Below are 243,793 nucleotides of genomic sequence, written 5' to 3'. Positions count from 1 at the left end.
AGCTGCAATTCCTATCAATACATTCTGCATCAAAACCTAGTATATAGGCAGGATTCACTGGGTGTACTCGTGGGTCTGAGCTGAGTTTAGAATATTTAATAAGACCATATGTATGCAATGATAAAAGAGAAAATCCAAATTACTTTATCTAAAGTAAAGTCAAGCAGTATCTTTTCATATGTTCAATTTCTGACATCCCTCAAATATCTAATACATTCTGTTACATATTCTTTGTAAAATCCACCAATCAAGCTCTTCAACTTTCTCCATATATAGCATTTCCATCTTTTTTTGAATAAATAATGTTTGAATGAGACCTGTGAACTGCATCAGGACCCTAACTAATTCATTTCATCAGTTCATTTCATAAATAATAAACTAAAAAATCGTTTACAACTTCCCAGAAGCTAATTCAGCATCCTTAATTGCTTATTTGTCGAACTACAATATTCTATTTAAAATTACTTCAGCCTGTTTGCTTGATTAGGATTCAAATCAATGAAATAGTCACCAAAATAATTATACATTTCAGCTAATTGTTTCACCATCACACACTATTAGTTGCTGAAATGGTGTTCTTGTTCTTGTTTTGCTACATTTACTGTATGTTAATATAAATGAGCCAATGATAAAGCTCGCCTGGATGTGTGATGGATGATCAAATGCAGCAGACCTAGAGTAAAGCAGAAAGCTCACAGTTTAAGGTGCCGACTGATTAAGTCGCCGTTTGTTTGCTGCAGTCACTGATTTCATTACAGAAATATCTCATGGTGGATTTGGGTGCTTTTGGTTCTTTCGAGGTTAAAGCTCGTAGGCTGTGAAATGACAGCCACCTTAAACACTTTGTTTTGAAACTGCTATGTACATTCGCTTGCTAACACATCAGGTACACTAATGTAAACAAAAGTATTAATAATCCTGCACCAAAATTAGCTTCATGACTATTATAATATTCAGTTTATGTTGAAAATGCTAAAATTCAGCAATGGCAAATTCAGTTGTAATGCACTAACATGGGGCTGTCAAAATAACAGAAACATGTGTCGACACAATACAATACAATTCCATAATACTACAAACCACAGCCCCCAAAATGTAACAAGCATGTAACATGCATCAGCCATGTATCAGGATTGGATTCCACGTTGATGCTTTAGTGACATGTATGTGTCTATGACAGATGTATGTTTATCTCGTTCCACCTGCCGCTTTCTTCTCCTCTTCTCTCTCTTTTTCTGCCGTTACCTGGCGGGCCTTAAGCAGATATGTCCCCACATATGATCAAGGTTTCTTCCTAAAAAAGAGATTTCCTTGCCACCATTGCCTTCCTGCTTTGGGGGTTTCAGGTCGGGTTTCAAGGCTGGATTTGTAAAGCATCTTGATACAATTTGTATTGTTACTGGTGCTATATAAATAAAGTTGGATTAAATTAAGAAGAAAATTAAAAAAAAATAATAATAATTATTAAAATTCAATAAAATCTCTTATTTAAAACAAATGCTGAATACTATAACCTAAATGAAACCAAGATTTACTAACTGGCAAGTGAGTGTAATTAAAGACAGCTTCCTCGTTGTTTCTTAAATTACTTAACGGTAACATGTGCACTCCACACACCCAGCAGCAATGCTGACACCGTCTCACCAGGTGGCGGTAATGAGCACTGAGGCCATTCTGAGTTGATAGAGAAAAAACACAAACAACCACAAGCAAACCACAAAACCAAGATGGCGGTGCAAGAGACAGCATCTCAACTGTCCATGGCTCTCAAAGTCCAAGAATACCCCACGCTGAAGGTAAACTAAAATATAAACCGGTGTATATTGATAGCCTGACGACTGTGCTGCTGCCAAAATACGCCATGCGTACGGTAGAATTTGGAAAATAGGAAATACGAGTTCATTATATAGCGAGGACAGCGAACTTGACAGGGAGGCTAATGCTAGCTGAACTAGCTTAGCCAAGTAGCTAACGTGCACTAACAACCTGTATTTGTTAACCAACGGAAAAGACAGTTCGCTAAATAACATTAGATAAAGGCTAATAAGGGGCCTGTCTTCTGTCTTAAATGGTCTTTAATGTTGTAGTTGAGTGCGCCATGGGCCCTACAGCTGTTAGCTTAGCTTAAGCCTGTTATTTTTGACAAAATGGTCATTTCAGAGTAGCTCCGCGTAGTCAGTCAACGTTTTCTAACTGTAAACCTAACGTTGCATCAAGTTTAGGTTCACTAGCTAGGTGGCAACAAATTTACTAGTGTATGTGAACGTGAATACATTTTAACGGCAATGCTAACCCGAGCACCTTAGAGGAATAGATGGTTCGTTTAAAGGGGGATACATAGTAAATATGATCAATGACAGGGCATGAATCAACATGGTTGCTCGTCCTTTCGATAGCCAGGCACGGCGTCAAAGAAATGGTATGCAGAGACGTGATTGGCCTTCTAAAGCTAGCTAGCTAGAGTGTTGTGGTTAAACCAGTATTAGCAATCTTCATCGTGGCAAAAGACGAGCAGCCTACCCGACACGCAGCGTAAAACCACGCACATTCTAGCTGGAAGGTGGATCGGGTTAAATCGCTTAGAGGAGGGAAAGCCCGTAAACTCACGCTGTCAGACACAGAATCCTGTCCTGCGAGTTAGCGCAGTGTCATCAGATTGCTGCTGCCGCTTCTGTGCACTTCAAAATGGCCAGTGGGAGAAATCACAGCCTGCTGCCGCCGCACACACGCACCGTTCCTCCATTCCACATAACGTTACTGCGACACCAACGCTAAAAGACGAGCTGAAACAAGCCCGGGCTGCTTCCTGGGTTCAGCCGCCTCGGACATCAAGAAAGCGTCCTTATATAAAAGCAGGGCTGTGAGTAGCAATGTATAGACATGTTTTTGTGTAATTAGCTAATGGCGTATGGTTACCGTGATGGATATAACAGACCATTTCGTGTTTCTGGCGAGATTAAAATGTTAAAATGTCTCTGTGTTCAGGATGCATGGCTGTGGTTAGTGGACGTGTCTTGTCTTTGCTTGGATGCTGCAGTCGCATGATGGGCACCATTTTAAGACAGGATTGATGGTTATAATTGGCATGAAATGGTAGTCTACATCTGTATGGCAGAATACGGATGTAGACTACAATATAGCTGGATCTGAAATGAGCAGGATTGTAATGTCACAGTGTTGGCACAGACATTGAGACAGACATGTAATCTGCACTACCATCTAAATACTGTTATGTTATGCCATGGTATATGTCTAATATATGCATATGGTGTGTAATTTACTAGCATAAAGACCTTGTGAACATCTTATTTTACACAGTGTGCTGATAGATGTAAACCTAAATGCGGGCCCTTTACAGTAATGACATTGTAAGCATATTTAACCTGAGCCATGCACTGATGAATCTTTTCATTCTGATTATCATTAATGAGTAATCTTCACTGTTGGCTTGTCTGTGTCTCTTGCAATAAGCAACCTCCTATAAAATCATGAAAGACAATCAGTGTCAGCCTGATCATGTAATAATGGTCTGAAATGTGTTCATGGCTAAATTACATGTCCACTGTCAGTAAACCAAGGTCATACAGAAAAGGCAAATCCAATATATAAGACTGAGTAGCAAGTCTGATTCAGAAAGGAACATTTCAGTTGTTTCAATTGCCCAGATTTGTTGGATCTTGTGTTATTCAATACAATGACAGCAGTGTATGTCATGTTACAGGTTCTGGAAATTGATTTAATAAGCAGTCAATGGATTAAATGTCTGCGTTTCAGGGTTTGTTTTTAGTTGCTTCTCATAGTGATTTCAACCTTTCATTTAATTACCAAAACAAACAGAGATATTTAGACACTTTGGCAGAGAGTTCCCAGCAGAATATCCACCAGTAGGGGTGTAACACTCCCAATATGTGTGATCATCTGATCTGGTATTGGCCATGCCATGGCCAGTCTGCCGAAAATCTGTTTGTAAATGTAGTGAGCAATTTTGTAAAGCTTTTAGATTTGGGTGGAAGAGATGAGAACTCGATAATCATAAAGGTGGAGAAAATGTTGGATTGGTGCATGTCAGTCAATCAAAGGACATACTTGTATCCAGTATTGCTTCAATCATTGGATTGATATTATCTATAAAAATAATTTGATTTTTCCACATCTTGCGGTAATTATTGCCACCTATCTGGCACTAAGTGTTAATTTGTTGATCTGTGGCTAAGAGTTTTATAAAAAAGTCAATATTCACATGTCAAACTCAGATCAGTTGAACATGACAGTGGAAAACCCTGATCTTAATGTAGCTATCAAGGGTAAAGAAATACTAGAGATAATCTATGTCTGTGTCTGCTAGCAGGAAACGAATTAAATGTTCCACTATCTACAAATCTGTTATGTGGCACAGTTAACCTTTCTGAGACATGGGAGTTTAATTCTGGACGTCATCTTTGGGGCTGGATTCCTCAAATTCCAGCAAGATTTACAGAATAGTTCTCCTCAGTCCTGGTGATCTGTGAAATTAACTTGACTCTGATTTGAGAGAAAAAGAATTGTCTGAATGGATTAAAGCGCTCCTCTGATTTTTATGCAATATTTCAGAGAGGCAAAAGGGTCACATGACACAAGTTCAGGTAGGCTATGTGCCAAGTAATTATTTACTGTAGAACAAGTGAAAGAAGCGCTTTCATATTTAGTTTAGTTATAGATGTTAGTCTTTTAAAGTGTTTTTGTCTAATTGATGGATTAAATAATGCAGTTTTATTGCTTTATTAAGGCTTTATCTGCCGTAACCCTGGTTAAACATCTGATACAGTATAATGGGAGGTCATACTGCCCTGTGAAACCAGAGGTAGCAATGATCAGGTACTCTGTAGAAAGCAGTACCAAGAATGGCAGGCTGACAGAATATGTATAATGTCCATTCATCAGCTCAAATTAATTTATATATACATTTGTTTGGCCTTAAAGGTAGATTGTTCAGAGCTACATATTTGCCACTCCTGAATGTTTGATAAATTTTTTTTTTCCTTTTTTATTTGGCACATAAAATACGATAAACACAATAACAATACAGAAAGTACATTAACAATAAGCAATTAAAGAAAGAAAAAGCATAAAGGCATGCCAGGGAAACCCCAAAAACCCTCAAGAGGCTTGAATAGGAGGGTTCCCCAAAAGAACATTTAAACTTCAACTAAAGAAAAGCAATCAAGACATAAAACAGACGACAAAACAACAAAAAACAGAAACACTACGGAGAAACACTACAATGTGGTTACTATCGTGTGACATTGTCTTTCCAGGTGCCATATGAGACACTTAACAAACGCTTCAGAGCAGCTCAGAAGAACATTGACCGAGAGACAAGTCACGTCACAATGGTGGTTGCAGAGCTGGAGAAGACGCTGAGCAGCTTCCCGGTGGTCGACTCTGTGGTGTCTCTGCTGGATGGAGTGGTGGAGAAACTCAGCGCCCTTAAGAGGAAGGTGAGGGATACAGATAAACTCCCATGCTCATGTACATACAAACACAGGCTACCTTTGTTTACCACTCAAGGGCAAGAAACCATATATGGTAAATTCATTGACCTTGATTTTGAAAAAGGGTTGAAATTTAGAATATCCAAGAATTTAAATGAGTGCCCTATAAAAGGTTAATTGCTATTAGTTCTTTTAAATCAAGATCAGCTTGAATCGGAAAATCTATTTTCTCAACTCAGCCTTAATACTGAATGGAACTTAATGATCCATAACTGAACTTGCTAGCTGCTCTTTTGTTTCAGATGTCCTCCACAAAATTTGGAAAAAAATTACTATCAACTAATTTTCTTTCACCTTCAGAATGTGGTACACAACCAAGGTCAAATTAAATCAAGTTTGTAGCAGATAAGATAAGAAACCTACTGGTGTTGACAGTGAGTTGTCTGGGGGCAGCAGCCAGACATGTTGCATTTTTTGTGGGTGTTTGATAAATTGCTCATGCCGTCACCTTTAAACTAAATTTATGCCTCTGCTACGGCAATATGCTGTAGGTATAGTATAACTCCGTAGCCAAACCATAGCCTGACACGCTTCTCTCCTCAAACGTAATTACATGCTGTGGTGACACAGGCCGCAACAGCTATACAAAATACATTTCCTTCTCTATGTCGCTCAGCAGCAGGATAAGCAGATAAAATTTACCATCTTTCTGCCTCCTACACACCATATGCTCTGGACGTCTTCTCACTTTTCAGCACTGTTCATCATAAATTCATTTTAACTATATGGACACCCCTCATTAACGTTAAAAAATGCATACACAACAAGGCCCCATTTCTGGTGCAGCTAAATTTGATGGTCTGGTGACTTGCATGTATGATCTTAAGAAGAAAAGCTGCATACTTCATCAGCAGTATCTCATGGCTGTTAAAAGACACATTTCTTGCTTACCTCATTGTCATTGTGCTGTCTTTATTAACACTAACATTGGTGAATTGTGTTACATGCTTCTTGTATCAAGTTTATTCTAAAATGACACATCATTTGTTCCCCATTTTTTTTGTAACTACACTACACAAATGTTGTATATAACAATGTAAGTGTGTCTCTGAATTTGTGTGAGTCTCAGCCTTTATGGTTGTGTTACACAGCATGCATCCATCAGGAATTGAATAACATTTGAGGTTTTAAGTTTCTTGACTTCAGTGTTTGGACTTTTTCCCCTTTGTCACATATCATAAACAGGATAATTGTATTTAATGTTTTAATGAACACCCATTCAAATGGATTGTACTCATTTTGCATGTTGCACATCCACCTTTGTGTCACTAATGTACTTATTTTACTGTCCTCTAGGCAGCGGAGTCTATCCAAGCAGAAGATGAGAGTGCCAAGCTGTGTAAGCGTCGCATCGAGCACTTGAAGGAACACAGCAGCGACCAACCCGCTTCAGTCAACCTGTGGAAGAAGAAACGCATGGACCGCATGATGGTGGAGCATCTGCTGCGTTGTGGCTACTACAACACAGCCGTTAAACTGGCCAGACAGAGTGGTATAGAGGTAAGTGTTTGCATGTGAATACTTTTAAGGTATTTGCGAGTTCTTATGAGGTCTTAGAGTTCACATGAGTAAAGTGCACAGAAAAAAAAGAAATCCATACTGTAAATGTAGTAACATTTGACAATCAAGTAATACTGACTGATCTGGCTTGAAACATAAACTCATCTAATGTCTTAAATATTCACTGTGTGTTGTCGTCCTCATAACTGAAACACTAGGGTTCTTACCATGTTTAGCAAATCAAATATACCGGGTATAACACATTGACTCCATTGTGTTTTTAGGATCTGGTGAACATTGAGATGTTCCTCACAGCTAAGGAGGTGGAGGAATCTCTGGAGAGGCAGGAGACGGCCACCTGCCTGGCCTGGTGCCACGATAATAAGTCCCGCCTCCGCAAGATGAAGGTAGTTAATTTACATGGAAGAAATTTTATCCTGTTAAGTCCACGAGGTGTAGAGTAAACCCTGGCCGTTGGCAAAAATAAAGTTTACTTCAAGATGACAAAAGCCAAATTTTATTTTCAAAATAATTGAGCGTACGTGCAGGTTTGAAAACGTGTTGATTTCCGTTTCCTCGACAAGGCCTTTAAAGTTACTAAAAAGCCCAAACGTTATTAATAAGATATTTTTCTAGTCAGTTGTAAACTGTTACTTATGCATTTATTTTGTACGTGTCTTTAGTGAAGCTGACAGGTCAACCCCTATAGCTACAAACCTTTAAGGTTGACATGTAGTCCTTTAATAAAAAGGGTGATTTTATTTAACTGCTTAATCCACTGACCCAATTAATCTTCTGTTTTCCGTTGCTTCTTTTGGTACAGATTATGTGTCATGATTAATCAACGATATTGTTATTATTGGAGTTGTTATAAAGACTTTTGACATGAATGTAAATAAATTTCATAAGGAAGTGTTTAATTTCTTCTGCACATTGATATCTCTGTTACTGATAAAATTTAAGTTTTAACTCTATGAACCCTACAGAAACCCTGTTATTGGTTGTGTGAATTTCATATTTTTACTCTTATTAAGATAATACTGTTTATGTCCAAAACCGCCCTGTTATTGTATAATTACACTTCTTGAGGATGTTTCCCTGCTAACAGCAAGTGTTAATCCTATGATTATCCTATTGAACCAGAGAGCACTCAGAAAACTGCCAAGACATAATCTTCCTATTCAGCTGTTACTTTTCATGCCAACATTGCACTGTGTGGATGACTCGGCATTTGTGAAATTTAGTTTGGTTTTGCTCCAGCTCAGTTTTAACTATTTTTAATCCTACCAGACACAGATATCTGTTTTGTGCTTTCATCTGTTCCAAAATTCCATTTGGGTGATAAAATATTTAAAGACAATTTAAGAGCCCACAAGCTCACAACTAACTCCTGTTAGTTGTATGAAAGAGATATATTCCTGTCTGCTCTGTTTCAGGTCCATGGAAGATTAACCTTGTGGGTTTTGCAGCACTTCCAGTGGTTTAAAATTAACAGACTCTTCTCTTTCTTTTTTTAGAGCTGTCTGGAGTTCAGTCTGAGAATCCAAGAGTTCATTGAACTCATCAGACAAAACAAACGCATGGATGCAGTCCGGTACTTGGCACAAACCACACTACACACATATTTGCGTCACCTCAGAAAAATTTGAATCATTCCTTTAACCAGTACGTTGTCACCAAGCTTGTGGGTCTCTGTGTGTTTATCAGACATGCAAGGAAGCACTTCAGCCAAGCGGAGGGTGGACAGTTAGATGAGGTTCGGCAGGTGATGGGCATGCTGGCCTTCCCATCAGATACACACATCTCTCCATACAAGGTAACACCAACTGTCACATACATGACCCTGTTTCATGCATGCAGTGCTGAGCAGTATTAGTGTATCTTATCAGGTTTCTGAACAATTCGCACAAAACTTTACACATGGGATTCCAGGTAGAGCTTTGTTTACAATTTGTGCCCATCATGCTGAACATCATGCCTGCAAATACTGTTAAAAAATTAACTTCGACTTTTGATATTAGTAAAAATACACCACCACAGTTATTAGGAGTGTTTGTGGAGATAAACATACTGCAGCAACAGAGTGGCCACTAGAGGGCCTTAGTTTCCTTTTACAGAACTAATCTCACTTCCCTGTTCTGCTGCTGCAGACTTGTTCTGGTGTAGCTGCTTTTATTAGCTAGTATTTTGTTTAATTTACATTATTTCCACTCTGAAGCTTCAACTCAAAAGCATTTAATATTTTCTGATACATGTATATTTATATTTGTATTCTACTTGGCAAGACTTGTGGTGGTGGAAAAAGTTTCTCATTTAGAGTATACAAATCTTCTAGTACCTCACTGCCAAATCAGTTTTTGAATTCAGGTTATACCAGTCACAGTAGTGCTGGCCTGGCAGATTTCCTGCAACTTCAGTGTGTCAGTATTATGTCAAAGACTTGTCTGTCTGTCCTGGATGAGGGACCCCCCCTGTCTGTTGTGCTTCTCATATTTTATACCATTCTTTTTTCTATAAAAGTGTATTTGGGTTAGTTTATTCTCTTATCCCGATTGAGGGTTGCTCTTCTTTTTCCATCAGGACCTCTTAGATCCAGCCCGCTGGAAAATGCTCATCCAACAGTTCAGATATGACAACTACAGACTGCACCAGCTGGGAAACAACTCTGTCTTCACTATCACCCTACAGGCTGGTCTGTCTGCCATCAAGACACCGTATCCTTTAGTGTTTAGTTAATTTTTCATATTGATAATTAAATAAGATAATTAAAATTTAAACAAAAAAACAGATTTAACTGAGTGTTTTTGTAGTTTTATTTGCTTGATAACCTTTTTGCCTTATTTCTTATCTTTTACTTTCTGTGGAAGGTGTCTTCTGTAATGCCATGATACAGTGAGATATATACAGATCAGGCATAACATTTTGACCTTTATGCGCTTATAAGACTTTTCTTACTCATGAGAAAATGGACATGCACACAGAATATCGTTAGTGGGGTCCTATGGGTTAAGAGGCAGGGCCTCTGTGGATCAGGCTTCTTCTGGTGCATCCCACAGATACTTGATCAGTTTGGGATCTCGTGAATTGAGGCCATGTCAACACCTTATGCTTTTTTTTTCTTTTTTTTTTAAATTGTTGTTCCTAAAGTGTTTTTGTGTGTGTCTGTGTCAGGCTGCATTTTGCTGGGGATGGCTGCTGCCATCAAGGAGTGTCATTGCTATGGGGGGGGGGGGTCCATGGTCTGGTCTAGGTGGGTGGTACTTGTCTAGTAACATCCACATGAATGCCAGGTCCAAAAGTTTCCCATCAGAACATTGAATTGTCACAAGATGGTCAGTGTTATTCACTTCTCCTGTCAGTGGTCATAATGTTGTGGCTGAGCGGTGTATGTTAACTAAATGATTTTAATTTCCTTAACGCCCATGCCCATTCTAGTCAATGCTACAAGGAGGATGGTACCTCTAAAAATCCGGACTGCCCCGTGTGCAGTAAATCTCTTAATAAGTTGGCCCAGCCTCTACCCATGGCCCACTGTGCCAATTCCAGACTAGTCTGTAAGATCTCCGGGGAGGTCATGAATGAAAACAATCCTCCCATGATGCTTCCTAATGGATATGTCTACGGCTACAATGTGAGTATAGATGCCAAAGATACTTGAACTGTCTAAAGCTGTTTTCGTTAAGTCACTTTTAAAATTTCAGTGTTTTTTCCATCTTGATTTATTGTACCCTTCCTGTTATTTCTTCCAGTCCCTTCTCTCCATTCGCCAAGATGACAAAGTGGTGTGTCCCAGAACCAAAGAAGTCTTCAATTTCTCGCAGGCGGAGAAGGTCTACATCATGTGATCACTCAGATGACACGTCTGATTGTTAACGCGATCAGATATGGCCCGTCCTCCATCACCTGTGACCTGGCCTAACTCGAAGCCACCTGTGGGGCTGTGATCCAGATCCCTTCTTCCTCTCAACAAACACGCCCATGATGCCCCTCAACTCCCCTTCCCTGATATACACGATCAGCTCAAGATCCCTCCTCCCATTTTGTCTCTCAGAAACTGGGCTCCTCTCCTTTCAGACTGTTTTAGATGTGGCTAGAAGTTGTTTGATCTGATCCATTCAAGCACATGGACTATCAACGTCGTCATTATCTTACAGGCCTTCACTCTGAGTATTAGAGACTAGAGAAAGGGACTGGCAGGGGGAAACCCCTAGGTAGATGTTTGATTTTACTACAACAAATAAAAAAACAAAAAAAACAAAAAAAACAAAAAAAAAACACTTGAGGTCAACTTGAGGTTATTTTGACTTTTTCATTTTACTAGTGGGATTCCTTTATTACCTAAATAACACGTGGATGAAATGTGTGGCATTAACCAGATTAACTCATGAGACTTTTTTCCAAAACAAACATGGCTGCCTGGTCACATCTCATTGTGTGGTGCATGCTGTCGACATCCTTTGTCTTCTAGACATGTTTTTGGTGGTTGTTAGGGAATATTTGTGAAATGCTTCCTTTGAAAACTGCCTTTGAATCTTGCCCTCCTTTTGACTGAAACTGGAGCCTGGTTTTGACTGATATAGGCTCTTTTTCAAATGTAAATATTAGATAAGAATTGATCATCCTCATCTATAAATTCAGGAGTTTTTGGGACCAGTAATGGCTACAAAGATGAACCTTCTGTGAAGATTGCTGTATAAACTCAACAAGTCTTTTCTTGAGCGTCAAAACCTGTAGCATCTTCAAATTAACTGGTTCTTCAGTATAATCTCTCAAACTCAAAGTTTCGCAGTGGTAATAATAATTTTCTATCTTAAAGAAAATGACACTGTTCAAACAAGACAACCATCTGTGATTTTTTTTTTTTCAAATGAACAAACTGTCTTCCTTTTCTGTGTGTGAGATTTGGTGTTGACAAGTTGATTTATATCAATGCTGGATATTTCATTTGTTTAAAAGCGAGACCCTGGGTGATTTTAGTGAATTCGACATTGCCCACATAGTTTTAATTTCATAACTATTTTCCCAATGAAGAACGAGAAAATAAAAAAGGACTGTGCTGATATTTTTTCACTCTTGTACTCTGCCTATGATAAAGTGCAGCACCTGTATTATCAACATTTCATGTAGTATCATGCACATGCCTTCATTTGAGGCATGGTTAAAACCACAATGCTGCAGATTCAACAGTCCTGCCTTTCTTTGCAAAGTCAAAAGGAGAAACTTTCGGAAAGACGTCTGACAACACGGCTCATTCTCATCCTTTCAAATGTACTGTAGATTATGGACTGATTGAGAACTTAATTCACAAATAACACTTCAGTTTTGCCCCAAACACCCATACAACACAATCTAAAAGTTTAGGTTTAACATGATCAGTTTCGTGGTCAGTCGTTTCTTCCATCTCGTTTATCGACAAACCAAAAGTCGCCTCATTTGTGTCCTTTGATTATTTAGAACTGTATCTGTGAAGACGGACTGTCCTGTGTGTTTGTCTTGGTAGAAATAGACGTAGGGATTGCTTCATGAGCAGTATGCCTCATAAACATTTCAGTGAACTTTGATTTCAGTGTTTCCTTTATTTGCAATGTCTGATTTGCTCTGTGGGTTCTAAAAATCAGCACTACTGTGAACTGTGGTGGGCGTCAGGAGGTCGACAATTCACTGCTGTTCTGTTGACATGGAAATTCAGCCAAGTGTTGTTTTTCACCCGAAACTACATCTCCATAGGCTCAGCAGATCAAGACTGTGTGTGTGGGTGTCTTTTCATCTACAGATGTATACATATGGTAATTCACCTTGTGCTTGATCGTTTACCTGTAAAGTAGATACCATGGCAGTTGGATGAAACAAATTGGCATATTTGACTGGACAGGACAGTTGAGTCTGATTAATTTACTGTTTTGCAAATATGAAAAGGTGGGAAAAAAATAAATAAAATGCTATGGGTTTCCTGAGCCCAAATTAATATCTTAAATTTGATCGTCCTGACCTACTAGCTTTCCTATTGTGCTTTGGGTAAGATTTAACCTGTCTGGAATGTTTCTGTATTATATAATTTGATATAAATGTGGTCTACTGCCCATTGATTCTGAAAAGAAGTGTACAATATATAGTAATTAGTATTTTAGGCTTTATAAATAGTAAAACAGACCAGGAGGGCAAAAGTTGCTTGGTCAACATAAAACAAGAGCTAAAATAAAACATGGAAAAACAAATTCACATTTTGAAAATGTGCAATGCTACTGATAATTATGATGAAATTACCTCTTTGTCTGATGTAATGATACCATTAAGAATAATCTCAATCCAAAAGCAGATAAACAACTCTAAGGCTCCGATTTGAAGATGTATTCACATATGGTTACACATAAATTGTTTGAAAGCTGGCAGAAACCGGTATGGCCTCATTCAACAACACAAAAGCATGTTATTAAAGAAATTATTAGAGAAAATGGACGTGGGTTAAAGAAAGGTTTGCTTCGTGAACGTGATCGTGTGTGGATTTTAGTCATGTGTAGGATGCAATAAATATCAGAAAGACTTAACAAACGGTAACCAACGGTAAGACCGAAACTTGTTCTTTTTATTTAGTGTAAAATGATCGTTATTTTATGGTGTAGTTTCATAGGTTTTAAGCAGATTAGTTTATGTCCTTGTTCTCTACAAATAAAAGAAAAGTGCAACGGAAACGACGTCACCCAGTTTGGAGCCGTCGTCACAGCTCGTCTAGTATAAATTAAGCTGCGTTCGACTCTCGCCGCCATTTTGAGATCAGCGCTTTATTGAAACTGTTCGCTGAACACCAGCTCGCCATTTTTCAAACATGAGTGACCAGCTTTGTAAACTTTTCGTCGGCGGTCTAAACGTGGACACCGACGACGATGGCCTGCGCAAGTATTTCGAGCAGTATGGTACGCTCACCGACTGCGTTGTCGTCGTGAACAAGCAGCTGCAGAGGTCCCGCTGTTTTGGCTTTGTAACATACTCCACACCGGAGGAGGCCGACGCAGCAATGGCGGCTAGGCCGCACACCGTCGACGGCAACGCTGTCGAGGTGAAGCGAGCCGTGGCGAGAGAAGACGCCAACAAGCCAGAGGCCCTCGCAAAGGTGAAGAAAATCTTTGTTGGTGGCCTGAAAGACGACATCGAGGAGGAACATCTTACCGAATACTTCTCTCAGTACGGCCAAATCGAGAAGGCCGAAGTCATCTCTGAGAAGGAGACCGGAAAGAAGAGGGGGTTCGGCTTTGTGTACTTCACGGATCACGACGCCGCTGACAAGGCGGTTGTGGTGAAATTTCACACCGTCAATGGACACAAAGTTGAGGTAAAGAAAGCTCTGACCAAACAGGAGATGCAGGCAGCCAGCAGAAACGCCATGGCGCCGAGAGGCAGACCAGGTAGAGGCATGAGGGGAAATCAAAATGGCTACGGCAGCAGGGATTATGGCGGAAACTACAACTACGGAAATGGCGGAGGCTACAACTGTGGTGGCTACGGAGGGTACGGCGGACCCTATGGGGGTGGGTATGGAGACCAGGGAAGTGGCTATGGCGGTGGAAACGGCTACAACGAATTTGGCAGCGGCTACGGTCAGCATTCTTCTGGCTACGGCCCCATGAAGGGGCCACCATTCGGCGGCCAGAGGAGCGCTGCTCCCTATACCAGAGGAGGCGGTGGCGGCGGCGGCGGCTACCCCAGGGGAGGCTATGGCGGCGGCTATTAAGTGAAACACAATGCACAATGAAAAGCGACCACCCCGCCCCCCAGCCACAAATACTCCAAGCCAGGATTTGGACGTCAATACTCAAAGTCAGTAACTGGGCGTCTGCCGTGAAACCCAACCATGGCAGAGATACGGACACAGAGACCCCCTATTCATAATGAAGACCTCAAAAACCCAAACAGGTAGGAAGGTCACTTCCCAGAACACCTGATTATAACGAGCAGCGGTTGTTGCCTTCAACTAGGACACGTTACAATGAAGAATAAAGCATACAATGATCCCTTTTTTTATGTACCCACGCCACCGGCGTGTAGTTGTGGTTTAGAGTTGAATTATTTTTTATTTGCGTTCACTCGTTGTTTTGAATTTCCGATGTAGGATTGTTTTGCTGACAAGTTCTGATTATTTTAATATTTGCATTTTAAGCAATTAGATTCGACTTTTGTTTTGTGGAGTGAACTTAGTACCATTTCGATGTATGAGGATGAAAAAGCATGTTATGTGGATTTCATAGCTCTGTCAATACTGATAACATCAATTTTGTATAACTACTTACTTGGGTCATTCAGCAAAGGCAGGAACGTGATACTACAGGATCCAGTTTCCCTGTTTCCTTCCCCATACTGTACTCAAACTCCTCGCTTAGTAATAGTTTCAGTCTAAATATTGTTCATTTTCCATTACCTGTAGTAAAATCTTATGTATATTGTATACTTTCATGTCTGGAGAACAAAACCTACTGTTAAAACACTTTGGTATGCTTATGTATGTTCATTTTAAATAAAACGTTATACCACTTAGCTTAGTTATTTTACTTATTTAACAAGGCTTCAAGTTTATCCACAGGTTTATAAGTGACTTCATCATGATCTTTAGTTACATGGCATCATTCCCACAGTTTATTCCCTTACTCTCAGGTGGGTGAAATGGTAACATAATGGTTTTAGTCTACCCACAGCCAATGCATGTAGGCTTTGAAGGGTGTGACCTTGTTTTTACACTTTTTTTAATATTGCTAATCTCAAATATATTCTTTTTACATACTTGAATACATATCTATATGTGGACATGGGGGCTCTGATATTTATCTTTGATTATTCCTACATTTAGGTGTTCTTACTTGTATTCCTGTAGGCTATCCCAGCCAAAATAGCCGTAGCAGTTTGTTTGTAGGCTACATCAGGACCCTGTTGATTACCTGGGGTCGGTTGTGATAGGAGTCTGAAATATCTCTTTAGGATATCCACATCCAGCAAACTAGGTATGTAAATCAACCTGTCTTCACTCTGTGTTGGTCGCCAATGTATGGAATATCTATCTATGGAGATGGTGCACACGTGTGCCATTATTTAATCTTACTTTATGATCACCTCAATGCGTCTAATATAGCTAATCTTAAAATAAAAAGGGGGGGTTATTTGGTCTATAACAAACTTAAGTGGGTGTGAGGAGACACAAATTAATGACACGCGTAGATTGGTGTCTCCTCCAGAGAAACTTTGCTCAGTCCACCATCTCACTCAGTTTTTTTTCTCCCATCTTCTCCAGGTTGCTACGGTAACCTGGGCACGAGGACATCACCCCGAAAACGGTGGGGTGTTGTGTCTCCACGCTGTCGGGGGGCCCGGAGAGTGGTTGTGCCTTCTCCCCCTCAGGTGAAGTCACTTTTCACAAAGGATTCCCCAGTGCGGTCTAAAGCACTTCAAAGAGTCTAACATGGTTTTTAACATCAGGTGTGATTTAAGATGTGTTGAATTTCAGGTTTTTGGGGAGTTTTGATAACGCAGTGCTATTGATGATCTTCTCCCAGTGACCAGCACTGACTCGATGTACCTGGTTCCAGTTGGTAGTCATTGGTGTTTCCGTTGTAGGCTACTATTCAAGTTTTTAATTGACCATAATTACCGTAAAAAATTGTTCTTCTCTCCTCTTTGCCTCACCAACGCAAACCTTATTCAGCTCTGAGTTGGACATTGTTATGAATTTGAGCAATGCCAGAATTAAAATGCATAACCTTCATAGTTTATGTACAGGCGCAGTGCACCTACGATAAAAGGTTTTGGGCACGTTGGGATTCAAAATCTACTAAATATTTTCCACAAACATTTGTTTTACTTGTAATTTCATCAAGTAGTAAACTAGAATGTATCCACAGCGGTGTCACTTTATTCTTTTACTCTTCTTACGAGGCCAATAAAAGGTAGTTGGAGTCCAACCTACAGGTGATGTACATTTGTCGCCAGACTTTCAAGATGAGACACGGTTACTGTACATGCTGCTTGGTTACACAGGAAGTAACAGAACTGATGCACAAGTTACATAATAAAAAATATATGCGCATATATACATTTTGTGCATTAATAAACATTTAACCAATGTCCAAGACTTTAATTTTGTAGTGTTATGAGTATCATCTTGGCTAACAGACTATGTAGTAAGTAATCTAAAAGACACTGCAGTTCAGTATGCAGCACAATTTGCATTTAGGTCTATGCAGCTTAAAGCACAGCCTGTAAATAATTAATTGGAAACTGGTTAAACACTGCAGAGTGGGCTGTGACTAACATCACATCTCTGGACTTGTCAGTGCATATTGTCTGCATTGTACAAAACCTTTGAAGATGAGAACTAAATGTTATCACATTTTAGCAATTGGTTAAATGACAACTTACTTTTGGCATCCAACCCTAGTTATTTAATGCTCGTGAGGAGTAAGCGGTGAGGTGAACCAGTATTGCATGTTGGTAAGCAAATAATCTCCACCCCCCCAAAATTGGGGGGGGGGGGTATGCAAACTAAAAAAAACTTTCCCAATTTGAAACCCAGAGTTAGCAGCATGTATGAGGCCATTTGTGTGTTTTTGTCTTCAAGTCTGTTGACTCAAAGGTGGATCAACTCCTAAGTATGAGATATTTTTGCGTTTTAAATTTTGACAAAATTGGGCAGATCGGTGCCTGGAGTGTGCTTAAAAAAACAGAGCTCTTCAGTGGTAATATGTGACCGTTAAAACTAAAAGTAAGATTGACGTTATGGCTGACAGACACGCTAAAGTCTAATTCGTAACTGTCCTTCTCAATTTCATAAAACTGGCTGTAGGTGGCCCAGTATGATTTGAGTTCATGTGTGATGAAACGTATCATGTTAATGTGATGAGTGTAAAATTTACTTGTTCTCTTCATAGGATAATGCTGCTTGATGATTTCGGACCACGTCATAGCAAAGTGAAACCTGTTATGTTGGCCGTGCTCTTTATGAATCCATAATAAATCTATATATTTTCATATACCGGACTTATGTTACTTTCTTACATTGCGGATAGTTTTGGTCGCATGCCTCCCCTGGTAATGACAAAGGTGGTGATGTGGGTGTTGTGTTTTGGCCCTGGCTGTGATAATGTCATAATTTTGCCACTCGGATGCCTCCAAACGATTTACAAAAAGCCATTGTGTAACTTGCAGCCTTAATTATGACTTCTTAGTCTGAATTGTCAAGGCATACATATTGTGGCAGATAACGAGATTTCCTTCTTCCTGCTTCTTTTGCTGGCACATTGATGGCTACCTTGAGACATCACCAATACGGTTTTGTGGAATAGTTTGAAACTTCTTGCAGGAGGGTAAATCACTTTAATGTGCAACAAGTTCAGACTGAATACCTGTATGGATACAGGAAAGTTCAGTTTGACTGGACAAACTTGAAAGATACTGAGGTGGTAGTTTTGACTGCTCAGTATTCAACTAGATTTCTACCAAGTTATACCTATGTGTGATATTCCAAAAAATTTGAGGTATGTAATTAAATCGAGGATCTCCTAAATTGGAATTATGAACCCTGAAAACTACCACACGTCAAAAAGTACAGGGTGCCATTTTAACTGTTTACATTTTTTTAGGAATTAGATGTATCACAAGGGGGAAAAAAAACTGGACCTAACACTACAGCCTTCCTGATAATAAAGGAGCGGCAACAGCTCGTATGCTGGTAGTAGTTAGAAGAATGCATGCTGCAACATGTGCTGTAGACTCTCTTGAATTTTTTTTTTTTTTTTTTTTAACTTTGTAGCCCGGAGCCAGGGGGTGTTTTTTTTTTTTTTTTAATGAAAATCCTGACTACGCTGAACAATCAAGATGGACGCATTTTCTCCACCATTTCAGGAATCGTGACCAAGATACTGTTATGTGGCAGTACAGTGTGTAGGGGCTTACTTTTTGTGTGTTTACACCCATGGGCCGCATTATTATGTACACCTTGCTAATATGAAATAGGACCCTCTTTTGTCTTCACAACTGCGTTTATTCTTGGTGCCATAGATTTGACAAAGTGCTGGAAACATTCTTTTTAGAGTTTGGGCCATACAGACGTGAAGGTATCGGGCAGTTACTACAGGTTTGTCTGCTGCACATCAATGATTCAAACCTCCCTTTCATCCCAAAGGTGCTCTAATGGATTGAGATCTGGTCACTGTAAAGGTCATTTTAGTACCATGAATTCATTTTGTTTAAGAAACCAGTTTGAGATGATCTTAGTTTTGTGACATGGCACATTAGAAGATGGGTACACTGGGGTCATAAAGGGGGTGACATGGTCAGCAATAATACACAGGTAGGCTGTGGTATTTTTAAAACAAAAGGGAGGCCAAAGTGTGCCAAGAAAACATCCGATATACTGTTACTCCACCATCACCAGCCTGAACTTTTGATACACGGGCAGGATGGATCCATGCTTTCATGTTTACACCTAATTCTTACCCTATCATCTCAATGTTGGAGTAGATACTGAGACTCCTAAAGCTTGATTTACTTGGACCTGGCAACATTTTTCCATTTTCGTTGAGCCCTTGCAACTTGTTGCCTCAGTTTCCTGTTGTAGACCCCTAGAGATGGTTGTGTGCAAATAATCTTTTTCCCATTCTTTTTTTTGGTTTAAACATCAGCAGATCATTTTGACCATTGTCTGCCTGCCTAAATGAACTAAGTTGCTAACTAAATAATTGCATTTTACAAGCAGCTGAACAGGTCTACCTAAGAAGGTGGCCAGTGAGTATATATTTTTGCTACTAGTTCAAGACCAGTGTGACCAGTTCTGTCTATTTAAGTAACAAAACTAAAGTTAAAATGGCTAGAAGGAAGTTACATTAATGGTGAAGTGCTGCAATGTTTGTAACTACTATTGTGTAAAATAATTTGCACTTAAAATAACAAGAACAAATTGGTGGACATAATTTTCATCATGTGTTAAAGTATGTTATGTGAAGTTCTGCATTCATGCATAACTAGAAAAACATACCGGATTTCTATAATGTCATAGTTGTTACCTAAGGAGTTAAAAATCCACTTTACAGGCTAAGTTACACAATTTCTCAATCTAAATTACTATGTATGATCTGAGACAGCTTTTGTGGGGGGGGGGTTTCTTGTATACTATTTTGAATGCATTTCCTTGTCCCTGCATTGTCTGATACCTTAGGTTTTGCTGGCACATTAATGCATACTATGGCACATTGCAGCAACGTGTGGTTCTGTGGATAATTTTAAAACATTTAGCAGGAAGGCTTTTAAATTAAAATATCCTTCCCCAGATCAATCTAAAACATTTTTTTCTTGTTTTCTAACAATCCTTGTGTAATGTGCTACATTCTGGTATAATCAAAAAAAAAAACATACAGTGCCAGCTATGTAAAAAAAAAAAAAAAAAAAAGTACAGTGCAGTACAGTAAAATAAAGCAATTATTTGGAATACAGGTTTATTAGCGTGCTTTGTGTTGAATTCGAACAAAATGAACGACCAGGCTGTCCCTTCTTTCAGGACTTGAAAGTTAAGGTTTCCGACGGGACTGGAAGGCAGCGGCACAGTGGATCTCTCGCGCGCCAATGTGGGTGGGAATTTTTTCAAAGTTGACCAATCAGTGAGAGCTACGTCTTACGGAGGGGAGCGAGTTAAACGGCCCGCCCTGACGTGGTTCATTGAAGAAGAAGAGGGACGGACTCGGCACGCTATCCTCCTCAGAAGAAATTCAATCATGACGGCCAAACTTTGCAAGCTTTTCGTTGGAGGACTCAACGTGCAGACCACAGACGATGGACTCCGCCAGTATTTCGAGCAGTTCGGCTCGCTCACCGACTGCGTGGTGGTCATGAACCAGCAGCTCGGACGGTCCCGCTGCTTCGGCTTCATCACCTACTCGACGCCGGAGGAGGCCGACGCAGCAATGGCGGCTAAGCCACATGTCGTCGATGGCAACACCGTGGAGCTCAAAAGGGCCGTGGCGCGAGAGGACACCCAGAATCCGGACATCAGCGCCAATGTGAAGAAAATATTCGTCGGCGGTGTTAAAGACCACATCGAGGCGGACAACCTGACCGAGTACTTCTCGCAGTTCGGCGTGGTGGAGAAGGCCGAGATCATCTCCGACAAGCTAACCGGCAGGAAGAGAGGCTTCGGCTTTGTCTACTTCGAGGACACCGACTCCGCCACTAAAGCCGTGCTGACCAAATACCACACCATAAACGAGAACAAGGTGGAGGTAAAGAAAGCCCTGACCAAGCAGGAGATGTCCACCGGCGGCGGCAGGGGCGGTAGAGGTCGAGGAAGAGGGATGCAGAGCTATGGCGGCGGAAGAGGAGGCGGCGGCTACGGGGGAGGCTACGGCGGCAATTACGGAGGTGGCTACGGCTATGGCGGGGGATACAACGGCGGCGGAGGCTACGGGGGAGGCTACGGTGGATACGAAGAGTACGACAACCAGATGGGGGATTCTTACAGCAACGGTGACTTTGGGGATGGCTATGGACAGCAGCAGTCCAATTACGGAGCAATGAAGGGGGGCAACTATTCCTACAGGAGCGGTGCTCCATACAACAGAGGCGGCGGCGGTGGGGGCTACGGCAGGGGTGGCGGATTCAGTGGTGGCTATTAGTGCCTCCTACTCCAAAGTGAGATGTTCATAGGGAAATTTTTTGATTGATATGAACTTGAATTACACACACACACACACCTACACAATCCCAGGTGGGGGTGAAGGGGGGAGTCTTTGTTGAATTCAATTTAAGAGAGCAGTGCCCATCACCCACACGGAATGAATGAGACTGTCCTCTGGTTCCTAGCTGCCCCCACCCGGCATCCATCTGTCCTCTTACACAGTATGGACTTTACTACTAAGAATTGTGAATTATTGAATTGTATTTTGTTATGTTGAAGGGGGAAAGACTTGTTTTAAACCATTTGTAAAGCCGTAATTCACCGTCAGTCACTGCTTCTCATCTCAAAAAAATGTTGAGTTTTGTTTGTCCTGCAAAACCAGCCAGATTTTGTCTGTTAATTTTGCATCATAAGCTCAGGGTTTTCAGTGCAGTTGGTGGCAGTGTCGGGCAGCATGATGGGACTCGATTGCTTGAGTTTCTTGATCTTAAAACATTTTCGTGGCAAAGTATTTTTTTCTGGAGAAATGCCACGGACTGTTTTTGTGTTGTCTGTAAATTTATTTTTTTTTCTTTCCACTTTCCCGTCCTATTACTGGTTTTTGTTTAGATTAAAAACAGTTTGAAATCATGTGTTCAGTTCACCCCTATGTTTTATTCTGCTTTTATTAAAGTTTTTAATGTTTTGAAAATCTAATCTAATCTCTCAGTCTTAATTTAAATCGAATGGATTACGTTTCAGCAGGTTTAATATTAAAATATGTATGTTTTGGATCAAGTTCATAAAGCGACCACCAGGAGGAAGCATTGCTTATAAATACGATTCCAGTCCATCGGCCATTTTATAATGGCATAGACTCTTAATTTGGAGGTGATAATGCACATTAGAAGCAGTACTTTTTAATTGACGTGGTTCTTCTGATTAAATTTTTATTTTCTTTTAGAGAGCGATATGGTAGTCTTAATTACAGTAAATTAATACTTGAATAAAAACAATGAAACCAGGGTCAAATATATCAAATTCTGTATATCCATTTCCAAGGCAAAGCTCTGTAATGCATTAACCGTTTCCTAAATGGTTTCTTTCTAAGCTTCCATAAAGAGTTTCTGAGTTTTCTGTAAACCTGATGAAATATGGCAAATAACCAGTTTTTCAGTTGAACCTGGATGACGGGTCTTTCCAGTTCAAGTTCAAGGTCCCATAGCGTAGACGTTCATTATGAGGAGAGAATGTGTGGAGAAAATAAGGTGCACTGATAGACAAGAATTTGGTTTCTGGGTATGATAACTTCCAACGAATATGCAAGTTTTTTTTTAAGCATTAATATAAATTATAGCCTCATTTTTGCAGTATTCAGTCTAATTTAGCAGCTTTATTTGACTAATACCCTTGAGCAAAAACACAACTTAAAGTGGAAGAAAAAGAAAGTCAATGTAAAAGATGTACATATTTTTGTGGGTTTTATTTATTTTATTTTTTTCTAGAAATAAGTGTCCTCTTCTCCAGTAAGTCAGATAATTGGAAAAGTGTGGAGAGTTCATCATGTAGCATCAGAGAATAGTTCTAGACCCTTTAGTGCATAATAACAGTAGTAAAATAAGTTCAGACATCTGAGACTAAGACTGATGTTATCCAGATTATTGGTCAGTTGCTGCAACCAATTTGTATTTTCTGTTCCAGGAACTTAGCCCAGATTTGTAGTCCACGCTTTCACGCCTTGGGAAACATGTATGGAATGTTTCCTTCTAGTTACCAGCAAACTAGGGCTGGAATAATATTTAGTTTGCATACAACAAATTGATTCAATGCAATATTTTTTAAGAAGATGCATGATATAGAGCAAATATAAACTCTTTCTATGGCTAAACAGAATTAGCTATAATTCATCTCATACTTTAGTCCCTTCTGATCCAATGTTTTTGTAATGGACACAAAAAGTTTAAATCAGCTGATATTTACTCTTCTCCAGAGAATTAGTCTTAAGATTTTTTTGACATCGCATATTTTTATTAGACATTTTAAATGGCCATTAATGGGCGCCACAAACATGGAGTCTTTAGAAAGATTCGTCATCGGATTACTCATGTGAATTGATCTTAATGACATCCCTCCCTCCACAATCGCAGTCGTTGTTCAGTGTGATAGATGAAGGACAGGTAAGTCTTTCTTCGGGATCTTTGCCATCTGTACTCGGATCAGCTGTTGACTGCAGCTGTGTCCTTCTCATGGTCCACTGTTTGTCCCAGGTTTGCAACTCGTCCACATGGCCAGATGCTCATGTGATGAACAGATGATCATTATTGTTGCTTTACAGACAAAAATATTTTATCTCCCTTTCAATGGACGCAGGTTCTAAAGGGATCATAGCACAGTGTTCTTTAGTTGTGTAAATTAGCAATAAAGCAATAAATGACCAGCTGGAATACAGCATTGCAAAATTTCATTCACATACAATTTTGCTGAAACAGCATATGTTGTATATTACGTCTTTAAAAATGAATGCACACCATGCACCTTCAGTCAGTAGACCTGAGCCCAGAACTCCATTCAGGTCTATAATAATATCTTTTACAGCATTTAATGAACTTTCAAATCAGGGAAATGATAAGAGAAATAAGTAGTTGGAATAAAAGGAATGGAGAGAGAGATCTCTTAATTTTAGAGAGATGAGAGCACTTGTTACATCTTATGTTTCTATTATCACTCAAAACAAAAAGTGAGTATTAGTGCCTTTTCTTGTTATATTACCTTGTATGGTGGTTGAATACTGCTTTTTTATTAATATAGAAATTAATAAATCTATGAAAATGTTATCGTTACATATATTCAGGTACGAAAGTACGTTCTATTTTCTTATTTTTGTACCATGTGAGTCATTCCAAAGTACAAATGCGTGTTCGTGTGTTGGTGTCTTTTCTTAACCACGGAGTGATACCTCTCCGTAATACACAATCTGTGTGCAGTTGCTCGGCGCTCATGCCTGCCGTGGTGTCTGACTCCGTGAGGATGGACGGTGTGTCGTTGGGGTGAGTTGGCTCAGCTGTAGGGATTATTTTGCCGAGCTGTGATTCATGCTGCTTCTACATCTGTTGGATAACATTTTAGCCCGTCTGATCCACTGGATATAAAGCCAACACGGGCAAACCGAGAGATCCGTTTTAGCACACCAACTGTCGCTAGCCTTGTTGACTAGTTAGCTTCTCTCCGTTAGCTAGCATCCCTGGCTGCTCACCTGATGCACTTCCCAACCAGAGTTGACATGTAGGGAAACTGTCATCGTGTCATTGCTTACACACATTGTACTGAGTGTGTGCTGGGTTTTACTTGTCTTAGAATTGATGCTTTCTACGATTTGGGAAGTGATTTGTGGCAGTTAACGGTCGCTGTCATGAGCTAGCAATGAAGTTACATTGTTAGCAATGCTAACAGCTAGCAAGCAACTGCCAGCTTGACGCACAGCAAACCCAAAACAAACACCTTTATTGCTTAAAATCTTCTTCTTTTTGAACACAAACTAACGACCTTTCTATATAGCAATGTGTAAAATACATATACTTAGCAGAAGAGTTTGGACACCTGTGCTGTTGTGCGTTTATTTAACACAATAACCCCGTGTTTGTAAGTGCTGCATCATTATTTCTTCAAGCTTGTTTTGTGGGAAAAATCACCGGTCATTGTAAGAGTTAAGATAATAAAAGCACAAGGATACAGTACAGTACATGCACGGTGGAGAGAGACTTGCAAAAAAGAGGAAAACATGGAGCAAATGTCCCGTTATCTGTTGGTTAAAAGGAGAATTTAAAGATTAAGGTTTGATTGGAAAAACAGCAAGTCTGTACAGTCAGACAGTATTGTAAAGCTGTACAAAAGGGTGATGCTGTGTTTTATGTCCTTTAAGTTTCATCCACTAAAAAAACAAATGACACACCACGAAATACCCAGATGAGGCGTAACATTATGACCACCTTCCTAGTATTGTGTAGGTCTCCCTTGTGCATCCAAAACAGTTGTGACTCATCAGAGAGTGGACATGGGCCTTCTGAGGGTGTCCTGTGGTGTCTGGCAAAAGACTGTTGTTAGTGAGGGTCTTTGGGTTGAGGGGAGGGGCCTCTGTGGATCATCCCACAGATACTTGATCAGTTTGGGATCTAGTGAATTTGGAGGCCAGGTCAACACCTTGTGCTGTTCTTCATGTTTTTTCAGTTGTTCCTAAACCGTTTTTGTGTGTGTGTCTGTGTCAGGCTGCATCCTGCTGGGATGGCTGTTGCCATCAAGGAGTGTCATTGCTATGGGGTGGGGGTCCCTGTTCTGGTCTAGGTGGATGCTACATGTCTAAGTAACATCTACATGAATGCCAGGTCCAAAAGTTTCCCCACAGGACATTGTATTGTCACAAGATGGTCAATGTAATTTACTTCTTCTGTCAGGGGTTTTAATGTTGTGGCTGATTGGTGTATATCCAATGTACATGTATATACACTGATCAACCCTAACATTGTGACTGGTTATAGTCACTGGTCAGGTCAATAACAGTGATCTAGTTATTGTGACGCCTGTCAGTACGTGGGATATATTAGGCAGTATGTAAACATTTTGACCTCAAAGTTAAAAGCATAAAAAATGGGCAAGCAACTCAGTTGTGATGTCTAGAAGACAGCTCTTGTGAGGCGATCCTTGTCAGTACCCATAAAAAAAGAAACTGGCCCAAGAAAGGAGAAGGGGTGAACCAGCAACAGAGGCAAGGCTTGTTGATGCACGTGGGGATCAAGGGCTGGCCTGCATGACTTATTGTATCTTGTGTTGCTGAAAAAGTTAATGCTGGTTCTGATGGAAAGGTGTCAAAACATTTGAGTTGGGCTGCATATCTGCAAATGTGTCAGTGTTCCCACGCTGACCCCTATCCACTGCTGAAAGCTCCTTCAATGGACACCTGAGCATCAGAACTGGACCACAGAGACATGGTGGTCTGGTCCTATGGAGTGCCTATTCTTTTGTTTCATAATAATTATTGGGTGCCTATGCGCCACTTATCTGGGAAACGTATGTCACCAGGACCCAGGTTTAACGATTAAAAAAAAATCGTTACATTGTAATGAAATCATCAATTTTATTCTCATAACTGGTTGGTGGTTTTAATGTTGTGACTGATAGGTGTGTGTAGAATATGTGGATTAATTCACCAATACAAAATAGTCCCTAATAAATGTACAAGTTGCTGCTTTAGCTGGGGAAATATTAAAGGAAATGGTGCCATATAATTGTGACTATGATAAAAATATTTATATTATAAAACATATGCTACCTTCTTCTTTATCCTTTTAATCCCATGGATTTAAGAATATGATTAAAAGATCTGGGTCAAGGAATACTTTCATATATTCTCCTTTAATTCAGCAGTCACTTATGGTTGAGTGGTTATGTAGTCCAAATTAGAGCATCATTTAATAATAATATATTGCAGTATTTTCTGGAAATTGTACAAATAAATGTTTTTGTCATATCTGATGTGTGTTGAACTGATGGCAGCCAGTCCTGCAGACAAATCATTAAAGGTTGCTAAATATCTATTATTGAAGATTTGTTTAACGTCTACACTGCCTCACACTTAACCTATTTGTCCTGTTTATATTTTTGGTTTATTCTGGGTGCACAAATAAATGAAAGTTTCCTTTTAGAGTCAGTTGTGTCCAGTAATTTGGGATTACCACGAAGAACTGAGGATTATTTAAGGAGGATGGGTCAGTGGCATCATACAAGCGTTCAAAAGTAGCTGAGAGACAGTGAACCACTCTAAGAAACAGCCTTATATCTTATCAGAATCAGAATCAGCTTTAATGGCCAAGTATGTCCACATACAAGGAATTTGACTCCGGCAACTTATTATATTAATATGTGTTATAGACAATGATCAGTACATATTTATTTGATTTGCTTAATGTTTCCAGTAGTCTGTCACTGTCCTATCCTACTTTAAAAAGTCCCTCAGGTGAAGCGTGAATCAGTCCGTCTAACTGCTTGATCACCATCTATCTCCGCTGATCCAGACACTGCCTCTCATGTCTTACCAGTCTGGTGGCCACACCGGCCTCGCCGCGTCCTAACTGTGCCACCGATTCAGAGGAGGACTCGGTGAATGCGGGGATGCACACCTTCAACCAGATGCACATGAGGAAGGCTTTTCAGCTGATGAATGAGCTCAGGAGGTGTGTTGCTGTCACTGTTGTTTGTCCATACAGAAAGAAATCAAGCATGCAAGCCTGTAGGCTGCAGTGAGCTTTGAAAGTCCAAAATAATGTATTGACATCCTTAGTTCACCTGGCTTGTCTGAAAATGCCAGAGTAGCAGCTACTTCTACCTGAATTGGAACTATCAAATGCTTAAACAGCGTCCATCACTAAAACACTGGATGTGCATTAAAGACGTGATGCTTGTGAGCTAATTTTCGTGCATCCACAATTAAAAACTTTCAGCTAATGGAAATATCTCCTAGTTTTTTGGTGTATGCAGCAGTTACAGCTCCCCTCCAGAGATATGTGAAGAGACATGTGAAGAAAATATGTTCTTTTCCCAACAAAAAAAAAGTAAAAAAAAGTTGGATTAAATCTACGCCTACATCTCCAGTCCAGCATCTATACTTTATACACGATATACAGAATATATTCTGAGAGGAGTAAGTGTTACACAAGTCCTTACAGTTTCATAAGACATCACAAGACGATGTTGCTTTTCTTGCTCAGTCACATAGTTGAATACAGACACTTATTAACTGTGAATTTGCTGGAAGGTATACTGAATTTTGAGGGAAACTGCAACAAGTTAGAGCCTCAGAATAATATCTGTAATGTACTGAAGTCTACACATTAATGACTGGTAAGTCATGTAATAATATCTGTATAGTATGTTTTTTTTTTTCCCTACGCTGGCCCAAATCCATCTATATTTTACATTCATTTTTAAGTGCAATCCTCATGTAGTTATCATTAATTGATATAACTTGATAAAACTGTTTCCCTTTGACATTAAAGATTATGTCAAAATGCTAACTAAACAATCTAAATCTTTGCATCACAAAGGTTCTCGTATTGTATTCAGAATTTGTTTAAAATAACTGAGAGAGCTGTTGTTTCAACTGTGTTGAATAATTTCTGAGTATGTGGATTGTAGTACTGTTGAATTGTATTGGGTTGTACTGATACGTTTCTATTACTTTGACAAACTCTTCTTAGTCAGCATGCTAGGTTAAATAACAGAAACAATCCATTAACAGCACAGCAAAATGATTACACAGTTGAATCACCACCTTTCCCATACTGTTTCAAAATAAACTGAAGATTATAACAATCATGAAGGAGGATTTAGTGCAAGACTGTTATATTAAGATGCTTTTGTTTTCACTAGTGTACCTAATAAACTAGCACGTGAGTATACATTGACCATGGTTCCATTTATAAAAGCAATAAAAGGGTTCAACATGCAAGGGTGTGCTTACCTTTTATAGGAGCTTTTAAGAATGCACATTTTCTGGCAACAGTATTATCCTTGCATGATGAGCCTATTTCTTGGCTCCTGTATGCATATTTCATTTTAATATATATGCGCAACCTCTATTTCAAACATCATAATAACGGCCTGCTGGGAAAGCTCCTTTATGCTGTACTGTTCCTTTTTTTTAGTCCTTCCAACATTTAGCAGAGCCTTGGATCCAGGTGGACAGTAAACACATGAACACATCATCATCACATTATCTATTTCTGTCTTAAGTAAAAAGATGCTGTGTGACGTCCAGCTTGTGGCGGGGAGTGTTGAAGTGCCAGCTCACAGGGTGGTCTTAGCGTCCTGTAGCCCCTACTTCTGTGCCATGTTTACAGGTAAATTAACACACAATTCATCTGGCATTGTCTCTGATATATGGCTCTTATGCTTAGTTGTGTGTTTCTTGTTTTGTGTGCAGGTGATATGAGTGAAAGCAAAGCCCAGCAGGTGGAGATCAGAGACGTGGACGGGCAGACTTTGAGAAAACTGGTCGACTACATTTACACAGCTGAGATAGAGGTCACAGAAGACAACGTCCAGGTGAGTGTGTGTGCTGGAAAGCGTTTATGAGGAGAGGTATTTAGAGAAAGCGAATATAGTGTTTTCCGTCTGTGTTTTTTTTCTCTGTTACAGTGGGTGTTATGTTGTTTCAAAGCCTGGTTTTGCATTTGAAAACAGTAGCTCAGTTCATTTTGTCACACGTTCTCACATTTTTTTAACAGTTCGGAATATTAAATAAAGACAGACCTGCTGCTGCTCCGAGCAAAAATATCGCAGCATTAGTCAGAAGTTCCTTGCTGTTGAAAAGGAAACTTGTAATGGCTGACTTGACCTTTTTCTTTGTGTGGACCTTTGTTTTTGTTTCAACAACTGAGGCAGGAGTCAGAACAACAGCATAACAAGCTGCTATCAAAACCAACCAGCTTTTATTTTTAATTGCAAAAAAGGAGGAAAAAAACACAAGTCATTTCCTATTTTATTAGTTTAAAGATGTCATTTTTTAACAGGCCATGAGATAAGATGAGACGTAGTTTGTTATCCCAGAGGGGAAGATAGTCCTGGGAAAGTGCTGCCCACATCTACTGTACATACTATCTAAGGGAAGTTTTTCTTGTTAGTGTGATGACTTTAAGTCTTTCTCTTTAAACTCAGAAAAGCCAGAATGAACCTGTTAAGGACCAGACGTTTACTACAAAGGATGTAAGAGCTTGTAACGGTGTGGTGTGAACGGACCTAGGGGCCTGGCATTAACTCTCGATAGCTGCACTGCACTGCTCATAGCTCTGCTTGATCCAGCTGCAGGCAGGATACTTCCTCTGATTATTAGTGCAGGAAGCGTGCATGGAGAGAGGCAGGAAATCCTCCCACTGTTAGCAGCGTGCCTGCCTGATTGGCTCTCTTGTGAATCTGTAGTGTGTGTGTGTGTGTGTTTTGACTAGTGGCTAATATTCAGTAAAAGGCTGTATTTGCTCTGAGTGTTTTCCCACTAGAGTATGTGTTGTTTGCCCTGTTAGTATGCCACAGCTGCTCTCTCTATCAAGACACAAGGCTTCAGGGCAGCTGTGCACAGGAAACAGATACAATACTCACTCAGAGGATGATCTCCGACAGACTGAGAGGCAGACAGCGACTGTCTGGTGTTACTGTAACTCCACTTCCTGGATTTTATTTTATATTTTAACATTATTTTAAAGAACACGCTCCATCTAAATCACTGCAAGGGCTGCACAGTAGTGACTAGGAGTTGTACCGACCAGTCGACTTTACTGCTGTACCATGACGCTTTAAGCAGGAAGTTGACTAGTCGCTGATCACATGACAATAACAGTTTAGTATATACAGGTATAAAACCACTTATTTTTCCTGTACAAGCCTACTCATATTACTTTCAATGTAAAGTTTATTCACATATTAGGAATCATTATGGCTATAAAATATAAGAAATTGTGAAAGAGGTATCCAGAGTCCCCACCTCTCGCCCAATGACACCTGGGATACCCCCCGCGACCCTTAACAGGACAAGCGGTTACAGAAAATTAATATAATTGAAACAAAGAATTGGTTATAAAATAGTTGCCAATTCACTTTCAGACGATCTACAAATTGATTTGTTAATGAATCATTTTACATTCAATTTTTAATATTCTGCTGATAAACTGACTGGATGACAAGGCTGGCTGTAGAGGTTTATGGCTGCTGAACTAATTTATTGGTAATGTCTTGGTAGATTGGTTGAGTAGCTTTTTAACTAACAAACTAAACAATAGAACACCAAAGGAGATGAAAATAAATCTGCAGATAAATGACCTCCTTTTTACTATTGATAGTTCTAATCTTTTGGCTGTGGGTGGAAAAAATGTATCTTGTTATTTTTACTTGTTTGAATTTGTAAGGTGATGCAGCAGAATATAGATGCCCTCCTCAGTTCCTTCCAATAAAACAAAAATAAAATATTTCATCAGGTTCTTCTGCCGGCAGCCAGCCTCCTCCAGCTGATGGATGTTCGTCAGGTTTGCTGTGAGTTCCTGCAGTCTCAGCTTCATCCCACCAACTGCCTGGGCATCAGAGCCTTTGCTGACCTGCATACTTGCACACAGCTTCTTAACCAGGCCCACGCGTACGCTGGTAAGCCTTTCCTTTATGTAACGGTTAGTTTTAAATCTTTGGATAGTTGATACATGAGTATTAGATGTTTGCATGTTTTCAGAAGAAAAATAATATATGAGCTTTAACAGATATTGAGTGTATTTATATGTCATAGAGTTTATTAGATGGAAGCTAGTCTTTAGGGCTCTAACCCTACATGTTGTGTCTCTCAGAGCAGCATTTCAGTGAGGTGGTGCAGGGCGAGGAGTTTCTGGGCCTTTCTCTACAGCAGGTGTGCAGCCTCATCTCCAGTGATAAACTCACCGTGTCCACAGAGGAAAAGGTCAGACAGCAGTGTGGACACCTAATACACACACACTTGTAACATTTTAATAAAAGTAGATTTTGTGTCTGTCCTTGTCGATGAAAAGATGTGAGAGGAACAGATTCACGTGGGGGTTAACATTAACACAAAAACACAAGGATACTGACTTTAGGACATGGGACAAGTCTAACAGATGGACAAAAAAAGCATAGTTGTCCTGTTTATGATGAGCTGAACCTGGCAGTAGGCATGTTCCCGAGGATGGCATGTCTGTCTGCAGTTTGACCATCAACAGGAAGAGTCTGATGGAGCAGCTGCCCTCAAGGAGATGCAGAGAGAGCTGGACAGTGTCATACTGTACACGAAGATTTTATACACTGGAATTAATTTTTGAGTGATTTAATTAAGTTTGTAAATATGCTACTTTTTGTTTTTGTGTGTTGAATACATTTTATGACTGAAGAACTGAAGAGTTTTAGTTACCCCCACAGCTACCCTTGTAGGAAAAGAAACCTAAATTAATTGTTATGTTGCATGATACAGACATGGTGTAAGCCTTGCAAAAACACATCATACAGCTCCAAGATTAACATTAATTAAATACGTAGCTCTGTACTCTACAGTGTAGTCTGACCATTACAGCCTCTGCTTCCTAAAAATGTTTTGGTGAAGCAGAGGCTGACGTGGAGGTATGTTAGTATAGAGGCTCAGTTTTTGTTTTGAAGTTCAGAAAGAGTCTGGGTGGATGCTGAGTAATGTTCTTCTTTCCTTCAACTACCGTCGCTGTTGTCAGCATAGGTGTTGTCACAGCAGGGGTGATTCTGATTGGCTCCAGTGAAGCTGCTCCACAGGCCATTAAAAGTAGATCAAGAGTGATGTGTGCAAATCAAATCACTGCATATGGAACTATAGATCACTGACAGGGTGCGCCGGTTGCCACCTTTGTTATGTTGATTGCTTCTTGGAGCAATTGATAGTGGTATTTCACTCTGAAAGACATCTTGAGCGATGCTGTTCTCACGCGAATTAAGTTTTTAGGATGCGTGTTGGGTGTCGCACATACACCAATTACCCTACTTTGTTTCAAATGAAGTGCCCATCAGATTATCAGTGTGTGTCTGAAAAGCATCTCCACCCAAACATCAACTTCCCAAAAACATCAATTACTCCAGCTTCACGCAGCTGTTGACCCGATGTCGTAAAATGTAGCTTATATGAACACAGTTTTGGCCTTTAATTCATTTACTGATCCCGACATATCCCTATGTTTGTGAAGACAAAGAAAGGATTTTTTTTCTTTCTCATCATCACTCCTCCTCACTGTTGCCTGAATCTCTTCCTCATGTCTCTCCCAGGTGTTTGAGGCAATGATAGCTTGGATCAAACACGATAAGCCGGCTCGTCTGGAGAACATGCCCAAACTAATGGAGCATGTCAGACTTCCACTACTCTCCAGGGATTACCTGGTACAGGTAAAGGAAATTCTCTGTCACTGCCACTTTGTTTGTTGCTTTATTGATAATCACATGAAATTCAAACTGATGTGAAAGCCATCAGGGAACACGAAAACAGTTGTGCCTGTTTACCATTTTACAAGTAAAGGACTTCAGTATTTCTCCTGGGGCCTTTCTGGAGTTTAGCAAAAAGCACAAATGCCTTCCTCCTACAGCCACACATGGAATTCACTAAAATGTTTCACCGTAATGCTTGAAATTTTACTAGTGTAGCTCTGAATTTATTTGTGTGAGCTGCTCAGTATGTATTGTAACGGGTTCAGTTTGTTCTTCTATACGCTGTAAATTAGCAAAATCATCATTTTTTCCCCACTTCGTTGATTTCTTTAATATCATGCAAATAAGAAACCTGGCTTCTGTAGGAGGGAAACCAGATTTTTCCCAGGACGATTTCTCTAGAGAACACAGATTTGTCGGCCGTCTTTGGAGAAAATCAGGTTTCTGCTGAGCTTTTCACAAGCAAACATCTGCATAACAATAGACTGTAAGCAGGCATGGTAACAGTAGAGTGGCAGGATGAAAGCTTATTACATAGAGCGAAGCCTCCTTGCATTTAAAACAAGTTCAACTAAAATGGCTACTAAGACTACTAAAAAGCATTGTCCTGTGCCTTCACTGTTTAGTAAATTTAGGCTGACTGAAATGTGCTCCCTGTTTTTAGATCGTTGAGGAAGAAGCTTTGATAAAGAACAACAACACCTGCAAAGATTTTCTCATAGAAGCGATGAAGTATCACCTGCTGCCAGCTGACCAGCGGCACCTCATCAAGACTGACAGGACGCGCCCCCGAACACCTATCAGCATCCCAAAGGTGCACAGGAAAACTTGTCAAGACATAACATGCACTCATTGATCCAAGATACATGTCTGCACAAAACTCTGTTCTTCCTGTAATCGGTGACTCTGTGTACAGGTGATGATTGTGGTGGGCGGTCAGGCTCCGAAAGCCATCCGCAGCGTGGAATGTTACGACTTTCAGGAGGATCGTTGGTACCAGGTAGCCGACCTGCCTTCAAGACGCTGCCGGGCAGGTCAGTTTGTGCATGAGCGTGTTAAAATGTATTAAAGTGATGTATAAAAACAAAGAAGGGAAAAAAAAAACTCCTACACAGTGTCACTTACTGCTGGAAGTATAATCCCAAAATAAAAGACATACTCTACAATATAAGCCCTATTATGAGATGGGTGGCACAATATTTTGATGTGTGTGATTTTTATTTAGTGATGCATTGATGTGTTTCTAAATCCCATGACGTCCCCAGGTAATACTCATCCTGTGTCAATAGTACTATACTCTCAACATGTCAGCTGCAAACAAGCTGCAAAAAAGTAATATTACGAGATCTATAATAATGAATTTGTATTTTGATCCCTCTGTGCAGCTGCATTACCACATATGAACTTTGGACAAAAAGAGAAGCAGACGAAATATTTTAAAAACTGTTAATCTGTACAAAAACTTTCATCTTAGTTGAAATGAACAATTTGTGGTTAATAAGCTAACATCCACAAACCCACTATGTTTTTAGGTATCCACAATTACAGACATTTTTCAAAATCTTGTTGAGGCGGAAACGATTTTAATTTGTCTTCTCAAATTCGATTATTATCATAGGTTATGCTCAATGTTTTTTCCCGTCTTGTTTCCCAGGTGTGGTTTCCATGGCGGGCCGAGTGTATGCAGTCGGAGGGTTCAACAGTTCGCTGCGGGAGCGAACGGTGGATGTGTACGACGGAGCGAGAGACCAGTGGAGCGCGGCGGCGAGCATGCAGGAGAGGCGTAGCACGTTGGGAGCTGCTGTGTTGGGGGATTTACTGTACGCTGTGGGAGGCTTTAATGGAAGCATAGGTAAACACAGACACATAGGAGATGTTCATTCATCCACAGACACTCAGTCACTGTTAATATATTTACAAAAAATACAGATTTCTGATCACAAGTTGTATAATTCTGACAATGTGTTAAAATTAAAATAAGACTTTCAAATAAGGAACTTTTAATTTCCAAAACTGAAAGTTTAGTTTGGTGCATTTTGATTGAAGTTGGGAACGAGCTTCGTAATGAAATTCATTCTTAATAGTTTGCAGTCTATCACTAGCACATAGAGCAGGGGTCGCGTTAACCGCGTTAGCTTCTCTGCCGAGTGAGATGTAAGATGTTTGAATGGTGCAGTTTATTGATTATATATCAATCAAATGTGGTAGGACTCAACTGACCCGGTTAAATAGACTCTAGATTCATGATTCTTGAGTCGTCTTTGATGGCCGGTCATATGAGCCGAATCTTTTTTCCCACTGCTACTGAATATTAATTAAAAATGAATGAAAATTAAATGCTATTGAATATGTCTTTATTATCGTTTAAAAACTTTTTAAATAAAGATTTTTATGACCCTGTCAGTCAAAATGACAGAAAACGAAAAAGTCTAGCGCAACCTCTGACATACAGATAAAATATCTGAAGTTGTTTTGATTTTCACTCCTTTCTTTAACAATAAAATCAATGAATTGTGAGCACACGGTTAAAGACACTACACCACAAGTCCTACACAAGTAAAGCATCTCCAGCTTACATTTCATATTTCTCTGCAGACTTTATCTGGCTGAGAGTGAGCAGATACAATTGCTTACAGTAGCACAACTATCTACTACAGTGTTAACAGTAAACGGAGGAACCGTGGGAGTCATTTTCTCGATAACAGTCCTTATCAGTTAGGCATAAAACCCCAACGCTCATATATCGCCTTTATCTTCGAATGTATGTTCATTTTCTATTTAATATCTTTCTCATCTGCTTATCTCTCTTGCTTTCTTTGTGTCTTGGTTTCAGGTTTGTCGACAGTAGAGGCCTACAGTTATAAAACCAACGAGTGGATGTATGTGGCACCCATGAACACGCGACGCAGCAGTGTGGGTGTAGGCGTGGTGGATGGTAGGAATAAAACGTGTGACCTGAGTTACATTATTTCATCTTAAAGTAAAGTAAAGTAAAGTAAAACAAAACTTGTTTATGTTCATTTACAGGGAAGCTGTACGCAGTGGGTGGTTATGACGGAGCATCACGTCAGTGTCTCAGCACGGTGGAAGAATATGACCCAGTGTCTGATCAGTGGTGCTACGTGGCTGATATGAGCACACGGCGAAGTGGAGCAGGTACACACCAAACATACTACATACAACATAATCACACCAAGTTATTTGGAGAAGTCGTACACTTACATTACATGATGTTTTACTATAGTTGATGATGCAGTAGGGTAGACTCTTTGCTGACAGTTTCTTATGAAAGAATTGCACCCCCTGGTGGACTGACTGCCAATGTACAAGCAGTCAGTAAAATAACTGTGCTTGCCTCAAAACCTTTTTTCTTGCCTCCAAAAAATTAAAGGATCCATCTACAGACTATTTTAATTGTCAATAAGCACTTAAAATAATTTTTCCCAGGAAAAATTCATAATATTTGCAAATTAAGAATTTGAGTTATTGACAAAGTAATCAATTTAACTAGACAAGAAGAGTAGTTTTATCAGATTTATCAGTAATGTAAATAATTGTGAGTTGCTCCCTGAAAGACCACTCTACAACATGTGTTTTTTTTGTGTGTCCAGGTGTGGGTGTGCTAAGCGGTCAGCTGTATGCAGCAGGCGGACATGACGGCCCTCTGGTGAGGAAGAGCGTTGAGGTGTACGACCCCCAGACCAACACCTGGAGATTGGTTTGCGACATGAACATGTGTCGACGAAACGCAGGTCAGACAACGAACATAGACACACAACATCAGCCACTTCTTACAAATAAGTCAGTCAGTCAGTCAATTCTTATATAATAGAGTCTTGGTATTGATTTATTGTAATTCCTTTCTGCACTGCTTTGGAAATGCATTTGCTAATGTCTGCTGAAGAAACATTTGTTTATAAACGGACGGACTGAGCTAAAATCTGTGGCTTTCAGTCTATGTGAAGTACCAATTGGATGTTTACAGATCTGTACGAGATAATAGACAACTGAAATGAAACCTATGAACACCTAGATGCATAACTTACTAGAAAGAAAATATGTGTGCTGATCTAAGAAACTAGATATGTTAATTATAGTTTTTTTATCTGCAAAACAAAACACAAATGTATATAATATGTTGACACACACACACACACACACATACATATATATACATATATTAGGGATGACAATTATTAGTACCATTGCATTCATGGCTAAGACTGTGTACTACCCTCACTAAAATCAAGGCATTGCAATTGCATAAATTAATATTCATGTTTAAAAGAATAAATCAATTACAAAATTATGAAAATATTTATTTAGCCATTCCAATAATGCACAGTATAAAATAAAATTCAAAATAAAATGTTTAACTTGACCCCACTCATGTGTACATTAAATAATAATGGAGCAGAAGCTTTTGCAGAAAAATAGCACTGTCCCTTTAAGAAAGACGGTAGTCTTAATTGAAGTTGTGCATGGCTGTGGATGCATGCCGCTGAACGGGCATGTCGCAATAAAAAGTGAAAAAGATGAACATTTGTCTTGCTGTTTTGGTGGTGCAGCAGATAAATGATTAGACCAACTTCACGATCTACCGGTTGATCGCGATCTATGTAATGGGCACTCCTGCCACCATCACAACATCCTGTTTCGGCCGTGTTGTTTCGGTGATAAAAGCCTTTCGGCCGAAACCAAAAATGCAATGCAATTAACTTGATGATTGAAGCAGATAAGATGTTTAACAGGCATATAAATGTACAGTGATCTGTCAGTGTTTTTAAACATGTACAACTCTGTCCTCAAGGTGTCTGTGCCATTAATGGACTGCTGTATGTGATCGGGGGAGACGATGGTTCCTGTAACCTCTCCTCTGTAGAGTTTTATAACCCGGCCACAGACAAGTGGAGCCTCATTCCCACCAACATGAGCAACGGACGCAGCTATGCTGGTAGGTCTCAACTGAATCCTCCGCAAACAGATATTTCTACATCACAGAGACAAATGAATGTGTCATTTTAGTGTAATTTTATTTGTTATTAAAGCTGTTTTCTCTCACTGTCCGTCATGCTGTCACTCCTTCAGGGGTAGCAGTGATCGACAAGCCGCTATGACCCGGGGCCGTGGGCTCTGCGTCAGCAGACACTTTCACACAGACTCACACCGATGTCTGAAGCTCAGTGGACAAAGACGAGGCCCCCTCAATCCTCAACTAACACAATCACAGATTAATCTTGGATTTTGCGTGTGTGTTTTGGGGAAAGGCTAAGTCACAACCAGATTTAGTTGGCATCTCCAAACTATTAAAACTCTGTGAGATCCAGATGTTTAAGGACACTGTTGCACTGGATAAGAAGCAACAGGATGATGAGCGTCTATGAACTTCCAGTGAGAAGTTTTCGAATGCCAAGCACATAAGTAGCAGCTGTATCAGCTGTCACGAGAGTGTCTCAGTTTGAAAGACTGATTATCGCGATGGGACTGCACTAGATCGGCCAAATGGATAGAAGTGCTTTATACGCTCCATGGTCAAATGGCTATATAATGGACTGTATCAAAACCTTAAAACACCAGCTGACAACACATCAACTGACCGCACACATTGCACTGTTTCAGGAAGACTCTTGGCTGCTGACAACTTACAAATGTTTCTGCAATAATTCACACATTGCACCTCTGGCCTGAATTTTTTCATCTGTTGTGGGTTCTTAAAATTGTGGAAACCTTGGTGCGCAATAGGACCCTTTTTTTTTTTTTTTTTTTTAAATATAAGATGTGCCCCTCCTGTACAGGTCTTTAGCAGCTCCATCTGTTGGACAGAATCATGCTGTGTCGTTACAAACACACCTCAGTTGCCAGGAAGTATTTGTTCTAACTCTGGAGGCCTGGACCTGTGAGATAATATAACGAATGTAGAAAACGTCTTATATGCAAATTAATTATCATATTTAATATTTTTTATTTCAAAGGGGCTGAGAACCACGGCGGTGGTGTCAGACCCAGGCCAGTTGATTCTGTTGTCAACACACTACTGATGCACTGATCACTTGCACTGACTGATAGACCAGCAGGCCGTCTGTCTCTCTGACTCACTGATTGGCCAGCTGGACGTCTGGCCGTCTCTCTGACTGACCAACTTAGTGTATCACTGACCTGCTGTCGGACAGATGGCCACTCAGCTGTCTGTCTTCGTTACTGATCGCACTCACAGGAGCTCTTAAACTCACCACTCAAAGGCCAAATTGTAAAAAACAAAAAAAAAAAAAGAAGGAAAGAAATTATACAAAAATGTGCCAGTTACAGTATGATGATCAGAACAATGCTGGAGATGTTTTTATAACAAACTGAAATGATGAATCGTTTCTCCTTTGTTAAAATGCACTGTAGACATTCAGCTGTAAGATGATCATGTAACAGATTTTTTTATTTATTGTTTTGGTTCAATCGATCACATAAAAAACTCACCTATTAGATTCATTAATAATCCCATATTTATACCCTCCTCAAATCCATTCAGATGAAGGCAGGTATATTTTAGATATTTAGCTAACTGGTGCCATGGGTGTGACGAAAAAAGATTTATATAAGCTGTTTTATGAGTTGTTGTTTTTTTTTTTTTTTTTTTTTTGTAGTTGTTTTTGGCCAAGCTTTGTAATCTTATTAAAAATTTTGGATTTACAGAATGAGATTAGTTGTCATATCAAAACCTGCTGGCAAATATATAAAATACTAACAATAACATACTGTCGGTTCCTTAGTTGTGTGAGCTTCATTAGTCCCATATGAGCATTTAGACTGATTCATGTGTTTTTTTACGTCTTCCATACTGGTTTCAGTTCTTACGATTTCAAACTCTTGAGTGACTTGAAACTTGCTTGAGATTCTGTGAGTGATCAGGAGCATGTGGAGCAAAGAGTTGTAGTTGGGGAGGATATGTTTCATAATGAAAACATGTCTGTTTAACGTTAGTTTCTACCACAAAATCACTCATCTTAGATTTTTTGTAGCTAACATTGTACTGGAAGATAGCACAGGTTGCGTGGTGCATTCAGACGGGAAGTGCATGTACTGTAATTAAGATTTAGGACTCCACGCCTGCCCAGTGTTCCATCAGTTAAGACAGAAAAATCAGAAGATGAGCAACAGGTTATCACATATTATTTAAAGGGTAATGTAACATTAGCAGCTTTATTTTGTCTTGTCCTGTGTTTGAAACCTCGTATTCCACAGTTTCCCACATTATAGACATTCAATTTTTATTCTTTTGTTGCAATTTTGTAAGGCACTATACAAAGCATAGATTTTGCACTAATAATTGTGAGGAAATGTTGTAAAGTAAATAAATGCACTTTACATGAAATAAGAGGTGATTTTAGGCACACACATTGATGTCAAAGTCTCTTAAGGGCACACGAACACATCACAATTCCAACATTTCTCCTCAAAAGAAACTACACACAGCTCAGTTGCATGCATCTCAAGCAAATTCAAGTCTCTGTTTGTTAATGTTCATACTGTTCTTAACAACTTGAACCAGTGGCGGTCTGGGTTGTTTCAAAAGTAATCAGTCTAAGTTTTCAGTCTTTAATCGATAAACGATGACTATGGGCAGGTTGTCATGGTGTAGATGGACTAAAACATTAAGGACACCTGTAAGGCTCATGAATAATGTAAATTTTTGACAAAACAATTTCATTTTAAAGTCTATTTAGTTGTGTTGTTAATGAAAGAACTGCTTTTAAATGGACCTTGAGATTGTTTTATCATGTGATCATTGACGTTTCCAGATCAATAACATTCTTACTGCAAATGTTATATTTTTTATATGAATTGTCATGGTTGTGAACTAAACAGTTGATATTGTGATTTGATGTTCGGGAAATCGTGTTTGTTGGACATCTTGAAGCTGGTTCTCTGTATTTACAGATGATTTATCATCAACACAAAACTAAGAATTACTTTGCAAAAAACAAACAAACAAAAAACAGCTCTAAACTGACTCTTTCTTTATTGTCTTAAATGGTAAAATTATGCATTTAGCACTTTAGGAGTTAAGGTATGAAACAGACTTCCTTTTTTTTTTACTTGATTTTCCCTCCAGGGCCAGAAGTTTAGTTTTTCTTCTGCCTAATTCACAGCACGTCACATTTGTACAAATGTAAACGGAAAAGAGTTGATTTACTTCTAAGTCAGCGTCTAGTGAGCAGTTGTTCATTTTTAGGGAAAATACATCTGATTTGAAGTATTTAATAGCACCTAAGTAAAAATAAATGTATATTTTAAAGATGATGGGAGGCTGCACTTATTCCTTTTTTAATTCAGAAATTACTTTTTTTATTGAAATGATGCTCTATAAGCTCCCAGAAATGTTTTATCACAGAAAACAATCCAAAAACTACACAACCCATATTGCTGTTCTTCGGTGGGCGTGGGCGTTGTGGTGTGATTGGCAGGTGCATTTAACCTAATTAGCAACTGACCCTGCTCCCGGTAGTGCTGAAAGATGCCGTGACACTGTAACAGGGGTCCTTTTTTTTTTTTTTTTTTACCCAAATAAAAGAAACAGACTTTATTTTCAATTTACTAAGATAGGAGAGGACTCAAAAAACAAATAAAGGTGTGTAGGAAGCAGTAGCGCCGTATTTGGAGTTCCTGGAGCTAAACAACAGGTGAGTATTACATTTCTTAATTCGCATTATCTTTGGATGGCCTTGTAAAATGTAATTTGTCTCGGCTTCAAATGCTATTTTTCATTTCTCTATAATGTTTCATTTTTACACCGGCGCACATCTTGACTCACCACAGGTGTTAAACCCCAGGTGTATTTAATAATACTAATAATAATGACTGTCCCAGTGCGCTTTCAAAATTACGTTAAAATTATGTAAAGTCTATTCGGTACAAAATCCCCATTTTAGTTGCACTGGGTTGGACAAAGAAATTGAACTCTAAAAAAAGCTAATCTTGGCTAGCGATAATGCGTTTAAGCTGCAGTTTCGAGCATCCAACTAGGAAAGCAGCCACATTTAAAGCTTAAATTATTATTTTTTATTTTCTTTGTTTTCTCTCCAAAATAAATTCCAGCAATAATACTCGCCATTTTAGTTTTCATCTAGTTTTATTTTGTCACTGTACGTGAACATCTGCTCTCACTTAATGAATTTAGATGTGTGTGTAATTTGTGACAACCGTGAATTTGCATTTACCGCCAACGTTACGTGAATGCAGCATGAAAGTCTCATGTTCCTCCCGGTTTCTCCGGCTACTGCCATGGCAACGCGACATGGTCAGAACGGTCAGGACACAAATGCCACTTTCTGATAAAGGCGCCATTTTGAAAATGTTTAAAAACCTGTTTTTTATGGTTAGCAAATCGTTTACCTATATTTAAACTTGTACTGACTGACTAGATCAGCCGAGAGTGATTAATAAAAACTTTTAGGTTACTTAAATTTCTGTTTTGTACTGTATATGGATCTCCTAATAAACAGTGCTCTTCCGGGGGTCTGAGACATAAAATATTAAAGATGGACGGCGTAGCAGCTCCTCTAAAGTGAAGCCAAAGCTAATAGAGCTCCCCCTGGTGACTGGCGGCAGTATAGGTCATAAGCTCCACCCCCTTTTTCAGGGATGGTTTCTGTCATTTTAGGTAGGAAAATCCCCTACCTAAGTGGCGAGACATTGTCCATATTTATACAGTCTATGGTCTGAGATCATACTGTGTTATAATTAGTCCGTGTAACAATAGTCTTTGTATGAAAATGGGAATGTACCAGAGAATAAGTAAGGTGTATGTAATTTTCCAATCCATCTAGGATAAATATATTTAAATCACAATCAGAATCAGAATACTTTATTAATCCTTCAAGGAAATTATTTTGTTGCTGTTGCTCCCATAAAGTGACGGTTGCTAGTTGAATAAAGGTAATACAAAAATATAAAAATAAGTAAGATGCATTTAAAGTAAAGGAACAATATTGCACAAGTATTCACAATATACAGAGGTAGAGGTTGCAAATAAATTAACAGCGTCTAAGTGTTAAATGTGTTAAAGTACACTATTAAGTGTTAAATAATTATAACAAAAGTACAATAGTTCACTAAGTGTGTTGGCCATAGCTAGCTATAAATCATGCATGTTTCTAATATTTTGTGCACCTCATCTGATGTGTAGTTTATTTTATTTTTTAAAGTTATACCTCATAAGGTTTTTAAAGGGTTAATGACATCTTATTCTTAATTCTTAGACAGCTTCATTTCAATTTTGACTGTTTCCAAGCCAAGAAAAAATAAAAATCAACAGATTTCTAAACTATAACCACATTTTTGCTTTTAGACAAACATCATGTAACTCAATATGTCAACCTAATAGGTGACATTTTACCTGTAGTAGAAGAGCAATCACAGGTGTGTGATCTATGCAGTTTACTGCTAAATGTTAAATGTTCATATTTTGTTCTAACAATTTAGAACAAAGATTTTTTTTAAAAAAGTGAAGTGTATTAATAATAATCTTTTACTGCTGTTGTCCACTAGAAGGCCCTGATGTGTTGTACTACATTTAATTGAGCACATCTGCAGGAGAAAAACATTAACAATAATTGAGTCAAATAATTGTATTTGTGGACACCTGGTTATTCACAACTATGTGGTATAGAGCAACCAAAGGGCAAAAAACTGCACTCATGTACCATTAGCAGCAGAATAAATGTTTAAAAATACTACAGAATGACCGTCGTTTATAGATCTGTACTATTACAAACACTTAATCTTAAAAAAAAAAAACTAATAAATGTAGAAGAGAAGAAATCTTAGAGAAAAATGGAAACATTCAAATTTGTACATCAGTAAATGCACTTTTTAAATCTCCACCACTGAGAAAGTCTTTAAAATAGCAAGTGGAAATGGTATTTTGTCTATATAATAACAATTTTCTGCCTAAATACACATTTGGTATATATTCAGCTGTGATTACTTTTTAATTCAATTCAATTAAATTATTTATATAGCGTCAATAACAATAGAAATCGTCTCAAGACACTTTACAAAACCCAGCCTGAAACCCCCAGAGCAAGCCTGAAGGCGACGGTGGCAAGGAAAAACTCCCTTTTAACAGGAAGAAACCTTGAGCAGAGCCCAGCTCATATGGGGGGACCCATCTGCCTAAGGCCAGCCGGGTACAGACAGAAGAAAAGAGAAGAGAACAGCAGGGTTTTATCTAACAGTATTAGAAATGTTGCTTCAAACTAATTTCTGAAGTTAAAACTAACATTTTCTCCATGTTGTGAACTCTGAAGCTGCAATATGGCTATCTTATATAAACACGAGAGCAGTCATTACTCATTCAAACTTGAGATTTAACTGCATCATTGTTTTTATTAGGTTTAATTTACCCTTCTTTATACAGGGTGAGTTGGCGGAGCATGGCTTGTTTTTCTTCAGTTACTTTGACTCAGACAGCAGACGAAGTGGTGTAGCAAGCTTTTAAATTTTATTTTCATGTGTAAATGTCTGTTACTGATTGTATTTTCTCATCCTTTTTGTTAATGAAGAAACGACAGAAAAAGCATTCACAAAGTAAGAAAACATTTATAGATACATACGATATATTGATGTGATAAAACACAGCGTCACATGTTGATGGACCGGAGGGTCATCTCACAAACAACCCCTCCTCAAATCCTCTCAGGTCGAAGGAATTTGAAGCAAAATTCAGTTTCAACGATGTCATGAAGTTTCTTTTTTTTTTTTGTCACCAGACTGTTAACTGCACAGTTTATGATTAAAAGAAAAATTTGGCTAATTGTGTAATCGTGCAATCACAAATCTGGACTTTCTTAAAGCAGCAAGACGGTTATGTCTTTAATCAAACAGATTTAGAGCCTCCTTTTACTCAAATCCCACTACAGATTGTAAAAATATATCTTTTTATTTTCTGTTACTGTTGTGACCAAAAAACTGATCAATTCTAAAACACTTTCAGGAGGCGTACTGACCCAAGAGATATGTGTGATGATGACTTCTGCTGTGAATTCCTGGTCTGTGAAACGACCATGCACGCTGGGTAGGTAAGTGTGAGATGAAGCGTACTGTACACCGACAGAGACAGAATACATTTACAGTTTACAGTGTGTGAACCACATGTGAATTTTACCACTCTGCTGCAGGCACAATGAAAAACAAACAGAAAAACACTGAGTTTGTTCACTTATTTGAAGAAACCGAGGCACCAAACGAATAAACTGTAGAACTTGTTGGACTCAAAAAATAAAACGAAAGCCCTTCAGAGATTGATAATTATTTCCATTTTTTGAATGATGAAAAAAACTGGAATGTTTTCAGATATGATCTGTCACTGGCTTTTCAATCCCTCACAGACTTATTGATATTTTGGTTTTCAGCAGTGCCGACATGATGCAGTGGTAAAAACACATCGTCTAAACAGAGTCTGTGACAAAAACAAACACCTTGGAGACCTCAATGTTCACACAACACATCCAACCCATCATTTACCCACAACCCGAAACCTTTAAAAACTCTATGCAAACTTTTATTATTGCTGCTTATTCATGGCACAAATAATGGAAACAATACACCATATTTTTCATACTATTATGTTCTCGTTTGCCATGCAAGCTGACTACAGTACTGCTGCTATGTTAGCTTATTATACACAGAGCGACAAAGTAATTCAGAAAACAGAGCAGGTTGGTGTGCCAGACTAACGTCTACAGCTGGTTTTACGGTCGGTGAGTAGATACAAAAGGGTTATTATTATTATCACACAAAATAATGGTTATGATAGTATTAGCAATATTTATAATTAAAAAAACAAAAACACATTCTCAGGGCATCACAAATGTAATGAACCAAAGGGGGCCAAACGTGATGTTTTAAATAATTTAAACATTTCTGACATTCATTTCTTCGTGTTTTTTTTTCTTTTTATGTACAGTAAATATTTATATTTGTATAGAAGAAGTAGTGCTTCATTTCTAGAAATACAAATGAAAAAACACAAAAGGGCTGCATTCTGTGAATGCTGTGCAAATAACATCTTTTTTCTTTACATCAAACCTCTGAACTTTACTGTCCCAGCAAAACACGCACCATCTCGTATTCTTCACCAACACAAACAAGTTCAACTCTTAGTCTCATTCATAGCATCGATTTGAAACCTTCACAACTGCAGTCGACTTTAAATCAGTCTCATCTGCATACAGCAAACAAAACACATAACTAGCGACTACATTAGCCGAGAAGATTCTGATAATAGAAAAACACGTCACCTGACAAACAGCTGGTATCCCAACTAAACTGAATCAGTGACTGTAGGAATCTTCTCCCATATTTTAAATCACACTGTGACATTTTGACTCTTATCTGTTAAAAGATAGCATGGCCTTAAAGAAGAAAAATGGAGAGGGCGAGCTTGCTGGCATGCATTAAACCAAAAATCAGATTTTTGCGTCTTCATTTGACCTGCCAGCAGGAAATCAAACTTCACTGGAAATGCAGATCTGACTCACTATGGACATGTCCTGCTTCACTGTAGAAAAACTTCCCTCCAGTTACCGTGTTACGCTAACAAGACCTTCAGAACTGACACTGCATTTAAAAACCAGCGCTGGCAGTGTTGGCACCTTATTGACACAACCAAACCTCTGCTCATACCCGCCAAAGACTCATCAGTTTTGCATCTACAAGAATACTGCCTGCAGCCTTCATGCTTTTGGACTAATCTAAAGAAGCAACACAGACCAGATACTGGCTTGTTTCTTCAGTATTTATCACTCATAATCCATCAGAACGTGCCTTGCAGCAAACTGAACAGAAGACAACTGAAGAAAGATGTCAGCTAGTGCAGAAATTTCAAAATGATTTCTGTAGCAACCATCAATGTAATAAAATCTAATGTGAGTACAATTGTTTCCCGAGAACATCTTCTGTCCAATGCTGCCTTTAAGTTAACTCTTAGCCTCCAACTTAAATGCATCATTTTTTTCCTAAGACGCTCAAAGAAGACTTGACTCAGTTATTTTCCAAAGGAGGAAAACTGTCCTGACAAATAGTTTCAAAATTCAAACAAAAAGAAGAAAACAAAAAATGAAAATCACCTAAAGTTAATACAATTATTTTTTCCCCTTTTCAGTTATTCTTTTTCATTCCAGAAAATGTCTCACAAACACAAACCTAATGTCTTTTTCTTTAAAATAAGAGTACACTCACAAACTTCAACTCTGTGAAAGCATCTTAAAATCAGTCAGATATTGATGCATCCAGGATGTGAGAATGTTAAATTATTAAAATTAAAATGAGTTCACAACAAGGTGGAGAGGGAAGAGTCTGAAAATAAAACTTTGAGACGTCCCAAATGAAGGAGAAGAGTCTTGGGTGAAGTGCGTGTATAATGCCAGTCCTTGAGCTGTCCAATAAGAATTCACAGAAAGATCGACAAAACAAACTAAAAAGTATTTTTTTGCCCCGTCACAAAACGAGGAAAGAGACATGAGACACGAGTGCAAAGTCTTAAGTCAGAGTTGGTGAGACGACAATGAAGATGAAGACAAACACAGTGATTATTCCTTTTTCTGTGTTTTTAAACTACCGTCATGTTTTAAATGATATGCAGTCTTGACTGAGGCAGCAGGTAGCAGCTGTAGCTGAAGGAAGTCATTTTATGTTGTGGTGGTGCTGCATTCACATCATGGGAAAAGATTTGTAAAAATGCAAGTTTAGTTAAAACACTTGGTGAAATTTGGCAAATAACCCAATATGGCTACAGTAAATTTTGAGAAACAGAAAAGCTGTAGTTGCATACAGCTAGTGAATTCCATTTAAATTAAACAATTGAAGTAAATTTATGATCAAATCCTTAAAACTGGTTTAATGTTAAGCCTGTTTTTCCCCACTGGCCCACAAAAACGTGTGGCAAATTAAACTGGAAACGAATTTAAAAAGCACTGGGATGAAATGTCTGTCTGGTCACAATTGAATTGCTGCTGACTAATTACATCTAGTTTTAATTCACGACCCCAGAATTGATCATTTTTGTTATGAAATTATTTCTGGAAATTCCACAAAAGATCTTTGTGCACTGGTGAAGGCCTGTGAGTACAACTCAGCATTAACATGGCAATCTTAATGCATCTAAAGCCTACTTCTTTCCCCATGACATGACTGCAGACAAGCAAGAGAAGGTCATGTGATCTGTATATAGTTTGGAGTGTTTTTTTGTTGTTGTTTTTTTTAAGCCTTCCAGGTGTGATGGCATCTGATAGACATCCTGGGCCTAGTTTTGCTGCAGTGATGATGGGTATCTGAGGAGGTCTAGATGGATTTGGAGGAATCCTGTTTGCTGATGAGAACTTCCAGGAGACGAAGTTTAGCCTTGATCCTCTTGTACTCTCTGTACTCCTCCTGCATCGCAACCCGGTCCTCCTTCTGGACATTTCTGTAGCAGAGGAGACAGATGAGAGAAAAAGTTTTTCCATTAGCTTGTGTCAGTCCGTGGAAAAACTATTCTATTTGTTTTGACTTTCATGTCCCACTGAGTGTATGTGTCCTCTGTGGATTAATTTGGTTGGTAAGGCTAACTTGGTCTGAGGTTGACATTACAGTGAATGCTCTGTTTGTGAAAAATCTTTTTTCAGCCCTCAGAATTTTTGTCGATCCAATGTGAATCTCTGTGGAGTTCAGTGTCCCTGCCTTGCTTCCATTTGTTTTAGATTATTAGATGAGGCAAAAACCTCTCCAGCTGCTGTTGCTTCACATTGGCAATTCTTAGTGAAAAGGACAGAGTTTGTTTGTCCCACCTACCTTCCATTATGCTGATAGAAATCTTCCTCAAACTCTCGGATGGTCTTCCTCAGTTTCTTTTTCTCTGCTCTGGCCTTCCACAGCTGTTCCAGCAGCTCCGGCCTGGAGGACATAAGGACGCTGTTACAATGCAATAATGATAACTGCTAGCACAGTGCTACTTGCATGTGAGATGCCTGTACTTTGCTTTTTATTTTCATGACACACTCAGCAAAGTGGGAGATGAGGTTCTTTTCCCAGGTTTGCCGTGTCCATGGCTGAGGTGCCCTGAGCAAGCATCTAACCTCATATTAAGGTTAAATCATTTATTATTATCATCCAAGGGGTTTCTTCAGTTCTGAAATTGTATGAGAGGTGAAATCTTTTTAAGAAACCTCAAATAAGTCCAGTTACCTGTTTACTCTGATAAGATGTCTATGTATAGAGGAAAAACAGCCCTTTCATCTATTTGTAAAGAACCAAAAAATGTTGACATGGGGATGAAACGGTTAGTTCCTGTTGCTAATGGTGTGGTCAGACTAACCGTACAATAGGCCAATTTGAGCCATACATTGGCGATATGAGGCCCTGTTGCCTGAGTGTTTGTGCTCTTACATGGACGAGGCGTTGGAGCTGGACAGCCGCAGGTCCAGCGCCAGCCTCCCCGACCCTTCTTCCATCTTGTCGCTCTGTCTGTCAGGTTGGTTCTGGCTCCTCATGGTGTCGACGGCCATAATGACCTCGGAGCTCTGCATCTCTCCTCCGCTGCTCTCTGCATCTTCCTCCTCTTCTTCCTCCTCCTCCCTCTCCTCTTCTTCTCCTCCACCTTTCCGCTCTTCCTCCTCCTCTTCTTTGATCTCCTCCCAGAAATGAGCAGTTTCACCTTCAATGATTGGCTGGAGGGTTTGACTCCGCCTCTTGCTGGTTGGGGATACCTGTAAAAGAGTAAAAGGTCACATTATAGCTATACTTCTTTTTTCTGTGAACCAAAGATAGATGTATGTGAGTTTCCAAACAATTTACAGCAGCTTATTGGGGTTGGGGTGGGGGGGCTTACAGTGATAGGAGTGATGCTGACTCTGGTGAGCATCTGTTTGACCAATCTGTAGCGATCGTAGAGAGGCTTCACCACCAGACGCTCCTCTCTGGTCACCTGGAAGGGAGAAAGAATGAACTAGAAAATGTTTGAATGTTTCTCTTCAGGCAGCTTAACGGAGCAAATTAAATCTCTGCAGTGTCATTTAACTTACGGGTCGACCATGCAGTCCTTCATAGTGCAGCAGATTCTTCTGAAGGACCGTCTTCTCACAGGATAACTGCTCCTTGGTCATCTTCTACAGCAGCAGAAAAAAAACAGTTAATCATGTAATAGTGGCATAACATTAAACTAAAATAATCTGGTGACTGTTTGTGTTTATCAATAAGCTGAAAAATAACATGAGTTGGTTTAAAGACAAAATGTTCAATGCCAGATATAGCACTTTTTTAATTAGTAAAACACCAGTTTTTCTCTTTTGTCTCAGTAATTTCTGCAGTTTACCAGTAATATATTGATGTTACATTTGTGTTAAAATACTAAATTCTATTTCTGTTGATCATTTTTGTAGAATTTGGCAAATCCATTAATAGTTTTCTGTACAATAAAATGTTCTTTTTTTAAAAAAAAATATATATATTTTTGATGACTCTTCTTGAACTTGCATACATACAATGAACAGATGAATTCATCCATTAAAATGTTCCATATAATTAGAAGTTTAAGGTCTAATTCATTGATTAGTCTCTCATCCTCTGTTTTGTGAGCATTACTGTTGTCAACAGCTTTATATATTTTTTTTCACCTAATGTGTTTAATCATAGATGTTAAGACGCTTTAACATGTGTCCTCTTCCACGTCTCACCTTAATATCATCAGGCCAGCCGTCCTCCTGCCTCTTCCCTTTGACCCTGCGCTGGATCAGCTCCAGTGTTTCCTCCCGGGTGGGATGTGGACCTTTGACCTCCCCAGTTGCTTCAAAAGCACCTTGATCCAGCGTAGAGCCAAAGCTCTTGGGCAAAGTGTTGCTACGAGGACGAGTCTGAGGGCCGAGCTCACTCTCTGCACGGTGTTTGGCATCTGGGGAAGGAGGAATACAGTGATGAGGAGATGACGGAGGGAAGATCAAATGTAAGGGATAGAGAAAAGAAGCACATGAAACGTCTCTCACTGGACAATCAGACATGCAGGCATTCATTAAGAGAGCTGCGTTGGTCACAAATAAAGAGAAAGAAGAACATGTCTCAACAACACACCGAGTGAAAACCCAAATACAGAACGGAAAAAACTATCTGTGAAATTGTACTGCTGCCCCCTGAATACTGTAGTAGTTCTAGATATGGTGTGACCCTGAAAATATCCTAAATTAGCCCAATACAAGAATGTTTCACCACTCATCCGAGTAGCTTCTTCAGTTAGCTACTCAGATGAGTGGTGAAACGTCTTCTCTAAAAATCTAAAAGTCCAGTTGCCTTTGTTGAACCTTTTTGGATAAACCATGACCTGGATGACTGAGAACCTTCACAGACCAGTAAAAGAAATTCATACTATTTTCTTGTATAGGTGAGAGTTTTAATATGCGCTGTGTATTTATAAAGTTTCATGTCACATTGAAACGTTTTTACGTCTTGTCAGCAATTAGCCCTTCCCTAAACATGTGTAATTTTAAGTAAATACCTAATATTTTTATTTTGAAATCAAAACCCTCAAGCTGTCGACCTCTCGTTCACATTTCTACACGTCTCCTTCAAATAACCCATGCCAAGAAGAAATACACCAAAACAAGGAAGCAAGATGCTCTCACAAAGCCGCCTAATCGGGACTGTCAGTAGTGTTTATAATGTCTACTTACTGAGGGGTTTGTACTTACTGAGGTGAAACGGTCTAGAGCTCAGGCTTGAGTAGGGGTGGAGCGAGGGGGTGAGTGTGTGATGGGGAGGTGAGCATATAGAGGAGAAGGAGGAAGGGGAGGAGGAGGGAGCATGGTGGCGTCTGTGTGAATGGAGCAAAGCCTGGTGCCTCAGCGTGCTTCTGGGTAAAAGGTGGTGCTGGCGTCCTGGTTGGCCGATCAGTCAATCAATCAATCAATCAGTCGTTGGGCGATAAGGAGGAGGAAGGAGGAAAGTGGAGAGCGGGTGCTCGCGTTATTGTTTTTCAGTTTTGATTTGAAACAAGAGTGAAATGTTTTGGCCACTGCATTCTCCAAAAAGGAGAGCCGTCACCCCGTAGAGAGGTGGTGCACGAGAGAGAGTCCTGGGGCTTGTTTAGTATGGTGAAACAATGCAAAGAGAGAAATATTAATTTGAGTGTGGACTTGTTTTCAAGGAATCAATATAAGTTTATCAAAGAACGAAAAGCTTCTGCAACAAATTCTGTTCAAAATGTGATTTGTTTTTCTTCATATTTTATTATCCACCATCCTGGATATTTTTATGTATAAACGGTTTCACCTTACTGAACTCACCCTGCAGGTAATGAATGTGGGTTCACAAGGACGCACCAGCACATTGGAGGGTGGGAGCCACGCATGTGAGAGCCACGTCAACCCCGAACATGCGCATGTCATGCTTATGTTTGTTAGACCAGCATACATGCGAGGTTACAGGGGTCAAAGGTTAGGAGTGGGCAGGGTCATCCTGTCCAGCATGGAGCAGGATGACACGTAGACACCCTAACCCAGCACACACAAATGTCACCGGAAAAAGAGCGAGTAGGTTTACCTTTAATCTGCCTGCGGATCTTGGTTAAATCAGTCATCCATTTGAGGACTTTGGGGTTAGCTGCCTTGTCTGCATGAGAGGGCTGCAGAGAAAAAGGAGGAGTGAAACCAAAGAGCAACACTTGGTATGTCAGAGAAAAGGTCACAATGCAATGCAATGCAGAATTCACAGCAGCAATTTATGGAACACAGCCAATACAGATACTGCTTGGAGAGACTCACACAGAGCCTTTAAAATGCAAAATATGACATCAACAGGATTTGTGATTATGTTCAGTTGTAGGCGATCCACCATAAACAAAACTGAATGTCCCTTTGGAGGTTTTTTTCAAGGCCATTTAGAAGGTGTTAACGTTTATTAGCAATTTCAGAATAAAGATGCTTTTAATGTCCATTATCAAAAAAAGCACCAAACCTCCTGCACACTGTAGGTAGTTCAACATACATCATCATCATAATAAATATAATCATATATGATATGTAAATAAATATGATGCTTCTGTCCTCTGTACTATTTAGAAATCACAAAATCACAAAACATTTTTATGTTTCATGTCATTAATACAGCTTTAAACTCTGAAGTTTTAGAGGTTATTTTGTTATAATCATTTCATTATTAAAAATCACGCATACCGATAGATACACTTTTTTTTTTTTTTTTACCTTATAGTTTCTTTCCTTCTCAAATTGCTCTTCAAACTGTTTAATTTTCTTCTTCAGATGCTGAAGCTTCTTGGTGAGCTGGTGGGTCACTGAATCTCCTCCTCTCATCGCCTCTTTGGAGCCCACAGATGCTCGCCTCGGCCTGAAGACACACAAGTGTGAACAGTTGGTCAGAAAACTTGAGATGTGATTATAAACTTCAAATATGGATGTGCTTCATCATTACCTCTGTGCTTTGGTGGGCGAGGTGGCATCCAGGTCCTGCTGGAGGAATCGTTGGGCACTGTGTGCTCCGAAATCGAGAAAGCGTCGTGCCAGGAGGTGAGGGTGGGAGCGGGAAGAAGAAGGGGAGTCGTCATGACCTCCCTCCCGCTCTTCCTCCTCGCCGTCCTCCTCTAGGGGCAGCAGGGGGAGAGGAACCATGCGACCAGCCAGGGGGGAGAGCTGCGCCTCTCCACTCTCGTTGTCGTCATGCCAGGATTTGAAAGCTGGGACGGGGTCTGGAAAGGGGAGGAGGAAAAGGAGAGAGGAGTCAGAGAAAGTCAACAGGGGTCAGGAATAAAGGGAGAGGAAATACTAAGCGTACTGCATGTGAGATAGTCGGTGCACACGTTACATTCAACAACTAATTCATTGTCTTTGTCATTGCCCCGCTGACTCCCTCAAAGCATGATTAATGGTGCCTTGGCTGCCAGCACTATGCTAACAAGCTGAGTCGCAGGGAAAAAGATGACGAGTGAGGTCATGAAAATAATGAGAGGAGAAAGGCAAAGTAGAAAGTGTAATCAAAGGAGAAAGGTGTCTTGATCAATCTGCCTGGAGACCCTGAAGCTGGAGGGAGGAGGATAGATGAACAGTTCTCCAGCTAACTTACTTAATCAGATGGAGGAGTGTTTCACATGCAGGGATTCATTCATAATTGTTATCACACAAGTACATTTTAAAATCTTGTTAATACATCCAACAAAGGTTCAAAAAGGCAACTGGAGTGGTGAAACGTCTTCTCAACAAACTCTACAAGTCCAGTTGCCTTTTTGAACCTTTGTTGGATATACCATGACCTGGATGACTGAGAACATTCACAGACTTGTTAATATAGTTCTGTGTCCACAAAAACAAACAATCATCCAAAAAAAAAAGTGAGAAAGGAGGGATCGGTAGACTGGTGGAGGGGCGTGTTCATATGAAACCACTCACCTTGGCCTTCCTTTTGTAGGTGCATACATGAGAAGTCGATGGGAGGGAGGTGAAGATGGGAGGGGGGTGATGCTGTTTGGATGGAAGGAGGAAGAAGAGAAGAAGAAGAAGAAGAGGGGAAAACAGTAGAGGGAAGAGAGGAAGAGAGATCGAGGAGAAGAGGAGCAGTGAGGTCAGTCATTCAAAACCAGCATTCACACTATAGCTGACCCTTTCTTCAGTCATACTGGATATTTCACAGGATCATGAGGAAATGAAGGAAAACGAAGCTATGCAGTTTGATGAACTCCGACATTTAAAAATGCGTAAGACACAGGAATATTCAGATTTATTTTGGGAGACTTTTCTTAAATTAAACATGCAGACAAAGTCTGACAGTCTGGCAGAAAAAGATGTTAGAGCTATTTGACTTAAACCCTGGATGAGTCAGTTCTTGTGTGCAGATTTGATTTTTTTCTCATTTTGAAACTATATATTTGATGGATTGTTAGGCTGGTATACCCAAAGCGAGCTAACACATACCTTCCCATTGGTTGTCAGGAAAAAGCTGGAGGTGTGGACTGTGACCAGAGTTCAGTTGGCATGGCGACGGGTGGTTCCTGTTGGTCTCACTGGTGTTGGCGTTCTGATCACAGCAGCATGAACTTGAGTCCTGGAAGAACAAAGAGAGAGAGATTAATGATGGAAAGAAGGAGGTAAATGGACAGAAACAATTTAAAATAAAGATATAAATATAGGAATAATGTGCAGATGGAGGATGAAAATGAAGAAATTAATTAGAAGGGAGCAAAATAAGGAAACTGAAACACACAGGGAGGTAATAGTTTGTGTTTTTTATACATTCTCAGACAAACACTGATATATTCCTACATACTGCTACTTACACAGGTTATGGTGACAGTCTGCTCCATCGTCACAAGGGGCTGATTGTCCTGCCTGGAAACAAGAATCAGAATCATTACTTGACCAAAAACAGGTTAAAAAGACATACATTTTCAGTATAGTTTTCTCCAATATCAAGACCTCAATTGTTGGTTATGGCCGTGTGGGTGAATCTGAAGGAGTGTACTTTTTTCTCACATGCTGGCCAGTCATACCATTTCCGCCCTATTTAGACTCTTCCTGAGACCATGTCTGTGGAAGGTCTGAGGAAGAGTCACACTACAGTCACACAACTACAAATCCTTTCCACATCATAAGTAATCTGTCATGGAAAAAACCCACAAAGCTGCGCCTTCAACTGTGAGTGAAATCAATGCTTTGTCTGCAGAACATTTGATATTTTTCATTAATGCTAGCACACATTTAATGAAACAGTTAAAGCTGTCTGAACCAATTTTACAACACTTCTTAATTAACAACCATAAGCGGGAGCTGCGACACTGCAAAACTACATGAGAATGTAGCATGAGTGAAAGGTGTTGTTTGTGTGAGAGATTGAGAATAAGATGTCTTTCAGATGCAGCGTAGAATGAGCTCTGGCTGAGACAATGACTGAAATAAACAGCTCACCTGGCAGTGTTAAAGTTGTTCTCATCATTTCCGACAGCCTCTGCATCCAGGTCCATTCTCAAGCTTTCCTCCAGGGCAGCGGCGGAGTCCACCGAAATCTGAGGGAAGGCATTAGCAAGAAATTAAAACAGATTTTCTTGTGTTTCATGAACAGGAACCAGGTTTAAACAAAACTTGTAGAGCAGAGCTGGAGTCATGAATGGACAAGAATAGAAACAGTGTTAAATTTGGAGTCAAGCACAAACAGGTGCATCCCTGTTCTACACACACAGTCAGATTTCACTTCCTCTGAAATTAGACAGTTTATATACTGTACGTCTTACGGAAATCCAGCATAAAGAGATAAAGTAATGTGGCTCCCCACAGAGTATCACTCATAAAGTTTGCACCTTAACCCATAAATTACTCAGGAAACAATAATAGTTCATTCATAAATATATGAGTAAATCTTATGATTAACAGTTTAATATATTTTCCTTCCAATGAGAAAGGAAATCAAGGGATTGGGACTAAACAGCTGTGTAGCCTTAAGAAAACCACTAATCTGTGAGCTAACTGGAAAAAAAGGCTTTAATTTGTTAGGGAGCATAAAGATTGGACTCTGGAGCAATGGAGGAAGGTCATGTGGTCTGATGAGTCCAGATTTACCCTGTTCCAGAGTGATGGGGGCATCAGGATAAGAAGAGAGGCAGATGAAGTGATGCACCCATCATGCCTAGTGTCTACTGTACAAGCCTGTGGGGGCAGTGCTATGATCTGGGGTTGCTGCAGTTGCTCAGGTCTAGGTTCAGCAACATTATGTGTCCAAAGAATGAGGTCAGCTGACTCCCTGAATATACTGAATGACCAGGTTATCCCATCAATGGATTTTTTTCTTCCCTGATGTCATGGGCATATTCCATTGAATCATGTTAGATTTGTTTGTTTGGCTCATGGTTATTAGTTGCTATATTAGTTGTTGATAGACATCGAATGGTGAGGGAAACAGGGTTGTGCAGTGGCGGTGTGGAGGGGGGTGACTCCAGGACGCTGGAATTCACTGTTAAGCCTTCTCGAGGTGTCGTGGGCCTAACTTAACAAAACATCGGTGAAGGGAGGTGCCCACTTGAAAACCCCAATGACATGCTGCATACTGCTGTTGTTTAGGCCAGGTTCATGTTGTCTTCGTGTTGCTTGGTAGCTATGGTTAGCTGCTGAGCGGGCCGTACAAGCCAGCAGCGTTTAGTTAGTTTATGTTCTACAATGTTTGAAGTATCCTCTGCTGCTCAATGGGCTTACAAGCCAGCAGCTTTTACTTAGTTTATTTAGATTATAGGTTAATTGTCATATCACATGACCATATGGTTTGGTAGGGCCTCTTAGTTGAACAGGGCCCTCTAAATGTGTTTTGCCTGGGATCTTGGCACAAGGGATTGTAACATCTTATCCTGTGTATTACTGAATGAATGCAAGATGACAAAGCCAGGATTCATGGGGCACAAATTGTGAAAGAGTGGTTCAGGGAGCATGAAACATCATTTTCACACATGGACTGGCCACCACAGAGTCCAGACCTTAACCCCATTGAGAATCTTTGGGATGTGCTGGAGAAGGCTTTGTGCAGTGGTCAGACTCTCCCATCATCAATACAAGATCTTGGTGAAAAATGAATGCAACACTGAATGGAATGGCCACAGCAGATGTGTGCTGTAATCAAAGCTAAAGGCGGTCCAACAAAATACAAGAGTGTGTGACCTTTTTTGTTTTTGGCCAGGCAGTGTATGTAAAGATGGTAAATAGTGCATCTATGGTGTAGTTTGGTGCAAAGGCGCTGATGTTATTCCTCGGCTTTCGGATGATCTATTTAAGGAATTGGATTCAGGTTCTTGTCTAAACCACTAACAGGTTTCTTTTCAGTCCTGGTACACATCTCCGTCTGTCTGCCATGTTGTCTGCTCCTCACCTCTCCATCTGCATGCTAAAATGGTTCTTGGGACAAGAGCCACTGTGGATCAAGGGGGGGCGGCTGCACTCAGGGGATTTGATTTCCACTGTGGCAAACCTTACTCAAAGTACCTTCCATATGACCGGAGACAGTGAAAGGTAGCACTCAACTGTGTTAAGCACAAGATTTAAAAATGTTATCTTTGAACCACACACAAAGTAGGTTTAAAAAATGGAAAATGCTCTGGCTAAACCTCAGAGGGAAGCTTTTCACCTCTTTCAGACCGAACAAAACAACCTTTTAAGTAGATACTGACCATATGTCATTCAATTTGTGCTAGTGCTTTGCCTTGCGTCTCAAACTATGAGGGTGTTGTATACTTGTTATTTGTCTTTTATGTGTTTTTTTATGTATCTGCCTGGGGACAATAGATGAAAACTAGCTATGGTGCTAATTCTAGCATATTTACATTGTGTACTTGTACTGATGTCCATCAATATGCACTGTCCCTATCTAAATAAACAATTAATTAATTAATTAATTAATATGTTAAGAAGAACAAAACACTGCTCGTGTGTTACAGTAAATTCATTGATCTGTGAATGTATTGGTGAAACAGGTCTGTTGTTGTCTCTCTCTCGTTGCCTCGCTAGAATTCCAGCTACTGCAGCAGAACAAAGATGGACTGTGCTGATAATATCAAACAATCAGCCTTGGAATGAACCGACACACTCAGACAGGAAGGAGGTTAGCTATGGGAAATATGCTGGCAGCCCACACAGCAACTGCTCACAGGATCTGTGTATTGTGAGTTTTTTTAGTTTTTTTCCCTGGCATATCTTCACTGTGTGCGTTTGTGTCTTGTGTCACCATCTGATTTCACTTTCTGTTTGTGTGCAGAGGGAGAGCTTGTATTGTTTTTAAACAATTATTACATTCATTTAACAAATAAACGGCATGGAAAACTTAATGACTGATTCTGTGCTGTTTCTCTGTTTCTTCTGTGTGTGTGTGTGTGTGTGTGTGTGTGTGTGTGTGTGTGTGTGTGTGTGTGTGTGTGTGTTTGATGTCCATACAGGATGCTACCTAAAACACTGACCTGTGTGTCCTTCTGACTTTGCTGTTGCTTGATCTTTGCGTTGAGTGGGGTCTCCTCTTCTGTGTTGCATGAGCTGTCCTCTGGATCAATGTGTTGCTCCTCGTCATGGCAACCCTGATCTGAAGACTCACTGGGACTGTATATGACACACACACAAAAAAAACTGTAAATAAAGCATTTTGCAATATGTGAGTAAGCCAGGGTTGCTGTGCAGATTAGCCTAAAACGTCTATTTCAGTGTATAAAATCTTGATGGCAAGAGTGTCGGTAACCAGCACAAACTACCTGACATCTTGTTTTGTCTTAGAGGTGACTGAACAGCTGTTGCCCTAAACATGTAGACTTTGCACGTTAACATGGCTGCTCTTGACGCGATTATTGGTAACCTGAGCCTTTGTTATTCATACACAATGTTCACTATGTCAGATATGTTTTTTAAAGTCATCCTATGCCACTTTCGACCACGGAAGAATGTTTTTACCAGCAGGTGCAAATACAAAGTGTGTGCGCTCTCACCTCTGGCTGTCATAGTTGCTGAGGTCTTGGTCGATGGAGGTTTTCAGCTCATAGAAGTGCTGCTCCACTGCAGCCCTGATGGTTCGCTGAATTATCCTGGAAAAAACACACAAAAACACACCAACTTAGTTTGTTTCAGGATCTAGCTTTATAAGGTGACTTGAGTGGACATCCTGTCTGGAAATGATTGGTTTCATACACTAAACTTCAACTGTTTTTGTTAAGGCTATGATGTTTAATCATTGACAAGGTATGTAGTTCATTTTAGATTGTACTGTCTCTAATGAAACAGCTCAGTCTATCAGAGATGTGAGTCTATACCAGAGCAGAGGTTTACCTGGGTTTAATGAACTACTTTGAATGAGACCTTGTGACCATGTTCCCTCTGTTTATTCAGTACTAACAAACAAGGGCAAATTCCCACATCTGCCAAAGAAAACAGCCAAGTAAATCCACAAGCCATGACTTTAATCCACACCAAAGGGCATACAAAGATCATAAGACTACACAGCGTCTCTTCCAACAAATAATATAGATGAACACCAGTCTCCCATAATAATGCTTGTTATGCTATGCATTTTGTGAAAATACTAAAGGAAGTCATGTTTGGAAACAAAACAATCAGTAATATATCAAACACTAATCTCTATAAACATATATCAATGAATATGCAGAATCTGTCAGCAGGGGGCCTGATTTTCATACAGGAAGCTTTTTGGTTTCCGTTTCTATTTTAAATAGTATTGCTCAATCACATCTGAGCAGGTTTTAGCTGTGTGTGAAGAGCAAAAGATGTGAAACACCCTGTCATACCCCGTCAGAAAGCAAGCTAACATCACACTTGACAGGCAAAAATCTTATGGTTTTAGTGGTTTTTAAATTTGACTCAGATGGTGGACATCGTCTTTCAACTCGAACGCCATTCTCACGTCTCAACTTGCTAGTCTGACTAGAAACTAGTGCATGATGCCGTCTTGGCCACAGTCTACACCAGAAACTCCAAAATGTTGACAGTAAGTCGTCAGATGAGGAAAGTTATTAAAAACTAAAGATACCATTAGAGAACTGAAGCAGACATTTCCAAGCTACATACATCCAGAGGGATCCTTTGTTAATACTTCATATAATCCAAGTTTCATTTAAGGATCAGGACAAAAACTCATCGTCATAAAAACAAATAGACTAATTACTTCAACTATCCTTCGTTCAGTTAACGTGTAATGCTTTCCGCTGTTGAAGTGTCTGGACGTCACATGAGATGTTCAGCTCAGTTGTACTGAATCCAATAAAGCTTAGTGGATTGTTCATCCGTTTAATTAAGATGTTTGTATGCAGGCGAAGGTTTAGCAGCACCGAGTCGTGATGCTCATGTTATCCTTCATTTGAGGAACTACATGAAAGCCTCCACCAATGTCCAACTTGTCAGCCTGAAACTAATCAATTCATCTTTTTATCTTTGTTGAATATAACAATATATATGGCAATTAGGTACATAAAGAGACACAGACTAAAGGTTAATAATAAATCAAACATTTTGAGATATATTTAATCACTGAAATGCTTTCTTTTTTATCCTGGACTATTTTACAAGTCCTTATTAAGTCAATAGCCTGGTCCAGTTCTTAAAGGATTAATGACGCTTAAACTGGAGTCAGGGAGGAGAGACGAGGAAGGAGTTGAAGACGTTACGGCCTATAAAAGGTAACGAAGGCAAGTCACACTCTGACCTCTTCTACACTTTCATGCAACAGTTGATCCACAGGCTCTGCAGACATTTCATTTATCTGGCTTCATTTACTGGACCATGTTTGCCTGATCATAATGTATTCCTCCCTCATTTACTCTGGCTGCTTGCAGTCTGTTAGAGTTGTCACTCCTCCAGCCAAGAGGTTGCAGAGCTGGTAGAAAAAGACATTAAATCGGAAAACAACCAGCTCGCTCCGACTCCTCACCAGCTGTTACTTCATCTCTTCATCTACTCCTTCTCTATTCTGTACATTTATATTATTTACATTCCTCTGGTTGGGTTCATGCTGACATCATTTAACATCTTTTTAATTACACTTTCTCTGTGGCTCTAAGTCCAGCGAGATCAGACTGGTCATGTTTGGTGTATTCTCATACATGGACGACTTGGTACTGAAACTTGACTTTAGGTTTTCTATTTTGTCCATTTAAGGTAAAAACTCATATAAGTACTGGGATGCGGTCAAATAAAAGTGAGTTGTGAATATATAAACATACACAGACACAAACTGCGCACAACATGCCCACACTGGTCTGCAGCAGCAACTCTGCCACTCACTGTCGGAAGCTTTACTAACTACACATCACACACAGAGAGCCACTGCCAGAAACAAACACAGAAGCAGTAAAAGATGATGTACTTGCAGTCTTATGACTAGTCACCCATATACACCCACAGTGAAGAGAAGTACTATATCTGCTGCTGTCAGCCTTCCAACAGATGACAGGCCTCTGAACACATTCAGTTCAGTTCAATTTTATTTATATAGCGTCAATAACAATACAAATCGTCTCAAGACGCTTTACAAAATCTGGCCTGAAACCCCCAGAGCAAGCTTGGTAGCCAGAAGGAGGTGAAGACATTAATCACCACACTAAGACACCATCAAGGTAACCAAAGCTCTTGCACTTGTAATGTTTCCTCAGATGAGACCTCAAAATTCACCAAATCTCTGTTGAATGAAGCTCAGAGTGAACTGACAATGAAACATTTCTCCCCAAAAACTAGAGCAAGTTTTTAAAATGTATGAAACATTCTAATTGTTCATGGTATGCGTTTTATAAAATCTAACATTAATATTATATTATACTGAAATTATTTTGTCTCATTTTCTTTTTTCATTTCTATGTCCACCTATCCTGCCATGTCCCTTTTCAGCGTTATGTTGCAAAATGACATTTTAAAGACCAAAAGTAATGGTTAAACTTCTCAATACTGAAAATAACTGTTAGCTGTGAATCCTAAAATAATGTTGATGTATGGGACTACTTCAACAGGACCATTTGCTGTCTTCCTTTGTTACAGATAACTATTGATTTTCAGTTTTGCTGTGCTCTGAGGCAACTTGCTTGCTGTTTGTAGGTCGCACCTATTAACCTTCAGGTCATAAATGCTTAGCACCAGAGTATTATTTTACCCTGTCATGCAGTGTAGCAGCCTGACAGTCATGTGACTGAGTCCCAGAGGTTCTGAAAGCACCAAGGCATGCAAAATGCTTTAGTTTAGCTTCATAAACAAAACACAGGTTTTCCTACTTCCTCCTCATCTCTTCCTCTGAACCTCGCTTTTTGTCTTTGAAATCCACTCCTCACTCTTTGCGCTGCCTCCTTGATTTCTGTTTTCTTTGCCTCTTGAGCAGATGGCATTATACTGCCTCCTCACACTTGAGCTAACTTGGCGCTCTCCAGTTAACGCATTGTTTGCTGTTTTAATATGATTGTATTGTCACAGTGAATGAATTTGCTGGATGTAAACAGCTCGCTATAATGACTCGTCAGACTGCACGTCTTCAGTTTAGCTGCGATTTATCACACCCAACGAGCACACAGGCATTTGTGAAGCTGTAATCCATATACGTACATAAAGGAGTGGCCGTGTAATTCATTGTGATGATGTGTGTGCGCGTGTGTGTGTGCGTGGACTTACTCGGCAGAGTCAGCAGGCAAGATGGATATAGGGGAGAGGTGGGAGCTGCAGAGTCAGAGAGAGGAAAAGGACATGGTTAGAACATCACGTACTCCTCGACTCCTTTCATATACTAACACAGTGATGACCTTGGAGGGTGTGTGTGCCGTGCAGCAGGAGTCAAAACAGGGAAGAAGAATGAGAATAATAATGTTAACAATGAAAGTGTCTGCATGTACTGCTTTTCTGTTAGAGAGACAAAGCTGAGATTAAATGCTGAGGAAAATAAAAAGAAATAAAGATGCTTGAAGTGAAGGTATAAGATGAGCTTGTGTTCTGTCTCCTAATCTAAGATCCCTTGGGCCAAATTACAATCACAAGAAATGTACAAATATACAAAGTTTGAGTCAGTGGCGCCACTCTGGGTGGGCAGATTTTTTATTTAGGCTAGACTCAGCTGATCAGATAGAAGAGTGCGTGTCATGTTCTTCCATGTTCCTCCATCCGCTAGGAAGTGTGCGTGAGTGCGTGTGTGCGTGTGTGGCATGAAACAGGGAGGCGGCCGAGGCGTGGTCCTGACATTGGATTCACAGACATACTGACAGGCACGCCGGGACTCCAGATTTATATAACACTCCTACACGACACACATACCACACAAGGTCATTCACATTATGCCCAAGTACACGGGTACTTCTCATAGTGTGTGTGTGTCTCAGGCAGTCAAACTCAGCTCATTAGAAAAACAACAGCTGACGTTATGCAAGCTATCTGTGTGCATGTTTGCGCACGGCTCTTAAACACAAACACACACACTTCTATTGCAGCAAGAATTGCTCAGGTAGATCGATACAGGCTGAATTATTAATGGCAGATGGGAAACAATAATGCCCTCTATCTTTCTTCTTCCTTTACAATCTCTTCTTCACATTCTTGACATTTGCAACATTCTTCTTTTCGGCCTCATCTCATCCTTTCTGTCCACCTCTCACTCCTCATTATCCATCTTTTATATTCAGCTTCTCACATTTCGTTAACTCTCACAAGTATCTTTCACTTTGCTCTCTTGTTCCACCTCATCATGCCATATACAATTTTTTAACATAATCTCTCTGTCAAGTTCTCCTTTCTTTGGTTCTCTTCAATAGTCTCTCCTCCTTCTATTCTGACAGACTTTGAATGCAAGATCCATGTCACTGACAGTAACCTTGATGGTGCACGTGGGACAGTAAGTCGGCTAGACCGCAGCTAAACACGATACAAATGTCAAACAGAACTGATTTTGACTTTTTTTTCTTGTTGGAAAACATGAAGAGCTGGCCTTTACAGAGAAATGTGCCCTGCAGGCTCCCTACAGCAGCGACTGTCCCTTTGTCGCACAGATAACTTCTGACAGCAGGCTCCCTGCTGAGCAGGACCCTAAGGGTCTGTACTGGGTGGCTGCATCTCTAACAATAGATCCTTGATAGGGCCCTTAAGGATGTTACATAATCGCTGTGGGCCCTAAGTAGCAAAGATAATATCTCATCTTACACCACTGTGCCCCTGAGGACCTGAACAAAAGCGGTTCTCCTCGACCTCTTTGAGCAGCAAAGTTAACATTTCTATCAGCATCAGTTGTACCCTTTAGGATTAAACATGACGCCCTTTAGAGGGCCCTTTAGGGCATTTCTTCCCCTGCTAGGACACCATGTCGGGCAGATAGGATCACTGAGTACAGACTAAAAAGTGGTTTTGATTATGTCTGAAGGTGAAAACATACAGTTTCTCTTCACTAATCAAGCTGAACCGTCACAATAACACACTTTACACCACACTTGAAACAGCAGAGAACATCATATGTTGTGAAACACATCATAAAAGCTTTCCATCAAACAGTATCTCAAACTAATATCTAAAGCTGTTCAATGGTCCATCTTTCCATTTGTTTTAAAATGTAAATAAAACATACTGTTACTTCCAGCAATGTTTTTTCAATTTCAACAGAAATTGGACTGACATCTTGGGACATCTTTCAACAGTGTTTCTTCTAAACAGCAGCTGACCTCCACTGATTTTACTTCTCATCTAAATACAGTGATGTAGGAAACGATCACTGTACATTGGAAGATTTGTTTATTTAGTTTAATACATGGGACATTTAGATTAACTGCAACTGAATAAAACTAGATGAAGGCTGATCATTCCCATGTAGATACAGGAGTGTGTCTATTTTATGCAAATCAACATTAGTAAACACAGTCTTCTCCAGCGATGACAGGCTGTCTCAATCCATCTTAAGGAACATTAAGATGAACTCTTTGGTCTGGCTGCAGTGTCTGGCCCAAAACTACCAAGTGGGCCAAGGGTGACGTAACTGGAAAATAACTTCTCATCTTTCAAAAGTGCCCTGAGTAGACAGATTAGATCAACGGCTCCAACAGTCACGGCTGCAGACAAACATAAGACCTTGATAATATCTTAAAGAGCCACACCTCTACCAAGCTGTCTGTTGCTACTAATACGGTTAACAGTTTGATAGTGACCTAAGTAGGCCACTACTTTGTCTGTGATAACGGCACAGTAGCTGACATGCGGGCGTCATAAAAATGTTTTTTATTTATCGAGTGACGATAGATGCCACATTTAGCTGTTCAAAACCAGGAGCTGCCACAAACTGTCACACTCCTACAGAGACCTTATCATTTAAAGTTAAAATAAAATATGATTTAAAGACATAGTTCACTGGTAGTTCACTATTTTGATTTCGCTAATTGCTTTATTGCATCCGAGGTAAGCCTGTTGTAGATTAAAGTGAATGCTTGCCAGAATCACTCAGATCACATCAGGTTAATCTGCTGCCTGCAAACCAGATCTCTCAGCATGAACCCAACCAGAGGAATATCTCCTGCAGCAGGTTACTGGATGGAGAAATGCATCACCTGAGTGCTGACTAACAGAAGTATAAATTCATTTCAAGAGAATAAAATTAAATTCACAATGAAATTACACATTTTAGTACCAAGCAATTAAGTATTACCCCTAAGCTTACATGAGCACTTCTTGGTGACATACATTGGTGAGACCAACTAAATTTGTTTGTAGGGCACAAATAAAATATTACTGTTATCTAATGTTTTATATCTGTATCAGAGATGTGACCTTTATATGAAGATAAAATCATTCAGAAACATGGTTACCCTGCAAAATTTGAAAACCTATTTCTGCTCATTATTATTTTCACCTTGGTGCAGTATTTCAACAACCATCGCTTTCATATTCTTTCATATTCTGAGCTGCATTTTGATCTTTGGACTCCACACCCATGTCACTTTTCCCTGCCGCATAATTATCTATACATGCATCACAAATCTCAGTTAACACAGATAAGAGTTTGAACTACAGGGCTGAAACGCTATGCTGTGTATCAGTGACCTCAGCTGATGCATGACTAAACAAGAAAATCCTCTCAGAACAACTGTGGTTTCATCACAGTTTCATCATATTAACCACAAGGAAAATTGAGGAGTTTTTCATTCTCAGCACTGACAGTAAATGGGAAAAAGACCCATCAGTTAATTCACGTAATTTACATATATAATTCTGACGGCCTTACAGAAAGGAAAGTCTATATGAATGGGTGTGGAACGTAAGGTTAGTTGTGTCAGCAAATGTGACTCTGGCTCTGTTCTGGCTGGGAGGTAATCCAGACTGCAGCACTCTACACATTTACCCACAGAGACACACATTCACATAGAGCAGCATGCACACCAACACGTAGCTCAATGCTGAGGCTTCTTAACTACTTCAGACTTGCACTTTGTCTGCTTAAGCTTTTCCTTCCCTCGACACAACCTCCTGCAATTCATGACAACACACACTCACATCATCGTAAGCATCGTCTTACATCTCATAAACAGCTCTTCTTGCTGCCTCTGAAATGGTAAACATTTATAGCCCTGCATGTCAGGGCCAAGAAACCTTCAAAGAGACTTACTACAAATGCAGTAAAACGGTGCACAACAAAAACGCAGACCAGGCCAAAGATTTAAAATCTATTTGTTTTTTCTGCCTCAACAGTTTTCATTGGTTTGTTGTTTTGTTCTTGGGATGATAAATGACTGATGCACCTCATTTTTTCTTTATTATCTTCTGAGAAGTACGATCCCTTTCGTTTAGTTGACTGTACAAATCTTCCACAGCACTCTTTTACATCTCTCTTTTAATTCGTCATTCCTCTTGCGGACTCACGAGGAAATGACGCAAGACTGCTAATAACTTGGACTTCAAATGTCATACTGATCCATTATGTGAGAACACTTTCCATAGCGGTCAGAATTTTGGCACTTGCCAATAATGCTGTCTTGTGTATAAAAGTTACTCTCATTACATTTTAACTGCAGATCATGTTTCTAATTAATTGTTTAGTGTATTAAAAGTTATTAAATGGTCAAAAATGTTCTCAACACACAGTAGGATCAAAACAAGGCCACAAATATACAAATGATATTAAATTTCAAGGTAGCAACCAACAATTACTTTTAATTATTGATTAATCGGCTGATTTGCACAAATCTTCATATTGCTGTTGTTTCTGACCAACAGAAAATATGTATTGCACTATCATAGTTTAAGGCAAAGAAGATCCCATTCTTGTATTTTTGCTTAAAAAAAGACTGAAACAATAATTCCATTGTAATAATTGTCGTTGATTAATAAACTGACACCTGACTAGTTTAGATTTAGAATATTCTGCAATATCTTTCAATGATATTTAGTGTTTATGACAATTAGAATCAGTAAAAAGCAAATCAGTACATCTGAGAAACTGCATCTTATTTAACCAGGTATTAACTGTTCCGATTATCCATTGCCATTTTCTTCTGTGCTATGTAGCAAATTGCTGACACATTCTCAGCCAGTACCCCTGCTTCTTTTATTTTTAGATTGCTTTAACATAATATCAGTTGCTAACTAATGCCTTGGCCCCCTTCTGTTTCTCTTCCTCCGAACGGTTTCTATTCCTATATCAGACAAGACTTCCTTTTGCCTCCATGTTCTCTTTCATCTCACAAATAAACACTCAGCAATAAATACAATCATTTCCCTCCATTCTCCCAAGTTTGAAATGTTGGTTTCCACCAATTCATTCTACCCTTTGCAAGTAAATCTCTTTCTCCCTCTGGTTCTCAGTCCTTGATTTATCCATCACCCAACCTCATATTTCCTTTTCCTTGCATCCATTCAGTCATTCATTCACTCATCCATCATATAATTTATTCCAGGGAGTCAGACTAAAGCAGTTACATAAGCCTGATGTTTACCTCTGCAGCAGAATGTCACAGGCCATTCTCATCTTTTCCAGCTGTGTTTCCTCTCACTGTGATCTGATCTTTTGTTTTCTTATAGATTTTTTTACCACAGCAGGTCCGGCCTGAAGCTGTTTCACTGTGATGGTTGTCTTGTTTATCTGGCAGGTCGCTTCTGTCAGCGTGTCTTCTTCCTCTTCTGCAAGCTAACCCGCAGGTTATTAAAAGTCCAGTCTGTTTTGATGATTTTTTGAATGTCCAGCAGAGAAGCAAGCTTGACTTTTAGCGAGACTCTGCACGGATTTTGCCTTTCTCTTCTTTCTGCCAGTTAACCACTTGACACATCTCCGACAGGAGCAGTCTCCCACTGTAGGGCAGCCTTGTATCCGGTGGGTAGGTTATCCCAGTTGAGCACTCTGAGGGGTTAGCGTCAGTACCAGCAAGTTTAGCAGAAGAGCCACAACATCATCAGGGTGCATAGTGTGGTGTCCTCTGAACCGGTGTGTGTGTGTATGAGTAAGATTGTCGCACTCTGCACTCTGTCTGTAAAAGTGCTGCAGTAAACATCCAGCTCTGCTCAAATATATGAGCTTCTGATGTAACCAGGCAACAGCCCCGGGAGGACCAATGGGATGGGAGGGTCTAAAGTTGAGAGCCAATTGTATAAGGGAAGCAAGTTGTGTGGGCCAATCCTGAGGCAGAAAGTGGGAGGGGGTATGATTTTTTTTGTCCACTCAGTGGTGACTATACACTCAGCAGTTATTACAGCCAACCCAGTGTGCTGTGTAATGGCGTGCACATGCAGACACACACATTAGATTCACATTAGCATGGAAACACAAACACACACCTGTGCCTTTTATATCAGTCTTCGTGAGCCTATTGTGAAGGCAGCCTTTCAAAAGCATGAGTGCATTTAGCAAATCACAGACCACCGACTGGAGAAGCAGTGACTGATTTATAAAGATCTGACCATAGATATCGTGAAAGAGAGGGAGGAATGTGTGACGGGACACAGAGGCAATAAAATGAATCCAAACATCAACGGGGGGAAAGGAAGAAAGGAAGGATGAAATAGAGAAAATGACAGAGTCCTATCAGGATGTTATGAATTCTAAATGTGCTGTTTTGTGTCTGGGTAATGCCAGTGCCTATTCATGACCTATAAATCACCACAGTAATATTTCAATAAAACCAAACTAAATCGAAACAGTCAGTGCATTTACAGTAGATCAAAACATTAGATCAACATCCTTCAAATCAAAGTCAGAAACAACATCAAAGTGAAGACTATATGAGGCTTTCAGAAATCTCAAGCTTCGAGTGAAAGAAACAACAGTGCCGTTAAAGTAAGATGCTTGTTGGTACCATGTCCACTCAAACAGCAACTTCAACGTAAAGATAAGAATCACAGATTGCGCTAAAACATATATATATATTTGAATACTTGATGGGTCAAGTTTCAACAAACGATTAAGTAAAAGGGGAAAAACACAATGATGCACACAATGGTTCTTTCACCTAGAAAAAATTTTCATGCAGGAGCTTTTGTCCGATCAAAAGCCACAGAGGGAGAATTATACAAAGACACAGTTCTCTTTTCTTTGAAATATCAGACTATAAGTAAAAAAAAAAAGTTTGATGGTATATTTTACATATTAGGTTGGGTCTGTTTTAACAGTGACTGGCTAAACTGTAAGGAAGTGCTACTGCAGTTAGTATTGAAATGATCAGTTGATTAGTAAATTAAGGTGATGCGCCTAAAATTTTAATGATTGATTTAATTTTTCAGTTGTTATATCATTTTTGACAGCTGAAGACCAGAAACAAGTACTTTCTAGGACCACAGTAAGATATAAATTATAGTGCAATACAACAAATCAGTACAACTCCACTAAACTCAACTAAAATATAAACTATAAAGTGGCTGACTTCCTTAAAGACTCTATTTTTAAACTGCTCTGCTTCCTGTCTTGGATCAACCTGTCTAAACTTTCAAACATTCCAGAAATTCTTCAACGAAAAAGGGGATAAGAATGAATAAATGTTCACAAATCCTTAACTCTGCTTTGACTTCCAGCCTGCCTGGTTTTATTGTTGGTTTTTGCCAAACTCAAAACTAGAACGTGACCTTTATCTTCTGTGACTAAGACAAAACAACAAAAGCGGAACATGTTGACATATCGAGGCTTCACAGCAGTCAGAATAAGTAGTTTTCTGAGGTGATTTAGGAACAGCTGTACCAGAACTGTGGGTGAGAACTGATAGTGCATGCCGACGAGTGGTGCTATCTAGGTCACTTTGTATATCATATGACACATTGTGCCCAGTCCAGGCGCCTTGGCTTCAGCACAATCGAGAACTGACGGGTAAGGGTAGGAGGGGGTGAGGTCTAAAGGAAGAGAAAGTGGCGTATCTAAACTATTATATCTAAACAGAATAGACAAGAACAACACAAGGATGCAACTCTTGAGATATTTAAATTACTGAAAAATCTCCCACAGCTTATCTCTCAGTATGTGCTATGAAGTAGACAGGATTCTTTTAAGGTACATTCAGGGCATTTAGGAAATAAAATTATTCCATAAGCTGTCAAAATACTGCTTGTTTCAGGCAAGAAAAAAAAGAAAATTATTCAAACTACTAGCCTAGCATAGCCACTCAATTTTGTATCTGAATGCGAGTGGTAACACACCACTGGGATTTCATTATGCAGTGTCTTTCAACCGATACTGAGAAGAAGAAAAAAAATACCTTCTGAATGCAATTGGATATTCCTACAAGCAAAGAGATCCACTTTGTTGTAAAATAGTTTAACTCCTCGGTGCTTAGATAATGTGTACGGCTATGTTGCTGTGACTCTTCTGTCCATCATCGCTTAAAGCTCACCAAACTATTTGATCTTTGCCGTGGCATAACCAATTTCTCTAAACATTTTGTGGGCAGGGGAAGTTCAGGCTGGCTACCGGGCTATTAAACCACTGCAATGAGCTTCTTCATAAAGTAGGGCTTTTGCTTCAGAAAATATTTAATATTTTTGACGATAAATTGTTTTTGTGTTGTTGCTCAGGCAAATAAAGTAAAACTGGGCCAATTCCTGCAATTCTTTCCATTATATCTCACAAAAAATGGTGAGGTGTGCATAACATTTTGAACAGAACAAAAAAAAAAAAACTTTGTTTGCCAGCGTGTATATCAATACTATTCCGTTTGGTATCAGCCACAGAAGAAAAAGCAAGTGCGACCTACAAACTAACTAGGTCAAAACACCAACAGTACCCAGCTGATACTCTCCGTACTGACCTATATAGTGTATTTACAGTACGCTCATGTACAGTATAGGTCATGCAGACATATTACAGGCACATTACGAAACAGAGCACTGCTCTGCTAAAGGCATAACACTAAAGGAAAACCCTAAAAATGTCAGTATGTAGACACATACTCTTAGTGCAGGTCTGCATCAGCAAATTGCACCAAGTAGCAGGAAATCCCTAGAAAGTCTAATAAACATACTTCTACTAATAATGTGTTTAATTTGAACATCAAATATCCTTTTTCAGAGAAGAGATGTGAGAACCAAACAATCAATCAAGTATGGGTTTAATCCAATAAATACATTCCTTTCTTTTTATATGTGACGGGTTTCTTTCAGCTTACACCACAGATTCACCAACAATCAAGGTGAAACCTGAACCTGATTTAACACCGAGTACAGTGTGGAGGTAAAATCAGGCATCCTTATTTGCATCCTTCATGTGTAGAAAGTATAAATGCCCTTTTACATGGTGCAGCTTTGGCCTCTTGAGAGGAGAGTTGAGAACTGGGAGCTCAAGATGGTATAGTCTTTGGTCATTATGCTGTCCCTAGATAGGAAGATAGGAGGTACTTATAAGTTTGTCTAAGGCCTATACAGTAGTCCCTCGCTATAACGCGGTTCACCTTTCGCGGCCTCGCACTTTCGCGGATTTTTTTAGTGCAATTTTGTATGCTTTTTTTTAAAATTTTTTTTTACAACGCATTGTTTTCTGCGTCCTGATTGGCTAAGGGAGAGCCCGCGTGTCGTCTTTTGCGTCCTGATTGGCTAAGGGACTGTAGACCATTGTCAATCAGTCTCCTCCGTACGGTGTCTCTTGTACAGTACAGAATGCGTTCAGCTTACCAAATTTACATATACAGTATCTTTGATCGCTGGCAGTGTGACTGAAGTGCGGTATGTTTGTAAGTTATTGAGAAAAGTGTATAAAGTGTGTAGTGAGAGGTTTTGCAACCTTAAAACATTTATAATCATTGTAAAAAATAAAGCTGACTACTTCGCGGATTTCGCCTATTGCAGGTTATTTTTAGAACGTAACTCCCACGATAAACGAGGGACTACTGTAATGGAGATTGTTTTGAACCAACTGAACAGGACATTTAATGACACAGGATACAATGGCTGGTATGCCACATTTAAACGTAATTTTCTGAATAAAGTTTAGGGGGAAAAAACTTGCACAACACACAGAAGTCTCGGCACTGTGGCCTAAGGTTATTCACTGTTTTGATGACATCGATGCCTCTGCTTTGGTTTTGTACAGGACCAAGATGAGACAAGTGTACATACTGTATGTCTGTGTCTGTTTGTACGTATACACGTGCACACTGTTGGCACAAAGAGAAAGAACAGGGCTCTACAGGATGGTGTGGTGCCACAATGGGATATACAGTTGAAAACAGATGTTTACATACACTGTGTTAAAAGACACATACGTAAACCTTTTTCCTCACTGTCTGAAGTTAGATCAGACTAAACCTCTCCTGTTTTAGGTCAGTTAGGATTACCAAAATTATTTCTGTTTGCTAAATGCCACAATAATGAGAGAGAGAATTTCTTAGAGAATTTTTTATTACTTTCTTGTGGTATCCTTCCACAAGCTTCTCACAATAGTCTGCTGGAATTCTGGTCCATTCCTCCTGACAGAACTTGCGTAACTGAGTCAGGGTTGTAGGCCACCTCGGTCGCATACGCCTTTTCAGATCTTTGTGGGCAAATTTTCCATGGGACTGAGATCAGGGCTTTGTGATGGCCACTCCAAAACATTGAGTTTATTGTCCTTAAGCCACTTTGTAACTACTTTGGCAGTATGCTTCAGGTCATTGTCCATTTGGAAGACCCATTTGTGCCCGAGCTTTAACTTCCGGGCTGATGTCTTGAGACGTTGCTTCAATATTTCCACATAATGTTCTTTCCTCATGATGCCATCTATTTCATGAAGTGCACCAGTTCCTCCTGCGGTAAAACATCTCCACAACATGATGCTACCACCCCCATACTTCACAGTTGGGATGGTGTTCTCAGGCTTACAAGCTTTCCCCTTTTTCCTCCAAATGTAACGATGGTCATTATGGCCAAACAGATCACAGGACATGTCTCCAAAACTTAAGGTCTTTGTCCCTGTGTGCATTTGCAAACTGTAATCTGGCTTTTTTATGTTGCTTTTGGAGTAATGGCTTCTTCCTCGCTGAGTGGCCTTTCAGAACTCGTTTCACTGTGGATAATGACACTCTCTTACCAGCTTCAGCCATCATCTTGACATGGTCTTTAGCTTTTGTTCTTGGGTTGATTCGCACGTTTTGGACCAAAACACGTTCATCTCTGGGACATAGAACCCATCTCCTCCCTGAACGGTATGATGGCTGGACATTCCCATGGTGTCTATACTTGTGTATAATTGTTTTAACAGATGAATGTGGCACCTTCAAGCATCTGGAAATTGTATCCAAGGATGAACCAGTCTTGTGGAGCACCACAATTCTCTTCCTGATATCTTGGCTGATTTCTTTTGATTTTCCCATGATGTCATACAAGGAAGCAGTGTGTTTGAGGTGTAGCCTTAAAATACATCCACAGGTGTGCCTCCAATTAACTCAAATGTTGTCTGTTAACCTATCAGAAGCTTCCAAAGCCATGACATCATCATCAGGGCTTTTCTTCATTGTTTAAAGACATAGTAATCTTTGTGTATGTAAACTTCTGACTTTGAAGAAAGTAATAAAAAATTCTCTAAGAAATTCTCTCTCTCATTATTGTGGCATTTAGCAAATAGAAATAATTTTGGTCATCCTAACTGACCTAGAACAGGAGAGGTTTAGTCTAATTTTACTTCAGACAGTGAGGAAAAAAGGTTTATGTGTCTTTTAACACAGTGTATGTAAACATCTGTTTTCAACTGTAAATTTTGTCCACAGTCACGTAAAAATAAGCTGCAGAAAATCTCACATCAATGGCCTTTAATAAAGTTATCCAGAGCGGGAGCGCATACACCAGTCATGCCAGGCTGGGATGATTGTTTGAATGACAAGTGAGAAAGTAGGCAGAGAGGCTCTTCTTCAAGGATATAAATGGAAGACAAGTGTTCTGTAATGTGTTTAAATTCTATTGTCTGGCTTGACCTTTTTCTCTCCGGAGGTCTGGCATTGTGTTTTCACAGACTGCAAATCAATAAATCGTTCACAAGTAGGGACACTATCCAATTCTCCAAGCAGTTCCTTGCTCCCTCACCCCCCCTCTGCCCTCTGATTCTGTTCCCTCCATTAATCCATCCCTCCCTCCTGCCGTTCTCCTCTTCTCTGGGGCCAAACGTGCTTCCCAACAACTCTGGCCCTCAGGCTGCCAGGATATTTCAGAGACCTCATGAAAAATACTTTCCACAGAGAGAGAAAGAGAGACAGACTGTAAGCATAAGCAAGAGAGGAAAGTAGTGATACGGTAAGAAGAGAGATCAGAGGAGAAATACCAGAGATTATATATAGATTTGAAATGACAAGGAGCTGTCAAAGTTTAAGGTGTGTGTATGTGTCGGCTGTCAAAGTCTATTAAGAGAGGACTGCAACAGCCACAAAGGACAGACTTTGCTGTCTGTCACGTGCTAGACAAACAACTCAGCCACAGTTAATGTTGAGTCACTTGACGGGAACTTTCAGTTTCACCGTCCACAACCTGTTATAACTCAAAGTCCATCTGCTATATAACATAGCAGAGCGCGCTTAAATGAAATACCTCAGTTAGTTTTGAGTAAAAAAAAAAAAAAATCTATAGCTGATTTGAAATGAAAACAGTTTTGTGTATTTAAACACATGCTTCAAAGTCAACTACTTTTTACAACCAGTCAACCAATCTATTAGCTGATCAAGAGAAAATTAATCTGCAACAATTATAAGTACCATTTTTTTTTTAATATCATAAGTAACATAAATATATGTTCCTGATTCTTAAATGTCTTTTCTTAAGACTCCTATGATTGTTTACTACCACAGTATACTATTGAAGACCATGGCTTATCAGATCTCTGGACAGATAAAGATGCTGTCTGAGTACCTCATCATAAGAATATAAGTTTCTGACATGTCCACGTAAAATGTACCATCGACAATGAAAATAAGTGTTATCTGCAGTATGAGCTCAAGAAAATGTAAAATTTTAAATTACTATTGGGCTTTAATATTTTAAATATTAATTTACACTAAAATAGCATTGCCTCTTGTTTCCGTGATCAGATAAGTAATCCATATTTTTTCTTCATATGGGCTAAATAACTGTAGTTTGCACTGACAGTTTGGAGTTTCGGTCCCTTTAGTTTTTACATGTGGAACTAAAATAAGCAGTATTCCACATATAAAGAAGTCAGTTCTAAGACTTTAGAAATTTAAACAGATGTATTCCCTAAAGATCTATGTTATTTAAATGGCCCTGTTGTGTAGGCTGTCGACTGCAGAGTCTACAAATACAGAAATAATCCCAGAAACTAGACAAGAGATTAGACAAGGTCCGAGGGATGACGGCTGCAGGCTAGCAATGGCTAATAGAGAATTAATCCAAACTAAAACAATCACATGAGACTTAAAGCTCAAAACAGTCTGGTCAGGACCATTTACTTTAAATAATTTGCAGACTGTAACCCCCTCCATCTTCTTCAGCAGTGTAGAGTTACTGCTACCACTGTCTTCTTGCGGTAAAAGGCACAGAAATCCTTTTGTGTTGCCCCACAAACAAAGTATTAACTCATTTATGTTCAAAAACAGTAGCCTTAACATTTCTGTTATACATAAGAGTATGTATCAAACACAAACTGAAGCTAGACACAGCATCTTGGCAGAACAATGAGGCCAGGATTTGTGCCCACCTTTTTTCCCCGAGTTATAGCAAGTAGAAGAGAAATGTGCATAATATACAGTGTTAGTCATGTGAGCATGGACGTTTACAGAGTAAGAAATTGCAAGTGTGTGAGTGGATTATGGATTACTGTCTTTAATCATCTTAAAGGCCAATAGGGCATGACTAGCAGCCTGACCCTCAACTCAGTCTGGGCTGTAAAGTATCACAGTTGACTCATATGCTGCCCAACACTGCCATACAGCTTTGTTTTTATGTTATTTTATGCTGTGATCAAGTGATCAAATTTGTTTGTGTGATAATAAAATTGCATTAAAGAGCAAATAAACAGATGCATAAAATTGTCTCATGTAAGTCAAAAGTCAATAATGTCACCATATTTAAGTGCATCAGTGTAGTTGTGAAATACAACATAAACCACCGTGGAATCTGGAGCCACTGATTCATGCGCACATTAATACACTAGTTTAATGATAGAGCTTATACACCGATCAGGCACAATATTATGACCACCTTCCAAATATTGTGTATGTCTCCCTTGTGCTCCCAAAACAGTTGTGACTCATCAGAGAATGGACATGGGCCTTGTGAGGGTGTCCTGTGGTGCCTGGCAACAGAATGTTGTTAGTGGGGGCCATTGGATCCTATGGTATGAGGGAAGGGGCCTCTGTGGATCATCCCACAGATACTTGGGATCTAGTGAATTTGAAGGCCAGGTCAACACCTTGTGCTATTTTTCATGTTTTGTTTGCGTCATTGCTATGGGGTGGGGGTGCCTGGTCTGGTCTAGGTGGGTGCTACATGTCTAAGTAACATCCACATGAATGCCAGGTCCAAAAGTTTCCCAGCAGAACATTGGATTGTCACAAGATGGTCAATGATGTTTACTTCTCCTGTTAGTGGTTTTAATGTTGTGGCTGATTGGTGTTTATTTTTACATAAAAATTAATGTAAATCCACTGGTAGTGTAAATCATACTTTGATCAACTTCGACTAATCTGTTTTAAGGCAAGTGTGTATACTGTGGAATATTTTACCTCTCTTTATGTTGCCATTTTGTTAAATCTACTTTGTAGCTCCCATGGTTCGTACTGGCCATCATGTTTGATATTCTGTGTTAAAAATTTTAGCCGTGAAGAACTGGTGCTTAATAAGTGAAACATTACTCAGTTAAATTGTATTTTGCGCTGCCTCCAGTGTATCTGCACAGAACAAACGATAACTTATTCAAAATAGAGTATTTACTATCCTTTGAACTGACAACATAATAAAATTATATTTTGGATTACAGCACTAGCTGTAAAATAATAAACATCAGGATGACTAAACCTGCATAGCAGCATTATCATCTTCATTATCATTTTGAACCAGAGAATTATATTCAGTTTATTTTAGTTATCTGATGGAGTACAGCAGTAGCATCTGTTAAATGTGTAGGTGTCTATATACAGCAGTCTGGGTGTGGTGCTCAGTAATTAACTTAAAGCAGATCAGCAGGTCAGAAGAACCTGAGAGGATCTCAATGTTCCTGCAGGAGGATTGAAATCTCGGCTTTCAGTCTGGACCGAATATTTGAAGGGACACATTATCCTGTGTACGTGAACACCTGCAAGTGTATGTCAGGCATTTGTCATCTGGTTGGATACTAGCTAAACATAAAGAGTACCTTTTAGAGAGTCACTGAAAACCCTATCAGGCTTGATTTCGAAACATGATTTTTTTGTTATAAACTACAACACTATCCATATCAAGCCTGGGTATTACTACTGATTTCCAGAATCAATTCAATTCTGATTTACAGTGTCCTAATTGGATTTCTACTGTTGGATACTTTTTAAATCCAGTCAGTTTTCAGACCTGACATTTGTCTCACGGTTAGAGCTTCTGTCTCCTTCACATGTGGACTAATCTTGTCATGCGGTCTCGCAAGATTTGTCGTGCAAAATCTGTCTCACGAGAACCCAGTAAGATTTTAACAAGGGGATGCAGGAAATTGTGTAAGGATTTTATGAAGTCAGTTTTATTGATACACCAAGAGCCAATAATGCCTAAAATGATTATTTATTAATTTAGCTTGACTAGCCATAATGCATTAATTACTAATTAAATGTAAAAAAATATATTTACATGTATCATTAATTAAATGACTGATGTACGGGTAGATATATTGGTGTTACATGACAGCGATAATAGACTAACACTCTAAGTTTATTCCACACAAAACAAAAGGTTGATACATTAGACTGAGACAAGCAGCTCATAATGCGGCCAAATTACTGCTTGGCCTGAAGGGCTGATTATAAATACTGTATAATGTGAATGTCTTGCTTTTTAAATCTAGTCTGGAGCGTTAGTCACATGTTGTACTCTCTCTCACTCTGATTCTGAAATGACCCAAGAAAACATTTAACTAATAATACAGATACGGTTGTTATATCTCACCTGGCTGAGGGGCTGTCGTCAGTGCATGTGTGTTGTGGTGAGTTGGAGATGACGGGGCCTTCCTCCCCGTCCTGAGGAAGCTCTTCACATTCAGCCTCACACTTTTCATCATCCAAGAGCTCTGTGATCTGAAGACAGACATATAAAAAAGGTTAATTACTGCGGTTATTTGGCTCCATTTACACAATAAGAACAGTGGTTTTTACCCTCACTAATTTACTGGAAATATTCTATTTAAATGAGGGTGGAATACCAATAAATAAATCAACACAATAAAAAAAATAAAAAAATAAAAAATGCTTAATTTAGTTGTGATTTGTCAACTGTCCGCACATAAATGAGCAAAGCATTTCTGGTTAGAGAAATTCAAAGAAAGGTGTGATACTGAGTGTTTTCTAGTGCAGCATGTGTGTGCGAAACAGGACCAAGATATTTCAGTCTGTTCCATAAGACATTTAAATATAGATGAGGCTAATGAGAAACACACTGACAACATAGACAGAGAGAGATAGAAACATGGAATAAAAAACAACAACATTTTCTCTGAAAAGTGGATGGAGGGAGGAGAAGGAGGAGGGTTTAAAGTAGGGCTGTATCATTTTCATGTTGACTTCAAGTACCCATGCATGTTAGTCATTACAAATTGCTTAATAAAAAAAAAAGTAGACCCACCTTTATAAGGCATTTTGCTTATTTATTGTTTAACCTACTTTAAATATGTAATACTACATTTAATCACTCATTCCATAGTAAATCTAAGAAGGAAAAACAAAATAACAAGAAGTAAAAATGCCAGAAGAAATTGTTTTTTTAACAAACCTGCATAGAGTTTTTGTGAAATTATGCAACGTTAACCCTAAATTTAGTGCCATAAAAAGACATAGATAAAAGTAAGACAGGAAAGAGAGAGGAAGGGGAGCTAGATCTTAGAGAGCAGGAGGGAAAGAGGGGGAGTAAATATGTTGGCAGAAATAACTGATCACCATACTGATATCTGACAGCATGTGAGCCAGACATAAACAGAAATCCTTGAGCTGCAGTTCATGACATGTAGCTCATGTTTCTTTCTCCCCTGTTGATGTGGTATTATGTGACTTTTATAAATAAACTTCACATTTGTTATGTAACTTCGCCAGCTGATCTACCACACTGGTAAGTCAAGCTACACCCTGTTGACAAAAGTTGTCTTAACCTGAAGTGGGAAAAACCCTGAAAGAAACTATGGTTCAAAAGGTTAAACTGGCTTCATTATAATGAGACGCTTCCCCCTCATATCACTCTGTTTGTCCTCTTTACTATTCCATTCCATTTGACTCTATCTTTTACTTGCCTCAGCAGCAACCCTGTCTGCTGCTGTCACTGTGTCGTCGCTATGGAAACACCACTGTTCAAAAAGCTCTGATTGGCTGTCGGAGAATTCTTGCGTTGTCACATGTGCAGATCTGGGAGGATGACTCACAAGACTCCTCTGTGTGTGTGTGTGTGGGTGGGTATGTGTGTGCAACTGGGTGTGTCACTGGTCCTACTTTTGAAGAGCAAATGTGCTTTTTAGAGTTCAACTTAGGACCAAAAATTTGTCTCGTCTTGCACATGGGATGTTCATCTTTATAGGAACTGTTAACTGAATGCTTACATTTTATGGAAAGCTGACCTTAGTTACTAATCACCACGAGTCTTTGTTCACACTTACATAACTTATTGATAAAACCTGGAGCACATGTTAAATATTAAAAGCATTTAATAAGGTAGTGCCACTAATATTTCGACATAACCCCCCCCATTCACTCCAGATATAATCTTTCCAGATTCTGTTTAAATTGTCAGTTTAACCACCAACTTGATCTTTAATTGGTTGATGTGCTCCTTTTCATGTGGAAACTTCATTTAGTTTAGATTAATAAAAACGTTCCAGATATCTACATTTTAATGTTGATTAGTCGCCTCTTAGCTTGAGACATCCCAATTAAAAATGAGAGAGAAAGATATCTTAAAGTGCCCCTCCCCTAAAATGTGTGTTGCTTGTTGTTAATTGACTTCTTTGACCTCCCCTGTGCACAACGGTGCATGTGCAGAAGGATGTTGTGACATTAATCTGATGGTTCTTAACATTAATCTGGACCTAAGTACCTTACTGAGACCCTGATATACATTATCATAATGTAAAAATCAGTAATATGAATAATATCAAGGAAGACCGCCTTGAAGATAAACTTTTTTGATTTTGAGGCATTCGCCAAGAACATATTCTATCAATGCTGCTGGTCAGCAACATGGAAAAACAAGCCTGGATATCACTTTAAATACAAACGCCCCCCTGTGTATAGCTATTAAAAAGCAGGAGCTGATATAATGAACAATGAAGACTGATTGTATAACTCCCCTCTAGGCTATAGGCGTCCATTCAAATGACGTCAACAGAGTTATGAATATAATCAAGGCAGTGCTGAGTAAGTTATCAGAAAGCCTTTGAGGTGACGTAACAATATTAGAGGATAAGAGCAGTTAAATCCGCTGTCAGGTTGACCTTGCGTGGTCATTCACTGGGCTTGAATATTATCCCTTAATTTAAGTCTGTGGAAAATTTTAATCATGTTAACTCAAAAACAGAAGTTGCCGCTGCTCTGTGTTATGTTTGCTTTTAACATGTCAAGCATTAGAAACATCTCAGCCCTACTCTTATAATATAATATAATATAATATAATATAATATAATATAATATAATAGTTTTCCATATGTTTATACGTTTCTGGACAGAATGTACCACAAATAAGAAAAGCCAAACGGTAGTACTTTTTGCTTCACAAACATACTCTTGTACTGAACCTATAATAACTCTTTATTTTCAGACATTAGTTAGATGCCCATGGACTCACACCTGTCAATCATAACTGATCATTAAAATAGCTGATGATATAAACAGTTGATGATACTAAACAGATGTTGGACTGAATCACATAAATGAAGTAGTGATAAGTTATTATTTTCAGATTTATCGATTTGTGCATAAAAGTAGCATAACTTCAAGTGCTGGGAAGACATGCAAAGGCCCAACAAGTTGAATTTATTCTCCTCTCACTACTGTGTGACTGCACTGTTTACTTCAAGCAGTACCACAGGAGATAAGCCCTCCTGCCCAATGTTGGTGCAGTGAGTGTGCTGTGTGATCTATAACTCATCTTTACCTCCACATGTGTTACCAGCTGAGTTAGAAATATTCCTATTCTCTAAAAGCAGTCCAAGCGCATCAATCAACAGTGCAGTTGATTAAAAATGTATAGATGCTTATGTGTCCCCTTACAGAGTCAGTATGCATCTCCTCTGTGGTAAAAACTAGGCCATCACCTCGTTCTTAAATAAGCCCTTGCTTCAACGTAAATAGGTTATTGCTCAACAGCTTATCACTTACTGCACCAGATCAGGTTAAGTGTATATGCTCCAACATATATAGGCTGTTCCCTGCTGCTGTACATTGTGACATTCTCTGGTATTTATAAGTTTACTACATGTACCCAGCTGTAATCAATACCAATAGTCCAGAGTATATTTTTTATTAATAGACTAATGAATGAGCAGACAGACAATAGACAGTCTCGTCATTCCATAAATTTTTTCTGAGACATTTATTGAAAAGAGCTGGATGTTTATGCAATATTAAAAAGCAAAAAATAAAAGAAATAAAATAAAAGAAATTATACCACTACTTGAGAACAGTGAAATAAATTAACATTTGCTGCCTTTATCTGTTGTGGACTAATATGTAAAAGTAATCTCGGTCTGACTCAGACGTTACACAGAGAATTGCCACAGACGATTATGTAACAAGGAATGAAATAATCTCAAGAAGCACAGGTCTGAGATTCAGTGGTCAAATTAAATCAAGCCAAGTTTTCTCTACAGAAAAATCACTGTAGGCTTGGACAACACAGAGATACAGCTCAAACTTATTAAGATGGGACAGTGTGCACTCTTGATGTTCACTCTACTGCACAGCTGCTCCATTTCTAAGAGCTATGAGTCATAGCGTGACACTTTTTAAAGCCACAGGATGCATTGTGGTTGATTACAGCAACACTACACTCTCTACCTGGTGCCCATCTAAAGGAAATGAGTGCTGACGAATCAAAGGTAGCTCTGAAACAAAAAGGGCTATCTCTGAAGTGAATTATGTAATAAATGAGTACTGATTCTTGTTATTTTTCTGTTACTATGCACAGAAACCATGCCATTGTCTCCAAACAGTGAAGAAAAACAAACACACCCGCTGGCGTCATCATAGCAACAACAAGCTTTGGCACATATTTGCTCTCACCTAAACAATAATTCCATCAAACTCCTTTTTCTCCAACAAACAAGCCAAAACCCAGCTTAGCGCTTCTGACTGTCAGATCCATGCCAGACCCATTGTGTTTCGAAGAAAAGCTCCAAAAAACACATTTCACTCCTCTTTCAGTATATTTATTTCAAATGCTGTAACTAACATCGCTGAGGCTTTTTACCCGTAAGTCTGTAACCAGGCTTAACTCAAAGTATGTGTGTGAACACAGGTATGTGTGTGTGTGTGTGTGTGGGAGATAATCCCCTTCATGAGGTTGTGTTCACAGAGAGAGAGAGCCATCCCCAGTGTAGTGCAGGGGCTGGAGGTATGAGTTGCACAGTTACATCATACACCAGCTTCTTTTCTTATCCTCCTCCCCTGCCTCACCACTTCTACCTCCCTCCCTCTATTCCTTTCTTCCTATTCTCTCTCACTCCCTATCTTCCTGTCTGCTTTCTCCCTCTCCTCTTCTCCAAACCACCCACTTTTTTTGCCCTCTCTCTCTTACATAAAAAACATGGATCGCTGCATGGATGATATGTCTTTACAGATTTGTCTCACTGCCTCTGTCGACTCCTTCTTCTTCTGCTCTCTCATTCGTTCACTTCATAAAATTAAACTGCCCTTCATCTAACATGGCAGACAAAAAAGCAAGGGAACTGAGAACGATAAAGATACTGAATACGGAAAACAAAAAGTAAATTCAATGAGCTGCTTGAAAGAAATTACTACTTTAGCTGATTGTTGTTCAGAGCTCCTTTCAATCTAATTAGCTTTAATTTACAAGCCAGAGGTTTGGAAAACTTCAAATTTATTTTGGAACGCTGCCCCATGGACTCAAAATTACAAGGCCAGTAACACTGGAACAAAGTTTCCAAGCACAATAAAATCAAAACACAAAGAAGAACAAAAGATAAGCACAGAACAACTAACAATAAAGCAATAAAGCAGGCAGTGACCTACTGTAAACAGACACACACCAGTTTCTTTTCCTCTTCTGGCCAGACTGTCTGTCCTTTCACTTCAACATTTAAACATTATCCTTACGGCCTACCTGCTGTGCTGGGACAATGTACTCTCAAATGTGACAGGAACTAAAGTAGCACGCATGTGAGATACCGATCAAGGGTTGCCTCATAATTATTGTGTTTGAGTAAATATTATCGCACAATAATACAATGTAATCAGGCCACTGTAAGGTTAAATATTAACCATGTCTTTCTATGTATTGTGTAAGAAAAAACAATACGTAACAACTGAGATAAAATATTTGGCATGAGCTCATTTAACTTCCTTATAGTACTACAACTATGTTAACAAAGTTTATTTAGTGCCCTGTGTACAGCGTGTGTAATTGTATGGTATGTTTGGCTGAGGTTCCTAGACTCTTCAGAGAAATATTTTGTTTACAAAAAAACTTTCTGTTCTTGTCTTTCTGATTCAATCTGTGCAGTGCAACAATAGCAAAGAAGAGGTGGGTGTAGCTGAATATAAATGATATTTACATTCCTACACAGTCCAAGCCTTGTCTGATCAATTGCTAACTAATAAACCTCGGTGGAATGTCTTTGTTTGATTTAATCCCTGTAAATGTATATCCTAACATACTGCAGTCTTGTAGATTTATTAAAAACAAGAGATCAAAACAAATCAGTATTGTAATTCCAATGATATAATAGTGAAGATTTACTTCTGGTGGCATCAATAATAGTTAATGATTTATAAAATAAAGATCTCAAGCCAAGACAGTTTGAATATTGTTTCTGAACACTGTAGTAGCAAAAAAAATTTTCCAAACTCACAGAGATATCTAAAAAGACATATTTGTACTTAATTATGCATCTCTCATAAACCTGACAGTATGTTTTTGTCTTTTTCCTAAAAGCAGTTGGTAGCACTTTAAAATTTGAATCCTTCGGTATCCATGAAACGCTTGTCTGCTGCCTCTGTGTGTCACCCCGAAGGAATTTCCATTCTGACCCTGGCAGAGTTAAATACCACATTCTGTTGTCTGAGTGCCATTAAAGAGGAAGTAGAAAGGCAGAGGAGGAAGACAAAGAGGATTCTGATGGCTGTTGTATTTGGAGTTTTTTTTTTGGGCTATTTTCAGGAATGTTGAAACAATGAATTCCTGTTTTCATTGTTTTTGCATCTATGCAAGCAACCCTACAACAATGAGTGGATTGTTTTATTTCCTTGTATAGTTTTATTTGTTCTATGCTTTCTTTGCAAACTGCAAGTTAATGCATCAAATGTTAAAAGGCATTTATCATGATTCGGTAGATTTACGTGTGATTATATGGGGATAAAAGACCAAACTACAAAGACTCCTTTGAAAGGATGGTGTGGAGAATAAAAATAGATCTAAAAAAAACTCTTTATTGATCCCTGAGGTGAAAGCAACCACCACTGCAGAAGGGAAGAGAAAGGTAAACAGGAGAGACCAAAAACTGAAATAACGAATAAAAACCTTTCCATAAAATGTGACAAAATGTTTTGCTCTGACAGCCTAAAAATCTATTACATCTTCCCCATTCACTACTGGTAGCATTAATAATATCTGTAGCAGATTATGCAAAAATATATACATAAAATTAACATATGTTTACTATTTTTATAATACCATATACTGGCTCACAGTATGCAAGATTGAGTCAGACTGAGAAGAAGTAGTTATAAAAGAACAAACGAACCTGTTCATTGATGGAGCTATAGTCATTGGTGGTAGACACGTCATCGTCCTCCGAGTCAAACAGACCCTCCTGATTGTCCAACAGCTCTGCCAGGACTCTGCTGACAGACTCCTGGTCCCGAAGGTCCTCTCCTTCTGTTGACAGGCTGCAGATGGAAGACGAGAGAAGAGTATGTTCTACTGGCTGTTGCACACTGCTTCCCAAGAGAAGTTAATACTTACTGTCTTGTCTTTTAAACCTAGGTTTGCATGTGTCTGTACGTGTCTTTGTGTTTATGTCTTTTGTTTGCTGTACTGCTGTCAAATCAATCTGTGGCTGCATCAGCTGTGTTATCAGGTGTAAGTGATGTATGAAAAGTGTATGGTGATTTGGTGATATTCCCAGTCAAGATGTGTGCTCAAAAAACTTTAAGATGCCATAATAACACAGTCTACTGCTCAACATGCAGACAAAAAAATGAAAAAAGCCTAGTACTTGTGGTGAACAAACATGCATGTGGTTGCCTTAAGATTGCGGTGCCTGACAGTTTAAATTAGGTAGCTAAAAAAACAAAAACTTACTGGAAGATGTCTGGTCCGAAGACAGCGGCCAGCGCCCCGACGTTCCAGCTCTCCTGTTGAAGTGATGCCACGCTGGCTAGGAAGCGACACAGGAAACGCAGCAGGCCGTAGTTCAACTGGGGAAGCTGCTGCAGCAGGTACTTTAGGTTTCTACACAGCTCCTCTTCATTGCTGTAATCTGGAGATGTTTAAGAGCACAAAACAAGAATAGTCGTTTACAGCCTTAATACTGTAGAGATACTGTGGAGTGAATTGTGGGTTATCAAGTCCTTCGCCTTCCTTCACAGATAACCTTAAAACTGATATCAAGAGAAAATATTCACACAGATAAGATTTAGTTCCGTCTTCCAGGCGAGGTTAAATGAGGAGAGGGGTAAAATGTGCAAAATAGTTATCATTTATAGTGTAACAGTGCTATCATACAATATAATAAAACAAGGAAAAAAACGACATGACACAGAGAGTCCACAGACCCCCACCCCCTTCTACTGTAATCTGCATGACAGCAACTGGAACAATCATGACAAGGGGATTAGACCAGATTATCTGTGATAGAAACAGACGAAAGAGAACGGGGCAAAGAGGCAAAACAAAAACGGAATTGGAACAAATGTGGAAATGGGATATTGGCAGAAGTGATTAGACACTCTCCATTAAAGCACTTATAATTCCACCTCTTCCTTTACTAATATTGACTGTGTTTCATTAGCTTGTGGTCAATACTATGAATTAACACTGCATACATGGACAAAGTCATAACAGCTTAACGCAAACTCAACTTGGATGAAAAATCAGAAATGGAAGATAATGGTGTATGCCCTGCATGTTTTCATACAATTATTGTCACCTCGTCTTTGACATGATGTATGGAGAGCCCAGACTAGGTTTGAAAAGAAAACGTAGACAACACCGGTTTTAGAATGGAGAAAAAGAAATGGTGGGGTGAATGAGTAAAGAAGAAACACACAATGGCATGAGGGGAGGAGAAGCAGTCCTTGTCACACACCTTGGTGCAGCTGTAGTATGTGTCCTTGTATAGCCGTTGGGATAACAGGCTCAGGAAGCTCCTGCAGGAAGAGTCGGAGCAAACTGACCGCCGATGCCAGATCTGCCTCTTTCTCTAGCTCTACCTCCTCACCACTGTCGTAACGCTGACGCAGCCAATCCACTCGCTCTGCGTTGCCATTAACCAGAAAGAGTCCCTCCAAGTCCAGATGACCTGTAGACAGACAGCAGCAGATATTAATGTGAGATTCTTCACGCTACTTTAAGCCGATTCAGGATATTAATATTAAAGTTCTATATTTTTGGTTGGTTCAGTAATTAAATTAATGCTCTTGTTTGTAAACTTACAAAGTTACATCAACACTAATAGTCACAGGTCCTTCCCCGTAAAGCTTGTTGGGGTTAATACAATGTTTTGACAGCTCTAGTGTCTTGTAAAAGTAATACATCTGGAAGGTATGTGAGCTTGTACTGCAGCTTTAGTAAGAATGTGACTCATGTGCAATTAGTCTTTCCAGGACAGGTAGTTGTTAGATGCTCAGAAACTGAGAAGTATAAAATTATAGGTTATGGTCACTAATTTTGTCATGTCATAGAGGTATTTGAGCATAAGTAAAGGTTGACAATAACTATGTTGTTATTCGGAGGACAGATGTGGTCTAGTCTAGAATGCCACCCACAAACGAAGGTCCTTCAGAGAGGCTTTTCCACTGACTAACCCTGAGCCCTTTTTCTCAAATGATCTGACATCACAGAATCCAGGATCCCAAACCAATCAATTAAATGCCCTGTCAAGTTTGTCAACCAAGAACTTGCCACAAATGGCCGTCAGTTTTTTAACACCACTTGTAACCTTGGTAGGTTGGATATCTCTTTTATTCATAACTTTAGTTTCCATTATTTTCCTTTCAGTGTTTTTAATTGGACTAATTCTTGTGATAATTCTTTGCTTATAAATTCTTATGATAATATCAAGTAGTGTAAATAAATTGCTTAAATTAGGAATTAGAGCAAACTCACCTGCACTCTGAAATAAATAACTGATGTGTAATTTTTAACCCGTACTCCAACCTTGCTGTTATTATTTTGGTCTACAAATGCAGGCATAGAATTAAGGCACAGAAGTACAAAGATGTCCATATGAGTATACAAAAGCATCTGTGCATGCATACTTGTCCCTTGCCATGATTACCCTGACTGATATCATATCATCACATATCATTCCCATATGTGACAACATACCGGAGCGTTTGTGATGAAAATGATAAACTGATAGCATCAGCAAGGCCTGTCAGGGTTTTTGATACATTTTATTTTTAGAACATTCGTGTGCGTGTTATTACATAACGTGCCATCAGTTCATCTTGTATACCATGTTGGTGTTTTATACCATGTTGACATAAGAAGTTAGTTGGTTTTCTACATCTGTAACGTCTACTGCTGGCAGGTACTATACGAATAATCACCAACATCTGCATTTTGATTTGATTGTACTACAAGCCCATTTTTGAAGCACATCAATGCATTAAGAACACCTAAACTGATTACTACCCAGGATCGTGAATTCCTGCTAGTCCTGTCACATTGCAAGTAATTAGTCACAATGGCTATTGTAGGAAGGGTAGATTTAAATAGGGAAAGCTTAAAGATATTTAAATCGTGGTGTTGCGACTTGTGGATTATGAAATGACTGCTTGGTGAAGCCTCTCGACTCATATTCACTCCCTGGTTTCTCATCTGTTAACAAGCCAGATAACACACTGTTTAAGTCCAAATGATTAACAGGAGTCCAGTGGGACGTATTCCTCTTTTCAAGCTCCACAAAGTAATCTAAATGCAAAATAGTAGAGTTACACAGACTAACGACTGTTACGCTTGTAGGTAGAATTAAAAATGGCTGCTGTCACAAATATAGTACTGGGGCTAAAAAAAAAAAAATCAAACAAGTCTCTCTGGGTTCCTATAACAGCTTTGGTCCGGTTTTTGATCAGTGTCTTCTATCAATATTTCATTTTCCTACATAGTCACAACACTTAGCATCTACTAAATCCTTGGGCATCACACACAAACTAAGAGAGATTAGGGTCTTTCACTGGCTGAATGATTTCCTGACAGCCAGCACCGCTCTAATTAATGCACTAGCAGAGACCCTGGAGGATTAAAGACTTATTACATAACCTCATATGGCTGGACAACCTCCAGGTCACATAAACCAGAAACCGGCTTCACTTGTCACTTGACATTTACTCGAGATCACCTGAGGGGATCTGAGCCGACAATCCATTCCAATAGTTTCCAAATGTCCACTGACTGACAGGTTTGACAAGAAAGTGTCTCTGTTTTGTGACTAACAAAGTAAATCAGAAAAGGAAGCTTTTTATATTGTTTAACCTGTGACTGATATGTGTTTGACATCTTTTCTAGATGAACTGGCTAGATTTCCGAACACCAGGACGATCAAAATCCTTATTTTATTTAATAAAAAGATATGCACAGTGTGTCAAGAGTTCTGTTGATCTTAATTTGACCGTCATGTAATTGATTTGTAAAGTACACACATATCTACATGCTATGCTGTTATCTAATATCAGTCCTAAGTATTTTTGCACAGACCAGGGATAATGAGGTTATAAATCTAAATTACTCAATTTATTATCTCTTGGGTCTGAACTAAAAAAGAGCCCTTACCACAAAGGTTTCATGAGATATGGAACGATACAACACTAGTACTGACGGTGTTATTTAATCCGTACCTACATTCTTGCTGTGCCAAGTAAGTTTAAAATTCAGCTGGTGAAAGAGTCATTTTCAGAGCAAGACAACACACCAACCTGCTGTTTTAGTAAATGACATAAGTGCTTTCTGCTCTGTGAGGCTTGGACAAGAAATGTTCCAGGAGGGTTATGGGAAAGGCCCAGGGCTAGCACTTTGGTAGGTGGCTCTATTCTGTTTTTACAAGTGGAGCTGCAGCGGACAGAACTGTTACATAATGACGAAGGAAGCCAAGCATGGAGCTGTATGCTGGTGCCTCCAGAGTTTATCTTATCATAAACCGGATCTCCACTGATGACATATTTTGGTATTATCGTAATGCAAGGTCAATCAGCGCATGTCAACAGAAGCAAGACATGAAACATCACAGACAGAAATCAGATGTAACTTAAGCAACAAGTATGTACTTACTGAAATAAATGAATTTCAGTCTAGATCTTTATGACACATCACTAAGGAGCTACATGTTTGGTTGCATAAGAAGCATTATATAAAGATAGATGCTAACAAAAACAGGAAAATAAGTGTAAGAAATGTCAGGCAAAGTGAGAAATCTGCAGAACTAAGCCAAAATAAAAATAAATAAATAAAAGATTAAGGATAGAAATTTAAAGTGTGTGGACTTCAAAGAATTTAGGATTAGAAGCCAGTCACGTGAAAACGGCACCACTTTCCTTTCCTGCTGATCATTCATTTATATTAAGAAGTAATGCCCGACTGACACATTTCCTCAAATCCTTGAAAACAAATGCATCGCCACAAACACGTGGGAGTGTGTATAAGTCATGTTGATAAACTATATACAGCATATGTGACACATACTTATGCACTGAATATTAAACCAAGTTCTGTTTTTAACTATGTGCCAGCTACCCTTGTAATGAATGCTTGTACATTTTGTGTTGGACACAACTGAGTGTGTCCGTGTGTCTCCATCACTTACCATGCTCCTCAATGTAGTCGACAATGTGTTTCACCAGTGCAGGAACCTCGTGGCCGCTGATTGTGTGTGTACGTGTCACCTCCTCCAAAGGAACGCCAAAAACCCGTGTGGTGCTGGGTGAGCTCCCACCCTCGTTGCCTGGCAACGGAGAAACGCTCTTCCTCATGGCCTCCTCCTCCTCCTCCTCACCACAACCCCGCCAAGACCTCACGTCTAGAAAAAATTAAAAATATAGGAAAGGAGATTAGACAAAAAGGGAATTGAAGGGATTTCTTCGGCCACACTTGTACTGTAATCCGAAAGAGTGGCAATGACGTATGATGACTGAGTGACATGCAAGAGAGTGAGAGACACTAGCACACACTCTGCTGTTCACAAACAAAATAAACCTCAACATAAAGGAGTGGCCGGTTTTAGCCATTGTTGTACATCAGTAAGTGGGAGGGGAGAGAGAAAATGGACAGCAGCAATAGGTTAGTGACCTGCAAAGGTATTCATACCTGGATTCTGCAGAAGACAGAAGAATGGGTGGAGAAGCAGGAATAGGAGGAGTGTGAGAGCACACACTGAACTTAAGAATTATTAGGTACAGCTAACCTAAAACAACAGCCACCTCCGTTTTTGCTTAAACTCTTTCAAGGACATAAATAATACGATCGTTTTGACACAGCGTAGACTGACTGACAATCCAAAGACCCCAAAATAATCTGTTTATGAACAGCTATGTGATGAAAAACGTCAACTTCTCACAAATGAGAAGTTTTATCAAATTAATCAATTATCAAAACAACTGCCATTCTCTGTTATACAGAGAGATGCTTACAATATTTTTTTTCTAAGTTTAAATCATTGAGATTATGAAACTACTTATGAGAAATACAATCTCTCTCATTATTACCAAAATATTTTTTTGCAGGAACAATTTATTATGCCATGTTAGTTTTAGTAATGTGTACACAATTAACTGGCAATTAAGTACAGGTTAAAGTGCACCATGTGTTTTGGAATGGGAAAAGACTTCCAAATACAAATACAATCAATCTGTCATTCTAAAACTGTAAATCTAGACATAAAATGGGTCAAATTATTTGTTTATAAAAACAGTGCCTATTTAAAGCACTAACTAACAGAGTGATGTCCTGTGTTAAATGAACGGCTGGCCAAAGCATCTCATCAGCATTCTCTCTATATATATAGTAATATTATATCAACTACTTGTTCCCATTGGAGATGTTTTACATTACATGAAAGGTCATTATGGTGAAATGAAAATTTCCATCCCTCTATTGTTTGTCACATCCTCGGTTAACATCAGTCCATAGTTCTTATGCAAAGGGGAAGCCGTCAGCAGTGGAATGGAAATTAATGCAAAATAAGCAAAGTAAAGCGAGAATCTGCAGCAGTGACTTCTTTTTACAGTCTGACTTTGATGATGGTGGGCTGGTGAGTAATCTGAATGCAAACAGTACCAGATGGCATCCAGTACCAGTCATCGTCGAAGAAGGAACATCACCAAATGTTTATCACAAATGTAATCTGAGTTTGTTCCAAATTAAACAGACCGAATGATATCAGTATTTTAAATGTATGAATGTATAAGCGTTGACTGCAACTACATACTGTATATTTTATTGTCATTAAGATTTACAGTTGATCATAATAATATGTTCCTTATCAGCCTTGGAGTCACATAAATAAATGAATAAAAATAAATTTTACACTGAACACATGCAGACGCTGCTCAAAAATAGACACACACACACACACAGAGTAATATGGGGTTGTCATAAGATTTTCTCACTCACAGTATTCTGCCGTTTACTCCTCCTCTAAACTGTTTTCACAGCCAGTTTAAAGTTTGTTGTGTTGAATCCATGATCAGCTTTTAACATAATTTAATTTAATTACAGTCCTTGGCAGATGACATCAGTTGTAGCTATTTAAGGTTATATTCTGTGACACTTGTTTGCCATTTGCCTTTATTAGAGTGTACATGGTGTCTTCTTGTAGTATTAGTCAGCAGGAAGTCTTAAAGTGAAGTGACAGGAAGTCATCTTGTGCTGAGGCTGTCTAAGACAGAGATGAAAATGGTGGGTCGCCAGAATAGGTCTCTTGGTCCTTTGCAAGAGCAAGTTATTTTCTTCATCATGAGACCTTGTCCCTTCAGATGTGACAGTATGATAGTCAAAATAAATGACAGCATTGTCCGAAGTTATTACACTAGTGAATAAGGCCAGGAAACTGTGAGCATTTCTTTTCTATTATCACCATTTAGGAATGAAGTGGGCCTGTGTTTGTGTATACTCACCGTGTAGCAGTGAAAGTGTGTCCTATCCTCTCCTCCCCTAGCCAGTAAACCACTGAACCATCTATGGCTGCTTCAGGTTGTGGCAGAAGATGAGCCGGTAGTTCCTCATTGACGGACCGCAAATCCCTCGAGCAGGATTCCCTTCTAGCTACACTGAGGAGAAGCAGAGATGCAGGAAGAAAGAAAGGATAAGGGTTGGGGAAGAGGAGAGGAGAGAGAAAAAGAAGAAATGTTTGATACAGTTTACCATTTTCCATTGCAATACAATATAATAATGTTTTAAGATAAATCAGCTATAGCTTCTACATTTTCATGGTACACAAAAACAGATGTGTATTATGTCTGTAGTCATTTTGATGACTACACTTAGTAATAAACAAATAAAAAATAACATGCATTTCAACAACTTCACAAACAGAACAGTGAATAATGAGGAATAACGGTTTATTAAAAAATAGCACAATGCATGTTAATTAATACAAAATCACAGATAATTATTAACATTAGCAACTGGACACACCTTTAAGCCCACATATTCGGTGCAGCAATCACATAACTTTCATCTTTAACCTTCCTCCACCTTGGATTACATAACAGAAACCTTGTTTGAAATCCAAAGCTATTCAAAAGCTGCCTATAATAATCTTATCTCAAGATAACATCCAGGAGAAAAGACACTGTTTAAATGCTTGATACCACTGCAGTGACGGCTTAACTAAACCATAAGCACAATATCAGGGAGGTGAATCACGATGACAAATGAAAGAAAGGACAAATGATAGGATCAACACAAATAAATCTAATACTAAAGAGTAGAAGCAAATTTCTCATTGTGGTTTCTGTTCCTTTTCTCTTATGAACTTCCTTTCTTTCTTAGTTGTCTTCATCCACAATTCTATTTTCTCCCCTGCTTCCTCTCTAATCTTCTATTTGAGGCCTGAGATGTCACGCTGTCCAGCAGTCTTGCTGGAGGATTGAATATAATAATTAAACCAACACATAATGTGCCAGTGTGTATAGCATGTCTGGGCATGACAATGTGCATAAACTGTCACATTTAATCTGTGTATGTTAGCTGCTTAACTATTAATTGCTGCCACTTCTGTGTATGAGTGTGTATGTGCCTTAATGTTGCTGTACATGTTAACATGTGTGCTTGTTTGGGCTGACCAGTCATCCGAGACAGCTGACATGCTCTCCGGTATGTGCACTAATTTCTGTGAACACGAGTGTGCATGTGTAATTGGTGTCTGTTTGTGTGTCCAAGTGTGCTTGATGAAATGGAGACATATTTTGCAGCTGTCTCTGTTGACTTAGCTGGACATATGGGGACATGGACACGAGCTAAAATATTAATAACACATTTCTACTTTTGAGAATGTTCTGAAGTTGGAAATAATAAATGAGAGAGGAGCCAAAAGAAAATGTCAGACAGAGAGGATGAAATGGGGATATTTTACTGCTTTGTTTTTATTTGATTATATGGGTTATTCAAAAATGTCGGAAGTTAAGCTAGGTTGCCTTCTTTCTTGGCTACAAAAGTCTTGGAGCTAGATATGAACAATGTTTTTTAATAAGCACACATGGTGCATGTTGGAGTTTTGTGATTCCAAGAGCAACTCTCATTCTCGCCTCCTTCTTCTGGAATCCACCCTGCCCCTTACTCTTTCCCTTTTCTTCTACCCTCTTATATCCCCTTCTTCCCTTTCATTCATCCTTATTCTGTGTTACACAAGCCATCCGACCTACTTAGTCTGCCTCACCTCTACATCAAGAGGATGACAGGAGTAGAGATGAGCAGCAACAGAAATTGTCATGACAGGAAAATACTGAGTTGAGGAACATAAATCTTTGCTGAAGTTCCCTGCTGGTGTCTGGGCTACTCTCTCCAAAACCAGCTTAACACTTTAAAGTGTTTAGTTTCTTTCAAATCTCTTAGAAGTACCCGTCTTTGCAGAAAGAATTAGACTGCTAAATCACAACAGTACTGGAATTTGTTAAGACTGTGCTAAACTAGAAAATATAACCAGGTAATATATGGTAAACATTTTGCAAATAACAAGCCTTTTAAGAGTTTTGGCAACTTTGATACAAAAATAAAAACTTGTGCCATGGCATGAAAGCTGTAAAACTGCAGTCTGTGCAATGCTTTAATCGAGTTCACAAGTAGAACAGATGGGTCGACTAAGCCCTAATAATAAAATGAGCTTTATTTAACTTTGTGGTTAATATAAAACCTAAATCCTTGTCAGGACATTCTAAGAACCATTTTTTTGTGGGACGCTGCTGATTTTGCACATATCTTCATAACCAGCTAAACACAAGACGTGATTCTATGGAATTTACTCTAATAAAGAAGACAATGCAAGGACTAAAATGCTTTCTGTAACACTGAATTCAATTCAATTCAGATGTATATGAACATGTGCTTTTGTCTGTAACAGTACAAAATCCATTTCACCCTCTTAATTAGCCCTTTTTGGCAAAAATGAAGAGTGTAAACATAAAAACTTTTGTTTTTCAGGGTTTCCCTCTACATACGAGTGTTAAAGGGGGAATTCAAAAGGCTAATGTTTGCTCATAAAGATTGCTGGGTTTAAGGCATTCTTCAGCCCCTACTCTTTCCAAAACCAACAGAAATGGCACTGTTAGCTTCTTTGAAAGCTAGAGAAAATCCCACTGTTGCTGTTGAAACTCTTGCTTTGTGTGGTTAGAGCCCTTACTAGTCAAAACCAAAAGAGGTACCACAAACCAAACAGGTTTCAGCAAACTCATATGAAAACCTGAACTACTGCACACCGTTCACAGCTACTCTACTACGCTCTACAGGTTGAGGGACTAAAAGGCACAGTACCCGAGCCACCTTTTGCACGCTTAACACACTTGAGCATTATCAGACAGGGGGACAATCACTGAAGACAATAAGACTCAGGGATTAGGGAACTCAAACCAGCGCCTTGTCTGCCATGAAAACAGACCCTGAAAGGTCTCTGCAGAGAGGGTTCGGTCGGTAATGGAACAGTCTTGAATTGCTCGTTGTTTTCTGTCCGTATGTGTGTCTTAATCCCAGATATCATGCTTGACAACCTCCTGCCCAACAATGAGGGACATTGTTAGAAGAAAACTGAGAGAGTTAAAGCTTAGCGCTACAAGAGAGAAAAAAGAAAATGCCAATGAGAACATGAGGAGAAGGAGGGAAAGTCGCCAGCAGAGAATATAAGAACACAGGGAAAGTGTACGAGGAGAGACTTAACTAAAGAATAAGAAGACTTGTCGTTTTAATTTAAGTGAGTATGCACCTTGTTGGCAAATTACGTACATAACACTTTATTGTGGAAGCAGCATATTTCCATTGTTTACCTCTTAACAGCTACAACAGACGATGAAATAATTGTCTCTTTGAGCTTTATAAATGCCCTCCACATACTAACTATTGTGCAGTGCTTAGGCCTTCAAACATATGACTCCACAAATCACTCTGGCATTTTATGATTGCATTTAATTTCCTAAACAGTGCCTCAAAAAACACCTCCACCAATATAGCCGTTTCATACATGAACAGCCAGTAAGACTTTATCCATAGTTGTACCTCAGTGCAAGTACTTGTATATAATACATCTAAATTAATTATTTATTCCAATGATAGCCAAGAATAGAAAATGTGACGATTAAGTTAATATTTGATGGTGGGAAAGTCATGTGTTTGTGCTTTGAGAGAGAGGAAACAAAAAATCTGCAGTAACCTACCACACCTATCTTGATTCACAGTAAATGTTCAACACAGGCTCCACCTCAGTTGTGCTAGCAGTAAATTCAAATGATTCAAATATCAGATTTCATTTTGTTTCTAAATGCAGCACCTGCTCACGTCCAGCAATAGAACTTGAAAAGTTGCCTGCAGTGAGGGAGCCTTTCACTCCAACTCAGACTCAATACTTGCTAAGCAGGAAATACTGGAAGATGACTAGACACTGAATACTTTTGAAAACGAATGTAATGCAACATATTCTGAACAATCCCTATCCTGACTTTGCATCAGCAAAGATAGGAGAACGGGGAAAAAAATGTTTTGATTAATGTGCAATCTGATGAATAGCCTCAATTCCATGAAAAACAAAGTGCAGGAGCAATAAAGTAAATAAAATATTCACATACTGTGACATACTCATATTGTGAAATCCATCAAATGAAAGAGATCAGAGTAGTTAAAACTGCATAGTCTATCATCACTGGACCAAACTATCATGGTCATCCAAAATCAGGGAAGTACCAAGGCTGGGCAGCGGAATCCTCTTTAGATGGCAGAATCACCAATCAGGTTTCTCTGTCAATGCCTACAACCCCCCAGGAGATAATAAAAATAATAAACATAACCATTAAATAAGTTGCACAAGTTAAAACCGAAAAGGACAATAGAAAAAATAAGTTTGCTTACAAACAGATCAGAGAAATTCATCTCTTCACTTCAGATTTTAAAAAGGTAAAAGCACATGAATCTCTCACTGAACTCTACTGTCTGGCCTGAATCTACATAAAACCATCACAACGAGAATGAATGCCTGGTATATCTGAACGCATCTACTGTCTCGGGCACGTAGTGTACGTCAGGCCACCTGAGTCCCGTGACCCTAAGGCAATGCATAACTTCCTTGTATTCTACCGCGTGAGCATGACCTTCCACACCGAAACAAGTACACACCCAAAAACACAGCATGCAGAGACAGAAATCTCTTCCATCAATCTCTAGGCATGACTGAGATCTTTATCTGCTGTGTCACAAATGGAATGAAAACAACATGTCGCTGTCATTCCCGATTTGACACAGCAGGTTCTCTATCTAGTTACAAAAACATCGGTAGCTCAACTGAGGAACAAAATATGAACATACAAAGAGACACAAACAATTGATAAATATACTGCATATACCATATTGACACAATTATCTGATAATCTGAAAAGAAGAAAATTACAAGTTCCAAAACATCCAAAATTCTTATTTTTTCAATGAAGAGAGTGTTGTGTAAAACTGGCTCCTCCAGACAGTGGTGCATTATGGTTTGCTTGGGGCCTCACTGTTTCTAGGCTATCACCTGTTTTTTTAGAGTCAGTCATCGTTAGAAGGAAGAAGTGATCTGTTGTTCAGTTAACAACAAAAGATTGTCTAAGATTGTGTAATGAGTTCTGCTGTCACAGAGGAAAAAAATCACGTGAGTGAAAATGAGTTCTAGGCATCTCCCAATATTTTATGGACCTTGCAGTAAATCTCGTCTACCAACCAGCAAAGAACTAAGTCAAAATGAAGACCGATTCCAAAACACTGTGACCAAGTAAACAACCTACACAAACCTATAATCAGGGTTGTCTAACAGACAATTTTCAGTGCTATTCTACATGCAGAATTAGTTATTGTAGAGAAATGTGTTAATGTGAGTACTTTAAACTCTAGACCTGCTCTTTTACTTATACATACCACTTACAATGTGTCACTTCTTGGAAATGACGCTAATTTTCTACTAACTTTAGGCCAGTTAACGATTCAGGATGTTTAACTTTTTTGCAAGAACCTGCATAACAGGAAGTCTATCAATAATCTGCTTAACATAAAGTGTGTGTTTTATGTTGATCTAAGAGGCTCAAATGTGGGTTGGCAACACAGTTACACTACACACAAGTGTATCAATCTACTGTATACAAAACACTGATAAATAAGGGGATGTGAAGCGATGTGAAAGAATAAAATGTTAATAAAAGCAAATAAAAGCTTACAGTCTACAGCATATAGCATCCACACAAAAAGAGGAAATGCTATTTAAACCCACAAATCCGCACACACACACATACCCAACAACCACATAGGTTAAGTGTTGTGAGAGCTAAACCTGCTTGTTCACAATTTCAGCTGTTTGCTATTAGCACTACGTCCTCTTGTTTGACTTGTTGCAGTAAACAATAAGTTAAGATGAGAACTGATGGCCACACTGACTTCAAGGTCTACAGTAACCTTTTCACATGTACGTAACTTACAGCTAAGGTTGGAAGATTACCCTATCCAGTATTTTGCTCTGTAAGTTTATCTACCTATATTGCATTCAGTGCAATCTGTCTGTTTGTGTGCCTATATGTATTCTATGGAGAATGAACTGTGTAAAGATGTGACCTCTTTTGTGCCATGTGATATGCTGCAAGTCACATGCTTTTACAGTCCAACCAAAGCACTTCTAATGGGGGTAAAAAAGCAATTATGATAACAGCAGAAAGAAAAGATATGAGGGTATAAAAATACATACCTATAATTTAGATACCGTCTGCATGAATAAAGTTCTTTTTGTTTTCCTGAACACGTAATTCAGGATAAAGGTTAAGTAATTGAAGAGAAAAAATATATTACAACACATTACCAACTAAATTCAAATTAACTACAGATATTAACCCTAACCTTCAAAAATGAGGTTAAGAGTTGGTTAAAAGCGAAAGAGAACCCCCCCCCCCCCCCCCCCCCCGCTACATCATTTGTGATTTTAAGGAAATAATATTGTAACATTAGTATTTATATCTCGTTTATTTATGTATTTCCCTAATTTATTAATAAAAATAATGTACTTCGAGACTGCAAAGCTTTAATCTTAGTAGCACATAGTCTCTAAAGTAAAGTAGTTATTTTTGGTCAGTAGTTGGTGTTTTGAAATCATGGTCCTATTTCTTTCATGCACAAAGCAGCAGGTCATGTCAGGATGGGAGGCAAGAGTGGCGTGAGTTATGGAGAATAGCAAAAGATTAGAAGAGAAAAAGCTGTGGGACGAAAGGAAGTGGCAGGGCAAGGAGTAAGTGAGGTAAAGAGAAGTAGATCTGGAGATAAAAAAGGCAGCAAAGCCAGTTTTTGGCCTTGAATCAGTAGCAGCAGCTCGTTACCCTAGCCTAGTTTAGCTGCTCCTCCCAGACTAGCCCTGTCAGTGATAAATTAATAAGCACATGTCTTTGGGAGACATCTGCTTTTTCAGGCCCTGTTACCTTACCCTCACCAAACATGCACAGTCTTTCCTGTGTTTAATTTGAAGGTGTAGGGAACGTCTAAGAAAAATAATCATAATTTTTTGAAGATTTATTTTTATATTACTAAATGGAAAAGAAAGGAATGGGAAAGCTTCATTTGACTATCAAATGTCTGTCATCTTGAATTTCCTCTAACTGAATTGTCTTTGAAGCCTGGGAATCTGATGTGAACAGAGCTAAAGCTTTCTCCATGTACTCAGAATAATACAGCTAACATAATCTGCTGCAGAGCTATATCCATTAGCTGACCAGCAGAAAATTAATCAGGAGCTATTCTGATTGTCAATTACTTGTCATAAAGGTGAAGATGTGGTTATTTTCTTTGTTTTCTATGATAGTATAGTAACTATATTTGGATTTTGGACCGACAGTCAGTATATTAAAGCAATCTTTACAGTTTAGGAAGTGATAAAGGGAATTTTCAGATATTTTACATGAAATTAATAGGTTTTGAGGCCATTTTTTGTGTATTATCAGTTTCCTAAATGTTTAAATGCTGTACAGTTCACTCCAGATCAACAAAAGCCTTCTGCTGCTACCAGTCGATTGCCACTTCCACTGAAGAGGTTAAGAGCTCTGCTGAACAGCATTTACTGAAGGAAGAAGAGGTTTCCCTTAACAGGTGATCTTCCAATTTTGAGCCTGATACTCCAAGTAATCATAGTTTGTTCCAACCTTTCAAGTCATACGGCACTAAGATGTGCGATACAAGAAAACTAGCAAAATAACCTCCATTCTTTGTTTCCCCAAGGGCCTGTGACATTGAAAAAAGCTTGACCGCCTACGGTGGAAACACAAGTGCTGCTCTGTGTTGGCAACTGGGGGAGTGGAAGGAACGCTGCAGCATTTTGTTTGGCTATTTGCATAAAGTTTGCTTGGTCACCATCTGGGTGAACAAGTCATCCAGGATCACTTTGTTTCTGTGGAAATGTTTGACACTTCAAACAACACAGTAAAGCATAAGGAATATGGCGAATTTCAAGCATGCATTCTCAAAATACAGTGCAGCTGTGTATGATGAGAGTCCTTCTGGAAGCAGTGTTAAATTGAAGCAATGTTAGTGAAATAATTTCAAAAGTGACTTTCACCTTTGAAACTGTTGCCCTGGAGCTTACACTGATCTGTGCTTAGTGGCTAAAGTAATAAAAATGGATTTGCCGGTCAAAGAATAGCTCCCAACACCACAAAGTAGTGCGGTGTTTGCACGCCTCATACAATTACGGTGTGTCAAATAACAACACAGGTTGAGCATGGAAAGGAAATACTGTAAATAGGGATTTCATTCAGTAGTTTGGTTGCACCCTACTGGAGCTGTGCTGTGAAGGAACTGTGGCTGTCATTTTTAACACCTAGGCTTGGTTCACACTGAATGTGTGTGAATGTGTATTCTGTGTATTCTGTATTAGTGGTGGGGGGAGATAAATAAATGACCAAGTATCATTTAAATTCTGTATGTCATATTATTTATTACTACGATGTGATTATCTATTGTAATAAATTACATCTTCTGAAAAATTATGGTAGATACAATTAAACTGATAACGCAAGAATGTCTGTTTTTGGCTAATGTGGGGGATTAAATACCTGACAAATCCAAGAACTTAATCACTGGGATGCAAACAACATCATCAATCACATGGCACCAAAACGAACACTAGCTAGTAAACAAACGATTTTTTAAGGGGGAGGAAATGTTTGTAACATGTTTGCTTAACTGCTTTGCTTTTGTCTCTAAAAATATTTTTTAGACAGTATTACTGTGTTTGGTAATGACTTGTAGACATTTACTTAAATTAAAGTGATGTATTTCACAATGCAGTGGAAGAAGATCTGTTCTTTTTCCTCCTAAGGTATGAAATGCATTTTCACTGTTACACTTATATATAGACCTGTAATTCATGTCGCCATCAGAGCGTCATGGAATAAATGTGAGCCCAGTCTTCACAGAGCTTGCCCAAATTACTGTGCCCAGCCTCCTCTGAGACAATGACGTTGGGCTTTATTGATTTAGCATTGATTTGTATCACCTCTTTCTCTCACTCCGTCTCATATTGATTGAAATTTCCAAACCACAGCACTCTAAACGACCGGCCAGTCTTTGGCGTTTTACTGCATCCCTCTCAATCTGTAGTCTTTACATTCTGCGCATGCCTGACAGCTCTTTGAGAGCACTGACAGTGCAATGAGGAACTTCAGTGAATCAATGAGGAAATCCCAACTCGTTTGTTAAATATCATCAAGTAAACAGTGGTTTCTTTATTATTAAAGGAGTGAATGAGACAGAATTATTAGCGTAGACAGAATAATGCAGGGGTTGGCATTCCCATCTGTAAACAACAGCTGAAAACACCAGCTACAAGAATAAAGTGACAAATGAGTGGCCAGAATAACATGCAAATAGTGACCAAGCAAACGGTCATTGCATATAGTTTTGTCAGAATACAGGAAATGCCAGATTATTAACGCTTTAGGTTGCTTTCCTTTACTTAGTTTGACCTTTTACTATTTTTATAAAGATATTTTGCAATTACATTAATGAATGTCAATGAACTTCGGCAATTTTGTATTTTCTCATTAAAAAAACAAATATCCAAATATCAATTGCTGCTCTGTGGTTGACAGTCAAAGATTTATTTTACAAATGTAGCGTAAACTGTAAACTGCTGCAGAGCATTTATTTATTTTTTTGTTGAAGATATCATTGCAAGATTTCCTTCCTTTATTTGACGACACTAACAAAAGCAGCAAAATATGCGAGTAAAGACCATGAAGGTTTATGTATTGCTAAACATAGAGCTGTCCATTTGTGCCACTAAACAATAATATAAAGAAGGAGAAAAAAAAATTCAATTTCAATATTATTCAATATTATTATTTGTGGAGTTCAGGAGGAAACATAATATAAATAATATAATTACAAAAAGATATGTTGTAAGAACTAATGTGTCCGTGCAAGTGTTAATAATAAAAATAATAAAACTAATTACTGGACTCTTGTTTTTGACATATGTTCTGGTCTATAAGGGCCCTAGTATCTCATTAAAATTTGTTTCTGGATAAAGCCAGTGATGACTAATTGAGCATAGGACCCAGAAAGGTGCTACTTAATTGTAATTCATCTAGGTAAGCAATGGCTTGACCCAAATGGCTCCACACCAGTGCTGGCTGGTTTTATCACGGTGCTGCCAGAAAACAGACTTTATTTCTTTTCTGTCTAATCCAAGCCAAGCACACTACAGCCAAGTTCAAGCCAGGAAAGGAGGTCAAGGTCAATTTAACGTATTTGCAAAGCATCAGCCTAACTAACACCAGATGAACATGAATAACTAGGTACTAAGCCAGACAGAGATATCTGACTGATGCGAAGTAGATCTTAAGACGTTGAAACTAACTGCTAATTACTAATTTGTGTTTAGTGATATAAAGCATCTAAATTTTAAATTGAGATTTGGCTGAACTCAAAGCGGAAGTAGCTACAGCTTGATTAACAAGTCAGTCAACAAGCAGGGTATTTATGATCATTTTCACAATAAATAATTTAAAAATATATATATTATTTTTGGGCTAATACACAATCAACATTCATTTGTTGACTGGCCAAAAACAATTCAAATTCAAAGCAATAATTTGGGGCAGATTGTGACCTGGCATGTGTCCTTTGTCCTTACTTATACAATTGTGACAAACATACAGAAGAGAAAGAAAAAAGTCAGCATTTTGCAGCAGGAAAGCAAACTAAAGTATTATTCTAGACAAACCGGCAGAGAGAAACAGAATGTATCAGAATCGAAAATAGATATAGAGACCAGAATGCAGATAATATCAAATACTTGGGGCATTCCCATTACATGAAAAAAGGAAAACCACCAACTACCAGTATAGAGAAGGGTGGCAAGGGTTACAGACATAAGCTTTGACAGTCATCTTGACACATTCAGCAGATGCTGAACAGTTACAATGCTGCCCTTAAAAACGACTGAGAACATGTTCTCACCCAAAGATTATTTCAGCCCAACCAGATGCTCAGTGAAGGATTTCCCTGCCTATTTGAATACTCGAGCTGTAACCCTCTGCTTCTCTATCAAATCTACCACAAAATTAAAAACTTGTTAACACCGGCAACAAGGATATAATATCATAAGGCATGAAAATAATTCATTCAAGTAAATGTAAATATCTAGTTCTGTAATTCCTGGCACAATTAGAGAGCATACCCTGAAGAGCTGGACGATTATGGCCACTGCCATTTCATATACAGCAACCTGGATACTCCAAGACCTTTGAAGGTGCTCTGTGGTATCTGGCACCAAGATATTAGCAAACAGATCCTCCAAGTCATGAAGGCTGCAATGTGGAGCCGCCATGCATCAGACTTGTTCCAGCACAATCCCAACACCATGTTGCTAGTTAACGGTTTATTATTTCTTGGTTCTTTTACCACTGCTAACCAGAAACACCTCGCAGTCATTCCCGAATGGTGTAACCTCCAACTCAGCTCTCCTGCTATTACTAACTTGTCAAAGGCAATAAGGATTTTTCCTGCGTCCTAAACACTGACTAAGAGACAATTTATAGCTTATATATCTCAAATCTAGACTTGTGCTGTTGCCGTGTGTACTGTGATGTAACAAAATATTATTATGAGACTGTTAAGTAGTAAAATAGTCAGATGGCGATGACAGTATTAGGATAATCCAGTGGATTAAGCACTTGACAAATTTGGGCATGATTAAATTAATAGCAAATCCTGTGAATCCAACGTGACACATTGAGCAAAAATTCTAAAACATTATATTAAGAAAAATTCAGTTGTTTACATTAGAAGACAAAACCTTCAAATATGATATTTGAAAAGATGCAAACTGCAAAATATTGCCATTTGTGCTTGAAAGTTACTTATTAACCAATTATAATAATACTTAGAAAATAATATTGTGATGATAAAATCTCAGCTCATTTCTCATGACATATCCCTTAATAGATAAAAATGAAACATCCACATTAGTAGTACTTATTGAACCAACAGAAGATTTTAATCTATTGCATATTTTTTGTTTTGTTTTTTAGTATAGTAACAGTCCAGGATCTGAATGTAAAATTAACTTGCAGGACTTTCTCTGATACTGGTAAGTAAAGACAATAACACATGAATAAGAGATTTTTTCCCGGAGAAGCCTTTGTTATTTCAGCTGCCTAATGGACCATCTCCATTTACACAATCTTTGGGCCAGGTCAGTGCCTCATTGCATGAAACTGCCTCTGGCCAGTTTTGGCTTACAGAAGACAGAGATCTGGAATCCACTGCTTCTTGCATAGTATAGGTATATCTCATCTCTTTTCAGCCCACATCAATGCATTTAAATCCTTGAACTCCTTTAAAATTAATTTCATTGTTAAGAATCTCTTTATTCTTATGCTTACCTATCACTTTCTTAATTAAACGCTCAATCATACAACCAAATTATGTTTTAACAAATTAATGGGAGGTTATGAAACATATTTTCCACACAGGAGTTAACATGAGCAGACCGGGATTAAATCTGGTGAATTTCTGGCAGTGAGGGGCCAGCTTAGAACGATCAGGACTACATTTGGTTTAGCTTGGACCCCATCCATAGAGTCTAAAACAAACCACTCAGTGACTGGGCAACAACAATCCCACACCACAGGCAGCTGTGTGATTATGAGACTGCTGCGACTGCTGTGTGTGCATGTGTTTTCCTTCCATATAAAAACTATGGGTCGTCTTACGTACGCGTCTTATCTCACACGGCAGGACGGTGGAGAGTTTTGACACTGCTGGTATGTGCATACGTGAGATTGTTCACATAAAAGGATCAGGTTAAGCTTAGGTCCACTTTACGAGAATTAGTGCTAATCATTGCAATGCCTCGAGTGTCTCAGTGACCTAGCCAAAGTACACTTATTTGTCCATTTATTAGGTAAACCGAGCCAGGGGTGAAATTATTCATGTCAGATGGTTTTTTTTTGTTTTTGTTTTTTTGCATGCCCCATGTTCATGACATGTGAGGATTCGCTGCATTTTTGTCAGTAAATTGAATCTTTGGTGGTATATTTGTCACTTTGCAGACTAGAAAATAAAATTATAATGTTAATTTTCAAACATTTAGAAGGAAAATAGATTAATATTAATATTAAGAGAAATTATCAGAAGATTAGTCAATAATGAAAATAAATTTCTTACCTGCAGCCCAATAAAACAAATCCAGTCTAACACAAAGCCTTGCAATAAATTAATTCAACTTCATTGTCGTTTTAAAACTGCAGTCTCTTACATTGTCTTAATAATACAAAAATAAATCAAAATAATTTAACCCTTAATTGTACCACAATGGGGAAATTTCAGGTCCTGCTGTTTGACCCATCCATTTGTTCACACAGTAGTGTGTACAGTTGGAGCAGTGGGCAGCAGCCTCTAAGGACTGCACCCAGGGAGCAATTTGGGGGTTAGATGCCTGCTCAGGGCACCTCAGCCATGGACACGGCCGGGGGCAAACCTGGAACCTCTTGATCCCAAGCTGTACCTCTAACCACTACTGCACAGATTCCCAAATAGCTCTTCGTTGTGGGCAGGTCTTCCCCATTTTTCCAGTAATAGTAGATGTTATTAGGAACACAACTCAGCAGAAACACAAACTATGGCTTCTGGGATAGCAATAAAGTTGAAACCCCAACATCAGCAACACTGCAAATGTGACCTTTACTCCAGGCTGTCTATAGACATATCTGCTCTCTCTTGCTGTTTTGGTAACAGGTTACACTTTACTGTGTGGGCCTTCAGATAACACCACAGATTATGTGGATTTTGCAAAGTTGCTGCATACTAAACTGAACATTCTTCACATTGTTTATGGATTTACAATGCACACATTTTCACATTTTCAGACTATATCTGACCATTTACATGGTACATTCCACGTAAATCCATATCAGAATACAGCACAATGGTACAAAACTACTGCCAAGATCATTTTGTGTATACACATGAAATAAATCACTTCACTTATGTTAGACATGAAAGCAATTTGGTCTAGCTTGTTTGAACTTATATTCATAATATTGGTTTATAATTTTATCAAACATTTTGTTTTGCTAAAAACAAATCCTTAAATAGCTGGAAGATTTGAAGATACTGTTAGGTATTTTTGCAAAAAATACTTTAAAAGAAGATGCAAATAAAAAAAATTAAAAAAATCAAATTCAAAAAGTGCAAAATTCATTCAATTAATTATTTTGACAAATAATTTCTATATATGCAATCATTTTCTTAAGTGTAGTTTTGTAATACTCTATTACTTATGCCTACTATACACCATATGGATGAACCTATCCGTCCTTAATTCAGGGCATTGGCCGGATACGATTATGCAATCTGCAACATTTCAAAGAGCCCAGAGATGAACTCCAGTCGCTAACATCAATGAAACGACATTTCTAAATCAATCGTTACACATAAGAACAAATTCACCTGGATCAAAACGGGCAAAAAACAAAAATTGTGTAATATTAAATAATGTACCACAAAACACCAGAACATTCCAGCACAGACTCGGTCAGGAAGCACCCAGGTCACTGATGAAGCTTTCCAGAAACTAAACGGAACAGAAAACGAAACTAGAAAGCTACACTTGATGAGAACAATAACTCCAGACACCTGAACACTCAGGATGAATGCTGCCTCTGTATACTGCACCTCTGCACAATAACCATCAAAACCAGGTGATTCTGAATAACCCACTGCATTTCATGTTCTTGATGCAGAAGCAACTAAATTACACAATAAAATGTCTTACAAAACTAAAAAAAAAAAAAAAAAAAAAAAAAAAAAAAAACAGCAACAGCATACGTCGAACTGGTTTGTTTTTTCAAGCATTCAATTATTTAAGACAATTTTCTTTTTTTCCGTCTCCGAGTTAGCTTACTGTGCCTGTGCCCACAGATGTGATGGAACTGTCTCCGTTGCTAGCAGTTAGCCGTTAGCTCCCGGTGAATACAAATGAAGACTGAGATGGTTTAAAAACAATATGCGCTTGAATATCATCCCTAACGAAGACACAGTCACGACAACTAATTTCATAAAGTGTATATAAGCCGAAATATGACTAAAAAGGCAATAAAGAGCGTCAGACGGAGTTAGCTTAGCAAGCTAGCATTAGTTAGCGTCTAAGATGCTGAGAGAACCAGAAGGAGCGCTGTTAGCAAAGGAAGCTAATCAGTCGCTCCGGGTACCTTACCAGGTCAAAACAAACAGGAACGCGGAGCAAGATGCATTAATTTCTGGCCTGGTTTCTGTAGCCGACGTCTGGGGAGACGACAACTTCGACGAGATCAAAGTAGACGGTGTGGAAATATCGTCGGGAGCATTGCAAAGACACTCGAAATTAATGTGGTTCCTGTTTTTTCTTTTTGCTCGGACTGGCTCGGATGCCCGTTCGCAGGTCGTTGCTTGGAGAGTCTCACACATACACACACCCTCAAGGGACGAACCTGCCAAATACTGACCCCGCCTCTTTCAGTCTGAACGCAGCGGGACACAGCTGCCAAATACTGACTCCGCCTTGAAGACAGCAGCACAGGAGCAGAGACGGCAAACTCCAAACATCCAGATACAAATAACTGTGATGAATCTATGATGATTTATTTCTTTTTCTTTTTGTTTATGACAGATTGGTAAATGCATTCTCTGTGGCACAAATGTAATAGTTAATTTGTTCATGCAGTACCTATGATTTTTAAAATTTTTATTAACATTTAAAATATATATATATTATCAAAACAAAAACTAATTTATATTAAAGTAACATCAATTTACTAAGAATCTCATACAAAATTAGTGACTGCATAAATATGAGAATCATAATCATATTTACGCACACGCATACGGGAAATTTGTCCTGGCTGCTCTGAGTGAATTAGCCTCAGCCAGGCATGGAAATCTGGTTACTGCAATCTTACTTCATTATTCTTTGCAAACTGTCAGGTTGCACGGTGATCAGACATGAGCAGCCTCAAATTCTCGACTGAACTGAAGTCTGGGCTTTGACTTTGGCCCTCCATTACATACACATTGTTGTATTCAAACCACATGGGTGTATAATTTGTGTATGCTTCAGTTATTACGTTACTGGAAAACAATTCTTCTCCCAAGTTGTAGATCTCTTTCAGACTGAATCAGATTCTCTCCTGGATTCACCAACATTTTGCTGCATTCATTTTACACACTACCTTTATAAGTTGTCCAGAATGTGCTGCAGAGAAGCACCCCCACATCCCAGTGCTGCCACCAACATGCTTCATGGTGGGGATGGGACATTTTTGATGATATCTGGTGTAAGATCATATTACACAAGCACAGAAATGGAAAACATTATAATGTTAATGTATCAAATCCACATTTTCAACTACTGCTACTTAAATGTTTTATTCATTTATCTATGAACATTTCAGAGGGAAATTGTGTACAGCAATCTGGAGCTTTCTTCTCCATTTCACTGTCTTCATTTGAACATACATTTTTGCATTGTTGCCATAGAGATCTTTGCAGGTCAATGAATCATTACCATCTTGAAAGTGACCAGTCTATTATCGGTATAGGGTCAGGGGCATGCTCCGTTTGTGTATACCTCATTATGCAAGGATCATTCAATAGACCTTTTTTCCACCACAGACATCTTGACTTGTGCAAATGTGGAAAGTACAAGTACATAAATGAAGACCATGTTCAAATAAGGGAAAGCTGATTGCTAATTGCTTAGTACTCAAATAGAGTTAGGAAATACAATTAATGCATCAGATGCTCACTTCAGATACTTAATCTAATGTCGGTCTTAAGCACGCTTTTGAAACACTTGTATTTATATAATCTGTTTTTTTTCCTATTGCAGTTGAATGAAGGTGTAAATAAAATGTAACCATGTTTCTTCTTCTACACTTCTTCTACAATGTTTAATAATATAATATATTTTACTTAATATACCTCAGTATATGTGTGCATTAAGGCGTTTGTGTATGTAGGGAAGTGCAAATCACAATCGTCAGATAAGTCTTTACTGCCACCTGGTGGAGAGCTGTTGCAACAACTTTGTTTCAGTTTCAATTACAATGGTTGAGTCAATAAGTTTACTGCAAACATGAGCTGCTCTACAGACACTTTATTGCCTTGTTTATTGTTTTACACTCAGTGAAATGTCTAACGTGATGACTGGTGGGCCAGTCCAAACATCCTCCAAATATCAGTTTACCAAACCAAGATTTAAATAGCAAAAAAACACACCTATAATGCAGTAATATAACATAATATACATGACACTATAAAGTCTTAAGGTGAATTCATTCTCACTAACATATAGGCTATACTGGTTCATTTACAAAATGCTTCTTCTTTATATATATTTATATATAAGATATAAAACAAGAGTAATGCACATTCTTGAAAAGGTAATGAAAATGTGGTGTTTTTGTGTATATGCAAATATAGTTGTGCGTGAATTCTGTTTGGTGGCAAAGAAACAACACCCAGCAGCCGTTATTATAAAGTATATCAACAGCATACAAAATAATAACACAAATGGCAGTATTGTTCAGGATATTTACTGGAGGAGAGGTAATCAAAAAGCAAGTGTATATATTTGCCATGTATTTTAAATACATGTCTTGTTTTCTGTGTGGAAAGTGATTATGATTCGGAATGATGGAGATTTCTGTCAGACTGTCTTGAAATTTTTAATTTGTTCAGCATGAGACACATTCCTAATAATGTATAAACATTTTAAAAGATAAATCTGATAAAATTTGCTGTTTTTAGCTGTCAATTAATCACGTCAGAAATAGCCAAAGCCTGATGTGTGTCATTTTGCTATGAATTGGGCACTATCGTTCAAAAACTACTAAGAAAATGCCAGTGAGCCACACCAATGCAGTCAGCAATGTGGGTTTTCATTTTGATGAACTGCAATTTAATTTTAGTCATTGTTCTACTGACCTGCTTTGAAATATTTGACATAAAATCAAGAAACATGGAGATTGACATGTAAAAATACTCATGCTTTAAGGATGCTATTATACTACAGTAGTTAAATTATAATAGTTTAAAAAACGGTTTGAATGAGATATTGCTTCGTTACACATTTATTTCGAAGAGGAATAAACCAAATAGCTTTTAACCAGTGAAAATACATAATGACATAATCCATATTTGATGTAAACTGCAGAGTTTTGCCATCTTAGATTATTTATTTATCACGTTTTAGAACTAACCCCAATAAACAAACTGTAGCAGTGGCACAAATGATCTAGTTTTTTTTATCATCTAGTGAATCTACACCCTGCAGGTTAACTGATAAAATATTTTACAAATGGTTGCTGCTGAGTTGTGTGTTTGTTTGACACATATGAATAGGATGGTGAATACACATGCATGCACACGCTGACACACACTCTCAGACACATACACACAGTGGTGGATCTCGAAGAATAGCAGATTTTGAATTAACTGTACCCACACGCCGACCGATTCTCCTCTACAAATACAGAGAATATAATTCATTAAGAACACTTATCACTGCATTTTAACTACAACCTTTATCTTAAATGATGGCTGTGTACAAATATACCCCTCTTATTACATAGATACAGAGTAGTGAAAATTGCAACAACTGAAAAACCTACACTTTTTTTTAAAGTAAGTCTTGCTTGTTTGTTCAAAATGACTTATTCTTACATATTCTTGACTTTAAGAGCCAAAGGAAAAGAGAAGTCCCTTTAAATAACAGCTGAACAAACTTACAAGTGTTTGAACACGGATGGTGCTGTCTCATCCACTATTTGACAAATATAAGTACAGTTGTAAAGAGTGGAACAGTGAGTGACTGTAACTAGATCGATGGCCGACTAAAACGAGCCCACCAGCTTATATACAAACTATAGGTATCTCTTAATGTGCTTGACAGAGCTCAGGCAGAGGAGGGAGAAGCACAGTTTCTCTGTTGATTACTTCACAAAAACAGTCCTGGTTGTGTTGTTGTATTTGTCTCACTTGATCCATGTGAACGGGGTAGTCAAGGTTTTAAGCTTCATACACCCTGTGTAAAAACAAAACAAAAAATAAAGTTAATTATTTTCTAATTTCAAACATTTGCTAAATTAATTTTTTTTTTTTTTCCACAGACTCACTCCTTTGGCTGGCTGCACAATTTAGAGATCAAACGTTTCATAAAAGGAAGGACACTGGTTGAATTTCTATAATCCAAAGAGTCCCTGTGTCTATGGTTGACCCCTGACCTCCCCACGGTAAAGAGGAGGTAAAGAAATCAATAAACCATCAGAAAAACGCCACTGCTTAAGGTTTACAACTCTGAAAGTCCGTGACAACTAAGGTATGATAGTGTGTTTTTGTGTGCATTAGGGGTCAAGGTGTATATGCAATCACCAAGCGGGTACCTTTTACATTAGCATCTTAATAAAGTGAAGAAAGGTCTTTTTCGTTAAGATCAAATGAGATCAAATGTAAATTATTGAGTTTACAGAAGATTTTTGGTCGGAGCCAAGTCTGTTTCAGGTCCTGGTGCTAAGCTAAGCCAACTAGCTGCTGGCTATATGTCACACAGAGAAATGATTGCAGTTTTGCTCATCTCCACCAGGAAGCAAATACGTGTATTTCTAATATATCTAATATATCACAAAGTTGCTCTCATTTTAGTTTGATCTCTTGCTCATTTTCCATCATATGTACAATATTACAACCTTGGTTTTCATATTAAGTGTGGCTCTCACAAAACTCTTCTTATAGGCATTCTCTACACTCCATCACTATATGTAGGTGATGGTACCAAACAGAGACATCCTGCTGTGATCCTTTTTTTCCTGAGGAACTTCATGCTGTCTGCACTCATATTCTGGATTATATATCAAATATATTTGATCTGTAACTCATGTAAAGGTACTCTACTGCCAGAGTAAAAACACAGATCATTACCTGTGCTTGTCCTTCCAGATGCGGAACCATTTGACCAGATTCTTGGTGCTCTGAAGTTTGGGATGAAGACAGTACTCCTGGCCCTTGAACCGAGACACATTCTCCATCGTCACGCTGAGAAGAGGAGCAGTAAAAAAATATGATTAAACCCCTTAATCGCTGTTAAAACGCACATTTTTTAACTGCATGGTGTGCTCACAAATCAAATCACACCCACAAATGAATCCAGAGTTTCTACAAAAATCTGTATTGTTGGCCCAAAAGAAAAAACACTCACCCACAATAAACTGTCACCATATTCTGTTATTATATCATGAGCACCAAAGGAGAGAAGAATAAGAAGGCTGTGGAATAAATGTTTAGTTTTTGGACCCAAGTTGGAACCCTTTGGTAAGAGAAAAGCTTGAGTGGAAAGAGGCTGAGATCCAAGAGCTAACTTGCTGTATTTATTCTTTTATTTTTTTATTTTTATGAACTTCAGTGGAGGTGAATAGAGTAGACACACTATTTTGAACTATTTCAAAAGCAGATCTGAGTCTTGTGAATAGAGACTGGTCAAGTGGTAGCCTGGCTGACATGTTTTTGACCCAAATTTTAGCTGCTATTCTACACTGCTGCCAATAACATTCCCACACTTCAATGCCCTCACAATTCAAAAGATCAGCTTGCACTGCTTGGCCCGCTTCTTGGCAATGAAGCAATATTATGGAGCTGCCACTTAAAAATGTGACATCTAAGCTCATTGAATCAACTGGTCTGTCTGTCACCTTCTGCTTAAGGCAGATATAGAGACAGGCTGCCTGCATGTGGCACATTCAGGCCAAACAAGAGAATGTGGTAGAAGAAAAAGCTCCCACCGCGCCACAGGGCCTCTCTATCCAGATATACTCAAAGCCTCAATAAACCATGAATATTAAAAGGCTTGACTGGAAGAGAAAATACTTGACTTTTGATAAAAACACTGCATTCGGTCGTTATAAGGATTAGATTAAAGAGTTTTGCATCTATTTTGCTGCCTATTCAGTTGTCACTTTGTTTGGCTATTGAGGCTTTAGTTGGAGAGTTCTATGTGCTTTGTTTGGGAAGGACTGAGCTTTGTGTGTGTGTGTCTGACAGAGAGAATATCTAAGTGCTTGTGTATGCGTGCATGCCAGTGAATTCAATTCATATCTGTGAGGCTTCTCAGCAGGGAGGAAATCTAACCAAATCACTGTTAATTTGAGCTTTGCTTCCTGCTCATTATCATTCACCTGGGCAGCCGGAGCGCAGCCACTGGCTATGCGAGCTATGACATTGGAATAAAAGGATGGTGGACAACCACATAAAAGAAAAATACGATTAAAAAAAAGACATTTGTGGCTCCCAGCTTGTGTGCGTTTGTGGTTAGGAGTGGCCACTCAGAATGCCAAAGTGAGAGCTGTAAGCCAAATGACCAGAGAAGGGACTCTCTTGCTCATTTCTCTCCCGCTCTCTTTCTTTCTGTGGCTTTCCGGACCCTGCTGAGGCTCATTTTTCTTTGGGCACCAACGGCTGGTGGCCTCTATCTCATGCTAATAGAGCAGCCTTGAATGATGACTGTGTGGCGGGTAATACACACACAGGAGCAGACCTGTGAGTCGGTGGAGACCAAATCAAATCTAATGCTTCGGAGTGGTTTGTTTGTGTTTTGAATGCCCACTCACTCTTTTCCAACAGTGTGACTGTATTCCAGATAAATCATTTTGCCTTGACCTGTTTGACCTTTACATTTTGCATATTGCAAATAATGCATTTTTGACACCAATTTCTGGTGGACGGACTATCATTCATTCATTTTCTATACCCGGTTATTCCTGTTAAGGGTCGCGGGGGTCTGCTGGAGCCTATCCCAGCTGTCATCGGGCGAGAGGCAGGGGTACACCCTGGACAGGTCGCCAGTCCATCGCAGGGCTAACACAGAGACAGACAACCATTCACACTCACACCTACGGCCAATTTAGAATCACCAATTAACCTAACCAGCATGTCTTTGGATGGTGGGAGGAAGCCAGAGTACCCGGAGAGAACCCACGCAGACACAGGGAGAACATGCAAACTCCACACAGAAAGGCCAGCCAGCCCATGGAACCGGTGACCTTCTTGCTGTGAGGCATCAGTGCTAACCACCTCGCCACTGTGGACTATTTCAAAATAAAATGTTAAAAATAGTTCCAAGAGCAAATTCAAAATATTTGTTTTGTCCAACCCTAACAAGTCTATTTAATTAACAATTCTGTAAATCTTAAAAAAAAAAAAAAGGCAAAAACTGACTGGAAAAATGAATTGATCAGGTAGAATATACGTAAACTAATTAATCTGAAACAGTTCAACTTTTTGTTAATGCTAGAATAAACATTTTTAAATAAAAATGGCAAACTGTCACCAGTCCTGAGTACACATGTATCCTCAAAAACTGTTTCCTCAATGGTCACTGCTGTTACTAAGATACATTCCCTGGGCAAAATTGTAACTGGGCAGCAGGTGGCAGCAGAGCTTGAGCCTCGAACAGAAACAAACGGACTTCGGGAGGCTGACATAACATCTCCATCTGTTGTATCTCCATGTAGCTTTGACATAAAAGTTCCAATAAATTCCTCACTGAAACACCAGCTCTCATGGCTCTGGCTTTAAGACTTGATCTGCACCATGTGAGCTCACAGAAAGAAACATACGGTGCACACTATATCTGTATATAGTATAAGAGCATTTCTTTCTTTCCTTCTTTCTTTATGTTTGGAGCATCACTCAGCTGGTTACTTCATGCTGCATACCACGATGTGAGTAAATGTGTCAAAGTGTTGATGGCAGAGATGGAGAGAGAGCAGTTAAAAGCATCAAATAGTCTATAATTCAAGCTAAGACCTGTGAGTGAGGCCGTAGGCTGGGGTGCAGCAACAAACCAAAAAAAACCGAAGAAATCAGCACAGTGATTATGATGAACCGTGTGCCACAGCCTGCAACATGCTTCAGTTCATTACTAAATGTCTTCAAAGTTAATTATATCATCGTGTTAACAGTTCTGGAAAGTTCTGGAAACCTGAACTTCCAGCAGCTCTTTCTAGCTCCTCAATAATTAATGAGCCAAACCTCCAGTCAGCGGGGTGTAATCAAATCATCAATTTATTGTCATACTGTAAATCATGCTGCTTTAAACACAGACGACAGGCTGTTTTAAAAACTCTTGCTGAATACTTGATGGTATTTCTGACAGTTAACAGTCGTAAATCTGTCGATCATCTGCTGGTTGTATAATTTGTTTTCAATACATGTGCACAGAGTATAAACTGGAAGAAAGGTGGGAAGAGTAAGAAGATAAGTAGAAAAGCAAGAAATAGGCTGGACAGAAGCAGGCAAGAAAAGGTCAGTGGATTAGGGAAAAGGAAGAGTACAAGAAGGGATAAAAGGCTGCAGACACAAGAAAGAAGTAGCAGATATGACATTTGAAGAGCGACAGACTGAATACAATAAAAGTGTGACTCACAATATCATCTTCTCTTGGCAGTACGGGTGTTTGGGTTTGATCTCCAGCTTCTGTACATCCTTGTATCGGATCTTTGGACCTTTTCTGGTGCACCTGCACTTATAGGCTGTTGAGAATTACAAGAAACATGTTAGAGTTTGAAGTTTTGTTGTTGTTTTGCGTCCACGAAACAGGCACCGAAACTTATATCTTTGTGATTTGACAGCCAATTTGCTTGCAGTCATTACCAAGTCGCTAGTTTATCTCTGAATTATACACTGACAAGTTGGTATTATCTGTTCCTATATTTATATCTGGCAACTCGCTGCTGAAATTTCATGCTTCATGCACGGTTTCACTTCAAGTTAAGGAACAGTTAGGCAGAAATACAATATAGTGTGTTGTCAGAAAGATGGAAAAATAAAGCATTACTATAATGGAAACTTTTGAGTTTAGAAAAAGTAGCTTAATTTCCCCACAGCATGAATTTTACACTACTTTGATGATTGTTCTCTGTAGCAGCTAAATTATCAGCTGATTATTATTATTACATATTCAATTTACCGTCTTACACTGTGAGCACAACAGAATGCATAATACACTCCTTTAACTGGAACTATACGTAATCACAAGCCTAAAGCATCTATACATTTATTCATTCGCATATTATCATCTTCTGCAGGTCAGGTTATCTAGCTGCCATGACTTTACGCTGCTGAATAAACGCAGCGGAAATTAGTTTTGCCAGGCTGTATATTTGTGATGGGAGGTGATGACCCAGATAGTCCAAGGTTTCCTTCATCCATCACCCGCTATCCGCCCTGACCACCGGCCACTAAATCTGTCACGAGCCCCTCCACGGAGCCAGAAGTGAGCACAGACACCAGGGACAACAAAGGCCAACAGAACTACAGAAACGCTTGAGATTAATATATTGAGTGGAGGGAATCAGCTGCAGCACTTCATGCACCTAAACAGAGGAATACCTTTCTGAATGAAAGCACTTGTTTACTGACAACTTGGCAAACGTTTCAGAAAACCAAAAATTAGTGGATAATGAATTAAAACTTTTGAACCAAAACTCAAGCTGTACACAAGCCTCCTGTTATGTCCCACCTTACAACTCCATGTGAACACACAAAGAACTGACAGAATAACATGATAACGCTTCTGGTAAATACAGATACATATTTGTTTTCCAAAAGTTTGGCAGCTGCAGACACAAGTAAATAAAGTTAGAACACAGAAAAATGTTTTCCCCTGTAAACACAGCAAAGCAAGCACATTGGATTAAATTATTTCTCGTCCATATGGCGCCTTCACTTGTTTTGCCAGATACTCTTGACTCCCTTAGGGATGTTCAGGGTGCAGGGAGAGCTGCCAACTTAAGGCTCATTATGAGACCAGATTTTTTACAGTATAGTTATTCATCACTGCAGGTTATGTTCGAGAAGATTTCTGTGTCTTAAGGCTATAAACCAAGATTTTGTTTTATGATCGATTAATAGTAAAATGCATGCAGCAGGTGGTGTATATTGGTAATCGGAGTCATTTTGTGGACACATAAGTGGTTGTTGTCAAAAGGTGCGCTGAAGATTTTGGGATCACTGGCATCAACTTCTCTCCTGTGTCTAACAAACTCTGGATAGGGACTGCGAGTTTTGTTTTTAACTGAATTTATCATTACCTTAACGCACACATAACAAAGCATACAAGGCATGAAACCCCCCACACACTCCACCTATTGTTATCCAGTTACATCACCACAGTTTCCGTGCAAAACAGTCCATTTTAAAAGAACTTAAAATGTACACATAAACAACGCGTTTTAAAAGTTTACCTTCTGCACTCAGGAAGTATAGTGCCACCACTAACAAAAGTAACACCACTGTGCACCGATGCATGTCGTCTTAGATGTTTTTTTTTTTTTTTTTTTTTTACAGAACTTTCCTCAAAATCCGAGCTCTCCGGTCTATTCAAGTGAGTACGAGGGAATTAACAAAAAAAGTCTTTCGAGGTGCAGATAATATCCACTTGTGGCGACTATTTGGATGGCTGAACTGAAAAGAGCACTGAAGGTTTTCTGCTTTTTGAAATCCCTTTGGAGCGCTGATTGTGCAACTCCGTCTGCGCGTCCTGAGCTTGGATGAATCTCCAATCAGTCGTTTAGGTCTCCCTCTTTCTTTCTTCTTCTCTCTCTCTCGCTCGCTCGCTCGCTTGCCTGCTGTGGAGAGGCAGAGACAGGCAGCAGCTCTTTTAAAAAGCTGCCCGCGGTCCCCTTCTCATTAATATGCGCGGCCAGACAGCGAATCACACTTGTGGCCTTTCGAGGGAGAAGTGGAGAACATGGAAAGGGAGGGGGGAAGGAAAAACACAATATTGTGCACTGAAATGAGGTTGAGATGACGTCTGCTTTGCTCGACTGTTTTGGTTAGTTCAAGTTTTCCTCCTCTCCGTATTATAATTAACAGAATCTTGGCAACAAGCAAAGAGCTGGGTTAAACAAACCTCTGTCAAATTTATAAATGTTTAAACCAATATATTTATATTTCTTTTAAATGTAATGTGCACAGTTGTGCGAGATAAAAGTCAAAAACAGATGTAAAAAGTTTTTGGTCTCCATGGCTGACGTGAGAGTGAAATGATTTCTGACAATTACCTAATGCATTTCAGGTCAGTAAACGCAACACTTCATTTCTAGTACCCTGAATTAGCACTACGCAACAATCATAAGTGGTCACTGAAAACTAGTTTCTGGTTTGTTGGAAGCTGTCAGCTAAACAAAAACCTCAAAGGTCCACCTCTATTTACTGAATGAAGACCGTGAGATGTGATTGAAAACACAGAAAAGCTTTAAACTTTAGATTATTTTGTTACATACTGTTTCAGCTGGTCAAAAATGTACTCGTGCTGCCTTCATATATAACTCGTGAGCTCATGGCTGAGACATGGGGTTGTGTATAGTTGTGTGCTTGCCCTTCAAGTGGTTACATCAGCCATAGCCATAAAAAACATCGCTGTTAAGCAGAAGCCCCTGAGGTCGTTCACCAAGCTAATGTAGGAAATGTAAAAACATAATGAAAGGAAGGATCTGTTAGAAATATCATTAGTATTTTCAGATTAAGAGAAAAGAAAGACTCTATATGACAAAATTATGGTATATTAGCTTATCATCAACCTCTTCTTTGACGCATTATCCTTATTTATATACAGTCATGATTATAACGTGTGAACACAGACCTTATCAAAAATTTCTATTTCACAGTTCCACAAGAGGGAGATGTTCATGTTGGCTTCTCTTGCCAACACAGTAGGCTAAACACTGCCCCATTTGGAAGCCATTTGTTGCGTTAACAAGCCATACAGTCAGTGGTTCACACTAACGGTGAAAGAGCAACAAGCTACAATACAGTTTTAGTGCAAGCCAGTGATGTGAAGTGTCAAACTGACACCTGACACTTGTCACTACCTGACAGGTGCAACATATTAAAGTTGAGCTGGCTTCAACTTGTTTTGATGCTCCATTGATGCAGTGACATATAAACCAATCACAAGCTTCTGTTCCACTTTGATGACGTCAACAATAATGTCAACGGGAGCACTTGCAACACTTCTATGGCGCCAACATGTAGCTGCTTTGCAACTTGCAACTCAATGTGTCAATGCAGCATTAGGTTGTGAGAATAATGCTGCTATGCAACTTTTAGAAGGTCATGAGCATAGCGCAGGGGATGCAAAGGCATAACGAAAAGATGAAGTCGCTGCTAACATCAATATCTCTCAGACATACTAATAAAATCATGAAAAGAAGGTCAAAACAACTAGTATTAACGTATCATCCATCTAAAAATCAACTCTTGATCCGTTTATCTGTTGCTATGGATATTGCTAACAGTTTAGCTACCGAAATGTAATCACACTTAAAATGATGATAGTATGAACACAGGTTCTTTTGTTGCCTGTAGTAAGTAATGATATTACTTTTCTTATAACAATATATTTTCAAAGTTTAAAAGTTTAAAAATCTGTTAAGAATCTTAACAGAATCAGTTTCTGTTAAATTTGTGCTTCATTTGTAGATTCAGTTAAGCTCACTTATACCATGCATTTTAGTGTCTGTCTTTAAACCATGTCTTTCAAATCAGTAAAATATATGGGATTTTAAGCTCTATTCGGTTCCCTGCGTATACAATCCCCAAGATACAATGCAATCATTGTATCTTGGGATGCCATCAGGCTGAACCTTTGGCCTGTAAGAGATAGCCCTGAGAAGAAGGTCTGACCCCTCCCACCAGGGACACTCTAACCACAGGATTAAACAGCATTCATCACCATCCTGCATCAGGAGGGATTTGTGTATGTGTGTGTGTTTGTGTTCACCTCTTTGGCCTGAGCACAGATGCAATCAGTCAGTGTCATCACTCAAACCAAGTGGCCATGGAATGTCTGTCTGTTTCCACTATGGGCCTCTATATATGTGTATCTGTATGACTACTAACATACAGTATGTCAAATGCCACAAGATTACATGAGTGGACAGCCTCAACAGTGTGCAGAGCAACTGTGTTCATCCTTATATGATCCATGCTACCTTTTTTTGCCAGTTCCTTCTTTTTTGCTCCACTCATGAACAACAGTGAGATTTCAGCTATCACTTGCAGATTAGGATGAACGTGACCCCTGTAGGACATCAGGGCTACGTGAATACATTTCAAGTCTTTTTGATCTCAGGATAAAAGACATTGGTGAGCTGTCTGTTCCAGTCTTAGGCTCAAGTGACTGATAATCAATTGGACATCTTTTGTCTTCATCCATTAGATCACATTAGCTCCACTGAATACAAAAGAATGAAAGTGAAGGCACTAGTTAAAAATACCGAAGATTTCAGTCAAAAATAATTGGTTTTGAAATGTGGATGAAAATGACATCATTTGTCATTAGTAGTCAGTCAAACATGGTGGAGCTTTAGATAGAAGTCTGTGTACTTTTATTACCTCTACCAGGAACTCAAAGGACAACAAGACTATCACAGAAGTTTTATTTATTTATTTAAGTGGAGACAACAGTGATTAGCGGAATTTGACTAAATTTTCAAATAGATGCTACTTAGAAGTTTGCGCCAATTTCTCAGGCAAATGATCAGTAAAGACATCTCGAAAGAACAGAAGCAGTCTTTTCCAACCACGCTTCTGTCTGATGAAACGGCAGCTCATCTAAACGTGCAAGACTACATGTTAGTGAACACAGTGGATGTTGTTTAATTGTTTCATTCTAGACAATGTTAACCTAGACTTGAATACATTCGGCTACCTTCTTCTAGACTAAAATATGTGAACGACTCCTGGATGGATCATATACATGTTATGAATCCTACTTTGGTGAACTCCTGAACCTTTTCGTCTTGACATTCATAATATTCATGCTTACCAGAGGATAAATCTTATTGAGGCTACCTTTGTATAGATTAGTACAGCCAAAGACCCTAACAGTTCCCACATGGTGGATCCTCAAGACTTCAGTGACTGCTGCTAGTGTCTGCACACACTTGTTTCAGTAAGTTAAATCGAATTTGCACTTAAAATTGGACTTTTTCAACCCTTAACTCACTTTGATCTCAGCCTGCTTCCTGTACTCACTTTATTTTTATGACTGAAGTCAAAACATATAATGCAATTTAAAAAGATCAATATCAGGATGGCAGTAAACCCTTTACATTTGCAGAATCCAATTAATACAGCTATTCTGTGAATGTGATAAAATCAAAAAAAAAGCTCCTCTCCAATACTTCAAACCTGTTGTCACAAAGAGAATGACTACAGTAGTAAAAACAGAACTGGGCCACATTTGCTGAACTGTAAAGTCCATTTGTTTTGGTTAGCTAACAGGCACTGTGTCTAATGTCATTTAGGAACTTGGCAGACAAGTACAGACTTAAATCACATGGAAAATGTAAAGTTTACCCGACAGTCAAACACGGCAGAGGGTGAGTGAAGTGTGCTGGGGATGTTTAGTTTGGAAAGATATGTGGTATGTATGAGTATGTTTGTGAGTTGCAGACAGGCTGAGTGTCTCGTATAAAGACAGGCAGCAGGATATAAGTCTTAGGTTTATAGACATGTTCACTTGGTTTTAAAATACAAAGTTTGATCGAAAGGCTTTTAGTAGATGAATCAAGGCTTAGATAGGTCTGCATAAAAATACACTGCTAGTTGAACCTTGCATCTGTGTAGAAATATTTGAATTAGACAACATCACAAATGGAATTCAGCTAGATGCAGAACATCTGCTGTGAAAAGGAGATCTGCATGCATCCAAGTCAGCTGGCAAACAAGTGTGAACAGACAGGCAGGCAGGTGCTGAAGGTAATTGCAGGAAATAATCATGGTCTCTACGTGTTTAGGTAATGCAGGCATGTAGGGACACCACACACAGACACAAAGTGCATTAGTAATTACCGGTAATAATGGGAAGCTAAGCAGCGGCTGCAGCTTCCCTGCAACAGGTTATTCGTAAAGTCACGAAGGAATCTGTGACCCCAGAATACTCTTGTATGTACAGCTTCGCCTTGTTCATTTTGCAGACTTTAAAATGTGCGTGTCTGTCTTTGAGTTTGCATAATCGACCTGCCAGAGGACTGGTAGAGAAATGGACAGCCACAAAAGTATGCAAAAAGGTTTGCACAGGCAGCGAGGCAGGCAGGTGTGAGAGGATAATTCCTCTCAGGTGACTGAGGTGGGGTGGAGGGTGAGACCAACTGCCAAGGACAAAGATGTAATTGGTGTTTAAGCTGTCATGTTCATACATTTACAGCCATCGGGCTAAACAGCGATGGCAGGATAGTCTTTGAAGTTGGGACGACTGATTATTGAATGCTGGTGTTTCTATCTCTGAGGAGCATTCCTCCTTCTTCTTCTTATAAACCATTTAAATCTTGATCACTTATATATTTGAATTAGTCAACGTGACGCATGGAAGTCAGCTGCAGAACATCTGCTGTGAAGATCATAGAAAAGAAAGAGGAGATCTGCATGCATTCAGGTGCTGAAGGTAATTGCAAATTCGGGATGAATAGTACTGTTAGGTAATTTAATTACTAGCTTATCTTTTTTTATGTTGGTGAATTGTTATTTGTAAAATATTGTGGTAGAACTTCTGATCAGTATCTACTGACGAGTTAACCAAAAGATTACTGGACTCAGATGATAATTAAGAAAAAAACAATCGTTCTTTGCAGCCCTGGCCCTGTACTCTGCAAGGCTTGATAAAAAAAAAGCCCTGGATCATAGATGCACCCAAAAAAATAAAAAATACTTATGATTAAGTAACGCTCATGAAGACTCAGTCCTTCCTTATACAGTCCTGAGTTTGGGTGAATATTATGCACCGTTTACTCTTCAGTGACATAAAATGAAATGCAAGAACATTGAAAGAACAGATAAGACAAACACAGGATCCATTTGAGCTTGTTTAGATATAAGTGGCTTTTACAAGAGAAAATTTAACAGACTCTTGACGGTAAACTGTTTTACAGAAAGGGAATGCGAATGAAGAGATTCCTACTTGAAGTATTTTAATATATATCCATGTTGGTTACCACATAGTGTAAACAGACAGGAGAGCTTAGCAGAGAGACTTCTGCAGGGAAATGTGTGAGTGCATGGATTTTGCCTAAGTCCTCAGGCTGAAGTGCTCACTACAAAGAGACAACGTAAGTATTTTTGTAAAATTTATTTGCAGAATGACAGATATGAAGCAGCCAGGAACCATGGCTACTGAAAACTGAAACAAATACAGATGTACAGTCGATGGTAACGCTTGTTCCCCAGTGACATAAAATCATCACGAGCATGCTCTGACTGTTACCAAATTCACCATGAAAGCAGCATATGTTCAGTCCCAGGACACGTCCTATTTAGAGATATTTTATGTCAGTGATCTGGCTTATGTTGTTGTTATGTAATTTCTTGCACCATATTCAGGCCGATTCTAAAAATTGACTGCTCATTCCACTCACATCTAGGTTACACGGAGCTAATGCAATATAAATCAGCTGACTGGGCATGGAAATTCATAGAATAAATAGAGAACAGTGCAACATTAAATTGAAGGGAGGGAGGGAGAAAATGGTGCAATGAGAGCAGGACTAAATAAGGAGATTTATGCGTGTGTAATGTAGTGTGCACCTGTTTCACTAATTTCTTGTGTTTATTCTTGTCCATACCATCGGGGAGGTGTCAAATCGGTTCAGATCCATTCACACAGACAGATTTATGAAGCTATATCTTGTGCAATAAAATGGGTCCTGCAACAGATGATGTGGCTCTCTGGGGCCCGGATCTCAACATCATGGAGTCAGTCTGGGGTTATACACAAACAGACAGATGAGACTGAAATAGCCAAAACTCTCCAAGATGCTTTGAAAAACCAACCTGCAAAATACCTTACAAAGCAATGAGCTAGCTTATGTTTTGAACGGGGAATCGGGACTGTCGTAAAGAGCAAACCAGATGCTACCTAATAAAAAAAATATATATATATATTATTACTATTTTCTTAAACCAGGAAAACTGTTATTAATGTGGAAAAAAAATCCCATCTGAAAAGCTGAATAAGTCAGTCATTCAGATACATGGATAATTTGTCAGTGGTAGGTTAAAACTTAAAGGTGTGTTTGTTTGTGGTGGTGCAAGAGAACAGGTCAGGAGGACACATTGGAATTCATCCTCTGTTCACCATGAATACTCAACAAAGTCTTATGTTTTTCCGTATCAGTGAAACACATTGGTGTGCAACTCTTGTCTAAGTACAATTTTTATAACAGGTCTAAAGTATCATTTTTAACCAGCAAGATCACGCACACAAACACACAGCCATAACATACAGAGGAATGTGGAGTACCTCTTGGTGTGCAGCCAGTCATTACTTTATAAATCCCAAGAACTGTTATTTCATCCCTGTGCTTGCAGCTGATTTGTTCACGCTCAATGTTTTCCAGGTTTCTGTCAGAACTTCATAAACTTTCCAGACTCCACACACGAAAAAAAAGACTAGTAAATAAATGGAACAAACCCTATCCCCTAGATACAAACAAAACAGAGAAACTGATTTATCCTGAGCTGAGCTGTAGATGAAGAGTGATATTTCATAAACTTAACAGAGCTATGGAGAACTGAACTGAGCTCAGTCTGTACGTCTGATGTGATCTGATCATGGTACAGTACTAAAATAAAGTGTTCCCTGCTTTCTGTAGGGAATTGTTAACAACGACAGCACAACATTTGTGCTTTGTTGACAAAAAGTCTTTAATTCTGTAAAATATATTGATTAGTGCAAAGGAATACATTTCTTTATATATGGACAAATTCTCTTACACAGCATGAAACATTTACACGATTAAAATCTGAACATACAAGCTACTGAATAGCTGATTAGCCTGCAAGCGTGTCCGTCGTCTCTTTGAAATCCACTGAAATTCACGGTTTTCATTGCAGTCGAGACCTTCGGACCAAGACTGAAATTCTGCATGCTCATCACTAATGTTCTCAAAAGAATGACTGGACTTCTGGTTGACCTGCAAACGTAGACAGAGCTATGTGGATGCCAGACATCATTTATATAGCGTCAATAACAATACAAATTGTCTCAAAAGGTGTGTAACCTGGCCTGAAACCCCCGCAGCAAGCACGAAGACGAAGGTGGCAAGGAAAAACTCCCTTCTAACAGGAAGAAGCCTTGAGCAGAACCCTGCTCATGGAGTCTCATGGCTCTGGAGGGACCAATCTGCTTGAGACATTTGGAAATCAACGGTTTCTTCGCAGCCTCTTTTAAGTTATATTGCTCCAGTCTTGGAAATGCCCACATCTTTTAAATCCCATGTTTGGAATTGGCACCCCAGGTTTTCCAGTGTTGTCTTTAATCCCAAACAAAGATAACCCTTCAGTCATCAGAGCTTATTTTCTCGTAACAGTTGTATAATCTGTGGCTTATCCAGACCGACGGATTATGCAACTGTTTTCACAGGCTCCCACTGACAATTAAAATGATTCTTCTTGCATAAATGCAGTGGAGTTCCTCTTTAAGTCTAAGCCCTAGTCAAGGTTTATCTTAGTGCAACTGGCCCTGATATGATACACTATAAAGATATAAAATATATCCAAAAGTCTTGACTGGAGATGATAAAACAAGTTCAACATGTAAAATACATGGCAGGCACTGACATGATGTTTTATGAATGGAATCGGAACACGGAATGTGCAGCCCCTGAGAGCCGTCTCCTCATAGTTGGAATTAAACTGAGCAGCAAACCCAACAGCTGCAGTAGTTTCCTGTGTTAGCTGTCTGTCACTCAAGAGTTGTAAAATATATGCCATTCAGACTAAAATAATAAAGAACGCAAACTTTACAGTATCTGGTTACCTGACCCCGTACCTGCCATGCTCCACCTCACTTTCTGCTTGCCTGCATTGACAACAGCTTCTCTCTCTGGCTCAGCTGACACCATCAAATGAAGCCTAAATACATCAGGAATTCCACAATGCCTCAGGCGGGATGTGTCTGGAGAGTTCAAACCTGCCAAACAATTTAATATGAACTCCAGTTTACCATTTAAAGGTGTAAAACAAAACACGGAACATTTCAATCTATATTGTTCATCACACATAATGAGTAATTTGTTTATTTATATACCTGGACCTGAGATTCTTCCCTAAAAATTGAAGCCTTTTTTGGATGGTTAGTTTTAGTACTTAGAGGAAATAGTCTATCAGGCCTAAACTAGGCGTAACATAAATAAATACACTCAAATCATTTACTATCTAATCATGTAAAACCTAAAATCTAATCATGTATCAACTTTGTCTACATTTGTGTTCCTTCTCCCCTGCTTCCCACCCCCTCCTCCTGGTCCTGTCTTTGCCAAATCAGACAGAAGGATTCAGAGAACTGATGAGGGTTAGATGATATCCATGTGTTTCCTGTGTAATAAACAAACCTTGGAGTTAGATTCATAAAGCAGTGCTGTCCTAACATGAACTGTGCCGCTCATCAAAACACCGGGACAAGACAGTTCATGTTAAAAAAAAACTTCAGTTTGACCCTTAAGACTTTATAGACTCTTTGGAGAAAGCAGGGAGAAAACAAAAGCTGGCGGTCGTAGAAAGAAGAGAGGCGTGATGCTGTTTAAATACAGGGACAAATTGTATGTTTTCTCAGCCCCTCCATGGAGGCATATTGTACATAGGGTTTGTACCTGGCTGTTAACATGCAAAGTGCCATAAAGGGTTGTGTAAGAAAGGAAAAAAGAGAGCTGTCAAGATGAGTTAAAAGTCAGCATACTCTCTCATCTCCACTCTCTGCAGGGGTTTTATGAAGGTATCCAACCATGTGACAAGCACTTTGGATTGAGTATAGTGCCCCACTTTAAAAATGCTTAAGTATCTAATCAATATGTAAAAGCTGTTTTAAGCTATTTGCTTTTATTCAAGGATTTATGTTATGTTGATGCAGCCATATTGTATTGCATGCAGTCCTTTACGTGACTGATAACTGTGCTTGTGAATGTGAACTGTTGCCCTTTTCCCCTGCAAATGATCAACTTAACAAATTCTGTGCTTTTTCAAAAGAGGTAGGGTTGTGCTTTTACTTACTCTTTCTTTATCTCACCACCTGTGGATACAAAGGCAAAAATCACATTTAGCACACCCCACGGAAAATATTTTCTGTTCTTTACTAAACTGTAAAGTGTAAGAGAGACCGGAATTATGTGGGAACAAGTAAATCTGTGGAAACATATCAAATGACCTAAAAATGTAAACCAGACAAGGAAGTAGCAGTAATCTAGGTTGGATGTGTCATTAGATTAACAATGCTTATTCCAGAGTTAAAAAAAAATATATACACACACAGATGTGAAGGCGCCTGCTTCTGTCTGCAACACTGCACTGTCCAGTTTAAATAAACAGCAGTTCCACTCTGATAATAATGAGACTACAGAGCTGCAATTTTGCTAATGTTCTCTTGAGTAATGAAATCTGGACACCATGAAACGTGGCCAGAGGCATTACATTTCCAAATTGTCCATTCTTTTGTAACGGACAGCCGTCCCACTATTGTGAGTGTGATATCTCAGAAACACCTTGATTCTTCAAATTTGGCACATATGTTCACTTGGACTCATGAGTGAACTGAAACTCTAGAAGAGAAAATCTAAAACGTGTCCTTTCTACACCAAAGACCACAGCCTTTCAGATATTTATCTCCTATTTAAAAGACTTAATTGAACCTGTTGGGTTTTCATGTTGAGTTGTAACACTGTGATGTTTGAAAGAGACATTAAATTAACACTTTTTTTTTTTATTCATCTCTAATGGAGCTTATTGTGGCTTAATAAGGAAGTGGAAGCAGCACCATATGGAAAATACAAAGGTCCTTGTGTACCTTAAGATGTTCCTTTGACATGATTCCTCTTTACATTGGCTGAATGTGAAAAAACTGAATCTGAATTGTTGTTTTACTCTTTGGTCTTCACCTCTTCAACATACATTCATTCATGGATAATAATCATATAAAATTGTTACTTAATTTCATATTTTTTTAAGATCTTTCTTTTCCTCTAAAACATTCCTTTTGTTTTTTGATAACAGGGATGTTATGGCTCCAACTGGACTGTCTTTCGCTGAGAATTTTTAGTTGCCTAAGTCTGTTGTTACTGTCTTGAGTTTTACCTAATTACATCCATTACTATAGACTTGTGGCACTTTTCATGTTTTTTCTTTCCCTGTGTGTGTCTCTTTTGGGCTCAAACATGTTAAAACCACAATTTGTCAAAACACACTGATTAGAAAGTAATTGTGTTGAGGTAATTCCAGCCATGTAAAATTAAACCAAACTATTTTATAATTTCTCTCTGAGTCAGTGAGTCATAACATCCAGGAGGTGCTCATCCTGCAGTGAACTGTCAAAAACAGCAGCTGTGTCAGCTTCCCACACTTATCATAATAAAAAGGTCACGTATCATCCTGAGCACTTGGATATTTGTGTCTCGTCCTGCAAGATGAATTCCTACAGTCTCATTATGTAGTGTATTATGTCATGTATTATATGTAAATTATATGTACAGTGTCTGGCAACAGAATGTTGTTAGTGGGGGCCTTTGGGTCCATTGGGTTGAGGGGAGGGGCCTCTGTGGATCATCCCACAGATACTTTATCAGTTTGGGATGTAGTGAATTTGGAGGCCAGGTCAACACCTTGTACTGTTTTTGATTTTTTTTTTTAGTTGTTCCTGAACTGTTTATGTGTATGTCTGTGACAGGCTGCATCCTGCTGGGGATGGCTGCTGCCATCAAGGAGTGTCGTTGCTATGGGGTGGAGGTGCCTGGTCTGGTCTAGGTGGGTGCTACATGTCTAAGTAACATCCACATGAATGCCTGGTCCAAAAATTTCCCAGCAAAACACTGAATTGTCACAAGTTGGTCAATGTTATTTACTTCTCTTGTCAGTGATTCCAGTAATTACCAAACACTGGACACTTAATCTCATATCAAACAAGAGTACACATATTTTTTTGTGTTAATAAAAGTTGTGGTGTGTTGATAAAAGTGCCCTCATAACACTTGGTGAATCAGGTACTTGTGATTTCTAAAAGGACCAGACAGTGTGACAAAGGAAATGCCGCAATTCATGCTTGTAGCAAAAGATATCAGACCATCTTCTTGTAAAGAACTGGGATGTTATAAGTCAGAAGCTCAGGTTCAAATGGTTCATCTGCTAACATTGTTCAAAAGAGGTTCAGCTGAATATCATACATCAGTGCATGCTTGGTTTATTAGTCAGAAGACAAACAGGCCAGAAACCTGTTGTTTGGGGTTTCTCAGGTTGCAGAGTGAAGGGGAAAAGGGTGTCATATCAAGGGCCGTGACACACCAAGGCAATGATCGGCCGCTTGTTGACGTCGGGCCATCGGTGAGCATCTGTGGCCCCACTTTTGGTGGTCACAAGATTTGTCTGTACATTTATGACAGTTTGTAGTTCTTTCTAGTTTCCTAACCTCAGAGCTAATACAAGCTCTTCCAGTCAACAAATATAGACAAGTGCCACCTCCTGGTATGAAGAGTTATTTTCTTTCAACTTTTTGTTTCTCACACAGGTGATGTCACAGTCAACCTTCATTGGTTCCTTGATGACCGTACCTTCACCGACCAGTCTTGGTCAGGTGTGTAGTGGTAAGGGCTATGGTCCTACCCTGGCATTAATCTGATAATGAAATAACTCCTATATATAAAGCAAACATGGGTATTATGTATTATTTACAATAAAATACCTTATTTTTATTTTGCTACAGTTCTTAAGTAGTAAAGTAAAGTTGGACCTCATAGAGCAATCAGACTGTTGATGTCAGAGACTGATGTTTCCAGTAATTATGCTTTTGGTGTTTCTGACAATTAAAGCTTGCTGCATTCCTGACTGCTTTTAGCTGCTTAGAGTTAAGCTAAAGATAAAAGTGTAATTTTGGAAATTACATCTCTAAGCATTTGATTCCTTCCTGACATCCAAGGAACAAAGAGAGATGATTTAAGCTGTCAGTCTTGCTTATCCGTCTGAAAACCATTGTCATTGTGGAAAGGAATGCCACAGAAAGAGGCCACAGACACACAAATGCAGATACATAAGTTTAGTGTGTACGTGTTATTATGTGAGGCTAACAGATACAATGTCTTTTCAGATCCAACCTGTTCTCCTGATTTACGGTGATTGTTTTGTTTGAGAGGCTGTACATTAAGCCTGCGAAACATGATATATAGGTCACCAAGCAAATGCTGGCACGAGACAGGGTACACACCCATGGAAACGTGACCAGACCCCTGAATAATTCACGTGCCATGTAAAATGATAGCACTGAGACCTCACACACAGAAAAGGCATTTCTTCTGGAGCTCGAGGATATACAATATGCTGTGGTGTGGCAAAACTGAGGACACAGAAATGGGAGGGGGTTTACATTTACATTAGATCCTCAGTATCCGACCAACTTTTTCACATTTAAATATGAATCTTCTGTATAATGAGTGAATAAAGAATGCAGAATAAAGTGTTTGAAAACTGTGGAAAAAAACTACTCTCTGAACTTGATCCAACATGTTTATGCATTAGTGCTGGTGACAACTTTGGCAGAGGCATTTGTCTGCAAACTGTCTGTCTCATTCTTGAAAATGTGATATCTCAGGAACACCTTGAGGAAATTTCTTCAAATTCACAGCAAATGTCCTCTAAGACTCAGTGATGAACATATTACAATTTGGAGACCAAAGGCCAAAGACCAGGTTTTTCAACATAACTCAACATGACTAGCCTGGTGTGACCATTGGGATGTCATTATGGGATGTGTTTCGTCTTTAAAATGTCTTTAAAGCGATAAGTATATAGCAGCCACCACCCTTGGCAGGAGTTGCCTCCTGCTCCTTATGTGGTGTGACTGGCGTAGAAGTCGCTCCCTTCAGACATCATCAACTGGGCAGAGCTCTATGATTCGGACCTTGAGAATTCATCAGGTTTTCAATTGCCACCCCCCCCCCCCCCCCCCCCCCCCCACCTCGACTGGCACCTGTTGGATGCCACTCGAGAGTACCGCTTCTCTTCTTGGCTTCTCCACTGACTTCACCAGGAGGTTCATCGTGGCTGCAAACAAAATACAGAGAAAAAAATATCTCTACAGGTCATCGAACAACCAATCAAGCATTTGTTATCGTGAACAAACTCATCTGAACAACCCTCAGATGACATGTATGACTACGTCGCCATTCCATTGTTACATAAAGCCCACAGATATTTGGTTGGGCGTAACTCCTTATAGACCCACTTATACCTCATAAAAATTGCAGTATAACAATATACAATAAGTACAATACATCTGCTTAAAGTCTTCACTTCAAAAATGTTATGAATGTGAACAGATATGCAAGTAAACAGAAATTTGACTAGTGTGCAGAGGCATACTACCTTGCAGTGGTAAACCTAGTTTTACATAAATTTTAGTATGGAGAAAACTGAAATGAAAGGGCTCTCATAGGAAACTTATTTTTAAGAAATAAAAATTCAGACATTTATGTTAGAAACCTATTGAACTGGTATGTTTGTTTGCATCTTTTTTTTAAAAGAAACAAAATATCTCTGATCTGTTCTAGATATTTGACCTCTGTGGCCACAGGACATACAGCATCTATGCATTGTGTTCATCATGTATTAATAAGGCTGCTTAATTATTAACTAGTTTGTCCTTGTTAACTTTGACCACAGCGACCTTAAGGTATATGAAACACACTAGAGAATGGTGTCATTCAAGGCAGTTAAAGACAAGACAAGTAAGCAGGTAAGAAGACTCACCCATAGAAGGATGCAGGTACACACGCTGACACCTGAGACTTCCTGCTATTGTGGTAGGCCAAAGATAGCCGCTCTTTCTCTCACGGCACAAAGTGATTAACTCTGTCATTCATTCAGGCACTCACAAATTCCGCTTAAAAACCCATGAGACGAACAACAAAAGAAAAACAATGCTTCTGAGCTGCAGCTACAGTCTGTAGTGTCACATAAAGAGGCGCAGCTACAGTATCTGTTCTCGTCTACACATGTGCGATCAGTCATTCACCTCCTTCCGTTCACACAAACATGAACTGGTTCACACAAGACAGGAAAGCAGGACACAGAGTTACACTCCACTTTTTTTTGGTTGACATTTTTTAAAATAGAGTAATCTAAATAAAAATCTAGTTGTATACAATTATCGGGTTGGAAAATGTTCAGGTTCATTCTTTATTTTAATTATTTTATTTTTAGAATAATTGCACTGAGTCTAATAATCCTGCTTGCAGTGAAAACTAATGAACGAGATGGACCTGAGTGGAACGGTAAGTTTGCAGGGAGCAGAGGTAGAGAAGGTGCAGGACTTTACATACTTAAGGTCAACGGTCCAGAGCAATTGTGAGTGGGGGTTAGAGGTGATGGCTTAGAGACAGTGGCTTTGAGGAAAAGACAGGAGGAAGTGCTGGAGTGACAGCTGAGATGAAGTCCGAGAGGCCAGGTTGAAATGGCTTGGATGTTCAGCGGAGGGACAGTGAATATACTGGTCGAAGGATGATGAAGTTAGAGCTTCCAGGCAGGAGGTCTACAGGCAGACCAAAGAGGAGGCTTATGGATAGTGAAGGAGCACATGAAGGTAGTTGGAGTGAGAGAAGAGGATCCAGAGGATAGGGTGAGATGGAAGCAGTTGACCGAAGGGAACAGGCAAAAGGAAAAGGAAAAGAAGAAGAAGAAGCACTGAAAATACGCAGCTGTGATTTTGGTCAACTCCTCTGCTTATAGACAAGCATATAAATGTATACACAGTCACATACACACGGAAATTATATTATATTTAATTTAAGCCCCATCCACTGCATTATAACACCTGATCCAGTCAGTACTAAGATGGACACACACTTGCCTCCCGCTCACCCGGAGCAATGAGCTGAATTTGAATAACACACACACACACGCAAAGACAGAAAAAACGCAGACAGAAATGGACATGCACACACAGGCATTGACATTGACACACACACAACAAGGACACATAGTTTTGAAACAATCTGAAAACCACTTGCTGTGCTGGGACTTTTACTTGGCATAAAACACAGCCACCTTCGAGCTCAGTGTGTGTGTGTGAGTGTGCCTATGCAAGTCGACTGGCATGCAAACTCTGTCAGCATCCAAGCAACTGCTATTGACCTGAGCTGGAAACTATTTGTGACTGAATTGTAGAGTCCCAAGACACACATATTCAAAATGCACGCACATTCACACACACAAGTGCACACCAGGAGGACTGCATGCACTAACATAAACTTAGACGCACACATAAAACTTTCTTGCGAATACCTGCACTGTGGCAGGTTTGCATGGGCACACTGGCTCGGCCGAAACAGACACGGCATCCAAATGACTTCTTTGTTGGAACACTATATATTAAGTGCACACACTCACACAACACATACACAGGCCCTTGTCCTGAGGCACCCCTCTCAGTGGGGAGCGTTGACATTTTTTTTTCTGTCTATAAAAGCTGCTTTGTGCCGCGACTATCTGCTAAAAACACACACACACATACACCTAATGACTGCTTTGTGTCCACATTTTAAGGCAAGGGCGCACTCGCACATCGACACAGAGACCAGCTGCTTTGTACCCTCATTATGTAGCTGTTAGGCTCAGGCTGCTTGGGATTGCAAACACGGCCAGGCAGATGTCCAATGGCCTAATACCGCTGATGGCAGCCACACACACAAACACAAATGCTCACAGATGGATGAGTGTACTGACACACCTTTTCTCCCGTGCGCTCTGTAAACAGAGCACTTGGCCTTGTTGTAGTAAGTGGTGTCAGGTAAATTTTTCCAGGAAAATCCATGTATGTCACGTTCACAGGAAGTGATGAATTATAGTTTTGCTCCTTTCAGTAAGGAGCAAAACTTGTTTGTCTGAAAGAGTAAAAGGGTAAGCACTGATGACATTTTCACACTGGACAAATTTTATGAATAGATTCATGTCAGCCATAAGTTTTCCTCCTAAACGGCCAATGTACAGTTACAGTGGACCTGCAAACTGTGCACTTATAGATTGCCGGTTTTAAAATCGCTGCATTGGCTTCCCGTGCGCTTCAGGATTGATTTTAAGGTTCTCTTACTTGTTTTTAAGTGTCTTAACAGTCTTGGGCCTCCTTATTTATCTGACTTACTTTTACCATATCAACCCTCGCGGACCCTGAGGTCGTCTGGTACTGGCCTTTTAACCATACCAAAAGTTAGATCGAAAACACACGGGGAGGGCGGCTTTTAGTTATTATGGTCCCCGATTGTGGAACAGCCTGCCGGAGAACCTCAGGGCTGCAGAGACTGTTGATGTTTTTAAAAAGAGGCTCAAGACCCACCTTTTCAATCAGGCTTTTAACTGACTTCTTTTATTACCCTACCTTTTAATCAGATTCTTGATATGCTTTAACTACATGTCTTCATGTACAAGTTGAAAGCATTTTATCTATACTTTTCATTTTTACCCCATTTTAAAGTCTTAGTTTTCGGCCCTCAGATTTTAGCAGTTTTAGTTCTTAGCAGTTCTTCTCAGACTTTTTATCATTTATTTATTTTTTATTTTTTTATTTTTTTATTTTATTTATTTATTTATTTTTTATTTTCTTTTACTTTAATAATATGTTTTAACTACATGTCCTAATTGTACAAGCTGAAGGCATTTTATCTATCTTGGTCATTTTTATTCTGTCTTACAGTTTTAGTCCCTCAGTTTTTAGCTACAGTGTCTCCTCATGGGGGCCTACCGCACTGGGAGCTGCTCTGGTCTACTGACGGGGGTGCTGTCCTGTGGGTGGCTCTGGCCCTGGTGGCTGGGGGGCTCTGCACCTTGGTGTAGGGCCTCCTGTCTACCCGGGTCGGGGCTGTCTCTCTACGGCGGCATTGCCTACAGTCGTGGGCTGGAGGCCCTCTCGATGCGGTCGGCCCCCAAAGGTGGCTTTTTCCTTGCTCCAGGTCTCAGTGCCAGCCATGTCTCTCTCTAACGTGTACAGTGAGTGTGAGCCTTTGTGTGTGTGCGTGTGCGTGTGTTTCTACGTGGGGGGTGGGGGGGGGTGGGGGGGGTGGGGGGGGGGGGGGGGTGTATGTGTGTGTGGGTGGGTGTGTGTCTCTGTGTATCTCTGTGTTTTTACGGGGTGGGAGGGTTCGGTTTTGTTCTTAGTGTTTTTAGCCTGTGTTTTGTCTTTGCTGATTTTAGCCTCTGTGAGGCACTTTGTATTGCTTTTAGTATGAAAAGTGCCATACAAATAAAATTTGATTTGATTTGATTTGATTTGCTGATATGTGTGCACAGTATGCCTGCTGTTTGCAAGTTCAGTCTGAAACCGATCTCCAAATTTATCAAGAACTCAGTTACACTTTTGTCCCTGTTTTGTGCACTCTCACTTCCATCACTTGCATACACTTTATTTTTGCCTCGTAAATTAGTTTTGCGTTCAGCCGGAAAATGTCTTAATAGCGGGAAACTTCAGCAGCAGTGCAACGCCATGTAAAGATGTGAGTGGATGTGAACAGACATGGATTTACTAGGGGAAGATGTTTTATCTTGGGTGACTTTGGCTCTACGTCATGGATGAGAAGAAGACATAAGCAGAAGAAGAAGAAGAAGAAAGAACAGGAACGGGACTTCCCTTTAAAGTTTGGGTTTGAAATCAGGGAAACTGCACTGTTCAGAATATAACAAATATTTAAATGAATGAATCATAATGTCAGAACATCTTATTTATTCTCCTATCACAAGTCCCATACATGAAATAAAAGAACACTAACCTGCGGCATGATGTTACCGCTCCTTTGCTGAACAAGATGCACAAGAGCTCCGGCAATAATCATGCATTTTGGGCCACTGCTGACGTTCATGATCATGTTGGCGCATGATTCACGAAAGTGCAAAAAATACAAAAAGGCCTGAAGAATGGGAAGGAAGTACAAACGATTCAGCTTCTGTGTTGAGTCAGTGCTCTGTTATTTCTTCTTCAGCATGGCTATAATGACTGAATATGAATCTGTATTAAATCTGAGTCACTCGGGCTCTTTCATGTGGCTTCTAGCTGGGTGTAAAACTATTTGAAGTTGAACAAAGCGTCCTTTTCTTTCCCCCTGCGACAACTGTGCAGGACGATTGACGCACTTCATGATCGTCCCACGCCTGTCCAGCACGCACGGTTTTTCATGACACACTTTTAGCTGCTCACTGAGTGGGTTTCAGCCATTCACCGTCTTATCTTTGTCATCATCTCTGAAACACATTTGCATGTAGACACTCGAGGAATTGACTGGAATAAGGAAGTCTAGGAAGTCAACCCACATGAGCATGTGGTTTTGACTCAGCCAGAAGAAAACCCTGTGGAACATTCTTGTATCTCAAGAGTTTTATGGCAGGGCGAGATGTTAAATACCAGATATGAACCATAATAAGCACAAGTACATAGAAGAAATTCCAGTGACATAATGGGATGCTTGTGTGAAGACAATCTCCAGGTGCATTTCTATGTCCTCATGTCAGTTAAATTCCAAAGAAAATACTAGTAAAATGCATTCAACAAAATACGTTTTATATTATATATCTGCGAATGACATACACCCAGAGCTCACATATTCCTCTTCATGATTAGCACACTGCAGACGCCAACACTCACACTCTACCTCTGTGCAATATGTGTTTTTCAGCCACCTACCGTACAGGATGGCTTCAAGCGTGAATCCTAACAGACGGTGCAATAGATGCATCACTACCTAATTTCACTGACACCCCGACTGCCTCTGGGGAGACGAAGCAAGGTGAATGGTGACTGCAGGGAAAAGGAAGACGACAGTGCGATCCATCGCAGGCTGCTGTCCTATGAAAGGCCTCCACGGGCTGCTGCTGGAGCCAGACGAGACCTGATGTGCTTCTCTGGGGCGTTTGAGAGAGTAGAAGCATGAGTGACAGGGACTAGTTTGCTGTTCATTTCACATTCAACACAGATATTTTACTGTCAATTTTACTTTTTAATGTTCTTTATTTAGCTCTATTAGCACTATTTCATTCATTATTTTGTTAGTGTTGTTGATGACGTATTGAGTATAGTGCATAAAATGAGCCATGCAAGCAAATATTTTAAGAAACATCTTGGAAAGCTAATGAATCTAAATGTCGTCTTTGTAGTTTTAAAATAAACTCTGTTTTCACTGCAGATTAACACACGTGTAGTGTTTTTGTCAGTCATTTTTTGAATGAACAATAAGAAAATAAAAAACATCACTATAGACTGGAGTTGTATGTATTTTAGTTTGTCGCTAAGCATAGTTGCAATCTGCCAGTGTGTATGTGCTAAGGGATCATGTTTATATGTGGCATTTACGTGCTTCAAACTCATTCAGTCCACGTGAGCTTTTCATTTCAGTACTTATAAAAAAGAGATTGAAGGAAATTCACATCCTGAAGTCCTCTTGTGTCCCGAGGAGATGAATGATAGAGGGATTTATGCGCATACTCTACATTGCCCAACAGCGATTCCCAGATATCTTTTTTTTCCCCGAGTAATCCTCTTAGAGATGAATTCTGAGGTTTCATTTCCTAACAGAGAATCAAGGGAAAAATGTGCAGGAGATCAAAATCACACACACTGTGGACCTGAAAGCCTAAGCTGTAGTATGGTAGCTGTGTCAGCTGGGGATTCTGTGAAGTATGATAGTATGATACTTGTATGAAATCATTTAGAAGCAAAGACCCATGTTTCGGATTTCACTCACTGCGGAATAACAGGTTTACAATAACTTCCATTGGGTGGACAAATGGATATTTTTAGCATAAAAAATACTGATGCCAGATTAGTTGGTTTAATTTGGACCCTCACATTTATTTCACACATTTATTGTCAACCGTGTCTGAAATTCGGAGAGAAAATTATGCATGGCATTAGCTCTGGCAAGTCATGAAGTCAAGCTCTGTTCATAACGTGAGCTGATAGCTCAGCTGGCCACTTAGCTGAGGCATCCCTTGGCAAATCTGACTCAGAGCGCCTTACTTACAGCTTTCAGCCTATCCTTGTTGTTTGCTCTGCATACACGTTGCAACCCACCTCCACCCCAGCTCCTACTTTTATACTGCTTCTGTCTTAACCACCGCCTGCTTTGTTGATGCCTGTCCTGTGCCCGGGAGGTCTTTGCTTCTGAGAACCCAAAGCAAATGTAAATAAAAGCTCTTCAAGTAAAGTGGTCCTGGCTGAAATGACATTGTCAATTATCTTAAAGTGCTACTTACTATTTAACATCCAAAGAAAGTAGGAAATGAGTGAACAATGCAATGACTTTGGACAATGCCTCTCTTCAAATGTGCTTGTTAGAAGTACGATGTGCAGGGTGATGTTTTGTATACTTGTTCTAAGACTTGTAAATTGTTAAATTATACTTTCAGCTGCTGTTTTTACATCAGAATTTGTTCCAAAGACTGTGTGTGCACAGTATCTCCCATGCAAACAGCAACCAAGATGTTTGTTTTGCAGTGGAAAATCTCCACCCAGCGTTTAAGCGTGCCTGTGAGGAAACTGAGTTAATGACAGCTTTTAACTTGAATTTTCACTTTGCAAAAATGCATTGTTTGTCTGACAAAAGTTGGGATTTGTGGATGAGTAAGAACATTTGAGAGGGGCTGTATAAATTTATAACAGATGGCAAAGAGTACAAGACATCTCAACATAATATTATATCTTGAAAACAACATGCTATTAAAGATCTTTAAATGTTTGAAGGTGCTCAGTAATTTAATAATCACCGGTGTGTTTGTGAATACTTGTGCCAACCTGCCTCTGTGTACACTATGTATGCTGATCTGTAAAAGCAACAAAATCAGAATGATAATCTGGACTTTTCAAAGGATATGCATGCTTTTTCTTAGATATTATAGGTGACTGTTTGAGGTTTTCTTCTGAGTAATCTTGCAGGGAGCACACAAGCTATTTTCCATTTATCTTAATCTTTATTCTCACTTAAGAACATTTCAAATAAATCTGATTTTAACATTTGTAAGAGGATAGAGACAGCCAGTAGCTTACGCAGCTTGACAGAGTTGCATGTGCTTGCATGTCAGGGGTTATTTTCTAAGGTTTCCTAACTTAAAATACACACTTCAGGAAATAACCATGTACTGTACTGTGCTATTTTCTCGAGTGGTTCTGCTGAAAAGACCAAGGAGTCTTACACAAGAGGACATGTCTCTGATTCACACACACAGCGTATCACCGACTGAAGGTTATACTTCTTGTTTACCGTAATATTACTTAGTATGTCCATCCATCCATTATGTATACCCACTTATCATGTAGCGGGTTGCAGGGAGCTGGAGTCTATCCCAGCTGGCATTGGGTGAGAAGTGGTTGCCACTTCATTCTAAGGCTCCAGAGAAAGTTATTCAGTTATTCTACTTGCTGGAAAGCTGGACTCACAACTTAACACAAATGTCTTTGGACAGTAGGAGGAAAACCCTCACTGCACTACCTTCCCCCACTCACTTTGCACAAGACAGCACTAAATACCCTCTTTAGCAAAAAAGGTTTCTCTTGAGTCTGCTGTGGTTTATTCTTATGATTCATTCGGTGTAGCAACAAAAAAGCAGCAACTATTGATCTGATAGAACCTGAAGGAAGACAATGTATTCACTTATAATGCAGTACTTTTTAAAGGTCACTCACTGTAAGGTGACGCAGATCTTTTTTGCCAAGACAAATAGTGATCACTTAAACTTAAACTGTTGCCTTATCAAACTAGAGAATCCATTCCTCAAGTGTCATTTCATTCTTGCCTTTATGATGTTGTAAAATGTCCACTGTGTTCCAAGGTGCGTTCAAAATTAAAGTCTACATGCATTTACACAGTTTTAGTGAAAAATGTTCACTGGATTTAATGGTATGGTTTAACTCTGATGAGAAATTTAGAAGCTTTACACAGCGCAGATTTGTCTATTAAAATTACATTCAATTAGTTTTTTCATTCATTCATTTTCTATACCCGGTTATTCCTCTTAAGGGTCGCGGGGGTCTGCTGGAGCCTATCCCAGCTGTCATGGGGCGAGAGGCAGGGGTACACCCTGGACAGGTCGCCAGTCCATCGCAGGGCTAACACAGAGACGGACAACCATTCACACTCACACGCACACCTACGGCCAATTTAGAATCACCAGTTAACCTAATGAGCATGTCTTTGGACGGTGGGAGGAAGCCGGAGTACCCGGAGAGAACTCACGCAGACACAGGGAGAACATGCAAAGTCCACACAGAAAGGCCAGCCGGCCCATGGAACCGGTGACCTTCTTGCTGTGAGGCATCAGTGCTAACCACCTCGCCACTGTGCCGCCCTCAATTAGTTTTATCCAATCTATCTGTCTATCTATCTATTATGTCATAATATGTCATCTATACATTGAAACCACGGACGAATGGTAAAATGTTTAATGTTTTTTCTCGTTACAGGGGCAGCTGTCAATGTGGGTGGGATGTATTAGGAAGCAAATGAACATTCAGTACTTGAAGCCTATGTGTAGGAAGCAGGAAACTGGGCAAGTGTAAGGATCTGACTGACTTTGACAAGAGCCAGTTTGTGATGGCTTGACGACTTGGTTGTTCAAAACGGCAGTTCTCGTGGGTGTTGGTATGCAGTGGTTTGTACTAATGCCCTGACTGTATGATTTGTGTAAAAAGGTGGACATTAACCACACTCCCCTTTCCTTCCCTTCCCTTTTTCTTAGAATTGAGTTTGTTTGTTTAATAAAAAAATGACATTCTAAAATAGTGTATTGACATGACATGAAATTAAGGTAAATATCCATATATGCAGTTTATGATGAAGGTTCAGTCTATGTGAAGGATTCTTGATCTACGGCTTGATACACTATTGAAAGCATTTTAAACATTATGTCAGGTGTTTTTGTTGTTACCTTTTGACATAATTGTCCCAGTGGAATTGGTAAGGCAGGTTTAATGTGATATACTGTATATGTGAGTAGAGGGTATAGCCTATGCTTGAAGATGCACAGCTCAGCAATGTGCTTAACTGGATAAGCTATTAAACATATTGCTGAGCTGTGCGTAGTCTATGTGCGTAGTCTATTTTCTTGGTCCCTTTCGTAGTATTATTCTTCTGGATGCTATTTCATTTGGAATTTGAGATTTATAAGCGGATAAGCGGGAGAAGACGAGGCGATTTATTTTGGAGACTGAAAAAAAAGGGAGACTCACTTTTGCCTGTTGCAATTAGCCCTCATGAAAAGTGGTTAAAGGAAGGACAACCGTTGAACTATTACGCATAGATACATGTGGGGAATGAAGGCTGTGCGGTCCAATTGTGTGGAGGAGCTACTGTAGCACAGACTGCTGAAAAGTCTTCCGCTGACAATGATAGGAAGGTGTCAGAACACACAGTTCATCACAGCTTCCTGTACATGGGGATACATAGCTGTAGATCAGTCAGAGTGCTCATGCTGACCCCTGTCCAACGCTAATGGTGACAAAACTGGACCATGAAGCAGTGGAAAAAGGTGGCCTGGTCTTATCAATCATGTTTTCTATTACAGCAAGTGGATAGCCGTGGGGAAAGGGTGTTGTTTACCAGGGAAAGAAATGGCAGCAGGACCCACTATAGGAAGAAGGTAAGTTGGCGAAGGCAGTGTGATGCTCTGGGCAGTATTCTGGATCCATGTGGATGTTACTTTGAGACATCATGCCTACATAACCGTTGTTGCAGAAGACTTACACCCCTTCATGGCAATGGTATCTCTCAGTACCATAATGAGCCTGCAACACGGCAAAAACTATCAGACTTAAATCCTCTGCTGCTACCATCTTGGTGCCCGATAATGCGGAACATCTTCAGCTCAACTGTGTCCATACCTCCGTGGACTCTACACAGTATTAGATAGATGATGTGGCTGATCAGTGTACACTGCCTGGCCAAAAAAAAAGTCTCCACCTTGGATAATTACTGCATGGGTGATCATCTTTTAGCTGACAACAAGTTATTTAACCCCAACTGATGCAATTAGTAGCTTCTCATTTCTTAAAAAACCATGTCTAAAGATACATGCGGTGGTTGTGGAAAAGATGTTAGTTTGTTTGAGAAGGGTCAAATCATTGGCATGCATCAAGCAGAGAAAACATCTAAGGAGATTGCAGAAACTACTAAAATTGGCGTAAGAACCGTCCAACGTATTATTAAAAACTGGAAGGATAGTGGGGAACCATTGTCTTTGAGGAAGAAACTAAATAAATAATCATGATCACTTAAACGTTTGGTGAAATCAAATCGAAGAAAAACAACAGTAGAACTCAGGGCTATGTTTAATAGTGAAAGTAAGAACATTTCCACACGTACAATGAGAAAGGAACTTCAGGGATTGGGACTGAACAGCTGTGTAGCCTTAAGAAAACCACTAATCAGTGAGGCTAACCGGAAAAAAAGGCTTCAATTTTCTAGGGAGCATAAAGATTGGACTCTGGAGCAATGGAGGAAGGTCATGTGGTCTGATGAGTCCAGATTTACCCTGTTCCAGAGTGATGGGCGCATCAGGGTAAGAAGAGAGGCAGATGAAGTGATGCACCCATCATGCCTAGTGTCTACTGTACAAGCCTGTGGGGGCAGTGCTATGATCTGGGGTTGCTGCAGTTGCTCAGGTCTAGGTTCAGCAACATTATGTGTCCAAAGAATGAGGTCAGCTGACTACCTGAATATACTGAATGACCAGGTTATTCTATCAATGGATTTTTTTTCTTCCCTGATGGCACGGGCATATTCCAAGATGACAAAGCCAGGATTCATCGGGCTCAAATTGTGAAAGAGTGGTTCAGGGAGCATGAGACATCATTTTCACACATGGATTGGCCACCACAGAGTCCAGACCTTAACCCCATTGAGAATCTTTGGGAGAAGGCTTTGCGCGAAATATTAGAGTGTGTGACCTTTTTTTTTGGTGGCGACTTTCTTTTTTATCCAGGCAGTGTATATCCACATGCAGGCAGTATATTAGACACAGACTCTTGCATCACGAGCCCTGCCCTTTCCCCCTTCCTTTCAGCAGGAAATAGAGCTGGACTCTCATTTCCTATATTTTCTTCTCCATCTTTTTCCCCTTCTCTACTTTCGTGTGACTTCTTCACACAAATACATTCACTAAGAGTTCATCTCACATGTGCCCACATTTATCAGCTTCTCTTCAGTCCCCGGAGAACTCAGCTTTGCGTGCACGTTCATCAGGTTCACATGCTCCTTCAGTCCTCTTCCCTGCCTGCACACACTGTGTATTGATTATCGGCCGCGAGCGTGTGCATCATCTCTGAGCGCCCCCCACACAGCCTCACGTGCACTCTGCTGAGCTTGAGCTCTTCCTTACCCCCTCCATCTCCCTCAGGGACTCTTGGCACCACTACAATGTTTCTCTGCGGCTTCATGCTGTTATCATTTTCTTGTGCTGTTTTGCTCCCTTCTCTCGGCCTGTAACTACATTTGCCATGATCTTTTTCTACAAATCTTTTCTTTCGCAGTCATTTCTCTTCTTCTGATCTCGAATTTGATGTAAGGATATTTTGGCAACAAAAGTAAAAGGATCACCAATTTGCCCACCAAAGGGTGACTGATATTGTGGCATACATTTCATCATCTGGAAACTGGTGTCTTCAGTGTTTTCTGGTTAGGTTATATTTATTTAGCTGTGGTGGTTTCTCTTTATGGTGTATGTTGCAAGTGTAGCCTATTACATTGAGCTTCAGCACCCAGATCAAATTTAATAATAGTTTGGAATATCTTATAGGATTTCTTTACTCACAGAGACAAAACAGATGTTCATATATTTCAGGTATTACGTACTTGTGGAAAATAGTTACCCTTGAGGTGTGACTAAATTTCAGATTCCATGAGAGGGAGAGACAAAAGCCGTTTTAACACATGCACTGCAGTATCAAACGTTTCTTGACATTACTCCAAGGTGCTCCAGCTGTAATGCCTGATTGGGTCCATGTGTGAAGTGAGCAGGTAACTGTATGGAGAACCATAGAGTATTTCCAATGCGAGAAAGTGTGTGAAAGGGCAACTCTGGACAATGCATGGACACTGTCTAGAGTTTAAGAGTCAAGAGTCTACAGTCTACACTTAGAGTCTAACTGTGATAATAAAGTTTGAAGCTGGTTTACAGAACTTTTGTTGCTACCTCCTGACAATGAGAGTAATTATGCAAAGAAAATAAAGGCACATGTGTACCAGGTATACCTGCAGTGCATTCTGATGAGGATAAATGTTTGATGGTGTTGATTGCTTTATTTTTCAAACTGAAACACAGAGAGATATGCCAGGCGCTGAAAGATTCAAATTGCACTGCATGAACTCATTTCACGAGGACTTCAGTGTAACAGATGTCCACAAGTATATCCAGCTTGAACATCTGATATTATGTTGCAACTTTAAATTATAACGCGTAAGTTGAACAATACAACGTTTAGACTGTCTGTGTGTACAGTTTAAAACATTTAACTGATTAAAACTCAAATAAACTCAAATGAACAGAATGAGTTTCCTTTCAGAGCAGATTGTGTTTAATTACCATCAGGTTTTGTTCACCAACACCAAAGCCAAAAGGCTCCACGTTTGATGTGGACGAAGCCATTACAACTATGCGTGTTGTGATTGTTTGTATTCATTCATGTGTCACGAAAGTGATCTAATTTAACAAGAAGACAAAGAATCAATTACAATACATTCTCAGCCTGTCATGTCCAGTTTGGGAGAATAATGGATGCATTTGAGCTGGTTGCCATCAGGCCTTGTAGATTAAATTGAAGTGTTACTTCAATCACAGAAAATACTCAGCAGTCCTTTTGTCTTTGTTTCTTTAAAAACACAGAAAAAAAATTGAAAAAACTGTCTTGGAATCTAATTGCGCTGCAACAAAGCATCTGGACTTTAATTGCTCTTCTTGTGTCTGCTACCTCTTTTATCTATCTGTATGTCGGGTAAGGGATATGTAGAGTTGCAGTACTAAGAGTGCATCGTCGATACAGCCCGTTATCTAGATTTAAATTTCTGCAACATATATAAGCTTAATTAACTGGTGGGGGAAAAATGATTGCCACGTTAGATGCAGTTTGACTAAATGTAATAATTAAAAGCTGACAAAAATGCAATGCCTTTATTCGTCGACTTAAACAAGACGTAGGATAGACATGACTAAAATGTGATTAATAAGCTTTTTTGTCCGAGGACAAAGATGAACACTACAGACAAAATCAAAAATGGTTGTCAAAATTAACACTGGTTTCAAAAGCCTGCCAAATACACTCAGACAGGTTGTTCCAGTTTAAAAGCCCCATAGACCATACATTTTGAGAAGTGTGTGATAAATGAGGGCTGATGTTAATTGGATGTGTCAAGTGTTCAGTGTGTACCTGTGTGTGTGTGTGTGTGTGTGTACCACGACAAACTATGTCAAACTAAGTCCAACATTTTCTAACAATTGGGAAATCTGAGAATAAATAAACATGATGGGAAGCAGCTTGCATTGTTGACCTTGACAGACAGAAAGATGTGGAAAGTGTTTACATTGGTTTAAATTCACTTACAGACAAGCGAAAAACAGCAAGACAGAGTAAAACTGAGAGAGGCAAATCAACAGTCAGAAAATAAGTGAGAGCGAAAAACAAAGTAAGGGAGGAGATGGGGAACCGGTGGTTATGCAACGTGTTTGTGCAAGTAAATAACCACCGCAATCAAGTTAGATTTACTTGGAAAACCATTACAGAAAACAGGTTTGTCATAAACACTTTCAGCACACCTAAACTTTCAGCACACCTAAACACATCATAAACACTCATCTCAGTCAACAAAAATGTGCAAGGTATTATTTTGGGGTCTGCAGCCTATCCCAGCTGTCAGTGGTCGAGAGGCGGGGTACGCCCTGGACAGGTCTCCAGTCTATCACAGGGCTAACGCAGAGAGACAGGCAACCATTTACACTCACACCTACGGCCAATTTAGAATCACCAATGAACCTAATGAGCATGTCTTTGGACAGTGGGAGGAAGCTGGAGTGCCTGGAGAGAACCCACGCAGACACAGGAACTCCACACAGAAAGGCCCAGTCGGCCTGGATTATGGTTTCGAACCTTCTTGCTGTGAGGCATCAGTGCTAACCACCATGCCACTGTGCTGCCCATTACCTTAATTCATGAATTTTTGTATCTGCAGCATTGTCAGCTAGACATAAGTAATTCCTGATGATAGGAAACTGCCATTCAAACTTATCAAACAGGCTGAAGTCATCTGTGTTTTCACGGATAACAGGATCACATTCCTGTTAGATTAAAATGAATTATTTGCTCTCTAGGAGGATGTTTGCCTGCAGGCTACTCCATCATCATACCCGTAATCAGTAATGAAGCCTTCATCCTTGAAAATAACACTTCCAAAAACACCCCCCCAGCATATTTCTCCAGTTTTCTCACGGCTCCTAGATAAACAAATGCAGCCAAACTCCAACAGTTGTGAAATTAATGACAGCAGCTCTGATAAACAAGAAGAAGAAGGACAGGAGGGTTGTCCGGCAGGGTCAGACAGAAGATCTGAAATGCATCACTCTTTATGAAAGGCACTGGCTAATTCATACAAACATGTTTTGTTTTTTTGTTTTTTTTTCAGTGCGTGGTTTACTTAAAATTACAGAAATACGCTGACATGTTCAACATCAGCCTCCTTTGCTTTCTACTTTTTTTATTTTTCTTGGTGACAAACTGTCCAACTGGCAGAGCATCCAGGGGGAATACATGTAAATAGACTATGCATGCAAAATAATCTAGAACAAACATTGCAAATGAATGCGGAGGCGGCTCCGTCAGCTTATGAGTGTGGACATAATGAAAGGCTCTCAGCCTTGACAGCAGCTCTGTAATCCATCAGCAGACTTCAAAGCCAGGCGTTTAGTTATAAAAACCTTCTCGTTTTACCTTTTCCTTTACTGGGCAAGAGCTGCAAACATGACCTTTTTACAAAAGTGAATAAAAACAACCTGGAGGAGGAGGACAGATGCCAAAACAAGAGCTCAGTAACACTTTTGCATGTCATGACTTTCGTATCTAGCTTATTTGCATCCACAAATCCTGGCAAATTTCAAAAATAACACACGAGACTAAAAGTAAAATCAGTCAGAAGTGGAACTAATACACGTAGTAATACTGTGCAAAACACGGTGTAGATAAATGTGGGGATTTGTGTCATCATTTGGTTATAAATCCCTCTCCAGATAGTGACAACAACCCAACTGTTAATGGAATAAAACACTTATGAGAGCCAGAGCAGCCGCTATGTAATACATCATCTGACTTCAAAAAGGGGCTGGTTTGATGTGACACTAAATGTTTCCCCTGCTGAATAAACGCTACAAGTTCAACCTTCTTGTGATGTCGAAGGAAATTCTTAGAACTGCTATTGAATATCACATCCCCAACAGAGTAAACTTTTGTGCATCCCAGCAAAATGGTGCATAATTCATACTATAATAGAGAGATGAATTCCTGACACCACTTCAGGGATCACTGCTGTTCCATGAGTTTAATGCAAACTGCCAGTGTGGGTTTCATCAGTCTCTTTCTGAAAAGAAATCAATGCATTCCTGTTGTTCTAGGATTTATAAATATTTTATCGACCACTACAATTTGCATTGACTGTACTGTACTGTAATAAAACACTTTGTTGGCTTCATGAATCATTGGAGGATGTTTTTGAGTAGCACTGCTATGGAGCATTTTTGTCATTAATGTGTCATGTCCATGTGAGATTTTATACATTTTTGCGTTCCTGCTGATAGTCTCCCAGCTGATCTACAGGTGGCAGCAATGTGCCAAGGAACAGTGTAATGTCCCACCTAAGATAGCGAGGAAGAACAATGCTAGCAAACACGGCATCATTTTCAAGAATCAAGAATCCTTTATTGTCATTATGTGAGAACATAACGAAATTTTGGGGGGTAGCTCCTGACTTAAGTAGTGCAAATATAAAAACAACAGAATATGCACTATAAAGAATAAAAATAAAATAAAAATAGAGTTGTACAGATATATATACATATAAGTAAGTCAGCAGCAATCCTTGTAAACATACAGTATATTTTTCTGGACCTCCTGTAGTCCACAATGACCTTGGTCTTGCTGGTGCTCAAAACAAGGTTGTTGTCTGAGCACCACTCTGTCAGGTGCTGGATCTCCTGTCTGTAATTGGTCTCATCATTGTCCTATATGAGACCCACCACGGTGGTGTCATCAGCAAACTTCACAATCGTGTTCATGGGATGGATGGCGGAACAGTCATGTGTGAAGAGTGAGACGAGAGCTGGGCTAAGCACTGAGCACATTTTAAATCAGACATGTCAAACCCAAGGCCTGAGATAATATTTTATATCTGTCAGAACTGGCCCGCAAGTATTTTGCATGTGTCCTATTGGCATCATACAGGTACATCAATCAGCTCCCCGTCCCAACTTTATTGACAAACTCATCAGTCATGGTTGCCTCGGCAACTGTTCAGCGTATCGGCAGAGTACGGCAGTGCGTCGCTCTGAAGCTACATCAGTCCATACCCATAGACTGTAAAAATATGGGCGGCAATGGTCCCCCCTTCCTTGCATTGGCCAGACTGACGCTATTTTCCCGGTGGTTGCCATTATGTCACCTCCTGTTTGTATAGGGTCAAAGAACTAACTAAAACTATTCTGGCACCATTTTAAAGTGTCGATAACAGCAAATTCAACATACAGATAATGTTAAGAAACCATACCGTTTCACAATGTCTTATGAAAAATAGCGTCTTATTGGGCCCAGTTGGTGAAACAGTCTGGGGAAAAGTGTTTGGAACACACCAGCAAGTTTTTGTTTGTGAGTCTTTACAGTCGAGCACAAAACAGTTCATATGCTACGAAGGCTTCATTGTTGATGTGTATCTGATGATTGCTGAGACGAAATGTGGCTTTGCTTCGCTAGCGTTGCCGCTGTGTACATGGAAGGAGCAAGCTAGTTACGTCACAAATTTGGGAGGTTCCCGCAGGGAAATTGACAGCTTACGGCTTGAAAAAGTTAAATTCATATTTCTGTATGAATGATTTCTGAGAATACATCTGAAAAGACAAATTGTGTCTCATAAATAAATATCCATTCTTGTTGGCCCGTGATTTGGAGTCAGTTCTTAATTTCGGCCCCTTCTCTGGCTGAGTTTGACACCACTGTTTTAAAGTCTATTATGACCCGGCTCTGCAAGGGGAAGCAACATTAAACTAGATGCGGTTTTAGTGAAGGTTTTATACACAGAAGACACTGTACTAAAGCTGAAGAAGAGGGTGTTGATAAATCAAGGGAATTAGTAACACAAAATGTTACTAAACAGAAACCATGTCCCCTTTCTAAAACAAAAATTGCAAATGAAAACCTTACATACAAAATTTTTTACAAACAACTGAGCATGTGGGTACCAGGGTGAGCTGCTCACTCGAAGTCGGTCATCACAGAGAAATGTTAGCACGATATTTAAATAGGGTACCTAGGCCAGATGAGGCCTCTGCCTGGATGGCGCCACACCAATCAGACCCAGGTGCAGGCAGTATCCAGAACCAATCATTGTTAACAAACCATCGGAGTGGTGTGCAGAGGCTTAGCCAATCGCAGATGGACTGCACATGGACATCTGCATGCATAGAACAACGGACAAAAATTATCATTCCAATGGCAGTAAAGGCAAGAACCATAACAAGCTCTAATTTGCAATACTGGTATTGTATGTATTCAAGCATGTATTCGTGTAACTTTGTTAACAGCAGAATATACACAGTTAAATGCTTGCATGATGTACATCGAAACAAAGATTAGTTATTTTGGCCTGAGGCGGCTGGATTCTTCATGATTTAGTCTAGGACTCTTACTATAAGCTGAAACTTGGTGTTACATTACATGCCCCCGTGCACAAAGACAATCCTAAAAGGAACAGCGTTTTAATTGGCAAGTGGTATATTGCATAGCAAACTTTATAACTCAACCCCCTCTCTCTCCCAGTGCCTCCTGTCCTCATCTGCACTGTCATCTGTCCAATAAAGGCAAAATGCATTCCCAAGAATAACTCATAATAATTTCCTGAGTTTGGAGGGATTGACTGGAATACACCCTGAGAGCATGGTCTCATCACCCACCATCAGTGTCTGATGAAAGCAAACTCCTGCTACCTCTCTTTCTATAAGGGTAGAGGTATGCCCACAGTTTTGGTATGAGATGTTCAACAAATACATGCAAGTGTAAGGTTCTGGGTGTTTCTTTCAGTCCTCTTTCCAGTTTTGCTTCGACTCACTACACAGCTGATCAATCAGGTTTGGTAATAAGTGGACATTCCCTGTAATAAAACAGCTCCCATCAACAAAATCAATATTTTGTTTTGTTCTTTTATTAGAATTATATCCTAATTCTATTTAATTCTGATCTAGTGAGAAGGCCATGACGTTTAATCTGGCATTTACAGCCAACCAGGCTCTTCCAGGCACAAAACACACACCACGGCCCCGCACCACTGACGGGAACAGGGCATTTGTTCTTTGCTTTGGAAGCCCCAGGCACACATCACAAATAACATACTCTGGTTTCACAGCTCAGATGCACACTCATGCACAGAAACAATGCAATTGCTCTGGTCTTTCACACCGTACCATAATTAGTTGTTACTGTTTTGTAATTCTAGAGAAACAGTAATGTGAAATGTGAGTGTATCACAACCATTACATGTTTCTGTGATTAAAGCGAAACTGTGGCAACAGGGAAGCAAAAAAAAAATAAAAAATCTGCACTCAATGCCGTATCTGATGTGCATTCTTTCAAAAAAGGAAAGAAAATACTGAGCCAAAGAGTATTTGATACCATTTGGTTATGTAAAAAAGGACATCTTAAACCCTCAACCTGGTGATAAATCAAAATGGAGGGACTATGAATATAAAGGCACCTTTGAGATGTTGGCGTCATAAAAATATAATATTGCACATGAATGCAGAAATGGAAATGCATACATAATCTGTCTGTGTGACTGGTGGTGTTGGTGGCAAGACCAGATGGCAGTGCTCTGAGGTGAGAGGGAGAGTAGGAGAAAGAGAGCGGTGATTTCACTTCTTGCAGTTGACTTCTGTTAACACATATTGTTTTTCCTCCTCATTGCCTCCAATTAGTGAGTAATTAACTCAACTAATCATACTAATATCCAAAAGGATAGCCTGCACATACACTAATAAACACCACTGTTATAGAAACCATCATACGGATACGCAATAAAACTGGATGTTGCGTAGCCAATGCCCGAGTGAGCCATTTATACTTGTGCCTCGTCAGTCTGGCTCGCTCTGTAACAACGCCATCCAAACGCTACTTGGCGCTGTGTCTTTTTTGGCAGTCGGGCTAATTTTTGTTTCCACTTCCTGCTTCACTTTTAACAATGGCAACTGAAATTTCGCCGAACACGAGTCATGCAGATATCTGTATCTCCAAACCTCCTCAGTTAACCTTACCGATTGTTTATTGATCCAAAACAGTAAATTCGAAAATTGCGGTGATGGAGAAGCAGCCGGAAATATGCTAGTACCACGCGGACCAATCACAGCTCTTGCGCTCTGTGTCGCGTAGTTACATTTCTGGGGAGGTGCACGTCAGTTACGGCGCTTGGCTCTGCGAAGGCTCTGCGTAGGTGTCTGCAGTGTTGCCGTAGACTCTGCGTCAACTTAATGCAGAAGTTTAAACCACCTATTACACTGCTAGAAGCACTGCAGCTGAGAGAGAAACAAGCCATAAAATGAAAAGAATAGGCTATTGGGAATAATTAATAAAATGAATGGGAAAATATTAAAATGTAAATCAGTGATTTTGATAAAGTTTAGGCCAGCAGAGAAGGCGTTGCTTGGCTGGCCTGACCCACTGATGGTCTGTCATTGATAGCAACAATGTAGGACCAAAGGATATGAGAGGCGCATTACTGACATGTACATAATAAAGCATCAGTGTTCCCTGCTTTCAAGCACTGTAGTCCCCTTTGCTAAACATTTGCCTTTCCATTAGTTTGAGTAGGAAAGGATAATGAGTAGGTGCTGCTAAAGAAATAATTAAAACCAAACCAAATCTAAGTCCAACAATAACAACCAAAACCAGCTATCCAACCTACTCAAACCAAAACAGGGAAGCTCCCATACTCCTAGTGGATATAATAACTGTTATGAAGAAAGAGTGCAAAACTAACCAATCCTGGCCCTGTCTCCAGGTACTACCATACATGTACATCCAACAAAATAAGTAGCTACCAGTGAGTGATTACGGAATACTGCACATGAAGACAAGTATCCATTCACAAGTGATTTCTGGACAGAACGACAGGCAGGATGAGACTGGCATTAGCACCAACCCTGCTATAAGGAAGTCAAACATACCACTTTTCATTCACAGGTGAAACCATTGAAAAGTATTAACCCAGGCGGAGGTCAGTCCTAGGCCATCAAGGGTAAATGGTAAATGGCCTTGTTTTTATATAGTTCCTTTCTACCTATTGGTACTCAAAGCACTTTACAGTCACAGACACATCTACCCATTCAGTCACACAAGCACACACACATTCACACACCAGTGCCACGCACCGGGAGCAACTGGGGGTTCAGTGTCTTGCTCAAGGACACTTCGGCATGTGGCACATTCCGGGAATCGAACCGCTAACCCTCTGGTTCGTGGACAACCTGCTCTACCTTCTTGTAACACACTGACTGAATGGGAAATCATCCATTTAAATACTGTATAAGTCTCCCAGAGCCACCAGCATTGCCCTTTGCAGATTCTTACCGTAGTCTTGTTCCTGCATGAAGTTTCCTGCGTGAAACTGATTATTTGCCCTCTGATCGAAGAGAGACTATTAAATAGCAGTAACGTTTTGTGCACACTGTATCTTGAGGCATTCTTTTGTAACTCATATGTGCAGTGAATGCTTTTACAAACTGCCTCAAACCATGAAAAACACAGCTGCATGTCTGGACTGACAGCGGCCTGTCATGTCTGACAGAAGGAAATCAAAGTAAATACGAGCTGAGTGGCAAGTCAGGGTGTGTCCACTTGAAGTCTTTTTTTTCCCTGTCAGACCCTGCCAAAGATGAATAAATTTTGCTGACAGCCACTCAGTATTATAACATGGTGTGGATGACAGCGTGACGGATTTATTTTCTAAATTAAATCAAAGTAAGCCTGAAAAAGTAACCAGAAATATGTATTTATTTCAGTCCACTGCAGCACTGAGCTGCGAGGTGATAGTTACAAAAACATTATTTGAATTGATGAAAAACTGTCACTCCATTTTTCAGCTTTTTAGCATTTGTCCAAAAAGTTTTTTGGGGTGAAGTGGCTGAGAGCAGAAACAGTCGAATCAGTTATATTTCTGTGTTTGTGATCTGCTTGTTGAAGACATGTTTGATCAATTACTTGCACTGTTTCCATTCCAGGCAAATTTTGATGCACGCGCGGTTACAAAGCTTTCATTGTGGTCTGCTGTCTGCTGTTTGCTTGTGTATATTGCTGACACACACAGAGAGAAAGAGTCTTCAGTATGCTCCATTACAACCTCATGAGAGTTAGGGACTGCAGCTGTATGTTCCTAACTGGTATGTAAATGCCAAATCTGATCTCATGTAAAGGCATAGTAACTGGAAGACAGCTTGTTTTCTGATGACCTGACTTAATAATGAAATGAAAGACTGGGTTGTATTTGTAAATCACTATACCATACGATAAAAACTGTGGTATGGTCCATAATGACCAATGACACAGCCTGTACAAGAGCAAGAGTTAAATAATGTTGGATAATCACAGTGTCTGAATAAACCATCTTATAGTGGCAGTCGGGAGGCGTTTTAGCCGTTTTAAATAATTTGATTAGAAGCATTTATCTTGATTTCTTCTCTCTCTCGAACTTGCTGCCTTCTGTTCTGTAGCTATGATTACCATTTCTCCTCACGAAGCAATAACCAGAAGTAGACTGCAGAGATATAAATATAAATTAAACCAGAAAAGTTGACTGTTATTGGCTACATCTGTTTGTTTTATTGTTGTAGTTGTTAGTCCACATGGTGGCAGATTTGCAGAACAGAAACAATGTGGTGAAACTAGTTTGATTGGCTTATGTAATGTGGCTGATGTATATATGGGTGTGTGAGAGATATGACTGTTTGCCACACCTCTGAAATCTGGATTAAAACCTCCTGACAGTTAATAATTGTACCTCCAAGTAATCATTAGACCACAAGTGTTTTTCCGCATTCATGTAATTAGACACACCTCACAACCATTCTTGTTGTTGTGTTACCCTCTTGTTACCTTAATATTTTGTTCCTAATTGTACTGTGATTGTAGCAGATTTGAAAAAGTCCTTTAAAGAACGTCAAAGCCTTGAAGAGTTCACTGAAATCAGTTTTCTCTCCTGAATTTGTGGAATAAAATCCATGGCATAGTGGTGTTTTACTGTTAAAATGCCTGATGATGGGACAGGCAATGATTAGTCAAATGTTTGTCTTGTGTTCTACTTTAACAAATAGCATCTTGCGACAAGCTCGTGAATATATCTAAAACAATGCTGAAACAAGGCAATTTGGACTTGTTGAGTTTTCTTGAGGTGTTTTCACCACACACCCAAAAGGTTCCTTCAGTTATAAATGACTGGCATGGATATTAGGTTATTATTTGGAACATTTGTTGGTGTTTCACACTGTTTTCACTCAAATAGGATCTGTTAACAACCCAATACTCACCTAAAATTAGCGGATGATGTTCAGATTAACGTGGTTGGTATTTTCTCTTCACTACTAATAGGTTCCTAGAGACCCATTAACTGCCAGAAACCCTGTAGAGTCAAGGTGTGAATGGGGTTAAAACTTTTTGAGGTGAGATGTTAGGACTATATGGCTGAAAAAACTGCATGCAATTGGATAGTCCTACAACCAACTGACTCTACAGTACTCAAACGACACTAAACTATATAAAAACCACTGAAATGATTTGAATTGGCCTGGCAGATCTTTGGTGGAGCTTCGTCTCCCAACGTAGAGGTTCCAGACCAACTTTCCGCCCAAACAAAAGAAGCAATTTGGATAAATGGTGAACGTTTTAGCTTTGTTTTAGATAAAGCATTACCTAGATTCAAAAAATTTGTGAGCAGCATAAAAAATAGCTTGTCCAAACAGACGTCGTCCACAGTTTTTACTACTTTTCCCCAAGTAGTTTAGTAAATATCAACTGAATAGATGCATGTATTAGGCATGCAGTCAGAAAACATTTATATGAGGTAGTAAATCTTAAGTATCTGATATGTGGTATACAGTTCTGTCAATTTGTGATGCTGATCTAAATATTGTACATTAAACTGAATATAAAGTATATTTATTTTAGTATTTCTGTGAATGATGCTGTCTTGAGGCCAATACTGGTCTGTAACAGGTCCTATCTTTTTTTCTGATGTCACATTTTCTAACTTGATGAGAAACAATTGAACTTTCATGGTCAGGATTCATCTTGACTTTCCCCTGGAAAGAAAACAGGAAGTCCACCTGTTCCCAGTGAGACGAATCAGGGCAGAGAATTGGCTGCCGAGTCACGGTTGCCCCAAGTAACCAGGAGGACAGTTGACAGATGACAGCAGCTAATTGGAAAACTAATGAGGTCCAGAAACCCAGCCTGGACTCTGCTGTGTGTGTGTGAGAGAGACAGAGAGAGTAATGAGGTCCAGACAGAAGGACGGAGCGAGAGGTCAGCCTTGTCAAGAGCAGATGCTTACGAAACTTCTACTTCATTTTCTTGTTCTTCACGTGGAGACCTCGTAGGCCCATGGTCTTTGTTCAGTATGACACAGCTAAACACATTGCAGACAGTTGTCATTATTAACTACCTTACTTTAACAAGATGATAACAGAAAAAAACATAGCACACGAGGTCCGTCTTCACAACACGCTTAGGCTCATGTTCGGTCTATGATATCATGTTTTTGGAAACAAGGAGAGAAAAAGATGCTGTTTTGATTTTCTCTACACTAAAATTAAGAATTAATTTCAGCTACAGGTCCACAGGTTAAACAGGAACACCTCCAGAATGGACAACAAATGTTAATTTGAATGGACCCATCTAAAACACATTTAATACGAACAGGTTGTTTGTGTTCATCATGCAGATTAATGGTTTATGAAATCACTGTGAAAACGAAAATGAAAGACGTTGTTGGTGGTGTAGAATACAACATGATCAGCACAAGTGTTTTTGATATTGTATGTCACATTTGGGAGTGATCCATGTGATGTGATACAAACCCCTAAACGAATAGGCTTTAAATCATTTTTGTCAGTAACAGTAAGAAAGCCTTAATTCAGTGTCACATTACATCTACACTGATCAGGCATAACATTATGATCATCTTCCAATATTGTGTACGTGTCCCATGTGCCTTCAAAACAGTTCTGACTCTTATGTCAACTCAAAAAAACATGAAGAACAAGGTATTGACCTGGCATCCAAATTCAAAAGATCCCAAACTGATCAAGTGTCTGTGGGATGATCCATAGAGGCCCCTCCCCTCTGGACCACTGACTGTATGGCCCCCACTAACGACATTCTGTTGCCAGACACCACAGGACACCCTCAGACGGCCCATGTCCATTCTCTGATGAGTCACAGCTGAGGCTGAAGGGAGACCTACACAATATTAGGAAGGTGGTCAAATGTTATGCCTGATCAGTGTACAATACTCATCGGTTTTTACTACAACAAGGAGAAAAAAGAATGAGACTTAAGTAGGATCGACAAATTGATCCGAGAGACTGGTCATGTTATTGCCAGTGAGTTGGAGATGTTTGTCTCAGTGAGGGACAGGGGGACACTGGACAAACTGCTCTCTCATTCATACCATTCTCAGTCCAGCTGTACAACAACTCAGCTTTCTGTAACAGATAACTCCATGTTATTCATATTAATGGACACTATTGCACCTTACTATCTTTCCTATATATAATATATATTCTTCCATCTTCATTTCTTGTCCATTTTATTTTATTTTATCTAATCTTTCTTTTACTTGTGGTTCTTAAGAGTGTTTTTTATTTGCAACTCAGCTACTGTGACCAAGCAATTTCCCTTGTGGATCAATAAAGTCTAATAAAGTCTAAGTATATTCAGAAATGGTTTATAACCTAATTAGTATGATACTATTTTAATTATTGTCAGAACTAATTATGACTCTTTGTGTGTTTGTATAATTTAAAGGATTATTGTTTCGACAGCTCTATAAATGACTCTGATACTCCTGAAAAGTATCAATCTGTCTTTTTCAATCACCTCCAGTACAAAGTTCTCATTTACAACATTAAAACAATACGTTTAATTCATAGGCTAGAAAAAGGTTAAATTGCTAAACTGATAAAATTCTTTCACCAAAAAGAATGCACAATCCCACAAGCCTGGTTTTAGACTAAAGTGCTCTTGAAAGTGCCAAAGCAAACTGCCAGTGATTTGTTCTATCTTGACCTGAAACTGATCAAATTTGTGGCACCCACTCAAGCTGTTCAGAAATCCTGCTTCTTCCAGTTTTTACAGACTACACTAAATCTGAATTGGATGACACACAATTTCCTGGCCTTTCCAACATCAGCAAGGTCAGGATTTTCATGCTCATCATACAGTATATATATGATCACATTTAGATTTAAAGACTATAAGGCTAATTTATTACCACTATAAAATTCTGGATGCCACCGGTAGACACGCTGTATTTCTTAACATAAAAATTGAAGTGGATGAAAAATAAACAGCTGAAACTGGGCTATTTGACCTTGTCAAGAGGCAAGTAGTTTTTTAGTTTCATCATTGGAAGCAGGGATGTGACGCAGAGCCAAAAGAGAAATAAGAACAGCACATGCAGGATTTCACGCTCACACAAACTCACTTACAGTCTCTCGTACGAGCACATAGAGAGTTATCCAACGGCCATCAAATGGCCTGCAGCCACTTTCCTCTGAAAGGTGGAGATTAAAGCAGCACAGAAAGAGGATTACAGAAAACACAAAGAGCACTGGGGAGAATGAGCAGGAAGGTAGTGGTACAGGAATACAGAAAGAGGATAAGTCATGCAATGGAAGAAAAAGAGACAATGGAAAAGATGAGCGAGGGCTGGAGAGGAAAAGCCGTCACATGCACAGCAGAGACAAAGAGAAGGGAGAATGACATGAAGGGCATTGAGGATTTAGAAGATAGGAATCATTATTGTGTGCGTTACAATGGTAATAAACGGAGGGTGTGAGAAAAAAGGAGACTGAAGACTTAAGGGAACCATCAATGAAAAATATTGTGAAATATGCATGAAGAATAGTGAAGCAGTCAGAACTGGAACCACTGGAACACGTGATTCTCACTGTTTGAACTAACATTATTTCTCTCTTCCATACAACTAATGTTGAGCTATTTTAACTTACTACACAAAAACTAAACAGATTTCACAGTTACCATCTCTTTAAATGCCATTCTGACTTCACATTATGTGCATATCCACGTATAAACCTAAATTTACTAGATTTGCCAACATTGTAAATGTCCTGCCAACCTAAAGTTATTCTCATGGCAATTTTTGACTAAATAAATAGCGGTGATCAAACTAGAAATAACTACAACAACCACTGGCATTTAACCAGACTAAAATATGATGGGAAAACGCAATCAGGAGTGATGGCTCCATTCTTTTAATTGTTCTTTGATAATTTTTGGTAGAAGATTATTTGCTGAAATGCATCCAAATGCTTTGGTTCATACTGCCTGCTGAGCTTGTATAGCAGACTGGTGTCATCTAACAGAGTATGAGTAACACACCAAGTCATGCCAGGTGCTATCTGTCTGCATTTTATGGTTTTGGAGTGACATCTAATTTTGTGTAATCTCAATGAAGGACCATCTACCCTAACAAAACATGCCTCAAGTGGCTAGCAATTTATATGCAATTCCATGACAGAGTCTAGTCATCTATCAAAAGCCTGCATGTGAAGAGTTGGGAGGACGTCTGTTTTGTAATTTGCAGCTACAGAATATAACCTTGGTTCCCCCTTGGTTCCATTCTCCCCCTTTGGAACATTGCATGGGAATTTGGACACCAGCATAAAAAGAGCAAATCTCAATAGGTTGTCTGTAACAACTAAAAAAAAAAAGTTGAGGTTTGGCTGCAAGCTTGGTGACGTAGTGACTGTTTGCTGGTCTGGGTGTTGAAGTGCTGCTGCTGACTAGTTAGCCCAGCTAATGATAATGAGCCCATTGTTTACATGGTCTTCAAATTAAAAAGCCTGTTTACGGGTAGTAAGCCACGGTCTTCGCTGTTATTATTTAAGACATGCATTTCTGCCACTGACATGCAAATTTGTACGTCAAAGTTCAACTCCATGAGGATCAGTCCAAGATTAATTTGTCTCCTAATCAAATAGTCAATTAGTCCCTCTCCAAAATATATTTTACCAAGCAAGTTGATAGTTTTACCAAGCTTACAACATGCTCAGGAAATATTTTCTCATCATATGTGAGAAATTGTTATTTCTTTGAATGATGTTTATATTGTGCGCTGAGGGTTAGGGACAGTAAATAGCTGGCATGAAGCTTGTTATGTGGAGTTATGATGAGTGTTTGGCTGTTAATTTAGCTGATCATGCGTTTGTTTACCAGGATAACATGATTATATACTGCCAGCTGAGGCACTGGTTCTCATCCAACATTGATTTCTTTGTGTCACTGGTCTCACTATATTTCTCTTTTTCCACTTTGACGACTCTGTTTTCTTCAAACACTAAAAACCATAATGACTATTAGTTTTCTGCTTTTGCAAATAATGGTAACAGTGGCAAATCTCAAAGATTTTAACCAAACTACATTTATATTGCTTAATAACGTAATACGTAAGAGTGACTGAACCTATGGTATAGAGCTCCGGTAACTGACATCACTCTGCACCAGTAATTATAACGCCGCCATATTGGCAGGAAAGCTCGCTTTTCGAATTACTATTCGGTTGACAACCGCAAGCAACTAACTAACTTGTCCTTGTACCAGTTACATCTAAAAATGGTCGACGGCTGTTGTGCCCCAGGGTGTCAGAATAGTCAGGGACAAGTAAAGGGGAAATCGTTTTCTAGGATTCCCAAAGATCCCGCTGTAAGACGGCAGATGTGGATTACTGCAATAAAACACGCAAGAAGCAGGCACGACAAAACGGAGCGGTGGGATCCCTCAAGAAACGGATTTGTCTTGTGCAGCGATCACTAGCAATCACTATCAGGCACAGAATCCAGCGTTTTCCATGTGTAATGTCTTGTTTATTTAGCATGTTTTTAACACGATGGCCAACAGATTTCTTTTCATAAAGGCAAGCTAGGCTAATGTTTATAGTGTGGATTACAAAGGGGTGTTGCTCATTCAGCACTAAAACTGCTCACAATGAGAAAGAAATTCGGGATTAAACAGTTAATTGTTATTGTAGTTACGTTACTGTCATGAGCCTCCTCAGAATAAATTCTTCAATGTAGGTCATTTAGCTCAGTGATTAGCTAGTTCATTTATGCTGCTGTTATGACAGAGTATCTGTGACGAAGAGACACTTAGCCTTCTACTGATGACGACACTGTTTGTAGCCGACAAAGTTCAAAGCTGGATGTGCATCAAGAAGCCTGACTGCGTCCATTTGTACCCCTCCAGGCTCTTGTATGCTTTCAGTGACTCTCCGGAGTAGGACCAAGGAAAGTTACCTATCCGGATACTGCAGGTCAGGAAAATTGTCCACGCCGGCTGTTTCAATGTTCGAAAATAGGGGCCATGATAAGAGTCCGTGATGTATATTCTGTTTTGCCTTGTACTGGTCAATTTCTATTTAAAGCGCGCAGTAAACTCTGACGGCCTGAAATCAGCACTGGCACCATTCATTTTTCCTGGCGCTCTATTGATATATTTTGTTATTTCCATTATTGTGTCAACATTCCCGGCAGAAAAGGCTGTATTACGTTTCTGCTAATGAATTCTCTATAAACATCTGGTATCTGGTAGAAATGGATACTTTACATAAATATTAAATTGTAAATGCTGTCATCTGACATTTTGAGACTGTTGACATTTCTTATTTCTGCAGCTTCTCCCTCTCTATTTGTCTCAGTAATCATCATCACTTACTCATCAGCTGTACTTGCTTAATACTGTCTGTATGGAAATCAGTTCAATGGTGGTTTTGAACCACTGCATGCTTTATCGAGTACTGCTGCTGATACTGGCCCTAGTACAGTCTTAAAAGTGCATGAAGCACCATGGAAAGTCAATCACTGTATGACAGTTGGCTGAATGGGACTCCGTTTAACAATCACACATTAAGCCATTATAGTTATGATGACACTCATTACAGCAGCAATTAAAGAGACTAATTATTACAGGGTTAATATCCTCTCCTTCAGTCTGTGTCTGCTGCTCCTTCTGTCTACTTGTGTAGCTGTTCTTGTTGGAAACTCAACAACATTGACAATAGTTATTGGCTATGGCACATGCCGGGAAGTGTTGGAAAGGCAAGGCCCCGTAGTACTTGTTGTCAGTTCAACTCCAGTTCAGTCAGTTATCAGATTGGTGTCAAATACATTTATGTGCACCTACCAATGAGAGAAAACCTGGCAAAATAAAATAACAACAAATAGATGACATTTAAGTTAATCACTGAACAGCCAAAACAGCAAACAGATCCAACACTGCAGCTGCAATTTTCCACTGAGAGCACACATGTATCTTGTACACGGGCGACAGCTTGTTTGCTGTAGCAAAACATTTTTGATCTGGCATTTGTACAGGAAATCTTGTGGCTTTACAGAGAACAAACATCCTTCTTGTTTCTAACTTTCACCTTCTTATCACCACTGCCTCCTAATCTTGTTCAACTGAGTTATCAGTGGACCAATTTAATGTATTTACAATGGAGTGAACTTAATTAGATATACAAAAGTAACAGAATAAAACATTTTTACCAAGGAGTCAGTCTCTGCCTTTGCTGTGGTTTGTGACCTGTGGCAATCTGCTTATCAATCATGTGTGTCACAGTTCTGAGGCCTTTTGTCATTGTCAAAATGAGTAGCCATGAATACAAAAAAAAACAAAAAAAAAACACATTTCAAAACCCTCTATTGGCCACTGAAACGAAATGTGTGTGCGTCACTTTTCCACTGAGACGTGTGTGTGTGTGTGTGTGTGCACGCGTGATCATTCTGGGTTCATGCAGAGTGTCATACAGAGCGTGGGACTCTCTCCTACATGACAATAACATCAAAACCATTCAGGCTTACTCTTTGATTACCCCCACTCCTACATTTTTTATCATCTCGTTTCACTCATTTCTTTTCCTTGCAGGAGTTGACTCTGTGTGTGTGGCTGTCAAAGCCGTTCTTTGTGCTTTAATCTGTCACAGCGACTTGTTTGATAAATGATGAATGATGCCCAGCCCCCTTTTTTTGTTTCCATTATGTTCATGTAACAAAAAAACCAAACGAAGCACTGAGAACCTGCTTCACGTCATGATATATTACGTCCACACTGAAGCGGTCTCTGCCTCTAATTAGCTGACGCACTCCTATTATTAGAAATTTGATGTTGGTCTCCATGCCAATTACAGGAGGTTGTACCTGAAGAGCAGTTGTTAGTGTTGAATTGTGAATTTCTTGGTATTTTTACTGAAAGTAAAAGTAAATACAGGTCACTTCTTTTCTTCTGTAATCAGAGTTGGGTGTTGCCATTGTGAAAGACAAAAAGAAGATGTTAAAGGAAGTAACCTAGTTTTCAAACAATTCTTCTTTACAATTGCATTATTCTGAGCACAATATTTAAATGCCCCTCTAGAATAGTCTATGTGAGATACAACTATGTATCTCACATGGATTTATCATGTTAAATGAAATCAGATGTTTAATAAATAAATAAATAGGAGCAAAACTGTTTGTCTATGGATAATGTGCAGTAGGTAAAAAAATAGGGACTTTTTACAGAGGAAACATGGAAAGACAACAGGGCATAAAGATGGACACTGCTGTAAAGTCGGACTCTTCAACATGGAGGCCTATAGGGACTGACTTGCTGGCCCTTAAGCGTTGGCTTTATTTTTCAGGCTCAGAGGTTACAGTTTGGATAAAACAGTTCCAACAGTCCGGTGGAACACTATTCAAACTATCTGCAACTTCTTTAAGAGGGTTAAAATGTGGGGATAGATCAAACGTAAGTATTTTTTTTTTTAAAGCACCACAGAAGTGATTTAGATTATGTGACTTACACTTTCACTAACTGATTCACATTTACAGTTTAGTAACTGTAAAAAAGCATTACGTCTTCCAAAATGTAAAGCACATTAAAGCAGGACAGAGAATAACAATGGAAGTAACAAGTCCTGACAATGTCAGACTGCTCAACACATGCAGGCAACCTACAATCTGTGCAAGTCTTTGGACTGTGGGAGGAAACTGGAACAACTAGAAGAAAACCGTGACGCTAGCATGGAAACACAGTCATGCAGAGTAAGAAATATGCCTTCTTGTGCGTGTGTTTGTGTGTGTGCATGGACTAAAAGAGGCCATAAAGTGCAAAACATTATTATCTTGCATTACTGCGTGACAAGTGAGACTTAAATAAACAAAACCTGCAACGATAATTCGCAATACGACAATCTTTTCAAAAACACATTTTGGAATTCAGCACCTTAAATTCTCAAAAGTTTCCCGGGGCAGTTTCTCCTTTTTTTCTGGAGCGCAACAGCCTAGTGAATTTATTAGTTTAGTGCCACTGATCATGACCTCTCGTCTGTTAGTGTCTGCTTCGTTGGTGTGTGCCTGTGTGAGCATGTGAGGGAGACAGAAAGAGAGGGAGAGACATTGATGGTGTCCCGGGCCTGAGGGGCTGCCAAGACAGCTTGACTGGTGAGAACAGATGGCAGCCCACTGAGCGCGAGTGTGTGTGTGCGTTCAGCAAAGAAAGACTCTCTTTGCGAGTGTGAGAGGGGGAATATGTGCACACGTGAAATCAGTTACATACGTGCAGTACATGTGTACATGTTTTCTAAATTCATGGAATTCACGCTGTACCCGCCAAAGACTGAAATTACTAATTCCGCCACTCCATCATTCCTCCTCCTCTAAGCCCCAACGCACACCATTTAATAATTAACATCATTCAGGATGATATAGAGTCATACATTCTAGAAGTTAACAGTATTTCTCAAACTCATATCTACTGTAAATATAGTTTGTTCTCCTATGAGGTTGCCATTGAACACACATTTTAAAACGCTAATTTACATATTTTCAAAGCTGAGAAGTATTCACAAAAGCAGATTTGTTTTGGAGTTCCTTCCTATAAGCCTCTAAATAAGCTTTGGTATGAATCCACTCAGTCTTCCTGAAGAGCAACACTTTTCGAGAGTGAGCTGTTTATTTAAGCATGGGCAGAATGTAAATATCCAGATGTTGCATTCACGAAATTCAACCTGGTGGCCTTTGTTATCATTGCGTGACATAACCTATGTCAGTCTCTTTTCTTGTTTGATGCCTCTCTCAGTAGTCTAGCCACCAGCATGCAAAAAAATGCCAGAAATCATCTTATCGTAGTTCACATGAAATAATATTTCCAAGTCTGTGTGCATCCCTGCAGTGAGGTCAAAGGTCAACCACAGAACAACATACTCGCAGCTGCTAGAAACAAAGAAGTATGTTGTCTCAGAGACGATAAATGTGAAGACTACAGACTCTCTGTATAGACAATATTTTTGTGGACCAAAGAGTAAAAATGTGGTATAACACTGTACTGTTTTACCTTTAGTTTCCTTCTTTTAAGTCTGTGCATGTCTCCATAAAAATGCCCTTTGTTTGCGTCATGTCCCCTCTCTGTTCCTCTCACTGTGTGCCTCTTGTGTTTCTCTCTCTTCCTAGCTGTTCCTCTTTCTCCCTCTCTGTGTTGTTCCACAGTCTGACCTTGTACATCGGGCCAAATCAATTGCCACACTTGCGGAGCCAAAGCCCCAGGGCTCCACTGTGGCTCTGCACTCTCTCCCAGAAACACACACACAGAATTATGCAACGGTCTTATCGGGAGCGGCTTGGATTTACTGATATACATATTTTACCAGGAGTCATTTCAAATTAAGCGTAAGACCTCTGTTCGCACAAATATAAACAAAGATGCCCAGAGATGCTGCACTGAGGGGGGAGTACAGAAAAAAAGAGGGCATTATCAAACTAATAAGTCAAATAAGTTTTCTTCCTCCTTATCTATAATGCTGAAAAGTAATCTTTAAAACACTTGATGAATAAATAAAGGCTAATGATTATTTAATACCAGGAGCATATTTTTATGATGCTTGAAATGATAAAGTTGTGGATATAATATATTATTTGAAATGTAAACCAATCCCTTGACAAAATAAAATCCCTCTGGCTCTTAGCTCAAGGCTTGTTCCTGTTTATAGTGTAAATCTACAGAAACAGGTCACATATACTATATACTTCAGTTTTTAAAAACCTTCTTAAAGCAGGTCAGCACTTTAGCTTTTAGTAAAGGTTGCTCCAACAGGTGTAAATAGTGTATTTGTTGAAGACCCAACCGCAGACCTGCAGATTGTACTAGTGACTATTAAAAGCGTCAAGTAATCAGTATGTAGGACGGGCTCATGGTTCATAGTGATAAAGGAAGATGTCCAAATGTTTTATGGTGTGGCTCATTCATGCATTTTTGTAAAGTGGCAAAAATATAAAATATCCCCTCACTTATCATTAAAGAAAGTGAATTTACAATGTGGGACTGATCAGTTAGGAAATTCAGGTTTAAAATAATAATACAGTTTGCATGTTGTCGATGCCATTTCTTTTGTTCTTGTTGTGGTTTTTGTTTCGGTTTCGTTGTTATGTATTCCCTATTGTCTCCCTGCCAAAGCTTCATTAGAGTCTTTCATAAAACTCTCTTTGATTGAGCACAAATTCAGTCATACATTTTTATAGAACGACGTTCAACATGAAGGACTATTTTTCTGAAAAAACAAAAGTTCTTTTATTTTTCTTTAAAACAGCTTTCTAAATGTGTGCTTGCATAACCCAACAAAAATTATATAAATGGAATACAATTAAATATATGTAGATGTAAAATTGATTGGATTTAAAAAAACAAAAAAAAAAAAAGATTGCAAAGAACTGTCACAGAATTTAGCAAATGTGATGTGACACAACAGAAAAACATCAGTCACTAGAAAAGGTCATTTTTATTTGTCTACAAGACAAAACTGGAGTTACAACATAGTTACAGCAAGAAAAAGTCTTGTTCAAAAAATTGAACAAGACATCTTTAAGCACTGTGCTTGTAATACTGTATAGTAAGTGCAGTATAAGATATGCCCATGTGCTGTGTGTTTGCATGAACCGCACCCTGAACTACTGGTGCCAAAGAGAAGCTAATGGATGAAGGCCAGTTGGTTTTCTTTGGAGGTTGAACTCATGTTCACTCATGTTTGATGTTTCTAGTTTGAACCCACCACCTGCCAGAAAGAGAAATGATTGAAGTAGTAGAAACATACAGTTCCATAGAAAGGCATGGCATCAGTCACATTTCTACCAAGTCCTTAAACTGAACTCCAAGCTATCACATATGCGTGTATCTTTGCATATGTGTGCGTGTGTGTTTGTGTGTGTCATCCAGGCACCATTTGGGCACCATCTGCACATGTCGGTTCTCATGGCAACCATCACCAGCTGTGAGTGGGAAATGTTCACTACTTCACACACTGCCTGCCATGCTCTGCAACACACACACACACACGCACATCTGTTCTCTCACTTTCTCCGTCACACGCTCCCCTCATCCCATGACTCTCGAGGCAAATTACTTCAAGGCTCATTAGTGTGGTTTCCTAGTTGATCCTTGAGGCCAGTTTGTGATTCACCTCTGCTGAAACTTCCAAGGTTGACTACTTTGTATTCCTTTTGGCTTTGTGTGTTTGTGTGCGTGTGCTCGTTTGTCCTGTTGGGACAGATTTGATTCCGAATACAAGTTACTGTGACAAACGAGTTTTATCTTTCGCTATATTTTATTTGTTTTCCAACTCTACAGCAACTGTGGCAGGAGAAGTGGAATATGAGAATATGTGGAGAAAATGTCCAGAATACAGCAGAAGAAATGCCAGACTTGGCATTTCTTCTAAAAGTTTATGGAGCTGCATAAAAGAAAAGCGTTTGTATTGCACAGACTCCGTGTAGACACGTCAGTGACTAGGCTGCATTGAGATTCAATCAAAAATACCTGCAAGCGTGACAAGTAACAACTGCCTGATTGAAAAGTACTACTACCGGACTCCAGCAGATTGACTGTACTTAGTGTGAAATGAAGCTGACGCAATTTAAAAGCAGCAAAATCAGCTTCCTGTAATCTGTATTGATATATGAAGAGACAGATGCAATGAAATGGGGATTAAATTTGTTGAAATGGTAAAAAATGAGTGAGAAGCAAAACTGCACTCAGCTGTTGTTACAGTTTTGACCACCAGAGGGGAGCCATGCATTACCTGAAAGATACTGTATATCCAACTTATGTAAAATGCACAAATTCATTTTTGACTTAACATCAGAGAAATGTAGCCACTATCTCCACACACATACATACACATCCTCTGTATGTCTCTTTCTGTCATTAAGTCTCCATATCTCTATGTACCAATGATGTGTACAGGAGAAATGATCTATTTCATTCTCATCTCAAGAATTTCCATCTTTATCAAATAAAATACTTAGTGGCTTCATTTTCTGCTTGTCATGTGTGTTAAATTGTACTCTGACCTCTGTAGGTAGCTGATTTGCATCTTCACTGCATGCACACAGCTGCAAACTGCAGGGACATACACATGTTGCTCATGCACTGATATCACAGAAATCCACCATGCAGATGTCTGTGTTATAGCATGGGGAAGAACTTTTGGCTTCCTTTCAGTAATTAACCGCCCTCTACAAAAGACATCCTAAGTATGTTTCTAATGCTTATGCATTATCATCTTACAATAACATTGGCATAGACAACACACACTAACTATGGCAACATCAAGTGGCCAAAATCTGTTACTGCAATAAGAATGAAAGCGAGTGAAGGTTGTTCTAAACAATAGGAGCACAAGTCATCACACTGTTGATACATGTTAGTCATGTTCTTGGTGAACATGCCCCAGTACCTGTATATCCTCAGGAAGTCTGAAATGAAGTCCTAGTGGAACATGAGAAGCAGTCAGAGAAAATGGCAGACGGGTTATATTGGTGCAGAGGGACCATTTGCTGCAACTTGGATTCCTTATTGGATGAGCCGTGACTCCTGAATCCCGAAGAAAGAAACACTGATTCTCTGACCTCAGAATATGCAACTTTTCTTAATAGCCAAGGTGTAAATGGTTCAAGCGTGTCGAGACGCACACCTAACGTCAATGTGAGGCAGAAGAAATTTAAAGCTTTCAAATGGCTTTGTGAAAGTCCACACCTAAATCAAACTGAAATGTCGCTGGTGCCTCAAACATGAATTTTAATGCCTGCTGAGTTCTGTATGAATGATCCAGTCAGAATTAATCCCATTTATAGTCCTGCTTATTGAGTCTGTTTATTTTATTCTTGATATGAAAGAAAACAGACAGACTAAAGTTTTACAAAAGACAGCAAGTTGTGTGTGGTCACATTACACCTTTAATATTTTCATATTCTAATCAAATGATTTTATGATGTTAGATCTGTCACTGAGAGAGAACTGCAACCAGACTCTACAGCTCTTTGTTTTTACCTCATAGCCCACAACACTGTTTCTGTTCACCCCTAATGCTTTCATCAATCCCAATTCCACCTGCAGCAAGCAAGGGAAAATCTTTGACACATCCGGTGTAAGCTACCCGCTCAGCACCAGACAGAATGACCAAGCCAGTAGCAGTGCATTTTGCAGCAAAGAGCCAGGTGTTCAAGTGGCAATGTTGCCCCATGTCTGCTGGATGCATGAGCAGATGAAACATTTAGTCAAATGATGGAACAGAAAATGAATCTGCAAGTAGTCCAATTATTGCTCTGTCATTGTTGTCAGAGTCTTCAACATTCCTGTATTTCATATAATTACAAACTGGTGTTGATCTATCTTAACAGACCAATTAACCAAACTAGACTCTATCATGTGGTTTCTGGGATGATCAGCATATCAACTTCATAAGGTCAGTGTGAGCGTATGTTTACAGCTTGTTTATCGGGGAAATCCTCCTCATTGTTGCTCTGTATTTTTTCGCCATGAACAACAGACACAACACGTACAGCTGTTGAAGTAGAAAAAAACACTTCTCATTCACTGTCCCTATCCAGACGTCTCATCCAGTCTGAGCTGACAAATCAAGCCTCCAGTTCCAAAACACTAGTTTATATCCTTCCGGCGATTGTAAACTATAGGAATAGCTCTGGTGACCTTAGATTAAAGGAAATAAAGTTTGCAGTGAGTATTTAAATAAAACTGTAGGCAGTAGAGCTGTTTAACACATCCCTGCGTGTCTGCTACATTCCTTTTCTGTCCCAAACTGAGCTGGAAATAACACCCACATCACACTTGAAGAGGGCTCTCTACCTTCTGTTGTGCTGCTGTGCCGCAGGGACTCTCAGATCTCTTTGCAACCTATGCATTATCCTGAATACATGTGACTGCTGCTATTAAAGCTAATGTGCTGGTTGTGCTTTTTTGTTTCTCACACAGCTGGAGGCTTAATTTAAGTTGGCACGTATATGGTATTTAATGTTTCTGCTGAAAGCCAGCTTATGTCGTCTTTATAGACTGAGGAGAGAATCTTTTTGTTTCAAGCGGAAACATGATGAGGAGGAAACTGAAATTTAGAAACCTGTCAAATTGTGTTAATGAAAGAAAAAAGTAAAGGAATTTATCTAATTGATTAATCAGTCGATGGTAACTAGTTTGGAAACGAGTCGAGGGAGGACACAGGTTATTGTTTGTTTCTTGAAAAAGACGTGCTAAAAGAAATCACTCCTCACTGCGGAATACTTTGAGTCAAAGATACATAAGAGAGAAGTCATGACATTTTCAAAAGCTCCTGCCGTCATCATCCATATAAAAGTAGTCAAATTAATTAGGATATGTTGTGAATTTCTTTAGAATTTTGGTAGTCACAACTTAGAGGAAGTTCAGTGTCAATGGTACAGTATATCATTTGTTGTTTCCGTCTACACTTTATCTAAACTATATTGTAAGTTAGAACTAGTTGAATTGTATTGCAAAAGTATAACCGTATGACTTCACATGCACTTCATGTTTAGTGTTAATTTACCGGCCAAATATTCAGTACCTTAGGATTGTAACGTTGAGCAAAATTGTATGATGAAAACAGCATTAAATTCAATGAGTTGAACCAAACAGCAATGGCTTTAGATTCTAGAGCAAGAGCAGCAATGCTGTCACTATTTTAGACTGTCTGTGTACATTTTAATATAGTCCAGTCAGCTTCGACCCATGCTCAATGCAGTTCTTAAATATTGCTACCAATCTCCGAGATCATTCTCATAGACTCTCATAAATTATTTTGGACTGCAGACACTGCAGTGCAATCTGAATGGGTTGTGGGAGGGCTTGCACTAAACTGCTTTATCATACTTAACCTGTATTGTCCGACTGCTGGCAGCCAGTTAGCAAGCGTTTAGGACATCCCTGTGAAATGCAATGAATCAGGCACGTCTGAATGCACCTGGCCATCCTTCCAATGGAGAGGGAACTACTGAGAAAACAATCAGAGGATGATTGATCATTTTGCTGCTTTGACAGGCAGACAAGCAACATTTCTAAATAAGTGTGTAATGTAAAGTAAATAGGGAGTTATGTGATTGCACTGATTGCATAACTCCGGAAATGGTTGGATTGTGAATGTAAATGAATTGCACAATATCAACCTCAGTGCTCTTTATTCTGGATTTGTGGCACCTAAAATTAAATGTACGTGATGTACTAAGTCAAATAATTGAGGAGTCAGTTGATTTTTCATTCACGCTAAAGTAGTTGTCTTTACTTCCAAAGATGCTGAACTGATAAATGGCAACTATGTAGTATCACCCAAGCAAAAACCCATTGTTCATTGCAATGTGACAATGTCTGGTTCGCCTGTTGTTAATTTACCTCAGCCATCATTGCACCAATGTCCAACTTTGCTGTCCTGTCTAAAACAGTGATGGGTTCTGCTAAATCTCTCAGGCAGGGTAATGCAGGCAAAGAAATGCAAAGAGAGGAATCAATCCTGAATTTAACCTTGTTTTCTCACATCACTGTGTTCCACGTCAGTGATATTTGCATTCACACTGTTATTTCTTTGTGTGCTTTTGTGTTTTGTAAGTGAAAAGTTTAATACTCCTCCACATATTCCAATTTTTATTCAAAGCATAAAAGTCACAAAGGAACATTTTGAATCTTTAAAAAAAAAACGGGGCTCCCTCTCTTGAACTCATCTCTAACAATTCTGCATATATCTGTCTCTTTGTGTTAAAGGGTAGAGTCGGGACATTCGTCAATGCTGCACCACTGTGTGTCTGTCATAATTATTCGTTTTTGCAAGTTTTGTCACTCAAGTTTCCCTCACCTTAAAAGACCGCTTTGAACTCGTCACTGAAGGCTTTGTCTGTAATCTTCTTCGCTGTGCCGCTGTCCTCGCCTGTCACTTCTGTCTAGCGGCCCTGGCAGTCACAGTGGATACTGTTAAAATGTACCTGTGCGGGAATGTCAAGGTGGCAGCGGAGGGGAGGAGCTTTGAGAGCAGAGTGAGCCTGAACGCAGGGCTCAGAGAGAGGCGGCATATTGCCTGAACAGAAGTCACACAGAGGATTGTACATCTGTCAGCTTGTCTGTGTAAACCAGACAAGGAAAGCTGCTGGGAGATTTACACTAGTAGCTAAGCACTCTGCTGTGACAGTATACATTTATTAACCTTGACATGCACAATGAAGTCAAGCTGTGCGTTTCATTTTGCAGGAGCTTCGTGCTGTTTACACATTACGCTGAACCTAGAGTTTCAGTTTTACAGACAGTTTTAACAATGTGACCAACACTTCAGTGACTAATACCTTGACCTTTTCTTCGCATTTGAATCGTATTAATACTAATTAATGAACAGAACAGCGTTGATGTGACATCAGCTTCATTACACTTCAGTTGTGTCACTGTATCACGCGATAGTGATTCACATAATTAATGCATCGCTCATTTTTTGAGTCAGTTTGATAACTCATGAGTGAATGATTTGTGATACTTCTTGCGGAAATCTAGCCCGAGGGCAACAGATGACTTGTTTTTATCCTTGACTGAACTTTAAAAGTGCCAGATTACAGATCATCACACAGAGACTGCAGATCTTTGCAGCGCGGTACTCGTAAGTGACCCATTGTAGCGAAAAAACAGCGGCTGTGTTTCAGAAGAAGTGTTCTTTTTCATGTTGACAAATGATGAAATGTGAAGCTGAACAGTAGCGTGTAGGATAATGTGTTCTCCAGACTCTTACAAATGCAAAGTAGGTTGATGATTGTGCTGGGGAACGGAATATAGGAAGTGTCACTTTTTATTCAAAATTACAGCACATCGCACTAGGAAACACTAGGAAAATACACAGTTGGGTTTATTCAGGAAACATTTGCCCTATGAGCAAACTACCGTAGAGCTGTAATGTGTGTCTTGAAGTATATGGGTAGATGAGCAGGAGATGCAAACCAGGCAAATGGTTTTGGACTGGCTCCTTATGTTTGCACATTTTGCATTTACTATTATCCACAATACAGGCACTTGAACAGAGCACCTCCACATTAAGTACTCTTTAGCTAGCCTATGATGTGGTAGCTAGAACAGGCCCCAGTTAGGGTGGTATGCAATGAACGCCAGCTGGTTTACTAATTACTAAGTTCTAATAAGCATTGCTGTGAGCTGATATTTGACGTTACATATCTGCATGTCGCTCTTTCTTCATTGTCCAAATACATGTGTGTGTTACTGATGTGTCATTGACCAAATGCATGATTTGATTGACATGAATGAATTGCATTTATAAGAGGGGGTGTGGAGTGTTGTGTCCATGTGTATCATCTTTTTGTTTGATTTTGCCTTTTAGAAATACAGATGCTGCCAGGGAAAGCACCACCAATGAACTGTTTCTGAGATGACACATGAATGGCAGAACTAAACCAATGAATGTAGCTACACCTGGCATATATACAGCTCAACCTATGAAATATATCTCTTGTGAAAACTAATTATTCTCTAAGAAGTATATCGTAAATACGCATGTACTTATGTTCACCTTAACCCGTTCATGTTGCTATAGAAATGAAGATTATATATTGAGCGTAGTCATTCTGATTTCTTTATTATATGATATATAATACGGCATGGAAAACTCTGAAGCAATAATAAGAAAATTATGAATATAGAAATGGGTGAGAAGACCAGCAGAGAAATGCAAGTTTCAGTCAAAGATAAACTACTAGAGGCAATGAAGAGACTGCTGTAGCGGAAACGCTGGGAAAAAAGAAATTACATTATAAGTGAGGCGCCAACAGCAAGCGAGAACAGAAACAAAATAGAAGAAAAGGAAATTCTCAGTGAAGAAAAAGTCAGAAATGAGAATGTGAACATCCTACTGTGGGAAAAATAAGGATGAAGTCAACAGAGAGAAATGGGGGACTACTGGAGATGAAAACCGAATGAAGTACGGAAGAAAGAGGAATGGCTGAAGGAAAGAAGTTCTCTTGATGACCTCAGGACTTCAAAAACCTTTGCAAGTGAACAAGTGAACTAGAGAGGCAGATGAAAGAAGAGAGGGATGAAAAGAATAATAAAGCAGAGCTGAAACAGGAGCTAAGGAAGGCGGCTAAGCAAACAGAGGAGATGGAGGGATAGAAGCCTGGGTTTGAAAGACGAGAGAGGGAGGGAGGGAGGGAGGCAGAAGAGGGAGGAAAATGAGGGAGATCTGTGAAGGAGAGGCCAGAGATGTGGAAGAAAGACACCCTGATGAAGGCGATCCCCCCACATCACGTTCCCAAAGACACATGAAGAAAAACTTTGAAAGACAGGGGAAGGAGAAAGAAGCAGAAAAAGCAAACCGGAGGAAAAGTTTGTGGAGAACTGTTTCTCCCTGCTGGAGGAGGTCTAACTCAAACTGCTGACAATAAACAGAAACAAGAATATCAAAAAAGAACTGCTTAATAAAAGTGTGATGTGATTTTCATACGGATTCTCACCTGCTCTCTATGAATAGATCATTCATCTAGTGACTCTAGTCTTTTATTCCTACTGACATTTATTCCCTGTGATGACTCTAGGCGGCCCCAGACGGAGACATTTAGTGTGTTTGATGATAAAAGTCAATATAGAGCTTCTTTTTGATTAATCTGACAAGTTTAGATTGAGCACACGGAGAGGTTGTTTGAAAAAGGACTCGTGGCAGTTGGGTGTTCCTTCAGACACAGACGGCTGGAACTAAATGGAGACTTTTATCAGGACTCGGAAGTACAGCTGATGAGATACAGACACGGTGAATAATGCTGCCAAGAGTGTCAAAATCGGAGATGCTGGTGGTGAGGTAGTGTCTTAAATAATTGTGAAGTAAGCGACTTTTCTTATGTCCTGTATTTATGTTTCTCAGATTTCTTCAAGGTGAAGCTATACACTGGCCAAAGCAGACAGGTGTGTGAGGATTTTTTTTTTCTCCCCTTACTGTTCCATTTTTGGAGAAAATCTGCACCTTTTCATCATAGCCACTGAAGTCCCAGGAGCCTCTCTACAAACTTGAGGGTGGAAAAGAAGTAGTAGCCAATGAGACAACAAGAAAAAAGAAAAAGGAAAGAGATATATGGGCGAGCAAAGCTTCCGTTAATGCTCGCCACCGTCACTGTGTCCACAAGGTCAGAGGAGCTGCCGTCTGAACGATCCCTTGATTGGATAAAAATAATTTTATTCCAGCAATAAAAAGAAATTTGATTCAGTGCCTCTGCAGATATTGTTAATTAATATGGGGCATAGCCTACTCGAGTTTATGGATAAAGTCTTACAGCCTACTTAATGCAAAAATTACACATCTGCAGAGGTTGTAATTAACACTGAAATAATTATCACCTTATCACCTTTTACCTAAAAATCCTATTAAATTCAGATTATAGTTGGGTGTACGTCTCTTTTCGTGATCTATTATTCCCAACCTTGAAAAATCGGAATTGCAAAATTGCAAAGACATTTTTTAATGAATGTTGAGGTTGTTAGTAGACCCACAACCTCCACTGCCAATCAAGCTGTCCACTTGATTACAAACACTAGATGGCAGCAATGCATCAGAATGGCATGACAGGACGTCTTAACAGATGACTCTAACTTGTTTATTCCAATGAGACTGTAATTCTGTTGCATCCATGAGTCGAGCACACAGGTATACTGCATATTTCACTGGATAGCCAACAGTCATTGAGCAATATATTATATCCCACAGGATCCAACTAACAGAGCTGAGGAGAAATCAGCTTTTGCCCCTAACATCTTCATTGATTACCTACTGGCCACTCTAATCAGTAGACCTTTTTTAGACCTAAACATTTTCACAGCAACCAGAGAACAGAATGGAAGGTTACTCTCTGGCACTAACACTGACCCCCCGCTGATCTGGAACAGATTGAATTAGAAACTCCATCAATTGGAGCTTCAACCACTTCCTGAGGATCATGCTGTGACACTGGATTGGATCTCTCTCAAAGGAAATAATCTCCCAGAGTCTGTATTAACACCGTCTTGTCCCCCTGCCAAGGTAGCCCAACCTGTTCTGCTTCTCCCTTGCCAGGACTGCAACTGGCACAGACGGCAGCAGGTACTTTTAAATGTGGTCCAGGGCACAATTCTCCAAAGGTGGGCTCCTGATTAATTGAGCCTGAGGATATGCGTCCTAGCCAGGGACAGATACTAAGTCCAGGTGCCATGCTGAGGCAAAGAGCCCTGTATCTTGCCCCTGGTGACGTATTCTGTGCTGAAGAAGAATAGGATGGGAACTCCCTTGGAGCGCCACCTCAAAGAGCGATGTTGATGCACATTCTGAACACTTACAGAGTGAGATATCTCAGTTTGATCAACATCTTGTCCATAAGTGCAGAGGATTCAATTTGAACACTGAAAATGCATTCCAATCAGCTGATCATTGTCCATATACTCAATTAAATGCCAATTTCCCTGTTCAGTGGAGATCAGTGAGAAATGAAATAGGTTACTAACCTGGTAATGGTCTACTAGCCCTGCAGTCAATTTTAATCTAGTGACTACAAGCCAGTTATTTCATTCTGTAAACAAGTCATGCTTTTGCCTCTTTGCCCCATGCTGCTGATGGCTAATGATATTTGATGGCATAGTGGGAGGGCTTGCAACCAACCAACTGTGTGAGAGGTACTGATTGTGAATATGTAAACATACATTTTACATGCACACACCTACACTTTCTCTAGCAGATCTAAGCATGTACACATACAGAGGCATATACTCAGAGGGGATGTTCGTTGGATGGAAATAAAGATGCTAACCACCGCCGTAAGATTACACAAAGACAGTTAGGCAGAGTTCCTCTCCCTGGAGACAGAGAAAGCCTGTCTGTAGCGGTGCAGAAATGATCTCTAACTGCCTCCTGTTGTGAATATGCTCATGTTTATGGCATTTTAACAACAAATGGCATGCAAAATGCAATACCTGCTGTGTGGGCGTCTGCATAATTGTGTGCCTGTGTGTGTTTTTGGGTGCATCTTGTGCCGACTGTGTGCTGGCATTTACATCTGTGCCTGGATATCATGAGAATACATCGGTCTCTGTAGCTCAGGCAGCACAAGCAGCTGAACCAGTCACTTATGATTATACTTATCACACTCTTCAGAGAGCACAGGAAGCTTGAGAAAAGAGGGAGGGAAGGAGGGAGAAGTGGGCGGGGGGGGGGAAGAGAGAAATTGAGGGGCGGGTGAGGAGGAAAATGTGTGCGGTTAAGTGAGTTGTAAAAATTTACAACTAAAATGGGATTTCTCTCCACGATGAGCCACACACGAAATGATGTGAGCCTTACGGAAACGATAAGGAAAATATGTAAAAGCAAAGCCAACAGAATAGAGAAGTGCAGCTACTCCATGTGAACCTGCATGCCTTACAGGACATGCTGCATTTTGGACATTCAAACTGATAGAGCTTTAAGTAGTACAGACTTATTACATCCAAGAGGCATGAACCACTGCCTTTTGGTGCACATGCTCGCCTCAGGTCAACTTTACGCAAAAGCGTAGTACGATTACAATTTTTTGTTATATCTCCGTTTATTCTTCTGTAGGTGATGCTGAGGTCTCTGTCGTCCCTTGGGCGTTTTTTTTTTCTTTTTTTTCATCTGTGCAGCTCTTGCCATTTTTAAATTATTCTGAGGCTTAATTCATTTCAGAGAGATATCTTGGCAGCGGAAAGCTATCCTCGATGTGGTCTTCATTATACATGGGGATTTTCATCAGGAAAATGTGGAGGAAACCGATGTGTAGGCGAAGAGACCAGGGATTCGTGAATACCCAGTGGAGATCACAGTTTTACCATTTTATCATCTAACCTTTCGGATTATCTTCAACCTGAAGAGATTTATCTTATCACCGTTTTCTTTTCTTTTTTCAAGAGGCTGACACATTAATTGCCCTCTCGATTTTCACAATCTCTGATTATCACAAAAGTAGAAAGCATCGAGTCCAACGATAAAAGCTCCTTGTAATAACTTTCTAAGAATTCTCTTGAGGAGCTTTAAATAGGGGAAAAACTGTCCCTCTGGCTTGTATTAGCACCAGTGACATTCTATGGTTTGTAAATGGTGTCACATATTTCTTGAACTTCTTTGTTTCCAAACACTCAGCTATAATGCTGCATTCTATTGAAGCAGATGAACTTTAAAAAAAGTAAAAGGTACTCATATGACAGAATGGTTACCAGCAGTTGGATATTTTAACAAGCTGAGTTGGATCTGTGGATGCACAGATTATAAAATTCTGTTCCAGTGTTGATGAAATAGCAATGTGGGTAGTAGCTCATACTGACATTTTTTTATTTCAGCTTTTCATCACACTCATCCTTGAATGAGCACAAATTTAATTATACAAATTCCAAATGTATAATGTATAAGACTTCAATATAACCTTCTTTCAAAAAGAATTGCCATGTAACTACCTACTCAAAGTGTTTTTGATTTAAGTATCAGTAAAATAAAATACAGTAGACATAAAAAGCAGCAATCAGAGAAGCTCCCAAGTACAGGAATTATTTCCCCCTCTGCCGGTGATACATATTGGTCTTTTTTAGTGTACATTCTGTATGTTATCAGAAGCTTAAAAGGTGTGAACATTTACTCTCTGTGCAGACTGTAAAATGCACATTCATTCAGTTTTTCAGTCATCTGTGAGTTAGTCAACAAAAACACCACAAACTCCTTCCTACCACTGAAAAAGTCTTAAGTCTTATGATGACAATGTTCTTTACTTCTCAATGTTTTTGTCAGCTTGCGTTCTGTGGTGCCGTAATTATCCACTTCCCCTGAGGACAAATAAAGTTCATTGTACTTGAAATGCTCTTGTTTATGGAAAGTGACTCACTACTCAGTGTCAACAACTACGTTGTTGTATTCTGGGATCCAACAATGCTAATGACATTGTTATCAACTCTGCTGATGGCTCTACATCTTGTTTGCTGAGTACTCGGATGAATTGTTACGTGAGATTCATGAGCTGCTCCCAAGTCAGTGGATTAGATCAAATAAACTGAGTCTGAGAATCAGTTGTAAACATTTAATTTTGCTCAAAGTAAAATAAAGAGGTGATGATTTATAAATGAAAATTATTAATGGGATGGAAAGTGCAGTGGGGAAGAATCCAGCCTTATAAGCCACTCAAAATAAACGTTTAATTATTTATCAAAGCTTGTGTTGCCAATTTTAAGCACATGGTGCATCAAACAAGCATGAGCTTCATTCAGAATTTATATCAGATGCAGTCCTGTATGTTGCAAGTAAATTAGGTTGTCTTTGAACAAATGCAAATGGAGATCCACAAGAAACTCAGAAATGTAGCTGTGTTAAATAATACATTTCATTTGTATATGCCATGCTTGATTTCAAACACTTACTCTGTTCATTGTTGAGCGTATTCTAGACAGTGCCGGCTATATGGCTTCCATTTGTTGGGATTTTCCGCTTCCTATGTCTATCCTATATTAATATGTGTTGGCTGAATTTAGTGGGAGAGCTTAACTCTTATCAGCTCTTCGTAATTTGTGAACAGCTGATATACCATATCATGACTCCGTGAGTTGCCGACAATTGGAAAGCTGGTCATGGGATTTAAAGGACTTTAGGATGGAAACTTTCACTCCAATCTATTGCCATAATCTTTATCACTGGGTGTGAAAACAGATTTATTCAGTTTATTGCAGACCGATTTACCATGTTCATGTCACCCTCCGCGATAAGTGGCGATACAATGAGAGCTATTCAGCCCCAGCACTGTGTCAGGATGTCGAGACTCCATGTAACAGTTGCTGTGACAGAGGGAAAGAGACAGCCTTGGATTGTATTTCATTTGTATCACAACTGTATGCAGTACAACATGAAACAGCTCCACCAATATGTCAACAACAAGAGAGCAGATGACGGGGAAAGTCAGATCAATGTACAGAGTTTATGTTTCAAAAGCAGTGCAGGCAGCAGCGCAAGCTTCTCTAGTTCCTCTGCAAAATCATCTCAGCACCTGCGGGTTTATTTATTCTTCTAACACTATATGTAGTGACACAGCCTCAAGCATAAAAGGGACCTTGCATATTTGTAGTGTTAAACATACTTTTCACTGAATTAAGTTACACAAAATGAAAGAAACCAAGAAAGACAAGACTACAGAGAGCCTTGACCAGCACATACAGTAATTGGTGTTTTGTGTATCATTACTAGTTGTAGGAGCTGTGCCTTTTAACACTCTCCAGCTGCCTTTGTAAGGATGAAATCTTGCCTGTAGTATTCTCATTACAGGGCAGTTATAAGTGAATCAAAACATAAATGGTACAAAGGCCTGAAAAACTTGAGTGTGTCTTCAAGTTGCAGTGGCAGTAAAGGCCACAACATGAGACTCAAACGACAGTTATATTTGTTGCTAAATTTGTTGCTAAATTTGACATTTCATACAGTACTAGGAATTTGTAGTAGTAAATATAGTTTCACACAAGCTTAAAGGCACACACGGCTTCTTAAAAACACTCCACAATGGAGTAACAAGTGACCATGTTACAAAATGGAGAGAAGACTAGACAAGAGAGTAACCAAAAATAAAGTTTTTTTCTGAAATAAATAAAATTCAGACAACAGGTGAGCCATGGCGATTTCCTGTGGCTGAAGGATGTTGTCTCTTCTCAGACTCTGGTGCCAGGCCTTTCATCTTCATCTTGCCAATCAAACACATGCACCACCCAAAGAAACGTGCCTAGCCACTGCAAGTCCAGTAGGGAAAACACAAAAACAACGCCACATGGCTACAAAGGGGAACAACAAAGGAAATTCCTGCTGAGTTGGTCCAAGGAGGTTCTTTGGGTCAGCTATGACCACAACCTGTCAGGGGTTCCAAAAACTAGAAGTATGTTGAAATAATTGTTTTTTTCCCCCTCTCCAAGTAGCTGGAGCCTGGCCTGGCATAGCAGATTTTGTTCTTATAAAAAATAATAGTTTTGGTAACACACAATAGTTTGGATTTCATTTTAGTGCTACAACCAATCAGAGGCATTTTGTTCAACTCCACAGTGCTCAGATGATGTGTATGACTCTGTCGCTGTTACTCTTGCTCATCACATCACTGGCAGATATTTGTGACCTCCAGCTGGCATTTACTGGTTATTTAATGCTTATGTTAGCCAATTTAAAAGTCACCAAGCAGTAGACATAGACTTTATCTGTACCAATAAGCAGATATTTTCTATTTTGGACAACTAAGTTTGGCTGTCATGCAAGTAAAACCTAAGCTATGTTTTCAATCACCATGACAACTGCCAAACTTTCACTGACAGCATACACCATTTCTTTTTTTTAGTGCAGCAGCCTCATCAACAACTTAAGCATTATTGCCATTTCCACTGATGTGTTCAGGCAAATCAAAGGACTATTATAAATATTTTAAGAGCTAAAACTATAGACATAAATACTGCGCCTGGTGTCACTGTGTAAATCACAACCTATGACTTCTGTATGGCATTAACACTTTGTGGAATTGGAAAATCCATTATCAATCTCCCACGTGTCAGTCATCACTACTATTGTGTACTGTTCATATCATGTATACTGCATATGCTGCATGTACACTTCACCCAGGTGCATGTTAATCTAATTGCCTATTCTTCTCCTCTCCTCCCTTTTCTTCTCTCTCTTGACCCAGCCAGCCTCAAGCTGATGGGTCCCCCATATGACATGGGTTCTGCTCAAGGGGTTCTTCTTACTGATAAAATTATTATTATTATCATTATTATTATTATTGCCACTGTTGCCTTGGTCCTTGCTCTGAATTTACCCAGTTTCTGGGTTCTGTAAAGCATCAAGAGACACTTTTGAGTGCTGTTGACACTATATAAATACAATTTAATTGAATGTAACCCTTGCAACTTAGTATTTTGGGGACAAGGTGCATCAGGCTTTGTCAGTAAATAGAATTCTTCAAGGAACCATCTGCAATTCAGTCAGCTATTTAGAGGGACATGTCAGTCCTTATTGAAATGAAAATATTCCAGCAAGACACGGGTCCCAGTCATAATGATTTTCTTCAGATGCCACATTTTAGTCAACATAAGATGAGTTAGTACATGGACCCCCCTCTGATGTGGGTAATTTGGAATTATGACGGGTCTTATTCATCACAAATCATGGGAAAAAGCAAAACTAACATTCAGTAAACATTCCCATGCGTTACGAATGGCTTTTCTTATGTGCAAGAATGTTTCAGTGTTTCAGGCACGAGTGTGTGATGATACTGGTTATTTCCTACAGTGTGTCAACAGCGGCACAGGAGATGGGGATGATCATTCATTCATTTGAATGCCCCAGTCACACTTCAACAGTTCTGTTACACTTTGCGAGAAATTGAGATATGTGAGTTATGGCACACAACCTGAGAGTAATGTGGTGTACCTCTCACACAGCATTTAGCTCTCTTCATTATCTGGAATTTGGAATTATTCTCAGTAGATGACAGATGAGTTTAATGTTAGACAGTCTGTAACCCTCCTACACCAGCAGAAACCCATCTTCAGTGTTATTTATAATATGTTTTAATGTAGGCGGTAGAAAGGAGACTCACACATTCACAGTTACAAGCCTGCAGATTCGAATGCAATAACATTGTGGCTGTGTTCCGATTCCCATACTATCAGACTCACTAGCATAGAAAAACAGTTAATATGTCCCTATAGGTAGTATGACCGATGCCAAAAGTACCAACATGTCCTACTCCATCTGGTCTCAGTTTTCAGTGCAAGCCTACTTTCTTTTCTGAATATTCTGACCCAAGTAACATGGTAAAAACCCCAAACAGCAGTTAGTCTCAGTTTCAGACTACAATACACACATGCACTGACTCAGGCCCGCAATGTTTTATTTTAAAGGACATTAATTTTGGTTCAGTGCAGAGTGGGTGTGAGAGAGTGAATGTGGATTTAACGAAAAATATTTTAGCTTTATTATCTAGGAAACACCGACATCTATTGCTTTCTAAAAGTGTCATTTTGTACATTTGTGCCATTTATTTTGTTATTGACCTTTCATATATTTTACAAAATTTTAGAGTGTGTGTTAGCTGACTTTACGTATCTTAAAACTATATACTAAGTGGAGGCACCGACCATCATTTCATTTCTTTGTGTTATTTTGTCAAAGGTAAAATCAAAAGTTATTGATACGGCGAACCACAACATTAAAAGAGTCCAGGGCCCCGCTCATAGTGCCATAACACCAGAAACATATTTGAAATAAACTTATTACTAGCTACATGGGACAGGTTCTGCACTTGTAAAAGGGTGTTAACAAAGTACGTACTTTGAGAGGGCATTGGCAGAATGTACGAAAAGCAAAGAGTTAATGTATGCAATTCACAATGTGTGGCAAGTATCCTCATTCAGTCAAATAGCCAATCTACAGCGTGGTCGACCTTGAATGACACGCTTGGCTCTATCTTCTTAACTGAGCAGACACATCATCTCCGCAGCAGGGTTTCTCCTGTTACCTCCCACCTCGTTTGATACAGACCCGTGATCCCAGACCTTGCAGAACACCATGGGTAATGAAGGCACTGCCAGCTGTGAATTCATTCATAGATCATCTGGTGATTTCATTAATGCATGAAGACTTGCTGGGGAGACCCACACCACGCCCCCGCCCTGCAGGAGAGCATGATTAATGGTGTTCCCCTCAAACTGCATCAGTTAGCCACTGCTATCTGGTATTTGTCTTTACAAGATTGTATCGACTTTTGGGAGATCATGCAGAAAATGAACTGTCATGTGCGCAGGAGCTTGCTGAACGAAGGGTGGTAATACCTTCGTTCTTTGGGCGAACAGAAACAAGCCTCAGCATGGAAATAGATACCACAGAGGGCTTGTGTAGATGATGGTGCACAGACACCTCCCCGTTCTCTTTCTGTGAGGAGAAATCTTGTTCTGCCCTTAATAAGTGTGGCTCCCTGCTTCTTTTATGGAAATGGGTTTTAACAGAGGTCTCAGCGAGGATATTATAACACACCAAGCTGTTCCACTGTTTGGTTACACCACATAATGTCATCATTATTTCTTCCTTTGCATGCAGATGGAAAATTTACCACCTAACACTGACATCAAGCTTTGTCTTTGTACTCTGCAAATGGCTACTTATAGTCAGATTAACATCTCAGACCAAACAGCCTTTGATTTCGAAGGGGGTTTTCACGTCCCATCATTGTGGCTTTAACACATTTGCAAAGATTCCAAACAGGCATTTGAAACAACACATTACTAGATTCACTTTATATAATGACATGTTTGTTGTTTATGCACATTTTACTTCAAAGACATTGAATTCACACATTTTAAAATTTGATACGGAGGGAAGAAACTTTGATCTTCCAAATCCGGTGTGACAATGAGTTGCATGGCCATCACAAATCACAAATGAAGCTTTCTCTTTTTCGAACTTGAAGCACAAGGCACATTTTAACTCATGGTTCAGTAACTCGAAAGCTCCATTCAAATATAGACATTTAGAATTTCCAAAAATGAGTCAATATGAGCACATCTATTGTCCTCTTTTTGCTGTGAACCCATACTTAATCTATCTCATACCACCATTCACCCACTTTCAAGAATTCTTCCCCTTTTGAATCAACTGTTGAAAGGTTGCGTTTTTTTCCCCTCCGTCTCTGTAATTCACAGTCAAATCTCAAAACCTAGTCACTGCCTGGTCTCAGAAGTCATCTATCCGCTATTTTGGGGCAATCTGGAAGAAAGAGATTGCATCAACCAGGCTGATAATGCAAGTTGAGCCTGCGGCTGATTTTCTGTCAGACCAGGGCTGAGGCTATGAGGGAGATCAACAATCAACAACCAGTGGAAGACGGAAAAAAGGAAGGCAGGCCTCTTATTGAGGCAATTCACATCCACCCGACAGGGGGTAGAGTGACTGCTTTGGGGAGATAATTGTGCCTGGAGAAAATCCAGCTACAGGAACACTTGGAATTTTATCAGCAAACCACCTTCCTCTTTTGCTGATAAGGTGGGATATGAAAACTGGCAAGGTGCAGGTGGGGAGGCTGGGAGTCTCATTACTGGAGGGTCACAGCACATATGATAACCCCACCCATTCCTTATTGCTTTCACTTTGTTTATTCTCTCCACTTGGCTGCGTGCTTGATGAGGTAAACACATTGGTCTCCTGGCTTTTGAAATCAATTGGATTCTGAATTTGTCTCTGCGGGCTCCTGACGGACCCTGTGGTGCGACTCCGTTACAGGGCCTAGAAGAGGGCTCCGGTTGCCCTCCTTCTCTTTCTTCAAACACTGTAAGAGGGGCTTGTGATTAACCATGACAAAACAGCACTCCTCACTAACTCAAAGGCACGAGCAAAGATGTTGCCACCATCTCTCCTCGTCCTGCCTCTTTCTGCTCTCCAACTGTGCTGCAAGCTTGGGCAGAGGCCAGGACTACACAGTTTCTGGATGAGCCCTGTTCCTGTGAGAGACTGTAAAGTAGGTTGAGAGGACAGCCATACACACAAGTCTCTTCCCAAGCTTATGAACATTCTGGAAAATAATTAGTGGGATGCAACCAAGTGTTGTTTTTGACCTTGGCAACCTTCTGTCTCCTATTTACCAAACAGCTTAATTTTACTGCGCATGATGGCTTACCGGTAGATTAACATATTACATTTTGCTCATTGGTGCAAAAGGGTTAGGGTTAGAGACGATAACATGATGTAAATCGCAACATGCGGTTACACATTTAACTCAAGTCCAAAGCCAGACAATCAGAAATTAAAATAATCTTCACATATTTAATTTGAGTTCAGTTCAAGGAAAGCTACAGCTTTTTTTCTAATGTCATCACCACTGATTAGTTCATTATTCAGTGGCTTAATCAATCAATTTAAATGTCAGAAAACAGTAGAAGAAAAGGGACCGAAACTTTATTTGTAAAAGCCAGTACTCGTATTTCAATGCTCAGTGCCCCATCCTGAGGTATTCTGTCATATCCAGTTGGTTACAGTTTACTGACAAATCTGTGAGTGAGCAAATATTGACAGAAATGTTTTGTCTGGTCCCTTAAAGACTTTGACGGGACATTATCTGCGGGCTTTTTTTTATTATTTTCCGCTTTGCCTCCCTATCTTTCCATGCAGAAGCAAACAGAAATTACCCCGTTTCTAAATTACCCCAAACACATATTTGGAAGTATAGGTTGTTTGTTGGCATCTCTTAATGACCAACAAAAGCAAATACTAAAGGAGGTCATTTAACTCTATTGAACAGAGAAAACCAGCCAAAACTCACAATTGAGAAGATGGGCCAAGAGTAAAGTTAAGACTTTTGCTCATGATTAATAGATTATCCAAATGTAAGTCAATGTCATCTGCTTTAGAAAAAAGTACCATTAAAAGAGACAGGTTATTCACATCATGAATGGAGTGTGCATTTGTGATGTGCTACAGTGATATTTTATTAATCCTCAAAGCAGGAATGGTCTTCTCATTTGGGGGTCAGACTGTAATGTCAGTGCGGTACCTGACATTATTTGCAAAAGGACATTTCTGCAGGTTGCCGTCAGAGGGGCCTGAACCTAATCCTCCTGGCTGAAGGATCATCTCCTTAATTACCGGGTCACCCTGACACAGAAATGAGGTATGATTTATGAGGGGCATTACACTTTTAAGTGTTCATAACAGTAATAAGAACCAGGACAGTCAAGGATGATTGCAATTATTTCTGTCATTAGATTGTTTGAAGAGAAAAGGGAACTTTTTAGATCGCTTGTGATGTAGCTAGTACAGCTTTCTACTCAAGGTTACTTCTTATAGTACTCCTACACACATAAGGCACAAGTATATATATCACAAGCACCCACTGGTACATGAGTCAGACTGAGGGAGATTGTCCTCTGAAGAAAAAAACAACAGCATCAGCTGTTCCAACAGCTTTCTTGCAGTTTTTTTAACCATTGCCACAGCCCTGTTTTCACATAATTCCGCAACCAATTTGAACTTTCTGAAATGTTGCTAAACAAAACAAAATAAAAAGCCAATTAGGTGCGGTCATCAAATTTTTCTTGTGTCCCTAAAGGTGGCGTAAAGGCTACGCAAGCGCGTAATAAATTGACAAGAAGAAGTAGAAGTCACACACTGAAACCTGTTAACAACACTTCTAAGGAAAAGAGGAGACAAAACTTTGACTAAAAAGGGAGGAAACAAGAAAAATTTTTTTGTCAATCAGACGTCAGCTTGTGATCAAGTTTTATGTTGTCAAGACATGAAGACAAAGAAAATCCAACGATTCAAGCCCAGTCCACATGTAACAATATTAACTCATTGCTCAATGCTTTGTAGCTGACAGTCGGTCGCTAGTGAGCGTTTAGGGTAACTATTTCCAACCTCAAATGTTTTAGTCTGAAATGAGCAGAACATTAAAATATTGCTAGTGTACGGATGGAGCTAGGCTGCGCTTCAGCTGTGATAATTCACCCACTTTTCTTTTAATTTATGCCTAGTGCAGATATTTTAGATCAAACTTGCACATTATAGATCACCAAGAACTAGCTCAGTGTTCTCTATTTGAAAAGAACATACTGTCAATGCCGCTGACACTCTGTCTGGGTTCACCTGACTCTGCCAAGCCCACTATGACTTTGGTTCCTATGGTGGTAGGAACCAAAGTTGAGGGCAGTGTTTCCTTGTGGTAAACATTTGATAAACTCCTAATTGTTGTCGCTTCAACTGTGTTGCGTCAAAGTTAAGATCAGTTCAACTTAGTGCCTGCCCACTTTGCCAATAATCCTTACCACTCACTGAATTTCATTATATGGTGTCTTGTTGCCACATAGTGCCTACTCTCTTCCTGTGCGTACGGCTCTCAAAGCATGCTGCCAGGATCATGCAATAACAACTGGTGCCATACATATGGAAGAAACTCTTCTCTAAGTTGGTGCATCAGAGAAACTTGGAAAACATGTCTCCATCTCCCCTTAAGCGCATTAACTCTTCCATAAAAGGCAATAACAATGTCAGTCAAGTGGTGTTTTTGTGCAGATTCTTCCAATTTTTGTTGTTTTCATAAACCTTCCTCAAGGTGATACTTCAGAATGCTAACCCAAATACATTATGGAATTGTTCCACGGCATTAACAATGTGTTTATTTTTTGATCACGATAGCAAAGCTTCCTTGCTCCTATTTTGGCTGAAACAAGCATTTTCTGCAGTATGACTATGCTTTGGGGGCAAAATGGTAGAAAAAAGTGCACACACACAGGTTTATGACATGTAAGAGCATAAGGTCCTCTGTTTTTTTTCTTTTCTTTTTTTGTGTTTTTTTTTTTTTTTTTCAGCTCGAAACCAAAGAAAAAGAACTATCACACTCTATGTGACCCAGGTCTGTTGTCTGGACATAAAAAATACATGACCTTGTTTAATTTGCCTTTCTGTTTCCTCCTCCAGATTCTTTGGTAGGAGTCCAACAGCGGCTGTGCATTCAAATTAGTCTGATTACTACAGACACTGATAAATAAAGACCTTCAACGGAAAGTCCAACACTGAGCTGACAAGCTTGAATAACTCAAGGTGAGATCAATAGGCGAGGCCCTTTGTACATGAGGCCACTCTCCAGCAAACTACCCCGAAAAAGCCATTATTTACTGCTCGCTCACGCTGCGACAAATGAACCCAGCATGGGCCCATTAATGTGTAATTAGAGAAAGGAACGAGACAAATATTTAACAACACAAGTGTGTCTGCTCATTAGATAAGCTTCAATAGGGGATTATTAATGGTGTCCCAGTTTAAGTGTGGCAATGAGCTCAGGTTACAAGAGAGAGTTCAAGTGTGACTTATTATTAATTCTTACTTTCTTCCTCTAGAAAAGCAAAGAGAGACGTGCAAATGTTCCACATATTAAAAACAACAACATGATGGCAGGTTCAATTCCTCAAATATGGCAGTTTTCTTTTCCAAATCTTCCGTTACGGCCAGACACGTGTAACAAAGTCTCGACTTTGTTGTCGAAAACTTATCTGCGATTGTTTTTTACGCAATGTAATAGATGACTTTAATGGGATGCTTCAAGAGGAAATAATGAAGCACTCAATCAAGTAAATAGTATTTGATAAACGGAGTTCCGCTCTTATCAACAATATATAACACATGACAAATGTTAGCATGTAAAAAGAAAAATAGTATGGCCGCTATATCTTTTTTAGCATGGGCGCCGCCATCTTGCCGCTCTATGCCCCGTGACGTCAGAGAGTTGGCTGGCTTGGCGATAGTGATAGACAGTGATATAGAGAAGAGAAAGCTAGAGAAAGACAGATAGCGAATGATGGACAGCGGAAGATAGCTCGTTTTGGTCTGATAGTAAAAGAAATTAAAAACAGTAAAATATTAGGACTGTTAAATATAGAGACAGAATATAGAGACAGTGAAACACGGATATAGCAAAAGGCAGTAAAGGTGGACGTAGAGGAGCAACAGGACATCAGAAAACAATGGGGAGGTCATTATTGTATTGCCCCTGGATGTAATAATGAATTTTATGGGATTAAAGGTGAGGGCAAAACAGTCTGTTTCTATAAACTGCCACAGAAATGGAGAACAGTACTGATGCGTTGACTACTGGCTCTGAAGAGAAAGAGCCCTCCGATGGGGAAAAATCATTTGAGTAAGGCAAGTTGGTTTTGCACCGGACCAACAGACTGAAGTCATTCCTTCTATTTTCAATTCCACTGCCTCTAACTTGTCCTTCTACTGTGATAAGAGTGGCACATGCATCAGTCCTCCGCAGGGACAGGGCACTAAAACACGCTAGCAGCCAGGCAAGGAATAGGTAGGGTATTAGCCAACAAGAAGCAGTTCAAAAAGTCCGTTTTCATCTTAATCTGCCACAGAAACACACGTTTTTGGTACGAACATCATCGACTCCAATAAATTTCCACATGAGCGTATATTTCCAAACTGCAGCATACGAACCCCTGTTGTCTAATTCTCATCCCAGCGGACAAGCACACGTAGCCTAAATATTACTGTTGTAATATAATCATCGGATGGCAGCTTGGCTAGAAAATACACCAGCCAAATGACAGTCATAAATTAGAAAGCAAGTCATCTTGTTTCTCCCCGACGTGTGCAGAATATCTTATTATTGCAACTGAGCGCGGCCCGTCCATCCAGGAAATCCCTGCAGGCGACTTTTTTTAATCACCCCGGAACTGAATCATGATCAGAGCACATCAAACGTTTTGGATTGGTCCATGTTAACTATGCCGGTTCACTGGTTTTAATCATGGCCAATGTGTCCATTTCACAAGCAAATCTAAATTCTAAACAAGCAGTAGCTGTAGTAGAACGAATAATATTAGAACGCATTTTTCGTCACTATCTTAGTCCAGTTTAGTTTCTTTTCCCAAAACGACCAGCTTCACCACTTCTTGGTACCATTGCTCGGTTCGAAAGCGTAACTAGCTGGATTTATAACGGACTTGACATGCCTTTCCATGTTATTTTCATCAGAAATGCTTCACTCTCTTCAGTAGCTGAGGGATCCAACCAACTCCGCGATGTAGTCAGTGACATTGCTTCAAAATGCCGACTCGCTAGCTAGAAAGCTAGGTAGAAATTACAAAAATCAAACTTCTTAAATCTTTGATTTTAGGAACTTTTTTAATATTTGACTTTGGCAAAGGTTTTATTTCTAATATAATTTGCAGTACCAGTACCAACACATGTACATGTACATTTCATTTCCTCTTTAAAACACTTCTTCAGTAGTTTTTTATTTTGTAGAACAAAAATAAAAAAATCTGCACTAATTCATTTTTGACAACGGTGGTGTGGAATCAAGATGTCAACACAGACGTGATCACCTTCAGAGTTGATGCCGTGAACTTGTTGGAGAAAGGTTGCTTATTTACACTTCGAAAAGATGCTGAGCATCATTAGCATTTATTTAAATTCATTATGAAAGTAAATACAATAATCAGAGTCCTCTGGATTCCACTTAACTGCTAGAAGCTTCACTCTGTATCTGCTATGTGCTATAATGCACTGATGAGAACAATAACAGAAAATCAAAACGGCGATCAGCGATGTGATCTATAGCTGATATTAAAATAGTGATCCAAGCTGCCTTAAATGTGTTGCAATAAACAGATAGACAAATGAAACAATGTGAGGATGGATGAGGTTTACTACTTATTGGTTCTTTGAATAGAACAGCACACCGGAAGCTGAAAGAAATTTGCTGAGAGACACGTTTTCTCTTTTTGCGTCTTTCTGGCAGGAGAACATACATAAAGGATGGTGCATGCATTAACAGAGCTCCAGAATATTAAATTAAATGTATATATTAATACACCTTCGAAATCAAACCTGAGTGGTGGGAAAAAACGGACATTGTTATCTCTGTAAACACAGACAGACAGGCTGAGTTCACACTATTTCGATGTGAAATAAGAAAACCTGGTTTCACAGGAAGGCATTAAAGGGGTTGATACCTGGCACTCTCCAGGAATTAACAGAGGCAGTAGTGTTAGAACTCACTGAATTAGACGCAGACTGAAGGGACTGGTTTCAGTGGGAAAACTGCTCTCCACCCTTCCTCGTGCTGGTCTGATTAAAATTAATGCGGCAGTCTTCTTGGTTTGGCAGTGGTGAAACGTCCTCAGGTGTTGTAATGGTTAATTCATATGCTGTTTTTTTTCCCCCTCATCCCATTCTGTGGTATTTTTAGGGTTTGTTTCCTTTCACCTTGGGAGGATTCCTTCCTGTCCATCCAGTTCTCAGTGGCAGTTGATCATGCTCCACAACATCCCCCATAATCCCTTGCCCTGCTTCCATTTGATGTCATCTTTTCTCGGGGATTAACACAGGTGCCCTGAGGGCTTGCGATAAGCACGTCGTCTTAGAACAGCCCAGTCAATGAAAACCTGAATCAGGATACTTAAAAGTTTCACTTACACATCTCACACGGGAACACACCCACATGTCGGCAGGCACGCAGACACACAAAACACAGTGTACTGAGAACACAGAAAAACACGACCACCACATCGAGTCAGTTATTTATTCAGAGTTTTGATAAACCTATGTCAATTACCAAACAAAAAACTACACTTGTGTAATAAGACATTTAGCTGATGTCCACATTTTTTATTTATTTTTTTATTTTTTTTAGTATTATTTGCAGTTGCACCTGTCAGCAGCTGAACAGTGAGCCCTAAGGCTAGAGTGTGCAGCACTGTTTGGATAAGAACCATATTCAGTCAATTACACAATGTGGGTTTTTGCAGGAGTCCCCATAGACTGTGGATTTTGAGCATTTGCCAACTTGTCCCGAGAAAGTACTTATTTCAAAAAACTGTCTGAACCATGGCATTTAGGTACTGGAGTAATATTTGACATACATCCTTTTTTCCACCCTCCCAAATGCGGATTAAGCTTGTAAGCCAAATGCTTGGTTTAGAAGTTTATCTACTCAACTACAAAAATGAAAAAAAATCCTAAATTAAGAGAGTTAAAACATATATTTTTGTTCAGGTCAGATCAATGATGAGGATGTAAAAATATCTAATAGACACAAGTGCTTTTGTTTTGTTTTGTTTTTCATGAAAAAGGCAAGCTGACAACAAAACCCAAGAGGAGACAAAATGACATCACAAAACCTAAATGCACAAATGACAAGTAAGTGAAGAAAAGTGAATGACAAGACTTTCAGACAGGCTGTTAAAAGACATGGCGCTTTTATTCTCAAACAAAGCTAACTGCTTGAGTACCAACGCATATGTTTAATGCTTTTCAGAGTTACAGAATGGGAACTCTTTTTCAATTGTGCATCACTGCCAGCTGAAAATGAACTTTTAAGTGAACCATGTGCGCAGACAAGCGGCTTGCATGCCCCCGTCAGACAACAACAGAATTAGAAGCAGAGAGCACCAAATATATAAGCTTAATAAGCACAGAACAGTACGGCATTAATAGAGCCCCCTCATGTTTCACCGATTGAATCTGACACCTTGGTCTTCAGTCAATACCCAGCAATCAATACTTGGACCATGCTGAAACCAACATTTTCAGATGATGCCGATTGTAGCAGACAGGATGCCTAACTCTGTCCATTCAGGTCTGTTGCTGTGTGCTTTTGATTGGTCTGTCACCAGCCAATTAGCTGCAGAGTCACCGTAAAAACAGGAAGTTCTTGGCTGAACCTCAGTCCTTCATCCCTGCTTCGTCTTTTTACCCGATCTGCCTTCGAAACCTGTTTGCCTCTGGGATCCGTTTGCCCGTGGATCTGAGCCTTTTAACTACTTTTACCCTTGGGTGTGTTTCACTTTAGAAGCATTTATACTAAAGACGTTTTGGGCATACTGACACAAGCCAACTTATTGTGCATAGCTAACCACGTTAGTTGTATTGCTTGGCCTCCAGACAACCGTCAGTGTGGTAGGTCTGTATTTGGTTCCAGTAGATTTTGTTGAAAAGCTAATTTTATCTTTAATTTCCATTGATTTTGTGTACTGTTGCTGACTTCTTTTGCATGAAGGTTACCTTGAGAATTATGTTTATTTAATATGAATATTTTTGAAAGTGTTATTTTGTAGTTCTTTTCTTTGGACTCCCACCGACTTATCTTGTATTTCAGAAGCTGAGGGCCTAAAGTGGTGGTGAATGGGCCTCTGTGGTAGTGGCACTTCCTCCACTGTGTACCCCCATTTGCTTGTTCATATGTTTTGGCTTTATGTGTTTGGGGTGACCCTTCGCTGTGTTACCACCTTTTGCTAGCCCTCCTCTCGACCGATAAGCCTCAGCTCTGAACCAGCTCTTAATGGATGAGCATGTGACAGGTTTTATTGAATATTAAGAATTGACTGTTTTTACAGATGGAACCTCGTATCCTGCCTATTTGCACAATGAACCTGAGTGCCTTATAAGAATTGGTTTATAATTAATAATCTCTGGGTGAAATTCCCACTGTGGCACCGTCGGATTGTTCCATTTCAGTTGGGGCAGAAAACCTTAGCCCCACCCCCACCTCTCGCCGCACAAGCATAAATCATTTGTTGTGGCTGAGTTATTGACCTCAGGAGGAGGAAAAACAAAAAGCGCACACATATAAACAACGTGACCCATAGAGACCGAGATTCGTGGTGTTGTTTCTCTAACATGAAAATCCACCACCATCTCCAATCCATTCTCCTTCTCTCATTCTTTCACCACTTATGCACAGAAAAGCAGGCTTGTGTGCATCTCTCAGGGGATATGCCACTGCTGAGTTTTGTGTGGTTTACATGTGTACGAAAATTTTTCCTCATTGCACTTCTAATCATTCAAGAGATGGGGCCGGCTGTTTGCAGGGGGAAAAAATAATGAGACGCGCACAAAAAAAGTTAATGAGGTTTTTCCTGTACTGCACCTCTAGAGGCAGGGGTCCGCTTAGCAGCAATATCATTAGACAGGAATTAAACTAGGACTGTTTTGCTGTGCTATCAATTTATGTGCTTTAATTGCATAACCAAACGGCTCTGCCAAAACGAGGCAAGCTGAGGATGCAGCAGAGTGTTGACTCACTGCATGTTGTATACATGAGCACAGTCTTTCTTGCTGTTTCGCTTCCTCCAGACACCCCAAAAATAATCCACGCTGTTGTATTTTGTAGGTGTATTTGTTGCAAACTTTTAAACTAGAGCAGACGCAAACTCAGTCCCAAGAGAAGTAATACATTAGCGAACACCCTTTAGCAAGCCAGGACTGTGTTGTAATAGTATTTTAAAGCACCTGCACTCAGCAATCCATCATGGAGATAGCAATCTCAGTCTGTCCCCTCGTACTGCAACAGACTTGCCGCCATTGCACACACACATACACACAGGTGCCGACATGCACATTTATGCACCAAGTAATTCGGTACTGCTCGGAAATATAGCGGTATGCAAAAAAATAATATAAAATGTGTTTTCTCATTACCAGTAACATTAAACGTTATCAGAACGTTTTATCAGCCCGCTTCCAAAATGGAGAGAAATCTAAGCACTGCAGCCCAGGTAAGGCAGAAGGGACTCTGCTCACGATAATGTCATTTAAAAGGAAGGAAGCTGCCCCACTTCTTTTACACACAGCTCGTGTCCCCAAAGCTGAAAGTAGTCTACAGCCCTGCGACTTCTCTCAGAAATGTCATGCGCTCTGTAAGGTAAGGGAAGATATTTGGGCGGATGGCACCTATTTGAATTCCATCCACTGAATAAAAGCGTGTGTGTGTATATACACGTCAGACCAATAATTCAGTGAAACAAAATTGATAGAGATAGGAAACTAGAGAGAGGAAATTCACTGCTATAAAATGTTGACTTATCTTGAAATGGAGTTCATATTTACTCGTGTGATACAATCTATAAACTGAAAACTGTGGCGTGAAAGTGTGGAAGCAGCGTTGAGATTTTAATATGTTTACTGTTGTTGTGTTTGACAGTAACATCTTGCCATGCCTGCAAAGCCTACTAAGCATAATATGATTGATTTCTACAGAAGGGGAGTGTTGGGGTGACCACGCGTGGACAAGACACAGACAGAAATCTGACAGAAGATACATCAAAATGAAAAGCAATACAATTTCTTCTCATGTGTTATGTTTTTATTTTGTTTGTTGTGTGCTGGAGTAAAGACACCTTTATTTTTTCCTTTCGCTTCATTCCCTTCCGTTTGATACACTGTATTGATGAAGGCATCCTTTATTCTTAGAATGCTGCCATGCCTGAGTGATGCTTTGTTCATAACTGTGTTAATATTGTCATTTGCCTGACTGCATTACAAGGAAGTCCTTTCAACTCCAGAAAACAAAAAGCAGGGAGAATAATTTGGGAGTTTTAAACATCCGTCCCCAGCCCGCACACCTCAACCGCACATCGCTTACGCCAAACCTTTGTAAGTGAACTTGAGATATCAGGATGGGCGGTGCTGATGCCAGGTGCATACTAAAAATAGTCCTCTCTCATTGGACCCTCTCCTAGGGATGCCATTTTGTCATGCATTATGCATATATGCAAATATGGGACAAGAAAATGGATTACTTGAAAGGGCACCTGTGGTTCCCATCTCAAAGATATACGCAACAGGGGAAATGAAGCGAACTGAGCTATCATTTAGCGGATGCACAGCTGTATGGAGAAGTGGAGAAACACTCTCTCAGACAGTTAAGTAATTCAAAAGTGAGTGAAGACTGATAAATGGGGATGAAATCACAATCCGACTTGAGGCTGTATATGCAGGTATATGGAGAGTGTGCTCATCATTTCCCCTGTTTATTTTCGAGACAATTAGCCTAATTACCTTTGAAATATAAATGAAAGCCGGAGCAGAGTATAGCATCAATCCTTTTTAATCATGTTCATAACAACATGACATAATGCTACAGAGAAAGTACGGGTATGAGTATGAAGCAGGAATAACCTATAGAAAAGATTACAGAAACAACTTTTATCCTTTGACTTCACTTCATATTCATTCATTCATCTTCTGTAACCGCTTGGCCTGGGAGGGGGCTGGAGCCTATCCCAGCTGTCATTGGGGCGAGAGGCGGGGTACACCCTGGACAGGTCTCCAGTCTATCGCAGGGCTAACACAGAGAGACAGACAACCATTCACACTTACAAGGTGAATGGTTATGAGGAAATCCTTTCACCTCATGGGAACAAAAAGCAGGGAGAAAATTTTGGGAGTTTTAAACATCCATCCTACACGCACACAAAAGGGGTGTTATGTGGTGGGTTTAGGAAGTACTTTTCTACTATTGTTTGTCAATGTGATATGGCTCACAAGCCTACAAAAGCCATACGTCATTGTTGCTATGGAGAAAAAGTCAGTCAAAAGGTCAAATTTAAGCCGTAGCAAATTCACAGCAACAATGAGCCACAGCTGAGGAATTCATCCACAGTAAGAATGAGTCAGAAGATGAACTGAATGAAGGTTTGCAGAACTTTGCTACTCAAATAGTAGCCCAGTCACAGAAAAAATATAATTTTGCAATTTGTGTCGTTCCCATGTTGTTTTATCAGATCAAACCTAATGTATCATGCTATTACACACACCATTTTTGAAAGCAAGCAAGCAACTGACTGATCAAATTTTACTGAGGTTATTGCTCAATAACATCCTTAATTTTCCCAGTAGCCACAAGACAGGCCTGTTTGGCCTTCTACTGATCAAGTTTTGGATTGAGATGTGACACTGGTGACGCTCTTCCGCCACAAAGTGCTACCTCTACAGTAAAAATACCTGCTCTTTTTATTCAATCTCAAGGCGGCAGACAGCAAAACCTGTCTTAGCCAGCCTTTCTCTGCCAGTGTCACTCTGAATCCAGGTTTTTAAATACCTCCATTTCTCGACACCTATTCATGTACAACATCCCCATGGAATACTCCTGCTCGCCACCGTCATTATGCTGTGTGGCTGCAGCCATTACATTTGCATTCTTGTCTGAAAACATGGCAATTAATTGTTCAAATGTGAATGCAAATTGGACTACAATGCCATTCAGATATAAACATTTATAGACAGCCTAATGTACATTTTATGCCCCAGGTGCTCCTGTAAAATGATAGTACTGAATTAATTCAAATTTCATATATACCTGCCGCCTGTTCTTCCTAATAGGAAGCAGTTCTACAGCTGCATCCTGATATCTTTAGCTTTAGAAGAGTACCGGGAAGATGAATGAGGTCTGGTCTCCTGCTGTGACATAATCCCTCTCCTTCCTGACGAGGATTCATCCCATACAAAGCAAACTGAGGCACACTTTCTTTTATCCTTTCATGTGGGCACAAGAGAGCCACACATAGCCTCCTCTAAAGCGTTGAAAGCAGATGGATGCAGTGTTAGTGCTGAGCAAAGGTGACAGCTCTCAGTCATCCACTCACTGCAGGTGAAATTGGGGTCTCAGTCTTGACTCTGGCGGGGGACCCATGTGACTGGGGCTCAGATTTAGAAAGCCTGAATGACGGCTACATGTGTGAGGCGCAAGAACAGGGAGTCAAGAAGTCAAGGATGCTGAGTAAGATCCTTACTCACACGCATGTCTAAGTGCCTGAGCGGTTACGTGAACTTCATGCAACTTATTCTGTTGTCTCCAAAGAAGCAGTGCAATTATCCCCCGTGTCTCCCTCCATCTGCTGCTTCTTTGTGCTCAAGATGTGCATAGTATATAGTCCGAGTGCTCACTGGCAAGTATTTAGCCCATAAGCTTTTGTCTCATCTGTGGAAGCTATAGAAGCTGATTTCCCCGGCGTCCTCTGCATATGTGATGCAGAGTGCAATGGCACGCCACGGTATGTTTGTTTGTATGTAGCACAATGAACATCAATTAGTTTTACTAAGAGGATATTTTAGTCCCTCTGTAAACACTCTACAGGCAACACAGTGTTTTTGTTTTGGTTACTTGTACGTAACTCCATATTAAAGCCAGTCCAGTGATGGTCTATATGGACTTCTGGTGCCAGTATCAGTATCAGTATTTAATAGCTTAAAAAAAGATCTACATTTATAAGAATCAGATTTCTGTACATATTCCTTTACATGTTTTCACGAGTTTTGCCTAAGATATGTACGAATAAAAATAAACCTATCAGTACTCAACGTATCTTCTGGTGAATATGTATTGTAGTATCTTATTATTGGCTGATACAGTATATACTCGTATAGTGATAAACCAGACTCATTCTTATCAGAATTTGAGTCTGGTAACATGCCATTTGGATTTCATTACGGGGCACCTTTCAACTGATACAGAGGTTGCATGCAATTGGATAGTCCTACAACCAATCACAGCAATAAAAGTATTATGTGACACATGCATCTCGACAAAGTTAGTTGTCCTTTAAAGTTATTTTGAATTCCGAATGGAGCAGATCCAAATCAAAATTGGGAGCTTGGGGCTGGCATTCAAGTTACCCTTGATGGTATCATGAAACATCTTTGAAAATTGATAAATGATTTCTGAATTGCTCAGCAAAAATTCACTGCATCCAGCCACTCAAATCTGAATATTTGCTGCTTTTTGAAACTATTCATTATGAACTATTACAGGTCCATGTCACCGTGCTTTTAAACATATGTATTTGTGCTGTTTTTTGACTTCATGTCCTTGTAAAGGTGCGCATTCGTACCAGCAGGGGCTTGTGTGTATGTGTTTGTGTTTGTGTCTACCTGATCTCTAGCCAGCTGTGGCCATTAGCTCGAGGCTGTGTGGGTTCAGACGTGCGGGTCAAAGTTCTGATCTAATCTGGAGGATCTGTGTCTGATGAGGTCTCCACTGTAAACAGAGTGGCCAGCCGGAGCCAGCTGCAGAAATCATGGAGCCACTGGGCAGTGGGGATGGAGTGGACAGGCAGACATTAGCACAAGGGTAATTGCTGTCCCCACGGCAGCCCACTGAATGACATCTAATATTGCTGGGGAGGGCAGCTAACCATTACCTGGTGTGGAATAAGAGCCTTTTCTGATGGCCACTAAAGTCCAATTGGGCTTGAAAATGGTTCATCATACACCCCGGTCGACCAATTTAGCCTCCTATGTTGTTGTGTCTGAGAAAGGCACGACAACTAGGCTATTGATTGTCCTTGAGATATTTCATACATTTATATTTTTTCCATAGACTCTGAACTGACAGGAATGTTGTTAAGCTAAAGTGAAGAGGATGACGGCTGCATTTATGAATGTGGTGCACTGCAGAGGCACACAAGCCTTATAATTGGGGCCTTTGGCGACTTAATCTAACCGTACGCTTCCTCAGCTTTGCAGGATTTGTATTCACTAGAATAATGTGCTTTATAAGCAAAATGTAGTCTCAAATGTGCTTTGTGTTTATTTGCAGCCAGTTTCATCATTCTGCAGTGATTCGTTTTGACATATTAAACATGCTTTGATCACTCTTTGAAGGAAAAAAAAAATCAGAAAAAATAAACATTCTGAAGCACACTAAGTGTCACAGCTTATGCTTGCATAGCTAAAAGTTCTGTATGTGGGAAAAAGTGTCTCATGAATAACCCCTGCAGGGAACTCGTAGGATTATGGTTCAGTGATAAACAGATGCTGCAAAAGAAAGTAAATCAATGAAGCCATATATTGGAATGACGAAACAGTTGCTTCACAGCTAGTGTTTGCAGAAGCCATCCGGCTGTCTCTTTTGCTTCCCCTATTGCACTGGAAATCTCTTATGTCCCTGTAGAACCCTTACAAGCTCCAAATGAAGTGCACCTTTTGCTCAGTTGTTATTACAAAGTATTTAAGTTTGGGTTTTTCTCTTGTCTATGTACAGTAAGTTTTAATGCCTCTCTTGCAAATCTAATTGCTAAACATAATTTCTGAACCTGGTTGCTCTTTCCCTGCTTGCCAAAAAGCTTGAAACCAGGCTGGAACTCCATCTGCTTCGTAGCTTCCAGATCAACTCTGCAGCTGGTTTTCAGGCCCTGGCTGATGTGCAGATGTGAGACTTCATTCATAAAGTTTAACTTGCCCAAAAAATACTCCTCAAATTTGCCAACATAAATGTGTAAAGGTCAAAAGTTTATAGGGGAATTCCAGCATGATTTTGATTTTTACTTAGACCCCTGCTGTTGCACTTCATGAAATATTTAGGAATATGATTGCCTCCCTAGCGTGCGCTGTTTCCACTTCCTCTACTGTGCATAAACTTGCTGTGAATTCAGTCATGGTTTGAACCTCTGAGGTATCTGATAGGCAGCGCAACTGCTTGTGCAACTTCAGCATGTGGCTTCTTCTGTGCTCCACCTTAGAAAATGGTGCGACACATCGAGATGCCGACGTCTTATGCAAAATTTACAACACAGTCCCTCTCATCAGTGCAGCAGTCGGCCGTGCTCCTCACGGACTCGGCTCAGCAGCCGGTCTCAGCGGCAGAGCTGCTTTATCTTGTGCCGGCCTGGGCTACAGTTCAACCACTGTCTCAGAAACAGCGGTGCATAGTTTCCACACAAGAGTACAAATCAATGAGTACTAGGCTGTTGACACTGCATGTAGAGGTCATTCCTAGCCAGAGGCTGCTGTGTCCTTGATGATGCAGCTGCAGGCATCTGCTTGCACATAAGAAGTGGTTGACAATAGATTTATCATTAACTCGGCACATACCATATTAAATTCTATTTTAAAACAGAAGAAGTAAAAAATATATATTTCATGGGCTCAGTAATTTTGTATCAGTTTCATTTCCTTTCCTTTCTTTCCTTCATCAAAGAATCATCTCGCTCTGACATCAGTCAAGACGATTTTGAATCGAGGGAGATGTCTGCAGTATGCTTATAAATGAACCAATCAGTCAGTCAGTCAGTCAGTTTGTCAGAAGCCAGCTGGACCAGCAACCAGGCAGCAACCCAGTGCTGGAGGGGGACTGGAGGCAAGGAAGACACGGTGTAAGATTATCAAAGCGAGCAGAGGGTGTGTGTCTAAAGCTTAGCAGAGGCACACCAAACATCGACGAGGAATCTGGGGGTGGGGTGTGTGTGGGGGTCATTTGGGTGGCGGAACGAGTGGGAAAAAGACAGAAAGAGACACGGAGACCGAGAGAAACACAGATGAATAGATGTGATTGTGATTGAGAATGAAACCACCTCTGCTGACAATCACATGGGAATTGTGCGTCTGTCTGATTAGGTGTGTGTGAGAGAGTCGGCGTGTGTGCATGCGTGTCTTTGTATTTGAATTCTCACAGCAAGGCGCTCACATGGGAAGTTTCTCCTGGGGGCTGTTGTTTGTTTGTATCTGTCAAAAGGTATACAGGCAATACTGGAAACATATTCAGACAGACACCTAGTTGGTGATGGTAAACTATGGAGGTCACAAAATCTTCAGGGGAAAACGATGTTTACTGTGCCAGAGATTTTATGCAAAGCAGTTTATTATTTATAGGAGTTTGTATATGTTCAGTATATTCATTGTTATGTATCGCAGTTTTGTCTCGATTAATATAGTGGTTGCAACACTAACACGCCACAGGTGTGTAACTATCTCTCTACATGAGGCACAGATTAGGTGACCACTAGCCTCTCTTCCTTCCAACAATTACTGTTTCGGGGATCTCAGCAGACATGTACGGCATATCAAGTGGACTTCTAGTTCATTGCATTTTATAATACCCCTACCCTCTCTGAATGAAAATCAGTTTCACTTTATTTAGCCTGTACGGAAGATAACTCATACTTTCTCCTGCAGACATATTAACAACAAACTTAATAACGTTAGTGACAACTGTCAATATGCAGCAGTGATTCATTCTGACAAACGACTGAGTTATGAGCTGCGGGCCAAATAATGTGATTAGGAGTAAATGATTAATAGCAACTAATGCATTTATCAAACAGAAAATGACAAATCTTTGCAGAACGTCTCTCTGTGTTCTCTGAAACCTTGGGTTCACACATTTGAAGATGTGATCATTTTTTATTTTCTGGCAGCTTATGTATTTAATCCATTGATAAGATGAACACTAATCAATAGATGACAGAGAAAATGGTCATTAGCTGTCGCCCCTCGGAGACTTTTTTATATTTATTGTATGTCGCTTTATACTGTGACGCTTACTTCATTTGAACTCTTCTTCTATCCAGTGTCAAATTTACTCTACTTAATTGAACTGACAAAGTTATCAAACAACTGCTGTGTGTAAAACCTCCAGATTTGCTTCAAGAAATGTTAATTATAATTTCACTTTAACTTTATTAATTTTTTGGGAATATTTTCACAGTGTGATATTCAGTCTTTCTCTCCGGGTACTCCGGCTTCCTCCCACCGTCCAAAGACATGCTCATTAGGTTAATTGGTGATTCTAAATTGGCCGTAGGTGTGCATGTGAGTGTGAATGGTTGTCTGTCTCTCTGTGTTAGCCCTGCGATAGACTGGCGACCTGTCCAGGGTGTACCCCCACCTCTCGCCCGATGACAGCTGGGATAGGCTCCAGCAGAAGCGGGTACAGAAGATGAATGAATGAATGAATGATATTCAATCCCATGAATGATAATACAACAGTTTTCACTTAGATTTACATGGTGTAATGACTTTAAAAATTAAAACTAGTACCCTGGAAGTCCCCACCTCTGGATCAAAGTATTATCAGAGCTTTTATCCCCCCCCCCCCCCCCCCGTGTCTACCTCGCAGCTTTCTGACGATAAATACATTATTAAATATACTGAACAGTATACCTAAGTGGGCCACCTTCATAACAAACAACAGAAAGACATTTTCTGGTAGGGGTTGCTTTAGAAAAGCACAAAGGTAAACTGTGGAAAATCTGCTTACGGTGTGAAAGTCTGTGATGGACACTTTGAACCTTCGCTGCAGCTCTCTGTTAGGATACCGTCAACTCTCATCGAAAATTAATGCAATTCAGTTTCTTGCCTACTGCCCAGATCTAAATGTGGCAGGAGATGAGTCAAATGGTTAGAGGAGAAAGATGTCTCCTCTTCACTGAATGAGCTGCTTTGAAGCTTAGTCATCCTTCAAATGCCACACACGCACAAACACGCACACACAAAGTGTTGTTTGTGATCATTGCCAGTGCATGTAAGTATGATAATTAACACTGCAACAATAAACCATGACCATGACCACCAAGAATCTTGAAGCCATTTTTATTTGCACGCAAAGAGGAGATGATGTCAGACATCACATTTTAAGATTTGTTTGCGCATACTTTCACATTTGCATGGAATCAAAAGCTTGCAGCGTTTTGTTGTCTCACTTGAGAATAGCATATAGAGTATTTCACCTTTCAGTACTCAAACCAGCAGGCCCTAATAGAGATCAAAACGAATTCAGCAGTCTTTAATTCCTGTGACATATTCACCACACACACTAGCCACAGGTATTTCAAGCTGGAATTAATTTTTTCCGTGTCAGCATTCACCTCTTACCTCCAGGATAGCTCTTTTTCCTCACAGGCTCCCCCCTTTACGCCTTGTTAGCCAGAAACGTTCTGCAGACCCTGCAACACTGTCAACCTCTTCACAGCTGTCTCAAAACCCAACAAATCACCTCAAGCATCTCCTGCCACTTTGCTCTTAAATTCAACTCCTGACAAATTTTCAGCCCGTTTTACTTCATGTGCCCACAAGAATGACGGCTCTGTGATTGGTGCTATTCCCCCATTAAACAACTGGGGGCACTGTTGCATTTCTCAGCTTCTTTGCCCATGCAGGACGCTGAGGTGCCGAGGTGCTGAGAGGTACAGGCGTGCCACAAATATATCCTGGGCTATTCATGGTTTCAGGCAGAGCCCCACTGTTTAGGGAGACTTTGGTCAAAGGTTTGGGCACAATTTTCTGTTCACACACTTGCCAAAGACCTTTTAAGGTGCAAGTCAGCATGTCGCCACACACCAGAAACACTGAAAAGAAGAGAGTGGGAGAGATGCAGTGAAGAGCCAGAATGCAGTAGCTCTGGATGCTGCTGTCTTTTCTCCTAAAGCAAATGAGTATGACAAGTTCTTGCCGTATCAGTTTGGAGACAAATACAAAATCAGTCATTGCCAAGCCAAGGCTTTGCGTTGGAGGTGCGCCTCTCCTTGGTTTGCAACAATCATCCACAAACAAGTGACTATCATTTTATCCTGTTTAGGCATCTGCCAGTGTCACATGAAGAAAGGAAATGTAAAGAACAAAGCAAAAGAATGACGCAAATGTTTTTGCCTTATCTCACCACAAATGTTTAAGCTCAACAACTAATTATAAAAAGAAAGATGGTTGTAGGTGAATAGTATCAGTATAGAAAATAGTGTTATTTTCCCTCGGCTCCAGAAGAACCTTGTCTGTTAAAAATCAATAATCCAGTAGTTGATATTTTGATATTTTGTGATATTTTGGAAAGACACAGTGCCCTTTGTTAATTGCCTACTTACCTATGGAACAAATAATAAACAGCAACAATACATCTCTCCAATATTAAGCTAATTTTCAGATAATTATGCAAAAACGTAAGTCAGTTATTTCCTTTCTGTAGTGATCGCTGAGTGACTGGAATTTTTATTCATGTCCCTAATTCTCATTAGCTGTGCTACTGTTGTTCAAGTAGATCACAAATTCACTACATTTTCCCATCATTCAGGACATAAAGACTACGTCTCTGTTCCTCTACATTTGCTGACACTGCTGTGTAATCGGATGTTAGCCATACAGCGGCGTGGCACAGAACACAAAGGAAGGAGACAAGCTTGACACCAGTACAACATTAGTTGACATGCACATATTGAATTTAGTGGTGAAAGATGTATGTTAATGACACTGCGCCAACCTATCAACCATGTTTATATCACATGCCACGCTAAACCCTTTCCTTGTCTTGCTGTGCACTGACAGACAGCAAGTCCCATCAATCAGTAAATCCCTTGGTAGTGATTTCCTTTCGGTCTGATCAAACCATCAAACTTGAAAGTCTCTCAGGGAGGTGTCTGGCAAGGTGATGACTGGATGGGAATGATGGTGAGAGCAAGGGACAGAGAGGAACAAGGAGGGAAGTCAAACTAATTTAGAACTTACCATAATTTATTGCTTGCACGCTTGTACTGTATTGGTCAGGTTAAAATTAATAAAAAAAAATTATCTACTAAAGTAGGTGCATAGACCCTTTATTGTATTTTATTCATGATCCAGTGCACACATCATCATAATCATCACCAGCTGGCCCTGACCACTGCCCTTCATTAGGAGAAAATAAAACACTATTAGTGCTTTAAAATAATGCCAGTGTTTTGCTGATGCTGTAATACTGATTCACAAATAACCCATTGTCCCCCTCCTGAGTTGTAACCTTTATTTTGAATGGTCTCAGCAACTGATAAAATCTCCTTTTATAGAGGGTAGGTTTGAAGAACAACAACCATGAAGTTCTTAAACGTAGACAGCAACATGCGCAGTGTAGCATACAAACATCACACAAGCAGTATTAAATGGATGTTGCCTTCATTGACTGGCTACATTCACATTCTGATGTCAGCGTCACGGTACAGCGAAAGATCATTATTTTATTTGCCACATAGCATCACTTAACCAAAGGCCAATTAAAACGCCTGTCATTCCGTATATTGTATTAGTTGTATCAGGATGGAGGAGGGGAAATTTAATTGTTTGTCCAGTAACACAGTCTGTCTGTTATTTAAATAAGGTCATCTTATCTGCTCAGCCACTATAGCATACATTCTCTCTTGAAGATAAACTTAAAGTCAAACAATAAGGCTGTGTTCAGACTGCGAGCCCAGATCTGTTATCTGACGTATCCAGATTGTATCTAGATCAACTGTTGAAAGTCTGAGGGGAAAAAAAAACAAACATGAGAATTCATTTGCATTTTGCAGACTGGACTACATTTGGAGGTGACTGAAACTGGATTTCTCCAGATGCGTCTCAGTCTTGGCGCTCAAATCGGATCTGTGTCTCCTCCACATCAAATCCAGAGTGGTGGAAGGGCTAAGTAGAATTCACGTTGCTACTAGCAGAATGCTGTGGAGGACATCATGGAGAGCAACAGTCTACGGATAGACGCTGATAGCACATCAGGAGGGGCCTTCTGCACAGAAAAAAAACAAAAAAACAGACAGGGGCCCACCAAAATGAGCTTATTTAAAGCTCTGTCACCAGCGTTGCCACCTAGTCAATTACACTAACGTTGTTATCACAGCACACCCTGCAGTAATGGTGATGGTCTGGACACAACACTAATCCAATCTAATCACTTGCAAATAACAGTGGGGACAGTCTGTTCTAAAGACCAGATTTTAGAAACAAATGGGATTTGCCTGCAGTTGAACAAAGCTGGAGTTTTTAATTGATTTGTTGACTGACAGAAAATTATTTGCCAATTATTCTAATCATGTTTTTAAGCAAATTTGGCAACCACTGTGAGATTCCAGCTTCTCAGACACATGGATTTACGTAATTAAAATAGGCTTGAGTTTATCAGTTGGAACAGCAGTAGAACAAATCAAGATGTTGAAGAAGTCAAACGAGACCTTGAGGAATTGTCATGGACATTTTGTTTTACCTTTTTCTTCAAATATTTAAGACTAAGCAACTAATAGGGGAAATTGCAACTGACCAGTCAATAAAGAAAATAATTTTTTGTTGTACTGGTACTTTGAAATATACCAAATTGCATTTTCCACTGCACGGTGGGGAGACAGTTTCAAAAGACTTTGTAACAATATGCAAATGAGCCGTAAAGAACAAAATGCTTCACCAGACTATATCATGAAATCCCAATGAAACTGGAAAATATAGGCCAAAGGTAACACAAAACAAAGATTGCATTTTCAGGGGGCTTTATCGTTGACAAAAAGAACTTTTCTGACAAAAGAAAGGAGAGATATTTGCTATGCGCTGCTTTGTCTGCCATTATTGTGGAATGGCATTTCAAGAGTCAATTTGGCGCTGGAGTTAAAGTTGAAGCTAAGATGGCAGAAGCAAAATTACACTGGCATCGCTGCAAGTCATGAACTAAGACTCTGCAGCTGCGCCCCAAATCTCCCTAGCGACTATAGATGGCATTGTCAGTGAGGCCCACAAGCCATCGCCAAACAAAGGTTTAACACGTATGTGCCAGGCAAGAAAACTGGGCTTAACTGTGAAACAGATGTGGTGATTTGAGAGCATTTTTCTGGATACAACTGTTGGCACAGGGACCTGACTCTATGTTAATAACTTGGATCTTTAGTTCTGTATCTGCACCGTAGCAGTGAGAGCAATGAGAGTGGAGGCAGTCATTTTATTTTGCATATGAAACAGACCTACCATCATGACTAAAACTAAAACATATTTTAAAAGAGATGGGCTTTATGACCAAAAACACCAGGAACAGTGGTACAAAAGTAAGAAAATAGAAACATGTACAGGTGTGTCACCATGCATTGTTTTACTGAACAAATAAAATAAAGAAATAAAATGAACAAAAAAAAAAAATTCAAGAAATTTCATTAAGAAAGCATTAGAACAAATAAACTGGCATTGTATTTTACTTAGTTTGTTGACAAATAAAGGTATCCATTCCTTTATATTGTACCTTACATTACACAAGCTGCTCTGTCACTGATTCCCAACGGCTTATGCCATTCAGTATGGCTTCTAGCAGAGCTTCCAAGACAGGGACTGGAAACTGGGCCTTCCTGTTAAAGGGAAGTCTCCTTTGCTGTCGTACTAAACTGCTATTCAAGTTTTCATATGACTAAACATTTTAAATTCAGATAAAGCCGGCTCTAAGTGATAGGGCCTCTCTGCGTCCTGCCTCGTGGCTACTTGTCAAAAGAAACCATGTCCTCGTTTTCTCTTTTCGCTCAGGACTCTCCTCTCTGGTTTCTTTTGGATTGTCCGAATGTGAGATTGAAGGGAATTTAAACACTGAGCTCAGTACTCCATCTCTGCAAGAAAGACAATGATATTCATTGCGCTGAAGCATGATTACATCCTATTTACATATGCAATGACTGGCACATTAAACACGCCAGTAAACAACGTTCCTAGTTGCAGATTTGTTTTGAACGAAACTATGTAACATGTCTAGTTGCATGCCCACAACAGCATTTTTTTTCATTAACTAAATAGTGGAATAGAAGTCACCGTAGCAGTTAATACAGTATTTTTCCATCCAGCCATCTATCACCCAGGACAGGTGACCAGTCAATCACAGGGCACTTGTTTGTGGATGAACCAGAACTACATTTTGTATGATACAGTATTATATATGTTTAAATGCAGCATAGACATTAACAGTGTTTGCTATTCAACAACACTAAGTATGCTTATAACCCACCCTGGATGGTTTAATGTTCCTATATATAGTACCTTCAGAGGCAAGAGCAGGTATACAATCATGGGGGTGGTTCTGGGATGCAGTGATTCATTGTTGAGAGTTCTGGAGGTGTTAAACTGTACATGCTTTAGTGAACAAAACACTTATGATAAGAGGTGCCCACTTCATGCCCACAATAACATACCTGCTATCATTTTTTAACCTCCAAGCTACAGTTTAATAAGTAACTACTGTGATACATGTGTAGTACTCCTTACTATCATTTCTAATCACGTTATTGCCCTTTTACCTTTAACTTTACCTTTTTTTTGCTGTGAATGAGCCTACATTTGGGCTGCTGAGATCCCATTTGCTTTTCTTTGTTATTCACAATGACTGGCACATCCTCCGCTAACCCAGACACTTAGCCTCTTGTGGACTTGCAGCTTTCACATCTCAGAAATGTGTCATCCACGTCCGTAAGTGTTCAGCCCTGTAGTCCACAGTCCACACAATGGGATTCAGCCTTGGTGTGGGTGAGTCACTGCACACATTAGGCATAAAAACTGCTGCTGCTCATCTTTATTTTTTTGGCCCTGGATCCATAAGCAGCGGCTATGAATTATAATTTGGGGATTTTAGGGGCAGCTTTAGTAAATCATTTGATAAAAACAATACTACTACTGTCACTAATAGTCTCTTGTAGATTCCAACTAAGATTCAGATTAAAAGTAAAGTCCATATTGCTGTGCATGGATGGGTGCAATGTTTTTCAGCTACAAGCAGAACTTGACATTACTTCCATGTCTGTGCTTCATTGAGCTGAAAAGAATGAATCATACAGTGAGTCAAGCTATAGCAAGGCGCATATTTATACATGACAATCAGAAGATATGCAGTATCTTCAAATGTGATATCAAATACACTGGACTCACTATATTAATTTTATGTTACTTGGCTTACATATACTCAGATACTGATAATATCTGTAATAAATAAATGTAAGCTGATATTAAGGCCTGACTGTTTTATCTTCTGGTCAGCTCGCTCCAGATAACTTCAGCATATGTGTCATCTGACATCATGCATCCTCAGATGCTCTGTAGCTTCCAAAATTGAAATGAAGAGAGCAGAATTTGACAGCTTTTGAGCACCTGAGGTCGCAAGAGGTCACCTAACAACAGGACACTTCTACATCCAGACAAAAGGGTCGTGGCTTTTTAAAGTCTGCACAAGAATAAAAGTGACTTTCTGAATGTATTGGTCCTCTGTGGAAAGCAGTTTCAGACCATGTGGCTATTTAGGACATGTGATTGGGTTTATATTATGTCTACTGAATATGCCATATAGTTTACCCTACAAATTCAATTATCCTTTGCATGTGGATCTGCACTTTAGATTTAAAATATGCTGATCTGACTAATTCCTCATCATCACATATTTATTCATACAATGCAATTGGATTTGCACCACACCTGTTGACAATATGCTCATTCAGATTATCATTATTATTATTATTTTTTTTTTTTACCAAGCTATGCATTTATTTAATGCCACATGAAGTCAGATTATAGTAAACCAAACCAGCCCATGTGACACATATTAGGTCTAAAACTTCCACAGTTTTTTGGTTCCGAAAACCAGATTTTATACCATGAATGTGAAATATGCCACTGTCCAAATTTAGCTTGAGTTCCCTCAAAACTATACTTTGTACAGTTGCCACTGTGTAATCTGTGCATGCACTAGAGTTGTTACAAGTTTATTTTTCAGCTGTAAAATGTCCTGCCCTTTGCGTCAGTTTGCATAAAAGAAAACTGGGCTGCGATCAAGTCTAGTAGTATACATTTTCAACAGTTTAAACACCAAATGTCAGCAGGCCACACTGAGCAACTAATGAGAGAACCATCTACATTAGATTTGTTTCTAGCTTTGTAACCACGCCAACAAGGCAAAAGAAAAGAACTGAAAGCAAATCAATCAAAAAAACAAAGCTAAGAAGAGAAGGCTCATTCTAAAGACAACACAGACACCCTCTTCCCTCTTCCAGCACCACCATGTCAGTATTACTTTGATCATAAAGCATTTAGAGAAGTAACTGCAGCAGTATAGTTGTAGTAGTTAGCACCACCCTATAAGTTACTTAATTCAAAAAGTTTGCCTGGCTATAAGACAAAATCAGACACTGGCAGCATTATTGATGCAACTTGCATCACCTGCACTAATAACGCTAAATGACACAGAAGGGCATGTTGTCATGGATTTTTAATTGCAGTACATTATCAATAAAATCCTTTGGCATTTTCATTTTTAAAAGCCATCAAAAGCCATTATTGTCACTGTCTACAAAGTCTCATGGAAGCAAAAGGGATTCTGTTTGAAACCTCTTAAATATACTCCTGAGGTAGAGCAGTCATCTTTGCTGACAAGAACAATCATTGAATTTTAATTGAGACTATAATTACTGCAACGTTTAACCCTGTATTCCCTCAATGGGCCATTCTCCAAAATCTGACTGCCTGTAATTGCCACACATGAAATGCCCTGGTGACATTTTTGACACTGACATCTGACAGTATGAATACTGGCGCATACAAAATTTAACAGCACATACAGTACACACTGTCTCAGGTACAAAAAACACAATTTAATATACAAATCAAAGGCACTGTGCAACATATACTGTCAAAATATTGGCCATACATATCACTTTCCAAATGTGCAGCAAGATTGATTGTCAGCAAACAAACTGAAAACTATAATTTTGTGCAGTTACTCCGTTATTCTCTTTCCACTGTAGGGCTGTATGTATAATGCACGGGCCTGTCACTCCACTACTGGAAAAAATACACACTGATGGACCCTGGGTGTCAAATTCACTTTGAACTGCATGCAACATGCCGGTGGAGTCCCACACAGGCCTCAGCACTAGCTGTGAATGTAAACGAGGTTAGAGTATAGTGTTGTTACAGCAGGCATCTTGTAATTAAAACACACCCAGGTGGATGGAGGTCAGCAGGTCACTCAGTATGATGAGACTCTATTACTTTAGTAATTTCCATTTATGTTTGAACTCTGGGCGAATGATCTATGTCTATTTGTGAGGTCCTAATACTCCCACAAGGTAATATTTATGTCCAGCACTCCTCAGAAAAAACGATGAAAGCAGCAAATAATTACAGAACAAATGTGGAATGCACCTTAAAATATTTGCAAGCAAATTTATGTATAATGTTATCAAAGATTCGTCTCCTGGCTTGTCGTCTGTTTTGTCTTTGTTGTAAGGCCCCCGTGAATCTGCTCAGCTTACTTTCCTGAGTCTGCTTCCACCCTCACCTCCTTGTTCTAGGTGTAGTTGCATTGCCCCTCTCAGCCAGTGGAAGGATCAACACAGGCTGGGCGGGATAATCCCCATTGTGCTAATCTGAGAGACTAGCCGCTGGGATGCCACAAAATTGACTCGCTGAAAAAGTGAGCTTTGCTGCTCAGCATGAACCCCTCTGACCACGAAACATAAACAAACCGGCTTTTAGTTATCTTCCCATTCAGAACGGCCTTACCTCACCAAGGCAGCCATGATCCAAATTGAAAGGGACAACCTTAGGCCTGGAAAGAGGTGAGTCATTTGAGTTTTGTCCATATTTTTCCCTCCAGGTAACAACATGACACACTGGCTCTGGGAGACGTTAAACCAACAAAAATAACTTCAGGAACAGCAAAGTGCTTTGCAGAAGAGTGATGAATTTATTGCACCACGTTAGTGGGTGGATTTGATTTTGGTGGATGAAACTAATCTGCAGCAGGCAATATGAAACATTCAGGTTAGGACAGGTTCGTACAGAAATATTCACATTTAACAAGCTTACATAAGCTAAGAATGCTAGTGGAATAAGGGCATATCTAGACAACTATATGTCTTAGTATGACCTTCTCTCCCTTGTGATGGTGATATTCAATTACGGGGGGGCTTTATTTTACAACAATTCAGGGGGTCTTTACGGGGGCCCCTGCCTGGCAGGTTCACAACCTCAGTCATTTGGCAGATTTTCATGAGGGGTGTTTGTCTGCTGTGTCACCAGAGTAGAGCTCTGTAGACTCTGCTGAACATTATTTCATGATGTTGTTATAAGATATATATCACGTGCATATAAATGTATTTATTCCAAACTGACTTCCGAGGCTGAATGAATCCTGAATCCTCATCTCTGTAGCTGTTTTCTACTTTCCAGTCAAACTCTATTTGAACGCGAGTCCAGCCTTCATTCTACTCATTCAGTTTGTCGAAAGTAATCACTCCATTTAAACCAGTGTGTCTCACAGTAAGTATAATCAGTAGTTATACTTGAGAGAGGCTTCCAGTTTGGCACATCACAGTAAATGACCATGTGCACTGAGGCTAGAACAGAGAGAAAAATACTGTGGCCACCAAAGTGTGCTGACAATGAGTCTACTCCATCTTTGTCTCCACTTTGTCTGACCTACTTCATTTAACAGGCAGCTAAACTTTCCATTTTGAATCAATATGCTCTGACGCTGTCTTCCGTTGCTGCAATGTACGAGCCGAGCTCATGTCGCCTCGCCTGCACTACAGTACATTTTTAAACTGCCATTTGTGTTCCCATTGTGTGTCTGTACTCTAAAATCAAGTCAAACTATGTTTTGCCTGGTGGAAAAATGTGTTTTGGAATCTAGACATTAGAAAAATACACACTCTCACACACACATAAACACAGGAAGCTGCTGGCTGTCCCATGGGATGATTATTGTTTCGAGAGGTTGAAAGGTTTTTGACTTGTTGACTGAGAAAGGCATTCTCCCGAGGACTGAATGTTGAGAAAACACTCTGCTGCCAATCCCACACGCCAGCCAATCATTTGGCCACCAAAGCACCCTGCTGAAAATCAATGTAAAAAAATAAATAAAATAAATAAAAAAATCACCAGAATTTTTTTTTCCTATCAGGGGAAAAATCACACTCACAATGTCATAACAAAGCATTAAGTATATCTATTTTCCCTAAAGGTGATGATACAACGGATACTGTTTGCAGTAGAAAATACACTGATAATCCACGCAGCGAGTCCTTTTCTGTTTAAAATCTGACCTGGAAGAAAAAAAGTTTGTCTATTATAATTTACAGTAAGGTGGAGCAAGATGCAGGCAGGAATACATTTACCAAAGCATACATCATTATTCACTCCCCCTATTTGATTCCTGCAGATAAGGACCCTCTAGAGCGAAATATCAATTATGTTTTGACTGAGACACTGGCTGCAAAGGCGCTTTGTGCGTCACTATGGATAATGTAAGTGCAATAACGCAAGAACCTAGTTCTGAATCTAACTCATTTTCACCCGGAGATTGGGTATCCCTCATTCAGGCGATGATTGGATTTGTGACATGCTCTCCACTTACGTAAAAATGACTGTAATTATGGGCTTGACCTTTAGGGGCATTCTCTCAAAAGTGAGAATAAAGCGTGATTGGTTGAGTTTTGTAAATTTCATGAGCTGCACTTCTATTTCGTTCGGTTAACTCACCAACACACCTTAGGAGACATGTTTAATTGTGAGGAAAGGGGGAGTTAGACATATAATATGAAGGGATTGTTTGTTATCTCTGGGTTATATAAAATCCCAGTCCTTATTTTTGCAGGCATTGAACAGAAGAAATATTATTTAAGATAATTTCCTGGGTGATAAAAAAAGAAATCTGTATACGTAATGCACTTGATTGGCAGGTTTTCACAGGTATTTAAAAACAGAAGGCAAAAAGGGCACTATATCTTCACCTTTTTTGTTTCTTCTGCCTATAAATAAAAGACATACGTAGAAATAAGCAAAAAGCTGAATGTTGGATAACACAGCATATTAGAAGAGAGAACAGATCAAAACTCTATCTTCTCTAAGTGATGGATAATTGTTGCTGTTGATAAGTCTTTGTATTAGAGCCGTTAAATCTAATTAAATTTGTCCACAGTGATAATTATGAAAGTGTCTGCGATGTTTTTGTCTCCGGTATTATTTGACATCAGTGTTACAAAGATGTTGCAGCGTTTATTGGTTCGACTGTGGCAATTTGTGCAAGAAGCAGAACCCGTTGCACACTAGATTTTACAAAAGAGATGCTTGTTTGAGTGATGGTTTATTGTTTCTGACAACACACTGCTTGAATATTTCTTTGTCACGGCACACTATTTACCGGCAAGTCGGGCGTGCCATTTATAGCGTACTGTGACTGGATTTTCTCGCACTAGCCAGAACAAATGCAAATAAACTTCCAAGCAGAATTCCTGTTTTATTTACCTGAATGCATTGAAATCAAAGGGAAACTGCTACCTTTGCACCAGCAGCTGCTACCATAGTGATATCAAAATCAATGCAAGCAAGTATTTTCAGTTATTAGAGAAAAAATGAAACATGCTTGCATGCAGAGAACACTTGATGCTCAGAGGCAGTCAGGCATCACTTAAGTGTCTCTCTCTTTGACAGCCTCCTTTCTGGGGTCCTTGTTGGCAGGGGTCACTGTCCTCCCAGTTCACCACACTCACTGCCTCCGTGACTGATTCTGAGCTGCAGATCTGCACAGAAAGCTGTTTGGATAACTGTCAGCTCTCCTTCTCTCTCATTGCCATCAAAGATGAAGGGTCATTTTTCTTCATCTCACCGTGACTCTGCTCAAGACATCTCCCTCCGAAATGCAGAAGGATGGTTTCCCCCCACTGGCTCCTCCTGGATGGCCCATTTTTGAGTGACAGTGTCAGTCTAGTGTCTGCATTGTATCACTGCTTAGTGGGTTCATTCTGAATAATACATTTTGTATTGAACAAAGTTCAAAGGCATCTAAACTTGGTTCTTGTATGAAACAATATTATCATGAAACATTTTAACCCTGAATATCTTCAAGGCCTCATTATGTAATTTTATTTTTGCACTGAAAACATCACCCTCTGATGTATATTTGTTTTTCTGCCTTACCTTGATGTACAAATCAAAATCTCACTGCATAAGCAGCAGAACAGACTGAGAGGATTTCTTCCTTGCCCGCTGGTTTGTGAACATATTGAAACTTGTGTCCAACATGGAGTTACAGAGCACCCCAGACAATACCAAATATTATAGCAGCTTCCTCTCCTCCGGAAACCACCATTCATCATCCTCAGCCGGAGGACTCCTAAGCATCTCTCCCCTTTGGGTGAGGGATTGATGGCGACCTCAGTTCGGCTTATCGAGCATCCACCTACTCGTCTTGCCTAGCGAGCACTAACCATGCAGCCTCTGTCTCCTCCAGTCCACCTCGTTTCTCTGGCTGCTGTGAGGCAGAGACACATTTCTGTTTCGACAGATAGCCTGGACCACAATGATATGAAGAGATGTCAGCTCCTTATAATTCCCAGGATGCACCATGTGGCTGTTAGCCCCTGACAGATAGGGTGATGGGATCCTGTCTGATGTACTCTGGTGACGTGTTTGTCTCAGAAACCATCATTTCAAATCCACAGTGAACAAGGTCCCAGCCGCTCTGTCAAAGAACGGCACGTACAAAAGGCTGAAAACTATTCATCACTTCAAATTTTATACTCTTGATTTTGCATTTTTGCCAAAAGAAATATAGTAAACATAATGCACTATGAACTGCGGCCCACCTTAAACACTCACACAACTCTGCTAGGCTGACAAGGAATGACTGATTTTTAAATAGAAACGTTATTGATCCTTATCCAGAATGTAAATGAAAGCCTCCTCTACATCACTGCTGACAGCCTGCGCCAGTTCTATTAGGGAGATGAGAGGGAATGTGTGGAAAAATGAAGGCCATCTGTCTTGATGGTGCCATGTCCTCTGTATGCTGTGGATGATGTAAACAACTCCATTTGTCAAGATATGATGAACCTTGAACTGTCACAACACACACCACATCCACTGAGACCCCCAGCCTCCACAAACCAAAACCCAACAACCTCTGACTGGTTGGTACTCAGTCAAATCTCCATACATCTTTTGTGCACTGATCGCTGTCAGACAACAATAAGCTCCAAATGTAGACACTGACTCCACAAATAACAACAGTGGCAGGGTATCATCCTAGGCCTTAGGTACAGGATTAGATAATCCTCTAATATGTTATTATATATTGTATATTACAGTGTGGTGAGACTAAAAATATGCCCTATAAATTGCTCCTCCTCCCTCACCAACATAAACAAAATTCACTAAAATTACTAAAATGAATCAATATACGATGACTGAGAGAAATTCAGGTTCAAATAAAGAATGCAAATGAATAAACAACATCCAGAGTGTGTCGACGAAAGTGGCTTTACATAATGTAATGCATTAAAATAAGGATACAGGCACCACAAATAGCCACATGCGAGGAATCATTGGTACACAACCATAGCCATGCGTCACAGTCACGTCAGAGCCTGGAGCCTGTATACATGCATCTGTTCACACAGTGACTGAGGTTTATAAAAACAGAATCGGACAGATGTGTGGCTTTAAAAATTTACTTCTGTATTTGTGCATTCCCAGACTCCCAGACAGATCTTTCTTCTGGCCCCGGGCCACATAGTTAAAAAAACAGTGGTCTAGCCTACTCTGATTAGTTTGAACACTGACATGACACATGCACTACATAGCTATGTTTGTAGTTTAGCTCATCTCAAGGCAACAAGACGCAATTCTCTGTGTGGGTTATTACATACACCGATCAGCCACAACATTAAAACCACTGACAGGTGAAGTGAATAACCATCTTACGACAATTCAATCTACATGAACCACCCACCTAGACCAGACCAGGCACCCCCACTCCACAGCAATGGCACTCCTTGATGGCAGCCTGACACAGACACACACTCTAAAACAGTTTAGGAACAACTAAAAAACATAAAGAACAGCACAAAGTGTTGACCTGGCCTCTAAATTCACTAGATCCCAAACTGATCAAGTATCTGTGGGATGATCCACAAAGGCCCCTCCTCTCAACCCATAGGACCCAAAGGCCACTAACAACATTCTGTTACCAGACACCACAGGACACCCTCAGAAGGCCCATGTCCATTCTCTGATGAGTCACAACTGTTGGGGAGGCACAAGGGAGACCTACACAATACTAGGAAGGTGGTCATAATGTTATGCCTGAATGATATATAGCAAAGTGCATAATGTACTCACCTATCTGACTGTGCAGAACATCACCCCTTCCTCTTAATGCATCATGTAAAATTTATTTTTCCATCTGTTGGTGAATTTCCATTCTCTCTTTGACTAGTATGGCAGCAGTTTTAATGTAAGCTCTTCTGAGTACTTTACAAATGTTTGCAACCATTTCAAATTCTTCAATTGTTGTTACATTCATATTCTATAACCACTTATTGGGTGAGAGGCGGGGTACACCCTGGACAGGTTGCCAGTCCATCACAGTTTCATTAAACCACCACTCATACCTATAATTCCACCTATGGCCAATTTATCATCACCCATATCCGAAGACAGATTTGAACCTTCTTGCTGCAACCACTGAAACCATTTCTTTTTAAAATTAATTTAAATGTGTTCCTTTGTTGTTACCTACTGTGAAGTCCATGTTTACTCTGTTCAGTAAATGAAATGTGACCGTGAAACATTGGCACCTGTTTCCAGTGATGTCCTGTGGCTAGGATTATGAGTATGCTCAGTGTCACGAGACAATAGAAACATACATTTTCAAAGTATGTTTGCACAATTACAGGAAATGGACAATAATGTCACTGCAGTGTCCCTTTACTTGTGAGGAAGATGCAATTTTAAACCTACTACAGTGAAAAACAAAAACGACAAAACGCTATGTGAAAATCCTCTTATGTTCTCACCCAGACCAGATTATAACTGTACATGAGCCAGATCTAAACAAGTATTTTTAATTTTACTTTTGTCTGAATGTTATGTTGCAAACAGACTGATGTGTGCCCAGATGGTTTATGTGTGTTTATTAACTACTTGCATGTGTCAGCCAACACATTTGACTAGATAGGGACATCTGGGGTGACTGGAACCTCTTTTTTATAGCTGAGAATACCCAAAAGAAACGAAAAGGGAGGTTGTTTATAGAATGAATTAGTTTTCACTGCCAATAGAATCAGTAACGTGATTTGTCTATTTCTATTGAGGTACAAAATCCAAATTTGAGGTGTCTTACACCAAACTCTAAATCTGGATGTTATTTTGTGTTAATATGGCAAATTAAACATTTTACCTCAACATCACCCATGTGTCGCATATTTAAAACAGTGCACCTAAATATAGTAATGGCAATGCAGCATCACAATATCTGATGGCTTACAGTGTAAAATTGTGTACTTTTGATGATCATGTTTACTGCTGTCACACAAAAATAGAGCTGGGTGTTTTGTTGCATAAGCCCAGATGTCTTCCCTTTGGTAGAGCAGTAACTGTAAAATTACTGCCACTAAGAGGGTATCAGATGAGCAATTTCTATCTTAATTGTCTGAAAATGAAAAACTGCATCTTCTCTCAGAAGAGGGGGAAGTGTTTGTGTTTTACAATTCGCTCATCATCCGACTGAATAACTTCACTCTGTAACTCTTCACTGGATTGGATGGCCTATTTTTTGAGCATGCAACACTCATACTCCTCCCCTCAAAAACATGTGATACGATCACATAGCCTCAAGCATGTTTTAATGAGTTGCTGAACAAAAATAACTCTTCTTTTTGCTCTCCATGGTGTGTATAGATTTATTAACTAGAAAATAAAGTGCCTTGACTCGGTTTAACTCAGAGTCTTGCAAACATCTTTCACAGAGACATTTCAAATAGAAGGCCTATACTAACACGAGCTTACATCAGGCTTTGAATCCTTTAAACCCATGGGTAAACGAAGAAGGAAATCACCTTGTCTGCTATTCAGCCTCAAGCAATGCGAATGAGCAGTGCCTCCTCTCCACACTGGATCTCTGTTGCTTTTGATCAAGTTCCCAATCACATCTATGTCTGACCTGTTCAGTCTCCAGCACTCTGTCGACGCTCATGCCATTTCCGCTGGCAATTTATACCTCCTGACAGGTTGGTGGATTGAATCTGCAAGACAGTATCCAAGTGGTTACTGCCAGAAAGGACCAACGCCATTAAAAGCGTAACTTTTGTTCCAGCTTTCGGGTAGCAAATTGTCACATTCAGCAGCACAGTGTAGTTTTACTGCTTCAGCAGCAATATTGCTCAGTGTCTAAATGAGGAATCACCAAATGTTTTCCCATTAACAAAACCCATTTAGAAACACATTAGTCCAAAGACCCTCATTTCATTAGTACTTAGCACCCTATCTGATATGATCTTTGTTAGAATTTTTGGGGAAAAAACCCCAAAACGGTTTAACTATGTGTACAGAATCATTTAACAGTGTTTACTGTGCAGGGAGTAAGCGGAAATGTGGGCAATCATAATTATGAGCTGAACAATCATCATTTTGCTTGACCAGTTAGAGGATTTTTTGGATACTGAATGACAAATGTGGGTGACTTCACTGAGAATAACTCAAGTTAAAAGCTCCTGATATTAAGAGAGATTCTATAAAACATGTAACAGTTTTCAAATTTGGTAAAAAATGGTTTTCTTAGCACTTATTTGGAAGTCAATGAATTTCTGCTTCTCACTTTGAAGAAGATTTTAGCCAAGAAGCAGTGATGGCTCTTAAACCACAGGGGCGAGACTGGGTGCAGCTGTTATTTTGGTGAGACAAATTAATGTAAATGAACACAAACTGTTTTCAGGAATAGTGTGGAGTAGAAACCGATAAAAAGTTAACTAAGCTGGCTAAACCGTCTTAAAAACAAGATTTCAAGGAGGACATAATGTCGTCTGTGGTCATTTTACAAGTACTTATATTCAGATTTGCACCATGCATAGGGGAAGATGAAAATAAGTATATATACCAACATTTACACAAGAGATTTACATCAAATATTGTTACATAAAGTCTATATTTACAGGCAGGCTCAACTGCAACACAGCAATCCTCCTAGCAATGTCATGTCCTTCACTACAGGTTGCTTTCAGGTTTAAATTGAGTGGGTGCTGTGTAATATCACAATTCTATCCATCCATCCATCCACGCTCATCTAAAAAGGCACCCGCTAATGCTAGCAGAGGAGCGGTCCAAATCCTCTCGACAGTAGTCAATTAACGACTTCACCAAATGTTCTGTTGTAACAGAGAGAAGGAGGCAGCACATCAGCAATTTGCTGGTGGATTTAATTGTCAAAGTTATTAGACCTTTAACTGCTGTACACAAAGAAGGCTTCGGAGATATACTGCATTTCTTTTAACCTGGCTACACTATCCCATCTTACAACACGCTGTGGAGTACTATTAAATGCTATTATTGGTGCTGAGTTGCAGCCTGTTTTTATGCTGGCTACTGCAGCACACAGTATGCAGCACATGAGCTGTCTGAGCATATGTATTCAGGTGAAGAATATAGATTTCATTGTTGTAAAGCACTACTTTCTACTTTTTTATTATTACAGACTAATCAGTGTCGACATGACTTTTACCACATAACAATCAACTTGACAAAAAATTGAACTTTTGTGACCCCTAGTTTGTTCATATTGTTCAATGTGCGTTTTTATACTCTTAATGGGTTTCACTGATGTTTGTGTTGGACAAAATAACTTTTCCTACAATAATAAAAAAAAAGTTTTCTGTCTCCAAAATCTCCAAAACAAACAGCAAGACAAACATTCATCTTTATTTTATTTTTATTTTTTTACTTTTTAGTTCAACATGCCCTCAGTTTGGCGGCACACATCCACAGCCATGCACAACTTCATCATCATCAACTCAAGACTAAAGCCACAGCGTAAAGGGACAACAGCGCTATGTTTGTAAAGGTGCAGGGAAACAATTTTTCTTAACAAAAACAAAAACAAAGACGGATAGAGTTTTTAACACTTAATATGATTATATTATATGTAGGTAGATCACTTTGACTTGGTCACTGTAAAAGTAGCTCTCCAGCAAAAAAAGTGTGGGCACCCCTGGTTTAGAACATATTGCCATGTTCCCTCAAATATCTATTTAATACAGTAAGTGCAGTAAGTTAAAGACCAGATATGAATTAATTTACAGAGTTACAGTTTAATATCCCGCACAATACCTTCATATATTGTATTGTATTGTAAATATGGAAAAGTGCCCTCTGGAGGGTAATATGACAAACGGGTGATGGAAAATCCATATTTCTATAATGCCTTGAAATCTCACTGACAACACAGAGAAGTTATTTAATCTCATTTGATCTTGACATGGAGAATGAATGAAATGAAGTGACACCGGGATTAACTTTTGGAAATCTTTTATTTGTGAGGTTGCTTTGGTAAATCTAGGACACTGTACCAACAGAAACACTTTTCTGCAGAAATAGGAGAAACCATTAAAAACTCTCTGCATCAGATATGATGAAGACTCAACTTGACAACAACTCTGGTCAAATGACTGAGCTGGAACCATTGGGCAGGAACTGAACCCACTTAATAAGAATTACAATGTAGTTTCACGTATTGTTGCTATTTTTGTAAGAGCCATGCCATCCGTGATTATTGATTTTGAAAATTACAAGAACAAAATGTATCAATAATGACATGACTTAATCAGGGAAACTACTACAAAGTTAGCCGACCGTAATGGAGTGTAACTCACCAAAATGTTTTTGCAACAGTTGTGCAATGAATATTATCATACTAGCCAATTTATGCAATATTGTATTTTTGCCTTCATCTCTCACTAAAAAGTGATTTGTGCATTTGACAAAACTGAGTTTGTAACATCCTTAGAATCAGTACCCTTTACGATATTTCACATTTTTTTCATTAAAAATGTCAGTGTGGTAGCAGCCCTTCTGTTGTGTTCCATGCTGAACATTTGATATCTCTCGATGATCATTAGATTACATTATGGCAAGGCAGTAAATCCCACCTCGTCCAATTATCACAAAAAGATCAAACACTTTTTTTTTTTTGTTTCACACAAATTCTGCTACAGCTAAACAGGACTAACTAGTGTATGTGAAGCCGAGTCTGAGCAGTGATGAAAATGAGCATGCATGAACAGCAACGTTTAATGAGATTCTGTAAAAAAAAAAAAGAAGCAATTAATATCCCCTCACTGTGGATATTATACTCATCTATACATCATTATTTGACATTCAGCATACAAACTACACATGATAAACCTGCTGACCTCTGCGGTATTAGGAGGCTGTGTAGCAGGCAAAGTGTCTCCACATGGCATTCCTCTTAAAACATAAATACTGTATGTTCCCCCACATACTATTTTTCTAACTTCATTTCCATTTTTTGCTGTACTGTTCTCTCGAATGGCCTGAGGCTTTTTGCTTAATTCTGACCCACTGTAAAGGCAAAGAGAGTGGAATGGTTGATTTGACAGTGAGTGTTGTATGATTACCATACAGCACTCACTATACCATACCACTTAGTAAAGTAAATTATTAAAAATTCCCAGATCATCTCCTGCCAACAATTTGTCATCTATGAGCTGTAGAAATTACAACCAAAATACCAGCAAACTACGTTTTTTAGCCAGAAAGCTGTCATTATCTTCCATTACGCACAAAGGCTAATCAACCCAGCAATACAGGACCACCTTCTAGCAAAAACATTTTTTAAATAAATAAAAAAAAGTTCTTGCATGCATTGTTTCTCCAAAATGGACGTTATTGTCCCATTGTCGACGAGAGTGTCTGGTAGACAGAATGTGAATATATCTTCAGTGATATTTTGAGCAAGGAAGAGTGCCTTTCAAAGGGGATTGCGGTTACTAAGCAACAAGCAGCAGAACCAATTGAGGACTAAAGTGAAAAAAAAAGAAAGTTTCCCTCGCTCTCTCAATCATGCTGTCTCTCTCTCATATACAGTCTCTTTCACACACATGTGTAAGTCTGCGCTTTGCCTGCAACAAAAATCCCCTCTGAATGGGGTTTGACCATAGATAGGGGACTTAACCCATTTCTTATGCTCACGTGTAGGATTTATGTCCATCTGAAACCGAAAAGGAACGCTCAGATAGAAGCGATGGTACACAAGTGTTTCTGAAAATCCATATTGGTATGCCTCGAGTAGTGCTGCCCTGCTTCTCTTTACCCATCCCCCTTTCAAGAGGAGTTAGGGGCTAAAAAATCAAAAGTGCACATGATGTAGAGACAAATCTAAACCATAAAAGAAATGAAATGAAAAATGAACAGAAAACAGCAAGCAGAGGTTTGAATGAGTATTACGTTGCCAGATTTCCAGGATGCACTGTTTTGCTTTTAACTCCTGTTGAAACACTTTTGCCAGCACACAGACAATTAGCCACGCAATATGGGCACGGTAATTGAACACAGTGGTGTGATGACAAGTCTCTAGTTGTCTGAATGAGGACGATGTTTTCCTGTTGTCTCACCTGACAATGGATGAGATGTGAGGATTTAAAAAGGAACTAAACTGCTTACATCAGAATAATTTTAAAGAACCACTGTATGCATAGGGTATTATAGCCTTCAAACCATTATCACTAACATACAGTAGCTGGTGCTCAACATCCATTTAGGGAACATGTGCAAAATTTTTATTTTTTTCTGTTTAGTTAATTTTCCCTTTGTCAAACTGTCAAAGTGTTGGTGTAATTTCTGGACTGGAAGCATAATGCCTGCTGATGAACTGTGTGGAAATGAAAGCCCACTGTTATGTGTTAGAGAATATCTCTGCTTGGTTTTCAGTTAATTTCCTGCTTTTGTTATGTTTGCACATCCTCTCTGAGCAAGTCACACCAGGTACACCGACAGCGACAGGTATCGACTGGTGGAAGAATAAACACCGACTGACTGCTGGGAATGGATAATAACTCCTGGAGCATCCTTTTTCTCCACTCACTGCAGATGCTACAGCTGCCACACCTGCCTGAGTAACAATAGCAAAATCTGCATTGACGTTTTTCTTAGCCTGACATCTAAGCCCTCATCAACTACCCATTCATGTTTTGGACATTTGATTTTTGTCACAGTTTCTGTAATCTCCTCTGAAGATGTTTTGTTGGCTTTTCAGTTTGACATATCACAATGATATGGAAATGCACTTTTGTCAGAAGACAGAGAATGGACCTTAATCCAATTTAAAGTCTTATCAAAGAAAAGGGTCTCCGTAAAAAGAAAGAAATAAAGAAGGAAAAAGGAAGAAATAAGCTGCAAAGCACACATACAGGAAGAAAATTATTAAAAGAAGTCTTATATCAACAAAGAGAAATCCTCCCCATGGGCTGGAATAGAGACAAACAATGGACGGCTGAAAAAAATTGTGGTTTTAAAACGGATGCATCAGAAGACTGCACATTTATGATCCATGTTTCATTGGCTGTTTGACATCAAGTGGGCTATGGCAGAGGTCTTTCATGTTGAATGTGATGTAATGCTCTTCTTTAGAAGTTTGTTGACACTGCTTTCTAATTCTGTGTCCAAGCTTTTGACTAAGAATCCCCAGTGATGTAAAAAAAAAAAAAAAAAAAAAAAAGTAATTAAACACAACAATTAGGCTGATACGATCAGACTTGTGAGGCTGAGTCAAAGGGTCCCTGAGGTTTGAAAGAGTGAGTCACGGTTATGAACGCCATCTTGTTAAATGTCACAAATTTGGATTGGCCTTAAGTAACTGCTGTTTTAAAAATGCCAAAGAATATAGCCATGTGTGTGTTTGTTCACATCCTAAACCTTATGATTATGAGGCATACATTAGGCAATATACTTGTGTTTAAAAGAGGCTGAAGTTCTACAAACTACTGATGTGCTAAAGAAAGGCAAAAATAAATAAATAATGAATACTGTTAGTAGTGTGATGACACACAGAACATTGACATATTTATATGTACTTAAAGAGGGGATTAAAATGATGTGAGAGCTAAAACTGTATTGTAAGTCACATACTGTTGACATTTTTTGTCCATTTTTAAATTTTATTTTTATTTTTTTTCACTCTTTAGGACCCGGTTTGCTAAGCACCAGAGCACATTTTGCACACTGCCCTTCTCAAACTTGGAGACATTCACATCCAGGAGGTACCAGAATAGTCTTTCCTCATGGCAACTGAACATCAACAGCTGGGATTTGAGCGCCTTGCTTAAGGACAGCTCAATGAATGTTTGCAGGAGAGTTTTTGTTTCCCTAATGCATGAATGTATGAATAGGAAAACAAACATAATATTTGCCTGCAGTCACATGAACAGCCTCCTACTTTATTTTATCTTTGTGCCATGTCTCGGGGCACAACAGAGGTAGAAGACAGAGTTTGCAGGACTGTTCACAAGACTAAAATCTTTCTCTGGACAGGCTTGTCCATGTCCTCTGATGCAATCCTTTCGAATGTTGCACGGGGTTTATATACTGGTCTGAACATAGCCTGCAGACCAAGACTTTTGGATCAATTTGGGGGCCGGACCCAGCTTTTCACAGCTGTAGCTCTAGCTTATATTTTACAAATTAAATTTATGATGTTTGCATATTGCATTTGAATTCATGAAATGTTAATATGTTTGCTAAGTAATCCGCTTTCGTGAACTGCTACACTTGTGAACAGGGCCTTAATCACATAATAGGTCCTCCTGTTTTTGCGTGTTCAGTGACAACCTGTGAGCCTCTTTGGTGCCCAGGGGAGAGTGATAGGAATGGTTATTTGTCATATGCCAAAGCTCATTTTGTGTCATTGAAATCCAGCTGTGCCTGCAATTTCATGTCAAGGATGTGCTCTCTCTGCTACTCAGTGACTCAGATGAAAAAAAAAAATCTCTCTTTGCATGGCACACATACATTTTGTTCAGGTTAGCTGTAGCTATAGGTGCAACCGTCTCATAATTTATGAAATACCTACTCTAGTGGTACTCGGTAAAGATATACAGTATTTGAAAATACTATTTATACTTAATTATTACTAAAATGCCTGTCAGAAAGAATATAGATATGTTAATTCCAAGAGCCATGTGAAAGCAGATATGCATTCAATCTGCAGCCTCTGTTTTAAAGAAAACACATTGTTAAAGCACAGAGCAGTTCTGAATCCCTTATACAGTGTGGGCTCTTAACAGGTTGGTTATACAACTGGCAGGAGGTGTGAGCGGCAGCATTTCATCTGCATGCACAGCAGTGGCCAAATAAGATTTTCTTTTTCAAGTAACAACATTTTCCAGGAAAATAATTACAGTCGACAAGAGGCATTATTTGGGCAACAGGTGGACCATTCACTATGTACCCATTATGTGTCTGACATAATGACACATATCTATAATCTGTGGGTATTTCTCAAATACTACATTAATACACTGTAACACTAAATGCAATATGTGAAGCTCTACCTTGGAAAAGAGTTGGTAATTCATTAAAAAAAAAAAAAGGTTAAAACCACATGTTCAATTAATCTGCTCTCTACAAAGGGGGTGAAAAGGTTTCGTGTGTAATAGATGCCCTCCGTCCTCCATCATTTATCAGTGAGGTGAATCATTTCATTCACATGTAAATTCATGACTCGCTGCTGGCTCTTTTCTTAAAAGAAAAATATGCATCACCATCATGACAAGTGCTATGTAAATAAAGGTAGCAAGTCCTGGTTTAGTTAGGATTCAGTGCTTCTGTATTCCACTTTCAGAATGCAAAAATTAAGCAAAGGCTTGCAATCTGTGAAACTACAGTCCACATATTCTGTAGTCATGGCAGAGCGCTATGGCCTCAGGTCATCTTGATATTGACAGCATTTCAAACACTACACTGTCCCTCTGGTCGGTCAGGATCCACACACTCAATTTTCTTTCATTTTGATTGTCTTACAGTTTGCATAAAAAGAACTGCATCCGTAAAACCTTTTGCAAAGATGCATCTTAAAGCTTTATTGAAAGGCAAGTAATTGAATTGGTATGATTACTTTTTTTTTATCTCACTGAAACAAGATTTTATTCTATAAAAATTAATATATATTTTTTTTTTTTTTACAAAGCAGGTGGATTCTTACAAGATCACATGGGAATCCATCTTGCCAGGCTTTAAGCAATGCGCTCGTGGCCGCAGTGGTTCGACCAAGCACTTTGTTTAATGTGTGATGCCGTTTTACAACAAGATGTGATTTTCCTTAAAAAGACGACATGTAGAATTCTACTACTTAGCTAACTACATTAACTTCCTCTAACTTTCAAAGCTCCTCAGACCGCAGCTTGTTTTTTTTGACAAGATCATCTGGGTTTATCCTAGGACACTCCTCCTAGCTGGTTATGCCTGGTAGACCTCCTAGGGGAGGCGCACCAAACTGCCTGTCCTGTCTTACTCCATTCTACCATCACAGTTTTTGATTATTAAATTATTGAAATAAAAATTCAAGCTAAAATGGTCAGTAAACATAATTTATATACATTTGCCCAAGTTTCTCTGTACACAGCACGTATAAATAAACTCTAAGTTCAGCTGTTAGCACTGCTGCCGCTATGCTGCCGTGCTCTGGTTGCATCATGTTGTTTGAGGGAAAAACAGCAAAACAGCAAAAAGGTAAATAACATAGAGTGTAAATGTAATATAATCCACAAATCTCAACCCCTTGTGTCAGTGAACTCTAAACACGTTTTAATGCACACGATGAAAATAATCTCTTTCTACCCCGCTCCACCTACTCTGTTGTGGAGAGGGAAAAAAACCCCTTAAGGTATTCCTGTTTGCCATATCCTTGCTTTGCCAACATCATGCTCCATTTGTGTGGGCCATGTGTGGGAAATAAACACTCCCCAATCATGAAGCGATGTCAGTCATGCTGTCAGTAATGAAGGTATAAAAGTTATCCCGGTTCGAGCCACAGTTGCTCCACAGTTACAGGAAAATCATTCAGCACGCAACATTATCTTCATTTTCAAGTTCCATGCAAGTGTTCAGCATTAGACTAATGGATCAGTATCAGGAGGGAGCTGGTGGGTGTTGGCTCATCTCAGTTGTCCTTTAACAAATACTTTCATGGCAATGGCTAAAGATGATTTTGTGAAAAGCTTTGAATGTTCCTGGTGCTCAGGAGAATACGCCAATAGTTCTATGAGACTGCGAAACTTTTAAATCTGTTGAGTATTCCTTTTTGGAAGGCAGACGGTTGCCCTTGAAATTTGTGCTTCTCGAAGATGCACATCTTATTGGCGAGATTTTATCACTGAACTGTTCTGAGCCAGGCCCTTCTCAACTGAGAATAATTTGGCTTAATATCCATAAAACGAACCGTTAACTTCTCATTGTGTGTTTGTGTGTGTATGAGAGGGCCAGCCAAAAGAAAAATGTGTAGAGTGATAAAGCAACAACTTAAACAAATGAAACGCAACCGCTAATCATGTAAGTGTGATTACACAAGGTGCAATAAGGAATAAGGTTTTAAATGTGTAACATAACACAATGGATAGTTAATACCGTTTCAGGAATACATAATATCCCTCTGAGAAATTTGTCAGCAGGCCACAGATTTTATTACCTGTCCAAAAGAAGCTGTGTCATCTTTGAATTCATTCTCCTCCTAAAGCTGCTTCCGCCATGCAAACCAACGTTCACACTGTGTTTGAGTGATTTCTATCTCTCTCAGTTTTGACATCTTTGCTACCTCAAACAGATGCTGCCTCTTCTTTTTTTTAAAAATTTTTTTTTTTACATCTGCTGCAGAAGATTGCTTCGACGCCTGTTGTTAATTTCAATCAGCCACTGTAAAAGTAAAAATTTATTTAAATGTTGGAAACTGAGTCACTTCCAGTTAAATATATTATATTTCATTCATTCATTCATCTTCTGTAACCGCTTGTCCTGTGAAGGGTCGTGGGGGGGCTGGAGCCTATCCCAGTTGCCAACGGGCGAGAGGCGGGGTACACTCTGGACAGGTCTCCTGTCTATCGCAGGGCTAACACAGAGAGACGGACTCCAGTTAAATATTTCTGGTTTAACTTAATTCTCTTATTTGTATTCTCAGCCCCAGTTAGCAAGCTACTATCCAGACCAGTGTGTCAGCCCATACACTAGACATATACAGTAGAGCAATTAGTGTCATGTAACAACAAAATACTACTCTGTCCATGTGAAATGAACGCATTTTAACCACGAGAAGGAATTTTATGCAAACTTTAGAATTACCATATGTCTACTGCCACTGTTTATGAAAGGATAAAAAAAGATATTGCTATCCACATTTCCAATGTTAATTTTTAGTAACTGTAGCAATAACCTTACTATGCTTGAGAAGAACAAAAGGCAACTACTGTTATATGGCTATACAATTGCATAACCAATATGTGTATGTGTCTTCATGCATGTGCATGTCTTTATATGCATGAGTTGCACATATATGCAAATCAGATTATATCATTGTTGGGGAACACATGTTACCGTGTTATGTATTTAGAATACAAAATCTCAGTTATATTTAGTTATAATTACAAAATAAGTAGTTGGTAGATTATCTAAAGTGATTACCTTTTTAAGTCTGCATAAGTGTATCGGCACCACAATAGGCTGTGCAAGCAGTGTAGTATACCTGTCTGTACATGACACAACAGAAATAACACACAGTCAGGGAAGGAATGTATTTCTGACCTGGGAATTAAAGGATCAGCTAATATGTCAATTAATAGCCTGCAATATTACTATGCAGAGTAACATCTGAAACCCTGAAAAAACCTTGTTGAACGCCTGCCTACCTAACAGTACTTTGCAAATCCGGCAGTGAGGGTAGTAGCTAGTTGTCAAAGCAGGCCTAGCTCACAAACACACCACATTTTAGAGTATTATGTTAATTCCGTTTTAATCAGACTGTTACAAGCAGTTGCAAAAACTAACTCTGCAAACACTGACTACATCGAGGCATAAATCTGAGGAAACTGAATTATGCCCAACTCAAAGCCTTTCATTTGAAATGAATGCCCTTTCATCAGAGTGTGACGCATTTGATGCATTAAGAGTGATTGAAGGGTCAGGCATGGGCTGTTGCCTGCAGTATTAGCTGCTTCTGGCTACAGGCAGCATGAGTTGGCTTTTCCTCATCAATGATTCCATAGCAGTAAGGAAAGTAGGGCAGAGACAAGACTGTTTTCCATACTGGCAAGACTCCTGAATTAGATTTCATAGGCATCTGCTCTCTGGGATGGCTCAATATGTCTCCAAGTTGGGGGGCAGTGTATGAACAGCTCCACCCAGCCATAGCAGCCTGTTGATGTTTAGGAGGAAATCATGATCAGTGTGCCACAAAAATCAAACGGCTCAATAAAAGAAAAGAGCTCCACAGCACAAAGGTGACGAAAGAACTGCCACCTGATGATTAATAAGTGCAAGCACGGGGTACTTGCACATGGTAGTTGCACTGGCTGCAGTGCGCTTTGATGAATATCTCGCTGTCACTGCAGAAGCCCCACAGGAAAATATAATTACAAGTCTTTAATTTCCTCCTTCTTGAATGTCCCACTGTGTCCCAGAGAAACCAGTGTTGGTCTGGATTCATCACATGCTTATTACCACAGGTCATTGCTCCTGCCCACACTGTTCTTCTGCCTCTCAACCCCCTCTATCCTCCTATACCTTAAAATAAAGATATTAGAGTTAACTTATGTCTCCGTCTTAAATCATAATTTGAAGAATTATTTTTAATTCAAGCAAGTAGATATGCAATGACTGTATAGCAGCTTTCATAACTTACAGTCAGGCATAGGAATTTCTCTGCGTCATTAACCAGGATATAATAGAAAAAGCTGTAGGAAGCAGATTTATAATATGACACATGCTGTTTTGTTCTGTTCCTTCCTTCCTTCTATTGCAGTTCATATTATCTCATTTATTATAGTTTTCAAATATATCCTTATAACAAACTACCATACTATGTGTACAGATATTTGTTTGTGTAACCTTACTGATCAATATAACAAATATAAGTTTGAATATTCTCCAGAAAGTTTTCAAAGTGGACTTCTCAGTGACTCTATGAATCCTCTGGAAACTGTAAATTCCAACCATCTGGGATTTTATACGCACTAAAGTAAATGCTAGGAATTATACACAAGTACATAATACGCACATGCAAATGACCTTGTTAAAGAATGATTTAGCATTTAATACCTCTGCTTTAATAGTGTTCATATGTCATTGATTGGGAAGGCGCAGGCTTGTAAACCCTGCCAGACATATTGGTGTAATCGATGCTGCGAATCCTTAGGGTGTCAGAAACTTGTAACCAAGAATCAGACCATCTGCTTCCTCAACAGTAAATGTCAAATGAATGAATAAATATGCTAAATGGCATAGGAACACTGTTTGTCAACATGACAACACCCACACAACCAGTGCAGGAATTACGAGCCAAAGACTCCCCGTGACAACTTTGAGAATCACAATCAGTTGACCAGTGGGGCTGCTTGTCAGCGAGCTACTTAACGTACATGGAGTTAAACACAGTTTGATTAGATTTTCTAAAGAACCAAATTTTAAACCGAGCTTCACAGTATTCCTGCTATAAATACTACTATCTTTGGATACATATTAAATGTGTATTGAAGTTACAGTAAAAAAGACTGATACTGATAATATATATTGACAATCTGAAGTGCACTTAAAGTACAGTGCTAATCTAACCAGATGAGTGCTAATTAGCTTAGTTTAAATATACTTAAAGTGTTCAAATTAATACACACCTGAGGGGGTGTCATTTAAATAAATGTTTGCTAGGTATGGGGTGAGAAAACGTAGATCGGCTACACAATGTTTTTCTTAAGAACATTTCATAGACAAAAAGTCACAATATGCTTCACAAGAATGACTGGAAAATGAGATGAAAACCACAAACTCGGGTCAAAAGTTATGACAGTTTTAACATTTTAGAATGAAACTGGAGGTAAACTGGAGCGATACATATAATAAAAAACACATAAAAAAACATACTTAGTGCATACATATTACCTAAACGCCTGTCTGAACAGATGTGTCTTTAGCTGTCTTTCTAAAGAATCCAAAGATTCTGCAAACCTTAGAGGTGCAGACAGAGCATCCAACTTTTCCGATGCTGCAGCCTCAAAAAGCCTTGAGTTTAAAGTTTAAAGAGGGCAATCTGTCTTCTCTTCTTCAGCAGAAACGTCTGAAATGCCACAAGAAGTCTGAACAAGACATTTTTGCAAGGAGTCACAAACCAAAAAGGCTCCACCACCATACTCAGTTTTCAACAACTGATGGCATTTTGCATTCTTACATATTATTTATTTAGAATCTTAATGTCCGATTTCAGCTGCCAGGTAAATGTAGTCAATTACAAAGAATAATATGTTTTCTGTATTAAATATACTCAAGTACATGTACTTAATCAGTGTGCAGCACTGGGTAGTTCTAGTGAACATGTAAGAGGTTTGGTCTGACTAATATCGGGGGACTTCTGATGATATTTGACAAAATCTGTATTAAACTTAAGTGTTGTTCATGTAGTGAGGTAGAAAGTGTGCACTGATATGGCTTGTGTGACGCCTCTTGAAGAATTAGTAGGCCTAAAAGTTGCTTGATTTATTTTCAGTAGAAGCAACAAAACTAAAAACATGCAGTGATTCTGTACAGTACTATAGTGGGAGTACCACCAGCCTCCCTGCTCATTTAAGGTGACACTGTACCGGAACAGAGGAAAAAGATGATGACAGTAAAACTGAGGAAAGCAGATAACACCACCTGGCCGAAGGCAATAACCGAAGCTATAAGCTACTTTGTTTACATGTCCCTGTTTAGTGTTATTGTAGATGCATTATGTAGAAAAATGAAACCAAATCTGGAACCAAGGTGCACCATTCCTTTACATTACTCTGATAAAAGCATTGATCATCTCCCGTGTTTAAACCTGCCGACTGATTTGAACAGTCCACACGATCAACCAGAGAGCTGACAGGCAGCCACCCAGAGCAGGATTAGCAGGTTAACCATAAAACTTTGGGCTTAACTCAGGCTTCGTCTGAAATCCAGTTCACTTTAAACTGGGATAGATCACCATGGTAACATGCCGTACAGCCAACCTGCTCCAGAGGAGGTTTAATTCAGAGGATTGGATGAAAATGAGTAAACAGCCTGTGACTGGTTCAGCGTTGCCAGCCTGTGTTGTTGCATCAGCGCAGAGAAACTAGAGGTGACTTGGGAAAAATATAGCTTTTGATTGTCTTATTAATATGATGTATATCTAGTATAAGTAAGACCATATTAGTGATAGGCTTTAATAATAGAAAATAAGTTAACAGTGTTCCAACTAGTTTTAACCTTCAAGTTTAGCTTCAGCAGTTGAAACTGAATTTATCTGATTGATTCTATATATATATATCTATACTGTATATTCTGTGTAATATGTGATGCTCAACCTGAACAAATCAATAGAATATTTAAATGACTACAATTATATGCCCGTGTCTGTGAAGATTCTCAGTCATCAAAGTGGTGGTATATCTAAAAGAAGATCTAACGTCTTAGGGAGAGATGTTTCATTTACACTTCGAGTCTTGTGAGTTTCTGGTTGTTGTTTTTTTTTTTTTTTTGTTTTTTGTTTCTGGTTGTTAATAGGTTATTAAAATGGAAGAATTATGGAGCCAACCGAATGGACACAGTTCTGTTACCCAGTCATATCTATACATATAATTCATGAGATTTAATAAGAGAATGTGGGCGAATAACGTCCTCTTAGTCATGTGAGTTTCAGGTGGGCACCACCCACTGATCCTATGAAATAAAAACTAGATTCCTTACCTTTAGAACTAAAATAGTCACTCTGAGGTCAATAAAAGTAAAGAGCTCCACAGCAGAAAGGTCACAGAAGAGGTGAAACATCTTCAAGAAAAACTCAAACAAGTCCAGTTGCCTTGTTTACTCTTGTCTTAGACATGCCCCAACATTGAAGACTTTTCTGCTAAAACTTTTTTACTGGCTTCACATTTAAGCTCTTGACTACCTCCTTTAATTACTGTTTGTTATTTTTATTTTTATTTTTTAAACTCTGCACGACCTGCTGCTTCGATCCCTTTTTATTAGTTTCCTTCAGGTTAAGCCTCTTTGAGATTAGAGACCTTTGTCGCAAGGGAAAGAAAGCCAAGATGGTATAAAACGTTGTAGACAAGACAATACAAAATGAAACGATGGATTTTATTATTATTATATTTTTTTTTATCAGGGGTGTTGTTTTCAGTTGACTGTTTAATAATCCTCAGTGTTGCCAGAAGTATTGTAGAACTTAAAACATGAAAACATGAAAACATGAAGGCTTGAATCTCCGTCCATTATTGTGGTTTTAATGTGGTCTCAACTGAGATAAGGGCATTCATAACTGGATGAGAAACATGGTGAACATATCCAGTTGTTAAACAGAAATAAAATCTGATTAAGCTGAAGTTACTCTGTAACAGAAGCACTTCTATGTTCCCAGACAGAGTTTTTAGTAACACTGTAAGTCAGTTTCTTGCTCTCATACTCAGTTCTTGACAGATTCCTCCAAATGGCATCTCGCAATTCAGTTTATCGACACGTACTGAAAGGTGTCAGCTGGCCCTCATTTAAAATCATCTGGCAATTCTCCTGAAGTATGGGAGATGAGGATGTCAGGGAGTAGAGATCAGTGCCTTTGCTCGATGAAAGGAGCACTTCCTATCAAACGCTCTCTGAGATTATTGCTGATGACACATCAGCAGGGTCAATAGGAGAAAAGTGTCCTCCTTGGGCCAATTGACTCACTTAATCAAGAGCCGTGTCGGAGCCCCACGCTACACGTCGCCGACTCTGATGTGAGCACAGTTCACCTTGTATTTTGCTTTTTGAGAGGTGAGCAGACTCTTGACGTGAACTAATTTGAGTATCTCAGAGGAGCAGTTGACAGATTGTTTCAGATGGATGTGGTAAGATAATGCCACTGTATATAATTACCTGTGTTCTTACTGAATGTATGTGACAGTCCATATACACACAAGTGTCATCTGATTAAACTACAGCTTTAGTTTTTAAAATTAAAACATCTTTAAATTCTCGATAGTACAAAAAATAATAATAATTTACTTGGTTCTCAATTTCCTGTACTACATGTTTTATGTCTGTCAAAACGTAGACATCTTAAAATAATTTATTTTATTTTTTAAAAGATATTTTATTTATGACTTTTTCAGAGATTCAGAAAACATAACATAACATAACAGTGAAGCGAGTGACAAACATGAACATCAGCTGCCTCTCCCCAACCCTACCTTTACACGTGTGGGAAAAAACTAAGTAAATAAAGAAGGACAAGAAAAAAGGAAACAAAACAAAAAACAGAACCATGGTAAACTCTTTTTCACAGGTTTTTTTGGTCATCCGCTTATACACTTATTTTATGTTTTACAAATTACATAACACCAAATATTTAACTAAAAATGAGTCATTGAGGTTTCATGAGGGTCCTCTCCATAATGTGATGTAATTAAGGAAATTTCGCCAGATATTCTTAAACCGATTTGCTTTCCCAGTCATTTCAAATTGGATTTTCTCCATATTTCAAGTGCTCGAGAACTCTGTGAGCCAAGATTCAAAGCAGGGGAGTGCCTCTGTATTCTAAACCTTAAGAATAGTTTTCTTTGCAATGACCATTCCATACCAGATCGATATAGATTTCCAATGACTTTCTAGCTGTTGTGACCAGCCTAGAATGGTCGTTTCTGGGTTAGGAGAGAGGCCATGTCCATAAACATCTGAGTAGCAGCGAAAAACTTGTAGAGTCTGGTGTAGAACCAGAACATCCATCAGACTGTTTTCATTTAACACAGAGTGGAGAAGAGGATGGATAAAATGAGTGTAACTTTGTACTGATTTAACTGATGTCTTGAGTTAATTGAGCAAGAGTGTATGCTGTACAGACATTTAACCCATACATCTTCTGAAATTTCTACACCTATCTCACCTTCCCATGATGCCTTCAGGTGTTGGATTGGGCAGTGTGACCTGTGAACACGTGTACAAGCAAAGAGACCAGGGGGGCCTCATGTAACGTGGTGCTTAGATCCAGAAGCACATTTCCTTTGTACATCCCAATCAACGTGGAACTGACGAATGTTTTTGTGCGCACGCACCCTTCGTACATGAGGCCCCAGGTTAGCACCAAGTTCGGTTGTCAATAAGGACTGAAGATTATCAGGAGAATTATAAGTTTCAAAATTTGAAAGGTTTTCTCTGGCATCATTCCTGACCTGCAGGTACCTGAAAAAATAGAATGACTGCAGTGAAAATGTTGCTTTAAGCTGAGCAGATAAAGAGAAAACTATCAGTGTGCAAGTCCTTAACGGTAACAAGAAGTAAAATAGTTTTGAAAAAAAATTTCTGACACAAGAAAGTCAAATCCATATGCCTGATAAAATAAGCAGGTTTCTGAGTCTTAATTGCTGCCAGAATTAGGGCATGACTAAGAGTTTGGAAGGAGTTTGTGGGTGCTGGCCAGCATGCAGCAGGGATGAGTCAGTTAAAGGTCACAGAGATCGAGGATGTTGAGACCTCTGCTCACTTTAGATATTAAAATCAGTTTCAGTAGCTTGCAGTGAGAGGTTATAGGAAGGACTTTTGAACTATAACTAATCAAATAATTGGTTTGCATTGTTAGTGCAAATTCCTTTACAGTATATAAATTAGCAAAATATATTTATCTATATGAGGGTTATGCAAAGTATTTAACACACACTGTTTTGCCCCCTCTTTTCACAGGCTTAGTCAGTGCTTGGCAATTTGGGATGGGAACTCCCAAGAGGTCACAACATAAATGTTGGATGTTGTGATGATATATATACAATAGGAAAAGGGAAATTAATTGATTTACAGGTCTCTTAAAACTGACAGTCAGAGAAGGAAATATGACCCTTTGGTTGAACTGCTAACAGCTCACAGACAATTCAATGTCAATTTTATGTTTTTTATGATCAGATTTATAGGATGCCTTATTCACATGCAGTGATCAGAGAAACCTCTAGATTCAGTACATCATTGTTAAATCAACGGATTATGTAAGAGACAAAACAACCTAAGGAACAAAATGTAAATCTCGGCGTATAGCAGGAAATAGTAAACACTCATACTGTAGAGAAGCTATGTGACTAAAGTGTGTTTTTAGGTTACTTGAAACTTTTATTTCAGGATCGTGTACTATTTCTATTGCTTACTGTTGACCTTGCTAAAGTAAGTCATGTTTTCCACTCCAAAGACCCAACTTCTCCCACAGGGATTTGTAGGTGAGACATACTGTAGATGATACTACATGTGAAACCTTTGAAGTTAGGGTTGTGAGGATTTGGAAATCAATAAATGGAAGACAAGGCTCTGGTTGTATCAGCCACAACCAGAAAACCACTGACAGGACAAGTAAATGACATTGACCAACTTGTGACAATTCAGTGTTCTGCTGGGAAACTTTTGGACCTGGTATTCATGTGGATGTTACTTAGACATGTAGCACCCACCTAGACCAGACCAGGCACCCTCACCCCATAGCAATGACACTCCTTGATGGCAGCAGCCATCCCCAGCAGGATGCAGAGTGACACAGACACACACAATAATGCTTTAGGAACTAGGAAAAAAAAACATGAAGAACAGCACAAGGTGTTGACCTGGCCTCCAAATTCACTAGATCCCAAACTGATCAAGTATCTGTGGGATGATCCACAGAGGCCCCTCCCCTCAACCCACAGGACCCAAAGGCCCCCACTAACAATATTCTGTTGCCAGACACCACAGGACACCCTCAGAAGGCCTTTGTCCATTCATTGATGAGTCACAACAGTTTTGGAGGCACAAGGGAGACCTACACAACATTAGGAAGGTGGTCATAATGTTATCCCTGATCGGTGTATAAATCAAAAGATTGCAGGTATCCCAGGAATCTGTTTAATGCAAAGATTATCACAATATAAGACAATATACTCACCGTGACTGACTATCAAAAAAAAAAAAAAAAAAGAAATAGAATAATACGCAATAGACACAGTTGCATGAGAAGCAAGATGGCAAGTCGTTGGTCACAAATAGTTCTCTACTGACTAATTATTTTCGTGGCTGATGTTTTCTATCCTGCCCGCCTCAGGCACAACAATCTTGGAATTCCAATGATGTGAAATGCCTGGCACGGCAAATTGCCTGGCCGTTCTGCCTCCCGCCCCCCCCCATCTCCACATACTAACGCCTGCCAGGTCTCTTCACTGTAGTGATAGGACCTCTCCAATGAGCGCCTATCCCTCAATTACACTGGCAATAAAGCCAGGCCAAGGCCAAGCATATAAATATCCCCTCCTCACAGCATGAAAAAACTGAATTACTTCACAGAGAAATGTGTCATGGAGAAACGTGTTGTCGTGGTGGGATGCTTAGATGAATTTGCATCTAAACATTCATCGCAGGTGTTTGTTTTTCAGCTGGAATGAATCTATTGAATGGGTTGTGATTAAATTGATATGAAACACGGAAATAACAGAATAGAAGAATACTATTGAACCAACATACAGGAAATTGTTATTATACCCAGACTTCTATAAATATTTAAATATAGTGTTGAAGTGGTAGTCTGGCAACCACTATGGACTTATAACATGGCTGCATGAACAGAAAATAAACATTAAATTAACTTTTAAATGACTAGCATATTGTCTTTTAGAGCAACAATCATTTTAAAAACTAATTACGTAAAGATCCCACCAGGTTACTGGTGGACTCACAAAGCAACATCCCCATCACTGGAACTGCAGCAATTAAAACACATGTTGGCTGGAGGAGCATTTCATTAATGTGTATCCTTGCGCCAAGGAAAACCACTTGGACACTGCTGAGTTTTTCCTTTGGGCAACACCATTTATTACAGGGGCGAGCTGGACAGCACTTGTTCTGACCTTCAGCCCAAAAGTGATACCATCACACTTACACTTAGCCTCAGCTGTGCTCTCATTTCCCTCCTTCCCCCCATCCAACACATGAAAAATATCGTTCTCTTCGTAGCTTTAAGAAAACAAACCTTGCTATTACCTTTAATGTTTTCTAATGTTGGCTACATGTTGGTAAGAAATGCCGCATATGTTCAAAGGCGATGTTATGTGCAATCCAGGAAATAATGACATGACCATATATCAAAGAATAAAGCAGCCTGAGGGTGTGGATGGATTTATTAAGCATCTGCAGCATATTTCACACTGGTAGTCAGAGCTGATCGGCCTAGTGATCCTGGAATTACATCCATACTGGACAATTCTGTGCCTCACAATTTATATATCCTATATTTAGCAATGTAGGTTGTAAGGGTGAGGAGGTTGGGGAGTTTGATGGGTGTGTTGCACCTGAAAGTGTCACGCAGACTGGAGGTCTTCTCTCATCACAGATATGCAGTAACATTTGCCTTTCATCTGTTCAACTGTAAATCAAATACTTTTCCACAACCTTCACCATACTGCAGTTACCATGCACAGATACTGTGGAGTGGGAATTTAAACAATAGCATTTCAGACATTTTTTTTAATACCTCTACCAACCAATCCAAACTCATCATAAAGATTACTTGTCTTTTGACTTCTGGCGCATAAAATCGCATCACTCTACATTTTATGCTTTTGTCCTGTCTCACCCAAAACAAACAAGGAACAAAATTCCTTCATGACTCTGAGAAATTGCCTTCACGAGTCACGAACAGAAACAAAAAGTCATCCTTGAGTCTTATTGGCGATCTGAGCCAAATTTGATGAAATTCTCTCTAGGTGTTGTTGAGATTTTGCTTTCACAAGTTATCCTGTCCTAAAACGTGTGATGAAGCCACACTGAGCCTTGACAACCAGTTTCTAATTCATATTTGAGTCCAACTGAAATTTTGGGACAAATCTGAAGAAATTCTCTCAAGGCATTACTGAGATGTTGTGTTGATACATGTTTGACAAACTGAACTGTGTAAACTGAAATATCAGAGGAATCTTTAGTAGCAGTTTTGGATACAAATCTGCCAGAAATCCTATTTAGGAAGCTTTTATGGTTTTGTTTCAGCCATTGACATAATCTTTTTAGCTTTACTGAACGACACAGCAAATCATACTTGTAAGTTTCGTTGGGCTCCAGCTGAATTATCAGTGTTTCTTCACTGTTTTAAATGTCACACAATCATAATTGCTACACACAACATGGAAAAACAGTAACCTTCATCATGGCATGCTTATCAAAAATATAGAGTGAGCTTCTAATGTAACAATATACAGCATAATGGCATAAACTAGACACCATTATTTCAAAATAATACATTTATTTTCCAGCCAGTGAAAATGTCAAGATGATTTTCTAGATAGCAAGTACACATTCCATTTACTGAGAAATGACAAGCTGGTTTAATCAGCACTATCACATTTCACAAATATAGGGGTGAGAGAATGCACAAGATGAAATGTTAACACCCAAACCTCAACCCGGTTATTAGTCGTCTTTGTCTGTGTAATTGTAGTAAGTGCCGCCTTATACAAGGTGTAATGGCATATATGTATTAGTGCTGTTTATGTGTCAACTCTGAAGTCTCCCACTGAAGCACAACACTATGTAACGCAAGTTTCTTCCATTAACAACAACTAATTCACTTTCCTCCCAGTTATATAGAGTAGCAGACAATCATACCATATCTAAAAACTAGGTTAACTGAAATTATTATTATTATTTTTTCTGCATTTTGTATGAAACAGTCCTGGCAAGGGTGGCACAGTGGTGTGGTGATTAGCACTG

At 39.4% G+C, this 243,793-nt stretch overlaps 6 protein-coding genes and 1 long non-coding RNA gene across 23 annotated transcripts; 5 read left to right on the top strand and 2 right to left on the bottom strand.

Moving 5' to 3' along the window:
• The first annotated feature begins 1,694 nt into the window (after positions 1-1,694).
• maea (macrophage erythroblast attacher, E3 ubiquitin ligase) lies at positions 1,695-12,592 on the top strand. Its single transcript, XM_084550091.1, has 9 exons — positions 1,695-1,796; positions 5,295-5,477; positions 6,828-7,031; positions 7,316-7,438; positions 8,549-8,625; positions 8,739-8,847; positions 9,612-9,745; positions 10,467-10,662; positions 10,781-12,592. Exons 1-9 carry the CDS (start codon positions 1,728-1,730, stop codon positions 10,874-10,876), a joined length of 1,191 nt encoding a protein of 396 aa, XP_084406217.1. The 5' UTR covers positions 1,695-1,727; the 3' UTR covers positions 10,877-12,592.
• Positions 12,593-13,775: 1,183 nt separating this feature from the next.
• Positions 13,776-20,705, top strand: LOC311491986 (heterogeneous nuclear ribonucleoprotein A0-like). 5 transcript variants are annotated; one of them, XM_084550090.1, is made up of 4 exons: positions 13,776-14,939; positions 15,892-16,018; positions 16,306-16,412; positions 20,563-20,705. In XM_084550090.1, exon 1 carries the CDS (start codon positions 13,855-13,857, stop codon positions 14,755-14,757), a length of 903 nt encoding a protein of 300 aa, XP_084406216.1. In that variant the 5' UTR covers positions 13,776-13,854; the 3' UTR covers positions 14,758-14,939; positions 15,892-16,018; positions 16,306-16,412; positions 20,563-20,705. The 5 variants fall into 5 exon arrangements, with proteins under 5 accessions (XP_084406216.1, XP_084406215.1, XP_084406212.1 ...); XM_084550089.1 differs by lacking the exon at positions 20,563-20,705 and adding an exon at positions 17,939-18,040; XM_084550086.1 differs by lacking the exon at positions 20,563-20,705 and having other exon boundaries at positions 16,306-18,040.
• A 71-nt stretch (positions 20,706-20,776) lies between these two features.
• LOC311491988 (heterogeneous nuclear ribonucleoprotein A0-like) lies at positions 20,777-22,371 on the top strand (the record flags this gene model as incomplete). The annotated part of the gene is made up of 1 exon (XM_084550092.1): positions 20,777-22,371. One exon carries the CDS (start codon positions 20,777-20,779, stop codon positions 21,671-21,673), a length of 897 nt encoding a protein of 298 aa, XP_084406218.1. The 3' UTR covers positions 21,674-22,371.
• A 2,181-nt stretch (positions 22,372-24,552) lies between these two features.
• klhl3 (kelch-like family member 3) lies at positions 24,553-41,935 on the top strand. Of its 7 annotated transcripts, XM_084549677.1 has the most exons (16): positions 24,553-24,701; positions 27,720-27,878; positions 29,437-29,543; positions 29,627-29,748; positions 30,361-30,408; positions 31,671-31,833; positions 32,028-32,137; positions 33,475-33,591; positions 34,295-34,444; positions 34,547-34,664; positions 35,285-35,482; positions 36,464-36,565; positions 36,658-36,786; positions 37,242-37,382; positions 38,441-38,584; positions 38,719-41,935. In XM_084549677.1, exons 1-16 carry the CDS (start codon positions 24,565-24,567, stop codon positions 38,745-38,747), a joined length of 1,974 nt encoding a protein of 657 aa, XP_084405803.1. In that variant the 5' UTR covers positions 24,553-24,564; the 3' UTR covers positions 38,748-41,935. The 7 variants fall into 7 exon arrangements, with proteins under 7 accessions (XP_084405803.1, XP_084405806.1, XP_084405802.1 ...); XM_084549680.1 differs by lacking the exon at positions 30,361-30,408 and having other exon boundaries at positions 27,744-27,878; XM_084549676.1 differs by lacking the exon at positions 38,719-41,935 and having other exon boundaries at positions 27,744-27,878; positions 38,441-38,687.
• Positions 41,936-41,943: 8 nt separating this feature from the next.
• Positions 41,944-45,658, top strand: LOC311491683. Its single transcript, XR_014699188.1, has 3 exons — positions 41,944-42,302; positions 45,186-45,210; positions 45,617-45,658. It is a non-coding gene; the product is annotated as an uncharacterized lncRNA (long non-coding RNA).
• Positions 44,747-109,803, bottom strand: fam13b (family with sequence similarity 13 member B). 7 transcript variants are annotated; one of them, XM_084549669.1, is made up of 24 exons: positions 109,537-109,803; positions 94,232-94,379; positions 91,924-92,136; positions 88,210-88,422; positions 87,204-87,381; positions 86,644-86,788; positions 79,635-79,762; positions 63,771-63,815; positions 60,098-60,193; positions 59,582-59,717; positions 56,559-56,656; positions 55,931-55,982; positions 55,569-55,698; positions 55,047-55,118; positions 54,076-54,349; positions 53,850-53,991; positions 53,188-53,269; positions 52,338-52,523; positions 51,333-51,547; positions 50,682-50,762; positions 50,489-50,605; positions 50,047-50,366; positions 49,453-49,554; positions 44,747-49,087 (listed from the first exon to the last, which is right to left on the bottom strand). In XM_084549669.1, exons 3-24 carry the CDS (start codon positions 92,087-92,089, stop codon positions 48,964-48,966), a joined length of 3,102 nt encoding a protein of 1,033 aa, XP_084405795.1. In that variant the 5' UTR covers positions 92,090-92,136; positions 94,232-94,379; positions 109,537-109,803; the 3' UTR covers positions 44,747-48,963. The 7 variants fall into 7 exon arrangements, with proteins under 7 accessions (XP_084405795.1, XP_084405797.1, XP_084405794.1 ...); XM_084549671.1 differs by having other exon boundaries at positions 50,489-50,584; XM_084549668.1 differs by having other exon boundaries at positions 50,682-50,765; positions 94,232-94,384; positions 109,537-109,802.
• A 1,630-nt stretch (positions 109,804-111,433) lies between these two features.
• On the bottom strand, positions 111,434-120,031 carry cxcl14 (chemokine (C-X-C motif) ligand 14). The gene is made up of 4 exons (XM_084549800.1): positions 119,594-120,031; positions 117,775-117,880; positions 114,276-114,389; positions 111,434-113,382 (listed from the first exon to the last, which is right to left on the bottom strand). The coding sequence occupies exons 1-4, from the start codon at positions 119,655-119,657 to the stop codon at positions 113,367-113,369; spliced, it is 300 nt and encodes a 99-aa protein (XP_084405926.1). The 5' UTR covers positions 119,658-120,031; the 3' UTR covers positions 111,434-113,366.
• Between the last annotated feature and the right edge of the window lie 123,762 nt (positions 120,032-243,793).

The sequence above is a fragment of the Chelon labrosus genome (genome assembly GCF_963514085.1).
Source record: "Chelon labrosus genome assembly, chromosome: 8".
In the NCBI taxonomy this organism is placed as follows: domain Eukaryota; kingdom Metazoa; phylum Chordata; class Actinopteri; order Mugiliformes; family Mugilidae; genus Chelon; species Chelon labrosus.
Note: the sequence above shows the minus strand (reverse complement) of the source record. Positions and strands in the feature narration are given on the sequence as shown.

Bases quoted from the DNA above. Each gene is read 5' to 3' on its own strand.
- klhl3 (XM_084549675.1), top strand. From the start codon at position 24,565: ATGCGTGTTCGTGTGTTGGTGTCTTTTCTTAACCACGGAGTGATACCT. The intron at 27,879-29,436 runs GTGTGTTGCTGT...TTCTGTCTTAAG, and splicing joins CTGATGAATGAGCTCAGGAG to TAAAAAGATGCTGTGTGACG. The intron at 30,409-31,670 runs GTAAGAGCTTGT...ATATTTCATCAG, and splicing joins AGACGTTTACTACAAAGGAT to GTTCTTCTGCCGGCAGCCAG.
- LOC311491986 (XM_084550090.1), top strand. From the start codon at position 13,855: ATGAGTGACCAGCTTTGTAAACTTTTCGTCGGCGGTCTAAACGTGGAC.
- cxcl14 (XM_084549800.1), bottom strand. From the start codon at position 119,657: ATGCATCGGTGCACAGTGGTGTTACTTTTGTTAGTGGTGGCACTATAC. The intron at 117,881-119,593 runs GTAAACTTTTAA...AATTCTCAACAG, and splicing joins ATACTTCCTGAGTGCAGAAG to CCTATAAGTGCAGGTGCACC. The intron at 114,390-117,774 runs GTGAGTCACACT...TCCTCTTCTCAG, and splicing joins TGCCAAGAGAAGATGATATT to CGTGACGATGGAGAATGTGT.
- fam13b (XM_084549668.1), bottom strand. From the start codon at position 92,089: ATGAGGAAGAGCGTTTCTCCGTTGCCAGGCAACGAGGGTGGGAGCTCA. The intron at 88,423-91,923 runs GTAAGTGATGGA...GTCTGTCTACAG, and splicing joins CGACTACATTGAGGAGCATG to GTCATCTGGACTTGGAGGGA. The intron at 50,766-51,332 runs GTGAGACGTGGA...CTGCTGCTGTAG, and splicing joins GCTGGCCTGATGATATTAAG to AAGATGACCAAGGAGCAGTT.
- maea (XM_084550091.1), top strand. From the start codon at position 1,728: ATGGCGGTGCAAGAGACAGCATCTCAACTGTCCATGGCTCTCAAAGTC. The intron at 1,797-5,294 runs GTAAACTAAAAT...TTGTCTTTCCAG, and splicing joins AAGAATACCCCACGCTGAAG to GTGCCATATGAGACACTTAA. The intron at 7,032-7,315 runs GTAAGTGTTTGC...TTGTGTTTTTAG, and splicing joins CCAGACAGAGTGGTATAGAG to GATCTGGTGAACATTGAGAT.